This window comes from Bos indicus x Bos taurus, chromosome 17 (genome assembly GCF_003369695.1).
Source record: "Bos indicus x Bos taurus breed Angus x Brahman F1 hybrid chromosome 17, Bos_hybrid_MaternalHap_v2.0, whole genome shotgun sequence".
In the NCBI taxonomy this organism is placed as follows: domain Eukaryota; kingdom Metazoa; phylum Chordata; class Mammalia; order Artiodactyla; family Bovidae; genus Bos; species Bos indicus x Bos taurus.
This window is the reverse complement of record NC_040092.1, coordinates 55,207,138-55,495,495: the sequence shown is the minus strand read 5'-3', so window position 1 is coordinate 55,495,495 and position 288,358 is coordinate 55,207,138. Positions and strand designations below refer to the sequence as shown.

Genomic DNA, 288,358 nt, shown 5'->3' with positions numbered 1-288,358 from the left:
AGTAAACCTCCACGCAAGCTATTTCATTATGAAATCTAACAGGGCAAAGAAAGCCCCCCTGGAAAGCCATCAAAAGGTCATTCTAAAGAATCTCCTTAAAAAAAAACTAGGAATAAAACCACCATATGACCCAGAAATCCCACTACTGGGCATTACCCTGAGGAAATCAAAATTTAAAAAGACACATGTACCCCAATATTCACTGCAGCACTATTTACAATAGCTAAGACTTAGGAGCAGTCTAGATGTCCATTGACAGATGAGTGGATAAAGAAGCTGTGGTACATATATACAATGGAATATTACTCAGCCATGAAAAAGAATGTGTTTGAGTCATGTCTAATGAGGTGGATAACCTAGGCCTATAGTACAGTGTGAAGTAAGTCAGAAAGAGAAAAACAAATGTTTTATACTAACACATATATATGGAATCTGGAAAGACAGTACTGATGGAACTATTTGCAGGACAGCGATGCAGTCCATGGGGTCGCTAAGAGTGGGACGCGACTGAGCAACTTCACTTTCACTTTTCACTTTCATGCATTGGAGAAGGAAATGGCAACCCACTCCAGTGTTCTTGCCTGGAGAATCCCAGGGACGGGGGAGCCTGGTGGGCTGCCATCTATGTGGTCACACAGAGTTGGACACGACTGAAGGTACTTAGCACCAATGTAGACACAGACATGGAGAACAGACTTATGGCCATGGGTGGGGTGATGAAGGAGAGGGTGGGACATACAGAGAGAGTAACATGGAAACATATACACTGTCACATGTGAAACAGATAGCCAGTAAGCATTTTCTGTGTGATCCAGGAAACTCAAACTGGGTCTCTGTAACAACCTAGAGGGGTGGGATGGGGTGGGACATGGAAAGCAGGTTCAAGAAGGAGGGGACATATGTATCTCTATAGCTGATCCATATTGATGTTTGGCAGAAGTCAACACAATATTGTAAAGCAATTATCTTTCAATTAAAAGTAAATTTAAAAACAAAACCAAAGGTCATTCTAGAGATCCCTGGAAAACGGTGCAAACGAAGCTTTATTCTCTTGTCTGTGAGATTCTGGCATCTTAAAATCGGTCACACGTGTCTCCAAATAATCACCGTAACCACACAAATAAAATATAAAAGAGAACACTTTTACGGAATTTTAAGCACACAAATGCGCGTGCACGTGACAAAGTCTGCGTATACCCTGAACTCTCCCTTCAGACACGGCAGCTTCAGAGGCGCGAGATGACGCATTTCCCTGGGGAGTTCCCATTCCCTGCCCCCTTAGCCTTTCACACTCCACACTGACACAGCAAGGGGAGAATACGTAGAGGCAGTGCTTTATTTCACCCTGTTGTATCACGCTGTGGATGAAATAAAATCCACTGCTTCCCTAGTGTCAGGGTTTCCCGTCCCAGACACTCGGGATTAGGGGCTCGCTGCACAGGCCGACAGTGGTTCTTTCTCAGGCAGCACACGGCTGAGCGGCCTCCTGGCCTGTCTGTGATTTCCTCGTCGTTGGAAATAGGCAAACCATGTTTGAAGCAACAGATTCAGACATTATAAAGAAAGTTTCCAACGTGGATGAAACTAGAGATCATCTTACTAAGTGAAGTAAGTCAGACAGAAAAAGATAAATATCATATGCTATCACTTAGACGTGGAATCTAGAATACGACACAAACGAACATAGCTACAAAACAGAAGCAGACTCACAGACACAGAGAACAGACTTGCGGCTGCCAAGGGGGAGATGGAGGCAGAGGACAGGAGTGGGAGCTTGGGGCTAGCAGATGCAAACTGGTATATGTAGAATGGACTGGGCTTCCCTGGTGTCTCAGACAATAACGGATCCGCCTGCAACGCAGGAGACCTGGGTTCCATCTCTGGGTGAGGAAACGGCAATCCGTTCCAGTATTCTTGCCTGGAAAATTCCATAGACATAGGAATCTGGCGGGCTACCACCCATGGGATCCAAAGAGTCAGACACGACTGAGCAACTAACAAACCACAAGGTCCTACTTTATAACACAAGAAATTATATTCAATATCCAGTGATAAACCATAATGGAAAAGAATATGAAAAAGAATGTATGTATGTGTGTATATCTATATGTATATAAACATATATATGTATACGTATAACTGAGTTACTTTGCTGTATAGCAGTAATTGATACAACATTATAATTCAATTTGATTTCAACAACAAATACTTTTTTTTTTTTAAAGAATGCTTTCAACATAACCTCAGTTGGTTTTTGTTCCTGTCCCCAGTGTCTGTGTCACATGAGGCTGCAATCCCTAACCTTTGGCCAAGTTGTCTCTGCCAGGCAGGACACACCAGTCTGAAGTTTCCCCTTGTCCAGGAGATTAGGAAGAGGAGGGATGAGGGAAGGAGAGGATCCTGTAACTGGGCTGTGACCTCTGACCAGGCCACCATGTCCCCATCAGAGCACTGACCCAGCACTTCCACCCCATGTACCAGGAACATCGAGGCTTTTTCCCAGCCGGAATGTCCCCATTTCACCCTCATGCCACTCTTGGCTGATCTCAGTATAGAGATCTGGGATCCAGCTCTGCTTCTCCTCGGTAATAACTGCATCCCAGGGTGGGTGACAGAGTCATGGACTCAGGAACTCAGAGTGTGAAGCCACCTTTCACATCCTTCACTAAAACCTTTAGTTCAATGCTTTGGCTCCTGACGACCTGCACAGCGGGCATCAAACTGCATTCATAAAAAATGTAATTGTTCTGATCACTTCTTATGCCCTTTCGAGGTGCCACGTTGCAGTTACTAAGATCATTTCTTGTGGCATTATTTACTTGTGACCTCTCAATATCACTATAATTATGATTACGGTCCCCATTTTATAGACAGGAAAACAGAAGTATGAAGAGATTAAATACGATGCATATGGGACTTCCCTGGTGGTCCAGTGGTTGAGAATACACCTGCCAATGCAGGGGTCACAGGTTTGATCTCTGGTCTGGGAAGATCCCACGTGCCATGGAGCAGCTAAACCTGTGCACCACAAGCAATGAAGCCCGCATGCCTAGAGCCTGCGCTCTGCAAAGAGAGAAGCCTCCGTGATGAGAAGCCTGAGCACCCCAACTTGAGAAAGCCTGTGCGCAGTAATGAAGACCCAGTGCAGCCAAAAAATAAAAAGTAAATTAAGAAAAAAGATGCCTGAGGTCACACGGATTGCAAATGGTAGATTCAAATCCAGGTCCTTCTGAGAATAAATGTGATGCTCTGAATTAATCTTATACCAAATTACCTGAAATTTAATACGTGTAGTGACAGAGAACTTATTACCCAAAATAATATCACAGTCCATCTCTGATCGCCCCAAGTAGAACATTTTTTACATTTAACCCCAAATCTGACCACCTGTACTTTCCACTCCTCAGCATTAATTCTTTTCCTTAATCACATACAGAACAACTCTACCTGTCCACTGCCTTCAAGTATCTGAGGACAAGAAGGTCCTGCTCTCTGAGTCACCTCCGTGTTCTCTGCTCCCTCCGACTCTGAAACTCCATGGACTGTAGCTTGGCTTCTCTGTCCATAGGATTTCCCAGGCAAGAATGCTGGAATGGGTAGCCATTTCCTTCTCCCGGGGCGTCTTCCAGACCCAAGAATTGAACCCAGGTCTCCTGAATTGCAAGCAGATTCTTTATCATCTAAGCCACCAGGGAAATCCCTGCTCCCTTTACTAGGCCTCAAACCCTATAAATCTAATTTTTCTAAATCTCATATATTACCTTCCCAAGTCTTCCACCAGGTTCAACTGAAAATGACATGAAATCAAGCAATTTTTAAAGCAAAACTGTTGTTTATTTCTGTCTTTGTAAAACCTTCAATAATGTATATAAACTGAGTAAAAGAATGTTTGTTTCATGTGATTTGGGGGTAATATTTGATGTGACTTATAGAAAAAATATGATATATCTAGCCATTACACACCTTCAAAACTTAGCAAACTATCGTGTCACAAATACATTTGGGATTAAAATATACACACTACTATATATAATATAGATAACCAACAAGGACCTACTGTACAGCACAGGGAACTATATTCAATATCTTATAATAACCTATAATGTAAAAGAAACTAAAAAGAATATATATTCTATATATACATTTAGAATATATATACTGCACACCTGAAACTAACACAGCATTACATCAACTATATTTCAATAAAAATTTTTAAACAATAAATAAATACATTGGGAAAGCATTTTGGGCATCATTTAGAGATTGAGAGTCTGGGGGTCAGACAGATTCCAAGTGTACCATGAAGTGGTTATGTGACCTAGATGTTACTTAACTCCTCTGAACCTCCGCGTTTCCGCCTCCCGTGAAGTGGGTAATGGTAGTACATCAATCCATACCTCAGGGGGCAGCAATGGGTAGCGTGAGATGTGCTCAGTCGTGTCCAACTCTTTGTTGACTGTAGCCCACAAGGCTCCTCTGTCCATGGGATTTTTCCCAGGCAAGAATACTGGAGTGGGTTGCCATTGCCTCCTCCAGGGGATCCTCTCCACTCAGGGATTGAACCTGTGTCTCTTGCGTCTCCTGCATTGGCAGGCAGATTCTTTACCACTGCTCCCTCTGAGAGAGCCATGAGGACTAGTTGTGTTAAATTTTGTCAAGTGCTTAGAGAAGCTTCTGTTAACTTTTCATTAAGTGCATGAAGTGGATGATCTGTCGTAGGGTTATAAGGATTATGTTCATTCAGTGCTAAGCATAAGGAGTGATCGACTAGTAAGAATAACCTAGTGATTCATACCTATCACAAAAGTGAAGCATTCGAGGCTCAGAGAAGTTAGGTAATCTGTCCACACTCACCCAGTTGAAAGCATCTTAGAATTGAACATGGGCTACTTGTCGTTCTCTTAATCACTAGGCTATACCATGTTAATCGGGATGAAAATGGAATATTTTCTCCTTAATGTGGACCTCGATACACTCCTTCTCTTTGGGCTGGACTGGACCCCATCCTGTCCTCTCCCTACCGTTGCCCTGTTCCTAAGGGCAGGCTCTGTCCCTCTTCACGCATCAGTGCGCAGAGCAGACACCTGTGGACAGAACATGCCCAGCCCTGCAGACACACGCAGACGTGCAGAGCTAGATCTCACCTGAGGCTGGCACTGCCTCTAGTTTGCTGCTATAAATATTTAACTGTCGTAATCTTCCTACATATTGACTTTTTCATATATTGGCTAATGATTTTAAGATAGCTATCCAGAAACAGAATCGTTAGAGGAAAGGATATGGACATTTCTTGGCTCAGGACATGCCACCAAACTGTTTTCTAAAAGAATCATGTAAATTTATACTGCCATCACTAATATAATGCTGACAAGATAATTACCACATTTTAAATGTGCATAATTTACACCACTCACAATTTATATTTATGATAGTAAATTTAAAATGTACATGTAAATGTTAAAATAATTATGCTTTTTGTAGAGACACTGTATTAATTTATTAGGTGAAGTACATTTTTTTATTAGTGATGGTAAATATATCAGTCTATTTTAAAGGTTGTATTTCTTCTTTTATAAATTGTCTCTTCTGTCATTTGCACATTTATCTCTATAGTTATTACCTATAACTACAATATGATATTTCCTACTGGTGGTTAATGAGAGAATTATGGGAAAGTGCAGAACATTTTTCAAATGTACAGCATTGTTATGCTTATTTAATATCAGTACAAAAAGACATTTTGTTCAGAGGTTCCTGGTCGACCACAGTTTGTTGTTCTAAATTTTATTTTTTATTAATTTTTGTTGGCATATAGTTGCTTTACAATGTGCTAGTTTCTGCTATACGGCAAAGTGGATTAGCTGTATGTTTATATATAGCCCCTCTTGTTGGATTTCCTTCCCATTCAGGTCCCCACAGAGCACCAAGGAGAGTCCCCTGGGCTACACAGTAGGTTCTCACTGGTTACCTATTTTCTTCACAGTATCGATAGTGTATATATGTCAGTCCCAAGCTCCCAATTCATCCCAGCCCCCTTCCCCCTCAGTGTTGTTCTAAATTTTAAGAGGGAAGTAGGTGTTTAGCACAGTGGGAACTCGCCACCATCCCGTAGCTACGTCACGAAAGCTCTGCTGCCCTTGCTCACACTGCCCTGTTCTTTACCTCTCTACTTCTTTGTGCCAGAGGAGCAGACGGCTGAGCCTCTGGGGACACCGCCCTCTCCCCTACTGTTCTCTCCAACCTGAGGCAAACTTTCCCCTACTTCCCAGAGCCTCCCGAAGGGGTAAAGGAGCCTGGTCCTTGGAATCCAGAACCATTTCCGAATCTGGAACTCCTGTGACCTCTGATGGGTGCCCCACAGGAGGCTTTAACTTTTTTTCTCTTTTTAACCATACCACGTGGCACAGAGGAGCTTAGTTCCCTGACCAGGGACCGAACCCACACCCCCTGCATTGCAACTGCAGAGTCTTAACCACTGGACTGCCAGGGAAGGCCATGGAGGCTGTGACTTCTGCTTCTTCTGGACCCTTAGTATTGGCTTTCTGGCCAGCACACCTCAGATGCTCACTCGTCACTGAATAAACCAAATCTACCTCCTGAAGAAGTCTCTTAACTGACCACACTCACCCAGCCAGACATTAACATTCCAGAGCTCGAGCTGTCCCTCTCATAGTCTCAGAGCAATCGCAGTTCTCCGGTCACAAATCTCCTCTCCCTATCTGTCCTTAGCTGGTTGGGACCACAACCTTTCCTCATTTCTAACAGACCCTATCTCACATTCCCTTCTTTTCTAATAGCTTTCATTTCACCCTCTCCTCTAGCCTGTCATACCCTGCCTTTTAAAAACATGAGCCTAAAGGAAACAACATGACTTTCCGTTTACCCTGCTTCTCCTTCAGAAATGTACTGTGACTTCCCTTTATAATTATAATTCCAAAATTCCACACCATGCACTGCATCCAACTCATCATGAAGGTAGTGTTGGAGGAAAGTGTAAAGAGAGTGGATGCCAGTCCTAACTTCTCAAAAAAGAAAAGGTGGTTCCAGCTTAAAACCACAACCACTGCGTTATGTCTTACAATTTCATGGGTCAGGAATTTGGGCAGAACTCAACTGATATGGTATGGTATGGTATGGTCCCATCACTTCATGGCAGACAGATGGGGAAAAAGTGGAAACAGTGACAGATTTTATTTTCTTGGGCTAAAAAATCACTGTGGACAGTGATTGTAACCATGAAATTAAAAGACACTTGCTCCTTGGAAGGAAAAGTGAAAGTGAAATTCGCTCAGTCGAGTCCGACTCTTTGCGACCCCATGGACTATATAGTCCGTGGAATTCTCCAGGCCAGAATACTGGAGTGGGTAGCCATTCCCTTCTCCAGGGGATCTTCCCAACCCAGGGATCGAAGCCAGGTCTCCTGCATTGCAGGTGGATTCTTTACCAGCTGAGCCACAAGGGAAGGAAAGCTATGACAAACCTAGACAGTGTATCATAAAGCAGAAACATCACTTTGCCAACAAAGGTCCATACAGTTAAAGCTATGGTTTTTCCAGTAGTCATATATGGATGTGAGAGCTGGACCATAAAGAAGACTGAGCTCTGAAGAATTCATGCTTTCGAATTGTGGTGCTGAAGAAGACTTTTGAGAGTCCCTTGGACTGCAAGGAGATCAAACTAGTCAATCCTAAAGGAAATAAACCATGAATATTCATTGGGAGGACTGATGCTGAAGTTGAAGTGCCAATACTTTGGCTACCTGGTGCAAAGAGCCTTTGATGCTGCAAAAGACTGAAGGCAAAAGGAGAAGGGGGACGCAGAGGATGAGATGGTTAGATAACATTACCAACTCAATGGACATGAATTTGCGCACTGGGAGATAGTGGAGGACAGGGAAGCCAGGTGTGCTGCTGTCCATGAGGGCGCAGAGAGTCAGACTCGACTGAGTGACTGAACAACAGCTGGATGACCCTTCTGTCCTACTCCAGCGATGGAGATCACGTGGTGTTTTCAGCTGGCAAGCGGGTTTATCTGAAGAGTCCAAGGCAGCTGCACTCTCATGTCTCCTGCCTTGATAGGCAAGGCTGGAATTGCCTACCTAGGGCGGGCCTCTCCAGCATGACAGCCTCGGGGAGGTTGGATTTCTTACATAATAACCCAGGGTTCCTAATGTTTCCTTAGGAAAGGACGTTATAGTCCAGCATCAGAAACCAGCAGTGCTGTCTTATTCTGTTAGTAAGGCATGTACCAGCCTTCCTAGATGCAAGGGGAAGAGATATGCACCTTTGTCTTTTGATGAGAGCAATTTGCGATTATGCTTTAAAACCACGTCAGATGGAACCACTGTGAAAGACAATGCATAGGGTCGGTGGGTTGGGTTGTGGGTTGGGGATTATCCAGTTGACAGCGGTTCACCTTTTATGCATTATAACAAACATTCCCAATCTGCTTAGCCATCATCCTCACAACCTAATAACTCTACCACAGCTGCACTCCCTAAGGTGATCAATTATATTAGAGCCAAATCCAATACTTTCCTTTGTTTTTATTCTCTTGACATTTTTTCTGAACATTACAGTATGACTACTTGACAGACCCAACCCTTCATTAATTATATTCTCAAATGCCATAGTTCTATGGCTGAGGACACTGTTTCTTTCCTAATTTGACCTTTGATAAGGTCATTTTTCCTAGACTATAACTTTGGGGATCCCTATAGCTTGACCCTTGACCCCTTTTCCTAGTCCCATTATACTCATTCCCATGTAAAGTGTGGACCTTCTTTTCTTGCATTCATATTGCTGACTCTCAAATATCCACACTTTACATGGGGGTGAGTATAATGGGACTAGGAAAGGGGTCAAGGGTCAAGGGTCAAGGGTCATAAATGACTTGCAAAGGTAAGAGCTGCATCTGGAGCCTGGTGACCTGCCCTTGTCTTTGTCCTTTTCACCACACGGCCCCTGCACCCAGAATGAAATTAAAAGGAGCACTTTATTGCTCTAGCAATTTACTCTGGGTGTGCTTTCTAGAATGTTCATCATTTCATTTGACACCCTCCTACAAAAAGTGTTCAAATGAAAACCTTTGAAAGTTCAGAATGTTCTCGGATTCGGCTTGGTAGTTTTTGGAATCGCATTTGGCTGCATGTGGCTGGGAGGGTGAGAGGATAAGAAATCAGAAAGAGAGCAAAGGGAAGCCAAGCAGAGAAGGTGTCTGCAAGGCTCCTGGGGAGTCAGAGGAATAAGAGGAGTCCACTCTTGCCTTGGAGCTCTCGGCTGGGCAGGGACTTCTGCCAGGATCACTGAGCTCGCTCTTGTTTCAGAGACTCCCCCTCCCCGCCCTCCAAGGGTGCGCAGCTGAAGACTCTAGAAGCCTGAAGAGATGCCCAGCTTGCCAGCAGCTCGCGCTGCTGTGCGCCCTTCCCTGCGCATCGAGGGTAGAGCGTAGACGGCGGCTCCCCAGGTGCCGAACCAGGATGGGGAGGTGGGAGGGACCTGCGCCCCAGGACACGCCCTGCCATTCCCCAGAGACCTGGATCGGCTCAGCCCCGATCGCGATCTCCGGCGATATAAGTCATCCGCGGAGGCAGAGGGCACGGCGTGGCCAGCCCGGACTCGAGGGAGGGCAGGCAGGCGCCGCTGCATCGACCCCGCCACCTGCCACCTGGGCCGCTGCAGCCCCCTTTCTGCCGCCCCCACTGGGCAGAAGTCGGAGAGGACGGGTCTGCTGCCCGGCCGCGCAGGAGTGAGAAGCCAGGCAGAACATCCACCTTTGGGACTGAAGCCCTGATCCCCTTGCGCCGGAGTCCGCGTTGAGTCAGGATGGTGGGACACACAGCGTCAGACGTGCCCCCTACCATGGCGGTCAAGATCTTCTCGGCTGGGGTGGCGGCCTGCGTGGCTGACATAATCACCTTCCCGCTGGACACCGCGAAAGTCCGGCTACAGGTAGGGAGCGCTGTGGGCAAGGGGAGGTGCCTCGGACAGAAAAGGGACCTCTACTGTGTGCGCCCCTTTGACTCTGGCTTCGGTTTTACCATCCTTTCTCACCTTAGGTAGAGCAGGTGGCCACGTTAAAAAAAGTTTGCCTGTCACTGGATGGATGCCTTAGGGTGGGAAACTGGAACATTGGAGGAATTAACTAAAGAAGTGCGAGGGTCAAGGAGGACGGGTTGACTGTGACTGTTGCCAACCTCTCCTGTACTTGATCAGACAGGCACATCTTCCTATCCTACTGCCTAAGGGTTCTGGAGAGTTACTGGGGGTGGGACAGTGAGGTGCGAGATGGGGAGGACCTTCAAAGTATGCCTAGTAGCCAAATTCTCTCCCTTCCCCCTTTCGATAGATAGATAACTAGATATCTAGCTCTAGATGTGTGCTAAGTCGCTTCAGTCCTATGCAACTCTTTGCGATGCTATGGACTGCAGCCCCCCAGGCTCCTCTGTCCATGGGATTCTCCAGGCAAAAATACTGGAGTGGGTTGCCATTTCCTTTTCTAGGGGATCTTCCTGACCCAGGGATTTAGATAGATAGATAAGGGGAGATGTTGCTGAGAAGGCGAAAAGGACTGAAAATAGGAACACAATGGAAAAAATATCTTGGCTCAAGTTTTCTCCATTGAGGACAGCTTGATGCCAACCTTTGTTTTTTCCTCACTAGGTAGGACTCCCTTTCTCAATTTTCACTTCCAGATCCAGGGCGAATGCCTGACCTCCAGTGCCATTAGGTATAAAGGTGTCCTGGGAACAATCATCACTCTGGCAAAAACAGAAGGGCCAGTGAAACTCTACAGTGGGCTGCCTGCTGGTCTCCAGAGACAAATAAGCTTCGCCTCTCTTAGGATCGGCCTCTATGATACTGTCCAGGAGTTCTTCACCACAGGGAAAGAAGGTAAGCAGGCAGTGTTCCTGGGAGGGGGAGAAGTCAGAGAGACATGTCCTAGGCTCAGCTGTGACCCAGGAAACAGTTACCCACAGGGTAGTGGTCTTCATAACAAACTGGCAAGCCAACATCAATATTTGAACACACAGAGCATGGAGGGAAGACATGCTGGTGAGTGGGAAGAAGTGACACCAGAAAGGCAGAAATGCATCAGATCACAGGAGAGCTTCCAGGCCATGCTAAGGAGTTCAGGTTTTATCCTTAAAATGATGGGAAGTCATTGAAAAATAATAAACAAAGGAATAACATAAATAATTTATATTTTCAGAAGGTCACTTTGGCAGCACTGTAAAAGCTATACAGAAAAAGGGGAAGAAAAGGGTAATTTAGAAGGAAGAAATCATCAGGATAAGCTAAAGCAATGGCAGTAAAGATTTTGGAAATGTAATTGACTAAACTTGGTGGAGAGTTGGAAGTGAGGTGTAAAGAAAAGGTAGGAATGTTAAGATGACTTACAAGTTTCCAGTTAAATATCCCATTCATTCTATCCCATTCATAGAATGTGTCGAGGATAGGTCATGTCTGGTCTGCACAAGAACTTAGGAGAAACAGCTGGGATAGATTTCCCAGTCATGGGAGGAATTATCATTAGGGCCAAACAGCAGAGATATCTAGTGAGGAAAGGAGGGAACGATGTACCTAACAGCAGAAACTCATGGGTTTCCTTGGCAAAAGCATGTTGAGCCGAGTAGTAGAAGTGGCAGCTATATTGCAGAGGACTGAGGAGAAGATGGGCCGTGAGAAGGGAAGACAAAGAATATGGCCCTGCTCCCAAGGAGCTTGGGAAATGAAAAGGGGATTGGAACACAGGATGAGTGCAACCAAATAAGACTGTAAATAGGGGCCAAAAGTGAAGGGAATTATTTAAGTATCATCTTGCCACTTAAAAGAGGGGTATTATTCAGTGCTCAGCTCCTGGCCAAGTGTATTGAGAAAGGAAAGCAACCGCACAGTCATGAAAAGACTTGCTGAATTTCCCATACGCAGGACACTATGCTAAGTGCTATGTTGTTATTAACTCACACAGTGACTCTGTGAGGCAGATATTATTACCTCCATTTTATACAGCTCAGGAAATAGAATTAGAGACTGAGAAAGTCCTTGATGAGTAAATGTGATTGATCTATACTTTAATTATGGGAATAGGTATGAGGCTTCATGGGGTCACAAAAGAGTAGGACATATCTTAGCGACTAAATAACAACAATGAGGCTCCAAGACTATTTGTCATTTTATTAAATGATATCCATCTTGAGTAACCCATGTTAATTTTTCAAAATTTGCAATTAAAAATCACGTGATCACTTCTTTCTTCTTATTTTTGTCCCTTTAGGAGCCTGTTGAAGCCTGAGACCACTTGACGTCCCAAACTCGGGCAATTTGTCCTTTAGGACTTTTCCTAAGATCCCTAAGTCCAATAATTAACAGTCTCATTGATGGTTAGAAGACTAAGCTTCACTGGTGACTGGTGCCTCCCCCCAATTGGGAAATACTGAAAAATAGAGCAAATATAAAGAAAGAACTAAGCCAAATATAGGAAAGAACTAAGCCATTGTTTAAACAAGCATTGGGTTTTTCTTTCTCCTTGAAAGTCTTTATTAAAAAAAAAAAATTCAGTCAACTTTGAAGTCTTCTAGCCCTCCTATGACTTATATTCTTAGTACAGTCCATGGGGTGACAAGGAGTTGGACGCAACTCAGCGACTAAGCACAGCACAGCACAGTACATGATTAACACGTGCACAAGCATTAGGGAAGTACTAAAGATAGAATGACACAGTAGTATTAACCACTAAAAATTAAAAAGACATATCCATGCATTCTAGGTCTTGACTTTTTTCTCTTTTGCTTGACACATCATTTTTTTCTCTCTGGATAACAACAGCTAGTTTAGGAAGCAAGATCTCAGCGGGCCTAACGACTGGAGGCGTGGCCGTGTTCATTGGGCAACCCACAGAGGTGGTCAAGGTCAGACTGCAAGCTCAGAGCCATCTCCACGGTCCCAAACCTCGATACACTGGGACTTACAATGCTTACAGAATTATAGCAACAACAGAAGGCTTGACGGGGCTTTGGAAAGGTGACTCTCTTCAACATGGATTCTATAATCGTTAAAACACACATATCCAATTAGCATCTTATCGTATGATGGAGCTATTCAACACTTTCTTTCCCTCCAGGGACTACTCCCAATCTGACAAGGAATGTCATCATCAACTGTACAGAGCTAGTAACATATGACCTAATGAAGGAGGCCCTTGTGAAAAACAAACTATTAGCAGGTAACTTTCTTTCTCACATGGCAGGTCTGCACATTTATAATTTCATCTTTTATTATGCTGAATCCCTTAATTGTAATAATTTTATCTTTTAAAAAAGTAATACTCTTGAATAATAGATATAAAGAAGTTCTGTTGCAAGTTTTTTTCTTTTGCAACAAAACTAAGATGTACCTGTATTTTTATATCAGCATCATTCTCATTTAATACTAATATATCAGATTTTTGTTAGCATCTCTCTTATTCTTTATAAAGCAGAATTCAGGAAATGAGTCATCCTGCACTATATCCAGATGAGCTAGTTAAATAAGGAGCTTCTTGGTGGTTTCATCCCAAAAGTAGAACCATTGGATAGGTTCCTAAAAATTTTATTCTAATAGGTTCTGGAAACATTGAAATTCTCCTTGGACAATGACTTTAATTTTTTTAAAAAAAGTATAGATGCCTATGTGTTGAGTATTACGTCATGCCCTAAGGACAGAGGTAAGTAACTGGTTATTTTCTTAAAGCACTTATAATCCACTATGCCATGTACCATTTGTCAACTTTTTCTAAAATTATAACATTCCTTACTGTATGTACAAGCTTCCCTCGTAGATCAGTTGGTAAAGAATCTGCCTGCGGTGCAGGAGACCCCCAGGTTCGATCCCTGGGTCGGGAAGATCCCCTGGAGAAGGAAATGGCAACCCACTCCAGTATCCTTGCCTGGAAAATCCCCGGAAAGAGGAGCCTGGTGGGCTGTAGTCCATGGGGTCGCAAAGAGTCGGGCACGACTGAGTGACTAACACTCACTTACTGTATGTTATTTATTTATAAGACAACTACGTTGACCTGTTGTCAACAGGCTTTTGAAGATCTGATAGATAACTAAAAACTAGAAGCCCCTCCCAAGAATTCAGTGTTGACCTGCCTCATCGATCCGTTTCAGACGATGTGCCCTGCCACTTCGTGTCCGCTGTTGTTGCTGGATTCTGCACAACGGTTCTGTCCTCTCCCGTGGATGTGGTGAAAACCCGATTTGTTAATTCTTCACCAGGACAGTACACAAGTGTGCCCAACTGCGCAATGATGATGCTCACTAGGGAAGGACCGTCAGCTTTTTTCAAAGGGTAGGATGTGTTCTTCGGTATCTACAATGTTGTATTCAGGGATTCTGTGTGCTACGGTGTGGGGCGGGGGGCATCTCATCTGAACAATTGACAGCTGAGCAGCCTTAGAATGTGCAGTGTACTTAATGTCTACTTTTCTTTGCCATAAATCTCTCCAATACACCAATTCCACTGTGTCAGGAAATTTAAAGTTGTGATAGTAAAATCTTCTCAAGCTTGATCAGTGGCTCATTCGAAACCGGCAGCTTGTCCCTTGGTCTCAATCTATTGGCTGAGGGGAGAGGGGAGTGGGGAGTTCTATTTTAATGGGTACAGAGATTCAGCTTGGGATGGAGATGGGGAGTGGTAATGATTGCTCACAATGAGAACATATTTAATGCTACTGAATTATACTATTGAATATATATATATAAGAGAGAGACATATATATATATATATATACACACACACACATATGTATGTGTATAAATGGCTGGCTAAAATTATAAATTGATGTTATGTATATTTTACCATAAAACACACACACACACATTCAGGAGTCAGAAGACATATGTTAAGAGATCCCCCAAAATATTGGGGGCGATCTTTATAGGCAAGATCTCTAACATACCTATCCAAGGCAAATTTAACAGATTTTACATCATTTTCTCTGGGAATATTTCATTGCTGTAGACAGGATTTTCAAAATAAATCATCTGGTGTGTACAGCGTGGCAGAATTCTTCAAAATAGCAAGAGCAACAGAAACAACAAAACGCAATTTAGTCTCTGACCACCCCCTTAGGGCCAGAATTACCAAGACCTAGACAGCACTGATTTCTTGACTCTGGAAAATGGTCTAATTACTCATCACTTGGCTTTCTCCACTTACTTCCTCTTTTAAACGATTAAAGTTTCCTACACTCCATTCAGAAAGCAAAGGGAAACAAGATTTCCTGTCCCCTCAAAAAGGAGAAGATGATGGAGAAACAGGAGACCAGGTTTGGTTTAGTTTGGTGGGACCGTTGGATAGCTGTGATCCTCTGGATTTCATTGTTCAGAAGCAGGGTAGGGCACCTGGATGAAACTTGAGGCCGAGGAAGGAAACATGGAGAGTAGGCACTCTCAAGCGCCTGCGCTGGTGATGCGTAGCACAGGAGAAGCATGCACTGCCTAGACTATGATTTGCTGTTGTTCAGTCGCTCAGTTGTGTCCAACTCTTTGGAACCCATGGACTACAGCATGCCAGGCTTCCCTGTCCTTCACCATCTCCCGGAGTTTGCTCCAACTCATGTCCATTGAGTCGATGAAGGCACACACTGTAATAGCTATCAGAATTTTAAGCAAACTAATAGAATGGTGACATCACTTTTCTAGATTTGTACCTTCCTTCTTGCGACTGGGATCCTGGAACATCATCATGTTTGTGTGCTTCGAACAGCTGAAGCGAGAATTGATGAAGTCGAGGCACACCATGGACTGCGCAACCTAGTCCTCCTCGGGAAGAAGACGGAACAGACCAGTGGGGATCTTTGCTAACCAGATAATTTTAAAAAGCAAGCGAAACTATTCACTTTATTTCACCCAGATAAGGAAATTCTGATAGAGAGTTCTGGACTATTTTTTTTCCAAGGGAAAACTACTATTTCCTATGACTTTTATTCTCAGTATTTTAAGGAAGGGAAAGCAAAACATTCAGTGTATACCCTGGCAAATGTAATATCCAGATAAGCTACTGTACCTAATTGACTATTTAATGGGGGGAGGGATTTTATGATTGAATATGAAGACCTTTAACATGTTTTAATTATTAATTCAATTATTAATTGATGGAAAAGGAAAACTGAGTGAAATACACTTTATCAATACTTAAAAACTGTTTCCTTTTTATTAACCCCGTTATCAGTTAATATATTCAATAAAATATTGCTAATATCTCTTAAAGTTTGCCTTTTTTGGATCTGTATCTAATGTAAGAGTTGAGGTTCACTGGGTTACAAAACTTCCCAAATAACAAGGAAAGGTCTTTAGAATCAATGGGCGAAAACTTACTTTTAATGTTATTAGTACAGGCTTTTGATTTTTAGAGTCCACATTTTATGGCATCTATAACAACTTCTAAGACACTGTGTTCATTGGGGCACTGCTGTTATTAGAATCATAGTATCTATCCTAGAATCACAGAATTTTAGAGCTAGAAGGTACCTTTGGTTAGATAGAGGAACAGATTGAGATGAAAATTAATCTACATTGCATCTCTCCAGCAAAGCCAACTTCGTCATTTGCATCTGTAGTAACCTTTTCATCTACCAGCTGAGTGCAGAAGGAATAGGGAAAGAATAAACAGGAGATTAAAAGAATTGTTCAGACAAAAACAAGGAGTGGCCACTAAATGGCCAGGTAGACCCCAGGCTGCCAGGCGCTGTGAGCTCCACATTACATTTACTATTACCTTTCTCCTCCGTTGACTCTGAGGCTTCCCTCCCATTTCTTTCCCTTAGTTGTTAACTGTAAAGCATCTTGTCACAGATGCCCTCGTATCCTGCACGTATCACTCTGCTCTGACCGTTAGTGATGCTGCCCGGACTGCCCTTTGTCATGTCAGCACCTGTACTGTTTAGGGCCTTCTTCCAGTCACCAGAGACACCTTTGCCCACCTGGGCATGGCACACTAGAAGGACAGGAAAAATAACACAGCCCTGTGAGCAGCCCTGGACCCATAACCGATGGGAGCTGGCGTGTGAATATCTCATGTCCCTCGTGGTCGGGTGGAATGCCTCCGGGGGATCAGAATCCAGTTACACTCAGTGGTATTTTGCTTACCTCTAAAACCGTTTATGGGAAGACTTCAAGTCCCGCTCTCCATCCTCCATCCCCTTACTGGTGTCTCCTGGGATCACTTCCCGAAAGAATTCCAAATCCTTGTCTTGAGGCCTGACTCTGGGAGATTCCAAACTAAGACAAACCACCATTTCAGAGTAGCATATTTCTTTCAAGAAGAAGGAAAATATAAAACTTTGTTTGCTGGGAACCTGGTCAGGCAATGGGCAGTAGTGACAGGTTGCCATCCTTGACCAAACTTTAGTCAGGCTCCTCCAAGCTGCCTTTTCCCACCTGGTTCTGTCTTTGGGTGTCCTCGAGAGCCGTTTTAGCAAGAATCCTGCTTTAATTGGCTTAGCCAGAATCTCTCACCTTCAACATGATCACTATTGATATCAAATTCCTCATCCTTGTCCTGGATACCTGATCACTTCTTTCAGATGTTCTGTGTACACATGCCTATCATTCGTAAGCAGTAACTTTTCTTTCCATCCACTTGTTTCATTCCAGTTGGTGGGATCTCTAGTACAATTTTGAATTTATTTTCGGTAACAATTTGAATGATTCACTCCTCATCCCTTCTTAGAGTACATTTCCCTACTTTATTGATACTGGGCTTAGCCATGTGATTTGCCATGACCAAGAGATCACATTAGTAGGCATGATGTGAGCAAGGGCTTGAATGTGTTTGAGCAACTGAGTTTATTCTTGCGTTTCTGCCACACCATGAAGAACATGGCTCAGGTAACCCACTGACCTCAGATGAACTAGTCACATGGAGATGACTGGAACTGAAATCATGACCTCAATTTAAGGCTAGCTGAATCCAGCTGAGACTACCCAAACTGTCTGGCTAGCCTACCCATGTGTGAGGAGTAAAACTGTTTTGTAGGTCACTGAGATATTTTCGTGGTTGGTTATTGTACATTGTATTGTGGCAATGACTGACTGATACAAGAGATGAGAAAAGACATCCTTTCTTAATTCTGATCCCAATATTTTATAATTAAGTATATTTGCTATAGTTCATTTTATAAAGATATATTTTGTAAAATTAAGGTAATCCCTTTATATTTCTCATTTGCCAAGTTTTTAACACGAATGGATATTGAATTTTTATTGAATGCTTTTTCTGTATCTATTAAAGATCATCATATGCCCAGTGGTAGGTTTGCTGGGTCATATGGTAGTTCTATTTTTATTTGTTTAACCTCTGTACTGTTCTCTATAGTGGCTGTACCAATTTATATTCCCACCAACAGTCCAAGAGGGAAGGTATATATGTATACATACAGCTGATTCACTTCATTGTACAGCAGAAGCTCACAAACATTGTAGAGCAACTATACCCCAATTTAAAAAGTAGATCATAACAGTCTTATGAATTGCAGAGTGTACACATTAAGTTATTTGGAAAGTTTTGTGAAAACTAACATTTTATTTTTAAATGTGCTAACTCACTGGTGAAACCCATATGAAACTGCAGGTTTTTTAGTGGAAAGGTTTTTAATTGCTGAATCCATTTAATAGCTCCAGGACTTTTTTGCTTCTCTATTTCTTCTCAGATAGGTTTGATAAAATGTATTTTTCTAGAAATTATTTCATCTAATTTTCCTAATTTTGATATTACTCAATATATCCTTTTTAATATCTACAGTATCTCTAGTGATTCTTCATATTTCATTCTTGACAGTATTTATTACTTGCTTTCTTTTTTATTGTTAATTTGTCTCACTAAAGTTTATCAATACTGTCAGTCTTCTCAAACACTTTGTTGATCCTATTATATGCATTTTTTCTTTTCTATGCATCCAAGCTCTTGTCTTTGATATTTTCTTCTCTATTTTCTTCAGGTTTATTTGGTACTACTTCATCAAACTCCTTGAGACGATTGCTTTGTCTTTAAAGCACTTTTTCCCTAACATATACATTTAAAGCTATAATTAGTACTAACTTTAATAAGGACTGCATTTGCTGCATCAAATCAGTTCCATATTCAGCTCAAGCTACACACACACACACACACACACACACACACACACATACACACACACACAGAGGAATGCTTTGCAGCTTTAAAAAAAGTATGGAAGCTATGCATGAACATACAAATAGATCCGTGAGCAACTGTGAAAACACGTTGCAGGATAGTATGATTTATTCCTAGCCTTTCTAAGAACGGGGGGTGATGGTAGTTTCTTTTCTGGCGTCATAACCAATTGTTCTTTTCCAATAACCTTTTAAATAGGTAATCAGTAGATGAGTTAAAGTCATAAAAATAAGAAAATTTTCTGTATATTCTGATTTTACCCTACAGGAACATGATTAAAGGATTAAATGAAAAAAGTATTATTTCATGAACATAAATGATATAAATAAGGGACGAGGAAGATGGGAAGGGAGCAGAAATATTAATAGAGAGGCTTATGACAATTTCAACATGTTTTTATTCGCTCACAACATTCCAAACAAAACAACATTACATTTCAACTATTGCTTTTACATAGGAAGTTAATTGCTTTATCCAAAGTAGACAGAAATCTATTTCTTTACGTTGCCAACCAGCACTCTTTCCCCTAGGGAAAGCTACTGCTTAAATATTTTTTGAATACATTGTTTAACAGAAACATAGCCTTGCCCTATAATAGTAAGGTAGTAGTTGGGTCTTACCTGCACTACATTTTAACATTTTTCTTATTCAAAGCTGAAGCTAGGGGAAAAAAGGCTCACTCATGGTTTTTCTCAGATTTTTATCAACTCCAGGAATCCTCATTTAAAAATATCGGAGAGGTTCATAAATATGAAATCGAAATTAAGCCTCCCCAGAAGTTGGGTGGACCATTTATCCTGAGAAAATAGCTGCTGGTCCCCAATCACTAATTCAAAAGGATAATAAACATTATTGCCCTTCAAGCCAAATGTCTTCTCTTTGTGCTAAGATAACATGTAATCTTTCCTGCTCTGACAACGAACACTCCTCCTTCACATTCCTCTACTGTTTCTCCTTTTAGCAAATCTTTGACCAAGTTCTATTTCACTGAATGCAAAGGGGAGAGAGAGCACATAACAACTACGGACACTGGAATAAAAGTGAAGAGCACATATATTTCACATAGAAAAATACATACAAATCCAAGTAGCTCATTTTAGGAAAAAAAATCAGGACAGGCATTTTTAAGAAAAAGATTTTCCTTTCTCAATTATAAATGGTACCAGTAAGACACTGATTTTTATATCTAACTATATCACCATATTTATATATAAAGAGGGGTGGGTCTAAGTTCACTGATATCCCCTGATTTCTCTCAATTCTTTAAAGATTGTCTTTCAGAATGTATTTAAACTGCAACTTGTAATTATATTTTTAGACTACTTTTGTCACTGATTCACTCTTCAGTCTGGCACACACAAAAATTCATTTCAACACTGATTAACTTTTTTGATGCTAAAGCAAACAATTTTCCTTCTACTTCAATTCTGTCACTACTTTGGTATTGTATTACTATAGAAACAGGTAAGATTCTAACTATGGATTTTTAGACTACCTAAAATTCTAACATACATATGTTGAAAGCAAGGAAAAGCAGGATGGCAGACACAATTATCATATTTCTCTTTTCATGTATGTCACTATCACATGAAAATCAGAAGGCTCATGTTACATTCTAATTTACAAATGGTGATATTTAGCTTGGCTTTCAAACTATCAAATCTTAGAATCTACTGGTGGCTTTCAACCAACTTACCATAGAATTGTCTGAAATGGTTATGGATCATCTTAAAAACAGAGCAATATATTATACAAACAAAGGTGGACTTAAATAATATATTATTGAACAAAATTTCAAATGACATTTAAAAAACATTATTATTAAAGAATTATTAAAAGGGTTTTTCTTCCCCCTAGGAGAAACTTAATACTTGAAAAGTTTCCCATTCTATACTTCAATCATTCTTTAAAAGCATACTGACAAAGGTTTATATCAGTTCAAGACCTCATCTGTTAAAAGATTAAATACAAAGGTAAGTATTTTCTAAGCAAAAACTAAAAGACTAACAATCGCTTTCCATGTAATGGTAAACATCCTGATAAAATGAACTTTAATGGCTAATACCTGATTTTTATCTCATAGAACTCTGGATGGATGATAAAGTATGGAAAGCATTTAAAGAGATGAAGTCAAGGTACTCCTAGGATTGAGAAGTCTCCCACAAGAAACCTGTTTTAAAAGTCCAATAATACGGAAAATCTAAACCACCATTATAGTAAAATTGAGCCAATTATAACATTTTATCTTGTTGAGAAAAGAAGAACTTCAACGCATGTACTTTCTTTTGGCACGCACTGTTAATGTGTGTGCTCTACAACACTGCACCTGTTATTTTCCAGCTGAATACTTTATACCACTCTTCTCTGTGGCAAGTTTAAAGAGAGAAGTCTGTCAGTAGACATAAACAAATATTTGAAAGTTTCAGGTCTTGATATATCATATAAAAGCCAGTCCTTAAATGCTTGATATGTACCACTTTAAAGATGTATTAACTATCATCACATTTTAAATTATGTCTTTAACAGGCTGCTTTCTGTAGGATTTAAGGAGGATGTGGTAATCAGATGGACCTATCTTTACACTCTTTTAGTTTTGCTATGAGTACAAATGTCAAACACACAAAGAAGAAACTGTTCCTGTTAGAATCTCATCACTTTATAATCCTTGACAGCAGTTGCTGCTCTCCTGAGATTTTCAGAGAATAAAGCTATACAAAATGCACAGCCGTCATCCTCAGGCTACTTTAGAGTCCCAGACTGTTACAGAAAACCCACAAGGTCACACACAATTATCTAGAAACGTGGTGGTGTCGAAGCAAAGGGAAGCGAGACTCAACAGTGAGTAAAGTCAACCAACATCGCTTAACTGAGATCTTTAAAAAGCTTGGTTTTTCTCTTGCTAAAATTTGAAGACAGCTTTATTAAAATAGCACCTGTTCTTTGAGTATAATCAAGATTTTCCTAGCAGAGCATCTCTTTTCATAAACGTACACTGACAGAGAGGCCTCATAAAAGCCCTCACATCAAGCACTAAAATTTCTTCTCCGTAGCTGATAAAAAAGCAAATACTGAAGATGAGAAAGTCTTTAAAGCTTTAGAATTACACTGTGATATTTCAAAGTGTGTTATTTAAAAACAAAAGAGCTAATCACCAATACTTCATTTTCTCATTACCTATTACATGAAATAATCAGAAACACCAAAAAGAAGCCCATAGTTCTGTCTTCTCTGACAAAGAGTGTCTCTCTATACGCTCCTGTTGCTCCTATGAGACAACATTGTGACGTGTGATTGAGATGCAAACAAAGAGAACCATGACGAACTATTCTGTTAATTAACCTACAAATAAAATAAGGCAAAGGAAAAAAGACCATTTCCAGACTAAAAACCAAAAACTCTTAACAGAGCTTTGAAAAGATACCAACTTGATAGTTACAACACATAAAAATGAAAACTGACTTTTACACATTTTAATCAATCAATTTAACAAAAATTGATTTGTACCTGATTTGTACTTTTACACTGAATGGGTTAAGTCCCAAGCTCCAAACTGTAGCAGTTCATGCAACTCTACAGAGGGGATCTTTGGAAGATAAGGTACCTTTGGAGGACAGTGTATTACCAAGTGTAAACATACACTGATTGTCCACTAGCTTTCTTAAATAGAATTTCTGAAATATTTTTGTAGGAAATTATATATAAGGTGTGTAATTGATCAGATAATTTCTGTTACAACATATAAATTCTGTCGTGTGTGCAAAATGTGGTAAAAATAGAAGATACTACGGATGAGTCATATTTTTAAAGTAAGTGATACATTACAATCCAGTAAGAGTCCTTTAATCTTTTCATGAAACTTCTCTCTGTACACGTTGAAATACATAATGCTTTCTGGCTTTTCCTCAAACCAAAACTTGTCAAATTCATATACAAGATAACCTGCAGTTAAAAAAAAAAAAAAACACATAAATATAGTGCTCAATAATGAAATCACACCCAACCATCTCATTTTAAAAGTGTATAACCATTCTTTAAATTCCATATTAGGATTCAATGATCAGAAACCATCTTTAAGAGAAACCTGAGGAACTTTATAAGAAATATTTTTGTATGTTCAAAATAAATATCAACTTCAAGATATTTAGAGTCCATTTATTCTTTGTCTCAAAAAAATCAACAAAAGTCTTCAAATTTAGAAATTATCAAAAGATACTCTGAGAATAGGGGGAGAAGTTATCTCCAGAGACCCGTGAAACAGAAAAATGAAAGTACAAGAAAATGTCAGGCGTGGATAAAGTACAAAAAAAGCTGTTTTCTACTAGATTTTAAAATGAGTTACTTTTGCTTTTTTCAAAGAACTATCCAGCACCTTCTCTTTTTGAAAAGAATACATGAGTGCTAAATAGGCTTAATATTTTTGTTTTTCAATATCCTCATTACAATAGCCAAATTAACACTCAAAATGTTAAAAACACTTAATGAAGATGAACGTGTAAATAGACATATTTACAACAGCAAAATATGTGAATTTAAAACTGCTCCTAAACCCTATTTGGATTCAACCAGATGCCATTTATTCAATTACTTAGCAAATGCTACTGCAGCCGTGGCCATGTGCTCATTCACTCTCATAGCAATGCTACGAGCCAGTGTTGTCTATTCTCATTTTTCTGCAGAGGAAACAGAGGTGCAGGGAAGTTAAACGACTCGCCCGAACCACAGTGTGCAAGTGGCCTCTAGTATTTTATAAACCAGACTTGGTTTCCACCAGCATCTCACTCCCCCTTCTGAAAGGCTGTTCAAGAAGGGACCTATTTCAGATAAGTGGGGGAATACAGCCAGTGACTTTACATAAAAGAGTGGCTACACGATCACAAATTGCATAGTATGAAATGACTGTAAATTCCACTTTAAACCATTAGTCATAAAGCAAACAATAACAGATAAGAACCACGACACTTCAACAGTGAAATATCATTTCATAAGAAGGTCAACTGAAGAAAGATTTCAGACTAATCCCTTAATAACAGATCTTTGTCAACCGGGGTTATGTGACACAATCAAAGAATAAGGCCTCTTTGAGCAGAGAGACACCATCTGCTTCCTGTTCCCAAGAGACAAGCTGAGACAGGTGATCTTGTAACTAATATTTTACATCTTTCATTCAAAATTTATTCTGTGTATACATGAGCACAATAGTACATCTATTCATCCATATATAAATTGAGTCTCTGTTCTCCCGCACCCTACCCCCAATATCATAAAAGGGATGTGCAATCAGAAACTTTGGAGATTTAATGCTCTTGGTAGTACTGTAAGTCAAGCATCCAACTAAATTTTATAGAACACAGCTTGTTTTGGTATTTCTGGCTATTGGGTTTTAGCTATTTACCATACCTTTAAATTGCTTTTCATTACCTATTCAAATGACTTTAAAGTGATAGAAAAGAGTTGTTTCTATAAAGCAACATACCCAGTCTATTGTCCTTTGACTCCAGGAGTTTAAAACACCAGACTTGACGGAAATACCATACAAAATTTCTAAACTTACAATTCCCTGTATGCTTCTACTGTCCCTAACCAAAGCTGCAGGGGCACTTGAGGTTTTCCCATAGGGATTAAAAATAGAACCACAGAAACAGGAATTAACTGGTACGAAGGATGTTACTGGGGTGAAGGATGTTACAGAGGCTTCCCTGGTGGCTCAGACGGTAAAGCGTCTGCCTGCAATGCGGGAGACCCGGGTTCGATTCCTGGGTCGGGAAGATCCCCTGGAGAAAAAAATGGCAATCCACTCCAGCACTCTTGCCTGGAAAATCCCATGGATGGAGGAGCCTGATAGGCTACAGTCCATGGGGTCGCAAAGAGTCGGCCACGACTGAGCGACTTCACTTTCCTTTTCCTTTCACTGGGGTGATACAAATGTTCTAAAACTGGATTATGGGGACAGTTGTACAACTGAGTAAATTTACTAAAACTCACTGAACTGTACACTTAAAACAGGTGAATTTTATGGTATATAAATTACACCTCAATACAGCCATTAAAAGTCATAACCTTTTTATTATACAAATTTAAGAGTTAACTTTTTGGAACCTCCAAACCAATGGTTGGTGACTTCTCAGGATGACAGTGACTATGTGCTTACATGTTAGATATACAAACAGCAACAACAGAACTAAGAAGCTAATCACCACTTGCTGCTTCTAGTCTTGTCCATGAAAGATGATAACAATAAAATGGGAGGAGGGACAAGGAGGAGAGCAGAGACAGACACAGATCACAGGGAAATAAACAATGTGAAAGCTCATCTTTTTATATAGTTCTTTCTTTTAGATAGAAACTATGACCCTGGAACTGACTTGTGCAAATGAATTGGGCTCAATCTCCCAACAAAGAAAAGTATGTATGTTCAAAAGATAAGGTTTCAAACTATCTTCCAGTTAGAATATGCTTCTTCTAATAAGAGCAGAAAAATTGGATTAAAGATTTACTGAGCATGGCCCCACCCACCAGAACAAGACCCAGCTTCCCCCTCAGTCAGTCTCTCCCATCAGGAAGCTTCCATAAGCCTCTTATCCTTTTCCATCAGATGGCAGATAGAATGAAAACCACAATCACAGAAAACTAACCACACTGATCATATGGACCACAGCCTTGTCTAGCTCAATGAAACTATGACCCATGTCCTGTAGGTTCACCCAAGACAGACGGGTCATGGTGGGAGAGTTCTGACAAAATGTGGTTCACTGGAAAGCAGAAAGGTAAACCACTTCAGTATTCTTGCCTTGAGAACCCCATCAGTTCAGTTCAGTCACTCAGTCGTGTCTGACTCTTTGTGACCCCATGGACCACACCACGCCAGGCCTCCCTGTCCATCACCAACTCCCAGAGTTTACTCAAACTCATATCCATAGAATTGGTGATGCCATCCAGCCATCTCATCCTCTGTCGTCCCCTTCTCCTCCCGCCTTCAATCTTTCCCAGCATCAGGGTCTTTTCAAATGAGTCAGCTCTTCGCATCAGGTGGCCAAAGTATTGGAGTTTCAGCTTAAGCATCAGTACTTCCAATGACACCAGGACTGATCTCCTTTAGGATGGACTGGTTGGATCTCCCTACAGTCCAAGGGACTCTCAAGAGTCTTCTCCAATACCACAGTTCAAAAGCATCAATTCTTTGACACTCAGTTTTCTTTATAGTCCAAATCTGACATCTATACATGACTACTGGAAAAACAATACCCTTGGCTAGAAGGACCTTTGTTGGCAAAGTAATGTCTCTGCTTTTTAATATGCTGTCTAGGGTGGTCATAGCTTTCTTTCCAAGCATCTTTTAATTTCATGGCTGCAGTCACCATCTGCAGTGATTCTGGAGGCCAAAAAAATAAAGTCAGCCACTGTTTCCCCAGCTATTTGCCATGAAGTGATGGGACCAGATGCCAGGATCTTAGTTTTTTAAATGTTGAGTTTTAAGTTTCACTTTCATCAAGAGGCTCTTTAGTTCTTCTTCACTTTCTGCCATAAGGGTGGTGTCATTTTCCTATCTGAGGTTATTGATATTTCTCCAGGAAATCTTGATTCCAGCTTGTGCTTAATCCAGTCCAGAATTTCTCATGATGTACTCTGCATATAAGTTAAATAAGCAGGGTGACAATATACAGCCTTGATGTACTCCTTTCCCGATCTGGAACAAGTCTGTTGTTCCATGTCCAGTTCTAACTATTGCTTCCTGAGCTGCATACAGATTTCTCAAGAGGCAGGTCAGGTGGTCTGATATTCCCATCTCTTTAAGAATTTTCCACAGTTTGTTTTGATCCACAGAGTCAAAGGCTTTGGCATATTCAATAAAGCAGAAATAGATGTTTTTCTGGAACTCTCTTGCTTTTTCAATGACCCGGCAGATGTTGGCAATTTGATCTCTGGTTCCTCTGCCTTTTCTAAATCCAGTTGAGCATCTGGAAGTTCACAGTTCACGTATTGCTGAAGCCTGGCTTGGAGAATTTTGAGCATTACTTTGCTAGCGTGTGAGATGAGTGCAATTGTGCGGTAGTTTCAGCATGCTTTGGCATTGCCTTTCTTTGGGATTGGAATGAAAACTGACCTTGTCCAGTCCTGTGGGCACTGCTGAGTTTTCCAAATTTGCTGACATATTGAATGTAGCACTTCCACAGCATCATCTTTTAGGATTTGAAATAGCTCAACTGGAATTCCATCACCTTCACTAGCTTTGTTTGTAGTGATGCTTCCTAAGGCCCACTTGCTTTCACATTCCAGGATATCTGCCTCTAGGTGAGTGATCACACCATCGTGAATATCTAGGTTGTGAAGATCTTTCTTGTACAGTTCTTCTGTGTATTCTTGCCACTTCTTAATATCTTCCGCTTCTCTTAGGTCCATACCATCTCTGTCCTTTATTGTGCCCATCTTTGCATGACATGTTCCCTTTAACCCCATGAACAGTATGAAAAGGCAAAAATATAGGACACTGAAAGATGAACTCCCCAGGTTGGTAGGTGCCCAAAATGCTACTGGAGATCAGTGGAGAAAAAACTCCAGAAAGAATGAAGAGACAGAGCCAAAGCAAAAACAACACGAGTTGTGGATGTGACTGGTGATGGAAGTAAAGTCTAATGCGTAATCAGCAATACTGCATGTTGCTGGAATGAATCAAGGCAAATTGGAAGTGGGAAACAGGCGATGGCAAGAGTGAACATAGACATTCTAGGAATCAGTGAACTAAAATGGACTGAAATGGGTGAATTTAATTCAGATGACCATTATATCTACTATTGTGGGCAAGAATCCCTTAGAAGAAATGGAGTAGCCATGCATAGTCCGAAATGCAGTACTTGGATGTAATCTAAAAAACAACAGAATCATCTCTGTTAGTTTCCAAGGCAAACCATTCAATATCACATTAGTCGAAGTCTACGCACCAACCACTAATGCAGAAGAAGCTGAAGTTGAATGGTTCTATGAAGACCTATAAGACCTTCTAGAACTAACACCCCAAAAAGATGTACTTTTGCATTATAGGGGACTGGAATGCAAAAGTAGGATGTCAAGAGATACCTGGAGTAACAGGCAAATTTGGCCTTGGAGTACAGAATGAAGCAGAGCAAAGGCTAACAGTGTTTTGCCAAGAGAACACACTGGGCATAGCAAACACCCTCTTCCAACAACACAAGAGAAGACTCTACACATGGACATCACCAGATGGCCAGTACTGAAATCAGACTGATTATATTCCAAAGATAGAGAAGCTCTATACAGTCGGCAAAAACAAGACCGGAAGCTGACTGTGGCTCAGATCATGAACTCCTTATTGCCAAATTCATACTTAAATTGAAGAAAGTATGGAAAACCACTAGACCATTCAGGTATGACCTAAATCAAATCCCTTATGCTTATACAGTGAAAGTGAAAAATAGAGTCAAGGGATTAGATCTGATAGAGTGCCTGAAGAACTATGGACGGAGGTTTGTGACATTGTACAGGAGGCAGGGATCAAGACCATCCCCAAGAAAAACAAATGCAAAAATGCAAAATGGTTGTGTTAGGAGGCCTTACAAATAGCTATGAAAAGAAGAGAAGAGAAAGGTAAAGGAGAAAAGGAAAGATATAACCATTTGAATGCAGAGTTCCAAAGAATAGCAAGAAGAGATAAGAAAGCCTTCCTCAGTGAACAGTGGAAAGAAATACAAAGCCTAGAGATCTTTCCCACTAGAATGGGAAAGACTAGAGATTGCTTAAGAAAATTAGAGATATCAAGAGAACATTTCATGCAAAGATGGGCACAATAAAGGACAGAAATGGTATGGACCTAGCAGAAGATATTAAGAAGAGGTGGCAAGAATACACAGAACTATACAAAAAAGATCTTCATGACCAGATAACCCAAGTGATCACTTACCTAGAGCCAGACATTCTGGAATGTGAAGTCAAGTGGGCCTTAGGAAGCATCACTACGAACAAAGCTAGTGGAAGTGATGGAATTCCAGTTGAGCTATTTCAAATCCTAAAAGATGCTGCTGTGAAAGCGCTGCATTCAGTATGCCAGCAAATTTGGAAAACTCAGCAGTGCCCACAGGACTGGACAAGGTCAGTTTTCATTCCAATCCCAAAGAAAGGCAATGCCAAAGAATGCTGAAACTACTGCACAATTACACTCATCTCACACGCTAGCAAAGTAATGCTCAAAATTCTCCAAGCCAGACTTTAACAGTATGTGAACTGTGAACTTCCAAATGTTCAGGCTGGATTTAGAAAAGGCAGAGGAGCCAGAGATCAAATTGCCAACATCTGCCGGGTCATTGAAAAAGCAAGAGAGTTCCAGAAAAACATCTATTTCTGCTTTATTGAGTATGCCAAAGCCTTTGACTGTGCATCAAAACAAACTGTGGAAAATTCTTAAAGAGATGGGAATATCAGACCACCTGACCTGCCTCTTGAGAAATCTGTATGCAGGTCAAGAAGCAATAGTTAGAACTGGACATGGAACAACAGACTCGTTCCAGATCGGGAAAGGAGTACATCAAGGCTGTATATTGTCACCCTGCTTGTTTAACTTATATGCAGAGTACATCATAAGAAATTCTGGACTGGATTAAGCACAAGCTGGAATCAAGATTTCCTGGAGAAATATCAATAACCTCAGATAGGAAAATGACACCACCCTTATGGCAGAAAGTGAAGAAGAACTAAAGAGCCTCTTGATGAAAGTGAAAGTGAAAAAGTTGGCTTAAAACTCTACATTCAGAAAACTAAGATCCTGGCATCTGGTCCCATCACTTCATGGCAAATAGATGGGGAAACAGTGGAAACAGTGACAGACTTTTTATTTTTGGGCTCCAAAATCACTGCAGATGGTGACTGCAGCCATGAAATTAGAAGATGCTCGCTCCTTGGAAGAAAAGTTATGACCACCCTAGACAGCATATTAAAAAGCAGAGACATTACTTTGCCAACAAAGGTCCTTCTAGTCAAAGCTATGGTTTTTTTAGTAGTCATGTATGGATGAGAGCTGGACTATAAAGAAAGTTGAGTTCCGAAGAACTGATGCTTTTGAACTGTGGTGTTGGAGAAGACTCTTTGAGAGTCCCTTGGACTGCAAGGAGATCCAACCAGTTCATTCTAAAGTAAATCAGTCCTGGGAGTTCACTAGAAGGACTGATGCTGAAGCTGAAACTCCAATACTTCCCCACCTGATGTGAAGAGCTGACTCATTAGAAAAGACCCTGATGCTGGGACAGATTGAAGGCAGGAAGAGAAGGGGATGACAGAGGATGAGATGGCTGGATGGCATCACCAACTCAATGGACATGAGTTTGAGTAAACTCCAGGAGTTGGTGATGGACAGGGAAGCCTGGCGTGCTGCGGTTCATGGGGTCACGACTGAGCGACTGAACTGAACTGAATAAGAGCAGAACCTTAACTAAGACATTACAGTCAATTCTGAGGGGGAAACTTCTGTGTAAAAGATGAGTATATGTGTGTCTTTATGTGTGTGTGTTTGCTTTAAATGTTTCAAGAAATTTGAAAAACATTAGCTTCTCTGCTTCCTGGATGATCCACAGGTCTTATGGATCTGACTGATAGAAACAAAACAACTGAGAAGGTCCTGTAACGACTTTGCCACCTCACGTATTACTTTGATGATCTTCCTAGTCAGGAGCCAAAGAAGATGCTGGTACTGAAAGCACTGTAAGCAACGCTATCCGAAGATGCTCCAGTTACCCCTCTGTGGGGGAATACTGGACAGAGTTCATTTTGTACTGCATTCCCACTTGTCACTCTAACACATTTACTTAAATATGGTAAAATGCTGAGGGGGGTAGTTTTTCGGTTGTTTATTTTGCTACTCTTTTTTGTGTTCAACAAGCAGCATTACACAAGCATATATTCATAGAGAAGACAAGTAATCTGGAAACAGCTGGCCAAGTCCCAGGAGTTCCAGCCCTTTGCAAAAAGTCAATGAGAGATTTAGGAGAAGAAACTAAACAAGACTAGAGGAGGGAAAAACAGTTTTTCAGTAACAAGATGAAAGAAAACAACTATATTTTCATTTTAAATAACTGTATTTTCAAATGTGGACATCTAGAAGAGGGTCATGACTGAAAGACTAGGGAAAAGGCTATGACAGTAACCTAGGAACAAAGTAACATTACAGTTCCAATGGGACAGAAGTAGGTGGACAAATTCAAGAGAAATTCAGGAAGGAGACAAACCTGGAAATTAGGGATTAGTAAAGGCAGGGGAGGGTATGGCAATGGAGACCTGGATGACTCCTTTGAGAATGGATGAAGATGTTATGATCTGGGCCCTTAGTATCTAAGTAGTTTCCTATAACCTATATCCTATCTAAAGATACAAAAAGATCAAGAAAAAGGAGAGTATGAAGCCAGGCTAAATCTGAATTCTTTGCTTCTGAGCAGTATCTTCAGAAGATGCGTTTATTCACATTAAACCTTCAAGATTCAAATATCATTAAAATAAAAGTTAAAGGAACAGTTACAACTGTTACATGACTGTTACCTAACTGTTAGGAAGAGTTACTAGATAGCCCCAACCTAACACAAAAAACCTGGTCTTGAAATAAGGAGTGTGTGCGTGTGAAACATTCCTTTAAACTTCCTTACAAGAGTAACCAAATGATATCTGTCCTTGATTCAACAGCATTCATTAACCACTACATAAGAAGAAAAATTCATCTATAGTTGACTGGAAAATGAATGTCTACAGAGAAACTGCATAAATACTAAATTTGCATACATGTCAAAAAACTGCCTCAGTGAATTTTTTACATCAGCAAATATATAAACCGAAGTACAAAATACTCTTAGAAACCCATATTCCATTATCTTGTTTTTCAGAGATACTAAATAGTAAAATGACAAATACACATTATATATTTGATCAAGGTAGTATATATTACATATTTAATATTATATACTAAGTGTGTACATATATGTATATATATATACACTTTACTAAGGATTTAAAATTTTTCTTAGAAATATCTACTTTTAAGTCATTTCAATACTCACAATAAAACTGGTGAAAGTGTTCCATTGTTGGTATACCAGGAACAAAGTTGTAGAGGTGAAACTTCAAAGCTTCACTCTTCAGTAAGCTGTAAGCCATCTCTGTAAGATTGATTCCAACTATTGCATAAGAATACCTATGTCAGAAACATTACCAGTTATCCCAGCTAGCCAAATAGTTCATACAGTAAATTTTAAACTATGCAAGGAATTAGTAAAATGTTACTCTGATTAATTTCTAACACAGTATTGATTTTAAAATAAGTTCTACATATTAAGAAAGTAAACCAGAATTGATTAGACATTTTTGTTCTTCAGAGCCTATTGATTTTCTGGATCTAATCTAAAACATGAAAATAAAGCTCTGGTCACATGAATATCTAAAACCAAAATCCTTTTTAAAATATCCAAGAGAGTACTACATACACCCTCATTGATTTCTAAAATACACTGGGTAATCTGACAGTTTCTCCATTATCAGGGTATTTATTTTTATGATGTAATACTGTTATCAATATAATGCTTTTTCAAAGATAGGTATCATTGAAATATAAAAATAAATAATGATAAAGCTAATAACTGCAAAGAATCAGACACAACTTAGCAACCGAACAACAACAAAGCTAATAATGTCAATTTACATTTCACTTCACAAGTTTCAAAGTTATTTCTCATTTTCCTATTCCTATTTCAAAGCCATTTCCCATTCCCATTTTCAAATCTTCCTCAGAAAAATTTTAAAAGGTCCTTATTTTCATTTTATAGATAAACTATATCTTGTGATAAAAATAACTGAAATACATACAAAATCAGTTTATGATCACATATATTAAAATAATGTCATGCAGTATTATTTATAAAGTTCTTATTAACTAAAATAATTTAGAAAAATACCCTGAAATACTTTCAAATTCAGATCTTCTAATTAACTTGAATTCAAGAGTTTACAGTTTCTTTAATATATCCAGCTTACCCTAATTTTGGATGATTTGAACGGGAAAGAATCTGATGAGCTTCACTGGTGTAATTTTCACTGAAATATCTGAAAAGGTTTAAGAAAAATAACAAAATTAACATGCCATTCAAACTGAAGATACCCAGAAGCAATTTTAAAAGCTACTGTCAAAATGACAGTCCTATTGCCAAAAGTACCCCAATCTCCATCTCAAATCCTTTAGTGACTCTGAGATGCTTCTCAATCAAAACTTAATTCTGAGCCATCAGGCCTATCTAGTATAGGATATGGGTCCTTTGCTAGATTTTGAAGTATTTGACAAAAAAATGATCCAACAAGAGATTTTTTAAATCTATCTTAAGGAAAATCTAGAATTCTGTCTGTTCCACATTTCTTATAAAATAGTCACTGTCTACCTCTTGGGACACTTCCTTTCACCTGAGTTCATTCCTTCTCTTGTGACTTAAGTCTGTACTGCTTAATGCCATTGTCAATGCAATCAGAAGAAAGTCAATAGCCTTCCTTTTGCTTAAAAACCAAACAAAAACAAAACCCTCCTTGATGAGTGGTATAACTAAAATACTGGCCATAAAACAGAAGTATTAGCAGATACAGAAGAGAAATATATAAAGGCTCATACATCCTGTTGGTGAGTACCAATGCAACCTCTTTTGAGTTCTTATAGACCAAACCTTATAGAGAAGTCAGAGCTAATTTTATATTTTCAACCATTTCTAGTACATCATTGGCCATCAAACAATATATCTGGATCTTGGTCATTTTTCAAATTAGTAGCTATTAGCTCTAAATAGAGTAAAAATATCTGCAAATTATTTAAAGATCTATCAGAATCCCTTACCACAGAACTGAATCAAATCCTATTAAATTATTTAAGTTTTAAGCTAAATTATCTTCTGAAAAGTGTTGAAAATCTTGATTTCTGAGGAAATAAGCCAAAAGCAAGGTTATTCAGCAAAAGTTAAGAAAGGAAACATCAGAAGAATGTGTATCTAACTGAACTCCAATTATCTGTGTAGTTTACAAGTACCAAGAAAAAAAGATGGACTTTAAAGGCTAAAAACAAAAGATCTACATGTTCTGAACAATAATAAATTTTAAAATATTTTAGAATTTTCCCAAGTGAAAACAAACTGCATTTATTCTACTTAAATTCAAGTTTCTGTTTATCAAAGTGAAAAATTGGCAATCTCATTTTTTGTAATTATTATCATTATTTTTCAGACTTTTGTGCTTTATTTTTGAAAAGTAGACATATAGGTAACTTTCCTACTCATAAATTTAGGTATTACAGAAAATTAAATACTTTTGTTACTGGAAAAAAAACTGTAAATATCAAAGCCCTACTATATCTTCTATTTTCCTCCCAAATACCTTATCCATATTGATCTAGATATTTTTTCTCAATATTAACATAAATTAGCTCAGTTTGGGGAATAATTCTTTCACAGTAACAATTATATGAACTTTGTTATGGTTAGGGTTCTCACCCTAGGCATTTTATAAGCCTATAAATCACTACTCAAGGACAGGCCCAAACACTAAAATATCTCCATCTGCACATTCATATACATATTAATCTTCCAGGTTAATTTCTAAAGTAGAGTTGGTTATCAATTCTGACTTTAGTTACATATTTTGAGATTTCACATATATGCCCAAGCATAAATATTAAAAAAGAAAAACAAGAGAGAATTCATATAGGCTCTGAAAGGTCAGGGATTTAGATCACTTGTCACAGATGGTGAAGAATAAGTGTGAAGAGACTTTATTTTCATCTTGTGTGCTTATATTTCCTAAAATGGAATCAGAGAGCCAAGAAGGAAGAGGCAAAAGGATAAAAAGAGTACATACAATTCCTTAAACGGTATCAGAAAGGTAGGAAGAGAAAGAGGAAAAGTTGGTAAGTAAAGAAATCATACACACACACACACACACACACACACACACAGACAAAGCATATGGTCAACATATTCAAATTTTTGCCAGCATATTAGTAAATACTAATAGCACAGCAGCTACTAAAATTCAGAGATAGTATGAAACAACCAGATTAATTCTTACTAAATCTTAACAAGATTGGAGATTACATGGAATTTCATTTAGAGAAGAAAAGAAAGTTTATTTTCACTTACACAAGATTGATTAATCCAAGTATGCCCATGCCTCTGAAGTCTGTTTTGGGATCGTCACCCTGGAAACCAATGTCAGCCCACTGCTTGGAGATTCTAGCCTTCAACTTTTTCGTGGGCATTAGTAGATTCCAAAGCTGTATAAACATGCTTCCATATTACAAACAATAGTGATGCTCTTAATTACCAAGACATTTTCCTTCTCGCAGCTGACATACTGGTAAACTGAATGCTTTCAATTAAACTACTTTTGTAGACAAATCACAGGCTCAACAAAGACTTTAGAGAACATTTCAGTTATCCTAAAAAATGTAGCACATTTATTCCAATGTAAAAGACTGATATAAAGAACGACAGATTTTGAAAAGGTAACAAATACACAGAAATCTGAAACAATAAGATGGCTTTACTTACTAAGTAATACATATACACTAGACTTGGTAAACTGCTTCCTTGAGAAGAACACAGTCCTAGGCACTTGGCCCTTCCCTCAAACACTATATTCTTAAGTAGGCTTTATTCTAATGGCGGGTGATTAGTCCCTAGTCAGAAGGAATACAAGTCTGAGATAGGGAGGGGATCATGGAGAAACAATACCAATAACATTATTTTTACAAATTTTCATAATTTTAAAAGAAAAAAGTATGACTTGTTTGTAAGTAAATATATTCCTCAAGACTGAGGATTTAAGAACAGCTATCAACTATTGGATAGCAACAAACTAATCAATGCAAACTAAAGTTAAAAAAAAAAAAATCAGTCATTTTCCAAATTCAACACCACAAGTCATCAAACAAAACAGACTTACAAAAGTTGATAAGAAAGTTTGTGAAAACTTGCAAAACAGAAATACTTGCATTTTTTTTTTCCATTTCACTATCATTTCAGGCATTGTTGAGTAAAGGACTCCTAATGAAAGGAGTATCCTGTTACCTAGAATGAAATGTGAAGACTTTGTGACCTTACTGTAAGACAGGGTCAGGACTCTGGCCCTGAAGCTAATACAGTCATCAGACTGGGTTTTCTCTGGTCCCTCCTCTCATCACTAACACATGCATCTGCTCACCTTAGCGTCTCTCCGTGAGCTCAGCAAGCATTTGATTACGCCAAGAGTGAGGCCCACAACGATGCGGTGAGAGACAAGGTAAGACCGCTAATACTCAACACTTACTCTGTGTAAATATCAAATTTCTGGGTTTCACCCCTGGAGGTTGTGATTTCATAGGCCAACGTGGAACTCTGGATTCCAAACGTTAAAACACTGGTTACCTTTAGAGAAGGTGGCCCTTAGATTGCACTTAGAGGCATGGATCTCCTCAGCCCCTGACCCTGCTGAGTTTGTGTGAGGCTGGGTGATTCACTGCCAGCCACTGGCTCTTCACCTTTCGGTAAGTTTCATGATGAATCACCAAGATGAATATTCCCCTGACTAAAATGCTAGGACTTGGGTCTTACTCCTCTAAAGAGAAGATACAGTGTAGAGAGGGTCTGAGGTTACGGGAATAATGATGATGAGAAGGTTATAAAGAGCAGTCCAGCCTCAGTGAGTGCCAGGCACTAACTATGCTAACACCTGAAATATAGAAACTCAACCCGCAGCAAAAGTCCTTTGAGTAGTTTTATTATGCTCTGCCAAAACCAAGTTTTATTTTTAAAGTTCGGTGAAGTGCATATTTATACTCTTTCTGAAAACAAGGAAAAAGTGTTGTTTTTAGACTTGTCTCTCACTGTTACTTAGATACCCGCTTACTGGAATGACGTCTCTTTCCACAGCACGTTTAGTTTATAACCAAACACCAGGTGCTCTGTGCTGTCTTCCCTAACTTTAAACATTAAAAAATACAATCAGAATAGGTGAAGTGGATGGGCAGGTGACTCATTTCTGTTTCAGAACTCATCCTTCTAAGACCTTCCCGAAGCAAATGACTTCATCTTCTCTAGGCCCCAGAATTAAACTCATCCCTCAAAGACAGGTACTAAAGCAGATGACTTGGAAAGCTTGCTCCAGGTCTAATCTCTCATTTTGGCACCACACCGGCCTTATATACTTCTACTCCAGAAATAATAGGAAGGTTCTAAGTAAATTTCTTTACTCCCTTAATTTTTAAATCTATTGTGGCAATATTCAGCACGTTTCATAAATCCCCAAAGATCTGATATAATGATCTGAAAAGGGACCTCCGTGTTCACAGTTTGAGAGGAAGCTGAAAAAATGCCTAATTTTTATAAGGAATTCTATAAAACTTAAGGGGGAAAAACGTCTGAAGCTTGTGGACTCACTTCTCAGTTGAAAAGATCTCCCTTTTTAAGTTTATGATTTATTTCAGAATTAAAAAAAAATTAAAATTAAATTTGAATATCTTATTGATTCTTATCAGAAAATTACAAAAATAGTTAATGAAAAATCTTTCACCAGGATGATTACATTTTCTAAGAGGCAAAGAAATCAGATAGCTGTGTAAGCCTCTAGACATTGTACACAGGCCTTACTATCTTAAGACTGATTTATTTTCCAGTGTCACTCAAAATACAAAATGCCAAAAACTTACCTTGATAAGCAGCTTTTCATGTTGCAGGTTATCAGAATCATACGGCTTTTTTCTCACACTTTCTACATCCAAATAGAGCTGTTTGTAACCAGATATCTGTAGTAAGCATGCCTTCATGCAGATTTTAAAACTGAAAATGATAAAAATTATCATTTTTTAAAAACATACCTTCCTACCACAATAAAGTAACACCTCCCATAGCTTGTGGTTCATATGTCTATTTAGAAAGCAATTTCTAGTTTTCAGTTGCATACAATAAGCATCAAGAGCCTCTGAAAACACAAAGCATTATACAAAGTATCACGTACGGTAAGATAGAACAAGGCCTAGAAAGAGAGCAAGCTGCATAGGAAAAGCAAACTCTGCAAACCGTAAAGTGTGCAAATCCTTCATTTGTTCACTTCTTTTCACATTTTCTCTGTGCAATCTCACACATTTCCCTATTTTTATTGCCCAATATTAACAGCAGACCTGGTTTTCCAAGGATGAAACAACACACACCGCCATGACAGGTTCTCCCAGTTCTCCCGAACACAACAGCTTATCTTCCCTGAAGAAGCATGCTCCTTCTCAACTCAGTCTCTCAATCTGTTCATGGAATCACTAAGCTAGTTCCCCAAGCTAGAATGCTCCGAGTTCTGACCCTCCTCTCCATCAAAAACACATCAAAAGGTCCCCGAGCCCTTATCCTTTCTGGCTCTGAAATGTCCTTTAAAGCCCCCATCATATATCTGTTTAACCTGGTATATTTATGGCTTCATCGTCTCTTGTCCAAATGACTCAGTTTCTTGTTTTGTCTTTATCCCTTCTACCAGCCTCCTATACCCTCAAATTTACCCTCCATCTTCCTAAAATACATATCTGATCATGCAGCTTGTTCGCTTAAAAAAAAAAAACAAAAACAAAAAACAGAGGACAAATCCAAGGTTTTCAGTGTGACGTGTAAGCCTTCTTGCGTGTGTCTCTGACCTCGCACCCCACCCACTTCTCCAGCCTCTGCTCTGTGTCTATCCAACGCTCAGGCCGCAAAGGACTCCCTACCATTTCCAGATCCTCAAGGGCTCTGTGCCTTGTAGCCTCCTTCTCTGCATGAAATGTCCTCCCCAACCTTGTAGCCTCCTTCTCTGCATGAAATGTCCTCCCCAACCCACTCAATGAGGTACAGCTCAAACGTTCCCTCTTCTGTGGAATTATCATCACAGTTCTCTCCTGTACCTTTCCCTGTTTCAGCCTAAACAAATGACTCCTTCCTCAATATCCACATAGAAAATACCAAATGAAGAAAAAATTGTTAAATATTTACTATCTCAATAAACTAGTGCTGAGAACACAAAACTGGAATAAGTCAAGTCCTTCTCTTATGGAACTCAGAATTCATTTGGGGAGGAGCAAGAGCAGATCAGTGACTATAGGACAATGGGTTAATTGTGTAACAGACGACCTTCCTGGAGGAGGGTGGAGGAACTGAATTTTGGAAGACAAAGAAGGACACAGGTGCTGAAGTCACATTTCAGTTTGGGAAAGTGATGGTAAGCTATTTTAGGGAAGGCAGACGGTAAATTGACAATACTGCTGCACTGGGACCCAGTGAGTGAGGGAGTGACGTCGCTCAGTCACGCCTGACTCTTTGCCACCCCATGGACTGTAGCCTACCAGACTCCTCCGTCCATGGGATTTTCCAGGCAAGAGTACTAGAGTGGGCTGCCATTTCCTCCTCCAGGAGATCTTCCCGACCCAGAGATGGAACCCGGGTCTCCCACATTGAAGGCAGACACTTTACCGTCTAAGCCACCAGGGAAGTCCTGGGACCCAGAGATACAGGTTTCAGATCTCCTTCTACTCACCTCTCCCGACCTCACTTCCTCATTGAGTGAAGTGTAAGGACGGAATTGGATGATTTTCACAAACCTTTCACCTCTCATGTTTCACAACTTTGTGTGATCTTTAACCTCACAGGATGTAAGCACACGATAAATGAGAATACTGTAAAAACACACACCTGGCATCCTTCTCAGGGTTAATATTCTTTTCCTTCATTATATCTTCTACACATCTGTCCACTTCACTCTGAACAACAAGTGTAGCTTTCTGTAAAACCTATTTGTGTGAAAGAAAGCTGTATGAGAAAAATCTCTTATAGCTGGGGAAAAAAAGGAGCATTTTCAAAAGGGCAATTGTGCTTTTTATTACTGAGTTCTAAAAAGTTCTTTACTGGATATAAGTCCTTAATCAGATATATGTGCTGTAAATGTTTTCTGTGTGGCTTGCCAATTCATTTCTTAAAGGCATTTTTGATAAGTAGTTTTTATTCTGATGAAGTCTAATTTTTTGATTTTTTTCTTAAATGGTAATGCTATGTCTTCTCTAAAAGAAACTTCTGCTTAACCCATGGTAGAAGATGTATATTCTCCTATGGTTTCTTTGAGAAGGCTTAACATTTTAAATATAGGTCTAAAGTCCATATCAAATTAATTTTCACAAGAAGAGAGTGATAGGAGCCTCCCCACCCCTGACCCTCCCAATTTGGTTCCAGTTGTTCCTGCACTTTACTGGTTTTCCAATACTTTCCTGATCTCACTGAATTGCTTTAGTATTCTTTTTAAAAGTTACATATGGCCTATTTCTGTTGTCTCACCTGTTATATTTATCTCTTTGCTTAGAAAGTCTTGGAAGTCAGACAGTATATGTCCTTTAACTTTGTTCTTTGAGAAGACTATTTGGGCTATACTAGGTCCCTTAAAACTCTATCAACTTTAAATGAGCTTGTCACTCCCTTCAAAAATAACTTGCTGGGATTTTGACTGGAATTGCATTGAATCCACAGGTCAGTTTGGGGATTGGCATCATAACAATATTGACTCTTCTAATTGATGAATACAGTATATCTTTCCATTTTAAGTTTTCTCAGGAAAAGGAGTTGTAATGTGGAAGTCTTACACAGGTTTCATTAAATTTATCCCTGAGTATATGCTACTGTAAGTGGAATTATTCTCTTTTTTGTTTCTAAGAAGTTTATGTTAACATACAGAAACATACTATGTCCTAGGACATTGCTAAATTCATTTACTAATAATGCCAGTAATTTTTAGATTTCTTAGGATTTTCTATACTCATAAACTATGCCATCTGTTAATAAAGACAGTTTATTTCTTTTCACTCATTATGTCTTAGATTTATTTTCTTTGCCTTACTGCACTGCTTAGGTCTTCCAGCAAATGCTGGATAAAAGGAGAGTAAACATCCTCATTTTTTCCCAACTGAACGTGCAGAGCATTCAATATTTCAGTGTTGCATACCATGCCAGCCTTTAATATGACGATAAAGTTCCTTTTATTCCTAGTTGGTTGACTGTTTTTGATCATGAATGGGTATTAAGTTCTGTCAAAACAGTTTTTTTAATATCTACTGAAATGACCATATTTTTCTGATTTACTTTGTTAATGTGGCAAGTTACATTCACTGACTTTAAAAACATTATTATTTTTATATATTACTGCTTCCATATTAACATCTCTAGTCTTAAAACAACCATGTGGATATTAATACCTTCCTTTTACAATGAGTAACTTGCACAAAGTCAAAGGAAGTGACAGAATCTGAACTTAGACTTTTTTCATAGAAATAAAAAAGTAGAGCAAGTTAATGGAAATACCACAAAATCAGAAGTCAATTTTACTCTACAAAGTATGGATAAATGAAGTAAACAAATGAGATACAACACACACCATAAATTGTATGTCTAAACTGATGAGACTTCGCCCATTAGCTTATTGACAAGTTACGCTGGATTTAAAACTTCAAGAAAACAAAGCTCCTGTGATTTAATTTAAGCACCCACTTGTTGACCATTTCTTTTTAGTATGCTCTTGAAAACACAATTAGCAATTTTCAAATAATAAAATCATAAGAATACAATTTTAATGTGTAGTTCTCTAGTGAACTTTAGTAGCCAGTAAAGGAGATAAAAGATAACGAACATCTTATTTTCTTTAAACTTGCAACTACTACCTTAAAGCCTCCAGACACTTCACCTCTGCCCACCTTACCTCTTACATCTCCAGATGCCTGTTTATAATTACATTAGATTTTGTTTTTTACTTACTGTTTTGTATCCCAAAGACCCTGATGGAATGTTGAACATATAGCAATCACTCAAATCTTTGCTCAAGGACTTGACTAAGGCTCTAGAGTTCTTAAAAAGTAACATCTTATATACAGTCTCACTTAATTCGGGCATAATTTTACAACACATGAAATCCCACTAGCAAATTCCATGACTGAAAATGTTAAAATCAATTTTAGTAATAATAGTTACAGAGACAGATCTGTGAAATAGAGTTCCCAGTTCCAGAATCTCTCCAGATGTTCATCTACAATTTATGATGTTATTACTTCATAAAATTGTGTTCCAAGTTATTAAAGGAACTATATGGGTAGATAGGTATAAACAAATTTTTAGAATCAGCAATTTGGTAACACTCTAGATCCCTACAGTCTTATTAAAGAAGGAGAGAAAAAGATTCTGAACAAAATAAGATTCTGTAAGATTCTGAACAAAAAGGTAGGACTCTGCACTGCTCCCCACAATATTCATTCATGTATGAGTTATACTGACCATTTATAAATAAAAGACTATATCAGTAAAGCACCTATTTTATAGGTCACTCTCCAGAACTTAACTGATAAGTTTAAGTAATGATAAGCAACATTCAACAGTGTCCATTTTCTTTCTGGCATGAATCAGGTACTCATATCAGTATCATTAGACACTAGTAGAAAGTCAACATTGTTTGACCCTAAACTCTAGATCCACACTGTACATCACGACCAAATACAAACATATATGAATATCTAAAAAAGTTAGAGATGTATAGTGACAGTGAAGTTGCTCAGTCGTGTCTGACTCTGCAATCCCATGGACTGTAACACACCAGGCTTCCCTGTCCATCACCAACTCCTGAAGCTTACTCAAACTCATGTCCATTGAATCGGTGATGGCATCCAACCATCTCATCCTCTGTCATCCTCTTGTCCTCCCACCTTCAAACTTTCGCAGCATCAGGATCTTTTCAAATGAGTCAGTTCTTCACATCAGGTGGCCAAAGTATTGGAGCTTCAGCTTCAGTATCAGTCCTTCCAATGAACACCCAGGACTGATTTCCTTCAGGATTGACTGGTTGGATCTCCTTGCAGTCCAAGGGACTCTCAAGAGTCTTCTCCAACACCACAATTCAAAAGCATCAATTCTTCGGTGCTCAGCTTTCTTTATAGTCCAACTCTAACATCCATACATGACTACTGGAAAAACCATAGCTTTGACTAGAAGAACCTTTGTTGGCAAAATAATGTCTCTGCTTTCTAATATGCTGTCTAGGTTCATCATAGCTTTTCTTCCAAGGAGCAAGCATCTTTTAATTTCATGGCTACAGTCACCATCTGCAGTGATTTTGGAGCCCCAAAAAATAGTCTCCCACTGTTTCCACTGTTTCCCCATCTATTTGCCACGAAGTGATAGAACCAGATGCCATGATCTTAGTTTTCTGAATGTTGAGTTTTAAGCCAACTTTTCACTCTCCTCTTTCACTTTCATCAAGAGGCTATTTAATTCTTCTTCACTTTCAGCCATAAGGGTGATATCATCTGCATATCTGAGGTTATTGGTATTTCTCCAGGCAATCTTGATTCCAGCTTGTGCTTCCTCCAGCCCTGCATTTCGCATGATATACTCTGCACATAAGTTAAATAAGCAGAGTGACAATATACAGCCTTGACATACTCCTTTCCCGATATGGAACCAATCTATTGTTCCATGTCCAGTTCTAACTGTTGCTTCTTGACCTGCATATAGATTTCTTAGGAGGCAGGTCAGGTGGTCTCGTATTCCCATCTCTTTCAGAATTTTCCACAGTTTGTTGTGATCCACTTACAAATTGCCAACATCTGCTGGATCATGGAAAAAGCAAGAGAGTTCCAGAAAAACATCTATTTCTGCTTTATTGACTATGCCAAAGCCTTTGACTGTGTGGAGCACAATAAACTGTGGAAAATTCTGAAAGAGATGGGAATACCAGACCACCTGATCTGCCTCTTGAGAAATTTGTATGCAGGTCAGGAAGCAACAGTTAGAACTGGACATGGAACAACAGACTGGTTCCAAATAGGAAAAGGAGTTCGTCAAGGCTGTATATTGTCATCCTGTTTATTTAACTTTTATGCAGAGCACATCATGAGAAACGCTGGACTGGAAGAAACACAAACTGGAATCAAGATTGCTGGGAGAAATATCAATAACCTCAGGTGTGCAGATGACACCACCCTTATGGCAGAAAGTGAGGAGGAACTCAAAAGCCTCTTGATGAAAGTGAAAGTGGAGAGTGAAAAAGTTGGCTTAAAGCTCAACACTCAGAAAACGAAGATCATGGCATCCAGTCCCACCACTTCATGGGAAACAGATGGGGAAACAGTGTCAGGCTTTATTTTTCTGGGCTCCAAAATCACTGCAGATGGTGACTGCAGCCATGAAATTAAAAGACGCTTACTCCTTGGAAGGAAAGTTATGACCAACCTAGATGGCATATTCAAAAGCAGAGACATTATTTTGCCAACTAAGGTCCGTCTAGTCAAGGCTATGGTTCTTCCTGTGGTCACGTATGGATGTGAAAGTTGGACTGTGAAGAAGGCTGAGCGCCGAAAAATTGATGCTTTTGAACTGTGTGGTGTTGGAGAAGACTCTTGAGAGTCCCTTGGACTGCAAGGAGATCCAACCGGTCCATTCTGAAGGAGATCAGCCCTGGGATTTCTTTGGAAGGAATGATGTTGAAGCTGAAACTCCAGTACTTTGGCCACCTCATGCGAAGAGTTGACTCATTGGAAAAGACTCTGATGCTGGGAGGGATTGGGGGCAGGAGGAGAAGGGGACGACAAAGGATGAGATGGCTGGATGGCATCCCTGACTCTATAGACGTGAGTCTCAGTGAACTCCGGGAGTTGGTGATGGACAGGGAGGCCTGGCGTGCTGCGATTCATGGGGTCGCAAAGAGTCGGACACGACTGAGCAACTGATCTGATCTGATCTGATCTGATGTTACTCAAACAAGAATCTAGATGACCCACACTCTACCTATGCCACACCAACTAATCTATATACAGAGGAAAAAAACTGTGAACTACTATAGGGAAGTATAGCATGTGTTAGACTGAATAATCGGCCCCTATTTTTCATTCCCATGTAACTGAATTATATACCCACATGTCTAACATGGCTTTATGGTGAGCAGAATGTATTTCTCCATCCCTTCACTTGGGCTTGGCCATGTAACTTATTCTAGGCATGTTAATGACACATGACACGAGAAAACTTAAAATATATTTGTGTGGTTGGAGCTCCAACGATTTACTATGAATCAATGTGGATTCTTTTCAATCTGGATCCCAGAATGAGATAACTGGAACAGACCTGAACTTGGCACCAGCTTGAGGAAGAGCCTGTCTAGTCGGCCCACAGATATATGAATAAGAAATAACTAACTTTGGTATATGTCACTGAGATTTTATAAGTCTGTTACACAGAAGACTCTTAGAAGAGTCCCTTGGAATGCAAGCAGATCAAGGCAGTTAATCCTAAAGGAAATCAACCCTGAATACTCATTGGAAGGACTGATGCTGAAGTTCAAATACTTTGGCCACCTGATGCGAAGAGCCAACTCACTGGAAAATACTCTGATGCTGGGAAAGAGTGAAGACAAAATGAGAAGTGGGTGGCAGAGGATGATGGTTGGATAGCATCACTGACTTGATGGACATGAATTTGAGCAAACTGTGGAGATAGTGGAAGACTGAGGAGCCTGGTGTGCTACAGTCCATGAGGTCACAAAGAGCTGGACACAACTTAGAGACTAAACCACAGCAATACAGCAGTAGCTGACTAATCAATAGCATGAGTAATAAAAAGTGGCTTATTTTGGATCAAAAGGTTTTCTATTGAAAACCCAAATAACTATCCAAACCTATCCTAAGGACACAATCTATGAGAAGGCTTTCCCCCTAAACACTTTGCTTTCCCACAAGTTATCAAGTTTTGAGGTAAGATAAACAAGCAAAACCTCAAAACAGAACAAATTATTCAAATACTTCTTTGTGACAAGTATTGTACGCTCCCCCCCTCCTCACACACACAAAGAGAAAAAAGTGTTTTAAAAAATAGAATACTACTTCTTAAGTGGGAAAACTTCACACAATACTCTTTACAGCAAAGACTCTTCTAGTAGCACACTAAAAATAATTAACTCTAAAACTAAGACATTCTTTTAAAGAAAAAGTATCTCCAAGTTAATTTTCTAGAATTATTACCTTGATATGATCCTACCTTATTCTTGGAGTATGTCAAGGAATTTTCTGAAAAGAAGCAAAAGAATATTATTACTTACTGTTTGTGAATTACTCTATAAACAAATATTATAAATACTGAGAAAATAACAAATTATTTTAATAGCTCTAGATGATACAATAATTTTTACATTTTTTTTCTTATCAAGAGGTACTTTGCTCTCTTCAGAGTAGTCAAAAGGGCAACTCTTAAGATCAAGCAAGAATTTAAGTCAGTCAGAAATTTGTGAAAAATCTTAGGAAGTAATTAAACTTCAGTTATCCAGATGCCCTGAGGTTCCCTCCCTGACCGTCTGCCATTCTTTGCCTGTTGTCTTGGCTACCAACACCCACTGCTCACATCTAACAGGGGTGGATTTCTTAGTTGAAGCGCACTTGTTCAACACAAAAGAGGTTTTGGTTAAGTCATGATTTTCCCATTTAACACCGTGAGCATGAAGTGCAGTGCATCCCTGGTCTGCCTTACTCTGGTCAAGGAGAAATGACCTCAGTCACACTTCTCACTCATCTGTGTTCTAATTTAAAGTAATATTTTCAATTTAGCATGGAAAGCTGATCAATTTTAGAAGGTTAAAGAGCAGCACTGTTCAACAGAAATATAATGCAAGCCCAAATGTGAACCATGTATGTTCACATTTAACATTTACATCTTAACATTTTCTAGTAGCCATATAAGAGTAACAGACACTAATAAAAGTAACATTAATATATTTTAACCCAAAGATCCAAAATATTATCACTTCAACATACAATGAATATAAACAATTATTAGTGAGACACCTTTACATTCTTTGTTCACACAGTCTTTGAAATCCAGCATGTATTTCATACCTCTGCACATCTCAATTCAAACCAATCACATTTCAAGTGTTCAACAGCCACATGTGGCTATTGGCTACACAGTATGACAGAGCAGATTTCCAGTCTAATGATCTTTCTCAGGGATTACCAGATTGTTCTTTCATGAACTGCATTGAGAAATTAAGACTGAAGGATGCTGAATGTAAAAATGGATCCCCTTTACTTAAGTGAAAATTTCAAAGGGGTGATAGCAGTAGAGAGATTTTTTTTTTCTAGAAAGTAGGTTGCAAGTATAATCTAAAATTTACTGATGAATTAAATAATTGTTTCTTTTTCCATAAAATCAGTTTTAGAGTGAGAAGGATTCAAAGATCATGAAACAGATTAAGTGATTTGATCACGATATGCAAGAGCATCTGTCACGATCAGTACTGAGAAAAACAGAATCTTGTTCATTTTTAATCATTCTTTTTTGAAAAACATTACCTATCCTGTGCGTCCTTTGTGCACCTACATAGGTATCAAAAATTCGCTGCAATTCACATTTTCCAGTCATCTGTCGTAAGAGCCATTTCATCCAAAATCGAAAAAAGTGCCCATAGAAGAACTCCCACAAAGCAATAAACATTTTTTTTTCCCTGCAGAAGGAAATATATGACAGGTTTAATGACCCTAAATTGGATTTTTTTAAAGGGAAAAATTAGTTTATCCAACTCATTGAATCCCAAATTACATTGTTAATCCATCATGTCTGTTTTATAGTAGTCTTAGGCATCTAAGAAAACAATGGCAGGTGTAATATACGCCATTTATATTAATTAAATGATGCTGGTCAAAAGGTCTATTTACCTCTTCTAAACAACTGTAAAAATCAAACTATTTACCTAGATTCAAGCTCTCGGTTCACTATTTCTTATTCTTTGAGAATAGGGATCAACAGGCCAAGAACGAAAGAATCCCAGCTAAGCAACGATTAAATCAAATACAGTATACATGAGAATTGTTTGTATAAGGAACAACTCTTCTTAACCCCGTGGATAACCCAGTTACATGTGTCCCAGTCAGGTGATCCCAGCAAACAAAAACACTACATATAGCTTACAAATTGAAGTACAAAGTTGAACACGGAGTAGATCACACCCTGGCTAATTGCTGATTTTCCATTCAACAGGTGAAGGGCAGAAATACTAAAAAGAGTGATAAACTACACCCTCGATAAAACTTAATCTTTATGCCCTAAGAAAAAAAATCTTCGGTTCTTAACATGGAGCGGGGTGGGGGAAATGCAAGTCAGGAAGAGTTACTTAAAAACTAAAGAAAAAGCTCATCTCCGTCCTGGCTTAAATATTCCCACCGATACATAGTCTCCCGAGGGATTGTCAAATTCGAAATCCCCTCAAGTCAGCGCAGAATCTGTGCAATCAGAGACGGGCTGAACTGTGACTTTAAAAAGAATCCATCTGGTCCGCGCTCATCAGAACAAAAGAAGCCGAACTGCCAAGCAGAGGGAACGCCAGCCTCGAGGCGCCAGAGCTCCCCAGCCCTTGGGGTGTCGCTGCGCCGCCGAGCCCCCCTCCCGGAGTCTGGCCGAATCCAGCTCGCGCCCTTCCCGCGAGTGGGAGGGAACGGCTCGCACAAAGCCCCGCCGGCCCGGATGCCCAGTGGACTTTCCGCAGGGCGCCACGGGGCTCGCGCGCCTCCAGCGAAGCCGCACCCAAGCAGCACCGGGCGAGAGGAAAACAAACAGCAGCCACCTCAAGGGAGCGGAAGAACTAGGAGGAGCTGGAGCTGCCTCGGTTTCCCCAACTGCAAACTGCCGGCAACGGAAACGACGCTACTAGCCGTGCGCTCCCTGCAAGCACCGCGACCCGGAAGTCGGGGAGCGAGACGGTGGGAACGCCTTCCCCGGGACACTGCTCGTCCCCGGCCCGTCCCACCGGCTTCTCCGATTGGCCCGAAATCCACCAATCGCGACCTCTGAAAGAATGACGCGCCGAGGGGCCCCGTCGCGCGTGCTCGGAGGCTGGAGACGCCCGACAGTTGCCCTGACAACGGCTACCTCGCGGCGTGTCCCGCGTCAAAGATAGGTCTTTGTCGGAGGGGCTCTGAAGATTTCGCTCTCCTTCAACTTCAGGTCAGTTGCGCACTGGAGAAGCGATGTGCTTTGTGTGACTTTCATAGAGCCAAGGTTACAAAAGCACTTTCACCTACATTTAGTCTTAACTCTGTGAAGTAATTAGCACTTTATGGATGAGGAAACGGAATTTATGTTGAATGACTTGCCCATGGCCACTAGCAGGAAGATAAGGAGAGCCCTGTATGCTGAGTAAAGAAGTTTAGACCTTGTCCTTTCATAATATATATCTAATCGTCAATTAATAGGACATTTATCCCGTAACTGGTGTTTGTTTTTTCTTGAAAAAGTAATTTATGTACATGATTATTTTTTTTTAAACCCAACCTCAGACAATGTATTCATTAAGTCAAGTAATCTGTTGATTGGCTGTTATGCACCAGGCAGTGTTCCAAAAGGGAGTCATACACCAAATAAATGCAAATATTTAGTATGTCAGGTGGTACTAAAGTAAAAGGGTATTAGGGAAAGGAAGGAGTGTATTTACATACAGTATAGTCAGGGCAGTCTCCGTGTTACAGTGCCACTTGAGTAGTGATCTGAATGAAGTAAGACAGGGAGAGAATCTGGAGGAAGAGTATTCTAGACACTAGAATAGCAAATGCGAAGGGCTTTAATCAGGAGCATACTTTGTAAGTTGGAGGACTAGCAAAAGGACAGTATGGTTGGAGAAGAAAGACCAGGGGGAGAGTAAAATATAAGTACAAAGGACAACCTATATTGAAAAATGACTTTTACCCACCCATGCACAACTCCTGGCCCCTCAACCCCTTGCTCAAAAGCAACCAGTATTAGTTTTTTATACTTTCAGGGGTATTCTATGAAAATGTGTGTGTGTGTGTGTATACATATATATATAGAGAGAGAGAGAGAGAGAGAGAGACAGGTATATATAATATTCCCTCCCTCCATCTCATTGTTAACACAGATTGAAGCAGCGGTACACACTCTTCCACACCTCAACCACATTTTTCAAAAAGGCGCTAATTGTAAAACAGTAGACATGTGAAGGGTGCGTAAGTCCTCATCCCTGACCCATAGAAGCAACCAACTTGGCAATGAAATCTGGACGTATACTATAATGATAAAACATAGACTCAGATCTTGAAAGGAACTTAAAGATCATCTCAATGAATATTTTTTTATTGTACATAAAAAATATTCAAAAGGCAAAGTTACACAGCCAGTCTGGCAAATTTAAGATCTAGAAACAAACTTCTATTTTAGGGGTCTAGTATTACATAATACCTTCATATAATAGAGAGTGAGATAATTCTGTAGTACAATTATGTAATTCTTTTACCTTTTCAAGGTGCTACACTGAGTGGGGGAGGGGCAAGAAAGGAACTGTTCTTATTGTCTCCATGCTGCCTGTTAGCCCATGTCTATCCAGGTTTTTCTCCGGGAGAGGAGAATGCTCACCCGTTTGGTCAGAACTCAGGAAGTTGATTGAACTGATTTATTGGAAGTAGGATCACTGTCCATTATGACGCCTTGTGCATATGATTTCCTTGTCTGCCACAAATTCATTTGCTTGTAAGAAGGCAATGGCAACCCACTCCAGTACTCTTGCCTGGAAAATCCCATGGATGGAGGAGCCTGGTGGGCTGCAGTCCATGGGGTCGTGAAGAGTCAGTCACGACTGAGCGACTTCACTTTCACTTTTCACTTTCATGCATTGGAGAAGGCAATGGCAACCCACTCCAGTGTTCTTGCCTGGAGAATCCCAGAGACGGGGGAGCCTGGTGGGCTGCCGTCTGTGGGGTCGCACAGAGTCAGACACGACTGAAGTGACTTAGCAGCAGCAGCAGATACGTTAAACCAGTCCTGTGCCTCAAGGAAGACTGGCTTTCTCTCTCTCCTATTCTATTTGGCTTTCTTTTTCTATGTGGCTGGTAAATGATGGTTAAATCCTAAGATTAGAATTCTGTCTTCAAAAAGATAGGACCTACTTAGGTCTCTGAACTAACTTCTAAATTTCGACCAGGTCTTACTAGATATGCCTACATGGAAAACAAAGGCTATAGTGTAATGGAGTTTGGTTGTATTTCTGAGTAGTACTGAGGAATCTCTGCTTTCTTGGATTCTCAGACTAAACAGCCAAGGCACTGTTGATTTAGAAGCTGCTTAATGGGAAGAGTTGTTTGGTATGACTGTTAATCAACAATTTGTTATGGTGTTCAGTTTGATTCATGTGCATCCGTGTGTGCTAAGTCACTTCAGTCGTGTCCCACTCTTTGCAACCCTATGGACTGCAACCCTCCAGCCTCCTCTGTCCATGGGATTCTCCAGGCAAGAACACTGGAGTGGGTTGCCATGCCCTCCTCCAGGGAATCTTCCTGACTCAGGGATTGAACACGAGTCTCTTATGTTTCCTGCATTGGCAGGTGGGTTCTTTACCACTAGCGCCACCAGGGAAGCCCCCGATCCATAGATGACACAAATAAAACATCAAGTCTTTTGAAGTGTGTGAACTCTGGAATGCAGCAAGTTTATACTGAGAAGGAAAACTATATTCTCCTTCCACTAACAGTGAAATGGATTACTTCCTTAGACGCATTAAAAATGTTAAGGACAATCGACAGATGAATGGATAAAGAAGTTGTGGTACATATACACAATGGAATGTTACTCAGCCATAAAAAGGAATGAATTTGAGTTAATTGTAATGAGGTGGATGAACCTAGAGCCTGTTATTCAGGGTGAAGTAAGTCAGAAAAACAAATTTTGTATATTAAAGCCTATATATGGAATCTAGAAAAACAGTACTGATGAACCTATTTACAGGGAAGGAATGGAGACACAGACACAAAAAATGGACTTGGGACACAGCAGGGAAAGGAGAGGGTGGGACGAACTGAGAAAGTAGCATTGACATATATACACTACCATGTATAAAATAGACAGCTAGAGGGAAGGCGCTGTATAACACAGGGGGCCCAGCCTGGTGCTCTGTGATGACCTAGAGGGGTGGGATGGGGGCTCAAGAGGGAAGGGATACATATATATACACACACATAGTTATGACTCATATGTGATGTTGTACAGCAGAAACTAGCACAACACTGTAAAGCAGCTGAAAGTGAAAGTGAAGTCGCTCAGTCGTGTCCGACTCTTTGCGACCCCATGGACTGTAGCCCACCAGGCTCCTCCGTTCATGGGATTCTCCAGGCAAGAATACTGGAGTGGGTTGCCATATCCTCCAATAAAAAAAATTTTTTAAATGTTATGTTCAGTGACAACCCTGATTGGTTTTATGCTGATTTGTGTTGCACTTCCCTGAAACTATGTTAGACACTGTGCTTAGGGGACCCCCTGTGTGTGAATTCCCCATATAATTCTTTTAATGGAAGCCCAAGGCAATACACAGAATTACAAGGTAAATGTGTACAGCTTCTAGTAATGGGCTTTACCAATGAAAAGAAAATGTAAGCTATGCAGAATTAAGGTAGTGGGCTGGGGTAAAGATAGTAACCAGAACAAAGCAAATAAACACTGAATTGGGTAGAACTATTTATTTGATCCAAAAAAACCCAAAAATAAAACAAAACAAAAACCAAACAAACAGAGGGTAAGAATGAGGGGGAGTAAAGAAGCAAGAATTTTGACAGGGACCCTACAGAGAGTTTGGTGGCACATTAACAATGATTGGGAGCAGGGAAACCTACTCTAGTTCCTGTGTCCACCTCACCTAAGTTAACCTAAGTCTGTTCCAGTTATCCCAGCCTAGATGAGTTTAGGGCTAAGGATGCTGAAGATAAGAGGGAAATAAGGTGTGTTTAGCACAGAGAAGTTATTTTATTTCATCTATTAGGATTGTGGGGGGAAAGCACAACTAACTTGAGGGTCAGGAAGTCTTCAGTTGACCCCTGGTAGGAGGTCCAAGATTGTATGATACAGTTGATGTTGAGTGGCAGAGGATAGTGGAAAATCTTTGGGGGATCATCTAACTGAGGTGCAAAATGTATTGTATTATCATCAGGAGAATGGAAGGACAATATTAAGGTACGAAATCGAAATTTGGGACAAATGAAAATGTTATGGTGTGTGCGCACATGCTCAGTCACATCAGTTGTGTCTGACTCTTTGCAACCCCATGGACTGTAGCCCGCCGGGCTCCTCTGTCCATGGGATTCTCCAGGCAAGAATACTGGAGTGGGTTGCCATGCCCTCCTCCAGGGGATCTTCCTGACCCAGGGATTGAACCCATGTCTCTTATGTCTTCTGCATTGGCAGGTTCTTTACCACTAGCCCCACCTGGGAAGCCCAAGTGTTACGGTAGGCAGCACCAGAATCACAGTGAGGCTGAAGCTGGAGAAATAAAGTAGGAACTATCCAGTGCTTGCCATTGCCCGAATCTCTAATTAGAGTAGATGTGATGAAGTGCCTTGTCACTACTAGCTTAAAGCCATTTCTGTCTTTTAAGAGACAGAAATTTGCCCTTTTATGTGTTTTCAATTAAACATACAAAAGGAAAGCCCCGAGGACTGCTCAGACCTCCGTTTGTAGTTAATACCAGGCAGTGTCAGGTTCAGGAAAGACATAGGAAATCTCATCTCTCGTTAGAAAATAATGCAAGCAGCAGTGCTAATCTCCACCAATGCTTTTTATTAATCCTCTGTGGTCCATAAGAAAAGACCCTTGGAAATAACTGTTGGTGATCATGATTTAAACAAGGGAGCTGGAGAATCCCAGGGACGGGGGAGCCTGGTAGGCTGCCCTCTATGGGGTCGCACAGAGTCGGACACGACTGAAGCCACTTAGCAGCAGCAGCAGCAGCAGCAGCTGGGACTTCCCTGATGATCCACTGGTTAAGACTTCACTTTCCAATTCAGGGGGCGTGGGTTTGATTCCTGGTCGAGGAGCTAAGATCCCATAAGCTTTCAGGGTCAAAAAACCAGAACATAAACAACAGAAGCAATATTTTAACAAATTCAATAAAGACTTTAAAAATGGCCCACATTTAAAAAATCTTAAAAAATCAAAATAACCAAGGTAGTTACCATGATTTAAATTAAGTGTCCGTTGTACCAAGTATTTTAAAAAACTATATAAGAGGTTCAACAAACTTTGACTGCAATATTTTTTGTGACATCTATGCTGTCTTCTTTTTTTTAACATTTATTTGACTACAGTTGATTTACAATATTGTGTTAGTTTCAGGTATACAGCTTCAGATTGTTTTCCATATAGGTTATTACAAGATACTGAATATGGTTTCATGTGCTAGATGGTAAATCCTTGTTGTTTATTATATTTAGTGGTGTGTATCTATTAATCACATACTCCTAATTTATTACCACTCTCCTTTTCCCTTTGGTAACCATAAATTTGTTTTCTATATCTGAGTCTGTTTTTGTTTTGCAAGTGAGTTGATTTGTACTTTTTTTTAAGATTCCACATATAAGTGATATCATGTGATATTTGTCTTTGTCTGACTCACTTTACATAGTGTGATAATCTCCAGGCCCATCCATGTTTTTGTGGATGACATTAGTTTGTTATTTTTTATGGCTGAGTAATATTCCATTGTGTATATGTACCACATCTTCTTTACCCATTCATCTGTCAGTGGACATTAGGCTGCTTCCATGTGTTGGCTGCTATAAATAGTGCTGCTATGAACATTGGTGTGTATGTAACTTTTTGTTTTCCATTCTTCCAAATGTATGCCCAGGAGTGGTAGTCTTTTTAGGAACCTCCAGACTGTTTTGCATAGTGGGTGCACCAACTGACATTCCCATCAACAGTATAGGAGGGTTCCCTTCACAGCTATGGTATCTTCTTGATCTCACTCTCAGAGTAAGATCAGTTTCCTTGTACAGGAAAAGGAATGTATAATATGTTTATGGTTCTTCTTCAACGACATCTGACCTTGGGGACTCCAACTCACTGCTAAAATTTGGTGAGACTGTATTTAGAGATGATCACTATCAAAATGAAATTAATTCATTATACTGATTACATCATGATCATTCCCCACCCTGGAAGGAGACACTCAGGAGATATGAGAGCTGTTACTGGTACATATGATGCACAGAATCAATCCAGTTTAGATTAAGAGCTTAGCTAAATCAGTGAAATTTCTAAAGGTAACTTAGGGCCTCTAGAGGTGTTATATAAATAAACAATACATTACTCCCCCTCGAGGACTCTATCAATAAAAAGGAGGCACCACGCCTTAAAGGAATATTTGACAAACTATGAAAAATATATAATAGGTACTGGCCCAAGGCTGCTGCTGCAACCCTCAGTTCTAACACATTCATACATAATTTTACATAATTAATACATAAGTTTCTGATGCTACAATATATTCAAATTGGAAACTTTGAATTAAATATAATACTGCCACCTTGTGGTGACCACTGGGATTTGGGGCTCAAAAAGTTCCTGATGATGGCACTAAGAGAGCCAGTTTGCCAGCATGCTGTTTGTGGTCTGGTATAAACAGTCCCCATGGCGCTGGTGGTAAAGAACCTGCTTGCCAATGCAGGAGATGGAAGAGACATGGGTTTGATCCTTGTGTTGAGAAGATCCCCTGGAGAAGGGCATAGCAACCCACTCCAGTATTGTTGCCTGGAGAATCCCATGGACAGAGGAGTCTGGTGGGCTATAGTCCATAGGATTGAGAGTTAGACATTACTGAAGCAGCTTAGCACACATAAACAGTCCCCATAACTTAAGAGTGGCGAATTATATTAAGGTCTGAACTACCTGTGATATAATATGGGTGATATCAGCAAGAAGCTGCACAACAAAATTCTCAAATAAAATGAAATTCCTATCCTGAGAATTGTCTCTGTGGAGTTATAACACATAGCAGGCAGCATCTCTGCTTTTGGACTAATTCGAAGTTCACTTCTGTGGCTAAACTGTCTAAACCTCATGACTCTTTGCACTAAAATGAGACAACTTTCTTGGTTTATCCATAAAAGACCCTGCATAGTACAAACCAGAATATAAAAAACAGCTACCATTTGTTCTATAGACAGTAAAAACAGTCAGATGATGTCAAGGTAAGTTCAAGCAATGGGCCAATTGAGAGCATAGAAGATGGTGGAGGGAGAACTTAGTTCTTTGCCTCAGGCAATGTTTGGACATGTTAAAAAGAGTTATAGGCAGTAACCAGTAAGCGAATCTGGGTGATGCACCCATTGCTTACTACCTGTACGTTATATAATACTGTACATCAACTTTGTATCAATGAAAATAAAAGTGTTTATTCTGGTCCCAGTTTCTTCTCCACACAGTTGCCCCCAATCCCCCAGTGAAATGGAAAGAATTCCAAAACCTGAGAGGAAAAGGGAGCCACACCATGGAAGGGCCTGGAATCCCAAGCGATCACATAGAAAATTGCTGGTCAATTGGTCATTACTTGAGCAAGAACAAAACGTCTACTGTATTAATCCATAGAGGTTTCGAAGTTCATGTGTTCCTGGAGCTGGTTGTACTTTAATTGGTTGTTAATATGTTTAAATCATCACTATGAAGTAAATAAATAGTGAATATGAAGATAATGTGTTTGGATTTATGACTTAGACTGTATATACATATTTGAATTATAATAGCATACAGTTTATAGTAAAATGTACAGAAATAAGCAGTAAGCTTGCCTTTTCACCATTTGGATCTAAGAGTCTTGATGCAAATACAAAGTGTTTCTACAAACGTCAATTGTATCACACAGAGCCTGGGTGTTTTGAATAAATCCATCATCCTTTTGAGCCTAGCATCATGGCCTCCTTGGGTTTTCCAACAGAGATGAACTATGTGGATAAATTAAAGCACCAGCTCTTTTTCCATTGGATATCCTGATTTGCTCCTTCCAAAACCAACAAAAATCTAGTGACATTCAGAAGCAGTTAAGAGCCAAATTTAGAAAGATTCAACAATTAGAAACTCTTGGCTATTAAATCGCTTTCCTTCAGTTTAGCAGGATGGAAAATAATCCTAGGACTTTTTTCTGGGCAAATGGACTTGTTCAATTAGGCCTGTTTACAGTGAGGTTTTTCTTTATATATAAGGCCTTGTAAGTTATCAACGTAACTATGCCTACCAAAATTTTGTTGGGCTCTCATTGTACCCTTACCCATGAGGTTTATGTGTACAGGGTTGTTTCAGTATATTTATTGTTTATTTGGGGAAATTAGGCTCTGAAGCAGTTTTTCCTCCTGTGAGTCCCATGGTCTCCTTGGAAACAGGCCTCCAGCTTCTTCCCACAGCCAGCTCTTTTTCTCCCAGAGCTCATCTACATGGTATGGTAAAGAAGCAGGAAGCCCTCTTTTCCCAGGCGTCCATGCACAAGTATTCTCTATACCATTAACCTTCTTAACCACTGACATGAATGTCTGGAAGTACATTTCTTAGGAAAATCATCAATTATTCAATCTGCTTTAAATAAATTTCTCCCTTAACCGTGGATATAACTCAGGCTCATCTTGGGGATCTCTGCCCCTATAGCAAAATGAAAGGCAGATACCTGATACACTAAAAGCATTCAGAGAAGTGGTCTGCTGTAGTCACATTTTGATTCATGAAACACAGCAAACTTGAGACCTTGAGAGGTGGAAAGCAGTTGAACGGTCAGGGAGGAGACTGGGCATCCTGGACTGTGGGTAAATATCAAGAGAAAAGGCACAGAAACAGAAGCGTGAACATGACATGTTCAGGATAGAATTGAGTCTGGCAGGTCCTTAAGGCATGTAAGGGAATATCAGGAAATACTCTTGAGAAAGCAGAGAACAGCCTGATGGGTTGAACTTTATCACTACGGAAGAATGGAGCTACTTAAATGAGACAATTGACACTAGAGAACTGGAAATCTACTGGAGTAAAAAGTGGGCTGCAGAGTGTAGATACTACAGCGTGGCCAGCCTGAGTATCATCGTAAGAATATGGCTATTGGGGTAGTGTTAGAGCAACAGAAGTGCAGGTCTGGAAGATGAGACATTTCAAAGGAGGACTGTAAAGATTTATAAATTATGGGGCATAATGAAAAAGAGTAAATTGATCAGGAAAACTATGGTGACCTTGACAAAAGTCAAATGACTGTGGGAAGATAGCTAGCTTGGGGAAGAAGTTTGAACATCATCTTTCGGGACATCCAAGAAGTGCTGAGAAGACGGTTAATGAGACACTGGAGCTCAGGTAAGAGAACAATGAAACACTGATTTGGAAATTCCTTTGTGCTGGATAGGTGGGTTCTCCCACTTGAATCTACTCTATATCTTTTCCCACCCTGCTTCATATGTCGGGAGGAAGGGTCGTATAATATAGCATATAGTACATCAAGCTGAAGTTCCTTTTCTTTTGGTTCCCAGTAGAACTTAGCCAGTAGGAAGCACTGGCAAGAGACTGAAGGGATGGAGGAGAAGAAAGTAGAGGTATTTATTCCTCTGAGCTTCCTCTTTTGGCACCTGGGTAGATCACCGCTTAACTGAAGGCCACAACTTCTAGCCTTTCACTCATGAGTAAACGCACCTTAAATAGCATCCTCACGCTGGCTTGTGTTCTAATCTTTCTCCTGTCATGGGGCCAGAAATTAGCCCAATCAGTGGTGCAGTGCTGATTTGAAGTAGTAGTAGAATGATTGCTACCAGACACTGCCAGGGAATCCCAAATAAGAAGAGAGATCAGAGCAGAGAACCCAAAAAACAAACCACATTTAACCTGCCCAGAGAGTATAACCCTACTGATGTTCTCCTAGTGTTTCCCAGTTTTGGGTAAAAATCTGAGAAGCTGATACCTTAAACTTGGCTGAGCCCAGCAAATCTCTCTTGGGCTGTTGCTCATTGTATTTACAACTTTTTTGTTTTGTTTTGTTTTTTCCCCACAAAACTTGACTCCCTGCTCCTTTCTTTGGGGAGACGGGGTACCAAAATATTTTAAAATAAAGGTAAGGGGATTAAACTGAATGTCTAGTCTTGGTCACTCCCCACACAAAAATCTAAGCCTCCCAAGTCACTTGGGCACTTGACAGTTACTATTTAAGGCTGTGCTGTGTATGTGCTAAGCTGCTCAGTCCTCTGTCCATGGGATTCTCCAGGCAAGAATACTGGAGGGGGTTGGTGTGCCCTTCTGCAGGTGATCTTCCCAACCCAGGATCTAACCCTTGCCTCCCACATTGCAGGCAGATTCTGTACCACCTGAGTCACCAGGAAAGTCCATTTAAGGCTAGCAAATTCCAAGTAAAGACACATATTTTCTTTAGGAAATTCTTGTCCATGTACAAAGTTTGTATGAGAAAAAAGGAACCGCTTCCAGCAGTGCAACTTGAAGCAAGTTGCTCAGCATATTAGGAAGATGATGTTATTTTCATTTTATACTTTTAAAAAAAGACTGAGCTTTTGTGAGGACTTAATGAGGTCATGTATGCAAACTGTTTAGCCCAGAGTCTGGCTAAAGCGACATCTTACAGGACAATAAAGTTATTAAGCACTCACCTGGAGTGGGAGCTTTCGCATAGCTTATTTCATTTAAAAATCAGCAGCCCTGGCAAGCGGTTCAGGATAGAAGGCCAAAACTGCTGCTGGGGGAAGGGAGCTGGGTGCGTGTGTGGTGGGTGGGTGGGGGTTGGGGGGAGCTAGGTTCCTTGCGACGCCGGGGAGGGGCGAAGCGGCGCGCGCCCCGGGGGGCAGGCACAGTGCGTGCCCATCCTTAGCCGGTGGCGGGGTGGTTGCTGTGTGCACTGCTGTTCTAGCCAAGCTGTGGGTGGCCGCCGCCGTCGAATCAGCACCATGAGGACCAGGCACGTGAACTTGCTCATCACGCTCATCGCTGTCGTGCTCTTCAGCTTCTCCTGCTTCTGCATTTCCAGGATGACTCAAACCAGTAAGCGGCGCCCGGCTTCTCCCGCCTTTTTTTCGGTTCTGGGGCTTCAGGGCTCCAAGATGACTTGGAGCGGCCGTGTTGGAGAAAAGTGGGAAGATGTGGGAACATGATGGCTGTCTCTCGCTCTCATATTAGGGTCTTTCAGATGTGACCCCCACACCCCGCCACCACCACGCCCTTAAACGGCCAGCGGTTAAACTGTAAAGAACGCCCCTGCCTCACCGGGTGGTCGTGACCCCTGCGGGGCGCGCGCGCTAATGGCAGGTCAGCGGGGTTCCCTGGTCCCCTCACCTCTGCGGGCTGTTTTCCCCACAGAGGTTCAAGGGCCCCTTCCGAAGTGCCCTGCATTCCACACAGTTCGTCGTTCTTTTCCCCATCGTTTTTTTTTTTTTTTTTTAATTTGAATATCTGACTTTAGGAACTCCTTTTACACAGCCAGCCTCTTTCCTCTTTCGTATTCTATCAAAATGTCAGTTTTGAGTCACACTTCAGGGCTCCCAAGCGTTTTTGGTTTTGTTTTGCTTAGGGATGAGGTGACGGAGAGAGAGACACTATGAATTTAGAGTACTGGTTTAGCACCTGATCTTTCTCAAATGGACCATGTGTGTTACCGCTTTGAAATGCACCAAGGTTTTTAGTTTACGGTTGTCTGTAGGGTTGCCGATTTAGCAAGTGAAAATGGAGGTTGTCCTGTTAAAGTTGAATCTCAGATGAACAATGAATGCATTAATTTGAAGTACAAAAACTGCATGGGATATATTTATACAGAAAATATTATCATTTGTCTGAAATTAAAAGTTAACTAGGTTTCCAGTATTTTTTCTTTCAACTGTAATCCATAGTGAGTATATATATATATATATATATATATATATAGTTGAATTTTGAATTTAAGACTCAGGAAAACTGCAAATATATTAACTCAGCCTTCCAAGATTATTCTTATATATATTAACTCCACCTTCCAAGGTTGTTTTTGGTTAAATTTTAATTCTTCTTATTAAACACATTTATGTATGACTCAGGGTGCACACTAAGTAATCTTGGTAGTAAGATGCTGGTTCAAGTTTGGAAGTGGCTTTAGTCCTATAATTAATGTTGATGTAATCTCACTAAAGTTAAAATTTTGTTTGTTTCCTAACGGTAAATTTTGTCATGTACATGCAATATCAACATTTTACCCCATTTGTTTGAAAAATCAGAAATGTATATTAATTTGATTTATACTGATCTTCAGTCATTTTATATATTTTTTTCTTCTTCATTGCCTGTAAAGAACATTATCCAAATGTGTTTTTATTTATTTTAGAACAGTTAACAATGAGCACTTTCATAACAAAAAAATAGTTACTGGTAATTAGAAAGCAAAATAGAAACTTTGTTTTGTAGTAATTTTGGAAGATAATTTAGTAACCTCAGAAAGCATTTTAATACAGTTAGTATTCTTATAATGAAATGGTAGACTTTGACATACATACAATCATTTGGATGTTTTTTTTTTTTCCAGTTTTGTCCAGGAAAATGAAGTTTGATTCCTCAAAATGTCTATTAATAAATATTCCCATCATTTGTATGTTCAAGTTCAGAAAATGAGATATTGTTCTTGAGAATGCACTACTCTTAAGAGCAGATGAAACAGGTTTTTCATTTTCTAAGTATGTGTCTCTATGGAACCTAGCTCTAAAATAATTAGGAAGTCAATTGTAGCACTATAATAAGATGTTCTTACATCAACAGAAGAAAACACAGACTTCACTTAGTATTTGAAATAGTGGTTTTTATAGAACACCAAAAATGGTCCCTCTGTCTTTAAACCATGATTTATGGTTATAATTCTTATCAATGAAACTTTGGGAATACTTATTAGAAAAATAGTGACTACCTAGTGCTTTATTCTTCCCTTCTTAAAATTAATTTTTATGTCTAGATAACCTTTTAGTTTCTTTTTGGAAACTCCTAGTATTACTAATTCATTGGTTTGTTCAATAAATATGTAAGTTCCATGAGGAGAGGAATTTTTTCCCTGTTTTTGCCTGTTTGCTTCACTGCTATATCCTCAAAATCTTGAAAAATGTCTGCATATAATAGATATAGGGGCTTTCATCTCATTGATGTTAACTACTCTCCTGAATTATGTGCTTATTTTTTCTTTGCTTTTTAGAATATAGTTTTCATCAATTTATACATGTCCCCTATACTATGCTGTTTAGTTTGCTTTGTTCCTGAGCTTTCTAAAACTCAAATCTGCTGACAGTCTTTATAGGCCCTTCTACATTCTTTGTCATGATCAAAACCAGTAGTCTGTTAGATGCCCTGGCCAGCTGTGTTCTCATTCCATCTTGCTGGTGGGAGGCATTTGTGCCAGAGGGTGCATGAAGGTGGTAGTCACTTTGCTTTTCATGGTTCCTCTGCCAAACTACTAGCCCTCACTGAAGTGTAGGGGTTCAGGCAGCAGCAGCAGATCCAGTATTGTCAGGGATGACAGGCATGGGAGGTAGCTAGCAGATGGCCAGGGGCCCCTGCGGAGGCTGCATCACCCAATAAACACTTTCATGAAAGAGAATCTGGAATTGCTTATTTGCCTTACTTGGGCCTGAACCCATGTCTCCTGCACTGGTAGGTGGATTCTTCACCATTGAGCCACCAGGGAAGTCCCCAAGACTCCTCTTCTTTAACATCAAGGACTCAGCCAGTGAAAAGCCACAGACTCTTTGTTTACCGTGGCCCTCCCTACTTCCTTTTCCTCTCTATTAAAGAGTGCTTCTTCCTTTGCTGTGCAGGGACTTAGCATATGGCTCACCATGGTTGTGGACTCTGAATTGCAATTCTCTGCTGATACCAAATAAACTCATTTTTTTTTTTTTTTCTGGAGAAATAACCAGCGATCTATTTGTTTTAGGTCATCAATACTCTTTGTAATGTTAAAATATTTCCCCATAAAACTAGGGCATAGAGGAACCACTCATAGGGAGTTTAAAGAGCATGGTACATAGTATAATTTGATTATTGCAAAGCATACATGGAGGGGTGTAATCTGAAATGTATTTACCATTTTAACTACCTCAAATATTCTTTCTTTGAAACCACAATGGGTATACAAATAAGTGAATAATAAGTTTAAAATGGACCAATACTTAAACTTAATGCTGTGTCTCCTTCTTTTGCTTACTGACTGAATCACTTGCTTTTCCCTCACTATTCACACTATTTTATACTTATGTATTTATGTTGTTGTTTTCTTAGTCTAGAATACCCTTCCCTCTCTTTGCTATATGCAAAATTAAACACATTCTTCAAATTTTCTAATATTCCCTCTTCTCTGAAACTTTTTCCACTTCCCTCCCCGACTCTTCAGTCCTCCTTAAGAATTAGTCATTAAAAAAAAAAAAAGAATCATTCTTGCCTTCCTTTCCCTGTAGCACTCAATGATAATTCCATTTTAACAATTAATTTATAATTAGTTGTTTAAATATATGCTCTTTTCCCCAACCAGAGCACCCTGATTGTCAGTTATTTAGGGCAGGAACCTGGCTTTATTTGTGTTTATTTACCTATCACATAGCACAGTGAATGGTACATGGTAAGTATTAAATGGAAGAAAGTATGACTATATCAGCTTGCTTCTCATTACTGGAAATGTTTGGTGAGTGAAATAAGATGGAAAAGTCAGATTGTGGCTATATCGTATCAGACTTCCTATAATAAGATAGGGCTCCCTGGTAGCTCAGCTGATAAAGAATCTGCCTGCAATGCAGGAGACCCCAGTTTGATCCCTGGGTTGAGAAAATCCCCTGGAGAATGGAAAGGCTACCCACTCCAGTATTTTGGCCTGGAGAATTCCTTGGACTGTATAGCACCAAAGAATTGATGCTTTTGAATTGTGCTGAAGAATACTCTTGAGAGTCCCTTGGACTGCAACGAGATCAAACCAGTCAATCCTATAGGAAATCAACGCTGAATATCCATTGGAAGGACTTATGCTGAAGCTGAAGCTCCAACACTTTGGCCACCTAATGTGAAGAGCCTCTGATGTTGGGAAAGATTGAAGGTGAAAAGAGAAGGGAGTAGCAGAAGATGAGAAGGTTAGATAGTATCACTGACTCAAGGGACATGAGTTTGAGCAAAAATTTCAGGAGACAGTGGAGGGCAGAGGAGCCTGGCATGCTGCAGTTCATGGGGTGGCAAAGAGTCAGACACGACTTAGTGACTGAACAACAACAATTTAAATTTAGTAACAGAAACAGTGCAAATTCTTTCTCAATTAAGCAAATTTTGTTGTTAAGACTGCATTTACTGTAACTATCAAAATTTAGCATCTGAATGGCTTCCCTGGTGGCTCAGACAGTAAAGTGTCTGTCTACAATGTGGGAGACCTGGGTTTGATCCCTGGGTCTGGAAGTTCCCTGGAGAAGGAAATGGCAACCCACTCTAGTACTCTTGCCTAGAAAATCCCATGGATGGAGGAGCCTGGTGTCCATGGGGACACAACTGAGCGACTTCACTTTCTTTCACTTTCTTTAAGGTGTATTGTAAAAGTATAAAATATGCACAGGATTTAGAATACTGAGCACAAAAGAATGCAAACTATTCCATTAATTGTCAATACTTTTGTGTTGATTACATGTTGAGAAATATTTTAGATATATTGGATTAAATTTTCTATGCTATTTATAAAACTTTTTTCTTTTTAATTTTTTTCAATGTGGCTACTAGAAAGTTTTAAATTACAAATGTGACTTGCATCTTACTGTTCCTGGGGAGCAGTGCCTTGGACCTCTGCTGTACCTCTGCTGTGAGGAGCAAAGTCAGTGGTACTAAGGATTTTACCTGGACTCTTCTTATGGGTGAAGTCACTTTTGCCTAGTGTACGCAGGGAGTGATATTTGTTTTCACAATTTCACCTCAGTTAACTCAAAACATCAAATTATTCAAACTTTTGCAAAGTAATTTTGTAATGGCTCTTCCTCTAAATATGTAACTGAATATGCAGTAACATAAATGTTTTAAATAGAACATTGATGAATTGAATTATCAGGTAAGAATATACAAGGAGCAAATCCAAGAGTAGATATTATATCCTTTAATATTTCTGTATGGTTGTTTCTAAAACTACTCTTTCCTCTGGAGAAAACTCTTTCATTTACCAAATTAATCCCTCAAGGACTGACTTACATTGTGGAAGTATAGATATGTTGCATCATCCATGACTCCAAACACAGTATCCATTTTGCAAAGAGTATATTACCCTGGGAATCCCAATGACAGGATTATCTTGGTTAAACCCACATCCATTGTAAACAGTTTAAGCATCCTCAAATAGTATCCACTGTGTGAATATTCAAGATTTATCTGGATAGTGGCAGTTCTTTTGATCAAAGCATAATTCACTTTTATAGTCACTCAAATTAGTTCCTATGCTGGCCAGTCCATTTATACATTAATTTGTTCATTCATTCATTCAGCATGTATTTGTGGAAGTGCTATGTGGCAGTCACTGTTTGAGGCATAGAGAATTTAATACTTAAAAAATCCAAAGTTCTTGCACTTCTCAAGCTTTCATTCTATGGAGCTCTAGAGAGAGACATAAAAACAGTGAATAATAACAGTTAATAGGAATAATAAACAGGAGTAGGAAGTCAATGATAAGTGATTTGAGGGGGAAAAAAAAAGGACAAGGGGAGAAAGGGATGTGCTATTTCATGAAGGATGTTAGGGTAAGCTGCTCAGAGGAGGCAGCATTTTAGCAGAAAACTGAATGAAATTAGGGAGCTCTGGCCACTCAGTATCTGCAGATGAGCTGAGAAAATTTGCAGGAGTCAAAGTGTAAGGTGGGGAGAGTGGTTTGCATGAGGAACAGCATGGAGGCCAGTGTGTCTGGAGCTGCTCCCCAGAATCAGGTGGGAGGGACGGGGATGAGGCCAGAGAGGGAGCCAAGGCCTGACATGTAGGGCTCCGACCTGGTGAAGATTTGGCTCTTTGTCTGAGTGTGATGAGAAATCTCTGACGGGTTTGGAGCAGGGAAATGGCATTACCCAACCTTTGCCACAGGCTACATATATGTATATTCTTGTTTATAAAAGGCAGACAAGTGAAAAAATATTAAATGTTTCTGTCCAGATATATCACCATTACTTTTATACCTTTGTATTTTACCTTAATTTAAAAAAAAATTCCTCTGGAATTTATTCTCTTCCATGGGGTGAATTCTCTTTTATTCCACCTCAACTGACAGCCAATTTCTATGCTTTCCTTGCTAATTAAAATATAAAATTTTCCCATATTCTTGTGTTTCTAATAGTTTTCTTATGTATTTTGATATTTGACTATGTAACATAAAGAATTTGTTTGTATCATAGATTATGATGAACACATAAGCCTTTTTCAGTGTAAAACGAGCCACTTTAACTTACTGCATTTTCCCCTGTGTGATTGTTTTTGACATTTTATACTGAAGCAAAGGGAAAAAAGTAAGCACAAGTCTAGAGCTATGTAAAGCTAAACACGTAGGGTGGTTCTCTTTAAGCAGTGAAATTACAATGGATTTTTCCCTTTTCTGTGCCTTTTTCTAAAATGCAAACCTATGTATTGCTCCTCTGCGAAGATGTTTCCATATTTCAGCAAAGTGGCCAAGACTGGAGACCACTTGGTGCCCTCATGCTCTCTGTGCCGTGTGTTTGCCACACATTTGGATGCCTCAGGAGCATCACGACTACTTCTGCCCCACTACTTTTCCCATTTCCCAATGCAGATTGAATACCAGGTTAGAAATCTAGGGTCACGTTGGAATCCTGAGAGGGATTCTGTTCTCTTCTCTCGGAGCAGGCAATGGCCCCCCACTCCAGTACTCTTGCCTGGAAAATCCCATGGATGGAGGAGCCTGGTAGGCTGCAGTCCGTGGGGTCGCTAGGAGTCGGACACGACTGAGCAACTTCACTTTCACTTTTCACTTTCATGCACTGGAGAAGGAAATGGCAACCCACTCCAGTGTTCTTGCCTGGAGAATCCCAGGGATGGGGGAGCCTGGTGGGCTGCCATCTATGGGGTCGCAGAGTCGGACACGACTTAAGCGACTTAGCAACAGCAGCATTCTCTTCTCTATCAGTTGAAAGTGAAAGTGAAAGGCGCTCAGTCATGTCCCACTCATTGCAACCCCATGGACTGTACAGTCCATGGAATTCTCTAGGCCAGAATACTGGAGTGAGTAGCCTTTCCCTTCTCCAGGGGATCTTCCCAACTCAGGGATCAAACCCAGGTCTTCCAAATTGCGGGCAGATTCTTTACCAGCTGAGCCACAAGGGAAGCCCAAGAATACTGGAATGGATAGCCTTTCCCTTTTCCAATGTATCTTCCTGATCCAGAAATTGAACCAGGGTCTCCTGTATTGCAGGCGGATTCTTTACCAACTGAGCTATCAGGGAAGCCCCTCTATCAGTTAAGTCTTTGCAATAAAAGTTCTCAGATATTTATCATATCCATCTCCTACTTCCTAATCCTTTGTGCTTTGCTGCTGCTGCTGCTAAGTCGCTTCAGTCGTGTCCGACTCTGTGCGACCCCATAGACGGCAGCCCACCAAGCTCCCCCGTCCCTGGGATTCTCCAGGCAAGAACACTGAGTGGGTTGCCATTTCCTTCTCCAATGCATGAAAGTGAAAAGTGAAAGTGAAGTCGCTCAGTCGTGCCCGACTCTTAGCGACCCCATGGACTGCAGCCTACCAGGCTCCTCTGTCCATGGGATTTTCCAGGCAAGAGTACTGGAGTGGGCTGCCATCGCCTTCTCCCTTTGTGCCCTGGTTTATTCTTTATCATCTCTCACTTGAAACTAATATCACTATAGGTTCCTAACTGATAGTTTCTCTGGCATTAGTTTTGCTTTCCTGAAACAATCTTCAATGGGGTCATCAGAATGATCTTTCTAAAACTATTAGGTAGTGATTACCTAATAGTCTTCAGTGATGCTTCACAATTGAGATAGTTGTTCCCATGATAGTCTGTAGTGGTGTTCTAAGATGTATAAAGTTACCCAAAGAAAAACGAGTGATTCCATTATCTTTATATTAAAACAAATATGTATTGTGGAATGGGCTACAAAATTTGCCCACATTTTAAAGAAATGTTACAGAAATTCCATGAATGTTGTGGGCATTTCAAGTTATACCTCCCCCTGTGTCCCTTTTCTTCAAATTCACTGCCATTAGAGGTGTTTTATTTTTTTTTAATATATATTTTTTGGCTATGTTGCATGGCATGTGGGATCTTAGTTCTCTACTGGGGATCAAACCCATGCCCCTTGTATTAGAAGTTTGGAGTCTTAACCACTGGACCACCAGGGAAGTCCTCTAGAGGTTTTATAGAAGAAAGGTTTGAGAAACACTGGTTCATATGAAAAAGTTCAAGCTCCTTATCATAGCTTGTCAAAAAGACCAGTATAATGAGATCCTTTTTTACCTTCACTATGAATTTTCCCTGTGTTGTCCTGAAATAATGAACAGCTTCTGGGTTTGTAGAGACTGTATTTTTGAATGCCTCGTTGCCTTTTTCACACTGCTTTCCAACAGAGTACCTTTCTCTGTTTCCTTGACTGTCTAATAACTCGAGCTCCTTCAAGAGTCAGTGAGCGATATCATCCTTCAGAATCCTTCCCCAGCCTGCTCTCCCTCCCATCCCTAGCCGTCTCACTGCTCTCTGTGCATACTATTGGCATTGCATGCCAGGGGTTGGACTTGTTCTCCGCCCATATTTCCTTAAGGGGGTATCTTTCATTTCACCCTCCTAGAGAGGGCATTTGAAAGGGAACCCTTGGAACTTCGCCCAGCAGCTCATTACATTTCTCAGAATACTGAGGGTTCTCCTGAATAGTGAGATTGTTCAGACCTAGCATCAGTGGGCCAGATTAACAACGTGGCAGAATTGCTTCCTTAAAAAGCCAACTTGGGCCATCTCTGGCTTGTCCTCTTATAGTAACTGTCTGAAAGAAGGAGTGGGCTTCCTGTCTACTCTTTGCTCCTGAGTAGTAGGCACACGTGGCAAGTCATCCGCTCTGTGGATGTGGCCTGACTGTTGTCCACCTCCTGTTTCAGGAGTGAGGCGAGAGCAGGGGTAACTTGGGTGGGCAAATAGGACATCCCAGCACATTGTGCAGTATCCCATTGTCAGAGCCTCGAATAAAGCTCACAGTCCCTGTTTGGAACTGATATTATCAACGTGTGTGCTTAGTTAAAACCTAAGGAGAAGAGAATCTATAATATCAGAAATTTCAGTCACTAATTTAGTTCTATCAATCAGCCTATAAACTTCCTGAAAGCCAGAACTGACCATCTCTATTTTATATTTCCATGGACAAGGAGTACTTGACATATAAAAGGTGTTTAATTTTTTATTTCTTAATTTTTTTGTGTGATTATAGACATAATGAAAATGATTTTAGGAACAAAAAATTTTGTGAAAATAAGAAATAAAAAGTGATTCAACAAACCAAAGGTTGTATATTAACAAAATATAAGCTTGTACACTTTTTTTTTACTATATTAATGTACTTTCTTTGCTAAACGGAAATAATCATTTGCACCTGAAGGAACAAAGGCTAACAGAAATTAAGTAGCTTGCCCAGCGTCACACAAATATTCGGCCATGAGAGCCACCAGAACTCTTAAAAGGTATTCTGTAATTTATTTAGGATACTTCCATCCCTGGGCATTATGGTTGTTTTCAGTTTTCTCACGGTGATAAATAATGCTGCTTATGTTGAATATCCTTAGAGCCAAATCTGTGTACATATTTCTGGTCATTTTCTTCAGAAAAATTCCTAGAAGTGAATTTTTTGCCTTTACTTGCTTTTCCCTCTAAGTTCAAATCTAATACATGCACAAAATGGAAAATTTGGAAAATACAGAAAAGCACAAAATAATAAAGCAAAAACTATTGATAATCTCCCCTTCTAGATATTACCATTTTTAACACTTCATTCTTTTTTATGTATACATGTACATGTATATTATATGTATATAGCACTATATGAGCTTCTCTGGTAACTCAGCTGGTAAAGAATCCGCCTGCATTGCAGACCTGGGTTTGATCCCTGGGTTGGGAAGATCCCCTGCAGGAGGGCATGGCAAGCCACTCTAGTATTCTTGTCTGGAGAACCCCATGGACAGAGGAGCCTGGCGGGCTACAGTTCATGGGGTCACAAGAGTCAGACACGATTGAGCGACTAAGCACAGCACAGCACTATATATGTTGTTACTGTTCAGTAGTTAAGTCGTGTTTGGCTCTTTTGGGATTCCGTGAAGCCTGCCAGGCTCCTCTGTCCATGAGTTCTCCAGACAAGAACACTGGGGTGGGTTGCCATTTCTTTCTCCAGGGACTATATACATACACACATACATATAAATGTAGTGTTATATATAACTGTATTGAAGTATATACTTTACATTTTGTTATAGAAAATTGTATGATATTGCCTAGGATCGAAACTGTGTCTCTTATGTCTCCTGCGTTGGCAGGTGGGTTCTTTACCACTGGCACCTCCTAGGAAGCCCATATATTATAGAAAATTACATGATATTGCTACATGTATAAATATCTACATGTTTTCTTTGTAGGTAATCAATTAACTAATTGTAGAAACCATATTTTGGAGTTTAAGGAAAGTATACTACGCTTAAAAAACAAAACAGAAAGAAATCGCCAAGAGTTGCTTAATGCCTTCAAGGAAATGAAACTTGACATTTCAGAGAAAGAACGTGATGCACAAAACGCAGGTTTGCATTGTTTTTGTTTTGTGTATGGTGGTTTGTTGTGTAATGTTTTGTGTTTGGAAATTTAGATTTTATGCTTTCTGATTTTAGGGCATTTGTTTCCAGTAGATATAACTAAATCAGTACTCATTCTTTTACTATGAAATATGCAAAAGTACGGTAAGAGACATCACTGATAAATTTCCTCTCACCTGTACCTCGAAAATGGTCCTCTTCTAGTTTCTGTCTCTGTGAACGGTGCCGCCATCCGTGATCCATCTGACAGAAGCAGCCAGAAACCTGCACATCCTCTCTGAATCCTTCCTCTTCCTCTAGCATACTTCTCCCATGACTGTCAGTGAGCAGTCCTATTGATTCATAATCCTGTATATCTCACAAATCTATCCACATTTTTCTGTCACCATCTCTACTACCCGAATCAGGCTCCTTTCATGCTTCATCTGAATGACTGCTAACATCTTTTTTCCCCTTTTCTCTCTCCATTCTTGTCCCCACCTGTTTATGCTCACGTTAGCCAAAGTGAAGGCTACACTGTCCTGCAAATCAACTTTCCTTGGCTTTCCGTTTCTTCAGGATGAAAAGTTCTGCCTCCTGCTTCCCCTTCTGTAATCCAGTACCTCCCCTGAACTCAGCCCCTGGCAGCCGCTGATCAATTCTTCATAGTTTTCCATTTTCCAGAATGCCATACAAATGGAATCACACAGTGTATAACCTTTATGGACTCTTTGACTTAGCATAGATTCATCCAAGTTGTTATGCGACCGATTGTTTGTTGCCTTTTAGTTACTTAGTAATATTCCACTGTATGGATGTGCAGTGGAGAGTTTGTTTCACCAATTAAGAGACATTTGGATTGTTTTTCAGGTTTCTTTGTTTTTTGGTGATTGCAACTACCTGTTGTCATAAGCATTCGTGTACAGATTTTTTTGTATGAAGATAATTTTCCTTTCTTTAAGATAAATATCTAGGATTGATGGGCATATGATAGGTGGATGTTTAACATTATAAGAAACTGCCAAGATGTTTATCAGAGTGGTTGTGTCATTTTGGATCAATGTATGAGAGTCACAGTCACTCCAGTTAATTATAGCCTTTCTGGTGTCATGGCCTCTCATAGTTTTAAGGTGTATTTCTCTGGTGACTAATGATGTTGAACTTTTTTATGTGCTCCTTGGCCCTCCATATATCTTCTTTGATGAGATTCCTATTCAGATTTTTACACATTTCTAATTGAGTGGTTTTTTCTTGTTGTTGAGTTTTGAATATTAAAAAGCATATTAAAAAGCAGAAACATTACTTTGCCAATAAAGGTCCATATAGTCAAAGCTATGGTTTTTCCAGTAGTTATGTATGGATGTGAGAGTTGGACTATAAAGAAAGCATCAAGAAAGTTGATATTTTGAACTGTGTGGTGTTGGAGAAGACTCTTGAGAGTCCCTTGGACAGCAAGAAGATCAAAACAGTCAATCCTAGAGGAAATCAGTCCTGAATATTCATTGTAAGGACTGATGTTGAAGCTGAAGCTCCAAAACTTTGGCCACCTGATGCGAAGAACTGACTCGTTGGAAAAGACCCTGATGCTGGGAAAGATTGAAGTCAGGAGGAGAAGGGGATGACAGAGGATGAGATAGTTGGATGGCCTCACCCACTTGATGAACATGAGTTTGAGCAAGCTCTGGGAGTTGGTGATGAACAGGGAAGCCTGGCGTGCTGCAGTCTATGGGGTCACAAAGAATAGGACACAACTGAGCGACTGAACTGAACTGTTGAGTTTTGAGAGTTGTAGATATCCTGGATACATATCTCATGGATGTGTGATTTGTCCCAGGCTGTGATTTGTCTTATTTTCTTTGTGGTGTCCTTCAGAAAGCAAACATTTTTAATTTTGATAAAGTCGAGTTTTCCTTTTTATGTATTATGCCTTTGATGTTGTATCTAAGAACTCTGTATCTAACTCAGGGTCATAAAGATTTTCCTTTTTTTTTAATTTATCATTTTAGATTTTACATTTAGGTCTATGAAACTTTTGAGTTTATTTCTATAAATGGCATGAAGTATAGGTAAAGTTTCAGTTTTTATTCAGTTCAGTTCATTCGCTCAGTCGTTTCCGACTCTTTGCGACTCCACGGAATGCAACACACCAGGCCTCCCTGTCCATCACCAACTCCTGGAGTTTATTCAAATTCATGTCCCTTGAGTTGGTGATGCCATCCAACCATCTCATCCTCTGTCGTCCCCTTCTCCTCCCGCCTTCAATCTTTCCCAGCATCAGGGTCTTTTCAAATGAGTCAGCTCTTCGCATCAGGTGGCCAAAGTATTGGAGTTTCAGCTTCAACATCAGTCCTTCCAATAAATATTCAGGACTGATTTCTTTTCGGATAGACTGGTTGGATCTCCTTGCAGCCCAAGGGACTCTTAAGAGTCTTCTCCAACACCACATTCAAACACCACAGTTTTTATTATTAGAGTATAATTGCTTTACAAAGTTGTGTTCGTTTCCGTTGTATAATGAAATGTATCAGCTATATGTATACATGTATCCCCTTCCCCTTGGACCTCTCTCCCTCCCCTCCTCCCACCCACTGAGGTCATCACGGAGCACCGAGCTGAGCTTCCTGTGCTATACCGCAGCCTCCCCCTAGGTATCTATTTTACACATGGGTGGAAGACCAAATAGACGTCTCTCCAAAGGAGATGTACATGTCCAAGAAGCACATGAAAAGATGCTCAACATCACTAATTATTAGAGAAATGCAAGGTTCAGTCTTTTTCATGTGAATGTCTAAGTGTTTTAGAATCATATATCAAAAAGGTTTTTCTCTCTGCAATTACCTGTACATCTTCTTCAAAAATCAGTTGGCCATATTTGTGTGGATCTATGTCTGTATCTCTGTTGTTCCATAGGTCTGTGTATCTGTTTGTTCTGTAGTACTCCACCGCCTTGATTACTGTAGTATGTATTATGAATTAAATTGGGTACTGTACGTCCTTCAACTTTGTTCTTCTTTTTCAGAATGATGGGGCAAATTTGAATGAGTGGAGTCATTAAATGTTGAGAGGCTTGAAAATAAAGTTATAAAAATACAGGCTTTGATGATGTGATGTTAAAGTGGTAGAGCAGGCCAGTTAGAGCATGTTTCAGTTCTACTTCCTTCGTTTGGAACCGTCTGTTCTGTTAGCCTCTGGTTGTGTCACTTATAGTGTTAGATTTTCATTAAATACCTTGAAAATAAATGGGCTTCCCTGGTGGCTCAGATGGTAAAGAATCCTCCTGTAATGCAGGAGACTGGGTTTGATCTCTGGGTTGGGAAGATCCCCTGGAGAAGGGGATGGCAACCCACTCCAGTATTCTTGCCTGGAGAATTCCATGGATAGAGGAGCCTGGTGAGCTACAGTCCATGGGGTCACAAAGAGTCAGACATGACTGAGTGACTAACACTTTCACTTTAAAATAAACATGAATCAATAATCTTTGAGCTGTATTTTATAGCCTTACAATGTTGTTAATTCACAGTTAATAGTGTGTATCCTATATATTGAATACTTAATTAATCGTGAATTAACTTATTAACTACTATGTTAAAAAATTGTACTGGAAAGAGAAGAATCCCTATAGTTGTGAACTCAAAAACCCTATCTTTTCTCTTTTTCAGTTGAGAAGAAAGTGAATGCCTCGGATACAAATGAAACAGTATCTGATGCATTTGAAGTCTTAAAGTTCTTTTTCCCTCATCTAAGGAAAGTAGATAGAATTTACCCTGATGTAATCATGGGCAGAGAGAAAACAGGCGGTAAGAAAACTTAGCATTGGAAGATCAAATACAGACATTTTGATGTTTGGAAACATCCTTTTAAATTTTAAAATGTAATCAACTCATATGATATTCAGACAGACCCCAAGCCTATCTGGCATTCATTTGTATTACTGGAAATCAGTGTATTGTCTTTCAGAAAAAAATTGTTCAATAAATATTTGGAGACTTGAATTTAAATCCAAGTTTAATGAACATGCTTTGAAAATAAGTCAATATAAGCCAGACATCATTAAGCATCTGTTACATGCTTGGCAACTCTTTTCTCCTTTGGTTTTGATAAATGTATTTCTTATCTGGTTGTCTTCCTATTTCCTCATCTTTCTGGGGAGCAAAGTCAATAAAAGCCTTACAGAAGAGATAATGCTTGAGTTAAGCCTTGAAGAATAAGTTCAATTTCACCACGTATAGGAGAAGAGAAAAAGTATTTGCATTGGAAGCAAGGATATTAGGTTAAATCTCAGAACACCTGCCATTGCCACCAACCTTGTTCATTCCAATGAGCGAGTCATTCCAGGTCAGAGGTCAGCAAACCAGCACCTGCAGGCCAGATTTGCCTGTCTTTAAGAAGCTTTATTGGACCATAGTCATGCTCATTGTTCACTTATTGTCTACGACTGCTTTTGTGCTTCAGCAGCAGAGATAAGTAGCGTCAGCAGAGATGATATGGCCCAAGAGCTGAAAATTGTACTGTCTGGCCCTTCAATAGAAAAAGTGAGCTGACCTCTGCTCTTGGCAGTTCCTTGGGAATAAACAGCGCTGGTCTGTATCACATGCCTCTAAGAAACCTGTTGTGTTGGGATGGAGGAGCCAGGTGACATTGTTTTCCATCTCCCGAATTCTGTGTCCCATATACCAAGTTAGATGTTTTCTTTCATTATCTCATTTCATTCTCACAATCCAGTGCAGGAGGGCCTGTGATTATCTTTATTTCTTACCTGAGGCCTAGAGAGATGATGGAACTGTCTGAGATCACACTTGTAAAGGTCTTCACTTGCATCATATTCCTTCCTAGAAGTATTTTAATCGTGGCCTATAAGTATGTACATACACATGCGTGAATGTATGAGAGAGTACACACCAGACAAAACTACATCTTACAGAAAGAGGAGGAGTTGAAAGACACAGCGAAGGTAAAATCAGTACCCAGTAACTCTAAGATACTGGATACCAAGGAGAAGCCCAGCCTTGATAAGCATCAGAAAAGATAAACTAAAGCCCATGATATAGAGTGAAAGGAAGGAGAGAGAGAGAGGTTGGTAACTGGGAAGAGCAATGGAATTCCTTGCGTGGGAGCTTGGGGTGTTGAAATAAACCGGTTATCAGTGCTGCATTAAATCCTGAATAATTGTCTAATCCCCCAACTGTTTCCTTCTTTACAACCATTGCTGAATATATTCATCCTTCTTTTGAGACTCCTTTTGTGGATTTCCTCCTTCCTTGGAAGGAGAGGCTTGCATATAAACCTTCATCCTCAGAAGTAATTTAAAGGGAGATTTTAGCTACCTTAAAGATGACATAAAACATTTGCAAGAGTACTGAAGTCTGTAGCATGGCCTCCTGGAGAACCTGTCATCAGGCTTGTATCCTCTCTATTCTGATATATCTCAGATAATTTCTACTCTCTATAGCCCTTCTGTAACTATTTTTCATTCAGCCTTCTTTTCTTGCCTGGTCTATTGAAATAGACTTGTCATTTTTCTCTTGGCTTTAGTATTGTCAAAGTCAATTCATTCCTAATACTTTCCTCAGAGGGACATACTTAAGTGCATAACTCATCATGCACAACTGTTCCTTAAAATCCTTCAGTAGATGCTCAGTGCGTATAGAATGACATTAACTCCCTGATATGGTATATGCACCAAGACCAAGTGAAGTCGCTCAGTCGTGTCCAGCTCTTTGCGACCCCATGGACTGTAGCCTACCATGCTCCTCCATCCATGGGATTTTCCAGGCAAGAGTACTGGAGTGGGTTGCCATTTCCTTCTTCAGAGGATCTTCCTGACCCAGGGATCGAACCCAGGTCTCCTGCATTGTAGGCAGACGCTTTACCGTCTGAGCCACAAGGGAAGTCCTGGGTATGTGCACAGTAGTCTGTATCTTTCAAAGTCTTTTAAAGGCTATATCTTTCAAATCTCATTTTCTGCCACTTCCTTTTTTTGCAGCAACCCTAGACATTTCCTACAAGTTGATAATTATCAGTTGATAATTGCCTATAAGGAACATATCACCTCCTGTCAACACACAACTAACTTGTCATATCTCTTATCCAATATGACTTTTCAGCTTAACTGACAACTTCTTTGTGAAGTCTTCCACGTTTCCTGCTTTAACAAGCTTCTGCCCAGCACCAAACACTTACTAGGCTCTAGTGAGATAGTGATGAACAGACTCGGAACTTATCCTCTTAGAGACAAATGAGGAAACAATTACAATAGAAATTAATCAGTGCTCTGACAAGGATATGCAAGGGTAGAGCCAAATCTACTTGGGGATTTAGGGAAGGCCAATCTTTGTGACCAACCCAGATAGCATATTAAAAAGCACAGACATTACTTTGCCAACAAAGGTCCATCTAGTCAAGGCTATGGTTTTTCCAGCGGTCATGTATGGATGTGAGAGTTGGACTATGAAGAAATCTGAGCGCCGAAGAATTGATGCTTTTGAACTGTGGTGTTGGAGAAGACTCTTGAGAGTCCCTTGGACTGCAAGGAGATCCAACCAGTCCATCCTAAAGGAGACCAGTCCTGGGTGTTCATTGGAAGGACTGATGCTAAAGCTGAAACTCCAATACTTTGGCCACCTCATGGGAAGAGCTGACTCATTTGAAAACACCCTGATGCTGGGAGGGATTAGGGGCAGGAGGAGAAGGGGATGACAGAGGATGAGATGGCTGGATGGCATCACCGACTCGATGCACGTGAGTTTGGGTGAACTCCGGGAGTTGGTGATGGACAGGGAGGCCTGGCGTGCTGCGATTCATGGGGTCGCAAAGAGTCCCACATGACTGAGTGACTGAACTGAACTGAACTGAATCTGTACTTGGGGAATTAGGGAAGGCTTCCTGGAGGAGGTGACATCTAAAGTGAGACATAAAGAATAAAAAGAATTGCAATGGGATGAGTAAGGAAAAGGGCTTCCCAGGTGGTGCTAGTGATAAAGAACCTGCCTGCCAATGCAGGAGATGCAGGTTCTCCTGCATGGGTTTGATTCATGGGGTAGGAAGAACCCCTGGAGGAGGGCATGGCAACCCACTCTAATATTCTTGCCTGGAGAATCCCATGGACAGAGGAGCCTGGTGGGCTACAGTCCATAGAGTCGCAAAGAGTTGGACACAACTGAAACAATTCAGCACACATGCATGCATGCAAGTAGAGAAAAGACAGATGGTGGATAGCAGAAAAGGAGAAGAAAGAATGTGAAAGGTCTAACAGCAAGAGGACTTGGAAAAAAAGATGTGGTTTGTGTGCACAACTGGGGCTGGTGTCTGTTGGCAGTAAAATATGAGGCAGAGGCCAAATAATAGAGGAGTTTGGCCATGTGTTTATCCATCCCAGATTTTTGGACATTGTTATGTGGCAGTCATTATGTTAATGCTGGATTCATAATAACAGTGAACAAGAGAAGCAGAGTCAACCCTCACTCAGTGTGCAGCCTAGGTAGGAAGACAAATGGGTAGCAACAAAAAGGACAAGTTGTATGAGAGACGAGGTCAGAATCCATTTAGAAAGAGTGAGTAGAACTAGCACAGGCGCCCGAAAAAGAGTGTTCTGGGCACCAAGGAATGGTGCGTGCAGATGCCTGGAGAGGAACGAGGACTGAATGATCAATCTGGGAAGCTGAAAGATACCAAGGAAGACTGGTTTTGAGAGAGGGTATTTGAAACAGAAGATGTAGGTTGGGACTGGGTCACTAAGGGTCTTGCAGATTTTTGTAAATGTATTCCATATCCTAAGACATGAGAGGCTGTTCAAGAAATTCCTTTCAAGAGTAGATCCCAAAATTTGAAACTTGACTCCTGCTTCACACCATTCATAAAAATCAATTCCAGGCGGATTGTAGATCTAAATATAACAGGCAGATAATAAATCAGCTAGAAGATGATCTGGAAAACATCTTTATGGACTTGAAGATAAGCAAACATTTCTCAGCAGGAATCACAAAGCACTGGCCATAAAGGAAATGATTGATAAATTGCACAGTGCTAAAGTTAAGAGCATCTTTTCTTAAAACATTGAAAAGGAAACCCGTGATGGAAGATGATATTTATAATACACATAACTGACAAAGGGTTCATATTAAGAATCTATGAAGAGCATCAGTAAATCAGTAAGGAAAATACAGACAGCTTAATAGAGAAATGGACAAATCTTGAACAGGGACTTCACAAAAGAATATCCAAAGGTCAACAAACATATGAAAATATGCTCAAACACAATAGTAATCAGGGAAATACTGATTCTTACTGCTGTCACTGAAGTTCAATAATTTTTCTTAAGTAAACACCTCTCAGTGTTTTGTATACCAGGGCTCTGATGGTTTTGACAACTTTGTTTTACAGCTTGATTATTGCTTTTTAGGGAGAGGATTTTTCTGAGTTCCTCACTGAGCCATTCTCGAAGTACTTATCTCCATTATAAAGGTGTGGAAATTAAGGCAGGACAGGACAGAAAAACATCAACTTTTGCTTTATTGACTATGCCAAAGCCTTTGACTGTGTGGATCACAATAAACTGTGGAAAATTCTTCAAGAGATGGGAATACCAAACCACCTGACCTGCTTCCTGAGAAATCTGTATGCAGGTCAAGAAGCAACAGTTAGAACTGGACATGGAACAACAGACTGGTTCCAAATTGGGAAAGGAGTATGTCAAAGCTGTATATTGTCACCCTGCTTATTTAACTTATATGCAGAGTACATCATGAGAAACGCTGGGCTGGCTGAAGCACAAGCTGGAATCAAGATTGCCGGGAGAAATATCAATAACCTCAGATATGCAGGTGACACCACGCTTATGGCAGAAAGTAAAGAAGAACTAAAGAGCCTCTTGATGAAAGTGAAAGAGGAGAGTGGAAAAGTTGGCTTAAAACTCAACATTCAGAAAACTAAGATCATGGCATCCGGTCCCATCACTTCATGTCAAATAGATGGGGCAACAGTGGCTGACTTTATTTTTTTGGACTCCAAAATCACTACAGATGGTAACCGCAGCCATGAAATTAGAAGACACTTTCTCCTTGGAAGAAAAGCTATGACCAACCTAGACAGCATATTAAAAAGCAGAGACATTACCTTGCCAACAAAGGTTCATCTAGTCAAAGCTATGGTTTTTCCAGTAGTCATGTATGGGTGTGAGAGTTGGACTATAAAGAAAGCTAAGCGCGGATGAATTGATGCTTTTTAACTGTGGTGTACTGCAAGGAAATTCAACAAGTCCATCCTAAAGGAAATCAGTCCTGAATGTTCATTGGAAGGATTGATGCTGAAGCTGAAACTCCAGTGCTTTGGCCACCTGATGCAAAGAACTGACTCATTGGGAAAGACCCTGATGCTGGGAAAGATTGAAGATGGGAGGAGAAGGGGACAACAGAGGATGAGATGATTGGATGGCATCACCAACGCGATGGACATGAGTTTGAATAGGCTCCAGAAGTTGGTGATGGACAGGGAGGCCTGGCATGCTGCAGTCCATGGGGTCACAAAGAGTCAGACATAACTGAGCGACTGAACTGACTGACTGTATATCTTGACCCAACTCAAATAGCTGAGCACTGGTACAGCAAAGATTGAGTTTGGGTAGACTTCGCTGATAGTATCTTAACATCTGTTGGAAATGGGGTCTCTTCTCCTAGTGCTTCAGTCATTAACATGCAATAAAAGTCACTTAAAGTCATGGATCCATGCCTGATAGATTCCATCAGTCATTTAGAAATTACTTCATACAATTTTTTCACAGGTGAAAATATTTCAAAGTATTTTTCCTATTTTAGGTTCCAGCATCTCCTTGGGAAGAAGAATAGAAAATCAGCCAGTGTATGATGTTTTGTACCCAGTTAGATGACAGCTGTAATAAATGGAGAATGGCTAGTTTTATTTTTCAGTACATTGAAACTCTTCACATGAGAGCATCATAGAGTCTATTTAATGCGTTTGCTAACAATTCCCTGCAAATCGGAATTTCCTCAAAAAGAAAATATGTGATAAAACTTAACAGCAGTTTGGATTATTTTTGCAATAGAGTTGCAAATACTTTTTTGATGACGACACAACTAACCCAAACATAGTAATGAGCATACATATTCGTGCTAAATTACGTTTTTCTCTGTGCTTTGAAATGATACCATATTCCTGTGCCTGCAGTTACCTTTGCACTGGGTATTTCCACTGTCAACAGAGGAAATTACAGTTACCTGAAGCAAACACTGACCTCTATCCTCTCCAGGATGACTCTTCCAGAAGAGAAGGACTCTGTGGTGATCGTCTCTATCGCAGATGTATGTATGAAAAATAAACAGGTCGCCTCACTCCTGACCCGTAGTCTCTAAACACTGTGGTAATCACAGTGGTAATTTCCTCTGTGGTTATCACTGCATCATTTTGAATTTTATCTTAAATTTTAAAAAGCATCTCCTAGATGCCTTTTTTGAATAACAATGTATTTAATACTTGTTTGATACCACCATCAGTTTAAGGGAAATGAAACAGTTCTGTGTGGAGAAATATGATTATATTGTTAAATATGCTATCAGGAACCCTGTATACTATATGGTACAGAAATTATATTTAAAAACAGGACATGTAAATGGATGCTATAGTAACAAAACCTGCCCAGACCAAGAAAAGGTTAGTATATGAATCAAGAGATAATTTATATTAAGTCACAGTAACTATTATTAATTGAGGGACTCCTTTCTATGTCTGAAGGATTGTGGACAATTTTTATATACATTATTTATAACCTGCATATAACCCTGTAAAGTAGGTATCCAGATGAAAAACCTGGGTCTTAAAGAAAGTAAATAGTTTTCCCAGCACTTAATAGAGCAGATTCAAATCTGCATCTGTCTAGCAGCCCAAAGTTTTCTGTCTTGCCTCTGATGCCATGTAAAATTGTAAAGTGTGGTATAAATATTAACACCATAAAAGGTGTTTCAGAGAAGAATTTGGCAGAAGATATCAGATTTTAAATGTGTCTATCCTTTGAATCAGAAATCTCAAGTCTTGGGAGTTATCCTAAAGAGATAATCAAGCAAGAATTTCAAAATAATCAAAATGTGACAGTAGACAGTGACGATATGTTTGTAGTACATAATATAGTGCAAAATGTGCCGATGTGATTGAGAACAGACTCTGGATCTAGATTGCCAAGGTTCAGATGCCAGCTCCTCCACTTCCTGCCTTGAACAAGTTGCTTAACTTCTCCATGCTTCACTTTCTTTATTTGTGAAACAGTGATGATATTGCCTGTAGTATATGGATGTTTTGGCCATTAAATTAGCTAATATATGGGGAGTACTTACAGTGATGTATGTCACGTAGCAAGTGTTCAGTAAGTGGCAATTTCAAAGATTTTCAGTGCACTGTTGTTTTATGATAGCATATTAGATACAGCCAAAATAGGTATCAGTGAGAGGGTAAGTACTTTTGTCTACATTGCAATAATTTGTAACCATTGAAAGAATGAATATCCATATTCAGTGATATAGAAGATGTCCATATCATATTGTTGACTGAAAAAAGTTGTAAAGTATCACGTTTAACATTATATTATCTATGGAAACTGTGATAGAGGAATCAAGGAAAGAAAGGAAAAATAGATAGAATACATAAAATGATAGAATACATAAAAAAAGACAATGAACAAACCTCGGAATGATGATCTTCAAAATATTAATAATGGTTATCTCTGGATATTGAGAGTTAAAAGGATCTCTGCTGTCCTTTAAGTTTTTTTCTCTGTTGTTTGAATTTTCTATGAAAAACATGTCTTAGTCATTGCTGCTCGGGCTTTTCTCTAGTTTCAGAGATAGGGGCTACTCTCTCATTGTGGTGCAGAAAAACGCAAAACAAGCAGAAGAAGAATTAATAGGAACATAGAAATAAAAGATTAAATAACCATTCTGTCCAAGTTTAATTTTTTAATATTGGAAGCATTTATATAATCTTCAAAATGTTTTATCACATTACCATGTGTTACATATTACAATCTTTATTTCTTTACTGTTGGCACATCTGCCTAAAATGTTTAGACCAATAATAAAATATCAGGGGACAAATTTTCAAATGGACTATAGAATGCTTAAGAGGTATAACTTTAGTAGTACATTTAACATATGTTTCAGTGGGTAAGAAATAGCTGGTGATTATATTTTTGGCTATCTTAAGAAACGGAAGTACTATAATAGAGTGGTCTGTATCACGGCTGATATTTTTAAACAAGCAGTTTAACTGTATACAAAGTTGCCTTTCAGACTACTCAGAGTTGACAGTAGTAGAACTATAAGTATTCAAATATTCTCACAATTTTGTGTTGGGAATGCTTGTGGGCCCTGAGGCTACATCTTATAAATGCCATAGGTTATGTTTAAAAAAATTACCTGAAAGTATAAGCCATCAAAAGCTACTTACAAATGAATCTGTCACCTAACATAGCAGAGTAGATACAGTTTGCTGATGGAAGAAAATTTGGGAATCAAGCCAACAAATACCATCTAGAAAAATGTGGTGTGATTTTGAAGTAAGCTTCTTGTAGTACAATACTCATAAAATGAAGACACTTTCAAAAAAGGGCAGTTCTTTGAAATAAGCCATCCCATTTTTAGGACAAAGCTGTTTTAGATACATAAGTTTTTGTGTACTAATTTCTAATTGTAATAGGTGTATAGCGATATTTCATATTATGACAAAGGGAGGATAAAGTGTCTTCACTATTCCAGTCCGATCTTTTAGATGCATGAATATTTTAACTCTTTCATAGAAAGTAAAAACACTAGAAATATTAAGACGTAGTAACATTCCACACATAAACTAGATTTACATGCATTAGTAGAACTATGAGGCATGCTTCTTCATTTCAGTAAAATATTTCTCTCATTTTTAGAGTAACGAAAATTATGTAAAATCTGTGGTTGACATGATTACAAAAAAGTAAGTACTATGTGATAAATTTAAAAATAACTTCTTTCATTTTTCTGTCCAATTACATGTTTTTATTAGTGTCTTATTCTATTCAGTGAGTGTAACTGTGCAGAAAAAACGTGTAGTTCTATCAATGCTGTGATGAAATGTAGCTTATAATTTCCCCCCAATTCTGTACATCATCTACCCATTAAAGTCCATATTTGTCATGATATTATTTTTATAGTATCTATTCTTCATGAAATCCATGGCCTCTGAGAGAAGCCTGCTGGATTATTTTTAAACCGTTCTTGTGTTCCTTACTGTATGAGGTTACTTTCACAGCTTCTGCTTAGAATCTCCTGCTGCGTGCACCCCAGGAGATGCAAGCACATGCTATGAACCAATATGAAATTTGTTATCAAGAAAGATGCTGTGGAATGGACCCAGCCTTCCAAATCCTTATGCTTAAGTGGGCCATACAACTGGTGAGGAAAAAAAAAAAGCAAGTCCCAGCAAGGAAGCTAGTGGAATGGGAAGGGCAATGTGAGAACACACCAGGTAGGAAGGATTTAACTCTAAGTTCAGGTACCAAGAAGGACTTCCTGGAGAACTTAATAACTGGACTGAGTCCAAGTGTAATCAGACATGTTTTGGGCAGACAGAAGGAGAAGAGAATGCCTGGCAAATAGAATTGCTTGGGAAGGCAGAAGGGCCAAAGAAGGAGCATGATACATGTGGGGGAAGGACTGTAAGTACTGATATCTCCTGAATGTAGTAGATGTTTGGAATTAAGGAGGAAAGATTGATGGAGATGAGGCAGGTCATAATGAGATCATGAAAAGCCTTATGATCGGTGCTATGGCTGTGTGCTGTTTGCGTGACAAGCTAGGGTTGCCTTCAGGCTGAATCTGGCTAACAGACATGTTTGTTTCAGCCAGCAGCGCTTTGCTCTGTTTTGTTTTTCCCTCACCAAATAGCTCTAGCGGATGAAGCCAACTTATTCTAGTTAAAAGAATTCCAGCCAGTGACTGGGGAATGAATAGAATTAGCAGCTCACCATTTTGAAACGTAAGCAATTCAGGCATATCATGAAGTGACAGGTGGAGGGGAAGCTTTCAAGGAAGATGTATCAGTCAGCAGCCAAATGGGAAACTCTTGGTGGTTCAGAGAGAGGAAATAGAGACAATTTAATACAAAAAAATTGGCCAAGGGACTCCCCTGGTGGTCCAGTGGCTAAGACTCCTTGCTCCCAATGCAGGGGGTCCAGGTTCAATCCCTGTTCAGGGAACTGTTAATAGATCCTACATGCCCTGATGGGACTAAGACCCAGTGCAGCCGAATTAATAAATATAAAAAATAAAATCATAAAATTAGCCAAAAAGGTTTACAAGAGCTGAGAGAAGAAAAAGAAGAAGGAAGGAGGCAGGAGAAACGTAAAGGAAGATGGGGTTGCACCCCGAGGTCTGCGGTTGTGTGCGCGGGCTGCTGTGCTGTGCTCAACGCTGGGACGCAGCTCTGTCGCTCCTGCCAGCGCTGCCATGGCCCTGCGCTCCAGGCCGCTGCTGGAGACTTCTCCAGAAACCAGTCATATGGAGAATCTCCTCCTCCTGCCTTCCAGTCTCTTTCCTCACTGCCTCCCGTAGGACTACCTGGAAAGAGCAGGCAAGGGGTCTTGGAATGGTGGCTTGCAGACCCCCACCCTACAATATCTGGCACAGTGGGAGTGGGGAAATGGGGGCTGAGAACAGAGGAATAATTATCAATAGCAGGAAGGGCTCAAGTTCCCCTCCCTGACCCTCTAATTGGCGGCAGTGTCACTGCAAGGTACAGAGTCAGACAATTTTGCCTTCTGTTATGATGCAAAGGAAATGCGCCAAGAAATAACTGTAGGGTGTACTTGGTCACCAACCTCAAAACAAAACAAAATGACCTTGAATCTGTCAGTGAAAATTCAATTAACAAGTTAAGGAAAAAGAGAATTTTAGTAGAGCCAATTAGGATTAAAACCCTGGAGACAGACTCTCAGAAGCTCTGAGGACTATTTCTTCCCCCTGGTAGAAGTCAAAGGCACAGTCAGTTACATTTTTGAGACAGAGGATCATACATCAACATGACACAGTGATGGTCTACCTAAAGTTCCCCAAGGATACATAGTCCAGGTAAGCAGATACAAAGTGAGCAGTAAGTCACTACAAACCCTTACAGAGTTGAGAAAGGATACTAATCTTCTAAGAAATTTACGCCAGAAGAAAGGGGGGAAAAATGGATCTTTATGGATTAGCTGGCACTCCCATCTTTGAGGCAGTCTGGTTAATGTATATGGAATGCAGAGGCACATGGCACACTCAGGGAGAGGGTTGGGACAAAGAATTTTATGCTTAAATTTTCTTGTCCTGCCTTAAAATATAAATTTTATCTCATCAAATTTAATCAAGCCTATGGAGCTAAGCTCCAGTTCAGAGTATCCACAGTGAGAGGTGAAAGTAATCTGGAGCAAACCCCCAGGATGTGGGACCTTCTTTAGGACAGCTGACCCATTTCCTTCAAAATGACAGTTGCATGGGGGAAAAGAAAGAAAGAAAAACTAAAGTGACTGGTCTAGGTAATATGCTTAAAAAAGAAATAGTTCAGTTCAGTTCAGTTCAGTCGCTCAGTCGTGTCCGACTCTTTGAGACCCCATGAATCGCAGCACGCCAGGCCTCCCTGTCCATCACCAACTCCCGGAGTTCAGCCAGACTTACGGCCATCGAGTCAGTGATGCCATCCAGCCATCTCATCCTCTGTCGTCCCCTTCTCCTCCTGCCCCCAATCCCTCCCAGCATCAGAGTCTTTTCCAATGAGTCAACTCTTCACATGAGGTGGCCAAAGTACAGGAGTTCAGCTTTAGCATCATTCCTTCCAAAGAAATCCCAGGGCTGATCTCCTTCAGAATGGACTGGTGGGATCTCCTTGCAGTCCAAGGGACTCTCAAGAGTCTTCTCCAACACCACAGTTCAAAATTATCAATTCTTCGGCGCTCAGCCTTCTTCATAGTCCAACTCTCACATCCATACATAACCACAGGAAAAACCATAGCCTTGACTAGACGGACCTTTGTTGACAAAGTAATGTCTCTGCTTTTGAATATGCTATCTAGGTTGGTCATAACTTTCCTTCCAAGGAGTAAGCGTCTTTTAATTTCATGGCTGCAGTCACCATCTGCAGTGATTTTGGAGCCCCCCAAAAGAAAGTCTGACACTGTTTCCACTGTTTCCCCATCTATTTCCCATGAAGTGGTGGGACCAGATACCAAGATCATCGTTTTCTGAATGTTGAGCTTTAAGCCAACTTTTTCACTCTCCACTTTCACTTTCATCAAGAGGCTTTTTAGATCCTCTTCACTTTCTGCCATAAGGGTGGTGTCATCTGCATATCTGAGGTTATTGATATTTCTCCCGGCAATCTTGATTCCAGCTTGTGTTTCTTCCAGCCCAGCTTTTCTCATGATGTACCCTGCATATAAGTTAAATAAGCAGGGTGACAATATACAGCCTTGACATACTCCTTTTCCTATTTGGAACCAGTCTATTGTTCCATGTCCAGTTCTAACTGTTGCTTCTTGACCTGCATACAAATTTCTCAGGAGGCAGGTCAGGTGGTCTGGTATTCCCATCTCTTTCAGAATTTTCCACAGTTTATTGTGATCCACACAGTCAAAGGCTTGGGCATAGTCAATAAAGCAGAAATAGATGTTTTTCTGGAACTCTCTTGCTTTTTTCCATGATCCAGCGGATGTTGGCAATTTGATCTCTGGTTCCTCTGCCTATTCTGAAACCAGCTTGAACATCAGGAAGTTCACGGTTCACATATTGCTGAAGCCTGGCTTGGAGAATTTTGAGCATTACTTTACTAGCATGTGAGATGAGTGCAATTGTGCGATAGTTTGAGCATTCTTTGGCATTGCCTTTCTTTGGGATTGGAATGAAAACAGACCTTTTCCAGTCCTGTGGCCACTGCTGAGTTTTCCAAATTTGCTGGCATATTGAGTGCAGCACTTTCACAGCATCGTCTCTCAGGATTTGAAATAGCTCAACTGGAATTCCATATCTCCACTAGCTTTCTTCATAGTGATGCTTTCTAAGGCCCACTTGACTTCACATTCCAGGATGTCTGGCTCTAGGTGAGTGATCACACCATCGTGATTATCTGGGTCGTGAAGATCTTTTTTGTACAGTTCTTCTGTGTTTTCTTGCCACCTCTTCTTAATATCTTCTGCTTCTGTTAGGTCCATACCATTTCTGTCCTTTATCGAGCCCATCTTTGCATGAAATGTTCCTTTGGTATCTCTGATTTTTTTAAAGAGATCTCTAGTCTTTCCCATTCTGTTGTTTTCCTCTATTTCTTTGCATTGATTGCTGAAGAAGGCTTTCTTATCTCTTCTTGCTATTCTTTGGAACTCTGCATTCAGATGCTTATATCTTTCCTTTTGTCCTTTGCTTTTCGCTTCTCTTCTTTTCACAGCTATTTGTAAGGCCTCCCCAGACAGTCATTTTGCTTTTTTGCATTTCTTTTCCATGAGGATGGTCTTGATCCCTGTCTCCTGTACAATGTCACGAACCTCATTCCATAGTTCATCAGGTACTCTATCTATCAGATCTAGTCCCTTAAATCTATTTCTCACTTCCACTGTATAATGATAAGGGATTTGATTTAGGTCATACCTGAATGATCTAGTGGTTTTCCCTACTTTCTTCAATTTCAGTCTGAATTTGGCAATAAGGAGTTCATGGTCTGAGCCACAGTCAGCTCCTGGTCTTGTTTTTGTTGACTGTATAGAGCTTCTCCATCTTTGGCTGCAAAGAATATAATCAGATAACCAATTATAGTGAGAGGATCTCATCCCCACCCCCCACCTTTAGACCCTGTACTTAAACTGCTAGGGATTTGTGAATATCCACCGAGTATTATGTGATATTAAGTAATTACTCTTAGTTTTGTGAGATGTGATACTGTCATGTCATTACATAAATAAATGTCCTTTTACAATTTTACACTGAAGAATTTAAGGGTAAAATATGATATCTATGATTTGTTTTAAAATTCTTAAGCAAAGAATGTGGACTGCATAGATGAACAAGTTAAAAAATTAATGGTTGTTGAAATTAGGTGATTCGGGATTTGCATATTTTGGGTAATTTTCATAATAAAATTTTCAAAAATTAGTTTCTTCTAAATGAGCTTAACTGATGGGGAGAAAAGTTAAAACTAGCTCGAGGGAGACGTGTTTGGGGAGTTTTGAGATGGGAGCAACTTGAGTGTTTTTCTGTGTGTTCAGGTGAAGAGGGAGGAAGCTGATAGAGCAAGTACTGCGGGGGATTGGTTGCAAGGCACACATGGAGATATAGGCAGGACTAAGTAAAAAAAGATAAGAATGGGTGAAAGAGTAAGACAAAACTAGTTTGGACAGGGAAGGTGAAATGAAACAGTCCCCTCCTTAAAGGTAGTCTCTCGTTTCTCTATGAGAGAGGTAAAGATCATACGTTGAGAATGAGGAGTTAACTGGCAGCATATAAACTTGAGAACAGTATGGAAGGCTTGAAAGAGCTGATGTGTGTAAAAGGAGACAGAGTTGAGCAAGATTAAATAAACACCATGGATGTCTAGTTTTCCCCAAAGAAGATTTCCCAGGAGAATGTTGCGTTATACTCAAATCCTTAAAATGTCCTCATATCCCATGCTATCCTCTCAGTTGCTTTATTCTGAATAATAAACCACTGTTCAGTGAAGACACGTTATCCTAAAATGACGTTAATCCACGCTAGTTTGATATCCTCATAAGCGATTCTTGACAGAATCAGCTAGAAAGAATACACAGGTTTACAAACATTTCCTGTGGATATGACTACATAATCGCAAGCAATTGTTTCATGACCTTTAAACATTGGTCAAAATGTTTAATACTTTCTGACAGCTATAAATGTATAGAAAAATGAAAAATATAGTAAAGCTAATATTCATCTAGTACACTGTAATTTAAAACGTGGAGACATGAAAAATGCAAAACATCACTAATATCAGAGAAATGCAAATCAAAATCACAATGAAATATCACCTCATGACTGTCAAAATGGCTATCATCAAAAAGTCTACAGATAATATTTTTGAAGGATGTAGAGAAAAGGGAATGCTTGTGCACTGTTGGTGGGAATGTAAATTCATGCAGCCACTAACTATGGAGAGTCCCCCCAAAACTAAAAGTAGAACTGCTGTATGATCCAGCAGTTCCACTGCGGGGTATATATCTGAAGAAAATGGTAACACTAATTCGAAGAGAAACATGCATCCCAGTGTTCATAGCTTTGTTTGTAAAAGCCAAGATATGAAAGCAGCCTATGTGCCCATCAAGAGATGAATGGATGAAGAAGATGGGAGATACATGTATATAATGGAATACCGGGCTTCCCAGGTGGCTCAGGGATAAAGAATCTGCCTGCCAATGCAGGAGATGCAGGTTTGATCCCTGGGTCGGGAAGATCTCTCTGGAGTGGGAAATGGCAACCCACTCCAGTATTCTTGCCTGGAAAATCCCACAGACAGAGGAGGCTGGTTGAGCTACAGTCCGTGGGGTCACAAAGAGTTGGACAAGGCTAAGCACACAACACAACAAATGGAATATTACTCAGCCATAAAAAAGAATGAAATTCTGCCATTTGCAACAATATGGATGGATTAGAGAGTATTACACTTAATGAAATAAGTCAGAGAAAGACAATATCCTGTTACCACCACTTATATGTGGAATCTAAAAAGTAAACACACACATAACAAAACAGATGCACAGATACAGTGGGGGAAGGACAGGGGAGGAGGGAGATGGAGCCACAAACAGCTGTGTATAAAATAAATAAGCAACAAGGAAATGCTGTACAGCACAGGGAAATATAGCCATTATTTTGTAATAATTTTAAATGGACTATAATCTATAAAAATGTTGAATCACTGTGTTGTACACCAGAAACTAATATAATATTGTAAACCGTCTGTACTTCAATTAAAAAATAAATAAAACATGGCAATCATTGAGAATAAAGTATTTCATTTAGAAAATTTATTAAAAGTAGTTTAAGCATTGTTTGCCTTTTTCCTGTCCTATAACTTAAAATTCAGAGTGAACATTTTTTTATGCCCTGACAAATTGTCATACTCCTGAGTTTGGATCAGGCACCTACATTTTATCATTTACATTTTCAATGTCATGAACCATCTCTGAGGGTTCCTTTAATGTGAAGTTTTTTGCCAGCATCATATCCTACAGGATATCCTTTCTGCTACAAGCATTTTCCTCATTTATGTCAGGCATGTTCACCTTCACTAAGCAGCTGTGGGAACACATCCCAGGTGTCTCTGGAGAGCGAAGGTGTCAACATTCCCAGGGTCTGTGGTCTTTTAGTTGCATCCGGAGAAAGTTCCAGTGTTATCACTGTCTGCACTTTCATCTATTAGCCAGTCCCCTCTTTGGGTTATTTTCTTCAGTGTCACGTGGGTTTGCTTATTACTGGGAGACAAGGAAGCAACACAATTGCATGTTTTGCTGGCTATCAGTGACCTGAAAAACAGATGCATGGTGGCCAGTCACCAGCAGACTTGGAAGAAGTGACGAGATGACGTGCATCTGTTATTTATGTAGTGATTTATGAACTGAGGAGTCGGGAAGCGAAGTTTCTACTTTATACTATATTCAGCTAATATTCCATGAAGACTCACATTTGAAAAGTGTTGGGGAAAACGTACATTATTTAATTAAAATGTAGTAACTGAAATTCAAAGCAAGGACTGCCTATTTTGCACTGAATTCAAATCATGCATATAAACTCTGTCCTGCTTCCATTTTAATAAATAATGTCATACCTAGATTTAAATCTCATTTAAAGTCACATAATTTTTCTCTTATGGAAAACCATTTAAAATGCTCTACCTGGTCTCTCATTATTTACCTTGATGGTACAAGATTTATAGTACAGCTTTTGGAGCAGTATTTTATGCATTTTAATGATGTCCTTGTTGGTCTATAAATATTAACTTTTAAAAATAAAGAGTCTAAAAAATACTCCTCCAAAGAATTGTGGACAAGAGTCACACTGAATCCTTTCTATGACAGTCTGACTTCAGGAGCCACATTGCTATTTGGTAGGAACCTTATTAAACTAAAATTATGCATTTAAATATTTAAATCTTCTAACTTTTTGCTATTTTGCAGTTACTATACTGTGCTAACTAGTCAATTAACTTGCATCTGTTAGAGTGCATATCTGATTGAAAACTTGAAAAATTCAACATACTTATAATTTTTATAAGAGGAAATTAATTTTACATTGTACATTATAATTTTTTACATGTGTCATTGACTTAGAAATATTTTGGCTTAAAAAAGTATTCATTTTATGATGTCACTATAAGGTATATCGTGAAGTAATTAAGATCAAAATACTATATGGATATACATAAGGAACTTATTTTTAATTGTGTGATTTTGGTAAATCAAATTCAATTATACTCCTCCACTTCTGTTTATAGATTCAAAAGGCAGGTGACATCTGGATCCTTAGAAGTCATTTCTATACCTGCTTATTTTTATCCAAACATATCACATGCTGCCCGATCAACTGACGACTCAGAAAAATTAGAGAGGTATGATATATTGAAAAGTAGTATCCTTAAATAACTGGCTTCATCTGATAAAATGTTAGACTTAGCATATAGTAGTTAGTATTTGATGCTCCAGCGCTATGCTGGAGCTAGCTTCTGTTGGCTGGCACCTAGATTCTATTAACACTCCCAGCTTTTCTATTTGCTGATTATCCGAGGCAGGTAATTTAGCCTTTTTTCCTTAACTTCCTCAACGTTCTAGTATGTATAATAAAATCCACATTATGTATATGGGAAAGTCATTGTGAAAATAAAATACAGTCGTGTTTATGAAAGAATTCTAAAAAAATAAAAAGTTCTATACACATACAAAGGTTTGCTACTGTTCGATTATAAATGTGGTATGTTTTACAAGAAATATAATAATTTGGTTCCTCAAAACTCAGTAGAGCAAAAGACATTAAGATTCAGAAAAAAGTTTTATCCAGGAAGCTTATTGTCACTGGGTTCTTTTTTTAAGTAATAAATGGTATGTCCGAATCTAGATATCTTTTAAGGATTTTGTTTTGCTTTTAATGACCCACATTTTACTCAGTTCTTAGAGTCTTAAAGCTGGGAGACATTCTAGATCCTTGTTTTCCTTCTGCCTTTTGTGACTCCATCATCATTTCATTTTTAGATTCTCTCTCTACATTATCCCTCTCATCCCCAGTCCTCTGCCTTGGGCTTAGTTCAGACCATTGGAGATCTATTGGCTTCCCTTAATCCTAGCCTGGAAAATCCCATGGACAGAGGAGCCTGTTAGGCTACAGTCCATGGGGTGGCAAAAAGTCGGACACGACTGAGCGACTTCACTTCACTAATCCTAGCCTAGCCTTGACTCCAATTCATTCTCCATATTGTAGCCAGAAGAATCCTTTTTCATACGAGATATATAAAGTTTCCTGCATGTCATGAAAGACTTTTCATGAGCAGGTCCTCGCTGATCTCACTATCCTCCACTTCCTTTCCATCAGCTCACAGTGTTCTCGGAGGCGGCACGCTCCTTCACAATCCATGCCTTTGCAGTACTGCTCCTCCACAGTGAATGTTCTACTTCCTGCTGCTCCGCCCTCCCATCTTATTATAAGTCATCATTGTCAATATCTTTATGTAGTACTTGTCTAATGGCTCTCGGTTTATGATTTTTCTATCTTTCATGCTAGATTATGAGACCCAGAAGGGCAAGAACCACGCTGTGTATTGCTCTCCGGAGCTTCAGGACCTGGCCTAGTATCTGTTGTTTAGTCGCTAAGTCATGTCTGACTCTTTGCGACCCCATGGACTGTAGCCCATGAGGGTCCTCTGTTCCTGGGATTTTTCTGGCAGGAATATCGGAGTGTTTTGTCATTTCCTCCTCCAAGGGGATCTTCTCGGCCCAAGGATTGAACCTGCGTCTCCTGCATTAGCAGGCAGATTCTTTACTGCTGAGCGACTAGGGAAGCCCAGCTAGTATCTGGTTTAGTATTAAATTAGTATAATGGTTCTTTATACTTTTATTTAAACAAGACCTAAGATCAGGAAGAATATTAACTTTATTATATAGATGGTAATTTGACTAACCAAAACATAAAATAAGTAGATTATGCTAATCCTGGCTTAGCAATGGCAGACACTGTCCCCTGAATAAAGTTGGGAAACCTTGTAGTATAACTTTAGTACAAGATATTCAGTTTCACTTAACGTAGATAGTATTTTCTGTGAGTAAAGTGTAAAAAAGTTTGTTTTTAATTACTAAGATATGCTTATAAATAAAAATTAAATTGAAAAATGTTAACAAATTTTATTATTTATCTCTAGTTGGAGAATCAAACAAGTATTAGATTTTTGTTTTTTGATGCTGTATGCCCAGCCCAAAGCTATGTATTATTTACAGGTAAGACCTTATTTAGATACATAATTGAAAGTGGAAGTATTATATCCTGCTTCTCTCCTTCAGTTACTTCCTTCCTCATTGTAGCCTTCCACTTGACTGTACTTTAAAAGTGGAAAATATCCATTATATTAAAATGCCAAAAGGAAGCTTAACATTGATTCTGTGTCAGTCTTCTTTCTGGGTCACTGTTAACAGAGGAAATTATAATTACATGAAACAAACTGAAAAAAATCTCAAATTAGCAAAAAAATAAATTATATTACTTATGTTTTTTCTACTCACAAAGTATATTAGATTAAGCACACATATTTTGGGCACTTATGTTAGACATTATATATATATATATATATACATTTATCATTGCTATTCTGTGTTGCCCCATTTTATGAGTAACACAGCTCTACAGTGCCTTATGTGTTTGTGAAATACATCAACTATATATAATCTGTACCTCCTAAATTCCTGCATGGTGTTAAATAATAATATCACATTTCCCAACAGTAAGCATATACCACACATGAGAGGGTGCACAGTTGTGACAGGAGTTTGCAGACTATCACTGGAGAATGGAGAGGGAATTTGAAAAAGGCCTGAAGCCAGATCTTCTCTTTTTACTGTAAAAAAACAAAATCCCTTTCGATTCCTAGTTAGAGGCAATGTAATAGAGACATGAGATGCAGCCAGTGTACTCATCCCCTTTTGGAAGAGCACGATTCTATTGTGTGCCCTGGTGTTGTGCCTGAGGACTTGCGCATCTTCCCACATCATTTAGGAACCCCTCTTCATCTATAGATTCCACATAATACACATTAAATTTAAAAAGGAAATTCTAAGTTCCTTTCCACCCCACCCCCTCATGGAGATCTATGCTTATTGGCACCATACTTCTAACCAGCTAGGTGGGGCCGAGAGTGCCCCCTCCCTTTTGTCACTGCTTTGCCAAACACAGTATTTGGCACTAGAACAGGGCACTTATCAACTAAGCATAAAACCAGTTAGTCTTAACCAGGAAACTAATTAGTTGTGAGAGTGAAAATGAACCCAGATGAATAGCCTCTTCTGAAGAGGATTTAGATCGAATGTTACTTACTAGTATTTAGGAAAGAAACTGATTATCTCTGGTCTCAGAATTAGAAAATGAAAATTGACTAACAGGAAATAACCTCAACATGAATTGAGCTAAAAATCAATCTACTACATCATAAAAAATTTTTTTCAGTGTATTCTATTGTATTTTCAATTTTCAAGCTAATTTGTTCCAGGGAAGCATCAAAGGTTACTAACGCCTGTTTTTTTTTTTAAGCTGGAAGATGATATCTTAGCTAACAAGATGTACCTTACAAAAATCACAGATTTTGTACATAACATCACTTCAAATAATTGGCTTTATATTGAGTTTTCAGTTCTTGGATTTATAGGTAAGCAGTGGATCTATTTTTGTGGGGTCAATTTAGTACATAATAATCTTAAAAGTTTTTAAGAACTTATCAAAGAGATTGCTACTCAATGAAAAGGAATGGAATAATTTCTGTAAAGATACTATTAGTTTAGCAGAAAAATTAGATCAAAGATCTGAATTTCAGAAAATGTGTTTTTAAACCAAATTTTTTGTAGATAAACAGTATAAATAAGCAGATTGACATATATTCACATGTTATAAAAACATAAGGCAGCTACTACTTATTAATGCTAGCTCTGAGTCTGACACATATTAGCACAGTGACTAAGATGTACTTCTGTTTTACATAGAAAAATATTGAAACTCAAAAAATTAAAGTTATAGAGGAAGGAATTTTAACAGGACTATTGTACTCTGAAGTCCTTTCAATTTCTAGTATGCTGAAGCTAACATGCTTAAAAAATGTAAAAACATATGAATTATACCTAGCACAGAAAAGTTCCTAAAATTGTGCCCATGATGTATTGTTTTTATAATTCTTTTATAGACCTTCCTTTTGCTTCCTTCCGTTTTTTCCTTCCATCCTTCTATCCTGTTTTCTTTTATTTAACCTTCACTGCAGGAGGCCAAGTTACCTAACTCGCTTCATATTGCATATCATCTTTGTTTACAAGCAGGAGCCCTTTTTTATTCTTTTGTTTAAAGCCCACCCCCCTACTTCTACCCACTCTCATGATAGGTTTGCACTCAATATATTTCAGTCAGATTATGCATATAAATACCAGATACCATGCAAGATTTGGTGTTCATTGTGTTCGTACTTGTTTAAAATTTACATAAATGGTGATTTGATAAACATATTTCTGTTCCTTATGTTTTTGTCGACAAAACTAGATTTTATAGCTGTCTGTCTGTTGCTTTTGGAGAAGGCAATTACTGGTGGGTATGCTTCAATGGCACCCCACTCCAGTACTCTTGCCTGGAAAATCCCACGGATGGAGGAGCCTGGTGGGCTGCAGTCCATGGGGTTGCTAAGAGTTGGACACGACTGAGCGACTTCACTTTCACGTTTCACTTTCATGCATTGGAGAAGGAAATGGCAACCCACTCCAGTGTTCTTGCCTGGAGAATCCCAGGGACGAGGGAGCCTGGTGGGCTGCCGTCTATGGGGTCGCACAAACTCGGACACGACTGAAGCGACTTAGCAGCAGCAGCAGCAGTATGTTGCTTTATGTTCATTTTCTTTACTGTTGCATAATAAGCTATTTGACTTGTCCATTCCCAGAGTGGTGGACCTTGACTGCCCCAGCTGTCTGCTGCCACAAAGAAATGGAGTGATACATATGCACCCTGGGATGGGATCACTGGGGTAAACATAGCCAGGTCTCACAAGTACTGCCAGATTGCTCTGCAGGTTGACTGTGTAGAATATACTCTCATATGCAGTGCATCTGAGTTCCTGCTTCCCCATATACTTGATAACATTTGATTTTATCCATCAAAATTTGTGTTTGCCATCGGGAGGAGAATAAAGCATTTCTCTGATTGCTAGTAAAATCCATCTATCCTTCCTTATATACCACTTCATATACTGACCCAAACTTTCTGTAAAGTGGTGTGGAATCCAGTTTTAAAACTCTGAAAGTTTGTTTTTTTCCTCAGCTTTGGTTACAATAAAAAGAAAAATTGTAGGTGACAGTAATACCCACTGAAAGCTTGAAGAGAGAATTTTGTTGGTTATTACTTTGAGGATTTTAAATTCTTTTTGCTTTTCTCAGAAAAGTCAGGTAGTAGAAGGATAGAGAGTATTCACAAGAGCACATTGAGCAAGAAACACTGTATATATGATACTGAATTCTTATTTAAGCTTAAATCTATAAAGGCTTCATTTTCTTTATCAGAATAACAATTCTGTTTTTCAGTATTTTCTAAAAATACGAGCTTGCTAAATAGAATTTTCAGAATCTGGCAGCAGATAAAGAAAACATATTAAATCAACTATTTCTATCATTAAATCACTTGTTTTGGTTACTATATACATAGGTGCCTAAAATTCAAATACAACCATATACTTGATCAAATGACCCATATAGACTCAAGTCCTAGTGAAAAATGAAATGCCTACATCCTACTATCATATTTATTAGGTGACTAGATGTGTTTTATACTGTTTAAGGTCAAAATTTACCTGAATCTTATACCTTCAGCTTTGTTTTCAAGTTAAAGATGCAATATGTTAGAAATATATAATTAGATGTAGTGAAATCATACTTTAAAATACAGTAAATCTTTAAAAATCATAAATACAAAAAAAAATTCTTATAAAATAATGTTCAAATATTGAAATAATACTCTATTTTATTCAAAATTAAGCACTAAAAGTAGAAAATGTAGTATGTTGATACAGTTCTATATATCTGAAAAACTAAGTGAAATGTTACAGGTCCTAAACTTTCCATTTTATTTATATATCTTGCAAGTGGTTTAAACAGTTGAGCCTCCTTAGTTATCAAAGTTAATTTCCTGAGAGTATTCACAATTCTAAACTTGCTTCTTACTTGTCCCACCAAAAGTGGTAATTCTTAATACTGAAGCAGATGTATGATTTTGCTTCATCATCCTCCAACTTCATTAATGCTTTAAGCTTTGCAAGGAATAGATGTATTTAATTTTTAATATTTTTGTACTCTTTCCCATGTTAATGGTATGAATAACTATATATAAGGGTTATGTTTTGATATGTGGTATAAACACTGAAGAGTTATTGGGCTTTATTTATTTTTTCTCCATAGGAAAGCTATTTAAATCTGAAGATTTAACTGACTTTGTACGTTTTTTTTTAATGTTCTACAAAGATAAACCCATAGATTTGCTCTTGGGGGACATTTTTCTGGTAAAGATGTGTACCCCAGGAGAAGCTCTTGTGAGTATTTCTTTACTTTGTATTTTTAGGAAAATACTATCTCTCTGATGTAATTACCTAAATGTTGTTTACAAATTTTAGTGCATTGATTTTTTTAACTGGATATTTATATATATTTTAAAAAAGAATTGACGTAAACATATACCTGTTACAAATATTATGTCAAAGTATATCACCTAAGTATAAAAGATAAGACTACAAAATTTTTAGAAGAAAACATGGGAAAAAAATCTTTAGGACCCAGGATTAGGTGAAGAATTCTTAGACATGACATAGAATGCTTGATCCATTTTTAAAAGTTGATAAATTGGACTTCATTAAAATTAAAACCTTTTGTGTTGCAAAATTTACTGTTAAGAGAAGGCACCACAGGATAGGAAAAGATATTTGTAAATTCCATATCTAACAAAGACTTGTATTCAGACTATATAGAGAATTTTCAAAACTCAACAACAGGAAAATAATCCAGTTGAAAAATAGGCACAAGACTTGAACGGACTCTTATCAAGGTATTTTCTCCCTTACTGCAGTAAGCAATGAACTCAGCTTTGCTTCATCAACAAGTTATTTGAGTGGTTATTTTGGGCAAGCAAGAATTTGATAATACCATCCTACTGAAACTTTTATTAATAGATTAAAGGTATTACTATATTTCCTATATTTTAAGCCCTCAACTAACTTTATCTGAGCTTTAGTTTCAAATTAACTGTACATTATTTAATGACTTTACAGTTTTAAAAACAATTTTAATACAGTATTTTCCTACATGTTAACATCAGTAGAAATGAATTTAAGCCTGCTGTTTAACATTATTATGCACATAAATTTGAGATGTATTTTAATGAATTTTATATGTATACATTACATAAATAATGATAGCAATCATAATAATTTTTAAACTATTTTATTGATGTATAGTTGATTTACAATGCTGTATTAATTTCTACTGTACAGCAGAATGATTCAGTTATACATATATATATATATATACATTCTTTTTCATATTCTTTTTTCATTATGGTTTCTTAAAGGATGTTGAATATAGTTCCATGTACTATATACAGTGGGACCTTGTTGCTTATCCATTAAATATATAATAGTTTGCATCTGCTAACCCCAAACTCCCAGCGCATCCCTTCCCCACCCCATCTCCCTCTTGGCAACCACAGGTCTGTTATCCATGTCTACTGAGTTTGTTTCTGTTTGTAGATACATTCATTTGTGGCATATTTTAGATTCCAGATATAAGTAATCACATATGACGTTCTTCTTTCTCTGTCTGACTTTCTTCCTTGGTGTGATAATCTCTAGGTCCATCCATGTTGTTGCAAATGGCTTTATTTCATTTTTTATGCCTGAGTCATATTCCATTGTATATGTGTACCACATCTTCTCAAATGCTTGTTTTTAATAGGGGTGATAATGTCACAGGCCATCTTTCTTATTTTTATTTTTGAGAAGATTATCCAAATCTTTTTCCATGAAGTGTAATACTGTTTTTTTTAATCATATACATTTTAAGGAGAAATTGAAAAGGGAGTAATTTAGTTTTGAAATTAAAAAACGGGGAGAGAATAATGTAGACCAAGAGAAATGGATAGATGGGAAAATATTGGAAAGTTTATATTACTGGAATAGAGAGGAGAGGAAAATTATAGTTCGCACAATAGAACCCTGATTTTCTGAGCTTTCCAGATGACTCAGTGGTAAAGAATCTGCCTATAACGTAGGCGACGCACAGGAGACTTTGGTTCCATTCCTGGGTTGGGGAGATCCCCTGGAGTAGGAAATGGCAATCCACTCCACTATTCTTGCCTGGAAAATTTCATGGACAGAGGAGCCTGGCAGGCTATAGTCTGCGGGATCACAAAGAGTTGGACAAGAATGAGCAAGCAAGCCTGATTTTCTAGTGAACTAATAGAGTTCATGAAAGAAAATACATGCTTTTGTATCTCGATTTCTTTGTTCCATTATTCTTACAAAGAAAAAGCTAAGAATTTAAATGTTTTGTTTAAATTTTAAAATAACAATATAGAATCCAGGCAAAAACTAATAAAAGGTTCTGCCACCAGTAAATGCAATAAAAATGAGTATTTGGATTTTTACACAAGATTGTTGTTTCTCTTACAGGAAAAATGTATAGAACGAAATAAGCATATTCGTATTCGATATAAACCTTCTCTTTTCCAGCATGTGGGTATACAGTCATCATACCCTGGAAGAGAACAATATTTCAAAGTAAGTGTTTTGAAATGTAGTTGTGTAATACACAAGGCTTCATGAGCTTATATTATTTAGAAAAGGAATGATGAGAACATGAGAGGCTATCAAAATTGTCTAAACACAATTCATCTTATGACAGAAGTATTTGTTATGAACAGCAATCAACTTTACAAGATCCAGGTTATCTATCATGGTTAGAAAAATCCAGCCTATGTAAACTCCTATGCCTTACTCTGCTCAGCTGTATAATTTAAATAATGAAACTTAAAAAGGTGTTTTGAAAATTATAGTAAAATTCAGTATTTTAGTTTAATATTCAGAATTATAAAAGAATATTTCAAAAATAAAATGCCTCTATTATTGAATTTAAATGTAGCAGCATTCTTTTTCAGATCACTGTTTACCAAATGAACAAAACTTTAGCATCATTTGATTTTTAATCATTCCTAAGTTTTTCATCATTTTCAAAAACAATGTTATTTATAATTGACTTAGCATCTTGGTGGGGTAGAAAGAGCAAAGACTTCAGAGTCAAAACAATCAATTTTTAGTTGTGATGACTTAACTTATATGCAGAGTACATCATGAGAAACGCTGGACTGGAAGAAGCACAAGCTGGAATCAAGATTGCCGGGAGAAATATCAATAACCTCAGATGTGCAGATGACATCACCCTTATGGCAGAAAGTGAAGAGGATCTAAAAAGCCTCTTGATGAAAGTGAAAGTGGAGAGTGAAAAAGTTGGCTTAAAGCTCAACATTCAGAAAACGAAGATCATGGCATCTGGTCCCATCACTTCATGGGAAATAGATGGGGAAACAGTGTAAACAGTGTCAGACTTTATTTTTCTGGGCTCCAAAATCACTGCAGATGGTGACTGCAGCCATGAAATTAAAAGACGCTTACTCCTTGAAAGGAAAGTTATGACCAACCTAGATAGCATATTCAAAAGCAGAGACATTACTTTGCCAACAAAGGTCCATCTAGTCAAGGCTATGGTTTTTCCTGTGGTCATGTATGGATGTGAGAGTTGGACTGTGAAGAAGGCTGAGCGCCGAAGAATTGATGCTTTTGAACTGTGGTGTTGGAGAAGACTCTTGAGAGTCCCTTGGACTGCAAGGAGATCCAACCAGTCCATTCTGAAGGAGATCAGCCCTGGGATTTCTTTGGAAGGAATGATGCTAAAGTTGAAACTCCAGTACTTTGGCCACCTCATGCGAAGAGTTGACTCATTGGAAAAGACTCTGATGCTGGGAGGGATTGGGGGCAGGAGGAAAAGGGGATGACAGAGGATGAGATGGCTGGATGGCATCACTGACTCGATGGACGTGAGTCTGAGTGAACTCCGGGAGTTGGTGATGGACAGGGAGGCCTGGCGTGCTGCGATTCATGGGGTCTCAAAGAGTCGGACACGACTGAGTGACTGAACTGAACTTAACTGACCTGTGTACCTGAAGACTGGGCAAGCCCTACCACTCTTCTGAGCTTTCTTTGTCTAGAGAATGAGGTTGACATGAATGAGCCTTAAGATTTCTTTCACCTCTGCAATGCTGTTGACATTGCTATCCTTCTTAGCTTCCTCACACAACAAAGCTAATGATTGCTTTAATACTCACAGTTGAAATGAGACAAATGCACATGTACACCCTCTCATCATTTCATTCATTATTCATCTGCCCTCTTTCCACCTTTTCTATCATTTTGCCTGTTCATACTGTTCATGGGGTTCTCAAGGCAAGAATACTGAAGTGGTTTGCCATTCCCTTCTCCAGTGGACCACATTCCGTCAGACCTCTCCACCATGACCCGTCTGTCTTGGGTGGCCCCACACAGCGTGGCTTAGTTTCACTGAGTTAGACAAGGCTGTGGTCCGTGTATTTATTGTACTGCACCCTTTGAAACAGTACCTTAGAGTGTGAACTCAGTATACATTAGCTGTTAGCCAGCAGGCAAGGTGGAATTCAAGATTTAAAGGGTTTGGTAAACAAGTGTCTGGAATAGTGAAAACTTTTATGAATCTTTATACAGAAAGTAATATCATCAAAATACATAAAACATAGTTACAGGTGATGCAGACAGAAATTAGTCTATGCCTTTTTACTTGTTGATGCTATTTTATAAGGGATTCTTTTTTTCCTTTATATATCTATTTTATAAGATAAGATATTTTAACCTATCTTTGTAAATTCGTGACAGATTAAGGAGAACGTACATCTAATCACTCATAGTTTTATGTTATAATCTTAACTTTTTTTTTATTCTTCATACTGCATAAAACAGAAAGAAATAGCAATTTAATGATGTGTAAAATATGATTGTATTAAATTATTTAAAAAATTTCCAACAGGATATCTATTATTAGGAATTTCAAAATTTAACACCTTCTTTAAAAATGATCAGAATCATTGTTTGGAAAAAATGGCATAACAAGGATTAGACTATTTCTCAACTTTCTTCATAGTGGGTAAGAGATTACATCATACCACAGAAAGTTAAACCATCAGTAATAAGGGTAAGTATAAAAATTGATATAAATATATAGAAAATTGTCAGCTAGTCATCAATGTGTTATTTTATATCCTTATGTTTGGAATGTTTTTAAATTTTATGCATGTAACTTTCTAACATTCACTAATACTTTGTTTCAGAAGGATCAATTTCCTTTCCCTTTTTATCATGTACTGTAAAAGGGAATAATATCATGTATTGTAAAAGAGGAATTTCCTCTTCCCTTTTTATCATGTACTGTGGATGTACAATGAATTTGGAGAAAATAGATCTGAGTTTGAAGCCACATTCTTTTCAGTAGATGCACCAATATGGATAAATCACTAAAATACTATACTAACTGAAAAAAGCCACGTGCAAAAGACTACATATTGTAGGATTCTATTTATATAAAATTCTAAAGCAAGCAAACCCAGCTATCTCATTATGATTTTAATTTATATATCTTTAATGACCAGTGATGTTGAGCATCTTTTCATGTGCTTTATGTAATTTTATATATTTAGATACATATAATTATGTATAATGAAATATACTTAGGATATATCCTAAGTATATTTCATTATATGTATTTTATAAAAAATCTATTCAAATATTTGCCCATTTAAAAAATTTGGTTGTTTGTCTTTCTAGTTGTGAATTGTAATAATTCTCTTTATAGTCTGACCACAAGTCTCAGCTTTGCCTTGTTCTCTCATTTTCTTAACAGCGTCTTTCAGTGAACAAAATTTCAAGGAACAATTTTTTTTAACTTTTTATTTATATTATGGTATAGCCAGTTCACAATGATGTGATAGTTTCAGGTGAACAGGGAAGGGACGCAGCCACAAGTATACATGTATCCACTCTCCCCCTAACTCCTCTCCCATCCAGGCTGGACACAACATTGAGTTCCCTGTGCTCCATGTATACAGTAGCTCTCAAGGAATAATTTTAATTTTGATAGAATTCGCTCCATTCAAACCTTTACTCTCTCAGTATAGTTGTATCATTCATTAGCTTAGTATTCAATGATTTTATAATTATGAAGATATACATGTTATTTACACTAAAACTACATTGTGTAATCTTTCTACTCATCCTTTATACACAACTTTTTTCCTTTGGGGTTTTAAGTTGGCTTTATTTCAGTGTACTTATAAACCTCAGATTCTCTGTGAATTATCTAAATCTTTTCTTGATATATTTGAACATTTCACAAAATCATGAATGAGTGTTGAATATTGCCAAATGCTTTTCTGCATTTATGTCACTTTCACTTGACAGATTTTCTCTCCTGGGGCCTTCTGACCTGCTCTGGAAGTTATCTCAGGATCCTCCTCTTTGTCTCTTGAGTTGATTCCCCTATTTTCTGGATTGTGATCTACATCATTCTTCATTTACTTATTTGCTTTTGTGAAGCATGCTGTGGCTGCTGCTAAGCGGCTTCAGTTGTGTCCGACTCTGTGCGACCCCACAGACGGCAGCCCATCAGCTCCCCCGTCCCTGGGATTCTCCAGGCAAGAACACTGGAGTGGGTTGCCATTTCCTTCTCCAGTGCATGAAAGTGAAAAGTGAAAGTCAAGTCACTCAGTCATGTCTGACTCTTAGAGACCCCATGGACTGCAGCCCACCAGGCTTCTCCATCCATGGGATTTTCCAGGCAACAGTACTGGAGTGGGGTGCCATTGAAGCATACCCACCAGTAATTTCTTGAAAAAGATTGTGTGAGATGTAAAGTCTTGGAGAAATAAAACATCTTTAAATGACTTCAGTCTGTTAAACTTAAACGTTAAATTAGCTGGGCAAACAAATTCTGAGTTGGAAATGATTCCCCCCATTTTTGAAGGTGTTCAAGGGTATAGCTATTGAAAAGTGGTTAAAGCCATTCTAATTTGTTTCTTTATATAAGGTCAATTTCCCCATCTCTAAACCTTTAAAAATGTTCTTGTATTTAAATCTGGTGGGGCTTTTTAATCTGAAAACTCAGGCTTTGATTCTTGGAAAATATTCACAGATTACTCTGTTTATGAATTTTCCCCTTTCCATGATCTTTTTAAGGAACACGTTTCCTATTTTCTCTCTATTTTCATTTATTTCTGGGAATGTTTCTAAATTTTATCTTTCATTCTTTGTATTAGAGCGTCTTTTATTTTTTTGCAGGAGAGGGCAGTTTTAATTGGCTGGTTGATTTGCTTGTTTTTTTTGTTTGTTTTGCTAATACACTTTTAATCTCTAAGAACCCCTTTTATTCTCCTAATGTCACTGCCTCTTTTTATAACATTTGGTTGTTATTTTGTGATTGAAATTTTAGTAGTTCAACCTAATCCTCTGAGGGCTTCCCTGGTGACCCAGGTGGTAAAGAATCTGCCTGCAATGCAGGAGACTGGGATTCAATCCCTGTGTCGGGAAGATCCACCTGGAGAAGGGAATGGCAACTAACTCCAGTATTCTTGCCTGAAGAATTCCACAGACAGAGGAGCCTGGCAGCCTTGAGGCTTCCCTGGTGGTTCAGACAGTAAAGAACCTTCCTGCAATGCAGGAGACCCAGGTTTGATCCCTGGGTCATAAAGATCCCGTGGAGAAGGGAATGGCAACCCACTCTAGTATTTTTTCCTGGAAAGGTCCATGGGCCGCAAAGAGTTGGACCCCACTGAGTGACTATCAACTATCTGAGAATTTTAATAGTTTTAAAAAGATTTCTTTTAAAAAAATTTTTATAATATCTTTTTTTTGTATAAAATCTTTTTTGTACTTCCTGTATAGTTTCTCTTTCCTCCAGTTTTTTTTAAAGTAAGTCCCTGTTTTCATGTTAAAGGGTTTTCTCATATATCCAGTGATAGTAGGTAGGTTGTGTTCAAATGCAGAGAGCGCTGATTGGAGGATGTAGCAGAAGGCTGGATTTGTCCCTTTCACTTTGAAAGGAGTGGATAGGTCCTTCTTTTGGGAAGTCTCCCTATGTTAGTATCTTTAGGTCTTGCTTAAATTGCTAGAGAATATGAGAGCCATGTGGGCAAAGACAGATGGAGTTTTCAGTGTTCACTTTGTCAGAATTCATTTATTTACCTTGTTTTTCATTACTACCCCTACCCTGGTTTGAGTCTAGGTACCCTGTTTTCCTTTTTAGAGAATTATCCTTCAAGAGTGGAGAAAAGATAGTCATCTGAAATCAAGCGGCCAGAGATGGTCTCTAGAGCTTTAACCACCTGTCAGACAGACTTGCCAGCCACCCCCATGGTTTTGCCCCACTTTCACCTCCTATTCTAGCAGTACATGGCGGGTTCTGCCCTGCAGAATGCTTGTCCATTTCCTGCCAGAGGTTTGAGATACAGCTTTCTTAGACATCGTTCATTTTGTTACCTTTGTCTTCTCTCTCATTCTGTAAGATCATGCATTTTCTAAATGGCCTTCAATGTCGTTTTAAGTGTGAGTTCAAGAAAGAATGAAAGTACCTGTGTCTGATTCACCATTTTATTAGGCAGACTCCTAGTTCATTCTTGCAGCTTTTACTTTTCCGTCTCTTCATTTGTTTTTAAGCTTCAGAAAACTAAATTTTAATTTCCAGGACTTCCAGTTCATTCTTTTTATGTATTGTTGTTTGTTGTTCAGTCGCTCAGTTGTGTCAGACTCGGCAACGCCGTGAACTGCAGCACACCAGGCTTCCCTTTTTATGTATACAAGTATCCTATCTCTCCGAGAAAATTAATTATACTTCAAATTAGTACCTTAGTATAAATGTAATTCGTTATTTCACCTGCCTCCTTTACTTCACATCTGTCATTAATCCTGCATCATCACCACCCTCTCTCCATTCTCTTCTGTTCTCGGGAAAAACCGAGAAGTACAGCTCACAGAAGGTCTTCATCCAGAAAGTTCCACGTTAGATTCTGAGAGCAGAGATACTCCCATAGACAAGGAAGACAGCTGAGAAGGCGGCGGTCACCTGTGGAGGATCAGGAATTGCGGTCACGCTTGGTGCCAGGCAGTGAGATCACTGGGGCCTCTGGCCTCCAGGGGTCCTCCCCACGTGGCCTGCTACTGCTCTGATCATCCTCCATGGCTTCCTCATGACCCGTGCACTTCCAGAGCTCCTCAAAGTGGCTTTCTGTTCCTTGCTTTATATATTATACAACCAAAAGTACGCTTTATTTATCTACAGACCACCACTTTAATGTGGGTACATTTCCATGAGTATAACTCTGCACTGGTAACTTTCAGTTAGACTTGCATCATGATGAAAGGTTTTTTTTTTTATTATTATTTTCACTTTTAAGTGGGACTGAGATCAGGAAAAGCTTGAAGCAAGATGAGATATGGTAAAGCATATGTGGAGTTTTCAACATTGTAATGTTCAAAGATACCCAAACATACTATAGCTCTAAATATGATAGATCCCCAGCTGCTTTGTGGAAATAAAGTATCAATAGCTCAGGTATTGAATTTCCCAGGCACCTTTATCCATTATCAAATCAGTCAAGTGTCTGTCTCCTTTCACAGCTCCTTTCTGAATGTTTCCCTTCTTTCATACAAGAACAACAAGCAGACCACCACCACTCCTTTTTCCCTCCCAGTTTAGGAATCTGAAGTGCTTTCAGCATCCTTTAAATCAACTTCAGGGAAATGATGGACTGTTAATTTCCTAGGACATTTAAATACCTAAGATTATATGTTTCCAAACTGATGAAAGGTTGCAGAATGGATTCTCCCTTCCATTTTCCAAACACGGCATTTCAAAATGGAATAAAATTCAATTATATTTAAGATTCATAGCTTTGTTTCTATTTATCAAGTAATATACACACACATATAGTTAAAAGTTAATAACAAGAACATAATAAAAGGCATCAGTCCCCTCTCCCCACTTCCCCTGCTCTATCTGACTCACCAGCTGCTGCTGCTGCTAAGTCACTTTGGTCGTGTCCAGCTCTGTGCGACCACATAGACGGCAGCTCACCAGGCTCCGCCATCCCTGGGATTCTCCAGGCAATAACACTGGAGTGGGTTGCCATTTCCTTCTCCAATGCATGAAAGTGAAAAGTGAAAGTGAAGACGCTCAGTCGTGTCCGACTCTTAGCGACCCCATGGACTGTAGCCTACCAGGCTCCTCCATCCATGGGATTCTCCAGGCAAGAATACTGGAGTGGGGTGCCATTGCCTTCCAGAGGCAACATTTAATCATTCCTACTTTGAATCTTCGTAGTTATCTTTCTACAGCTAAATAATATACCTGTGCTGCTAATTTTTATTTTTCCACACAATTATTTTTCCTGCAGGATAGATTAATATTAACTCAGATTCTTATTCATTTTTATTACATCTTAGTTTGGGCTGCTGTGCCCAAAAATACCACTGATGGAGTGGCTTAAATAGCAGCAATTTATTTCTGACAGTTTTGGAGGCTGGTAAGTCCAGGATCAGGGTGGCAACATGGCACGTTATGGTCAGGGTCCTCTTTCTGGTTTGCAGATAGCTGTCTTCTGGTTATATCATCACATGGCCAAGAGCAGAGAAAGCTCTGGTTTCCTGGCTCAGAGGGTAAAGCGTCTGCCTACAATGCAGGAGACCTGGGTTCTATCCCTGGGTTGGGAAGATCCCCTGGAGAAGGAAATGGCAACCCACTCCAGTACTCTTGCCTGAAAAATCCCATGGACGGAGAAGTCTGATAGGCTACAGTCCATGGGGTCGCAAAGAGTCAGACACGACTGAGCAACTTCACTATTACTATAAAGGCACTGATTTCATTCATGAGTATTCCACCCTCATGACCTAATTATCTCCCAAAGAGCCCACTTTCAAATACACTGGGGATTTACACTTCAAACATACGAATTTAAGAAAGGATGACACAGATATTTAGTCCAAGGCATATTATTACTTTGATTATTTTGCCTCTTTTTTTTTCCTAATTTTCATTTCTGAAAGTCTTAATAATCAGACATTAAACTTAGTTAGCCAATCCTCTATATGTCATAGCTTTTATCTACTATTTCCTGTACTTGTTTTCCTATGTACTTGGGGGGTTCCTTGACTAACTTTTCTATTGAAGTTTTTAAAAATGTTCTTCTGTTTTTTCCTAGCATCTTCTTGTTTTGAGGATACAGTTTTCCTCAAATTTCTGAGTATTAGATCTTTTCAGTAAACAATTTTGAAGTTCTCTTCTGCATTCTGAATGAGCTGGGTTTTTTTCTATAATAAAATCAAACTATCTGCCTGTTTATTTTGATCTTTTCCTGTCTTGTTGCACACTTTCTCAAGTATTTGGTGATTCTTGGTTGCCTGGTGGCAATATAGATAAATTTTATTTCCTTTCCCTCACCCTCAGGCTGACCTTGCATTTATCTTCATATTCCTTTATAAAACTGAAAAGGATGAGGCTTCCTGGAAGTTTTTGGTACATTTGGAAGAATCTGTTGGTTTGCAAACAATGTTGTAGAGTGTATGAATGCCTTTTCTGTTCATTTATGCTCGCTCATTCCAGGGGAGTCTAGCTCGCCATACCTTAAACAGAGACGTGGGATGTTTCATTTCAATTTTTTTCAACTTTTGATTTTGTTAAGTAAAATAAGATTTACATACGTGTCCCCAGAGAAGTAAAAGTCTCTGTCTTTTCTTTAATCAAGACCACCATAGCAACACTTTCATTGCTGTGTTTTCCTTAATATTTACTCCTTTTACATCCTTTAAAAACCTTATTGTAAAATTTTTTCCTTAACCAGTTGTTTGTTGTACTTCTCATATAAGTGTTTTTATAAGATAAATTATATATAGTTTATTAAGCAGAAAAATAATTTAGGTTATCTCTATTCATCTAGCTTATAGTTCAAAAATAATAATCTAGTAAGATAAAAATTCACCTTCGTGATGAATTTTAGTTTGACAAATTTTAAAATTTTACCTATGTCTTCAATTTAAATGTCCTTTGTCATTTCATGTTCTACATCTATAATAAACATAAAGAATTTCAACCAAAATGTCTCAGTACTAATAACTTCTGAAAACTCAAAGTACTTAGAGTCTCTGTTATTTGATAAGCCAGAGAACAGCGTGTTTGATAATTTGCTAGTGCTTCGTCCTACACGAAAGGTCATCTTCCTTTAGGCTCAGGGCAGAGTGTTTCCATGTGTTGCAGGCAGGGTTGCCAGATTAAATACAGGATGCCCAAATAACTTTGAATGTCAGTTAAACAATGGCTTTTTGTGTGTGTATGACCCATTTGTTTTGTGTTAGTCCTGGTTGGAGGTGATGGAAGAAGGCATAGAAGAATAGTTCCCATCAAAATACATTAACTGTTGAATAATGACATGCAGCATGTTTGTATTTTCTTCAAAATTGTTATGTAAAGTTTTATGTGTCTCTTTTATGTAAAGATAGAGCAGACGGAGGTGGTAGCAAAAGAACAGAATAAGGAAAGAGTACTGTCAAGAAACTGTCATGAAAATAATTACATCCTTATGAATGAATAATATACTATTTCTAGATGTTAACAGATTTCTTATTTTTATTACAGGAAATATGAAAAATGAAGCCCAACAAGAAGCAGCTCTGTAATACTCTAATCTTCGATCACCATGATTTCTAATGGCATCTTTCAGAAATTGTAATATTCAAAACAAATGATTATATACAAGAGGAAGGAATAATGAACAAGCTAGTAGATTTGGAAATATTTAACTGCCTCTATGTCAAGAAAAATTTGCATATTTGTTTATGATACTTGTATCCTTGCTATTTATTACAAATTTTTATAAAAATAAGACAGGGAAGTTTTTAAAAATAAAGAAATATCTTTTGTTGAATTAGATAGTTAAGTAGCTATCTAAGTAGCTAAACATTTTAGCTAAGTAGCTAACATTTCAGAAACTTGCTATCATCCGGGACAGGTCCTGTGTGAACCAGTACATGCTGTTATCTATTGTGTTAAGACACCAAAAATAGAAAGCACAAGGCCGAGCAACTCTGAGGCTGGCGGCGCCACAGTATCTTCCTGTCTTTTTAACACATGCGTTTAAAACTAAAACTTCCAAGTGCCATTTGAGCTGATTAACAAACATCTTGATGTATATGTATTCTGACAGTCATTCAGTTTCTAAAGATTTCATATTTTCTCTTCTTATTGCATTCTTAACTCTTGGGTTATTTGGGAGTGTTTTTTTAATATCTTGGTTTTGCCATCTCTTATTGTTGATTTATAAATTTAATTACCTTGTTGTTAGAGAACTTTGTGTGATAAACTTTGAGAGTTATGAATTCTTATATTTCATATGAATTACGGAAGAATGTATAGTCTTTACATACTCCCTTTAAAATATGCATTACTCATTTGCATTTTTATTGAGGTATAGTTGATTTCCTTTTTTCATTTGTTTTTATAAATGTTAGTTTTGTGCTTTATAAATGTCTTCTTTAAATATTCCTATTCAATGGGTGCTGGTTTCTCTTATATCAGGCTTTTTAATTTATTTGTTAAATGCTTTTAAATCTTTATTAATTCATCAGTTTCTTATAGGAATCTATTAAAATCTATTTTTCCTCTTGTTATTCTATTGAGTTTTACATTATTTTGAGAAATAATGAGATATTACTTCTTTCTTATGCTTCATAAAATATGAAAATCTTAATTCAAACTGCTGTATTATCCTTGACTAAAAAACTTCACACATTTACATCAATATGAACCGTGTCACATACCAAAGTGAATATGAATGATGAACTGTTCATATGCACCATTTCACTTTCTTTTTTAAAGAAAGGAGCTATATGTCAACTATTATCTCAATAAAGTTGGGAAGAAAAATAAGAATAAAAGACATGTATTTTTAAAATTTGACTTCAGTTTTGAGCTTTTAAAATTAAATCTACCAGATCATATTCCAGGTTAATATGAAAAATTACAACTAATTCCAGGTAGAGCATTTCTCAAAAAGAAGGCACAATTCCTTGTAAAGGTACCCACTAGGACTTCTCAGTTCACCATCCAAGATTGGCACAAAATACCTGAAGGGTTGATACAATAAACTGGAACAGTATTTTTTTTTTTCCTTTTTTTTTTAAATTTTTTTATTTTTTATTTTTATTTTTTTCTAAATTTTTAAAAGAAAATCCATCCTGAACCCTCCTTCCTCCTCCCTCCCCATACCATCCCTCTGGGTCGTCCCAGTGCACCAGTCCCAAGCATCCAACATCGTGCATTGAACCTGGACTGGCATCTCGTTTCATACATGACATTTCACATGTTTCAATGCCATTCTCCCAAATCTTCCCACCCTCTCCCTCTCCCACAGAGTCCATAAGCCTGTTCTATACATCAGTGTCTCTTTTGCTGTCTCGTATACAGGGTTATCGTTACCATCTTTCTAAATTCCATATATATGCGTTAGTATACTGTATTGGTGTTTGTCCTTCTGGCTTACTTCACTCTGTATAATAGGCTCCAGTTTCATCCACCTCATTAGAACTGATTCAAATGTATTCTTTTTAATGGCTGAGTAATACTCCATTGTGTATATGTACCACAGCTTTCTTATCCATTCATCTGCTGATGGACATCTAGGTTGCTTCCATGTCCTGGCTATTATAAACAGTGCTGCGATGAACATTGGGGTACACGTGTCTCTTTCCCTTCTGGTTTCCTCAGTGTGTATGCCCAGCAGTGGGATTGCTGGATCATAAGGCAGTTCTATTTCCAGTTTTTTAAGGAATCTCCACACTGTTCTCCATAGTGGCTGTACTAGTTTGCATTCCCACCAACAGTGTAAGAGGGTTCCCTTTTCTCCACACCCTCTCCAGCATTTATTATTTGTAGACTTTTGGATCGCAGCCATTCTGACTGGTGTGAAATGGTATCTCATAGTGGTTTTGATTTGCATTTCTCTGATAATGAGTGATGTTGAGCATCTTTTCATGTGTTTGTTAGCCATCTGTATGTCTTCTTTGGAGAAATGTCTGTTTAGATCTTTGGCCCATTTTTTGATTGGGTCATTTATTTTTCTGGAGTTGAGCTGGAGGAGTTGCTTGTATATTTTTGAGATTAGTTGTTTGTCAGCTGCTTCATTTGCTATTATTTTCTCCCATTCTGAAGGCTGACTTTTCACCTTGCTAATAGTTTCCTTTGATGTGCAGAAGCTTTTAAGTTTAATTAGGTCCCATTTGTTTATTTTTGCTTTTATTTCCAGTATTCTGGGAGGTGGGTCATAGAGGATCCTGCTGTGATGTATGTCAGAGAGTGTTTTGCCTATGTTCTCCTCTAGGAGTTTTATAGTTTCTGGTCTTACGTTGAGATCTTTAATCCATTTTGAGTTTATTTTTGTATATGGTGTTAGAAAGTGTTCTAGTTTCATTCTTTTACAAGTGGTTGACCAGATTTCCTAGCACCACTTGTTAAAGAGATTGTCTTTAATCCATTGTATATTCTTGCCTCCTTTGTCAAAGATAAGGTGTCCAACAGTATTAAAGGAGACTGTCCAACATTCCACTGGCTGTTGTTGAAAAGCCTGAATGATTCCAGATGATTCCAAGGGAACTCTGCTGTGACATTCAGAAAGAAGCATTTGAACACTGACCGATATACCCTGGGCATAGCAGATGCTGAGGTTATGATAAAGAGAAGGAAGTTAAAAGACAGCCTTAAAGATTCAACCCAATGACTGCTGTCCTTATGGGAATGATTCCAGAACAGAATGTTTCAGTGGTCAGCACAAAGCAATTCTCAAAAATGTTTCTAATGTAGCCGGGAGAGATGCCCCCATCTTCCATTCCCATCCCCACTGCTCCCAAATGGTAGATATTTGGAGGGCCTCATTCACCACCCACAGCCTCTGGTCTAAGTGTATGGGGAAGGGGAGATTTGGAGAACCTTAGACACCTATCTGAAGTATAGCAGAGCAAATAGTGCTCACTGGTTGGTTGGGGCATTCATTTTATAATATACTAATTTTGCTTTTTAAAAATCACTTGTCTTCAAACAAATATATGAAGGCAAATTATGTATTTAAGCACCTGACTCAATATATCAGATAAGTTTGTAGAAGCCACATTCAGACATTTTTTTTTCAACATTACTTTTAAATGAATAGCTCTGTAAACACTGGAGGCATGGCAAGTCAAAGTCTGTTGCCAGAATGTCTCTCAAGTGTTGATAATAGCCACCATCATCTGCCTTAGATACTGTGGATGTAAATGGTTATATGGTAGTACTACTAATAGTAGTTGTAATAGTAAATGTGGTATACTCCTGGTAGAAGGGAAAGAGACACTCTCTTATAATCTAAGTGTGTAAAGTATCTAGGGATTTGCTGTGTTCTGTATGGATCTTCCACCTGGTGACAGAATTGAAACAATTATGAACAAATAATGGGAGCTAAATCTGTGCAGGCATTTTCCCAAGGAGACCATCATCTTATGTTGTTTTTGTTTTTTCCTCACTAACCTTAGCATATATTTTTAGATGCTGTGTTGATATTAGTAGCTACTCATAGGTAATGAATGAATCATGAGATGAAAGATTTTTGTTTTACTGATATTTTCTTTCTGAATGCTTAGATAAAAATGAGTGATTTCTTAGGGTAATACAGTTTACCTGAATTGATAACAAGTAGAGACAGAAAATGTCAACCATGATACCAAGAATGCCCACTTCCTTGGCTTTCATAGTGTCCATTAGTACTTCTCTGATGAAACTTTCCTTTAGGAAAAATGAATGGCAACATACTGTGTCCCAGCATTTTGTCCATTCTATTATGTAACTTATACATTATTGGATATTTAATTTGATAACAAAATTATAATGGAGTAATCTTGGATCAGGCATACAAAAATGGAGTTGGGTGGCCAATGAGGACCAGGTCTCAGAGAAGTCTCTGCACCACTGAGAACCTGAACTTTCTTTGAGCTATGCCAGACTCAAGAACACCACCAGCTGTATTCAAAACAACACCTGTCAGCTGCAACCTTATGGTCTCAAGTTCTCCCCTTGTAACTATGCAACCATTTGGGACCCCCACCAATCCTCACTTAATAAGCACCCTTACTTCTTGCCAGCTCCAATTATAATTCTTGATAACCACTCAAGTAACTTTAAGCATTCGGTTTTTGCCTTTATAAGCCTCCCTCATTTTGTAGTCCAGCAAAACACAATTCAGGTAGTTCTTGAGTCTGTGTCTCCAGGGTGGAGTCCTAACAGACCCCAGATAAATGCCTTTTTATCTCAGTTGGGTCTCTTTCCAGAATGGTGGTCAACAGATTATATGTCTGTTTTTCTAAATATATTAGCTATTTGAAAGCAGAGCTCATATAGTTGTGATCTTTGCATTATCAACATTTTCATAGTTTAGCAGGTAGAAGCTAAATATTCAGTAAGTGTCTGATAAGCCTCTCAGTACGAAGAACATGGAAACACTTTAGCTTTTCATTCTGAATTCCTATTAAAATAACAAAATAGATAAATAGGTACTCCCTCAAACAACATTCTAAACTGAGAATAAGTATTAAGCATATATCTGAATCTGGAGTTTTTAAAAATCTTTACATCAATGGATCAGATTAAGGGCTCATTTAGCTTAGATTCCTTGTTCCTAAAGTTTAAGCTTTCAGCTTCTTCATTGCAAACTTTGAGTGGATCCTTCAGAAATTCTTTTCTAACAAGTCAAATTCGTTACCGGTCACAGAATTATGTTGAATAACAGAAGTTGCAAAGCCTAAGAAAAGAAGAGCATAATACTGTTAAAAGTACCTGGAATAAAGTTGACTTAAAAAGTTGCTTAAAAAACCCATAAATACCATCCAAATACCAAAAACACCATCTTTGACACAGAAGATGACAGTGTCAGAAGTCTAGATATAGTGGCCTTATCGCGAATGCAATGTGAAAAATGTTCAGTGATCTTTATATCTAGCCAATAATCGCATTTTATGCATGGAGCTCCATCAATTCCCTTAATCTGAGACTCTTTAATAGAGATATCACAAGTTAAATATTTTATTATTACAATAAAATTGAAAGCATGATAATACCAAAATCAAAGTCAAAATTTACTACCAAGAATAAGCAAGTAAAGGCTGTATGATCCAACATCTATGGGGCAAAGAAAGTTGTGATTCACTATTACGTTTATGCTATATTTTAACTTTTAGTGAGTTAAAATGACAGGCTTTGGAAAAGATTTGAACTCCATTTACACCATTAATACTTAAAGCCAAAGGCAAGTAATTATCTTCCGTTTTTTTCACCAGGGTTGTTGGGACGTTCGATAACATAATGAATGTAAAACCGTTTAGAGCGCAGTAAACACAACGAAAGATTAACAATTCTTTATCAGTAGCATTTCAGAAAGAAACCATGCAGTACTCTTTATTATGTTAATATTTAATATATCTCTATCATACACTTTCAGGGAAGAATAGCTCCCTGCTGGCCACAATGACTTCCCATCAGAACGTCTAGAACTCCAGGGAAGGCCTGGGGTACTAACTGGACGCTGTTAAAATGTGATTTACTCAAAATTCAGGGCCCAATTATGTGCGTTAGGAGGTTGAACCTCACTGCTCGCAGAGAGCAGGCGCTCTGCGGAAAGGAAGGGTCTTCGGATGGTTAGCGAGGAGTTCCTCCCAGGCCATCCGAGGAGCCGGATGCACGCAACAACCGGCCAGTGGGGGCCGCGCGGCGCGTGGTTGGGAAGGTCCCTCTGCGGCGGTTGAGCCCCTCGGTGCAGGTGCGCGCAGCACGCGCCTGTGGCCGCCGCCTCTTCCCCGCCCGCGGCCGCACGCGCACGCGCGGTTGGCAGTCGCTGCTGCGCGGCCGGCGGCTGGATTGAGCTGGGGGAGACGCGGGGACCAAGTGGCAGCGGCTCGGACATCTGAGCTGCCACTCCCGAAAACGGGCCCGCAAGACAGGTGCGTGGGTAGTAGTAGGTCACTTTTCCGCGTCCTTCTGTGCTCCAGCTGGGGGTGAGGAAGCCGAGTCTTAGCTCTTCCCCGCAGGGCGGGGGTTCCTGCTGCGCCCCTTTCTTGGGCGTCCGCCGGGCGGACCCGGTAGGGACCCGTGAGGAGGTGGGTGCTGAGTTTGCGGATGGGGACGCGGCCAGCGGGGTTCTCGGGCGGGCTCTCCAGGCCTCGGGGGTAGGGAGGCCGGCCCGGGCGGGCGGCGGGGTGATGCCCCCCTCGGGATCGGTTGGGATCCCCGGAACTTCTGTGTCCATGGCCACCTGCGGCGCTGGGGCTGGCGCGGGGAAGACCAGGTGGCCCGTCCCCGAGGGTTCAGAGGCCTGTCCCCGAGGGTTCAGAGGCCCCGGGGAGCCGAGTCCGTTACTCCAGCGGTTGCCATTTCAGCCCCGTTCCACGCTCGAGCCTCGGTGCGCGCTCCCGAGGGATGGAGAGGGGGCCGGTCTAATTTTAACGCTGCTCACTCCGCCCGCTACTTCGCACCGAAAGGCGAGTCAAACCCAACTAGGCTCAGTTGACGCCCTCCCCGCCTCTGTAGAGGCGAAGGGACCTGACCTCTCGGCGCTGGTGGCCCGCGACTCCCGGCCGCTCCCTCGACGCGCCGCCTGGAGCCCGGTGCGCGCCGCTGGGGAGGGAGGGAGAGCGTTGTGGTGAATCCCACGAAGCCCTAATGACTCGAGATTCATTATCGCCGACGGCCTGTTTACGATCAGATACTTTAGCTGATTTTATTTATAGCACCTGCCGGAGCAACAGGGCTCCGAGGCGTTTGCTTTTGATATATAAGCAAACGGCAACAACGTCCAGAAGGGAGAAAGCAGATCATTCGAGAGTGGCCATGGGAAGAACTCTCGAATTAGGAAAGTTAGTTTGTATGGAAACTTTTTGATGCTTTGAAAACATCAAAACCTTGATCTAGCCCTGCGATTTTGTTTGCTTTAAAATTTTTACGTCACTCTGGGTCTTTTAATTACTGAAGGTAACCTTCCTTTTGGCAATTGTTTGACTCCTTTTCAGTTTACAGTTTTGTCTTCACATGCAATTGGTTTGATCTTCCAGTCACATTTGGAACTTATACGTAAATCCATCGAAGATAGCCCTCATCTAGTTGATAAAGTTGATTATTGTGTATAGATGGTGTATGTTAATGGATCCATAGAAACTGAACAGTGCTGTGCTTAGTCACTTCAGTCGTGTTGGATGGACTCTGTGACCCGATGGACTATAGCCTGTCAGGCTCCTCTGTCCATGGGATTCTCTAGACGAGAATACTGGAGTGAGTTGTCAATTGCTATAAATTAACCTTATTGCTTGTTCCTAATAAGTTTTAGTGCTCTTAACTGGAAAGCTAGAATTGCCGACTTTAATAGACCTTAAGATCATCCCGGAGAAGGCAGTGGCACCCCACTCCAGTACTCTTGCCTGGAAAATCCCATGGACGGAGGAGCCTGGTAGGCTGTAGTCCATGGGGTCGCGAAGAGTCGGACACGACTGAGCGACTTCACTTTCACGTTTCACTTTCATGCATTGGAGAAGGAAATGGCAACCCACTCCAGTGTTCTTGCCTGGAGAATCCCAGGGATTCTCACCATCCCAGGGATGGTGGAGCCTGGTGGGCTGCCGTCTATGGGGTCGCACAGAGTCTGACACGGCTGAAGCGACTTAGCAGCAGCAGCAGCAGCAGCAAGATCATCCAGCTTAATCCTTTCACTTGATAGATGGGGTGGGGGGGAAGGTTTAGAACTGTTTTAACCCTTTCCTTTTTAGTAATAGAATGTGAAACTTGGTATGATGGTGCCAAACTCAGTGTACTTTCTATCATACCACTTTGTAGTTGACCTACTGAAGTTACATGACAACTAAAACTTTAGTGATTTTTCCAACAGTACTTTTGAGGCTTAGTCGTGCTGGTGAGTCCTCAGTCAGCCATTAAAACTGAATACCAGAAACATCTAGTTACAATAGCAGATAGAAAGCACGAATGTGTTAATAGGTGAGTGTCAAGAGTAAGAAATGAGTCTTAAAAGGGTAGAATTTATGCTGAGAACTGTAGACAACTGTTCAACGTTTTTATGAATAGGTAGTACAATTAGACTTGTTCTTTAGAAAATTCATGCTGGAGAGAAGGTGGCAGATAGATTGGGAAGACTGGAAGCGAAGAAGCAAAGTGGGACTTTACTGATGCTTTTCAAAAGTCATGGATTCCTAAATTAAGGCTATGGCATGGATATAGAAAGATACACTCAAAAACACCCAAACAGGTTTAGCTACCAATGATATAGAATATCAGGAAGAATAATCTTAAGATAGTGACAGAGTCACATGGCTGATTTGGTTGACCAGAGGTGCAGTTAATGGAAGAAGGGAACTGAGATTAGAGAGCCAGTTTGGGTGGAAAGATGAGCCTCAAATTAATGGAGGCTTTGATATATCCTTGAAGAAACTAAAGACTGGTGGCTTCTGTGCTGTGGATAACATTTGGGAGCCTTTAGTTAGTCTTTAGAGGTAGAAGCCAAGAGTATATGAAATGTAAGGAGAAGGCCTGGGGACAGAACCTGAAGGAACAGCATCATTTACAGGAGATTAGAGAAAGAGCCCATAAAGGTGGCAGAGAAGATGAAGAGAATCAAGACTCAGGAATAGCATCATGGAAATCAAGGAAGGAGAGAGTTTGGAAGAAGCAGTCAGCAAGGTCAAGAGAGAGCAGTAGGCAATAGGACTGAAAAAGCTATTGCATTTATCAAGTAAGATTTGGTTGATGAGAACTGTTTCAAAGAAGCTAGAATCAAGCACAGGAAAACTAGAAGTAGTAGTTTTTCATTGTTGCCATCATAAGTTACCACAAACTTAGCAGCTTCATGCCACACATTTATTTTCTCACAGTTTTATAGGTCAGAAGTCTGACACAGGTCTCACTGCACTGCCATCAGGTGTTGACAAGGCATCATTCCTTATTAGAAGCTCTGGGGAGATTCTTCTTCCTTGCTCATTCAGACTGAAGACAGATTTCAATTTCTTTTGGTTGTAGGACTAAGGTTCTTGTTTCCTTGTTGATTGTCAGCTGAAGGTTGTGATTTTCAGCTTCTAGAGCCCACTCACAGTCCTTGGCTCATGACCCCCCTCCCACTGTCTTCAAGATCTCTATGGTGGGTGGAGTCCCTCTCACTCTTCAGATCTCTTCTGCCCTCTCTCACTGACTTTTAAGGGCCTGTGTGATTATATTGGGCCCACCTGCATATCCAGAATAATCTATTTTAGGGTCAGCTAGGTAACAACCTCAAAGAAGGCAATGGCACCTCACTCCAGTACTCTTGCCTGGAAAATCCCATGGATGGAGGAGCCTGGTAGGCTGCAGTCCATGGGGCTGCAAAGAGTCAGACATGACTGAGCGACTTCCCCTTCACTTTTCACTTTGATACATTGGAGAAGGAAATGGCAACCCACTCCAGTGTTCTTGCCTGGAGAATCCCAGGGACGGGGGAGCCTGGTGGGCTGCCGTCTATGGGGTCGCACAGAGTCTGACACGACTGAAGCGACTTAGCAGCAGCAGGTAACAACCTTAGTTCCATCTGAGAGGCCTCCTTTACCGTGTGAGGTAACACTCACAGGAACCAAGGAATCAGATGTGGACATCTTTGGGGCGGGGGTCATTTTTGTGGCTACCACAGGAAGTTAAAAATGCTAACAGTTAAGACATTCTTTCCAGATGCTTTCATTAAGGTGATACCCAGAAACATTTACATTATCTGTCATGTGATAATTATAGTTCCAATAGTAAGCCTTACTGTTTATCCTTGAGCTTCATAACTGTCTTTTTAAATATCCTGAAATTTGTGTGAACACTGTAAAATTTTAAAATGTCAGAGAAATATAAAGTAATACTATGAAACAAAGGTCCGTCTAGTCAAGGCTATGGTTTTTCCAGTGGTCATGTATGGATGTGAGAGTTGGACTGTGAAGAAGGCTGAGCACCGAAGAATTGATGCTTTTGAACTGTGGTGTTGGAGAAGACTCTTGAGAGTCCCTTGGACTGCAAGGAGATCCAACCAGTCCATTCTGAAGGAGATCAGCCCTGGGATTTCTTTGGAAGGAATGATGCTAAAGTTGAAACTCCAGTACTTTGGCCATCTCATGCGAAGAGCTGACTCATTGGAAAAGACTCTGATGCTGGGAGGGATTGGGGGCAGGAGGAGAAGGGGACCACAGAGGACGAGATGGCTGGATGGCATCACTGACTTGATGGACATGAGTCTGAGTGAACTCTGGGAGATGGTGATGGACAGGGAGGCCTGGCGTGCTGCGATTCATGGGGTTGCAAAGAGTCGGACACGACTGAGCAACTGAACTGAACTGACTGATGAAGTTGTTAGTTTTTATATTTTTTTGTAGCCTTAAGCTGCTTTAAAATCTTTGCTGGAAAGATTTTAAAGGCCATTTAACCAACTAACTAGATTTGTGTGTATAAATTATAGTTTGGATAGACATCAAAATATGGCTTTTAGAATATGAAGCCCACAGAAACTGGAATGGATGTCTAAAGGATGGAACATATTAAAAAAAATACTTAACCTTGTATATATAGACCTAGAGCATCAATTTATAGGCCATTTAATGAGCTAAATAGTTAAACCTTCTAACTTTAGAGCTTTAACGAAATGAATATAGAGTTTGAAGCTATACCTATTATAACTTTGGGTCTTACCTTTGCTATTTAGTAGCATTCTGTATTTTTGAGTAAGTTGCTTCCTTGAGTCTTGCTTTCCTCATGTAGGATGGGGTACCAGTACCTTCATCAGAGAGTAGCTGTAAGGATTGGAATTCATAAGCCTGAATAGTGCATACTCAAACAGCACTTCCTGTTCTCCTCCTTCCACTCTTCTCTTTTCAGTTCTTCCTTTGCCCATGGCCTGGGGAAATCGGTCCTTTCTAACCTTTGTGCCTCAGTTTGAATGTAGCTTTCTCAAGGAAGCTTTCTCTGACACTTCTGTACCATGTAAATTTAGTTCCCCGATTACCAACTCTTACAAATTCCTTACTAGTCGGTCACTTGTCACAGTTTACTACGTGTTATACCTGGGTTATTTGTTTAACATCTGCTTTCCATCCCATACTATAAGCTCTTTGCAGTCAGGGGCCATATGTTTTGCTAATTACTGTAAGTTCAGTAAGTTATTCTAACATCATGCCTGTCACATAATTGACAGCCATAGTATTTGTTAAATGAATTCATGAATGATGAATTTTTTTTTTTAATCTACTGAATAACCTCTCTTGAATTTCTGGAAACATTAGCTATTACAAAATTTATAAATCCCAGGTGTGACTTACTCTGAAGCATGCTTCTTTGAGAAAGTTTCTGCATTTCAAATGGAGTCTTGCAGCTTCTTGGGAAGAAGGCTGCCTCCGTAAGATGCCACTATCAACCTACTCCAGCGTTCTTGCCTGGAGAATCCCAGGGACAGAGGAGCCTGGCGGGCTGCTGTCTGTGGGGTTGCACAGAGTCGGACACAACTGAAGCGACTTAGCAGCAGCATTACCTATCTCTCCACCTTATTTGTGATGCTTCAAAGTGAACTATGTGCACCATAGCCAGATAATTCCAAAAGTACCCTTTAATTTTGGTGAAAATTTGTCCAGTTTTTTTTTTTTTTTTTTTATGACATGGTAACACTGTTTTCATCTAATTTTTTTTTAACTATCTTTTCTAGTAAGTTATGAACTGAGTTGTTAAAATGCAGGATGTCTGTAGCAAGATTCTGAAATACCTCACAACGAGGTGTTTCTTCATAGATGTAGAATAGAGTTGAATAATATGTTTAATTTCCCCATATTAAACTACAGCATAAAACTGCAAAGTTTCTAAATTATTATCTCCTTTATCTATAGGAATACTTTGTGTTACGTTTTAACAATGTTCTAAAAGACTTCAGAGGGCCAGTGTTGGAAGCACTGACATGACCATTTCTGTCTCATAAAACCATTGTTTAAAACATCTACTATATATAAGGTTTCAACCCATGAATTTTTCTAAAATTCTAAAAAAGGATTTTTCCTCCAAGGATCTTGTAGACTTTTATAGACAGTGAAACTCCATTTTATTTCTGGCCTTCCCCTAATTACCTAGAAATCTTTTTGCCAAATTTATGGTTGCAGTGCTGCTGCAACAATAAAGTCATTCTAGTTGGTTGCTTAGTAACATCTATTTATCTTCCCCGGTAACATTTTTTCCTGTCATTTTTGCATTCATTCATTCTGTGAACATAAATATGTCTCTGTTTATCATGCACTGAGACTCTGGCTAGCACTGTGAGTACAGAAATGAGAATTCTGGCTGTCAGTGAGCTTATATTTTTGTATGTTTTTTGTTGTTGCAAATTTCTTCACTTTGAAACTATGTAGAAGTGCTATAAATCTTCAATAAATAAATAAATGTATCATTATAATGTTTATATAACCATTATTTTGAAAATGATGCTCTTTAGTCCACTTTAACTTTAATGTGTAGCTATGTTTTAAAAGAGCCCAGTGCAGATTTAGTTTCTTCTTTCTATAACTACTAAAACCAAACAGTATTTACATATCCTGGATTTCAGCTCTGATCACTTCACTACTCTCACATCTTCAGTAGTTTCTGAATTTTATAGGATCAGATCCAGAATTCTTGAAACACTGTAGTTATTTGCCTAAATCATTAGAAAGTTGTATTTTCAACTATTATTTCTACTATTATGGTTCTTTCCCCACTTTTTACTGTATTTCCTGAGATATTTTCATTGTTTCTAAGTCCTTCTGATTTAGAAAAATATACCCCGTTTCAGTTAACAGTATGCGTTAGTTAAGGTAATGCTCAAATAGTAAATTAAAAAATCCCAGGGACCTAACATAATTTCTGGTGCCGGTGTCCTAAGGAGTAGATGGCTGTGATAGTTAATTTTATGTATCTACTTGATTGAACCACAGGATACCTAGATATTTGGTCGAATATTATTTTAGGTGTGTTTGTGAGGGTGTTTTTGGATGAGATTAACATTTGAATGGTAGGCTGAGTAGAGCAGATTGCCCTTTCCCTAGGTGAGTGGCCTTATCCAATCAGTTGAAGGCCAGAATAGGACAATAAAGCTGATACTCCAGTGAGGAAGAGGGACTTCCTCCTGCCTAGCAGGCTGAGCTGGGACTTCAGTTTTTTCCCCTGCCCTTGGACTTGAACTGAAACACTGGCTCTGCTTGGGTCTTGAGCCTGCTGGAGTTTATAGCATTGGCTGTCCTGGCTCCCAGGCTTTTATACTCAGGCTAGCACTGTATCGTTAGCTTTCCTGGGTCTCATCTAACTCCATTCACCTGAGTCGTGCTTAACTCTAGAAAAAACACAGTATAGTTATGTCTCCTGGGAAAAAAAGAAAACATCTGTGGCGATCAGTCAGAAATCTCTCCCAGATTACACTTGGCCAGTTAACTTATACTTTACTTTGTTATTGAACCAGCCCAGAGGCAATGCAGAGAACATACAGGAGGTCAAAGATATATGCAAATGGATGTGCTTCTCCATTGCTTGCTTTCTTCACAAATATTTTGTGATTTCAACAACCTGTATGAAGTGAGGAATACACAGGAAGCTTAGAACCCTGGGCTTTTATATTGTATACATTTGTAAGGAGGGAAGAGGGTAGCATCAGCACTGGAAGTTCTGTATTTATACCATATAAACAAACTCTTGCTTTACTAATCCTGTATGTCTTAGGACAACCGTATAGCTCAGTAAGAAATTAGAAGAGGACTCACACTACAGAGCAGTGGGAGTTTAATACATATACACAAAACACTTCACCTGGCAATAGCAGAAAGAAAAATTAATGCCAGTCTTCCTCAAACTCTTCCAGAAAATTAAACAGGAGGAAATACTTTCAAACTCACTCTATGAGGGTAGCCTTACCCTTGATGCCAAAGGCAGACCAAGACACTAAGAAGACTAGAGACCAATATCCCTGATGAGTATTGGTAAAAATACATATTTTTCTTAAGTGCACACAGAATATTCTCTAGGATAGACCATATGTTATGCCACAAAACAAATCTTAACAAATTTTTAAGTTTGTTTAAACTGGAAAAGATTCAGGGTATCTTTTCCAGTTGCATTGTGCTGAAACTCAAAATCAGTAGCAGAGGGAAAGCAGGGAAAAAAATCCACAAATATGTGACAGTTAAACAATACACTTTTAAACAACCAAAGGGTCAAAAAAGAAATCACAAGGAAATTGGAAAACATCTTGAGATAAATGAAAAAACAAACAAAAGAAAGCAGACCCAAACTTGTGGTATAGAGTGAAAGCGTGCTAAGAGGGAAGTTATGGCTGAAAACAGTTACATTAAAAAGAAAGATCTTATAGTAACAACCTAACTTTACACCTTAAGGAACTAGAAAAACCCAAAGCTAGACAAAGGAACATATAATAATGCAGTGGCAGTAAGATTAAAATAAGAAGTAGCATGGTATAGTATAAAGTTTTGGGTTCTCACCTTGTCTCACATTTCCAGTTACAAGAATTTGATCAGGTTTTTAATCTTTGAGTTTTCAGTTTGTAGATTGGGAGTAATAATGCCTTTCATAGTGATGTCCTGGGCTGCAAAGATTAAATTAGCTAGTTCTTTTATGCAAATTAATGATTATAGTCATAGAACTTTAGAGAAGAAACAAACTTTCCAGATAAAGGGTTTTTTAAATTTTTTCCTGAAGCTTTGGCAACTGTTTCTGAAGGAAAGTTAGGAAGAACTGTGATATAGAAAACAAATAGTAGACACTATTTATATTTAAAATAGGTAACCAATAAGAATCTAGTGTATAGCACAGGGAACTCTGCTCAATACTCTGTAATAACCTAAATGGTTTCAGCAAATAAATTATTAAACTAAAGTGTGCATTCATTTTGAAGGAGACGATATGGGGCTAAAATGATACTAGTGTTCATTATTACTGCTGTTATTCGTTTTATGCATTTCTATTTACTCAAATGTTACTGACAGTGTCAAGAAGAACACCTTTTTACTACACTGTATAAGCCATGGAAAGCTATTTAATTTTTAGAGCAATGAAGCTTTTAGGGTTATTAACAATTGATAAGCAGCTTGCAACTGTACTCATTTCTGTGCCAGTAAATGAAAATTTAAAAAATCTGTACCTTCCTGTTACTGAGTTCAAATCGATCCCTTTACATTTGCTTTCTATCTCAGTTCCTTTTTTATGACTAGAGAGGTTACACTCTTACAGTTAAACTGTGAATAGTATGCATCATTTTTGTATTCTTTTCCATAAAAATGGTGATATTAATACATCTTTTCATATAGAATGTTCATATTATTATTTTTAAAGATGCATTTTCAAAATAGACTTTAAAGTTGTAGTCAATGGCCTTTAGAAGAAAGTAAAGCTAACTGGCCCATACATTCATGTTGAGTTTTGCTCTTATTAAGAAGGGTTATTTGAGCTAACCAGATGGAAGAATGCTTTTTATAGTCTGGTGTTTCTTTTTTTAAAACACAACTTTATTGATGTATTATTTAGATACCTACAACTTGACCTGTTTAATGAGTACAGTTCAGTGAGTTTTAACATATTTAGAGTTACACAACCATTACCATATTCCAATTTTAGAACACTTTCCTTACCCTCAAAAGAAACCTTGTAGCAATTAACCCTTTCTTCTGACTCCTTTCCTTAGGCAGTTACTAATCTATTTTCTGATTCTATGGGTTGCTTATTTAAATGGGGTCATACAATACATGGTTTTTTATGACTGACTTCTTTCACTGAGCATAATGTTTTTGAGATTCATCTATCTTGTAACACTTCAGTACTCCATTCTGTTACATTGTTAGATAATCTTCCAGTTTGAATATTCCACATTTTGTTTATCCATTCATCTGTTGATGAACTTTGGGGTTGTTTACACTTTTTTGGCATTAACAACCATCATTATTTGGCTATCATTATCATTCAGTTCAGTTCAGTTCAGTTGCTCAGTAGTGTTCAACTCTGCGACCCCATGAATCGCAGCACGCCAGGCCTCCCTGTCCATCACCAACTCCCGAAGTTCACTCAGACTCACGTCCATTGAGTCGGTGATGCCATCCAGCCATCTCATCCTCTGTCGTCCCCTTCTCCTCCTGCCCCCAATCCCTCCCAGCATCAGAGTCTTTTCCAATGAGTCAACTCTTTGCATTAAGCATTTATATTCCGAGGTTTTGTTCGGACATCTCTTTTCATTTCTTCTGGGTAGAGGAGTAGAATTGCTGAATCATAGGTAATTCTGTTTTTAACATTTTGAAGAATTGCCCTCCTGTTTTCCAAGCTCATTTTGTATTCCTGCCAGCAGTGTATGAGGATTTCAGTTGTTATTGTCCTCTTTGATTATAGCCATTCTGGTGGGTGTAGAGTGCTGTGTCATGAATTCAGTGTTTCTTAGGCAGACCCATGTAGGTCTATAAATATGTTCTGCAGGAGTTAAGAGTTCTCTCAGAATATACTTTTTAAATAGAAACTCTCTCATGTTGATGGTAGTATAACTATACCCTGGACCATCTGAACGACTGACCATCTCCTAATCAGTACTGCCGCACTGACCATCTCCTAATCAGTAGTGCCGCACTATTTCATTATTCATATTTACTTGTTTAAAAGTCCACTGGTGCCAAAGAATAAACCCCGAATGTTTAACATGCTAATGGGAAAGAGGAGGGTGTAATTATGTAAATTACATATTTCTGCCAAGAGGCAGTCAAGTAATATTTGTCTTCTACTCATCTCAATTAATCTTATAAGGAACAGAGGTTTTGGAGCCTTTGAATGGAGAAGTGGTTATGTATGTAATTGAATCATCATAGTGTTACATGATGTGTTAGATGATAAATGCAAAAGAACTTCATTCACAGCAGTCAACCTGATTGCAGTAAGTCCTGTATTTATTTGAATTTTCAGCTGTAATTTGTTTTCAGTAAAAGGCTGTCACTTTCAGTTGTGGTAAAATTGTTTTTCTTTTCTTTTTTGGGTGTTTACATATAAATGTATTTTGGCTTTACAGTTATAAAATTTCCAATTGTATGTTTATATACACTTAAGTGACATTATAATAAAAAAGTAACTTGAGCGAACATTTAGGAATCACAATCCTTTTTTTAAAAAAACATGAGTTTGGTGGTCACTTCTGTATCTTTAGGTTTGTGCCATTGGCTCTTTGCTTTTCAAGGCAAGCCTTCAGCTGTAGATGCCTATGGGATTTTGAAGTTTGTAGTAGCACTTGTTGAAAGCATAATTCAAGTAAGTTTGGTAATGATTTGTTTTAAAAACCATCCTAGAAAAGGGTATTAAAGGAGGCCTTATTTCTTGGTAAATATACTTACACTTATTTTTCACGACTTTGTTTTATTTTTACTGATTACTGTCACTTTCACAGATAATCAATATGCGTTTCCAAGGCTTTTGGCTATGTTTGGGTCTTCTTTTCATCTCAGTTAATGCAGAATTTATGGATGATAGTGTTGAGATGGAAGACTTTGATGAAAATTCAGAAGAGACTGATGAACTCTCCTCAGAGGTAAGGTTATTGAGAACCAAGCTATCCATTATTCCTTTACATGATACATAGGGCTGACTAATTTCTTAGGATTCCTTTCAATTGGAATAGCCTTTAGTTTCTAAATAAATAGGAAAAAAAATTGCCTTTTCCCAGCTGTTTGTTGCTGTGCTTTTTGGGGTGCCCATGTGCTACAGAAGTTTGTGCATGGCGCCTAGCATGGTATTATTACCAGATAAATATGGGAAAGATTTTTATGATCGAACTAGGAGTTCATTACTCGCTAAAGAGGACTAACTACTTTAACCCTTTTCAGATGAAAGGTAGTAATTTTCAGTTCTTCTAAAAGTAGAGAAAATGGTGTTTCTTCATTTCTCTGAGGAAAGAAATGCTGACTAGGAGGATGAATTAGGAGAGTGATGATGAAATAGGCATTTAGTAAGGCTCCCGCTGTTTTGGTGTCAGCATGAAGATGTGTGTTTTGAGATGGTGACAGGAGTCTGGAAAAGTTTTTAGAGGTTATTGTGTACTCTTGACAATCCGTAAGAACTTTCACATTGAGGAATATTCATATCTAATATTGGGACAATCAAAATTTTTTCAGAAATATTTTTGGTAAGAAAATATGAATTATGGTCTGCTGGCTGCTGTTTAAAGGGCTGAAAGGAATAATACATAGTTTTTTTAATGTATTTATTTTAATTGGAGAATAATTACTTTACAATATTGTGAAGGTTATAGCCATACATCAACATGAATTGGCCAAGTTGTTATAAATCTCTTTTTAGAATTTTTTTTTTAATTTGCAAATGCATGTGTTGTTTAGCTGTTCAAGGTGAATATTCTTTCTCCTGTTAAGTTTGAAGCTCCGCAAGCTTCAAACTTAAAAATTTAAATTTCTTTAAAATCTGGTTCTGTGATCCATAGAAAGTAAGTAATAATCAAAGTGCTTATGGCTGACTTAAGATACAGCTACTATGAGGGTTTTGGTAGGTTAATACTTTAAAGAAATTGCCAGATACCTGTGACTCTTAACTGTGTGCTGTGCTTAGTCACTCAGTCATGTCTGACTTTTTGTGTATGTGTGTGAGCCCGTGGACTGTAGTCAGCCAGGCTCCTCTGTCCACGGGAATTCTCCAGGCAAGAATACTAGAGTGGGTTGCCATGCCCTCCTCCAGGGGATCTTCCCAACCTAGGGATAGAACCCAGGTCTCCCACATTGCAGATGGATTCTGTACCATCTGAGCCACCATGAAAGCCCAAGAATCCTGGAGTGGGTAGCCTACCCCTTCTGCAGGGGAACTTCCCGACTCAGGAATTGAAGCAAGGTCTCTTGCATTGCAAGGCAGATTCTTTACCAGCTGAACTACCAGGAAAGCCCGTGACTCTTAACTATATTTGATGATAATTTGAAAAGATGGTAAGAAATAGGAGAGAACAATTTTTGATGCTTCTAATTTTATAGCGTGAAAATTGTAGGAATGGTAAAGTATGAATAAAGTATATTGGCCCATTTTTGCCAAAGCATAAAAATATAGAGAACAGTAAAGTTGTAATTCATTAAACTTCATAGGAGGTGGGCAATTTGGGTAGCAGAATCTTGACCCTGTAGAAGTATCTGGGATTTTGTTTAAGTACTGATTTTCCTCCCTTGAATAGAAAGTATGCTATTAGGGAAGGGTAAGGACAGTGAAAGTTGGGTCTTCATTGCTAAGCAGGCTCTTCTCTAGTTGCAGGGCGTGGCTTTCTCATTATAGAGGCTGCTTTTGTTGTGGAGCACGGCTCTAGGGGATGTGGGCTTCAGTAACTGAGGCATGTAGGCTCAGCAGTTGTGGCTCTAAGGCTCTAGAAGTGAAAGTGAAGTCGCTCAGTCGTGTCCAACTCGTAGCAACCCCATGGACTGCAGTCTGCCAGGCTCCTGTGCCCATGGGATTTTCCAGGCAAGAGTACTGGAGTGAGGTGCTATCGCCTTCTCCCTAAGACTCTAGAGCACATGCTTAATAGTTGTGGTTCACATGTGGCGTGTGGGATCTTCCTAGATCAGGGATCAAACCTGTGTCTCCTGCATTGGCAGGTAGATTCTTTACCACTGAGCTACCAGGGAAGCCCAGGAATTAATTTTAAACTAACCTATGTGCTTATTAAATTTTTCATCTTATATGTTTATCATCATGCTATTTCTTTTACTTCTAATAATTTTTATCCCCAAATACTGTCACCTGTTAGAATCCTATCAAGGCCTTGTCCACTGCATTATGAGACCTTGGGTAAGTACTTCCTCCCGCCCCTCCTGTGTTAGAGGGAGTCAGTGTATTCTGTTTGCATAGAGTATTTTTTTCCATCATGTATCTCTTATGTTCTGTATGTTATTACCAGTAGGATATAAAGTTTTGAGGAGACCATGTAACCTACTATCTGTTACCTATATGTGCATTCCATACTAGGTTCTTAATTAATGAGATTGTTTAATTAAAGTATTTGTGAAGGTGAATAACTTTAGATTTTTAAAATCTGTTTTCTAGATTAAATATAAGACACCTCAACCTGTAGGAGAAGTGTATTTTACAGAAACTTTTGATAGTGGAAGGCTGGCTGGGTAAGTATTCATTCAGGAGAATTTTTTCCTTGATTTGATTAGCTTTTTTCAAATTATTGGTTGTTAATCTCTGAAAATTGCCTCTACCACAGAACTGTAAAAAAAAAAAAAAAAAGGTTAATGTTCTAGTTAAGGTAAATTAGCACCTTAACACATTTTCATTATTGATAGAAATGTTTAATTTGAATTGCTGTTTATTTGTACAAAGAATATATATAAATTAAGTATGAATATAAAGTAAAAACTTAGAACATTTATTCATTCCTTAGGACAAATATAAATAGTTTAATTTCAGATGACAAATTCAAGCTAATGTTTCACCCTAAATAATGATAAAGAAAATAAAGATTACTCTCTGTTGATTATTATATTCCATGTAGGTAAGAACTGTCTTTATCTGCCTTTTACCAGTGAAGAACCTGAGGCTTAGTATACCTTACCTATGATCATTGCTGTTGTTTAGTCACTAAGTTCGGAGAAGGCAGTGGCACCCCACTCCAGTACTCTTGCCTGGAAAATCCCATGGATGGAGGAGCCTGGTAGGCTCCAGTCCATGGAGTCGCTGAGTCGGGCACAACTGAGTGACTTCACTTTCACTTTTCACTTTCATGCATTGGAGAAGGAAATGGCAACCCACTCCAGTATTCTTGCCTGGAGAATCCCAGGGACAGAGGAGCCTAGTGGGCTGCCCTCTCTGGGGTCGCACAGAATCGGACACGACTGAGGCGACTTAGCAGCAGCAGCAGCAGTCACTAAATTCTGTCTGACTGTTTTATGACCCCAAAGATTGTAGTCTACCAGACTTCGCCATCTGTGGAATTTCCTAGGCAGGAATACTGGAATGGGTTGCCATTCCCTTCTCCAGGGATCAAACCTGCGTCTTCTGCATTGCAGGCAGTTTCTTTACCACTGAGCTACCAGGGAAGCTCACCTATGATCATACAGCAAATAAATTGCAGATTCCAAATTTAATTTAACTCTAGTTTTGCAAGATAGTTGGGCTTCCCTGATAGCTCAGTTGGTAACGAATCTGCCTGCAATGTAGGAGACCCCCGGATTGATTGTTGGGATGGGAAGAACCACTGGAGAAGGGATAGGCTAATCACTCCAGTATTCTTGGGCTTCCCTTGTAGCTCAGCTGATAGAGAATCTGCCCGCAGTGTGGGAGACCTGGATTCAATCCCTGGGTTGGGAAGATCCCATGGAGAAGGGAAAGGTTACCCACTCCAGTATTCTGGCCTGGAGAATTCCATGGATTATATGGTCCATAGGGTCCCCCACTCCAGTACTCTTGCCTGGAAAATCCCATGGACGGAGGAGCCTGGTAGGCTGCAGTCCATGGGGTCGCTAAGAGTCAGACATGACTGACTAACTTCACTTTCACTTTTCACTCTCATGCATTGGAGAAGGAAATGGCAACCCACTCCAGTATTCTTGCCTGGAGAATCCCAGGGACAGGGGAGCCTGGTGGGCTGCCGTCTCTGGGATTGCACAGAGTCGGACACGACTGAAACGACTTAGCAGCAGCAGCAGCAGGGTCACAAAGAGTTGGACACGACTGAGCAACTTTCACTTTCTTTGCAAGATAGTATATAGACATCCTTATTTAGCCTCTAGGGTGAAAAGGGACTATTGGATAATCTTTTGTTGTATTTCTGATACACATTGTATCTATAAATTGTTAGTTTTCTTTTAAATGATATATATTTCTTTTGATTTTATTTATAGGTGGGTATTATCAAAAGCAAAGAAAGATGATATAGATGCGGAGATTTCTATATATGATGGTACAGTATTATTTAAATATTCAACATAACAAGGATGACCGAGAGTGCATGCGCTTTTGAGATTATATTTCTGTTAAATATATATATATGGGGCCTCAGGATCCATCCTGCTTCACAATAAATGTTCAGTCTTTTGTCTCCTTTCTAGTATTTCTGGAAGTCCGAGTAATCCATACTTAAGCCACCATCCAGGTTTCTAACTCTTAAACAGTTGAATTTTCTCTCCCTGCAATTAGTCTTTTGCAGGATTTCCCAGGCTACTGCTGTTCTCTACTGTTTCATCTCAAGCGTAGGCCCACTTCAGTTAAGTTGTAACTCATGGCATGATCCTCCTAGCGGGTGCAAGACAGGGGGCGTTTATGAGAGCTACAGGAAATGTGGCTGCTCCTGGAGCCACCGTCTCCAGGCCCATAACGTGTCTCTGATAGGTTATCTTCAGGCTTACCCTTAGAAAGAAAAGTCCTATTAGCAAGGGTCATCTTTTCTTCCTTAACAGGACTCTCCTGGAGTATGATGAAATAATTTCTTCCTCCTGTTAGTCTAAAACCAGTCTCCTCAGTTGTTAAATCGTAAAGCAGGATCGAATTTCCTCTCTCACAGACTACCTAAGATCCATAAGGATGTGACCTCCCATTCAGATCCCAATAGGAGTTACATGAGAATAACAACAGAACAGATAACAGCGTGTGTAGGAGGCCAACTGTCTCCTTCCCTCTCCCTCTCCATAGTGTCTATTAGTGTGAGATACAGATCATGCCTGCGTGTCGTCCGTGCTGTGTTCTCCATCCTAGGACATCTGCTTCTCAACTCCAGAAGGAACTCTGCCATACGCACAGCACAAACAACACTGAGTTTAGTCATCTGAATTCATTTAGAAAAGAGAATGATAGAACTGTACCTAAAATAATACCCACAGAAATACATGCCATCAAACAGAATGCTTGACTTAAAACATCTATGTTTAGCTTACTTTACAGTTTTTAGAACAACATTGGGTAGATGTATGCTGTATGTTTTTATTCTAGAAGTATCCACTGATGGAATTTTCCTAAAATTAGGTTATGGTCTATTTTAGAAGTGAGTTTAAGTCTGGACAGACTGACTCTTAGTGCTTAAATGGGTGAATTTTCCCTCAGCTTTAAATTAGAACTCAAGCAAGCAAGTGAAAAATGGGCTTACTAACAACACCTAAGTTTGGTCCATAGTCTTATTAAACATAATTATCCACAAAATAATTTTTTTAGCATATTAGATTTGGTATGGTTGGTTGACTTTTCAATTTCTTGAAAGCACCTTTGAAAAATACAGAATCTCTTATTAAAGATTCAGGTCCTGAAAGTGGCATTTTGTATATAAATGTTAGCAATGTCTTTTATATAGTGGTTAGTTGAGACCAGTATCAATTTCTTTGCAGGAATATTTAGTATTTATAGTCATTAATAACCGGAGGAGGCGATGGCACCCCACTCCAGTACTCTTGCCTGGAAAATCCCATGGATGGAGGAGCCTGGTGGGCTGCAGTCCATGGGGTCTTGAAGAGTCAGACAGGACTGAGTGACTTCACTTTCACTTTTCACTTTCATGCATTGGAGAAGGAAATGGCAACCCACTGCAGTGTTCTTGCCTGGAGAATCCCAGGGACGGTGGAGCCTGGTGGGCTGCCGTCTATGGGGTCGCACAGAGTCAGACACGACTGAAGCGACTTAGCAGCAGCAACAGTAATTAATCACAGCTTCTGTCAAGTGCCCCTTGAGTAAAACCAATTGTTAGATTTTCAGGAGCAATCTGTGAGAAACATTATGTGCTGGAGAACAGGGTTTGCATTTGAGGGAGACTTATTTAAATTGTCAGATCAAGTTATTAATAAAAATATAGCTGTTTAAATAATCACCAGTTCTTTAAGTGACTAATTTTCAGGCTATCTTATAAAATTGTTTGAATTCTTTTCTAGATTTTGCTTAAATCAGAAAGTAAAGCCTTGAGTAAAGATTGATTAATGAAAAGTTACTACTGATTTGAAGTTAGGAAAAACTTCTTGTCCTTGAGGAATAATCACCTTGTCACAGGTTTTCTAAAATTAAAGTAGTACTTTTAGAGAGTACGTTTTCATGGCTGATAAATGTATGCACGTAATTACAAAAGAAAGACAATGTAGTTTTTAAAATTCCTTTACTATCAATATCCTAAAATCCCTAAAGATATAGTTGTTACTTCTTAAAAAGAAGGCCTTTGTGATTTGGTCAAGCCAAAGGTTAGTAGTGATAATACAGATGCTCATCAGTGTGAGAAAAGAAAATGAATTCACCTTTTTAAGAAAAGTTTAGTATATCCAAGTTGGGGGACAAAAAGGAAAACAAACCTGAAAAGTTGAAAAAATGAATTTTTGAAAGCCCAAGAAAGTGTGCACAATGATAGACCCCAAAACACCCCTCTCCGACTAGTGAGACTGTTCAGGTTCTTGTCCTGTTGTTTTTTAGAAAGAAAAAAATGTATATAAAGTGCATTGGTAAATTCAGAAGTGCCCATATTTCATGTTGGCACAATTCTGGAAAATAGCCAGCGTTCACTAAATTTTCTTGGAATAGGCAATACATCTAATTTTCAAAATTGGAACGTTTTATACAAACTAATATAAATTAGTTATTTACTGTTTTAAAAGGAGGAAAGTCCAGCCCACAACTTTGAGGCAACAGATGACCCATTCATCTTTGTATTGTATGCATCCCATGATATAATTGCAGGAGCTTCCTGATCTAAAATGGGGACAAGTCCAGCCAGAGAGGGCCTCACTCAGCGTTGCTCTGCTTCGGCCTAGTGCTAATCTAGCTTATAGGACTTTCTTGGCCAAAAGTTCTGAGAACTGATTGGCTTAGCTCAGAAAGAGTAACTGCAATTTGTGTTCTTTGGGCATACAATTTTTAAAATAAAATTTAAATCACTACAATAACTTCTGCAAAGTAAGCAAAGTAGTTGATGACACCATGAATTTCAAAATACATAGACTGAGGCAAATTCATTTTGTGTTAAAGAGGTATTTTGTCTCCTATGTAATTTAAAAATAACTCATTTTAAAAATACAATGAGACCCTATGAGACAAACAAATTCTGTGGTTTCAATGATTACAGTCTTTCAGAGAAATCCAAATTAAGCCAGCTTTGGAGGTCCTTTAATTAAATGCTCTAATATCTGTTGTTTATTAGTGAGTTGGTCAAGAAGTTCATTCGGGTTTTTCCATAAGAGGTTGCAGAAACACCTGAATGTTTTTGGCCAACCCAATAGTTCCCACAATTTTAGGAGAAAAAAGAGAGCAGACATACATACAAGTGCAGGTACTAGTTCCTGATTTAAAATGTGATTTTATTTTTCCAAAATCAGCCTTCACGGAAAAATCTTATTGGTTACCATTTCTGATAATTTTTAAGTCAGTGTTTTTGGTTTTAGTTTAACTTGCTTGATTTTGTATTTTAGGAAGATGGGAAATAGAAGAATTGAAAGAAAATCGAATACCTGGTGATCGAGGACTGGTGTTGAAATCTAGAGCAAAGCATCATGCAATATCTGCTGTGTTAGCAAAACCCTTCATCTTTGCTGATAAACCTCTGGTAGTTCAGTAAGTTTTATTATGTTTTGAATACTTTTTCTAACATTTATTTTAGTTCTGTATAATTTGGCTTCTGAATATGGGTATAAAAATTCAGATTTCCCTTTCCCATTTCATTTATTTAAATACACGATGTGTGTATACGCACAAACACCCTGAGGTTTTGAATGAAACGGAGACTTGTTGCAAAATTATATTAATATAACATTTGCTATAATATGCAATATTCCACCAGCATAATCTATATAGTGCATATTAAAATCATCATTTTTGTTTGAACTCTTTACTTCACATTGACTTGCTGTTGAGATATATTAACTTCAATATATTTTAAGTAGAACTATAAATATTGCTGTTGAACCAGTGATAAGATTCAAAGGCAGCAAATTTGTTTTAAAGAGGAAATGCCCTTTTAAAGGTCTGTGTTCTCATAGAGTCTTCCTCTCCCCTCCCTCAAAATATGACATACACTAGTTTTGTGGTATTGCTTGCATGTGTAACTACTGTAAAATCAAGTATTAATTCCTCAAGCTTGTTTCACCTATACTGGTATAAATCCAAAATAGATCTGTACAAATACAGTTGCAAAACAAATGAAATTCATATTAAAAACAATGAAAAGGAAATGTAGAAATGTTATTTTCTATCTTATATCGGAAGATTGGGCTGTCCAAAGTTAATTACAGCATAAGAAGTACTACTAACTATAAGCTTACTAACTATAAATTTGTTTTAAACTTTTTGTTAGCATGTTAAATATCTGTCTGCGTGGTATAACTAAAATGCCATTTTGTGTTTTAAAAATGTAAAACAATATGGCATTTGGTATAATTGGTTTAATTTTTTGGCTCTGATGCTTTGATTTAGTTGCATTGTTATTTCAAGAAATTTAAAATATCAAATGTCAAAAGAGTATACAACCATTTAATCAAATGAAGAATATTACCATAAGTATTTACTGGGATTTAATATTTGAGCTTGATATTATGGCATTATTCAGAGTTTTGTATTTATTTCTTCTTGAAAATTTGAAAGTAATCTTATTCTGTTGAATTTAGGTGAATATAATTTTCTATTTTAATATTTTGTGGCTTAAATGAAAGGTTAAAGGAAAATAATACAAAATTTAATTTCTCCAGAGTAAAATGAATCAAGTTTGGTATTTTCAGAAAGTATAAATCACTGCTAGGCAAGTAAGTGAAAGATAGTTTACAAGATTGGAAGCAAAGATAGTAAGTCTAAAAAAGTATTAAAGCAATTGTGAACTGAAAAAAGAAAAGGAGAATCAAAAAGAATTGAATAGTGGTCTTTGATATGCTTGAAAACAATTCAAAGAAGGATAATATAAAATGAAATAGTATAGATAAAATAAATTTTGTATTAACTATTATAAATACTATTTATAACTATTATAAATACTATAAAAACTATTATATACTATTTATAACTATTATAAATACTATAAATATAGTATAACTCATAAATATGAACTATTTAAGACATAACTTTAAAACTGCTTTTCCCAAATTATGTACTTATTAATATGCATTATATGGTCATTAGAAACTAAGAATATCTGAACCTTAAAGATAAGGAAGCATATTTGCCCATTAAAGATTTTGAGAGTTCTACATAAAAAACCTGTTCTTAATTTGAACATTGTGTTTCCCAAACATATTTGACCACAGAAGTTTTTTCCACCCTAAACAATAATTACTATTTCATAGGACAGTTTAGAAAATGGCTCTCTAAAGAGAAGAGGGTTAACATATACTCGGCATTTGTCCTCATTTTTCGTGTGATTTAAGATTAGCAGCAAGCAGTCGGTCCAGCTCTATGACTTACATTTCACTGATCCTCGAATTCATTGTGAACTGTTTACACTAGGCACAAGTTAATGATGTGAAAAATCTGAAAGTATGCAGTGTATGAAATAGTGATCAAGTCCATGCATAATAAGATAGCAAAACGTCTTACAGTTATAAAGACAATTTATACAATTGTTATCTCTAGGTCTTTTCACAGAACCCTCAGATCACCTATAATAAAGCTCTAAGAGTCGCAGATATTTACCTTTAGTTCACATTATACACCATTTCTTTTACTTCATGCTCTTCAAAGACGTGTTTCATGAAGGAAAAGTTTATCAGCTACTGCTAAAATAAAAATATTGATAAGGCCTTGAGGAAAACAAACTCCTTGATTTAAGACGTGAAAAAAGAACAAAACAAAACTTTTCTTCTGATCATAACAAGCTAACATTTTTGAGCATTTATTGACCCATCACTGTGCAGGACGACTTCTAGTCAGCATAACAGTCCTTAGAGGTGTAGGTGTGGGCAGTGTTCCCTCATGATAGATGAGCAAATGGAGACCAGAGCTTTAGTAATGTGTCTTGAGCCAGGGCCTACCAAAATCAAGAACAAATCTCAGGTCTTTCTGACTCCAGAGTGCTTGCTTGTAACCACTGTTGTAGAAATCTGGAGAAATAAAGCAGAATACAAAGTAGGGAGGGGAAATCACCCAGCAACTCAGAGATTATCACTTAAAACTTTACTGTATTTTCTCTATTCTTTTCTGTATAAAATGCATATTACTAATTGGGCTCAAACTGTCAAAGTTTTGTATGCTAGTTTTACTTTGTCACTGAAGTCTCTTCAGAAACATTTTAAACTAATTTTTTATTAAAATTATCACTATATCCTGTTACTTCTCTGGTTCTCATCTGCTTTTGCTTTAATTCATTAAAGCAGTCATAACATTTTTGGTTTTCACTGTTTTTCACTTTGATGTCCATTTCCTCATTGACTTTTGTCACACATAATTCACCAATTTACTGAAAATCTCTTCTACATATTGTTCAGTAAGACTGTCTATTGCCTAAACAAGACACCAGAACTTGTGATGAGAATTAGTGTTGTTAAATCCATGAGAAGACTGCCGTGTCAGTTTGCTTTCTTAGCTGTTACACTATATTTCCCCTGCCTCCTGGCTGCTAAGATCTGAAATAGTCCAGGTTTACAAAATCTCTTTGCTGGGGTTATTTAATTAAATGTACAACTTTTTAAACCTGGTTTAGGTGTAGCTGAACTAAAAGACAAATTAGTTATTGAACTGAATAGCTAAGGTCATTTGCAGTTTCCCAGAAACCTGTGCTGTAACTGTGATCCCCATAGTCTTCATTTTTCACTTTATAAAGAGTATGTAGAGTACGTACCTATTTTAACTTGAAGTTTCCTGCTAAAAGTTTTAATCAAAGTATCTTATTCTTAATTAAACAGTTTTGATGAAAAAATTTATTTCAGCAAATTAATTGGCTTTTCTATAGTTGTTTATAGTCATTCTATTTTCAGTATTTTAAGGATGTTCATGGAAAAGGCCTTTCTGCTTGTTCCTCACAGGTTGTGGATGTACTTTGTGTGAGCTTTCTGGTAATGTAAATGTTTGTGTTTAAATGAATTGAGAGTAATACATTAGATTTTGAAGAGCAATTAGTAATTTTTATTTATCAGCAGTATGATTCTTTTTCCCTTCATTTAGATATGAAGTAAATTTTCAAGATGGTATTGATTGTGGAGGTGCATACATTAAACTCCTAGCAGACACTGATGGTTTGAATCTGGTATGATATTTTAATGTTTAAGAAAGCCTTATTAAAGTTAATAAGCATTTCTAAGGAGTAATTGACACAACTGAAATTTTTATTTTCATCTGAAGTCAAAAATAACTTTGGAAATTTTTATCCAAGATGAATTTATATAGCTTTTCCATGTGCCTTCAAGTTTCATACACAGCCGTGTTACTTGATGGCGTCAGTTCTGTAATCTTTAGCAATGTGAAAAAGGTTGCCAAGTCTATAAAATAAAATATAACCTGGTGCTTGTAAATGTCACCGAGAGATCAACTAACAGTTATTTTCTTTACAAAGTAATAATCATAAGTTTGTTTTGTTAGGAGAAGTAAGATAATGGAGCAAAGCAGTAAAACAAAATGGCCAAAGAATCAAATTAAAAAGGCAGATCAGCTCAGGAGTTAGCAGTCTACAAAAATTGACTAACTTAAAAATGTTAAGTTCATAATGAAGCAGGTTATATTAGAACCATTTGAAGTTTGGAGACATTTCTTATAGAATCCTCCCACAGGAGGCTGTGTCAGAATTTCTGCATATAACAAATATAAAACGAATGGGGTGTTAATGGGATATTTGTCAGAACTCCTGGATATGAAACATTAAAGGATTCGTTTACTTAGATAAGGTCAAGGGGAAGCCATTTGTAGCTTATGGTGCAACTCTTAGGCGTTGTGAGGTGACAATCAGCTGAAGGTACGGTGGCAATAATAAAGTCAGATGCCAAGTGGTTTTCTAAACACTGTATCTGGCTAACTCAGTTAATCCTTAGAGAAGCCTTATCAGGTACGTACTATTATTATCCGCATCAGAGGTGATGGAATAGAACTACGGGGAGGTTGGAAGATTTGCTCAGGGCCACACACAGCTGGTTTAAAGGCAACAGTGGGATCTGAACCTCAGTATCTGATGCCAGATCCCATGCTCTTAACCAGTAGGCCATGCCAAATGAATCCATGGGATTTTCCAGACAGGAATACTGGAGTGGGTTGCCATTTCCTTCTCCAGGGGATCCTCCCAACCCAAGGATTGAGCTCAGGTCTTCCGCATTGCAGGCAGACTCTTTACCATCTGAGCCACCAGGGAATCCCGAAGAGAAACGACTAGTGGTAAAACGGGGAGCAAGTCCCTCCCCGTTCTTCACTTTGTGCTTAAAGGGCACCGCTTTCTGGTGTCTTACTGAATAGTACTAGTGCCTAAGTAAGCACTGCAGTCTTCAGTCACAGTACGTTTTTCTCTATGCTTAATTTTCTTAGTAAGATATTAATACAGACCTATATAGAGTGATTAAAGCCTATTATGTTGTTAAAGTGGTTCCAGCTTCTCTCCTCCATCTTCAAAATGGAAGTAGTGTGTGCATTTTAAGAAAAAAAAATTTGTTTTTAAATAAAACTTGTCATTTTTCCACATCCTTTATTGTCAATGTGTCAACTAACTCTTTGGTGAATTAGCATTTAATACATTTTTGTGAACTCTACCCAATGGGGTAGAATAGAGAAATTCATTAAATATTTCAATTCTGGACTAATCCTAATACTCATCTCTCTTTGAAGGAAAATTTCTATGATAAAACATCCTATACCATTATGTTTGGGCCAGATAAATGTGGAGAAGATTATAAACTTCATTTTATCTTCAGACATAAACATCCCAAAACTGGAGTTTTTGAAGAAAAACATGCCAAACCTCCAGATGTAGACCTTAAAAGGTTCTTCACAGACAGGAAGACTCATCTTTATACCCTTGGTATATCCTTTTAATTCATTCATTAATTTAAAAGTATTTGCTGACTACCAGTATTTTCACGGCAAGTGCTTTGGGAGAAGCAAGCAAGGCTCTTCTGTTAAGGATTTATCTTTTTAGGAAAATCAGACACACATACTTACAGCACAGGCAGAAAGGAAAGCGCCATATGAGATACAGTTAAGAGCTCAAAAGCAATACTGCTTTCAGTTAAGAAACTTCGGGAAAACCTAGGGAAGGTGATTCTATTTGACCTAATCTTAAGTTTAGGTATACCATGTGGAACATAGAAGAGGAAAGGGATATTTTGGGTACCCTGACATTAGCAATGCTGACAGAATAGAAAACCGGAAAATAAGGTTAAAGAGGGAGAAATCCTTAACATTAGACTTTATTCTATAGGCAGTTGTCATCGTTGGGTCCTGCCTGGGTGGTAGTTAAAGGGAAGGCATTCAGCAACCATCTGTTAACATACTTAGCTTTACTTTTGCCGCTAGGAGTTTGAGTGTACATTGACTGGGAGAAACATTATATTATATATAATGTTTGAGTGTACATTGACTGGGAGAAACATTATATTATATATAATGTTTGAGTGTACATTGACTGGGAGAAACATTATATTATATATAACGTTTGAGTGTACATTGACTGGGAGAAACATTATATAGGATAGTTTCTCCTCTTTCCAGGAGTTTCTCCTCATCCAGTACAGATGGTTAGGTACTATGATTTCTTAAAATCCAAGCATGTCAGAACCTAACAGGACAACTCCATCCAAGACTAACATGTATCAACTTTCTTCCTCAAAACTGCAGTTACAGAAACATTCCTTTTTGTCTGCCAAGGCAGAGACCAATTTTATTTTTAATGTTAATATCAAAGACCTTTCTCTGAAATTGGAAAATAGTACTGGACATTTGGGGGAATGTAAGGTAAACTCTTAAAACATAGAAATAATGAGAAATTATAACTAGAACAGAAAAAAAATGAATTTTAATTAGACCTTGTATAAACCTAGTCAAAACCAATATGATAGTATATATATCAGAGGACACAATTCGACTTTCAGGAATTTTTCCAAAGGAAATAATCCAGAAGGAAGAAAATGACCTGTGTGTGGAAATATACTGTAAATTGCAAGCAGCTCAAACGTTGCAGTAGTGGTTTTCTTTCTATGCAGTACAATACAAAAAGATAACTATGAAAATGTTCAGCTTATAATATTAAAATGGGGGAAGAAAGAAAAGTTGGAGGCGCATTCTGATGGCCACTAGACAAATTATGCAAACAAAACCAAAAGCTTAGAGAAGTCTTAACTTTTATTAATCACCTGATAGGCACCATGCTCTGTGCTAGGCTCTTTGTTTAGAACAGTCATGTGAGGTGAGCAGTTTTTATTTTGCCTTAATTTAAGTAACTTGCCCTAGGAAACAAAAGTAATTGGTAGAGCTGGAATTAAAATTCAAGCAAATTCTTAAAACATTTGCTTTTCTTACTATGATACACAAAAAGTTTGTTGTGCTAGGATTATCCACTTTTAAAGGAATTTTTTCCTTTTAAAAAACCTTTCTGTATTATATTTTCATAACATTATTCTGTAGTTGTTCTAAGAACCTTACAGACTCCCTTAAAAAGAGTTTATAATCCAGTGCCTTTTGTGGTGAATTCATTTAGAATATTTAAAGCCGTTTTCTAAACGGAAAGTTTTTTGGCTAAAGATTTTTGACAAAGATGTCAAAGTGATGTAATTGTCAGGTGCTTTTTTTGGATTTACTGTAATTTTAAAATACTTGAGTTGCAAAATTGAGTCAGAAAATACTCTTTCAGGGTTTTTTCTTGAGAAATGCCTTTTTTGAATTAGAGTCTAGTACATTTTTGCATTTAAGATCTTATTATTGTTAGTTGTGCTTTTTTCCTTTGTGTACTAATATAGTTTTATAGTCTCAGCTGTAATAGAAAATGGTGGAGAAAAAAAGAGAAGGGGGGAAACACTGAGTCTTCATTTGCATTATTTGAATTTGTATATAAATTGCAATATTTGATGTTGAAATAAACAATTTGGCATTGTTGTGACTGAAAACCTCTGGAGATTACTTCAGTAATGTTTTTTCAGAAAGTGGTTGTCTACATGGCTAGTTAAGTCAGGATCATCCTGACATTTATTGACAGCTCCTACTTCCTTACTGGGCTTCCCAGGTTGTTCAGCTGGTGAAGAATCAGCCTGCAATGCAGGAGGCCCAGGTTCTATCCCTGGGTGGGGAAGATCCCTTGGAGAAGGAAGCGCCTTCCTACTCCAGAGCGAATCAGACACGACTTAGCAGCTAAACCACCACTGCCACCACCACCTCCTTAACTTACTTTACTAAAAGCAAATGTTAAGCTATTACTTTTTATCTACCATTCTTTCCAAAGATAAAAATTGTGCTCAGTGACTCCCCACCCCATGTTTATAGAAGGGGGAGAGAGCTTTCCTTTTGTTTTTATAATCACGGGAGTCCTTATGAAACTTCTGATGTGGTAACTTTTAAAGAGCTAGAGTTTACCTCGAAACAACATACCAAAGCATGAGCTGGAGTGTTTTCAATCATCCTTAAGATATTTTACACTACAATGTAGGAATCAATGAATTTGAAATGCCAATGAGTTTTATAGATTTCTAGATCATAGGAGTGTGTGAATGTTAAACTCCTGGTTTTGGTGTCTAGATTAAGGTTATATAGAAGGATGTCCTTGTTTATAGGAAATGTACATTAAAACATTCAGGGATGATACGAATGAGGTCAATAACTTACTCTCAAGTAATTCAAGAAAAAGTGAAGTTCTTTATATGTACTTGCAACTTTTAAAGTTTGAGGTCGTTTCAAAAAATTATTGTAAAATAGTGAAGATTGGGTTGTATTCTGTAACTATAAAAGACTAAAGCTGAATGGTTATGTGAGTCCTAAATTGAGTCAGCAATTGGGTATTTTTTTATTTGAGAAGTAATGGAGCATTTTATTAAATTTTTATTATTAAAATTTTATGTTTGGTTTTAGAAAACATTATATCTAGTGATTTTTGCATATTTTGATTTAATACTTTGTTAATTCCTCTATTCTGCTTGAGAGAAAATTTTACCCATGAAGTTTAGGGTAGTTTTTTTATTTAGAAGATTATCTTTAACACGTCTATCATGATAAGTGTAATATGTTTAAATTGGTCCTCAGTGATGAATCCAGATGACACATTTGAAGTATTAATTGATCAGATAGTTGTAAACAAAGGAAGCCTACTAGAGGATGTGGTTCCTCCTATCAATCCTCCCAAAGAAATTGAAGATCCCACTGATGAAAAACCTGATGATTGGGATGAAAGAGCAAAAATCCCTGATGCTTCTGCTGTCAAACCAGAAGACTGGTAAGCAAAGAATTCAGTAGCAAAGCATTGTTTGGCACAAAGTAATAAAATGTAACATACAAGTGACGTTTACAACCAATGAAACATATTCTTTTAAACATCAGAAATACTTATTTTTGACTTTTAAGAGAAATACTTCTCTGAAATGGATTTTTGCACTTCCTACCTTTTAATTATCTTAATTTTCATTTTAATTAATTTTGTTCCCTTTTCATATATATATATAAATATATATAATGTATACTTCCAACATGCATATTTTATTTTGTATTCTTTCAGTGCTGTGGGGAAAAGAATACCATGAGTCTAAAGCAGCAGCGCTTTAATTTCTATTCCCGGTTTGATCTTATGTATGTGTGTGCATATTTTACATAGTTGTGGTCGTTGCAGTTAATGATGAGTTGGCTTTAAATAGCCATATCCTCAGCATCTTATAAAACTATATGGGATGCGCTTGTCTTCCCAGGAGACACTAGTTACATTACATTACATTAAATAATCTGCTTGCGAAGGCAAAAGACGCAAGAGACAGAAATTCGACCCCTGGATTGGGACGATGCTCTGGAGAAGGAAATAGCGACCCACTCCAGTCTTCTGCCTGGGAAATCCCCTGGACAGAGGAGCCTGGTGGGCTCCAGTCCGTGTAGTTGCAGCAGAGTCAGACATGGTGAGCACACGTGCAGCAGCAGCAGGACGCAAACACCGCCTTTCACGCTGGGGCTTGTCATAATTGTTTTAGTAGACAGCCGAAGTTTTAAATTTTTATGAAGTCCGGTTTGTCAGTATTTGATAATTCATGGTTTTTGCATCTTCCTAAGATATTATGCCTAAATGTGACAAAGATTTTTTGTTTTCTAGACAAATAATTTTGACTAAAACTCTGTTTGAAGTTTGTTATTACATGTAGTGTGAGATATAAATCAAGATTAATTTTCAAAAATATGGATGTCTGATTGTTCTACTCTTGGCATCCATTTGATGTCCATATTGATATCCCCTCTTTCTTTTCTGCATCAGGTTTTTTCTTGATACGTTTAGCTACAGGTTTATCAATTTTATTGAGCTGTTTGGAGGACGGGCTTTGGTTTTAGTTTCTGTTGGCATTTTTTCTATTCTTACTTTGGACTTAATTTGCTTCCCTTTTCTGCTTTTTTAAGGTAGAAAATAATTTCGGATAGAAGCAGCTATAAATTTTCTCTCAGCACTGCTTTTACTATGTTCCACAAATATCTACTATTTCTGAGAACATTCATTCATACTGTTTTATAATTTCCCTAGTGATTTCTTTTTTGATTCACATATTTTTTAAAGTGTTACTTTGTTGTCAATTATTTATGGATTTTCCAGATATAATTTTCACTTTAACTCCCAATATAATTCTGTTATTGTCAGAAAACATTTACAAATGTCACTTACATCAGCTTGGTTGCTAGTGTTGTTCTAAAGCCTTTGTATTCCTAATGGTTTTCAGCCTGTTCTCTTATTAGGAAGAGAAAATAAGTCTTCAGCTATGATTGTAGCTCTGTCTTTATCTCCTTTGAGTTCTATTTGTTTTGTTTTGTGTAATTTGAAGGTCTAGATCACTAGATCAATTCACAGTGTTTCATGACCTCTTGAGGAACTGAGCTTTTTATTATTATGAACTGTTCTTCTTTATTAATTCATAATTACTCTGTCTTGGAATCTACTTGGTCTGATACTAGATCAGCACTCCCATTTCTTTTAATCATAGTTCCACTGAATATTATTTTCCATTATTTACCTGTAACCTGTATGTTGTTGTTATTCAGTTGCTAAGTTGTATCTGACTCTTTGTGACCCCATGGACTGTGGCATGCCAGGCTTCCGGGTCCTTCACTATCCCCCGGAGTTTGCCCAAACTCACGTCCATTGAGTCGATGATGCCATCCAGCCACCTCATCCTCTGACACCCCCTTCTCCTCCTGCCTTTCCGTCTTTCTCAACATCAGGGTCTTTTCCAGTGAGTCGGCTCTTCACATCAGGTGGCCAAAATATTGGAGCTTCAGCATCAGTCCTTCCAATGATATTCAGGGTTGATTTCCTTTAGAATGGATGGGTTTGATCTCCTTGCTATTCAAGGGACTCTGAACTATCTTCTCCAACACCACAGTTCAAAAGCATCAATTCTTCGGCGCTCAGCTTTCTTTATGGTTCAGCTCTCACATCCATACATGACTACTGGAAAAACCATAGTTTTGACTATGTAGGCAAAGTCATGTCTCTGCTTTTTAATATGCTGTCTAGGTTGGTCATGGCTTTTCTTCCAAGGAGCAAGCATCTTTTAATTTCATGGCTACAGTCACTGTCCATGGTGATTTCAGAACCCAAGAAAAGAAAACTTGCCACTGTTTCCACTTTTCCCCTACCTATTTGCCATGAAGTGATGGGACTGGATGCCTTGATCTTAGTTTTTTGAATGTTGAGTTTCAAGCCAGCTTTTTCACTCTCCTCTTTTATCCTCATCAAGAGGCTCTTTAGTTCCTCTTTGCTTTCTGCCATTAAAGTATCATCTGCATGTCTTAGGTTGCTGTTATTTCTCCTGTAATCTTGATTCCAGCTTGTGATTCTTCCAGTATGGCATTTCACATGATGTATTCTGCATATCAGTTAAATAAACAGGGTGACAATATACAGCCTTTGATGTACTCTTTTCCCAATTTTGAACCAGTCCATTGTTCCATGTCCAGTTCTACTTCTTGACCTGCAAAGAGGTTTCTGAGGAGGCAGGTAAAGTGGTCTGGTATTGCCATCTCTTTCAGAATTTTCCACAGATTGTTGTGATCCACACAGTCAAAGGCTTTAGCATAGTCACTGAAGTGGAAGTAGAAGGTTTTCTGGAGCTCTCCTGCTTTTTCTGTGATTCAGTGGATGTTGGCAGTTTGATTTCTGGTTCCTTTGCTTTTTATAAATCCAGTTGGTACATCTGGAAGTTTTCGATTCATGTATTGTATAGCCTACCTTGAAGGATTTTGAGCATTACCTGTATATGCCTTTATTTTTCAGGTAATTTTCTTGTAGTCAACTGCATTTGGGTCTTGCCTTTTAATTGGAATGTTTTAAATCATCTACATTTAATGCAGTTATTGATACACTTAGATATAAACCTGCTGTCTTGCTGTTTGTTTTCTCTTTGTCCCATATAGTTTGTGGCTTTTTATAAAATTTTTTTCCTGACTATCTTTGAATTGAGTTAGTTTTTTGAGCCTTCTGTTTTTTCTTTCTATTGGCCTTCTGGCTTTTCCTCTGTAGTCTGTTGTTTTACTGGTTGCTCTAGGTTTTGCAGTGCACGTCTTAAACGTATTTCAGTCTCAGTTCAGTCACTCAGTTGTGTCCGACTCTTTACGACCCCATGAACCGCAGCACGCCAGGCCTCCCTGTCCATCACCAACTCCCGGAGTCCACCCAAACCCATGTCCATCGAGTCGGTGATGCCATCCAGCCATCTCATTCTCTGTCGTCCCCTTCTTCTCCTGCCCTCAATCTTTCCCAGCATCAGGGTCTTTTCCAATGAGTCAGCTCTTCACATCAGGTGGCCAAAGTATTGGAGATCTCCAGTAGCATATTGGGCACCTACTAACCTGGGGAGTTCCTCTTTCAGTATCCTATCATTTTGCCTTTTCATACTGTTCATGGGATTCTCAAGGCAAGAATACTGAAGTGTTTGCCATTCCTTTCTCCAGTGGACCACATTCTGTCAGACCTCTCCACCATGACCCCCCCCCCTCCCGTCTTGGGTGGCCCCACACGGCATGGCTTAGTTTCATTGAGTTAGACAAGGCTGTGGTCCATGCGATCAGATTGGTTAGTTGTCTGTGATTGTGGTTTCTGCCCTCTGATGCCCTCTCTCAGCGCCTCCCGTCTTACTTGGGTTTCTCTTACCTTGGACATGGGGTATCTCTTCACGGCTGCTCCAGCAAAGCGCAGCCGCTGCTCATTACCCTGGATGCAGGCAGCTGCGAGGGTGCACAAGCACGGCCAAGAGGAGCTACCCCACGTCAGCCTACTCTCAAGTAATGTTATACTGCTAATGGGTAACACTTGGCCACTATTTCTCTAAGTATTTGTGTATGCCTCCCCATCTCTTTTGAGGAGATGCCACTGAAAAATGTGTTAGACTGCTTTACGGTTGTTAAACAAGTCACTGAGGATCTATTCATTGTTGTAGACCAGTTTTGCTCTGTGTACCTCACTTGGGAAAGTGTCTATTCCTCTTCAAGTTCTTGTTGTTTGTAAGCATTGAGGTTACCACCTATTGAAAGCACAGAATGTTGCTCCTGGAAAACCAAGTGTTACCTTGTTAACTTTTGTAAATAAAGAGGGATACTGGTTAGCAATGAAAATGTCTTTACCTTCAGGAAAATAGTATAAGAGGGAAGTAACTTGTGCAAAATAGGAATAACAGTACCTTTAAAAAAAAGTAGTCACTTACCAGTGTATCACTTCCATGAATTCATGGTGTCAGAAAAGATAGGACTATATTCGTATGTGTGTAGTTTCTAACTGCTTCGTATTTGTCTGCCTATAAAGAGTAAGGATGGGACATAGGTTTGCCCTTAAAGAGAAAAACTGTATATACCAGTCTCATTATGATGGGTGAAATCTGTGAGAATTTGTTTTATAAAGTACTAAAAGACCCTTAAATTTTAAACTCAGGTTACTCTGAGCCCTAAGAGACCTTCAGATAATATTGATATCAGGAAAGTACAAGTCTTGCCATGTGTACAGTTGATTATTTCAGTTTTGTTACTCAGTCTTCACATATATAAATTATTTCAGTCTATTATTCAAGTTTTGTTTGGAAAAGCATAATGTAAATTCTAGATAAAATTCCTGCTTTTCTGAAAGATGAAAATTATATTAGTAATTCTATTCTGTACTTACTGTGACTATGTTTATATACTTTGGAGCTTACTTTCTAAATGTTATTTTTTAAATGAAAATATAAAAATTACCAGAATATGGGGAGTTAAAAAAGATAATATTGGAGTAGGGAAGACCTTTCCAAATACAGCATAAAATTGAAGGATCATAAAGGAAAATATTAATAAATTTCAGCTACATGAAAATAAATTATTTTTCTGTGACAAAAAAACCCACCATAAACTACATAAAAATGCATGAGAAACTGGAAAAAATTTTTAATTCATATAGTTGACAACTAATTTCTTACTAATTTCTAATATATTCCAGGATATTAATTGTAGCATTATTTGTTATAGTAAGTTTTGGGAAACACTAAATATCCTAGAGAATAGATAAATTATTATTTATTCACAAAGTAGAAAACTATGAAACTGTTAAGAATAAAGCAGATATATATTTATATAAAACAGAGCTCCTAGAACAGTCTTGACATGTATTAGTCTTTCTGTATATATTTATTGATGAATGGTTTCTTTTTAATTTTAATAATATATTTTATTTAACTCAATAGAGCCAAAATATTATTACTTCAACAAATAATATAAAAAGATGAATGAGTTTTTAAGTGAACTAAAACAAAGTCTAACATACTCTGTAGTTCAGTTCAGTTCAGTCGCTCAGTCATGTCTAACCCTTTGTGACCCCATGAATCGCAGCACGCCAGGCCTCCCTGTCCATCACCAACCCCCGGAGTTCACCCAAACTCATGTCCATTGAGTCAGTGATGCCATCCAGCCATCTCATCCTCTGTCGTCTCCTTCTTCTCCCACCTTCAATCTTTCCCAGCATCAGGGTCTTTTTAACTGAGTCAGCTCTTTGCATCAGGTGGCCAAAGTAGTGGAGTTTCACCTTCAACATCAGTCCTTCCAGCACTGATCTTTAGGATGGACTGGTTGGATCTCCTTGCATTCCAAGGGACTCTCAAGAGTCTTCTCCAACACCACAGTTCAAAGGCATCAATTCTTCGGTGCTCAGCTTTCATTATAGTCCAACTCTCACGTGCATACATGACTACCTTACATGACTCTTCTCTCTCCTTGCTATTCTTTGGAACTCTGCATTTAAATAGGCATACCTTTCCTTTACTCCTTTGCTTTTTGCTTCGCTTCTCTTCACAGTTATTTGTAAGGCCTCCTCAGACAGCCATTTTGCTTTTTTGCATTTCTTTTTCTTGGGGGTGGTCTTGATCCCTGCCTCCTGTACAATGTCAGGAACCTTCGTCAATCAGGCACTTTGTCTATCAGATCTAGTCCCTTAAATCTATTTGTCACTTCCACTGTATAATCCTAAGGGATTTGATTTAGGTCATACCTGAATGGTCTAGTGGTTTTCCCTACTTTCTTCAATTTAAATCTGAATTTGGCAATAAGGAGTTCATGATCAGAGCCACAGTCAGCTCCTGGTCTTGTTTTTGCTGACTGTAGAGAGCTTCTCCATCTTTGGCTGCAAAGAATATAATCAATCTGATTTCAGTGTTGACCATCTGGTGATGTCCATGTGTAGAGTCTTCTCTTGTGTTGTTGGAAGAGGGTGTTTGCTATGATCAGTGCATTCTCTTGGCAAATGCACTGCTTCATTCTGTATTCCAAGGCCAAATTTGCCTGTTACTCCAGGTGTTTCTTGACTTCGTACTTTTGCATTCCAGTCCCCTATAATGATAAAGACATCTTTTTTGGGTGTTAGTTCTAAAAGGTCTTGTAGGTCTTCATAGAACCATTTAACTTCAGTTTCTTCAGCATTACTGGTCGGGGCATAGACTTGGATTACCATGATATTGAATGGTTTGCCTTAGAAACGAACACAGATCATTCTGTCGTTTTTGAGATTGCATCCAAGTAACTGCATTTCGGACTCTCTTGTTGACTGTGATGGCTACTCCATTTCTTCTAAGGGATTCTTGCCCACAGTAGTAGATATAATGGTCATCTGAGTTAAATTCACTCATTCCAGTCCATTTTAGTTTACTGATTCCTAAAATGTTGACGTTCACTCTTGCCACCACAGTTAAAAAGCATCAGTTCTTCGGTGCTCAGCTTTCTTTATAGTCCAACCCTCACATGCATACATGACCACTGGAAAAACCATAGTCTTGACTAGACGACCTTTGTTGGCAAAGTAATGTCTCTGCTTTTTAATAGGCTGTCTAGGTTGGTCATAACTTTCCTTCCAAGGAGTTAGTGTCTTTTTATTTCATGGCTGCAATCACCATCTGCAGTGATTTTGGAGCCCCCCAAAATAAAGTCTGACACTGTTTCTACTGTTTCTCCATCTATTTGCCATGAAGTAATGGGACTGGGTGCCATGGTCTTAGTTTTCTGAATGTTGAGCTTTAAGCCAACTTTTTCACTCTCCTCTTTCACTTTCATCAAGTGGCTCTTTAGTTCCTCTTCACTTTCTGCCATAAGGGTGGTGTCATCTGCATATCTGAGGTTATTGATATTTCTCCCAGCAATCTTGATTCCAGCTTGTGCTTCTTCCAGCCCAGCATTTCTCATGATGTACTCTGCATAGAAGTTAAATAAGCAGGGTGACAATATACAGCCTTGACGTACTCCTTTTCCTATTTGGAACCAGTCTGTTGTTTAATGTCCAGTTCTAACTGTTGCTTCCTGACCTGCATACAGATTTCTCAAGAGGCAGGTCAGGTGGTCTGGTATTGCCATCTCTATAAGAATTTTCCACAGTTTATTGTGATCCACACTGTCAAAGGCTTTGGCATAGACAATAAAGAGAAATAGATGTTTTTCTGAAACTCTTCTTGCTTTTTTGATGATCCAGCGGATGTTGGCAATTTGATCTCTGGTTCCTCTGCCTTTTCTAAAACCAGCTTGACCATCTAGAAGTTCACAGTTCACATGTTGTTAAAGCCTGGCTTGGAGAATTTTGAGCATTACTTTACTAGCGTATGAGATGAGTGCAATTGTACGGTAGTTTGAGCATTCTTTGGCATTGCCTTTCTTAGGGATTGGAATGCAAACTGACCTTTTCCAGTCCTGTGGCCACTGCTGAGTTTTCCAAATTTGCTAGCGTATTGACTGCAGCACTTTCATGGCATCATCTTTTAGGATTTGAAATAGCTCAACTGGAATTCCATCACCTCCACTAGCTTTGTTCATAGTGATGCTTCCTAAGGCCCGCTTGACTTAACATTTCAGATGTCTGGCTCTAGGTGAGCGATCACACCATGGTGATTATCTGGGTCATGAAGATCTTTTTTGTGTAGTTCTTCTGTGTATTCTTGCCATCTCTTCTTAATATCTTCTGCTTCTGTTAGTTCCCTGCCATTTCTGTCCTTTATTGCGCCCATCTTTGCATGAAATGTTCCCTTGGTATCTCTAATTTTCTTAAAGAGATCTCTAGTCTTTCCCATTCTATTGTTTACCTCTATTTCTTTCCACTTATCACTGAGGAAGGCTTTCTTATCTCTCCTTGCTATTCTTTGGAATTCTGCATTCAAATAGGTATATCTTTCCTTTTCTCCTTTACTTTTTGCTTCTCTTCTTTTCACAGAGGTAGGAAGTGCCTATTGGTACCTTCTGAATTCTGTAACTTGAATTTTTAACTGTTTGAATAATTAGTAATTAGCATAAAATACTGTATTTACAGGGATGAAAGTGAACCTCCCCAAATAGTAGATTCAAGTGCTGTTAAACCTGATGGCTGGCTTGATAATGAACCGGAATTTATTCCTGATCCTAATGCTGAGAAACCCTTTGACTGGTAAGCATTCTTCACCTTCAGATGTCAGTTTCTTGTTTCTTCCATGTTCTTTCATTACCATTGATATGACTGACAAGAGAGTCTTGAGGTTACTCCATGTGCTTTGTTCTGATACCCTAAGGAATGAAGACATGGATGGAGAATGGGAGGCACCTCATATTTCTAACCCAGCATGTCGGATTGGGTGTGGTGAATGGAGCCCTCCCATGATAGATAACCCGAAATACAAAGGAATATGGAGACCGCCAATGATAGATAACCCTAACTACCAGGTAATAACCACTTATTCCCGTCCCACAGTAAACTTTTTAAAATTCTGTGCAGATTTCTGTTATACAGCTAGTTATTAATAATGTTAACTTGAGGAAATTTGATTTGTAATAATGTGCCTTAGCTATCTGAAGTCAAAGAAAATAGACTCCAACCAATTTATGTTTAAAAAGTAAAGTGGGGCTTGCTTCCCTGGTGGCTCAGTGGTAAAGAATCTGCCTGCCAGTGCAGGAGACACAGGTTTGATCCCTGGTTAGGGAAGATCTCACAAGCTGGGGAGCAGCTAAGCCTGTATGCCACAACTGCCGAGCCTGTGCGCTACAGCCCGGGAACCACGACTGCTAAAGCCTGTGTGCCCAGGAGCCCGTGCTCTGCAACAGGAGAGGCCACCACAGTGTTGTCTCCACTCTGCACTCCGCAACTAGAGAGTTCTCCCCACTTGCCACATCTAGGGGGAAAGTCAGTGCAGCCACAGAGACCTGACGCAGACAGTAAATAAATAATTTTTTTTTTTAAGTAAAGCATCTTTTAATTTTCTTGGGTAATAAAACTAATAACTAAAGATAAATCACTTCTTACTATTTTCCTTAGTAATCAATTGATCACTTTGGAATATTTTATTTTAGGATTAAGTATAAGAATTGAGTTCTGATCAAGAGGACTCACACTGTACATTTTAGTAATTGAAGTCTGTGCTTAAATAATGTGTTCCTTACTCTCAGGTTTTATTAAAATTAAATTTTTTTTTCCTAATATGAAACAGATTTTTTTGAGTATACTTAGCTTTTGGGGTAGAAGTCCTTATTATGTTGTCCATTTAATGCTATAGTTTTATCTAATTATTCATTGACATTTTCTAACATTTATTTTATATATATACAGTTATAGACTCTCTTTGCTCACTGTAGTTTTTCTTCATAGAATGACTGTTTTGGTAACTTTTTTGTTTGAGATCTATCTTTCCTTCATTAGACTTTAAACACCATGATGCAGGGACCATGTCTGCCTTGATTATCACAGCAGAGCATATGGCATAGTGCCTGGCACAGAATAGTCGTAGGTGATGGCAGAATGAGTCAGTGAGTGAACACATTGTCCAGTTTATTTGAGTTGGTTGACTTTAATCATTTAAGACTTAATGGAAGTTCTCTGTTGAATAATTGTTCTGTGATTCAACCATGAGTGATTATTGATGCCCATCGTAAGTGTATGTTAAAAGACATGGTTCCATTTTTGCCATATAGTAATCTCTTTGATTTGAGCAATTTTAATGATATCGTGCCTTGAGTATCTTTACTAAATGTAAAAAAAGAAACTCATCTAATGTAGTATCAGTTGTGAAATTTCATTACTCAATTTTCTGTGGGATTTTTCACTCTGCCTCTTTTTTTTTTGCTGAGTTTAAAGTCAGTATTATTCATAGGTAACATCATGTATAGGATAAGAGGAAACAAGATTTTATTTCTAGTGAATTATCAGTTAAAGTTTTCTTTTTCCCAGTTAGTATTGCTAATTTCATTCAACAGCAACTGCTTCTTGAGTAACACTTATAATGAAATTATTGTTTGAAAATGTATTTAAATTATTTTTTTTCCAGGGTATCTGGAGTCCTCGAAAAATTCCTAATCCAGATTATTTTGAAGACAATCACCCATTTCTTCTGACTTCTTTCCGTGCTCTTGGTTTAGAGCTTTGGTCCATGACCTCTGATATCTACTTTGATAATTTTATTATCTGTTCAGAAAAGGAAGTAGCAGACCGCTGGGCTGCAGATGGTTGGGGAGTGAAGATACTGATAGAAAATGCTAATGAGGTACACAGTATTTTAGCATATGATAATAATAGGGTATAGTCCTGGTTATAGGTTATACATATGGCCTTTTGATGAGTAAATAGGTACAATAATTACTAAATGATGATGAAACATATTTAAATCTATGTAGACAGAATATGAGCTTCACCAAATTATGATATAACTTCATTATAAACTATATAGTGAATTATACATATATGTAAGTCTTCATTTCATTTATTAGATTATGATAACATAAATGGATTGAATGCCTTTTGATGTTTATAGAAATGAGATGGTTATTACTGCTGTTAGAAATGAGACTTAATATCTTGTCACCTTATCAGTTTAAGGCCCAAGTGGGAACAGAAATCTAAATCTTTATTCATTTTAACTACTTTTCACTTAGGAGTACAGAAATTTTTAAAATTTAATTATTATGTTCTAGATTTTTCCCCCAAATCTTAACACTACTTAGGAAAGCTTAAGCTAAATATTTCAACACAGTACATCTTGGAGAATCTATCTATCTTTAAAACCAATTACCATAAAGAAAAATGTACCTTATATTACGTTTCTTTGAATATTAGCAAAAACCTCAAAAGAGTAAATAAAGGTAAAAGGATTCTCATTTTGAAACTCTTTTAACTAAAACATTTTAATAAGGAAAACAATTTCCTTGCTGAAGGTTGTGTGTGAAATTTGTTAAGAAATAAGAAAAAACATAGCTATTCTTAGGTTGACTTTTTTTTTTTTAGTACTTTAAAAGTACAGAATGAGTTAGAGAATTTACTTCTAAATGAACCAAATAATCCATCCAATGAAGCACAGTACTGTCCTGAAGCTTACCAGAAAAGGAAACTGTCCTAATTCTTGCTGGAGAATTAGCAATATTCACTTGTATAATATAATGTATCTTCTACTACCAAGTGTCAAACTGCAATGCATGTGAATAATTAAAGATTGTTTAAGGGACTTCCCTGGTGGCCTGTGGCTAGGACTCAGCGCTCTCAGTGCAGGGGCCCTGGGTTTGATCTCTGGTTAGGGAAGTAGATCCCACATGTTACAACTAAGAATTGGCATGCCAGATAAACATTTTTTTTTTTAAGATTGTTTAAACTTCACAAAGTATAAAATAGAAAATATTTTTTGTCTTATAAATTTGACTCCTTAGTAGAAAACTACCTAGGTGAAATAACTTTTTTTGTTTTTGTAGGCTATATTTATGAATGAAGGTTTATAAAATCTGAATTGCCTTTTTATGCTTATTTTTTTTTTAGCCTAGTATATTCAAACAATTGATGTCAGCTACTGAACAGCGCCCGTGGCTTTGGTTCATTTACCTCTTGACAGCAGCACTTCCAATAGCATTAATTGGTTCATTTTGTTGGCCAAGAAAAGTAAAGGTAAAGAAAATGAATTTCCTTCAACATTAAAAAAAAAATCTCTTAGTGTTTAGGAGTTCTATAAATGGAGTCAGTGGTTCTTAAAAGTAATAAACTAATTTTCCTATATAAGTTTTTACTGTTCCCCATGTATGATATCAGTTCAGTTCAGTTCAGTTGCTCAGTCATGTCTGACTCTTTCCAAACCCATGGACTGCAGCACGCCAGGCTTCCCTGTCCATCACCATCTCCCAGAGCTTGTTCAAACTCACGTCCATCAAGTCGGTGATGCCATCCAACCATCTCATCCTCTTGTTGTCCCCTTCTCCTTCTGCCTTACAGTCTTTCCCAGCATCAGGGTCTTTTCAGATAAGTCAGTTCTTCGCATCAGGTGACCAAAATATTGGAATTTCAGTTTCAGCATCAGTCCTTACAGTGAATATTCAGGACTGATCTCCTTTAGGATGGATTGGTTTGATCTCCTTGCAGTCCAAGGGACTCTCAAGAGTCTCCAGCACCACAGTTCAAAAGCATCAGTTCTTCAGTGTGTGTGTGATATCCGTCATTGCAAAAAAAGAAAATGTTTTTTTAAAAACAGTGCTTTGCTTTTAGTAAAAATAGCTTGTGTTAAACTACCACAGAAAAAATATGAAGATGTGGCTTTCGAAAAACTGGACATATGTAAACCACAAACAAAGGGAGCACTGGAGCAGGAAGTGAAGGAAGAGAAGGCAGCCCTGGAGAAGCCAGTTGACTTGGAAGAGGAAAAAAAGCAAAGTGATGGTGAAATTGTTGAAAAAGGTAGGACAGTGATGGCGATATATAAAGGGGACCCTGGGCAGAGCTCATTAAGAAATTAAGAGGGAAACACTAGCTGTTGCACTTGTCTGGTGTCAGATTTATACCATCTGAATCCTCAGGAGTGCATGACTGTGGTGAAGAGGAGTACCATCCTTGCCTGGACTGTACCTGAGCAGACATCCAGTGTATGCGTTCTCTCTTCTAGGAAGAAAGAGTTGTCAAAATTGTTCAGTTGCTTCAGAATCTAGCAGCTATCAATCCCATATGTCATAGCTTTTTGCAAGGGTTTTTCTTGCCTCCAGGGATGAGATGGGAGGCACAGATCACAGCTTCTGTGGAAGAGTAATTGGTTTAAGACAGGTGACTGCAGCAACAAAATCCACACCAAGGGCTGCTGTTCATCAGATAGTTTATCATATCAAACCAGTAGTTTAGTCTCTTCAGAGGATTGCTGAATCGTGTGTCCCCTCCTGCTCTCAACTAAACTCCAGAAGATGTTAGACTGAAGACAACTGTGGCTTTTTGGTACCTCTTCAGTGAGACTTCCTTGTATACATCTAGGTAGCAATAAAACTATTGATGTTTGCCAGATGTCCCAAGCCAGGCTCCAGAATGAGCCCTTAATAGTTGATGAAACAGTTGACTTAAAAACCATGCTCTCTCAAAGCACACATGTATATTTATGTATATACATACACACGCATATATTCTTTGGTTTTCATTTCACATAGACTGAATGCTTTAAAATTCTTTAAACCTGCCCCTTTCCTCAGATATGATGATATATTTATTGTTGTTGTTCAGTTGCTCAGTCATGTCCGACTCTTGGTGACCCCATGGACTGCAGCATGCCAGGCTTCCCTGTCCTTCACTATCTCCTAGAGCTTACTCAAACTCATGTCCATTGAGTCGATGATGCCATCCAACCATCTCATCCTCTGTCTTCCTCTTCTCCTCACACCCTCAATCTTTCCCAGCATCAGGGTCTTTTCCAGTGAGTTGTGGTAAAATAATGAGTACTTGTATTTAATTTTCAAAAATGTCTAATGGAAGAAATTGCCTTCATATATTGGAATTTAAATGTACTCCTCCACTTTTAATACTTTTAAGTAGAAAAATTCTAATTCATTGAGTCTTTTGCCTTGAATAAAATCTGTTTAATAAAAAATTCTAGAAGAGGAAGGTGAACCTGAGGAAAAGAGTGAAGAAGAAATTGAAATTATAGAAGGACAAGAAGAAGGCAATAAATCCAATAAGTCTGGATCAGAGGATGAGGTAAGCATCTCTTTAACAGAAAATAAACTAGTTTCTATGTATGATTGTTAGTCTGTAAAAATATTTTAATAAAAATAGTGATCTCATTTGTGAAGAATTTTTTGCCATATTTTCTCCCAGCTTTCTTAAGAGCGTACATATTGGTATAAAATGTATCCATAAGGAAAGCATGAAAAAACTAATTTATATCCTCCTAATGCCAATGAAATAGTATAAATAAGCCTTTGGTTTGCAAAATAGCTACATCTGTTTCAAAACAAAATTTTATTAAAGTGTTTTGTTGAAAGTTGTAATAAGCAGACCAACTGAATATTTAAGAGGTAATTATGCTTATTATAAGGCAGTCGTCTTTATAGACATTGTGAAAACATTCTGTCACATTTATATTTACTGTAAAATTTTAAAGGATTTCATTCATTGGCTAGTGGAGCACTGTGTCTGATAGTGGTGTTTTTCTCAAATCTTTAAGCTCGTTTTTTTCATTAACTTGATATGTCTGCCCTTTTTTCCCACATCCTGATGTATAATAAAACTTTCCACAGTGCCCTTTTTTATAGTCAGTTATGAAATCAGAATCATCCAGGGTATAATTCAGAACCAGAGGTTTCTTTTTTCTTTCTCTTTTTTTTAACCTACTATATACCCCCAAGGAAATGGCAGCCTACTCCAGTGTTCTTGCCTGGAGAATCCCAGGGATGGCGGAGCCTGGTGGGTTGCCGTCTTTGGGGTCGCACAGAGTTGGACACAACTGAAGCGACTTAGCAGCAGCAGCAGCATACTCCCAAAAGCCTGTTTTCTCTACTTCTCTGGCCTTTTGAGAGCTGCATAATCTTAACCCGACAGAGTCACTGTCCCCATCACTCTCGTAGCTTAGAGTCAGGCAGGGTAAATGTCCATGATGCCTGGACTGTTGTGTGTGATGAAACAAACATTCTGTTTTGTCTGCTTGAAGAAATCACCCAAATATCTGTTTTTATTGTTTTAAGTGTTTTCTAAAGCTTATTCTGTACATATGCCTGGTTACTAGTCTTAACTGTCTTGTGAGTTTTTAAATGGGTTTGGGGGATCATTATGAATATCTTTATTGAGAGGGACCTGGGTGAAGAAAGTTTCTTCCAGAACATAGTTTTACATAGTCCTTGTTTCCCTCTGTTATACTTTTAATAATAATACTTGTAGTTATATATGGAACACTTGTTATATTTTGCTTTGTAAAAAAATATTTTGTGTGCCTTTAAAAGCATATTAATTCCATGTTCCAGTCTTTTAATCTTTTATGCATTTGTCAGTGAGCTAAAATAAATCAATTTTTATATAGTATAACCTTGAGAAGTAGTTTTAACTTAATAGTTGATGAAACTTAATAGTTGATGAAACAGTTGACTTAAAAACCATGCTCTCTCAAAGCACACATGTATATTTATGTATATACATACACACATATATATGCTATGATTTTCATTTCATTTTGTATAATACCTCCATTATTTGTTATACAAGTTTAATTTATGTACAGATGATTATTCTGGAAGGATACGAGTTAAAGAATAGAAAAAACCCAAACCATAAGTGTGATGTCTCCCTTTGTTCTCTCCTAATTCTTATCAAATACAGTGTGCCAGAAGTTCTGGGAAAGTCTCTGTAAAAGCAGTGCAGCAGTTCATTATTACAGAGACATTTGATGGTATAGTTAGTGGTTACTATCCACAATGAAAACATTATGCAGCCTTTAATTAACCATGGCATTAGATTAAGTTGGAAATCATGAGATAAAATCATGAATTGAGCTGTTAGCATTATCCCTTGTCAGATGGAGTAACATCTGACAGATGGGGTAACAGGCAGAGTTACTCTAAAAATGCAATCACGGCAAAAGATGAACAAACTGAAACACATCAGTTTATATACACGTTTTGACCGATCATTAATTAGTGTAAAGCATTTGATTAGAAACATGTATTTTAGAAATAAGAAATATTTTATATACTACTGTCTACTTGTTGCCTACTGTCTGAAAATAAACATTTTCATAATGTTTTTTCCTAGATGAAAGAGGCAGATGAGAGCACAGGATCTGGAGATGGGCCAATAAAGTCAGTACGCAAAAGAAGAGTACGGAAGGAGTAACCTGTATTCAAGTATTTTTCACTCCTGAGAGAGCAAGTTGGCATTCTCAAGTCCGTGTGCCAGAACTGCACTTGAGTCAACCTGCACACCCCTTTTCTACTATCTAGCAATGTTATTCTTTCAGACATTTCTTTTAATCTTCTTTTTCAGAAATGAAAAACCTTTGAAGTTACCTGGTCTTTGAATTTAGAATAAAAGAAAAGTGGCACGTTACATATCAGATTTTAAGAGATTTATATCATTAGAGGTTACACAGTTTTCATAGTTTGGAGAAAGTTTTGGTTTCTGCAGAACAAAATAACATGCAGCACGCTGCTTCACTGCTGTGGGACAAGTCAGTTGTTGGAATTTCCCCTAAATGGCTGTACTACAATATACCTGGTAGTTCTACAGTATAAGTGAGAGAGTGTTCTGTTGTACAGAGCTGATTGCAATAAAGTTTCTGTATGGCTGTTTGGTTCTACCAACAATTGAAAGTGTTGTATGTGACCCACGTCTACCCGGTTTGTGTCAAGTTATAGTTATGGTCCATTGTTCACTTTAAAGAGGTGCTTTGTTGACAGGCCAGTCAACAAAACAGAAATGTGTCTTATCATTCATAGAACTGCTGGTTAATAGTGCAGCATATTTACATTTAAATACAGAGATGAAGTTTATCAAAATGAAATGGTGTACAGCTATTTTTCAAGTTGTTATAGTTGTTTTATGCCAGAATGGCTTACCCTATTCACAAGATTGCTTATGCCTACATTGCTCTTAAAAACAAAATTTAAGCATTTTTTCTTTTTTTAAACAATACCTACTTTAATAGGTAAATTATTATTCGGGTCTGATCAGTAAGAGATTCTAGTGGCTGATAGATATTGGTCATCATGTTTTGTATTTTTATCTTTTTTCCGACAAATTCAAATCTATTGTCTTATCCAGATTTAAAGCTCCCTCTATGGTAGACAGACTGTTGCTCCTCTTTTAAAATACCATTGACCCTTGAACAACACAGGTTGGAACTGCATGGTTCCACTTGTATGTGGATTTTTCTGCAATTAATTCTGCAGTACTCCACGGTAGGAAGTTGGTTGAATCCTCCAATGCAGAATCTGCAGATAAAGACGGTCAACTGTGGGACTTGAGCATCTGTGAATTTTGATATCTGTCACAGGTCCTGGAACCAATCTCCCATGGATACCAAGGGATGACTGTAAGTACCAGAAGTTACAGAAGTGCATTATAGTAGAACTGTATTATTCCATTTAACATATCTAAGAATTTTTCATGTTTGGGTGATAAACCCTTTGGAAGGTGATCTAAATCTTTGAGGCCATGAAACTACTTTAATACTACCTTGAGAACTCTATACTAGTTGGGTGATATTTTGCATTCCTTCATGAACATACACATCCCATCATTGGGCTAGCCCCACTAATATATTTAGAGCTCTTGTATAAGGAAAATGAGTTTCTAGCTTCTCCTCTGACTGAAGGAAGGAAGCCAAATAGCTAGTGTAGCCACAATTCACTCCTCATTTCAGAGAGTGAATTGAAAGTGAAAATAAGTGCTTTATTCATTGCTGTGTTCTGAATTTTCTATATATTGGTGGTGGACAATTTTAATACATAGCTAACCATGCTTTGTATTTATTTAATACTAACTAAACCTAACACATCTTGCAAAGACTCCTTTTCTTGCTATGTACTTTAAATGAACTAGACACATTGAATGATTCTAGATGAGAATGTTTTTGAAAGTAAACTGCTACTTCATGAGATATATTTTTATGGGAAACGTCTTGCTTGACAAGTGTCTTATATATGATCTTTTTTCCCCTAAAGATTTATTAAAGCTTTTAATTTCTTGACTGCAGATTCATTTAAACTTTAACATTTGGTTAAATTCCATGAGCTCGCAGTGGTAAAATCTGCGCAACCAGTTTTGCCAGTTCTCTGCTCTTTCCTGTGGGTGTCCCCTCTGTGACTGTACCATTGGCTGATAGGTTTAACCAAAACTTAAAAACGTATGTGCTCCATTCACTCAGTAGACAAAGCATAGAGTTTTCTTTAATAATGAGATCATTTTTTCCTTCTACCACCCCAGTCTGACTTGTTGTTTTAAATGATTTAAGTTTTATCCTTTTCTCTAATAAAGGAGAAAAATTAATATATTTTGCTCTTTGTTTTGGGGGGACTTTTTACCTTGATCAGACTAAAGTAGCTTTCTTTTTCTTGAGATTTTTTTTAAGGTAGCCTTGCTTCCATTGGTCATTCCTCTAGAAAGACACAGACTATTAGAACTAGGAGCTTTTTAGATGCGTCAGTCCACATTTGCAGGAGGCAGAAGATAAAATTCCTTACATGTCAATATTAACTACTAGTAATGAATTTAATGAACCTCAGAAATTTAGAATACTAATTTAGAAAACTAATAGTTTTCAGTGAAAACTATTCAGAATAGTTAAAACATAAATATCTTACTGTAAATTTAAATATACTGTAGGCATCTGTGAAGTTTTTTCTTTTGTCAATTGTGGTTGTTTTTAACTTCAGGATTTAGAGATGAAATGTCAGATGGCTAATGCTGGATAACTCCTTAAGTCTCATGTAAAGAGTTTATTTAAACATATAGTTGACTCATTGGAAAAGACTCTGATGCTGGGAGGGATTGGGAGCAGGAGGAGAAGGGGACGACAGAGGATGAGATGGCTGGATGGCATCACCGACTCGATGGACATGAGTTTGCGTGAACTCCGGAGTTGGTGATGGACGGGAGGCCTGGCGTGCTGCGATTCATGGGGTTGCAAAGAGTTGGACACAACTGAGTGACTGAATAGCATTTCTACATAAATTTTAAGAATATCTTCCCAAATTATAGCTCTCATTGCCATAGTATGGTAGCTGTGAAAAGTTCAGGAAATAAAATTATCTCTAATTGACAGGTCAGATGAAGTAGGTTGATGGGAGAAAAAAATGTGTTTTTGAATATGTTTGGAGTTTGTACAGAGATAAAAATGCATGGAAGGAAGAGCAATGGTAATTTTAGAAAAAGATGGGCAACAGGGTAATTTGTAAATGATCTTTTAACACCTGACATGGTATCATATCACACATTTTATGTTTCTTGAATATAATTTTACATCCTTTGTAAAATTTTGGAGTAATTTAAAGTTTTAATTACTTACTAAGCCATCTATAGATAATATAGAAAATTTAAAACAAGGCAAATACATTATACAGTTGATTACAATGTATTACTTTAGCTTCTGTCATTGCTCCTCAATACCCCTTCATTGTATGGTAAATTAGGTCCTAAGGCCAACATAAAGTCCTAGTTATAGTAAGTATCGTCAAATTTCATTAATCTCTATGATTTAAGTGAAATAGTCTGTAGCTTTTTTTGATAGAGTAGCTAAGAGGCAATTAAGTCAGTCTTCCAATTCTTAACCCTGTCATGTTAGACACATTCTCTTTTCTTTCACAGTTTACAAGTGGTCCTACCAACCACTGCTGCTGCTGCTGCCGCCAAGTCGCTTCAGTCATGTCCGACTCTGTGCGACCCCACAGACGGCAGCCCATCAGGCTCCCCCGTCCCTGGGGTTCTCTAGACAAGAACACTGGAGTGGGTTGCCATTTCCTTCTCCAGTGCATGAAAGTGAAAAGTCAAAGTGAAGTCACTCAGTCGTTTCCGACTCTAGCAACCCCATGGACTGCAGCCCACCAGGCTCCTCCGTCCATGGGATTTTCCAGGCAAGAGTACTGGAGGGGGTGCCATTGCTTGTCCGAACTCAAGATAGGGAACTAAAAATTATCAAGAAAGATTGCACTCTAAAGAACTAAGATCAGTTTTGCTTTGTTTTGGATCATAAAAGTCATCCTAGACTATAATTCACTTTCCATTTCTCATTTGGAAAAAGATTAGATCAGAGGGAAGAGTAATGAAAGGAATATAAATGTGACATCATAAACTGGTTGGAGGGCTTCCCTGGTGGCTCAAATGGCAAAGAATCTGCCTCCAGTGCAGGAGACCTGGGTTCCATCCCTGGTCGGAAGATCCCTTGGAGAAGAGTATGGCAACCCACTCCAGTGTTCTTGCCTGGAGGACCCTATGGACAGAGGAGCCTGGTGGGCTGCAGTCCATGGAGTCACAAAGAGTTGGACACGACTGATTAAGAAACTGGTTTTAACTGCAAGCTTTGATGATTTTGGTTACTTCACAAATTGTTTCGTTGATTTTGGTTACTTCACAAATTGTTTCATTGTTACACGTACAATTCCAAAAATCTGTGAAAATCTGAAGTTTTTTCATGTTTGACATCAAAACTCATTTGGCAGCCAAACCTGACTTCCCTAACAGGCTACCTATAGTCTTCATTTATCTTAGTAGTCATATATTTTGCTACAAAAGTGTTAATATATTTGATTGTAAGTACTGCCCCAAGCTGTATTGGTGTATGAGTTACATAATACTTTATCATGTATGAAAAATTCCAAATGCTGAAACATCTGGTCCCAAGAGTTACAGATAAGGAGTTATGAGCTGTATTAACTTGCTATAAGTAAAGTTCATAGTGAATATAAAGACAAATTTTGGATGGAACCTAGTGTTAGTATTGAGGGAATTTCTGCTGGAGACCCTGAGGAAGAGGGGTTCCTGCAAGTCATCATTCCACTAGCCTTTAGATAGAGCCAGGAAGAATTAAAAATGCATTCTGACACTGGTTAAAACAGTACAGAAGACTTTATTCAGGGCTGTTGCAGCAGGGGCCAAGGCTGTGGTGACAGGGGCAAGAGAATGGGCTCAGCTCCAACTACAGTGAAGACAGCTGAGGATGTATAGTCATTAAGCAGAGTGGAAGTGGGTCATTGGGGGATGGAAAATTACTGAGAAGACACTAAGATAGGGGGATGCTTGCCATGCTGACTTAACAGGATTCTTGCTGAAGGCCAGCAGGGTGATCAGATTCTGAGAGTAGGGGAATTCTTTCCAAAGTGACGCAGCAGGATTTTTACTAACAATGGACTAGTCAGGCTGAAGACAGGACCTAAGATACAAGGCCTACTGAGAAAGAGGGCTCAGAAGAACCTGGCTAAACTTTGGTTAAAATCAGAAGCTAGGCACAGTCTCTGTGCAGTTTACCACCTGTATTTCTAATATAGAAACTGACATCCTGAAGATATTGCCATAATTGTGTGTGTGTGTGTGTGTGTGTGCATGCTCAGTCATGTCCAACTCTTTGCAACCCCATGGGCTGGAGCCCACTGGGCTCCTCTGTGCACTGGTTTACCATCTGTATGGCAAGCAGGTGGGGCATGTATTTCAAGTAACATCTTGTCACCTTCTGGGTTAACAGCTGTAGGATGGCAGTTGGAAAAGGCAGAATATGAGATGAATTGGGTGTGCCCTGATGCTTAGAGCAAGAAGGTATCACAAGAAGGAACTTAGCTTCCAAGCAGAGATGGAAGGGAACAGAAAAATTGTGTATTAGGTACCTCACAACATTAGAAAAGCTAATTGCCTCTGTACCCTGAATGGCAGAAAAGTTCAGCATTGTTTTGAGGTGTGGGAGGTAGAAGGGGAAGCCCAGTAAAGATTTCTCTGCCAAGTGTTAGGCAGACAAAGGAACCCGACCTTGCAGTGATACCTGGATGCTGTGATTCCCAGCCCTGTTTTCAGTTGGTTTCACAGTAGCCTCCATTAGAGGAGGCAGGGTCCATTCAGAGGCAGGGTCCTGTGAAGAAGGAAAGCAGGCCAACTTTGGAAAATTTAGTCTAAAGAGAATGATTGTGATTCACAGCATATGGAACTGAAGCATATAGACAAGAAGTCTATTTCTGAGGGAACTGTACAGCCCAAGAAATGTACGCTTGGCCTTCAAACGATGGGCACCAAACTCACACCAGTGAGAAGTGGACTGTTTTCATAACGTTAACCTGTGCAGGGAACACCCCCAAACTCTCTTTCAGAGTCCTGGGAAGGGGGTGGGGGGGGGATGGATAGGAATAACTTTCCAGCTAGGGGGAGCCATGGAGAGCAAGGAAAAAGGGAAGTCCCTTGCCAGAGATTACACTCAGGTCTAATCAAGGAACTTTGTCCACTATGAGAGAATCTTCCAGGGTCTCTCTCCCAGGAGTATTCCACAGTTGACTTTGATGTGTTTCTCTTTATTCCATTTTCCAAATTGAGAGTTATTTGGGTATCCTATCCCCACTGCTGCTGCTGCTAAGTCGCTTCAGTCGTGTCCAACTCTGTGTGACTCCATAGACGACAGCCCACCAGGCTCCCCCATCCCTGGGATTCTCCAGGCAAGAACACTGGAGTGGGTTGCCATTTCCTTCTCCAATGCATGAAAGTGAAAAGTGAAAGTGAAGTCGTTCAGTCGTGTCCGACTCTTAGCGACCTCATGGACTGCAGCCTATCAGGCTCCTCCATCCATGGGATTTTCCAGGCGAGAGTACTGGAGTGGGTTGCCATTGCCTTCTTCGCCTATCCTTACTACACCATTATAAATGGACAGAGCAAATACAGTAAGACCCTTACATATGAATGAGTTCCCTTCCAAGAGCAAGTTGCTAAGTCCAACTTGTTCATAACTTCAGAGTTAGCCTATGTACCCAATTAACACAATCTGCTATGTATCACAGCTTTTACACTTGCTTCCTGGGCTTGAAATTAAGATGCTGTAGTGCTGTATACAGTAAAGCACACAAAAACACAACCGCTTCTAGAGGGTACATGCAGGTGACAATATACACTAGACATGTGAACTTATATGACTGGACAGCACAGGCACATTAGCATCTTTGAAGGTTCTTATGCAGGGGAGTTATATAATCTGTCATCAGTTTAAAGGTAGTCAGACTATGAGGGGTCACATCTACAACTGACAGACCTTGATGGAGATGCTGGATTTTGCACTGCATCAGAACTGGACAAGGAGAGGCTGAGTATGTTCTACGCATGGGAAGAAGGTTGGGCACAGATACTTCATAGCACAAGAAGAGGGCTGTGGCTAAGGCTGCTACCACCTTATCCTCCGACTGCTTTCATAATAAAGTTGTAGCTGGAATACGGCTTCCAGCCAGGGGTTACATTTCTCAACAACTAGGTTTAAGTAAATTCCCACACCCTACACCCTTGGGAATGTGATAAGACATGAGCCATTTCCAGGCAGGCCCAGCCCATAAAACCCTGCATGTGTTCACCAGGCACTTTCTGCTGCAGATCTGAATAGAGAAAACAAATGTGACTTGGAAGCCATGGCTGAAAATGGCAGAGAAATCCCCAGCTCATAAAGCCTTCTAGTTTATAATGCTCACTTCAGAACCATTAGCTGGAAGAGAAAACTTCCATATATTTAATCACTGTGTCTCTTGTTAAAAGAGGTTAGCCTAACCTAATGTAAAAAATGACAACCACCTTTCTCCTGGCAATCTTGGATCCTTCTCTTTGAATTCTTTGCTTTTATTTTTTAAATTAATGTATAATATCATTTTTTAAATATAGTATTCCCTTAAACATCCAGTAAGTAAACTTACTGTGGCTTGGAACAACCCTGAATATACCACACCACACCACTATATGTATCTCAGTTACTTAGGCAACTATATCAAAACACACGCAGTTTTTGAAACAGCTTTTTATTAAACAGCAAAGCGTAACTGCAACACAATTTTAAATGTTTGAAAATTAGGTCACAAAGAGATGCAAAATGTTTGCAGTATGACTATTATATATTCATACAGCTAAAGTCATCAAATCTTACACCAATACAAACATAAGATTATTCCATGATTAGCCTAAATTTAATAACTATAAACTATATTAGTGGATTTCTTTTCCTATTTAACATTTTAATTAACTACTGATTTCCTTACCAAATGGAACCTACTAAACTAAATTTTAAAAAACGGTTAAGTAACTAAAATTCTGCAAACCAGTAGTTGGGTTTGCAGAAACTTCTGGGAGAAGTAGATAAAATACTGAGAAAGCATCAATTAGTTTACATGTAAAACTCTCCCATCTTATTCATGACTCTGATACTAATCCACTCTTAATGGACTTTGCAAAATTGATCTGCTGGTACTACAAATAAACCTGAGACCAAACTCTATTCTCTTCCAGGTGTGGTTTACGTAAGGTTAGCCAAACTTAATCCATTTTTTAAAATGTTCCTTCCAAAATCCAATCTGTGCCAGAGAGAACATAAATCTGGAGTAGAAACATGTGGAGTTGGTTACAGGTACTTACGAAGTACTTTTCCCACCCTATTTCTATTTTTCCTCAAAATTTTCTATTTCAAACACACACACACAACCAGAACTCATCTTTTCAGATACCAAGTGGGTTATTTTGTGCAAAGGAAGTTTTTAATAACAAATCTTCCCCATACCATAATTCAAAGAAAAATCTTCATTTTTATAGCCTCCATTTTCAATTAATGTAAGAGAAACCTACTATCCTTACTACTACTAAACATAATAAATAAGCCCTAACTGAGAAAGTATCTTATTTTGGTTAAGTTTCAACAGTTAGAGTTCAGGCTACTCTCCTAGATGATTAGCTACTGAAATTACTTTTTACAAACGTGAAACCAATTTTTTCCCTAGGGGAAGGAAAAACAGGAAGAAAGCAAATGGAAGAGAGGCACACGATGGTAGACAGGGTAAATAAAGCTGTGCATTTAGTACATGATTTTGGTTACTTTTTCACAACACGGTAGTTACTTGCTTGTATCTCTATGCCTATAATATAAGACAATGCTAACCCTATAAATCAAAACAAACTTGATAAAACATTCATTTTCAAGTTTCATAAATATATGCATTTCTAATTATAAAGTCTCTACATTTGCACATTTTCATAGACTAACATCATACACAAACTCATGGAAGTCTTCTGTTATGCTCTTAATTTTGCCTAGATCTGACATTATCTTCATAAATACTCAGTGAAGCCACAAACAAAAGTACTGTAACTTTTGGAATCTATCCAAGTTTTAAAGAAAAAAAAAGATCAGCAGCAATTCCGTAAGACGTAAGAGATATCAATCCCTTATTTTCTTTTGCTTTTTGTGTCAGTTGTTTGAAAAACACTAGAAGCTGACATGAGGTTTTCTATATATTGTCCGAGAACTTGGTTTTCTGATTTTAGCTTCAGATTTTCTTCCTTAACTGCATCTACTCTTGCAGACAGATCTATATCAAAAATTAAAAAGTGAAATATCAATAAAGTGATGACAATGACTCCATATTACATACTGCTTATTAAGATTTACTCTTAAATACCACAGTCCTTGAATTTTCTGTTTTTAAATTAAGACTACTTTAGAAGTTATGTAAACAAAGTAAGCTGAGTACGAATCAAGAGCCAAATTCCTAAAAAGAGATTTCACATTAGGTTAAATGTTATACTTTGCAAACAGCATTTTTGTTAAGTAGTTAATTCTTAAAATGGCTATTTTTTTAAAATACTGTTTTTAAAATGTGAAGTTTGGTTCATATCTTAGCATCATAAAACTGTAATTCTTAAGTAGAAGTGTTTAAAAAAATGTAGTAGGTGAACATAACTAAATTTACATACTGGATATAGGCCGTCAGTTTCCAAGCAATTCATCATTTTGTATTTTTGCATTAGCAAGAAATTCAAAAGAGCAGGCCTTGACGATGAAGAGATACTACGTCTGTTCAGTCACTCAGCAGCTGAGTTACTCAGCGCCTTCTAGTAGACAAGCACTTTTCCAGTAGCGATAGTAACAAAAAGGCCCTGCCCTTACAGAGTTGACACTGTGGTGTGCGTGTGAGCACAGGTGCATTTAGGGGGCTCTGGAGAAAAAGCAAGAAGGATAAGGATCACAGGAAGCAAAGGGAAGTGGTCCTTCTATAGTGTAGCCAAGGACAGCTGTTCTGATTAAGGAAATTTCACCAGAGACCTAAAGGAAGTGAGGGAACAAGTCACACAGATATGCAAATGACTAAGGGTGAGTCAAACACAGGGAAACAGCAACTGCTAAGACCCTGAGGAGAAGCAAGGAGGCTGGAGTGTCTAAGGTAGGATGATTGAGTCAAGAGTGCAACAGGACTCTGAGAGGTAAAAGGGAAATAAGAGACTTCCAGAAAGGGACTTGGTTTTCATTACCCATGAGAAGGGAAGCCACTGGAGTGACATGATCTGCTCAACCTGATTTTAAAAAACCACCACCTCGTAAATTCATCCAAAACCAAAAGATATTTTGGTGGTGCAATTGACTTTATAGAAGACATTTAGAAAATGAAAAGACTCAGGTTAAGTTCCCTTATAATTTCTGTGGCTAATACACTGTTTTTACTTTCATTTAAACTTTATTAAAGTGGACCATTCAGGGACTTAAAAGGGGTGTTCCTATTATGTTAGACCTTAAAGAGGGAAGCACAAGAACACTATTTGACTTCCTTATTGAGACAGAACTGTGTTTTAAAAATCACCAGTCAAAGCTAGAGGCAGGAGAAACAAACCACTGAAGTAAACTTTGAAGTTTATACATTTTAAAACTGGGCACAGTAACAAAATTTAGCAACATAAATGCTTACAATTTCAATACCTGGATGTTAGTCAAGAAAACTGCAAAATGCAAGCTAACCTTCAAGTGTGTGTTGGAGTTCCAATACTTGATTAATAAGTCGTGTTTTTTCCTCCAGTTCCACCTGATTTTCAGCATCAACTGCTGTAATGAAAAGGTTCAGATTTACTATTATTAACTACCATTTGTGTAGTACAGCACATAAAAGATCTGCAAAATGTTTTACATTTATTATCTTCCTTGACTTACACAAAAGCCCTGTAAAATAAAAGATGGATCCTACATCACAGATGACAACACCAAAGTGAAGGTAAAGTGCTTTACCAACATCTTACAGTTAAAGAATGGAAGCTGCCTTAAATTCTTTCTAGAACTAGATAGGATTATAAATAAGTACAACTGGCTAAGATCAAGCCTTCCTTCTAAATACTGCTTCTCTGCTCTTTCCATTGCTTAATAAAGCAATGTGTCTGCCACAAAACATATAAAAAGGAAAACAAAGAACATACCATCCATGTCAGCATTCATCATCTTCGGTAACAAACTTCTGTGCCTTGGATACAAAATTCTTGATGAATGGTCTGCAATAAGAAAAAGAAACATAGATATCACTCAGTCCAAAAAAGATATTAAACCTCCTTTACACATAGCATTATTAAAGAATTAACTAAATACAAATGGAATAAAAATAATGTTTGATAAAACTACCCCAAGTCTTCCCACGTAGCCAGCATTAGGGCTGTTCTCCCGCACATGTGTAAACATGGTTTTAATTCTCTGGTTCTCTGTACTTCAGAGAAAGTTTTAGGTAAGACATGTAGATGGGTATAGACGCGCACACACACGCAGATGACCCTTCACCAAGGTTTTGAACCATGCAGGTCCACTTACACTCAGATTTTTTTCAATAAACACTATTACAGAACTACTCGACCTGCAGTTGATTCAATCTGCAGATGTGGAATTGGATATACGAAGGGTTGACTATAAAGTTGTATGTGGATTTTCAATTGTGCAGAGGGTCAGCACCCCTGATACCCTTGTTGTTGAAGGGTCAACTGAATAAAAATGTGTGTACACACACACACACGTCTGCTGATACATATATCCAAATAGACTGATCACAAAAATTTTTCTCAAAAATTCTGTAAGTTATTCAATCCTTTATAGTATTTGAAGACCATACAAATTACTCCTCTCCATTTAATCAAAGTGTCTTCATAATTGAAGAGGAAGGGTGTTAGCAGTGAAAACTTGATTCGGCCCTTGCCCAAGAGAAGAGCACTTTCATACCACTTCAACTACTTGTCTGGGAGGGACGACAGAGCTAACAGTCAAAAGCAAAAGTAAGTGACTTTGGGACTACTCAGCAACAACAGCCAACAACTTGGCTATTTCCCCTGTTACATAATACAGGTATCTCCAGGTTTTAAGTTTTACTTAATGCCAGTGCACTTGTATAAAAGACCTACATTAGGACCTGGTTTTGCTAAACAAAAAAAATCTGCGAGAGTTTTCGCTTTCATGAAAAAAGGCAAAAAGCAAAAAAAGCCTTCAGTGTTTAGCAACAGGGTGTTAGAAACAGCGCTCACTGTGAGCGCCCCTGCCCCGAGAACTACACTCAGCATCTCAGCATCAAGCTGCCGTAGCTCTGAACTGTGTCTGTGAGCATCTGTCCTTTCTCCCTCTTTTGTGCATCTGTTAGCAAGGTGTGTCCTAAGACAACTGCTTCATCACTTTATGCCATTTCAGCTTCTAAGAGGTAGGAATGGTCTCCTTTCAGAGAGGAGGGAGAAACCTGTATATTAAATGCTCCAAATACCTAATATTCAGTCTTTTTAAAAAACACACCTGAAATAGGATTTTCATGACAGCTGACAAGAGATAATACACAAGTCAAAGCAACAGATAAACACAAAATCAATGCACTCGATTTTAAAGTCAGATCTAGTATAGGGATGGGTTATACTTCTTTTGCCTCTGTTTTCATCTAATACTAAAACCAAAAAAGTCTTCCATAAAAGCAAAGTGTTCCAGACCGATTAATGTAGTAGGTAAGGAAAAGAAGCCCGTTTCTGAAATTCTGGCCACATATAACCCAAACAATCGAAAAATCTATGCATGGCTCATCAACAGCTTGACTTTGAAAAAATTTAATAAGGCATAAAATGGGGTGGAGGGGATTTATTAAAGGAAAAATTATTCTCAGAAAAGCACATCAAGATTGGGGAGGAAGAAGAGCACAAAATCAGGGCATGAGGACAGTGCTACAGAATGTATCACATAACCCAGGAGAGCACTACTCACAGCACAGTCCATGTAAGACTGCCCTGAGGGCTGAACAATGCAAAACCTGCCCAACTATACATAGCATCCCTGTGCAAAACAGCATTCCCCTTTAATAAAGCCGACCAGAGCACTACCAGCTGTCTCTACATGACAACAACAAAAAGACAAGTAGCCCATTTTTCTTACTGTGATGTGATCAAATAGATGGGTCTCAAAACACTACTAGTATATATTCCAAGTCTATCATGAAATTTAGAGTAATAAACAGATTTACTGTATATATGGGATCAAAAGATTTGTTGAGCTCTTCATAGCAAAGTATTTCAGCCATGGATTTTATTTCCTTCAAAATAGGACCAATCCTCAAACTTTGCAATGCCTAAATTAGCACAGTAGTATGTCATAATATGCACTCGACACAAAACTGACCTTTTCAACCATAAAATTACAGGGAGGCCTGGCGTGCTGCGATTTATGGGGTCGCAAAGAGTCGGAGACAACTGAGCGACTGATCTGATCTGATAGTTACTATCATATCAATCCAATTCTATGTCAAGTGTGCTCTTAAAATAGTTCATTTTCAACTCCTGCTCATACACATAAATCCAAATCTGACATGAAAAGAGACTCCACACCAAAGTATCTCTAGTGTGGGAACACCGAAATAAACATGAGGTGCTAAGGCTGGTCTGTTCATCGAAAATGTACCTTAGCTCTCCACAATGGATACAATTGTCTGGGATTCCTCAATTCTGACCTAAGCTGAGGTCAGATCTCATAAAACTTTTTCAAAAGTCACAGTAAATTTTGGTGCCTATCTTTACCTAACCTTGGTCAGTAGAAGAGAATCTAGAATTATTTTGATAATTAAGTCCAGGGAGCAGAAGTATGGAGAGAACGAGGGTCTAGAAACGTGGCAAATATTAGTATAGAGCCATTTTCCATACCCACACAGTCAGCTGTGACCAAAGGCTATCATCTTACCAAATACACCTCTACTTTCTTTTCTGGCACGGCCAACAGGACCATAACATCCTCTTCATAAGAAGCAATTTGCGTGAGTGCTAAGTCCCTTCAGTCGTATCTGACTCTGCAACCCTATGGACTATAGCCCACCAGGCTCCTCTGTCCACGGGATTCTCCAGGCAAGAATATGGGAGTGGACTGCCAAGCCCTCCTCCAGGGGATCTGACCCATGGATCAAACACACATCTCTTGTGCCTTCTGCACTGGCACATGGGTTCTTTACCACTAGTGCCACCTGGTAAGCTAAAGAGGCAGTTAGCACAGTGATTAAGAGCATGGACTTAGACAGTTACTGTTGTTCAGTCACCCAGTAGTGTTACAGACTCTGTGACCCCATGGACTACAGCATGCCAGGCCTCCCTGTTCCTCACCATCTCCCCAAGTGTGCCCAAGTTCATGGCCATTGCATTGGTGATGCCATCCAGCCATCTCATCCTCTAACGCCCTCTTCTCCTTCTGCCCTATAAGTCCCTGCTGGATTTAGATTATAGTGATAGTGAAGTTGCTCAGTCGTGTCCAGCTCTTTGTGACCCCGTGGACTGTAGCCTACCAGGCTTCTCCATCCATGGGATTCTCCAGGCTAGAATACTGGGGTGGGTTACCATTTCCTTTTCCAGGGGCTCTTCCCAACCCAGGGATCGAACCCGGGTCTCCTGCATTGGAGGAAGATGCTTTAACCTCTGAGCCACCAGGGAAGCCCACATTTGGATTCAATTCCCACCTCTCCTACTTAGGTAAACATCTCAGTCTCAGGTTCTTCATCTGTAAAACGAGGGTAAAAACAGTATGTACCTCACAGTTTTGTTGTGAGAATTTCATGAGTTGATATATTTAATGTGAGTATTGTTGCAGTCACATTATATTTGGAGCCACCTGGGGAGCCCAATATATAATGTAACTGCAACAATACTCATTAATGTTAGCTATTGTCCTTTTCATTATAGGGGACTGGAATGCAAAAGTAGGAAGTCAAGAAATACCTGGAATAACAGGCAAATTTGGCCTTGGAGGACAGAATGAAGCAAGGCAAAGACCAACAGAGTTTTGCCAAGAGCACGCACTGGTCATAGCAAACACCCTCTTCCAACAACACAAGAGAAGACTCTATACATGGACATCACGAGATGGTCAATATCAAAATCAGACTGATTATATTCCTTTGCAGCCAAAGATGGAGAAGCTCCATACAGTCAGCAAAAACAAGACTGGGAGCTGACTGTGGCTCAGATCATGAACTCCTTATTGCCAAATTCAGACTTAAACTGAAGAAAGTATGGAAAACCACTAGACATTCAGGTATGACCTAAATCAAATCCCTTATGATTATACAGCAGAAGTGATAAATAGATTCCAGGGATTCGATCTGATAGAGTGCCTGGAGAACTATGGACGGAGGTTCGTGATATTGTACAGGAGGCAGGGAGCAAGACCATCCCCAAGGAAAAGGAATGCAAAATGGTTGTCTAAGGAAGCCTTACAAATGGCTGTGAATAGAAGTGAAAGGCAAAGGAGAAAAGGAAAGACATATCCATTTGAATGCAGAGTTCCAAAGAACAGTAAGGAGAGATAAGAAAGCCTTCCTCAGCCATCAATGCAAAGAAGTAGAGGAAAACAATAGAATGGGAAAGTCCAGAGATCTCTTTGGAGAAGGAAATGGCAACCCACTCCAGTGTTCTTGCCTGGAGAATCCCAGGGACAGGGGAGCCTGGTGGGCTGCCGTCTATGGGGTCGCACAGAGTCAGACACGACTGAAGCGACTTAGCAGCAGCAGTAGCAGCAGAGATCTCTTCAAAAAAATGAGAGATACCAAGGGAACACTTAATGCAAAGATGGGCACAATAAAGGACAGAAATGGCAGGGACCTAACAGAAGCAGAAGATATTAAGAAGAGGTGGCAAGAATACACAGAAGACCTGTACAAAAAAGATCTTCACGACCCAGATAATCACGATAGTATGATCAATCACCTAGAGCCAGACATCCTGGAATGTGAAGTCAAGTAGGCCTTAGGAAGCATCACTATGAACAAAGATAGTGGAGGTGATGGAATTCCAGTTGAGCTATTTCAAATCCTAAAAGATGATGCTGCAAAAGTGCTGCACTGAATATGTCAGCAAATTTGGGAAACTCAGCAGTGGCCACAGAACTGGAAAAGGTCAGTTTTCATTCCAATCCCAAAGAAAGGCAATGCCAAAGAATATTCAAACTATTGCACAATTGCACTCATCTCACACACTAGTAAAGTAATGCTCAAAATTCTCCAAGCCAGGCTTCAACAGTATGTGAACCATGAACTTCCAGATGGTCAAGCTGGATTTAGAAAAGGCAGAGGAACCAGAGATCAAATTGCCAATATCTGCTGGATCATGGAAAAAGCAAGAGAGTTCCAGAAAAACATCTACATCTGCTTTATTGACTATGCCAAAGCCTTTAACTGTGTGGACCACAACAAACTCTGGGAAATTCTTAAAGAGATGGGAATACCAGACCACCTGACCTGCCTCTTGAGAAATCCGTATGCAAGTCAGGAAGCAACAGCACTGGACAGGGAACAACAGACTGGTTCCAAATAGGGAAAGGAGTACCTCAAGGCTGTATATTGTCACCCTGCTTATTTAACTTATATGCAGAATACATCATGAGAAACCCTGGGCTGGATGAAGCACAAGCTGGAATCAAGATTGCCAGGAGAAATATCAATAACCTCAGATATGCAGATGACACCACTCTTACGACAGAAAGTGAAGAACTAAAGAGCCTCTTGATGAAAGTGAAAGAGGAGACTGAAAAAGTTGGCTTAAAACTCAACATTCAGAAAACTAAGATCATGGCATCCAGTTCTATCACTTCATGGCAAATAGATGGGGAAACAGTGACAGACTTTATTTTGGCTCCAAAAATCATTGCAGATGGTGACTGCAGCCATGAAATTAAAGGATGCTTACTTCTTGGAAGAAAAGTTATGACCAACCTAGACAGCTATTAAAAGCAGAGACATTGCCAACAAAGGTTCGTCTAGTCAAAGCTATGGTTTTTCCAGTGGTCATGTATGGATGTGAGAGTTGGACTATAAACAAAGTGAAAAGTCAAAGTGAAGTCACTCAGTTGTGTCCGACTCTTTGCGACCCCATGGACTGCAGCCTATCAGGCTCCTCCGTCCATGGGATTTTCCAGGCAAGAGTGCTGGAGTGGATTGCCATTTCCTTCTCCAGGGGATCTTCCCAACCCAGGAGTCGAACCTGGGTCTCCCACATTGCAGGCAGACGCTAAAGCTGAGCGCCAAAGAATTGATGCTTTTGAACTGTGGTGTTGAAGAAGACTCTTGAGAGTCCCTTGGACTGCAAGGAGATCCACCAGTCCATCCTAAAGGAAATCAGTCCTGAATGTTCATTGGAAGGACTGATGCTGAAGCTGAAACTCCAATACTTGGCCACTTGATGTGAAGAACTGACTCATTTGAAAAGACCCTGATGTTGGGAAAGATTGAAGGCAGGAGGAGAAGGGGGCAACAGAGGATGAGACAGTTGGATGGCATCACCGACTTGATGGACATGAGTTTGAGCAAGCTCTGGGAGCTGGGGATGGGACAGGGAGGCCTGACGTGCTGCAGTCCATGGGGTCACAAAGAGTCGGATGCGACTGAGCGACTGAACTGAACTGTATCGTCTCTGCCTTTTAGCTCTAATACAAGTCACAAAAAGAATTTTAGAAAAAAAATCTACAATCTAAATCTGATTTTCACAAATAAGCCAGGGCCAAGATGATAATGGCGTACCCACGATCATAGTAGTAGTTACACAGAGCCAAGACTACATATAGTCAACGTCCCAGTCTAGTTTTTCCCACATCACCACTGGTATGCTCGCATCTGAGACCTGAGCTTTTGAGACTTTTCTCTGATATCCACAACCACTCACTTTTCTACATCTAAAACTGATTGTCATCATCTATGATCCATTTATTAATGAGCTAGTAAGACTACGAAATGGAGAAGGCAGTGGCAACCCACTCCAGTACTCTTGCCTGGAAAATCCCATGGACGGAGGAGCCTGGTGGGCTGCAGTCCATGGGGTCGCTAAGAGTCAGACACGACTGAGCGACTTCACTTTCACTTTTCACTTTCATGCATTGGAGAAGGAAATGGCAACCTACTCCAGTGTTCTTGCCTGGAGAATCCCAGGGATGGGGGAGCCTAGTGGGCTGCCGTCTACGGGGTCGCACAAAGTCAAACACAACTGAAGTGACTTAGCAGCAGCAGCAAGACTACTAAAAGTCACTGTGCTTTAATATACTAAATGTTTTACACATATTATTAGTTCATCAAATCAACAGGACATGGCAATTTATAAATGTGGACACAATCTCAGAAAGGCTACGTATTTTTCTTAGATTTTACAGCCAAAGTCTGTATCAAGAATTTGAACTCAGATCTAACTATAAAATCCCTGTATTACACAACAGAAGGCACTTTAACATGGCCTTAATCTAAATCTGCAAAACATTTTACAACCCTTAATGTCAAATTTTCTTGCTATTTCTGCTATCTAAAAACCTAAATGTAAGTTCCATACCCTTCAAGTTGCATCGACTATCAAAGTTTTTTCAGGTACCTTCAAATTCTGACTTGTTCTGGTTAAATAAATCCAATTTTAAATTCTTCAAAATTAAGGGATTGATTGCCCAAACAAGGATTTGCTCATAAACGGGATCCCCAGAGTGGCTAGCTATGCTGGCTTTAATCAATGAATGAGTACAGGCACAGAATATAAAAGCATAGCTTTATCTCAGGTACAGATTCAGCGTTGGAAACACAGCATCTGTCCTTAATATTATTACGTCATAGTACCAGAATCGATACATTAAACAACAAAACCCTGTCTTTCAGGGATGTCCCTTGTTTCTCCTCCAATCCTAACTCCCCTAGATGTGTCCATGAAGACCTTGAGAAAGATGGTCATTGAGAAACTAAACCGAGAGCTACTTTCAGAGCCTAACAAGATGCCGCCAATCCTGGTTTTACCGCTCTCTTGCCTCCCTCCCCGCCTGGGCGTCCTTTCCCCCCATCTCCGAGTTCTCAGCAGGTCCAGGCGAGCCAGGTCCCATCCCACCCGAACACTCCCTCCCACAGTCCCATTTCAGGGCTGGACAGAGTCCTTAGACTCCGGAGCGGCGGGGACAAGGCGACAGCAAGCCCGCGCGAAGGACCGGCGGCGACCCTCCACAAAGGAACCTCTGGGCCCAGTACTGAGAGGATGAGAAAGAGAGGTTGCGCAGGAGTTCTCCGGGGAGCCAGGCCTCAGCCGCCCATCAAATGCCTAGGCGCTCTTCCCCGGTCCCCGATGCGCCGGCCAGCGTCCAGCCCACCCCGCCCTCCAGGCCCTCAGCAGTATAGAGGCCGCAATTCCAGCCGCCGAAGCCGGGCCCTTCGAGGTCCATGACAACCCTCACCTGCCTTCTGAGGCGCCGGCAGGGGGAGGGCTCGGTAAGACGCCTCAGGCCTGAACACTTGGACCAACTGGCACCGGCAGCCCCACCCTTTCCGCCCACAGAGCGTGCGCCGAGCCAGGAGTCCCGCCCCTGCCTGCCCTGTTGCCAGCCAATCACCACTCAAGAAAACACGCCTGCGCATTAGCTTCCCGACGCCCCAATCGTCCTATCCCAAAGCCTCAGATCCACCTTTTGCCATAACAAAAGGACAGGACAGTGGTATCCAATCAGAGTTGAGATCGTTGTAGGCGGGTCCGGGAAGAGCAACAGCCAATGACAGTACATTAGCTAAGGTAAGCGTGTGAAAGCCTGTCCGATAGAGGTAGCTTCTCAAGTCTCAGCAGGTCCCTGAAAATGGGGTCAAGAAATCTGTGGTAAATTCTGACAGCTGTCAGGAATGAGGTCGGTAAAACTGAACTCTGCGCCAGAGAGAGAAATCCTTCAAATTTAAGACAAGGGCATGTCTGGACATAATAGCAGAGAAAGTACGGTGGTTTTCAATTCTAAAAGCAGACTTTGCCATATTTTTAATTTTCCAAATCTGAAAGCTCTTTAAGTGTAACTCTAATGGATAAGTCATCTTCGTATCTTCCCCCATTTAAAATCCATTAGTGCGCCCGACCACTTAATAATATTTTAGAATTGAGAAAACACCTTAATACTACTTTGGTATAGAGCACTTTTGCTCACTTTATAATATTTGATCCTCCCAGCAACCCACAGAAAGAAGCTTAAGAGTAAACTAATGTCCTGCTCAAGGTCATAGACAAAGTATGAAATGCTGTGTGCGAGCCTTTGGGATGTAATGTTACCGACTTGATACCAATCACACATACCCAGCACCTGACACAAAGCAGCATCCTGTTTTGTCGTTATTGTTTTTCCAATTCAAATGTGTTTGTTTAATTTTTTATTTTTCTTAAGTTATGAATGAAAGTATGATAACACATTTACAGGACACTGGGAAAATACAGAACAAAGTAATATATAGTTCCACTATATATTACAATGATTTTTTAAGTAGATGAATTAAAATTTTTGGTTGGAGTTTCAATATCAAACTCTCAAAAGTTAACAATGAATAGACAGAAAAATAGAAGGATATAGTAGGCCTGAGAAGCACTATGAACCAATTAAACATAATGATTTATACAATTTTCACACAACAGTAGGATACAAATTCTGTTTGAGTTCCCATAGACTAAAAACCATATCCTGCTTGTTTTTAACATTTGTTATTGTTTTGGCGTTGACACTTTCTCCTGAGTTGTAGAGGTGAGCCTTACATCTACTTGGTTTCTTAACTTTTTACTTCTAGCACAGTTTGCTGACCTTGAGCCTTATTTCCTTTAAGGAATATATAAAAAAAATTTTCCATTCAGTGTTGGAGAACTATACCTTCCACTGGAACTAAGATGGACACCATGAGGAAAATTTACTAGACTTCAGTGCAGGAACTAAGTAAATGGGAAATAAGAAAGGTTCAACGTAAGTCTAATAGTGTCAAAATGAGAGGCTAGAGAGGATGGGTGTGGGCAGCATTCAAAGAATAATAACTAAGAATTTTTCCGGGTTATGGAGTAGTTGAGTTAGATTCAAGAACACTTATTCTTGAGCAGGAATTCCATACCTGGATACATCATGGTGAAACTGCAGAACACCGAAGACTAAGAGAACTATTAAAAGCAGATTTTTACCCCCCTAGATGAACAGGTTTGGGGGGTGTTTTTTCTTTTGGTTTTAAATAGGGTAAAACATACATAAAAGATTTACCATGTAAATAACTGTTTTAAAGTGTACAGTTTAGTAGTGCTAAGTATATTCTCATTGTGCAACCAATTCCCAGAACTTTGTTCATCTTTCAAAACTGAGACTCTGTGCCCATTAAACAACAACTCCCCACTTCACCTCTACTGCTAGCCCCTAGCATCACTCTTTCTGTCTCTATCAATTGACTATTTTAGGCACCTTATTTAAGTGGAATCATACAGTGTTTGTCTTTTGTGACTAACCTATTTTGCTTAGCATAACATCCTCAAAGTTTATCCATGTTGTATTAGAATTTCTTCTTTAAGGTTGAATATTAGTTCACTGTATGTGTATACCACATTTTATCCATTCATCCTTCAGTGGACACTTGAGTTGTTTATAACTTTTAGCTATTATGAATGCTGCTTTGAATGCAATATATGCAAATATCTCTTTGATACTCTACTTTCAGTTCTCTTGAGTATATAACAAGTGGACTTGCTAGATCATATTGAAATTCTATTTTAAAAGCAACTTTTTAAAGTGCAGTATTAACACAAGGACAGACATAAAGAAAGTTAGAAAGGCAAGTGCCTGTAGCTGGAAGTTGGTATCCAATAAAGGTGTTTGGTAAGGAAGAAATGTTAGTGAAGTTGTGGGAAAAACTATTGTTTCCTCTTCTTCATAGTAAAATTGGCACAATAACTTTGTTAATATCCTATAGAAAAGACAGATTATGGTGGTTTTAGTTAAACTGGCTATTCATATAAAAATATGAGGTTAGATCCTGATTTAACACCACAAATAAAATTGAATTACAAATGAAATAAATATGCAGTGTGAAGTAAATATGTATTCTGAACTTTTAGGAAAAAACAGGTATCTTTATGACATCACTGTAAGGAGGAATTTGTTAAACCAGACAAAACAGTACCATTCGTTAGGAAAGATTTTAAATTTTGATTGTTTTATACACAGACAAGAAGACATTTTAAATAAAGTTAAAAACAAGCCACAGACTGAAAGAATAAAGTTCTGAAAATATAAAGAATCTCAACAAAGATAAAAAATATATTCAAATAACATAAACAGGCAACTCACAGAAGAGGAAAACTTAGTGGTCAGAAAGATTTTTTTTTTTAATGTTTACCTTCACTAGTACCAGGGAGATTGATATTAAAACAAGATAAAGGGATCAGTTCATTAAAAAGATACAAATCCTAACAGCTACAAAATGGCACTGAAGGAAAAACGGATAGAACTGAAATAAGAAACTAGCCCACAACAGTAGTTGGAAAGTTCATGGCTTCGCTCTCTGTAATTTGTAAAACAAATGTGCAGAAAATCTATAAGGATACAGATCCAGGTCTGAAGCTTACCTTCACATTAGAGTCACGTGGAAATCTCCTAATGACTTCAAAGAGCAAGAGTTATCAAATGATACATCCCACCCTTATTAAAATTTTAGTCTTTAAGGTGGGATACTGGCATTAATACTTTTGGAATTTACAAAGGTAGTTTCAACAGAGTGGGATCTATTGATATAGAAGACCTGAATGAAAATTCTATCAATATATTTAACCTATTTGACATTTCTAGAACATTCCACCCAATAACTAGGACACATGTCTTCTTTTTAAGTGCACATGGAATATTCACCAAAATGGACCATAAAACAACCTCAACAAAGTTTAAATGATTAAAGTCATGACAAAATATTTTCTCTGCCCCCAAAGAAATTAAACTAGAAATCAATAACAAAAAGATATTTTTAAAAAACCCAAGTAATTGGAAATTAAACTACATGCTTCTAAACAAAATGTGAGTCACAAGAGAAGTCACAAGAGAAATTAGAAAATATTTTTAATTAAAATGTAAACATGTCAAATTTATGAGATGCAATGAAAGCAGTGCTTTGAGATATTTCCTTACCATTAAATGCTTATATGAGAAAACAAGGGAGGTCTCAAAATAAGAATCTAAGTGTTCACTTGAAAAAATTAGGAAAAGAAGGACAAATTAAACTCAAAACAAGCAGTTGGAAAGAATATAGAGTAAAAACTAATCATGTTGAAAAACTTTAAAACAGTAGGAAAAAATCAATGAAATCAAAAGATGGTTCTTTTAAAGGAACAATAAAATTAAAAGCTCTAGGCAAATTTATCTAGGAAGAAAGAGAAGACACTATAAATTACAGATATCAAGAATAAAAGAGGGGGCATCATTATAGATTCTATAGACATTAAAAGGCTAATGAGAGACTATTAATAACAACCTATGCCAATAAGTTTGATAATTTAGATAAAATGGACAAATCCCTGAAAGAAAAAAAAATTAAAGCTCACTCAACAAGAACAGATGATGTGAATAGTTCTCTGTCTATATTTTAAAATTTATCTGTATTTTGAAGTGTCATTACCAGGTTAATCTTCCCACAAAAGATGCTATATATTCAAATGATGTCACTGGTAAATTCTTCTAATTATTGTCAGAATTTTATCAGTTCGCCATAAACTCTTCCAGAAAATAAAATAGGACAGAACACTTCCCAACACATTTTATAAGAACAGCATTACTCTGATACCAAAAGTAGATGAAGACATTAAAAAATATAAAACTGAACATAGACGTGGAGTCCTCAACAAATGACTAGGAAATCAAATCCATCAGTTGTCCCTAGACAGGGAGCCTGGGCAATTGTGATGCTGGCCCCATGAGTTTCATTTCTCTCAGTAATCATGTTCTAAAGCTGATTCTAAAATTCATATGGAAATACAAAGAATCTACAATGGCCAAAACAGTTCTGTAAGAACAAAGTTAGAGGACTTATGCTACCTTATTTCAAGCTTTATTATAAAGCTAAAGCAACAAAATAAATGGAGTGTTGCTATGGAGATAGACACATAGATAAATGAAACAATAGCATCTAAGGATAAACCTATACATATTATATATGGTCAGTTGATTTTCACTATGATACCAAGATAATTCCATGAGAAAGGATAGTTCTTTTTTCAACAAATGGTGCCCCCCAAAAAACAGATATCAGTATAGGAAGATAAAGAATCTCAACCCCTACTTACATCATACACAAAACTGTAAATTCAAAATGGATCATAGACGGAAACATAGAGATATACAACTTCTAGAAGAAGACAGAGAAGAAAATCTTTGTCTCCTAGGTGTTAGCAAATTTTTTGAGAAAGGTCACAAAAACAATAATAAAAGAGAAAAGATTAATTGAACTTTATAAGAATTAAAACTCCATGTTCTTTGAAAGATATCATTTAGAAAATGAAAAGATAATCACAATACATTATCTAACAAAGGTCTTGAATTTGGAATTTCTAAGAACCTTGTAAATCAATAATAGAAAAACTCCCAATGAAATAATGGAATACTTGCATGTGTGTGTTAGTTGCTCAGTTGTGTTTGACTCTTTGCAACCCCATGGACTGTAGCCCACCAGGCTCCTTTGTCCATGGAATTCTCTAGGCAAGAATACAGGAATGGGTTTCCATTCCCTTCTCCAGGGGATCTTCCCAACCCAGGGATCAAACCTGGGTCTCTTGCATTGCAAGAAGATTCTTTACCGTCTGAGTCACCTGGGAAGCTGTATTGCAGGCAGATTCTTTACTACTGAGCCACTAGGGTATCCCAGTGGAACACTAGTCAACAATAAAAAGGAACAAACTGTTAATATGGATGAACCTGAACTATACTGTGCTGAGTGAAAATAGCCTGATGGAAAATGTATAGACTGCATGATTTTGTTACTATAGAGTTCTAGAAGAGACAAAACTTATCTACTGTGTAGAAATCAGATCAGTGGTTGCCTCGGATTGATAATGGGTAGAGGGTTGACTGAGAAGGGGTTGGCGAGAGCTTTCTGCTGTAATGGAAATGTTCTATAATATCTTGATTGGGGTGGTGGTTACACAGTGTATACAATTCCCAAAAGGTATCTTCTGTAATTTAAAATGTATATATTTGATTATATATTACTTTTCCTCACCAAAGCTGATTTCTGTCTTTAATGAGAATACTAGCCAGGTTTCTTTAAGGTTTGCAGTATGCTTGGTATGCTACATGTGCTATTTTACTCAGTCCTCAATCCAGTGATCTAGGGATTATCAACCCCATTTTACAGATGAGGAAATCAAGGCTCAAAGAGTGTCTTGTCCAATATCACACAGCTAGTAATAGACTGAATTAAAACCTATCTTTTTACCTGGAAAATGAGTATCATAATATGTACTCTATTGAATTATTAAGATTGCTAGAACTAAGTAAAAATAAAGCACTGCCAAGACTTTCCAGATTGAAGTGACATTGGAACCACAGCCCAAAGAATGTGGTTTGGAACTTACATCTTCAACCTAACCAACTGAAATTCCTACCAAAACAAAAATATCAGTATTCTCCTTGGTACTTAGACAAGACCCAGGGGCTCATAATGTTATAGACAAAATGTCCAGGATCCAATCTGCAGTTATTCAGCTTATTAAGAACCATGAAAATCTCACTTTGTGTGAAAATAACACAGCAACTCTGAGATGGCACAAATGTCGAAGTTGTCTTGAAAAGATTTTAAGCAGCTATTTAAAAATACTTGAACAAGCAATTATGAAAACTCCTGAAACAAAAGTTATAATCTAAAGTATAAACAACATAATAAAAGCTATAAAGAAGACCCAAATGGAAACTGTATAACTGAAAAATAAAATAACCGAAATGTAAAACTGTCTCCAAAGATCCAGTGGCAGGATGGAGATGAAAGAGAGAAGAATGAACTGGAGGGTACCTCAGTAGAAATTATCCGGCCTTCAAACAGGGAGAAAAATGGTTGAAGAAAAAATAACAAACTCAGAACACAAGGATGACAAAAAAGACCTGGCATTTGTGTCATCAGAATCATAGAAGGAAAGGAAAAAGAGTGTGGGGCTAAAAAATATCTGAAGACATACTGGCTTTCCAAGTTCGGCAAAAGACAGTTTCCCAGGGGGAGGGGATGATTAGGAAAATAATGTCAGTAAGGCTTTGGGGGTGGGGCACAGTGAAAAAGACTGTTGAGAAACACTGATCTTGTCACTGGGCACCAATATCATTAACAATACATAGAGAACCTGGCAGATAGCATTTACTTCCATGGTGTAAGAAGACTGCACCACCAATGAAATAGTCTTGCAAAAAAAAAATTTTTTTTAATGCAGCCTGACCTGATCAAGCCCATAAACTAGCATTTAACAGGAAATACAGAGAACAGAGAAATGTGTTAAATCTACTGTCTGGATAAACATCAAAATCTGATAATGGAACAAAACAGCAACAAGTCAAGAACAAATAACATGAAAAAAAAAAGTCCTTTTGTTTAGCAAATAAATTGCATTGGAAGAAAAAATAATGGAAAGACTTGTAGATAAGAAGACACTTAAACTACCTTTTTTTTTTTTTTAGAATTTGATCATTTTTAAACTACCTTTTAAAAAACAGACCAAAAAAAAAAAAAAAAAGCCCCTATGGTTTATTTTGGATACACCCTTGGAAGATAAAACTATTTTTAAAATGAAGGAAAATGATTACTAATAAGTAGGATATGGTAATTCTAGAACATTCACCTTTTTTAAAATTTCAGTATCAAGCATGTATCTTGCTAGAGAATTTGAACTTAGAGGAAATCTTTAGACAAATTATCTGAAGAAGATAGCATACAAAAAGGTAACCATAATGTCACAAGCAACATGTCATTCACAAAAGACTGCAAACTGGCTAAAACAATGTTGCTGATAACTAAGATGTGTCCTTGAAAGAACAGGAAAAAAATCTTGAAATGGCAAAAAGTGACCAAAAGGAACAGTACCTCCAAGTGAATATAAAAAGGGTATAGAAACCTTGGCAAAATTTATATGAAGTGAACTTTTGTTATATTGTTTCATTTGCATTACATTTTTCAGTTAAAAAATCGTTTAAAAATAGCCACAAAATTCCCTTCTGAATGAGGAAAACATTCAATAGGGACCACTGAAATTGCATAGAAATAACTGATCATAAGATGACCATTCATGTGATCTGGAATCATAATCTGCATATATTATAAACTATATAAATAAAAGCATAAATTAAAATATTCTTCATAGAGAATGGGGAACTCCCAAATTGGAAACTATCATTTATCATTACAAGGCAAAGTATTGTGTGAGGAGAAATGATAAATAATAAAATAGAAAAACTTCCAAGTTCATTTTGATGTCCTGGTCTGACATACTCTCATCAAGCTCATAAAAACTCTGAACTTGTTTTTAGTAATTAGAGGGTTCTAAACATACTGTGGATATTTTAAAGTGAAATATGCTAAATGGAACATTTTGATAACTTTCAAGTGTAACCAGGTGTGTTCCTCATACTTTACACTCATTAATTTGCAAAATGCGTTCGATCTCATTCCTAAAAAAGAACTCACATTTTCCTTTTTACTTATTTTTTTTCCCTTGAAAGGTTATTGAATTCATTGGAGAATGAGTGTTGTCCTCAATTTGGTGAGTAAAGAATATATTCTGCTTGTTGAAACTTGATTTCAAGACTAGACTTAATAGTATGCTATAGTGGTGTTTGGTAAATTGTTTTCATATACTTTTCTGAAGATTATAATTTCCTAATAATAACCAATAGTTGGCTAATTTGAAGAGAATCATTTCATTCATTTGTTCAATAGCAAAAAATGTGTGTTTTTAGTGTTTCTCAAATGAAAGTTCAGAATTTTAGGGTCTCCATGGAATCAAGATTTGAACTTATCAACAAAAATGAAAATGACCCAGAGGGATGGTACGGGGAGGGAGGAGAGAGGGGTTCAGCATGGGGAGCACGTGTACACCCATGGCAGATTCATGTTGATGTATGGCAAAACCAATACAATATTGTAAAGTAATTAACCTCTAATTAAAATAAATAAATTTATATTTAAAAACTAAAAATAGTAAGGAATGAGTCTATGCAGTTTTGATGCTTATTTTTCTCTAGACTGTTTAATCAGTGTTTCCCAAAGATTGTTGCTTATAGCTCTGGTTGAAAACAATGAGCTTTTTAAATAGTTTTGTATTTTGTTGGGGCTTCCCAGGTGTTGCAGTGGTTAAGAATCTGTCTGTCAATGCAGGACGTGGTTTTGTGAGTTGGGAAGATCCTCTTGAGAAGGAAATGGCAATCCACGTTAGTATTCTTGCTTGAAAAATCCTATGGACAGAGGAGCTTGGTGGGCTATAATCCAAGGGGTTGCAAAGAGTCAGACATGACTGAGCGGCTGAACACACACACACACACACACACATTTTGTAATAATAGAAAAATATGAATAACACAATCCTCAATTTGCAGATATTGTTTTGAACAAAGCTAAGTTTGAAAGTGATGTTAATTGAATGGTTAGATTCAGTTCAGTTCAGTTCAGTTCAGGTCAGTCGCTAAGTCATGTCTAACTCTTTGCGACCCCATGAATCGCAGCACGCCAGGCCTCCCTGTCGATCACCAACTCCCGGAGTTCACCCAAACTCATGTCCATCGAGTCAGTGATGCCATCCAGCCATCTCATCCTCTGTCGTCCCCTTCTCCTCCTGCCCCCAATCCCTCCCAGCATCAGAGTCTTTTCCAATGAGTCAGCTCTTCGCATGAGGTGGCCAAAGTATTGGAGTTTCAGCCTCAGCATCAATCCTTCCAATGAACACCCAGGACTGGTCTCTTTTAGGATGGACTGGTTGGATCTCTTTGCAGTCCAACAGACTCTCAAGAGTCTTTTCTAACACCACAGTTCAAAAGAAAGTGCTCAGCTTTCTTCACAGTCCAACTCTCACATTCATACATGACCACTGGAAAAACCATAGCCTTGACCAGACGGACCTTTGTTGGCAAAGTAATATCTCTGCTTTTGAATATGCTATCTAGGTTGGTCATAACTTTCCTTCCAAGGAGTAAGCGTCTTTTAATTTCATGGCTGCAGTCACCATCTGCAGTGATTTTGGAGCCCCAAAAAATAAAGTCTGACACTGTTTCCACTGTTTCCCCATCTATTTCCCATGAAGTGATGGGACCAGATGCCATGATCTTCGTTTTCTGAATGTTGAGCTTTAAGCTTTGCCACTCTCCTCATTCACTTTCATCAAGAGGCTTTTTAGTTCCTTTTCACTTTCTGCCATAAGGGTGGTGTCATCTGCATATCTGAGGTAATTGATATTTCTCCCGGCAATCTTAACATGGCAAAAATTGCAACATTGGTATGCAAATGACTGGTTTGGAACATCAGGTCTATCAACAGGGCAACAAGCACTGGTTTGAAGAAGAGAAAACCCGGATTCAAATCTGACTCAAGCTGTATGTGTTCATTCAATTCTTCATATAGTCACTAGTTTAAAAGTTTGATGTTCATTAGCACTAGATGCTGTAGTTGTTGTGTAGTTGCTCAGTCGTTTCTGACTCTTTTGTGACCCCACGGACTATAGCTTGCCAGGCTCCTCTGTCCATGGGATTTTCCAGGCAAGAATACTGGAATCAGTTACCATTTTTTTCTTCAAGGGATATTCCCGACCCAGGAATCGAACGCGAGTCTCCTGCATTAGCAGATGGATTCTTCACCGCTGAGCCATCTGGGAAGCCCAGATGCTGTAAAGTATCCAAATATTTGAAATTGACCGTAAGGCTATAGGTCACTTTACCATACACCTCTGCTTCCTCAGATGAGAGACTGAGATGAAGTTAATTCTGCTTCTCTAGTATGGTATAAACTAACGTTGAGGAATTTTTCAAGTAACCCTTTTAGCAGTTGGTTCCCCATGTCTAAGAGTCAGCTTTTGATGCTTTGGTTGTGTCTGACAGTCCATTCCTTAGCTCCGTGCTGCCATAAGATCTGAAAGCTTTCCTGGGCTAGTTATCTTTGAGCCACTCCATTTGAGCTTTTATGATTCGGGGTTTCTGTGATTCTCTACACATGAATCTACCATTATCAATCATTTCATAGCTGAGTACCTATTCCACTTAATTTTTATAAAACCAAGACTAATCATCAGGCTCTTGGAGCATAAAAGGGATTCAGTTTAATAAGACAGAGTGATTCTTTGAAGGGCAGAGGAGTCAGGGTGGCAAGGAAATTAACATTTTATAAAAGAAAGCATGTGAGTTGCTAGCAAGGCTCTAAAATGCTGGGCTGCTGATAGGTTTACTTACTTTAGATACACAGACATAATCCTTATAGTTTTCTGTTTCCCTGGAAATCATTTACACTAAATAATCCTCTTGGGAGAGTTCCTCTCCCAGACTGTGTCAGGAACTGGGATTCTACACAATTTACAAGCTTAGCTCGCTTTGAGTTCGTGAAGGCTGGGAGAAGATGCGAGATGTGTATGTCCAAGTCCAAGGACTGTTCCTCATGGCTCACAGCACGTGAGCTTCATGCTGATTTGCTTCCACTTCCCATCCCCGCCCCCAGCACCGCCCCCCTCCCACCCCCAGCCCAGACTGGCACCTGCACACACAGAGGGCTGTTATGTGGGAGGAATGCTTAGCTCACAGAAGTTTTTGCTTTTAAGGCAAGTGGAAGCAAGCTCACTCTTCAGTCTTTATGAAGGCATGACCTTGTCACTTAGAGTTGTTCTCTGCAACCACACCTTCTGAAACGGCCGGGGTAATGGCCAGGCAGGGCCGTGTGCTCTTGGCAGACCATCAAGAATGGGCAGTGACACTCAGGCCCCATGGCAGACTGCCTCAAACCTCTAACCTCTTTAGTGCATGACAAATTCCTAATTTCCTTCCTCCTTCTTTATACAGTTATTTCGAGGGAAACAAACGGGACAGAGAGGACCAAATGTCTCATAAGATGATGGTGCGATGCCTATCAGTCAAAAAGGAAGCAAACTACACTAGCTGGCATTGAAGAAACGTGAATAGACAACAATGGCATAGTCATAGTAAACACGTTTTTAAATACATCATTATATTTTGTAGCTCCTCCCACCCTCTCTTTTTTGCTATGTCATCAAACTTTGCAACAATCAGAAAGCAGAACAACCCTGTCTATAGTTTGTTTTGAAAACAAATGGTTAAAATTATTAATTGCCAGGGTAATTAGTAACACTTATCACAGCAAAAGCAGATCAAGGGTTCCTCAACTTGAAGCAGAGATTTGGCCGACCCCCTTTCTTTTTCTTCTCTAATGAGGGAAGAAAACAAGAGAATGACTTGCTGCTAAGGGACAGGCGCTTTGCCCGTCCTCCTCAGATACGGCCTTAAAGCTGTAGAAGAAATAACTCCTCAAGTTATCGAAAGAGCTGAATAACTTGACAGAACCCCAAAATTCCTTTCTACTCATCCTTAATGGTAGAATTGTGAGTTCTGGAATCTGAAGTAGGTTTTTTGTGTGTACTACATGAAGCAAGGTTATGAGAAAATAGGATGTAAATTTCATTTGGGGAGAAAATTGATACGCCCTTCAAAGGCATCTTGGAGTTCTTCTCACAGGAGTTTCTTCAGAGGCAAGTGCTATGGATCTTTCTGTTTCAGGGCGTTCATTTCACTTAGGGCATTGTTTCTCTCACTTAAAGAGTTTTATTTCAAAATAAGTTTTCATATGTTTTCTAACAAGCATCACTGGTCACAATCCAACTCAGCATTTTAACATTTCTGGCACGTGTCTCTGCGGTTTAGTTTTGGATTTTATGTAAAAGGTACATAATCTACTCTTAACGTCACCTCAGCAAAATGTCATCAACTTTAAAAAGCCACTGACTTGGCCGTGCTGTAAGTGACCACCTGCAGACGTGGGAATTCAAGTGCTTGGTGGCCTGTGGGTACCAAGAGTATCTGAACAGAAAGCCTTCTATACCTGATTCCTTAAATTCCTTGAGGAAGAACCAGCTGATTTTCTTAATTCACATAACCCAATTGCCAGCACAGTGCCTCATACATGTCTGTAAATATTGGTTGAATAAGCAAATGAATGAACCTTCTGTTCTGGGTCCTTCCTTTTTCTATCTCATGAAAAGCAGATGTGTCTGTGCTGCGATAGATGATGACACAGTATTTCCACAGTGTCTTTTCACTTCAGAGCTCACATGACTTTCTACCAAATTACCTCACTGCCTCTTAACACATCCCAGTGGGAAGGGAAAAAAGCCAGTCATTTTCTTTATGGTCCGAGTCGTGGCTCTTCACACTTACAGAACACTAGGCACATATGAACCATCACCTATAGCGACAACTGGAATCACCTTATCATAACTTATGTCTCTGGCAGCTGTCGGGAGATCAGAATACACTAAAAGACAACATGACCAACATTTGGGGCCATAGAGAGGGAAATGTTAGTGACTTGATGCCATTTATTCTCTTTGAGATGGTACACTGGTGACCTCTAGTGGTAAAATTGATTCAAGATCAGTTCTATTTCACCACAAAAAATGTTTATTTCAATCCTCCTGTTCTCCTCTCATTTAGTAGCATTTTCTACTTGTAGGATGACCTTAGATATGCACAATGATTTATGTGTAGCTGCTCATACCCAAACATTATTTTTTCATTTCATAAACTCAACTTTTGAGCTGGAAGAGTTCTCAGAAGAAGTTGCCTGTTTTATTTCATTATCTGTGGAAAATGAAACCTAGAAAAATAAAATGACTTGCCTGAAGTCTCCCCTCAGGGGTGGATCTAAAAGTCTACTTAGTCTAAGGCTCTTTCCAGACTTCAGAGGACTGCAGCCCAGCTGACATCCTCCTGCAGCAGCCTCAGGGGTTTTCAAGGGCAAACTGCCCATCCAACCCCCTGCCCCCTGAATCTCTCAGTCACAAAATAGTGAACAAACAAAATGACTGTTGCCTTACAACATTAAGTTTTCGGATATGTTGTACAGCAATAATAATCAAAACAAAGAATTTATTTAGAAATTTCTGAGTTGTAAAAAATACTGAATGAAAAATACAAAATAATGAACACTTGTCAAGTATGAATTAATCTTCTATTAAATATCAGCTATAAAAAAATCAAAGAGCTCTCAGAACAAATGAATACATATTCTAATTGACAGAAATAAGTTCTCCTTCCTCCATTAGACTGCACATTTTAAAGATATGTACGTGTTAAAACCATGAGCCCAAAAGAAGACATATGTGTTCTGTACCCTATAAAAATAAATAAGTGAATCTCAATCAAAAGTATACTTTGAACTGCTAATGTGTTGGTCACTTGAAATATAGAAGTCTCTCAAAGAGTTTATAATCTAGTTGTAAGATACATCAAACCAATATTAATTGGTTTCAAAATATCCCCTCTAAATACTTGCTAATTAGTAAAAGAAGGAGGAAGACACCACTCTAAGCAAGGGATCAAAGTGAACCTCACTGGTAAAGGGATAAATAGAGAGTATGTACCACCGGGTGCAATGAGCAAAACACGGTATCAGTTCCACTATTGCCAAGTGTATCAATGTTGAGGACCCCTTTACAAAATAACTGCCCTATAATCTTTCAACGCATCAGGGTTACAAAAGTCAAGTAAAGATTGAGGAATTGTCCCAGGCTGAAGGAGGCTAAAGCGACATGACAACTAAATGCAGTGTATGATTCTAACTGGATGCTTTTACTGTCATAAATATAATCAAGAGAACTGGCAAGACTTAAATGCACTTTGAAGATGAGGTGATAGTAATGTACAAATGTCATTCCCCTGACTTTGTTGGTTGTACTGTGATTATGAAGGAGAGAGGCCTTGAGGGTCCTTGTTTGTGGGAAATGCATAGTAAAGTATCCGGGGAGGATGGGGCATTAGATTGTCAGCTTACTCTCAAATAGTTCAGGAGAAAGGATCCTTCTCCATGGACTTTCAAATTTTGGTACTTGAGATTATTTCATAATAAAAGTAAAACTTAAATAAGATATGACTGTGCTGAAGGGTGGGCTTCCCTGGTGGCTCAATGGTAAAGAATCCACCTCCCAGTGCAGGAGATGTGGGTTTAATCCCTGGGTCAGGAAGATTCCTCTGAAAAAGGAAATGGCAACCCACTCCAGTATTCTTTCCTGGGAAATCCCATGGACAGAGGAGCCTGGCGGGAGTCCATGGGGTCGCAAAGAGTCAGACACGACTGAGCAACTAAACAACAAGTGCGGAAGGGTAGCATTTACAATTTAGGCCTTATCTCCCCTGCTCCCCACCCTCTGTGCCTAGCATGTCCTATAGCCAAATCTACCACTTGCTACATTGTATTTTACTAAGGCAACTGATTGCATGCATCACTAAAAAGGCAGAAGGCAGTAGTGATATTTTGATAGGTGCCCTTAATCCTAGAATCTGAGCAAACTCCAGGAGATAGTGAAGGACGAGGGAAGCCTGGTGTGCTACAGCCCATGGGGTCACAAAGAGTCGGACACAACTGAGCAACTGAACAGCGACAGTCCGAGCACTGGTGCTTTCACATACTTCTCAAAATCAGCACTCCTGTTAGGATTTGTGTTTTATTTCCATATATCAGAAAAACCTTTTAATTTTATCATTAAGAAAAAATATTGCATAAATAGAACATGAAAATGTAATGCTCATAGTCTCTTCACACTACTAAATACATTTTCCCGAGTTTCTCTTCCATCCCAGTCCATATACATAAGTTACTTTCACATGGTTATGATCACAACTTGGGTGCAATTTTATACTCTCTATCTCTTGCCTGAGCATACTGCAGTATTATTAGCAAGCTTCAGGGGTGCTTCTTGCCCTCTAATTCCATGATTACATTTTGAAACACTGACCTCATAACATAACTAAGGGGGCCATATTTCATTGTCCAGCACGTGAACTCCTTACTGTTTCCATCTTATCAGGATAGTGCAGTTATGCTATCTGGTAATCTGTGTCCTGATGCGTTGTCATTTAATGAAGGCTTTGAAGTCACTCAGACCTGACTGCTCACCCAGTTCTGTTTCATATTAAGTTGGCCAAAACAGTTGGTTCAATTTCCCCGTAAGATGGTTCAGAAAAACCTGAACGAACTTTTTGGCCAACCCAACACAAATTCCTAAACCTTTTTGAGTCCGAGTCTTCAATCTAAAAAAACAGATGTAATAATATCTATTAATATAATATCCATTAATTTAATAATATCTGTTACACTATTTGTGAGAATGAAATAAGACAGTGAATGTGAAATTCTTAGCACAGTGCCTGGAATGTGTTAAAGTCTCAATAAATTTTATTATCATTTATGGAAGGATACATGACAAAATGTGGGCCTACTCCAAATACTTAATTTTGTGACTCTCCTAGTTTAATTGTGATGGATGGTGAGTTATTTTTTAGATGACATCACATATCCAAAAGTTCACTAGTATTTCTAAAGAAACCAACTGATTTTCTCAGTTTCTCCAGAATTGAGAACCTATGGGAAAATTAAAGCGACAACTGACTGATGATCTTTCTCCAATGTCTGCTTTAGTTTTTCTGCATCAGTTCAGTTCAGTTTAGTCGCTCAGTTGTGTCCGACTCTTTGCAACCCCATGAATCACAGCACACCAGGCCTCCCTGTCCATCACCATCTCCCAGAGTTCACTCAAACTCGCATCCATCGAGTCGGTGATGCCATCCAGCCGTCTCATCCTCTGTCGTCCCCTTTTCCTCCTGCCCCCAATCCCTCCCAGCATCAGAGTCTTTTCCAATGAATCAGCTCTTCGTATGAGGTGGCCAAAGTACTGGAGTTTCAGCTTTAGCATCATTCCTTCCAAAGAACACTCAGGGCTGATCTCCTTTAGAATGGACTGGTTGGATCTCCTTGCAGTCCAACGGACTCTGAAGAGTCTTCTCCAATACCACAGTTCAAAAGCATCAATTCTTCGGTGCCCAGCTTTCTTCACAGTCCAACTCTCACATCCATACATGACCACTGAAAAAACCATAGCCTTGACTAGACAGACCTTTGTTGGCAAAGTAATGTCTCTGCTTTTCAATATGCTATCTAGGTTGGTCATAACTTTTCTTCCAAGGAGTAAGTGTCTTTTAATTTCATGGCTGCAATCACCACCTGCAGTGATTTTGGAGCCCCAAAAGATAAAGTCTGACAGTGTTTCCACTGTTTCCCCATCTATTTCCCATGAAGTGATGGCACCAGATGCCATAATCTTCGTTTTCTGAATGTTGAGCTTTAAGCCAACTTTTTCACTCTCCTCTTTCACTTTCATCAAGAGGCTTTTTAGTTCCTCTTCACTTTGTGCCATAAGGGTGGTGTCATCTGCATATCTGAGGTTATTGATATTTCTCCCGGCAATCTTGATTCCAGCTTGTGCTTCTTCCAGCCCAGCGTTTCTCATGATGTACTCTGCATAGAAGTTAAATAAGCAGGGTGACAATATACAGCCTTGACCTACTCCTTTTCCTATTTGGAACCAGTCTGTTGTTCCATGTCCAGTTCTAACTGTTGCTTCCTGACCTGCATACAGGTTTCTCAAGAGGCAGGTCAGGTGGTCTGGTATTCCCATCTCTTTCAGAATTTTCCACAGTCTGCATAGTACCCCTCAAAAAAAGTTTTTAAAAAGCCCTTAAAAATGGAGAATGACAGAAGTATTGCACACAGTTTGCTTTCTAAAGATAACTAGTTCGCTGTGAATTTGCCTAATTTATTTTATGTCAAATGCTTACATACTATGGAAAAAGGATAATGTCTCAACTTAACAAAATGAACCAATAAAAGAGTTACTGCTTTCTTAGCAGAAAAATTCTACAAAATATATACTTTGGGAAATTCCTTGAAATATAGGTAATTGTATATTTGATGATCACTGAGTATTTCACAGAAAGGCACTGGCTGAGAAATTCAGTCTGCCTTAATTATAACTGCCAACTGTTCAGTTGCTCAAAGTATACATCAACTATGTTTTATTTAACATAAACATAGAAATTCTGTTCTTACAGTATTTTAAAGCAGAAGGGCCAGGAGTCCACTGTACATTGAGGAACACTGTCCTGGCACAAAGCTCAGGCCATTTAAAATACTATAATTAAAAAAGGTAAAAAAAAATAAAATAAAATAAAAAAGGTAAGGAACATTGTTGAAAAAAATCTCCTAAATACTTCTATAAACAAATCTTTCTGAATAGTTATTATAACCTTGGAAAAACACACTAACCTTGCCAGCAGCAATGCAAATGAAGGCTTAGTATTCACACAGATGGGCAAGTCAGAGTTGTCTTTTGTCTGTTGGGAAAAGGGAGTGAAGAATCTCAGAATGGATAAGAAAGGACGAATATGTCTTAAAATGCAAGCTTTTCCCAACAGTTTTTAGAGTGTCATGGTACCAGCAAGGAGAAAACCACGCATGTGCACAGCCAAAATCATTAAGCTGACAATGAAATACATGTGTGAAAAAACAGGGAAACAATGATTAAATGGGGAAGCAAGCCAGTAAGGGCTAAAAAGAGGCTACTCTTTGCCATGAGCATCCCTGGGAGGCTGGTGGACAGAAGACCCAGGTCGTTCTTACAGAAAGGCAGTGAGGGAGGCTCTCTGTTCTCCTGGACCATTCATGTGGGCTGCCACTGAGTCCCTTCTATTTCCAGTGTCAAGTCCAAGGATGAGAAAGAAGGCTGAAGCCTATCCGTGAAAACACAACATGTCTTTCTGAAACAGCTTTTCCAGTAACTGATTCTGTGATTGGAGTAAATACTATTTCCTGTAGGGTCACTGAGAGCTTTGGGATCATTCAAAAATTCTATTTCAAGTGTTGATGAACACAGCTAACGCTGGTCCCTCCAGTCTGCCCTGTTCTTTTAGAGTTAGCCTCCTTCTCTCTGCACTCCAGATTCTCTTTTCTCAGGATCTCTCAGAGGAACTCCAAGGGCCTCTAAGGAAACCAGGCTCTGACCCTCAAATTCTGAACAGATCAGGCAGGCTGGAGGCCTGTGAGGCAAAGTGGTCCAAAGCTCATCCAGTCTAACTGGGGCCTTTGTGATATGAATGTCCACATAAGGAAAATAGCCACATAGGCCCCCTTCTCAGCAGGAAAAGGACCTAGGGAAGGGCAGCATCTCTTTAACTCATGAACTCAGGTAAATAAAATTCATCCTTGATCTTTTGAATCTCATCTGGATTTTTCTGTAGGAAATAGAAATTAGCACAATTATGAAGGATTTCATATAAAATTAACATTCTTTCCCCCATTTTTGTTGTTAATCTAATAAAGGGGCTTCCCTGGTGGCTCAGCAGTAAAGAAGCCACCTGCCAATGCAGAAGATTTGAGTTCGATCCCTGGGTCAGGAAGATCCCTGGAGAAGGGAATGGCAACCCACTCCAGTATTGTTGCCTGGAGAATTCCATGGACAGAAGGGCCTGGCAGGCTACAGTCCATGGGGTCGCAAGAGTCAGACATAACTTAGTGACTAAATCACTGCAATCTAATCTAAGAAAAAACACATTGCTGATGCAGGGCAGTTGATGGGTGGTTTTGTCTTTTAAAGTAATAGTCAAAATACTACTTGTGTTTTGGTAAGAAAATTAGAAAATACTCTAGATTACTGAAAATATTTAGATACTGTCCTAATATTCCATTTCTTAAGCTTGTTTATTAAAACTAGGTTTTGCATTATGCTAGATTATTACAGTTAAGTAGATTTCCTCTGATGGGAGATTTTTTTCACAGAAAGAGCACTTACAATTTCTAGCAATACATTAGTGATCCCAGAGTCATAGCATTCTCAGAAACTACTGAGAAGCAAAATTAATCTCCTTTTGCTTATTAAATCTCTTCTGCTGAGTCTCTAGGGCATTTTACTGGGCCAGAGAGGTATTTTTAATGTCACTATCTATATTATACTCAGCTTGCAGGAAATTAGACTTCACTCAGCCAATGTCATTATCTCTACTCATACGGATCCCAAATGCCAATTAAGATTTGCTGAAACTTTCTGCCATCGTTGGTGCAATGAATACCCTCGTTCAAATCCACAAGAAACATTTCTACTGTACTAGAGATGATCTCTCTTGACATCTCTAAGGATGTCTGAATAATCTTTTAAGTTAATATTCATGGCCAAATTGGTGGATGGTGTAAACTGAGGTGACGTGGGGAGCATATCCGGACCAGCACAAGTGACCAACCCTCTCCTCATCCTTGTGTGCTTACATAAGGATGCCTCCACTCTGAGACTCTCACCAGCACCAAAGCCTCCCGTTAGGTCCAATGTAACCCAGTCGAGCCATTACCAGCAGGGTAGGGGACCTTGGAAAACTGCTGGCTGCAAACACTGGCTCCATTCACCATCAGAAAAAGGCCTGCTCCCTTGTCTCAGGCAAGACTCCTGCTATGGCTCAGTGTGTCTCCCAGCTGAATAGCCACCAGTCTGTTTCCATCTTTAGCCTGCATTATAATGGAGGGTGAGATGAAAAGGAATACAGGCCCTTGATACCTTTTACTTGGAGTGCTAACTAATGCAGGGCCTCATGTCTGATCTGCTGCATGGCTGAGGGGATGGCAGATGGCCTTCAGAAAGCTTTTCAAACCCACCCTCCTTTCAGCAGGGCATGAGGCAGGTATTGTTACATTTTCTGTACGGCGGTAGAAAGCAGCACCAAATAAAAGCACACAACAATTGTGCCACTTCTCCGGGAAGCTTATTACCACTTTACAATGAAGGCTAATTGGCTGATGCCAAAAGCAGACACAGAAGCAGCTTTGAATATCATCCAGGAGAGTTTTAGCGAGCAGAGTCAGGAAGGAGGCTGAGCCATAAAAGAGGACAGCGTTGAGAAGAACATTGGCAGGGAAAAGGTGAGGGCCAGGATGAAGACGAAAAAGAAGAGCTGTCTTATTTGTATCAGAAAAGAATCATGCTCTTGTTAAAAGAGTTTGTTCATCCACACTTCCCCCTTCTACCACAAGCCTCTTTATCAGGAGGACGTCAACAGTCAGTCCTGGCTTATAGAGCAGTGGCCACAGGATGCTGCTGTTACCATGACAACCGATGTGAACAAATCTTGGAGCCTTTCAAGAAACTTGTGGGTGATCTCCTTGAAGTGGGCAAAGGAGGAACTAAAAAATACTGAGCACTTACTGTAAACCAGACTGTTTCAGGAAACTTCCTTTATTATTTCATTTAATCTTCAAAACAATTCTGAGACATATTGTTAGGATCATTTCACAGCTGAGGAAACTGAGGCTCAGGGATGTTAAATAACTCGCTCAAAGTCCAACGGACTCCAACCCAGGCATTTCTGACTCCCAAGTTCAAGCCCTTTCTGCCATGCTACTCTGCTCTGAGCTGATTCTCCAAATAGCCAGGTCCTGTCTACTATCTGGTATGTGATGGTAGTGGTCAAAAAATGTTTTCTGAAAGCAGAACTAAACTGGCCTGGAAGTGGAGATAGGAAAGAAATGATTTAAGAAAGTTGACCCTAGGAGTCGATTCTTGGCTAGGGGCCTTCATCCCAGTGTACACAGAAACTCAATCAAAATTATTTGGCAAAAATGTTTTGAGCATCTATTAGGTACCAGACATTGGGTTAGGTGCCAGAAATATACAGTTTAAAACCCAGATTCCATCTTTTAGCAGCTCACAGTCTCTTGGCAGAGGGTAGAGGGGCTCATATACATACAAGCTCGTAAAATATGCTATGAAAAATGTAAGCTTGGAGTTTTCAGGAAGGAGAAAGGAAACCTTAATCAGTATGGGAAGGTCAAGGAAGGTTTCCTGGAGAAAGTGATGCCTGGGTGGGTTCTTAAAGAATAAACAGGAATTAGCCAGGTAAGAAAGGGTGAGTGGTATTATTCCAGGCAAAGAGCAGTGCGAGCAAAGTCCAGAGGCATGAAATAGACAACGTGTCCATAGGACATTAAGAGTTTCCTACTGAGCTGAAGCCATGTGGCAGGAAATGACACTGAAGAGATAGGCAGAGCCAGGAAGAGGGAGACTTTAAATGCCACGTTAAGTGTTTTGAACTTCATCCAGCAGGGGATGCAAGGCATCGATCGGTCTTTGCAGGGAGAGGGAGTGATATGGTCAGTGTGGAGGAGAGATTTGAAGGGATAAGAACTGAAATAGGAAGAACAGTTGGGCAGTTGATGCTGTGGTTTATGTGGGAGATAATGGGGCCTAATCAGGGAAGTGGTGATAGGGGTAGAGAAGGCCAGATTGATTTGAGAAACATTTTCAAGGTCAAGTCAACAGGAATAAGCAATTTGATTGGGTTGTGAGAAATAAGAATGGGACAATGGCATGTGAATTTCTCGCTTAAGGAACCAGGTGGATGATGGGACCATTCATTAAAATTATGAATCAGGAGTGGGAACAGATTAGGGGATGCCCATGGGATAAGATGAGATCATTTGACAACTGGGACATAGCTAGGTATTTAGCAAGTAGTTGGATTATGAATCAGAAGCTCAAAAGAGAGATAAATCATGAAGATTTGAGAAGTCTGAAAATAGATTCTTCTGCAGTCACTTCTGTTCTGAAGATGTGTTTTGTTTGGACTTCCATGATATTGTTTTTAAAATCAGGATTAGGTGGAAAACATGGAAGAATCAGGAAGTTGCCCATCCCCCCCAAAACAGAATCTGTATTTTGGGTGTCTCTTGAAAATTCTGCTTTTTTTGCATTTCTGTTCTTTCATGACAATAGTCAGCTAGAAGCAGGAAGAAGCGGGGCTCTCTGAGGAGGCCACATGCTCTGCAGAAGCCTCTGTCCTCACCTGGCTGGGCCCCTGGCTCAGGGCTCAGCATTGTTTGCTATCTCATCATCACTATCGCTGTTGCCTTTCTTACAGTAGAGTTAAGAGAAAAGTAAACTTTTCTTGTTCTCTTATCCTAGTTAAATGTAGAAAATTAAATCTAGTCCAAGAGGACTGTGTTTCAAGAAAAAGGTGTTGAGAAATGAATAATGTTCCCATATATTTGATGTGCAAACAATGCATATCCTTGTTGAAAGAATTAAACTTGAGATATCACTGTGAAATAAACCATGTTAATATTACTGTCTGCTCTATTTAAAAGATGTGTAATGACAAAATTTGTTTGTATCTCCTTTAATTTCTTTCATCACTGTTTTGTAAATTTCAGGGTATAAGTCTTTAATATTGTTAAAATGTCCATACCACCCAAAGCAATCTACATACTCAATGCAGTTTTTATCAAAATCTCAAAGGCATTTTTTACAGAAGTAGAAAAAACGATTCTAAAATTAATATGAGACCACAAAAGACCCCAAATAGCCCCAAAAATCTTGAGAGAAAAAAAAGAACAAAGCTAGAAGTATCACACTTCCTGATTTCAGTGTAATAAAATATATATTACAAAGGCATAGAAATTAAAATAGTAAAAAAAAAAAAAAAAAACTTATGGTACTGACATAAAGACATACACACCACCCTATAGAATACAGAGTCCAGAAATACATCCATACGTGTAGGTCAACTAATCTTCAACAGGGTGCCAAGAACATGCAATGGGGAAAGAATAATCTCTTTAATAACTAGTGTTAGGAAAACTGTTCACACACAGAAAAGTGAAGACCTTTATCTTACGCCATACACAAAAGTCAACTCAAAGTGGATTAAAGACTTAAATGTAAGACCAAAAGCTATAAAACCCCTAGAAGAAACTGTAGAGGAAAAGCTTTGTGACACTGGTCTTGGCAATAATTTCACAGATATGACACCAAAAGCAGAGGTGACGATGCACAAATAGACAAGGAAGACTACATCAATGAAAACACTCCTTCACAAGAAAGGAAGCAATCACTGGGATATAAAAGAAACCCGCAGAATGGGGGGAAATATTTGCAAATGGTATAACTGGTCATTTAAAAGGCTGATTTATACTAAAATATGTAAGGAGCTCCTCAATTACAAAAACATTGATAACCCAGTTAAAAATGGGCAAAAGACTTCGACAGACATTTCCTTAGAGAAGACATAAACATGGCCAACAGGTAAGTGAGAAGATGCTCAATATGACTAATCATCAGTGAAATGCAAATCAAAATCATAATTAGATCTTACCCAACACCTGTTATGATGCCAATCAAAATAAAAAGCCCCCAAAGACTACAAGTGTTGGTAAGAATATGGAGAAAGTAAAACACTTTACACTACTGAAGGGAATCTAACATGATGCAGCCACTATGGAAAACAGTATTGAGATTCCTCAGAAACTTAAAAATGGAACTACCGTATGATTGGTAATCCCACTTCTGGATATTTACTCAAAATAATTGAAATCAGGATCTTGAAGAGATATTAGCACTCTCATATTCACTGCTGTACTAGTCACAATAGCTTAGATGTGGAAACAACCCAAACATCAATCAACAGATGACTGGATAAACAAAAATGTGATATATGTATACAATGGAATATTATTCAGCCTTAAAAAAGAAAGAAGTCCTGCAATATGTCACAGTTGGATCAACCCTGTGGACGTTATACTAGGTAAAATAAGCCAGCCACAGAGGGACAAATGCTGTATGATTCCACTCATATGAGGTATCTAAAATAGACTCAGAAGCACAAAACAGAATGATGACTGCAGGGGCTGGGGCGAGAGGAAAGAGGCAATTGCTCGTCAACAGGTATAACATTTCAGGAATGTAAGACTATTCTAGAGATTTCATGAATAGCATTGTGTCTGTGGTTAATGCTACTGTATTGTTAACTTAAAAATGTGTTAGGGAGGACTTCTCTGGTGGTCCAGTGATTAAGAATCCACCTGCAGGGGACACAGGTTCAATCCCTAGTCTGGGAATGATCCTACATGCTGCAGGGCAGCTAAGCCCAAGAGCTGCAACTACTGAAGCCCGGGCACCTAGAGCCTGTGCTCTGCAACTAGAGAAATCGCCAGAGTGAGAAGCCTACAGCCGGAGAGTAGCCCCTGCTCACTGCAACTAGAGAAAGCCCACGCACAGCAAAGAAGACCCAGGGCGGCCAAAAATAAATAAACAATTTCTTAAAGGAGTATTTTAAAAACCTGTTAAGGAAGTAGATCTCATGTTAAATCTTCTTACCACGTTAAAAGTAAGAAGTTTAAAAACAAAAAGATACATAATGGGAAAGCCTAATAAACTGAAATAAGTATAGAAATTTCAATAGTTTGTTTAGGAAACTGCGTGAAATAAACAATGACAGGCCATTGCCTCTTTCCTACAGATACACTGCTTGGCCGTAAAAGAGTTTATTTTACAAGCTCTGTTTTAGGGTCACTGGTATATAGCATGGACAGTAAGAATGGAACAAGAGAGAGAGGAAAAGCAGGCCAAGAGCGGAATCTTGGGGAAAGACTTAAATAGTACCACTTAGACCAGAGATTCCCAAACTACCTTGGTTCACCATGCCCTTCATTTTAAGTAATTTTTTCAGGGCTCCAAGGCCAAGAGAGATACCAAACAGTTCCAGAAATTAAGTATTCACGTCCAAATACCTTAATAAGTGTTTATGTCCTTAAAACTTAGTAATCATTAAAAAAAAAAATACTCCATCTAAGCTGAAAGACATTTCAGTTTCTTTAAAATTTCATTCTTCAGTAACAACTTACCTAATGGGATGTGTGGGCCTTCTGGGCACTTCACAACTTTGCCAGCCTGCTCAAACTGACACCCTTATTACCTGTTCTACATGGATTTTTACCCAGAACTTGCTTTTTATCACACCAACAGCAGGAAAGCCAGCATGGAAAGAGATGTTATTGAAAGAAATGCAGTTCAGTCTAATGTGAAATTGTGAACAAGCTGCATTTGTTTCATAATAATTTGTCTTCCTGTTTTTATTTATCAAGCACCAAGAACCTCTTATTAACAATAGTGAACCAGTATCCACACATCAAATTGATACACTTATCTCCAAAAGCCAGAGAACATGGGGTTTCAGTTCTTTCCTGCCACAAGTACAGGAGCAACTTCCATTTTCCATGTTGGAATGTTGAAACAGCAGAATTAGAGCTAGTGCCTCAAGTCCACTGCTGGTTCCCACGCTGGACCACCCCTGAAGGCCCCTGATGCCCTGAGATTCTGTGACATCTACAACCAGGAATGAGGAGGCTTTGAGTCAGATCCAGGAGCCCTCAAAGCCCTCCCTCCACTGCCACCTCTCACACTAACAAGGGTATCCTGCTTACTCCGTCCCGGTTTATCAGTTTATTCTGAGTCTATGCCCCTGGCCTCAGACTCGGTTAGCAAGCAACTTCGATGGAGACCCTCTCCATTGGCAGCCGTGAATTGGACACCTGAGTTCAAATCCCCGCCCTCGTCTCTTTCAGTCCAGCCGGGAAGCGTGAGGGTGGCAGGGGCTGAGACACAGGCGGCAGAGTTGAGGCTGTGCCCTAGGCTGGATGAAAGACCTCGGTTTCACAAAGACTCCTTCTCCACCTTGCTGACCATCGCTTTCAGGCCCAGCCCATGTTACAGGCGAGAAAGAATCCTCTCCCGGGGTGGGGGGCGAATTCGGAGCAAGCCAGCAGTCTGAAGGAGCTGCACCCGCCCATGGCATATAGGACTCCCCAAGCGCATGCCCAGCGCTCATCGTGCCTTCTAGAAGCTAAGGAGCAAGTTTCCCTGGTCTTTGTTCCCTTCACTGCCTTCTCCAGCCCTGTCATTTTTCTAAAACGCCCTGATGGGAACATGTGAAGGCCAGCGGTATCCCTCTTCTTCGACAAACCCCGGACCTTGTTGTACCTTTCCTCCCGTCGTAAAGGCCGAAAATGCTCCTCTTTGATTTTTCAAAGCCCTCAGCATGTTTATGCGGTGCCAGGAGGGGAAGCTGGCTGGCAGTTCGTGCTAATTGTCTGGCCGCACTTTAGAAAGAGGCTTTTTGAATCTGAGCATTTAGGGAGAAAGTGGAGAAGCGTGGCTGTATGAAAGAGCAATTGATGTTAAATATTCATGCTCTGCTCTTGGTTAATCAAAATCAGTAACCCCCATTGCTTAGCTGAGTCTTGCTGGCTTCTATTAATAACTATGATTTTGCTGAGGGAACTTGGATACAAAACAGTGCCACTAATACACATGCACACACACAATGCGTGGGTGCTTATAGGTGTGAAGTCTTTCCAGTTAACATTGTGCAAGGCGCAGGAGATGCGGGTTCAACCCTGGATGTGGAAGACCCCTGGAGGAGGAAATAGCAACCCACTCCAGCAATTCTTGCCTGTAAAATTCATGGACAGAGGAACCTGGCCAGTTACAGTTCATGGGGTCACAAAGAGTCAGGCAGGACTGAGCGACTGAGCACGCACTCCCAAGTCAGACAGTGCCTGTTTTCTCACCAGTGTTGAATGAGCTGCAGTTATCCCTTCCATCAGCATATTAGAAACACCACTCCCTTCTTTTTCCTTCTTTCATGTGGAATTCAGCAAACTTTGTCCTTGCTTAAAAACCAGACATATTCTGTGACAGATTTTAAAGCAAATTGCAGAGTATCCTAATTCATTTACCAGAAATGATGAAATTTCACAGAACAGAGAAGAAATGGACTATAATTGAACAAATTCAGGTAATAATATCATAGGTTGCTTTAGTAACAACTTTAAGATCATGTTTCCTGAGCCTCCAGGAAATAAACATTTTATATTTTTATATGTTGATTGATTTTTAAAGTACATGTAATTCAACCACAGGAGCTTATAAAATAATCACTGAATTTTAAAGGAAAAAGAAAAATAGCTCTTAAACATTTTTTTTGTTTTATATTTGTAGCTATATTTTTTCTACAATGACTATGTTTTACCATCATAATAAAAACAATAACAATTATTGTTTTACAAAGCTGCTAAGCATTTGCTGAATTTTATGTTTCGGAAGTCGTCAGTTTCTTCCTTACCTGTGTCATCTGCAAGAGAAATGTTGGTGAAGGCACGGTCCTCCTCTTCCTCTTCCTCTTTGCTGGACCCATCCATCTTGCTCACTTTCAGGCCTGTTAGTGACAAGTATGAGGGCAGAGGACAATGGCTGTTCCCTTATGTGATCACCCTGGTTAAATCATTAATACACGAGCGTCCACGCAGGTGCTATCTGATACTTGTAAGAGCCACCCTCTTCCTGTGTGCCACCTAAGGAGTTCTTACTGAGTATTGCAGACCTAACCGGAAATGGTGAGAGGTTAGGTCTGCAGGTTAAAGAGTTACAACCCTTTACTTGAAGCTGTTGAACTGGCACTCCTGCTGTACTCTGGCTGGGTGCCAAATCCAGTGTCAGCTTCCTTAGACTGAATTGCCCGAGAACATTGCCCCAGAAGCCCTGCAGTGAGGTTGGGGAGGGGGAAATGTATTTTATGTGATCAATACACCTTTTAGACGCCTACATAAACTTCTTAGGGATTTGGGTCAGTGACCTATTAGCATGACTTGGTTCAGTTCAGTTCAGTCGCTCAGTCGTGTCCGACTCTTTGAGACCCCATGAATTGCAGCACGCCAGGCCTCCCTGTCCATCACCAGCTCCCGCAGTTCACTCAGACTCACGTCCATCGAGTCAGTGATGCCATCCAGCCATCTCATCCTCTGTTGTCCCCTTCTCCTCCTGCCCCCAATCCCTCTCAGCATCGGAGTCTTTTCCAATGAGTCAACTCCTCGCATGAGGTGGCCAAAGTACTGGAGTTTCAACTTTAGCATCATTCCTTCCAAAGAAATCCCAGGGCTGATCTCCTTCACAATGGACTGGTTGGATCTCCTTGCAGTCCAAGGGACTCTCAAGAGTCTTCTCCAACACCACAGTTCAAAAGCATCAATTCTTCGGCACTCAGCCTTCTTCACAGTCCAACTCTCACATCCATACATGACCACTGGAAAAACCATAGCCTTGACTAGATGGACCTTAGTTGGCAAAGTAATGTCTCTGCTTTTGAATATGCTATCTAGGTTGGTCATAACTTTCCTTCCAAGGAGTAAGCGTCTTTTAATTTCATCGCTGCAGTCACCATCTGCAGTGATTTTGGAGACCAAAAAAATAAAGTCTGACAGTGTTTCCACTGTTTCCCCATCTATTTCCCATGAAGTGATGGCACCAGATGCCATAATCTTCGTTTTCTGAATGTTGAGCTTTAAGCCAACTTTTTCACTCTCCTCTTTCACTTTCATCAAGAGGCTTTTTAGTTCCTCTTCACTTTCTGCCATAAGGGTGTTGTCATCTGCATATCTGAGGTTATTGATATTTCTCCTGTCAATCTTGAGTCCAGCATGTGCTTCTTCCAGCCCAGCGATTCTCATGATGTATTCTGCATATAAGTTAAATAAGCAGGGTGACAATATACAGCTTGACGTACTCCTTTTCCTATTTGGAACCAGTCTGTTGTTCCATGTCCAGTTCTAACTGTTGCTTCCTGACCTGCATACAAATTTCTTAAGAGGCAGGTCAGGTGGTCTGGTATTCACAGAGCCTCAATTTCCTGTCCTTTACCAGGATGTCTTATGTAAGGATTAAACATAAATAAAAAGCATTTGATACGTGTCAACTATAATAATGACCCTAAACGATATGTGAGGGACTAAGATTCTATACATATTAAGCCCATCAATGCCCTTTCATATTACTGTATATGTACCTCACTCCATGAAAGCTTGTTAAAATGTCAGGATCTCCTTTCTCTATTTCTGGAAGGGCCAGCCCTGAAGCCTAGGGCCCTTTGCTAGAGGAGGAAGCCTTTTTTAATAGCTACTTTTCTTTGTCTCTTAATCCCCGTTCATATACGTTGGAGAAGGAAACGGCATTCCACTCCAGCACTCTTGCCTGGAAAATCCCATGGACAGAGGAGCCTGATAGGCTACACAGTCCATGGGGTCGCAAAGAGTTGGACGTGACTGAGCGACTTCACTTCAGAATTTTACATCATCACTGTTTGAGGGGTGGAAATCAGACAAACTGATGAAGAATTTCAAGCAGATATTAAAACTGAATTACTGCAGGCCACATTTTGCCCTAAGTGCTTTGATACATGGGATTTTTTTTTAAATTCATCTGAGTTCATTGTTGCTTTATCAGGCAAAATGGATGTAAGCTGTTGGAAATCCTGAATACTAAAAGTTAAATTCACTAGAATAGAATTCCCCCTAATTTTCCAATTCTATCCTACACATATTTGTGATTGCCTATTTGATACACCTGGGGGACTTTGGAAGGCTTAAAGTAAGAAATAATTATTGCTGTTAATAAGCTTAGTAAAAAGCTCGAAAGCAAGAGTCCTTGAGGTTTAGAGAAGGTAAAGATCTTGAAAGGCTTAGAGAAGATGACATTTGAGATGCATGACTGGTGACAAGTGTCATCCAAAAGGCAAAAAATGGCCAGATGGTGAGTGCTTTCTTGGTGAAGGGGCATGGGCAAAGGCTCAGAAATGCAGAAGCACAAGGCACATTTGGAAACCAAGAGTGGAAGATACAAGCAGCTAAGAGGTAGGAGATCAAACCAGTCAGTCCTAAAGGAAATCAACCCTGAATATTCATTACAAGAACTGTTGCTAGGCTCCGATACTTTGGCCACCTGATGTGAAGAGCCGATTCACTGGAAAAGACCCTGATGCTGGGAAAGATTGAAGGCGAAAGGAGAAGGGGGACACAGAGGCTGAGATAGTTAGAAAGCATCACCGACTCAATGAACATGAATTTGAGCAAATTCTGGAAGACAGTGGAGGACAGAGGAGCCTGGTGTGCTACAGCCCATGGGGTTGTAAAGAGTCAGACACGACTTAAGTGACTGAACAACCACAAGAGATAGGAGATTAAAAAAAAAAAAAAAAGATAGGAGATAAGACTGCAGCATATAGGTTAAGTTCAAAGCTAAGAGAGCTTGAATGCCAAACTGTGTTAGTCCAAGTCCTCTAAGAATCTGACACTAAGGTGAGATTTAAAGGGAAGGAAACAGGAAAGGCTGCAAGAGCCATCAGACCATGATGCAGAACTGACCCAGAGTGAAGACAAAGCAGAATAGGAAGTCTAGCTTGTCCTTCAGAGCAAGGAAATTTCAACAAGGTTGTCAAAGAGTACTTGAGCCAAAGTTGACCATAAGAGAAGTCCTTTGCCTCCCAGGAATGACCTCCCTTAGCGTTTCTACAGGCACTTAGTTACTGGCTAGGAGCAGCTGATGGGACGTGAGACCTTATGCAAATATGGTGTTGGATTTCAGAGCACAGCAGCTGGAGCCCTTCCTCAGTTACAGCAAAGTTGAAGGTCTACAAGGCATATGCTAATGGCCACAATATAAGCTGCTTTTTCAAGCAACTGTATACATAATCATGGAAGCATAGAAATACCTCTTTTGCCTGATCCATCCTCTGTCAGTCCTAGAAATAGTAGCACACACTGAAGTAGTTACTATGTGCTAGGCAACAATCCCATGAAGTAGGCACTAATATTATTTGTGCCTATTTTAAAGGTGAGCGAGCTGAGGCATGGAGAGATTAAGTAAAATAATAAGCAACTAAGTAAGGCTAGGATTGTAATCCAGGCCCTCTGGATCCAGGGTCTGTGCTCTTAATCACTATTATCCTTATTCCTGGCAAAGAATTTAGAAACCAAAAGATGTGTTTGGTTTAACTTGTGTATTTGGGTTTTATAACTCGTAGCCAATTATACTTTTTGTTAGGATTAGCTTAGGCACTTGTTTTTGTTGTGGTTATTGTTTTTGTTTGCTTGTTTTTGCCTTCTTTCTGATTACTTTCAGTGACATTTCTCATGAAGTGTCTATCTTAGTGGACAGAGGAGTGACAGAGATAAAAATTCAAGTCTGTCAGCTTTGCTACCATTCCCATAGTCTTTGGGCAAAGTTATGATGGGAAAGATATTCACCGTTAACTACAGTGGAGAATTATCTGTGGCAGATATTTACTCCTATGTTTTCTTCTACTAATTTTATTGTTTTAGCTCTTAAGTTTAGGTTGTTGATCCATTTTGAGTTAATTTTTGTACATAGAGTGAGGTAGGGATGCAGCTTCATTCTTTTGCACTTGGATATCCAGTTGCCCCAACACTATTTGTTGAAGAGAATATTCTTTTCTTTATTGAATGGTCTTGATATCCTTGTCAAAAATCAATTGGCCATAATGTTTGGGTTTAATTTCTGGGATCTCAGTTTTATTCCATTGGTACTTATGCCAGTACCACACTGTTTTGATTACTGTAGCTTTGTGATAAGTCTTGAAATCAGGAAGTATGAGTACTATACCTTTTTCTTCTTTAAATAATGTTTTGACTATTTGGGTCCCTTGCAGTTCCATATGAATTTGAAGATTGTATGAATTTGGCAATGAATTCTTAGGTTTGACACAAAAATTATGAGCAACAAAAAATAAATAAGTTGGATCTCATAAAAAGTGAAAATATTTGTCTAATTAAAAACATTATCAAAACTGAAAAAGCAACCTATAGAATGGAAGAAAATATTTGCAAATTGCATAGCTGATAAAGATTTAATGTCCAGAGTATATAAAGAACTGTTAACAACTCAACCAAAGAGACAAACAACCCAGTTTTTAAAATGGGCAAAGAGCATGAACAGATATTTCTCCAAAAAGATATACAGATGGTCAATAAGCACATGAGAAGATATTCAGTATTAAAAAATAATTAGAAAAAGCAAATCAAAACCACAGTGAGATATCACTTCATACCCCCTAGTATTCAGTTCAGTTCAGTCGCTCAGTCATGTCCGACTCCTCGCGACTCCATGAATCACAGCACGTCAGGCCCCCCGTCCATCACCAACTCCCGGAGTTCACCCACACTCACGTCCATCGAGTCAGTGATGCCATCCAGCCATCTCATCGTCTGTCATCCCCTTCTCCTCCTGCCCCCAATCCCTCCCAGCATCGGAGTCTTTTCCAATGAGTCAACTCTTTGCATGAGGTGGCCAAAGTACTGGAGTTTCAGCTTCAGCATCATTCCCTCCAAAGAAATCCCAGGGCTGATCTCCTTCAGAATAGCATTAATAAAAACAACAACAAAAATGGAAAGTAAGTATTGGCAAGGATATGAAGGGATAAGTATCTTTGTACATTGCTGGTGGGAATGTACAATGATGCAGTCACCACGGTAAACATTTTGGCAGTTCCTCCAAAAGCTGAACATAGAGTTGCCATATGACCCAGCAATTCCACTCCTAGGTATTTACCTATGAGAAATTAAAGCATTTATCCACACAGAAACTTGTATTATAAATATTCATAGCAGCATCCCAAATGCCCATCAATGGATGAATGGAAAAATAGATTGTGATATATGAATACAATGGGATTTTGTTCAATAATAAACAGAAACAAAGTTCTGACACACAATACAACATAGATGGACCTTGAAAACATTATGTTAAGTAAAAGAAGCTAAACAGAAAAAGTCACGTATTATATGATCCTTTTTATATGGTATAACCACAATAGGCAAGTTTACAGAGGTGTAAAACAGGGCATAAAGGAAGGAGGGAATGTGGAGTGATTACCCAACGTGTGTGGGATATTATTCTGGTTGATTAAAAAGTTTGAAACTAGAGAGGGGTGGTGGCTGATCACATTGGGAATGCACTAAATGTCCCTGATTTGTATTCTTTATTATGCTTCATTGCTTGTCATGTCAATTTCACCTCATTTTTTAAAAAAAGATTAAGAAAATCCAATCAGGAAAAAAAAAAGTCTATGGTTTGCCTGTGTCTCCATAATTGGACTTCCCTAAAGGTTCTAAGTTGGCCACCTGATGTGAAGAGCTGACTCATTTGAGAAGACCCTGATGCTGGGAAAGATTGAGGGCAGGAAGAGAAGGGGATGACAGAGAATGAGATGGTTGGATGGCATCACCGACTCGATGGACATGGGTTTGGGTGAACTCTGGGAGTTGGTGATGGACAGGGAGGCCTGGCGTACTGCGATTCATGGGATCGCAAAGAGTCGGACACGACTGAGCGATTGAACTGAATGGAACTGAAGGTTCAGATGGTAAAGAATCTGCCTGCAGTGTGGGAGACCTGAGTTTGATCTCTGGCTTTGGAAGATCCCCTGGAGTAGGGCATGGCAACTCACTCCAGTATTCTTGCCTAGACAGAGGAGTCTGGGGGCTACAATCCATGGTGTCACAGAGTCAAACATGACTGAGCAACTAACACTTTCTCTCCATAATAAGAAAGAATGAATTGAATTGTTTCCTTAAATCATAACATACTCTACAATTTCAAATTCAACATAAGGCTAGTCTACCACATATCATAGAATTAATAAAGCTAGGATGGACCTTGTATCCTCTCTACCATGTCTCATACAATTAATAAGGCTAGAAAGAAGGTTAAGGTAAGGATGCAGAACTTTATTAAAATACAAATCTTCCCTAAAACAGGATTCAAAAGCATAAACATTAGGATCAAAATAGTTATATAACAAATCATTTTCACTCATTTTAAACGGGGGTGTGTGGGATATAATTGTGTGTGTATGAGTAGGTATGTGCATATCTGCATGTTAATGGGTGTTGGGATAACAGAGCTGAAGAAAATCTAAACTTAAAAGAATTAGTAAACTAACCAGGATTTTCACACTCTTTGTTATGATCTCAAGATTAAACATCAATAATGAAGCACATTGGAAGCTAGTGTTTATTGTGGGCTTTCTCAGAGCTTTTTCTAAGCAATGACTCAGGACACATCTCTAAGGGCTCTGAGTACCAATTATGACATCTGGAGTATATGTAATCAGGAGATTCCTGGAGAGAAACTGGCATCTCCGAAGGAGGTGCTAACCATTCCTCTGCTGTATTAAAGGTTTTCTTTCTTTAGGAGTGATTTCACAAGACTATTTGGATATTTTTGACAAATTAGTGCAAATTGGATTAATTCAACCCATTAGCTACAAAGGGGGCTAATGTGATGGCAGAACTTTATTCTCAGGGTATGTAGCTAATAATAATAGATTTATTTGTTGAAAATGCTTATCACTATGCTTATCACTATTCTAAGTGTTTACCTGTAACCAGCCTCATTATTGCTTACAACAACCCTATCAGAAAATGGACACACTTGGACGAGATAGTTTGCCCAAGACTCACAACCAAGAAGTGGCAGAGCAAATTCATATCAAGGTAATAAAGGTCTAAAACCCACATTCCAACCACCCTGGTGCATGACCTCTATAACCACAGGTATTAAAATACACAATCTGATTAATATTGGATTTGTATTTCTATGCATTGATTTTAAAGATAAAGATCAAATACTAAAATATGTAAGAAAGGAAATAGGAAATTTTAAATTTATACTCTTCTCTAGGCAAGAAGACAAAGTGGTTTGAGGAAGCTTTACAAATAGCTTAGGAAAGAAGAGGAGCAAAAGGCAAGGGAGAAAAGGAAAGATATGCCCAACTGAATGCAAAGTTCCAGAGAAGAGCAAGCAGAGAAGAAAACCTTCTTAAGTGAACAATGCAAAGAAATAGAAGAAAACAATAGAATGGGAAAGTCTAGAGATCTCTTCCAGAATATTGGAGATCTCAAGAGAAAATTTTATGCAAGGATGGGCACAATAAAGGACAGAAATGGTAAGGCACTACCAGAAGCAGAAGAGATTAAGAAGAGGTGGTAAGAATACACCGAACCAAACAAGAAAAGTCTTAATGACCTGGTTAACCATGATGATGTGGTTACTCACCTAGAACCAGAAATCCTGGAATGTGAAGTCAAGTGGGCCTTGGGAAGCATTACTACAAACAAAGCTAGTAGAGGTGATGACATTCCAGCTGAGCTATTTAAATCCTTTTAAAAAAAAATGATGCTGTTACAGTGCTGCACTCAATATGTCAGCAAATTTGGAAAACACAGCAGTGGCCACAGGACTGGAAAAGGTCAGTTTTCCTTCCAGTCACATAGGCAATGCCAAATAATATTCAAATTATCATACAATTGTGCTCATTTCACATGCTAACAAGGATATGCTCAAAATCCTTCAAGCTAGGCTTCAGTAGTACATGAACTGAGAACTTCCAGAGGTACAAGCTGGATTTCAAAGAGGCAGACGAACCAGAGATCAAATTGCCAACATTCGTTGGATCATGATGAAACCAAGTGAGTCCAGGAAAAACATCTACTTCAGATTCATTGTCTATGCTAAAGACTTTGACTGTGTGGACCACAACAAACTGTGGAAAATTCTTCAAGAGATGGGAATACCAGACCACCTTACCTGTCTCCTGAGAAACCTGTATGTGGGTCAGGAAGCAGCAGTTGGAACTGGACATGGAACAATTGACTGGTTCCAAATTGAGAAAGAAGTACATCAAGGCTGTATATTGGCACCTTGCTTATTTAACTTATATGCAGAGTATATCATGTGAAATACTGTACTGGACGAATTACAAGCTGGAATCAAGATTGTCAAGAGAAATATCAGTAACTTCAGATATGCAGATGATCCTACCCTTATGGCAGAAAGTGAAGAGGAACTAAAGAACCTCTTGATGAAAGTGAAAGAGGCGAGTGAAAAATCTGGCTTGAAACTCAACATTCAAAAAAATAAGATCATGGAGGTGGTCCTAAGATGGCAGAGGAATAGGACGGAGAGACCACTTTCTCCCCCACAAATTCATCGAAAGAACATTTGAACACTGAGCAAATTCCACAAAACAATTTCTGAATGCTGGCAGAGGACATCAGGCACCCAGAAAGGCAGTCCATTGTCTTCAAAAGGAGGTAGGACAAAATATAAAAGATAAAAAGAGAGACAAAAGAGGTAGGGACGAGATCCGTCCCAGGAAGGGAGTCTTAAAAAAGACAGAAGTTTTCATACGCCAGGAAACACTCTCTCTGGTGGGTCTGTGGTGAGCCTTGGAATCTCAGAGGGCAAAATAACCAGGAGGAAAAATAAATAAATAATTTAAACCCACAGATTATGGTCCTAACAGCAACTCCCAGCGGAGCAGCAGCCCAGACGCTCCCATCCCCCACTAGCAAGTGGGGGGCTGGACAGGGAGGCAGGGGCTGGACAGGGAGGCAGGGGCTGGACAGGGAGATGTGGGCTGCATTGCTTAGGGTAAGGACCGGGCCTGAATGCCCTGAGGGCAATCTGAGGGAACTAGCTTGAGATAGCAACCCAGACTGAGGGATAGCTATCCCGCGCAAAGCCCTAACCTAAGACACCACCAGGCCCACTCACAGAACAAAGGACTGAGCAAAGCTAGCCAGCTGAGGACTGGCCCATCCCCCACCAGACAGGCAGGCGAGGGCAGCCAGAGCCGGAAGGGGGCATTTGCGGCCCCAGAGAGGCATCCTATACCAAACTGCAAGCAGACTTTGTTGCTAACCAAGACTTCTTGGGATTCTGGATGGTTGACATCCGCCAGGAGGGTCGCAGCCAGAGATCAGCTCCCCAGAAGAGACACACGGCACGCCTGAGACGGCACGCCCGTTGTACACACAGAAAACTGAGCGGCTGGGATGGGGGAGGAGATAAGTCACAGCCTTCAACTGGAGGCGACTGTACTCACCAAGCACCTGGTCACCTGAGCTGCTCAGACCTGGGATGGGCACAAAACGCAGGCCCAACCAAGTCTGCACCTTTGTGGAGTACTCGAGAACCTGAACCTGAGTGGTTTAGACCTGGGGAGTGCATGCAACCCAGGGCCAGCATCAGACAGTTCCCAGCAGAGCAAACTAGAGTCTGAGCAGTGTAGACTGGGAAAGCACACATGCTGTGAGTGGGGGGCAAACCCAGTGTGGCTGAATCACTGTGAGCACACGCCAGTGATATTTGTTTGCAGTGTTCCTCCCTCCCCACAACACAACTGAACAAATGAGCCTAAAAAAAGTGACTACCACCGCCTGCCTTGTGTCAGGGAGGAAATTAGACACTGAAGAGACCAGTAAACAGAGGGAACAAACAGAACAAACAGCAAACAGAAGAAGCTAAAATAAACAGAGGGAACCGCTTTGGAAGTGACAGGTGCAATAGATTAAAACCCTGTAGTTAGCACCGACTACATAGGAAGGGGCCTATAGACCTTGAGAAGTACAAGCTGGACCAAGGAACTGTCTGAAAATGAACTGACCCCACACTGTCCACAACAGCTCCAGAGAAAGTCCTAGATATATTTTTACTATTATCATTTTTTAATTAAAATTTTTTTTTCATTTTAAGTTCCCTATTACTCCTTTAATTTTCATTTTTATAACCTACTGTTACCTTGCAAAAAAAAAGACCCTATTTCAAAGCAAACTTTAATATATATATTTTATAATTTTTGTGACTTTAAAAAAATATATTGTATTTTTGAGAATCTAACCTCTACTCTAGATTTTTAATCTTTGCTTTTTGGTATTTGTTATCAACTTTGTACCTTTAAGAACCCAATCTTCAGTACCCATTTTTACTTGGGAGCAAGATCACTGGCCTGATTGCTCTCTCCCCCTTTTGACTCTCCTTTTTCTCCACCAAGTTGCCTCTATCTCCCCCCTCCCCCTTTGCTTCTCTACCCAACTCTGTGAATCTCTTTGTGTGTTCCGGGTTGTGGAGAACACTAGGGAACTGATTACTGGCTGGATCTGTCTCTCTTCTTTTGATTCCCCCTTTTATCCTCCTGGCCACCTCTGTCTCCTTCCTCCCTCTTCTCTTCTCTGTGTACCTCTGTGAACATCTCTGAGGGTTCCAGACTGTGGAGAGCACATAGGGAAGTGATTACTGGCTAGCTTGCTCTCTACCCTTTTGATTCCCCCTCTTCTCCTCCTGGTCACCTCTAGCTCCCTCCTCCCTCTTCTCTTCTCGATGTAACTCTGTGTACCTCTCTGGGTGTCCCTCACTGTGGAGAAACTTTTCATCATTAACCTAGATGTTTTATCATCCGTGCTGTATAGATGGAGAAGTCTTGAGGCTACTGTAAGAATAAGACTGAAAACCAGAGACAGGAGGCTTAAGTCCAAATCCTGAGAACTCCTGAATCCAGGGGACATTAATCGATAGGAGCTCATCAAACGCCTCCATACCTACACTGAAACCAAGCACCACCCAAGGGCCAACAAGTTCCAGAGCAAGACATACCATGCAAATTCTCCAGCAATACAGGAACATAGCCCTGAACTTAAATATACAGGCTGCCCAAAGTCACACCAAACCCACTGACATCTCAAAACTCATTGCTAGACACTTCATTGCACTCCAGAGAGAAGAAATCCAGCTCCACCTACCAGAACACCGACACAAGCTTCCCTAACCAGGAAGCCTTGACAAACCACCTGTCCAACCCCACCCACAGCAAGGAACCTCCACAATAAAGAGGAACCACAAACTGCCAGAATACAGAAAGGCCACCCCAAACACAGCAATATAAACAAGATGAAAAGGCAGAGAAATACCCAGCAGGTAAAGGAACAGGATAAATGCCCACCAAACCAAACAAAAGAGGAAGAGATAGGGAATCTGCCTGATAAAGAATTTTGAATAATGATAGTGAAAATGATCCAAAACCTTGAAAACAATTGGAGTTACAGATAAATAGCCTGGAGACAAGGATTGAGAAGATGCAAGAAAGGTTTAACAAGGACTTAGAAGAAATAAAAAAGAGTCAATATATAATGAATAATGCAATAAATGAGATAAAAAACACTCTGGAGGGAACCAACAGTAGAATAATAGAGGCAGAAGATAGGATAAGTGAGGTAGAAGATAGAATGGAAGAAATAAATGAAACAGAGAGGAAAAAAGAAAAAAGAATGAAAAGAAATGAGGACAACCTCAGAGACCTCTGGGACAATGTTAAATGCCCCAACATTTGAATCATAGGAGTCCCAGAAGAAGAAGACAAAAAGAAAGGCCATGAGAAAATACTTGAGGAGATAATAGTTGAAAACTTCCCTAAAATGGGGAAGGAAATAATCAGCCAAGTGCAAGAAACCCAGAAAGTCCCAAACAGGATAAACCCAAGGCGAAACACCCCAAGACACATATTAATCAAATTAACAAAGATCAAGCACAAAGAACAAATATTAAAAGCAGCAAGGGGAAAACAACAACACACAAGGGGATTCCCATAAGGATAACAGCTGATCTTTCAATAGAAACTCTTCAGGCCAGGAGGGAATGGCAGGACATACTTAAAATGATGAAAGAAAATAACCTACAGCCCAGATTACTGTACCCAGCAAGGATCTCATTCAAATATGAAGGAGAAATCAAAAACTTTACAGACAAGCAAAAGCTGAGAGAATTCAGCATCACCAAACCAGCTCTCCAACAAATGCTAAAGGATCTTCTGTAGATAGGAAACACAGAAAGGGTGTATAAACTCGAACCCAAAACAATAAAGTAAATGGTAATGGGATCATACTTATCAATAATTACATTAAATGTATATGGGTTGAATGCCCCAACCAAAAGACAAAGACTGGCTGAATGGATACAAAAACAAGACCCCTATATATGTTGTCTACAAGAGACCCACCTCAAAACAAGGGACACATATAGACTGAAAGTGAAGGGCTGGAAAAAGATATTCCATGCAAACAGAGACCAAAAGAAAGCAGGAGTAGCAGTACTCATATCAGATAAAATAGACTTTAAAACAAAGGCTGTGAAAAGAGACAAAGAAGGACACTACATAATGATCAAAGGATCAATCCAAGAAGAAGATATAATTATAAATATATATAGACCCAACATAGGAGCACCGCAATATATAAGACAAATGCTAACAAGTATGAAAGGGGAAGTTAACAATAACACAATAATAGTGGGAGACTTTAATACCCCACTCACACTTATGGATAGATCAACTAAACAAAATTAACAAGGAAACACAAACTTTAAATGACACAATAGACCAGTTAAACCTAATTGATATCTATAGGAAATTTCACCCCAAAACAATGAATTTCACCTTTTTATGAAGTGCACACGGGCCTTCTCCAGGATAGATCACATCCTGGCCATAAATCTAGCCTTGGTAAATTCAAAAAATTTGAAATTCCAAGCATCTTTTCTGACCACAGTGCAGTAAGATTAAATGTCAATTACAGAAGAAAAAACTATTAAAAATTCCAACATATGGAGGCTGAACAACATGCTGCTGAATAACCAACAAATCACAGAAGAAATCAAAAAAGAAATTAAACTATGAATATAAATGCATATGTATGTGCATAGAAAATGAAAACACAACAACCCAAAACCTATGGGACATTGTAAAAGCAGTGCTAAGGGGAAGGTTCATAGCAATACAGGCATACCTCAAGAAACAAGAAAAAAGTCAAATAAATAACCTAACTCTACACCTAAAGCAACTAGAAAAGGAAGAAATGAAGAACCCCAGGGTTAGTAGAAGGAAAGAAATCTTAAAAATTAAGGCAGAAATAAATGCAAAAAAAACACAAAAGAGACCATAGCAAAAATCAACAAAGCCAAAAGCTGGTTCTTTGAGAAGATAAATAAAATTGACAAACCATTAGCCAGACTCACCAAGAAACAAAGGGAAAAAAATCAAATCAACAAAATTAGAAATGAAAATGGAGAGATCACAAGAGACAACACAGAGATACAAAGGATCATAAGAGACTATCATCAGCAACTATATGCAAATAAAATGGAAGAAATGGACAACGTGGAAGAAATGGACAAATTCTTAGAAAAGTACAATTTTCCAAAACTGAACCAGGAAGAAATAGAAAATCTTAACAGACCCATCACAAGCACAGAAATTGAAACTATAATCAGAAATCTTCCAGCAAACAAAAGCCCAGGTCCAGACGGCTTCACAGCTGAATTCTACCAAAAATTTAGAGAAGAGATAACACCTATCCTACTCAAACTGTTCCAGAAAATTGCAGAGGAAGGTAAACGTCCAAACTTATTCTATGAGGCCACCATCACCCTAATACCAAAACCTGAAAAAGATGCCACAAAAAAAGAAAACTACAGGCCAATATCACTGATGAACATAGATGCAAAAATCCTTAACAAAATTCTAGCAATCAGAATCCAACAACACATTTAAAAGCTCATGCATCATGACCAAGTGGGCTTTATCCCAGGGATGCAAGGATTCATCAATATCCACAAATCAATCAATGTAATACACCACATTAACAAATTGAAAAATAAAAACCATATGATTATCTCAATAGATGCAGAGAAAGCCTTTGACAAAATTCAACATCCATTTATGATTAAAAAAAAAAAAAACCCTCCGGAAAGCAGGAATAGAAGGGACATACCTCAACATAATAAAATCTATATATGACAAACCCACAGCAAACATTATCCTCAATGGTGAAAAATTGAAAGCATTTCCCCTAAAGTCAGGAACAAGACAAGGGTGACCACTCTCACCACTACTATTAAACATAGTTTTGGAAGTTTTGGCCACAGCAATCAGAGTAGAAAAAGAAATAAAAGTAATCTAGATTGGAAAAGAAGAAGTAAAACTCTCACTGCAGATGACATGATCCTCTACATAGACTCCACCAGAAAATTACTAGAGCTAATCAATGAATATAGTAAAGTTGCAGGATATAAAATCAACACACAGAAATCCCTTGCATTCCTATACACTAACAATGAGAAAACAGAAAGAGAAATTAAGGAAACAATCCCATTCACCATTGCAATGAAAAGAATAAAATACTTAGGAATATATCTACCTAAAGAAACAAAAGACCTATATATAGAAAACTATAAAACACTGGTGAAAGAAATCAAAGAGGACACAAATAGATGGAGAAATATACTGTGTTCATGGATTGGAAGAATCAATATAATGAAAATGAGTATACTACCCAAAGCAATCTATAGATTCAATGCAATCCCTATCAAGCTACCAACGGTATTTTTCAGAGAACTAGAACAAATAATTTCACAATTTGTATGGAAATACAAAAAACCTCGAAGCCAAAGCAATCTTGAGAAAGAAGAATGGAACTGGAGGAATCAACCTGCCTGACTTCAGACTCTACTACAAAGCCACAGACATCAAGACAGTATGGTACTGGCACAAACACAGAAATAGAGATCAATGGAACAAAACAGAAAGCCCAGAGATAAATCCACGCACATATGGACACCTTATCTTTGACAAAGGAGGTAAGAATATACAATGGAGAAAAGACAATCTCTTTAAGAAGTGGTGCTGGGAAAACTGGTCAACCACTTGTAAAAGAATGAAAGTAGAACACTTTCTAACACCATACACAAAAATAAACTCAAAATGGATTAAAGATCTAAACGTAAGACCAGAAACTATAAAACTCCTAGAGGAAAACATAGGCAAAACACTCTCCGGCATAAATCACAGCAGGATCCTCTATGACCCACCTCCTAGAATATTGGAAATAAAAGCAAAAATAAACACATGGGACCTAAGTAAAATTAAAAGCTTCTGCACAACAAAGGAAACTATAAGCAAGGTGAAAAGACAGCCTTCAGAATGGGAGAAAATAATAGCAAATGAAGCAACAGACAAAGAATTAATCTCAAAAATATACAAGCAACTCCTGCAGCTCAATTCCAGAAAAATAAACGACCCAATCAAAAAGTGGGCCAAAGAACTAAACAGACATTTCTCCAAGAAAACACACAGATGGCTAACAAACATATGAAAAGATGCTCAACATCACTCATTATCAGAGAAATGTAAATCAAACTACCATGAGGTACCATTTCATGCCAGGCAGAATGGCTTTTATCCAAATGTCTATAAGCAATAAATGCTGGAGAGGGTGTGGAGAAAAGGGAACCCTCTTACACTGTTGGTGGGAATGCAAACTAGTACAGCCACACTCCACAGTGTGGAGATTCCTTAAAAAACTGGAAATAGAACTGCCTTATGACCCAGCAATCCCACTGCTGGGCATACACACCAAGGAAACCAGAATTGAAAGAGACACGTGTACCCCAGTGTTTATCGCAGCACTGTTTATAATAGCCAGGACATGGAAGCAACCTAGATGTCCATCAGCAGACAAATGGATAAGAAAGCTGTGGTACATATACACAATGGAATATTACTCAGCCATTAAAAAGAATACATTTGAATCCGTTCTAATGAGGTGGATGAAACTGGAGCCTATTATACAGAGTGAAGTAAGCCAGAAAGAAAAACACCAATACAGTATACTAACGCATATATATGGAATTTAGAAAGATGGTAATGATAACCCTGTATGTGAGACAGCAAAAGAGACACAGATGTATAGAACAGTCTTTTGGACTCTGTGGGAGAGGGCGAGGGTGGGATGATATGGGAGAATGGCATTGAAACATGTAAATTATCACATGTGAAATGAATCACTAGTCCAGGTTTGATGCATGATACAGGGTGCTTGGGGCTGGTGCACTGGGATGACCCAGAGGGATGGGATGGGGAGGAAGGTGGCAGGGGGGTTCAGGATGGGGAACACATGTACACCCATGGTGGATTCATGTAAATGTATGGCAAAACCAATACAATATTGTAAAGTAAAATAAATAAATAAAACTGAGATTAAAAAAAAAAAGTAAGATCATGATATCTGGTTCCATCACTTCATGGCAAATAGAAGGGGGCAAAAGTGAAAGTAGTGACAGATTTTATTTTCTTGGGATCCAAAATTACTGCGGATGGTGACTGCAGCCATATTAAAACATGCTTGCTTCTTGGTAGGAAAGCTATGACAAACCTAGACAGCATATTAAAAAGCAGAGACATCACTTTGCTGACAAAGGTCCGTGTAGTCAAAGTTATGGTTTTTCCTGTAGTGATGTACAGATGTGAGAGCTGGACCATAAAAAAGGCTGAGCACTGAGGAATTGATGCTTTCAGATTGTGGTGCTGGAGAACACTCTTGAGAGTCCCTTGGATTTCAGGGAGTTCAAACCTATCAATCCTAGAGGAAATAACCCTGAATATTGTTTGGAAGGACTGTTGCTGAAGCTCTAGTACTTTGGCCACCTGATATGAAGAGCTGACTCATTGGAAAAGACTGTGATGCTGGGAAAGATTGAAGGCAGAAGGAGAAGGGGGTGGCAGAGGAAGAGATGGTCAGATAGCATCACTGACTCAATGGATATGAATTTGAGCAAACTCTGGGAGATAGTGGAGGACATAGGAGCCTGCAGTCCATAAGGTCGAAAAGAGTCAGAAATGACTGAGCGACTGAACAACAACAGCAACTAGTCTACTATTGAATTAGGTTAGCTATTAATATAGTACTTTAAGTAAAATTTGTCCCTTAGTTATACCCTGTTTTGAATGAATTTATCATGTGGTTTTCACAAGTATTTTAAAATTATATGTCATTTGAATCATGTATTGAATTTCAGTAAATATATTTTAATATACTAACAGCTCTCCTCAAGAAATCTTTAACATACACAATTAGATTTGACAATAGGATGATAGTGAAAATGTTAGTCACTCAATCGTGTCTGACTCTTTGTGACCATATGGACTGCAGCCTGCCAGGCTCCTCTGTCCACGGAATTCTCCAGGAAAGAATACTGGAGTGGGTTGCCATGCCGTTCTCCAACAGATCTTCCCGACCCAGGGACTGAACCTGAATCTCCTGCATTGCAGGCAGATTCTTTACCATCTCAGCCCCAGTAGGATGAGAAATAGAACACAATTCCTGACTTCTCTGATGGATATTTCCTCATAGTGCATCAGCCTGGTTCTTCAGCATTTGCAATAGTGAACCATTATATTCATAATATATTCAGTTATATAACATGTATTTAATGATATAATTTAATACTAATTGGTGAAAATGAACAAACATATAGTAAATTTAACGTTTTGTAATTCAACACAAGGCCAACAAGGGGTTAAGTAATGTCAGCTAGTAGCTCTGTTCGGCCCAATTATCTTGACGCAATCTACTCACAGAACACAAAGATGGTGGATTTCAGTCCAGTTCAGTTCATGAAGTCAGTGCTTCAGTTCATCAAACATTATATGGTGTCAATGTACTTCAAGAGTAAACACCTTATTTCTTTCTATGCCTTTTAAGATACCCAATTCTAGAAAACTTTAAGCTAAACTTTAATACATTTTATTTTATATATTGCAAGTAACTTTTAGTCAGTGTATAAACTGGCTAGATTCATTCAACATTCATTCAACAAATATGTATTGAACATCTGCTATGTGCTAGGCATTTTTCTAGGTACTGGAGCTGTAACAATGAATGGAACAAAATGATTTCTATCAGAGAGGTTACTTCCTTGGTGGGGAAGACAGTGATCAAACACACACACAGCCTCTTCAGTCATGCCTGACCCTGTGGACTGTAGCCCTTTAGGCTCCTCTGTGGAGTGGGTTGCCATTTCCTCCTCCAAAACACAGCTGCCCATGTAGAGCCTTAAAAGGCACTTTCAAGCTCCTTGGTTTCACCGTGGGAGGTGGAACACGTTATCCAGAAGAGAGACATGATCTCACTTAACTTCACTTAGGATCCCCCAACTGTGGTGAAGAAATTTGACTCTGGTTGGAGAGTGGAGAGGGGAGGAAGGGCAGAGTCACGGAAATGAATTAGAAGACTGTTGCAATAATCCAGGCCAAGGGACTTCCCTGGGGTCCAGGGGTTAAGAGTCTACCTTCCAATGTGGGAGACATGGGTTTGGTCCCCATTCAGGAAACTGGATCCCACATGCTGTGGGACACCTGAACCTGCACCACAACTAGAGAGAAACCCGTGAACCACAGTGAAGATCCCGTGTACCAGAGCTCAGACCCAGTGCAGCCAAATAAATAAATACTAAAGAAAAAACCCGGCCAAGAGGTGATGTTGACTTCCACCTGAGTGGCAGCTGGTGGTGTGAAGTAGCCCATTTCTGGACATATTCAAATCTGGAGCCAACTGATGTTGCTGATGTGGAGAGTGAGAGGAGGAGATGAGCCAAAGATGCTGCCAAGGTTTTCCATATGAGCAACTAAAAAAAGGGGGAGTACCATTTGCCCAGGTGAAAGGCTGTGGGAGGTATGCATGGCAGGCAGAGAAAGGGTTTGCTTTGGGCATGTCTAGTCTGAGCTGCCTTTAAACATCTGAATGGAGATGTTGAGAAGGCAGTTGAATATGAATCTAGAGTTCAGGGCAGAGACCGAAGGAGATATAAATGTGGGAGTTGTTGTGGATAGATGGTGTGTAAACCCACAGGCCAGGTGAGATCCCCAAGGCAAGGGTGTAGACGGAGCAGGAGAGAGGATGGTTCATGGATGTCAACACCTAGAAATCAGGAATATGAGGAGGAATCAATTCAGGAGACTGAGAAGGAGCAGCCATATAAGAGAAGGAGAATCCAAAGAGCTGTGTCCTAGAAGCCAAATGAAGAAACTTTCCAGAGGACAGAGTGATCCTCGGGGTTAAGAGCTGTTGTGAGGTCAGTTACGGTATGAACTGAGACACGGTCAACTGCACGATGTTGAAACACATGCCTACTTTCAGGTTCCTCCTACAATAAATTTCAACCCATGAGAAAAAGTCAGTTATGAAAATGAGGGGCTAGGGAGTGATCAGGAAATGGAGATTATAAAGAAAAAGGCTACTTGGCAAATAACAGCAAAACCTTTCTAGTAGGATAGACTGAAAGCAGAGAACAGGATGGGAAAGGTTTCATTTCCAAAGCTTAGTGGGGGATCCAGAATGTTTCTTTAAGGAAGTACTTAAGGTTAGTGTTCTGGTTGGAAGGGGGCAGGTGGGCAACTTGTCTTGGAACTGCATTTTACAAGAGATAAAAATTATTGTTCTTATCTAATAATTGGGCAGAAAGAGAATTAAAAACTACCCTCAAGCATGCCTTTTCAGTTAGTCCTGTGCAGAGCTGCCTGGTAGGAGAAAGTGGGACTTGAAATCCATCCCTTATTCCTGCTCACCAAGCTTTGCCCCAGACTTCACCGATGTGCCTTTTTCTAATTTGCATATTTGTTTGTTAGCTGTGGTCATCCATGGATCCAGTGGAAACTATTTTTTCATCTCTAATGGACACCACACACCATATTTATAAATTATATTCACATATTAAAGAGAACAAATGCCAGAACTCACTTCTCTGCCTAACCTGTAAAGCATTAGAGGTAATACAAAGGTAAACTATCCTTATTTCTGTGTCCATCTCCTTATTAGGCATTTATTAGTGTTTATGACATCAAGATGCCTCTTATTATTACAGCATGTCTACTGTTGAGGAGAAAAAATAAACCCATGAATTAAATCTGACTTTAATAAAATTTCATCTGCCTTCCTAGGAACCTAGAAATTGATAACTGCTTGTGTATGGAAACTGCAGTTCTTGTCTAGAAAGGTTGATAAGTTGGCTTGCTAGGTCAGTGTGTTCTTATGATTAGGGCTGTGTTGGCGCCCTCTGGTGGATAGATTATGTGAACGTTAATTTCAGATGCTCTTTAGCAAAGAGCTTTCATGTTTTGAAGCCTTGAGGCTTTTCCTATTCATGGTAAGCTGTAAATTTCATGTAATTTTATATACCGTGTGTACACAGGATGCCCTTGGGAGGTACCAAGGAAAGGACAGTGGGGGTAGCAATGGTGATCTTTTAAACATGTGTCAGACAGAATTGCTACGGATAGGCGAAGGGCCTTTTAAGATTTTGTTTGGAGGTATAACACATGCAGTAAATTGTGCAAATTTTAAGATTATAGGTATGTATTGATAAAGTATATCCAACACCCAAATCGCAACCATTTCCAGTACCTTAGAATGAGACTTTTTTAAAAATTGGTTAGCATTCAGGTCTATTTTGCAGCAGAGAAAACAACCTTTAGTTACAGGATCCTCTCCGGTAGTCTACCAGAAGGCTTTGTGAGAAAAATTCCATTAAATGCATTGAGATGAAATTATGTTGGTACACAGATTGACTCTAGGGGGGCACACAGCCATTACTATCCTCCACTCCAGGGTGAAAATGACTCGTTTCTGTCCCTTACTTGGTTGCAATCTCTTTGCTCTCTCAAACAATTTTCCAATTCTATTCTCTGTCTTCAGTTCAAAACACCTTGACTGAGTGTTGTGTGCTTGGGACTGTGGGAACAGAGGCAAGAAGTTATGGTCCCTATCTTTCCAGAACTCATAGACCAGTTGAGTTTAAAGCAAAAAGGGGAAAAGGGTGATTCCAACCCAACACGTTAAGTGTGACAATAGTAACAGCTAACATTTATAGATTATGTCCCAGTATCAAGCTTTTCTCTCAGGATGTTATGTGCATCTCCCCATTTCAACCACATCACTATTGCCATCAAAACAGTCGATCCTAAAGGAAATCAACCCTGAATATTCATTGGAAGGACTGATGCTGAAGCTGAAGCTCCAATACTTTGGCTACCTGATCCTAAGAGCTGGCTCTTCGGAAAACAGTCTGATGCTGAGAAAGATTGAAGGCAGGAGAAGGGGGCGACAGAGGATGAGATGGTTAGATAGCATCACTGACTCAATGGACATGAATTTGAGCAAACTCTCAGGTGTTGAAGGACAGGGAAGCGTGGCGTGCTGCAGTCCATGGGGTCGCAGAGTCGAACACGACTTAGTGAATGGACAACGACAACGAATGACATTACTTTCCTCATGAGTTAATAGAGCACAGAGAGGCTGATGATTTGCCCTGCCTCCCCAAAATACGGCTGGTGTGTGTGGTTGCCAGGCTCTGGCTCCATCACCCACATGTGTCCACTTTCCTGCAGCTGTTTCTCAAGCGTGGTGTTGGGAACACGTGCAGGGCAGGAAGGGAGCAGGGAGACCACTGACACTTTTGTCACTGGAGCTACACAACCAGGAGCTGCATTCAGTGCTACTAAAAAAAATCCCGTCAGCGTCTTTCTCTGATGCAGCCCTGGTCCAGCCCCTAACTTGCTTTCCGGCAAATTCAGTTAAAAACTGGCTGCCCCATTGCAAAAATTCAAAGGCGTGCTTTATTCTTGTATGACATATAGCAAAAAATGCTCCAGAGTTAACACATGACTATTCATTGTTATGGCACAAATTTCTCCAAATCACAGGTTAATCAACAGAATCAGGTGTCAAACAATTTAAAAAAATTTTTTCTATTCAAATTGATGAGTTATGAGTGCTGCCCACTTATAAATGATTTACTTTTCGACCTTGAAAGCATTACTGTAACCTTGAGTTCCAAGTCATTCAAAACAGATCAGTGTGGTGGTGCAAGATGTGAAAATCCCACCTGAGGGTGGCTTTTGCACCTTCTTCTTGTCAGGATCTTCTGAAGCAGGCAGAGACTCAGAACAAAGAGAGCAGAGCCATAATCGCCAGCAGTCTTTTCTCCTCAAACACAGACAAACCACGCCTGTGTGAATCCTCATGATATCTTCACACTTCACACAGAGGACAAGGACCAAGTTTAACCCGAATTCATGTCATTGATCACGGGTTAGGTGCAGATGGAAATAGAATAATCTTAACAGAGTCTAGTAATGGTTGTGATGGTGTTCATGTGGGAAGTGATTTCAGGTTCACCCTCTTCAAGCCATCTTACATGATGTCAGGTGGGCTGTAAAAAAGGAGGTTTGTGATCATCGTTTGTAAACAGAGTAACGGCAGCAACATTGAGTAGTCCTAACGTCGTCAGGAATGCTTACCTCAGAAGACCCAACAACACTGTGAGCCGTGATTTGGTTTCACCAATTTAAGGTTATTAGATTGAGCTTTACTGGGGTTACAGTTTTCTTTGTATCTGATTTATAATTTTGTTAGTTCATACTGTATATATAATTGTAAGCAGAAATGGGTATATTTATATGTTTATACATATTCTTAAAACAAGATGATAAAAGACATCAACATTATGAGTTGACCATACATAAGAAGTTTTAAAAGGAGTGAGTGTAGATTACTCAAGTTGGCGGGACACTGTTCTGTAACCCGCCTGCCTCTAGAGGGAGACAAACACAGGCCTTGCTCCTAGGAGCTTCCATTAACACAGCATTCATCCATTGCTCACAGTGGGCGAAAGTGAAGAGGTTGTGCACCAATGATTTTGAGGTCGTGACACTATATTTACTGCTCTTCGTTTTTTCTGTTCTTCAACACACTTGATAGTTGCCACTCAGCCAATAGGATTTTTCTGCATTCCTTCTCCCAATAGGGATCTCCTTGACGTCCTGGTTGATTTTTTCTTTTTTCCATATGCACGTAGTAAAGTTCATACTTTGTAGTGCACAGCCGTGTGGAGTTTGACACATGCAGAGCCATTTTCCACCACCCCTGTACCACATAGAGCATCCTATCACCCTGAGAAATACCAGGTACAGCCCCTTTGTAGAATACCCCTCCCTTTCGCCTCATCCCCTGGCAACCACTGACCTATTTTCTGTCCCTATAAAAGTGCCTTTTCAATAATTTTCATAAAGATGTAATCATTCAACGTGTAGCCTTTTGAGTCTGACTTTTTTCACTTAAAGGATGCATTTAAAATTCATCATCATTGTGTGTGAATCCAAAGTGCATTCATTTTTATGACTGAGTCACAGTCCATTGTGTGGACTATACGTTTGTCCATTACCTGGTTGAAGGACGTCTTGGTTGTTTCAGTTTGGGCGACTTTGAATAACATTATTATAAACATTCTTATATAACTTTTTTTGTGAACATAAATTTTTAAACTCATTTGGAGTTGAGATTTCTAGATTGTTTTATGAGCATATATTTAACATTTATATATAAATGACCAAACTGTCTTCCAATACAGTTGTGCTATTTTGCATGCTTGGTCATCAGTAGTGAAAATTCCCGTTGCTCCGAATCTTTGCCAGAATTTGGTACTGTCCAGTTTTTCGTTTTTTAATTTTAGCAATTGTAATAAGTTTGTGGCCTCCTTGGTGGCTCAGTGGTAAAGAATCCACCGCCAACGCAGGAGTGTGCGTGGGTGCTTAGTCGCTCAGTCGAGTCCAACTCTTTCGACCCCACAGACTGTAGCCTGTCAGGCTCCTCTCTCCATGGGATTTTCCAGGCAAGAGTACTGGGGTGGGTTGCCATTTCCTTCTCCAGGGGATCTTCCCGACCCTGGAATTGAACCCAGGTTTCCTGCATTCCAGGCAGACTCTTTACTGATTGAGCTATGAGGGAAGCCAATGCAGGAGACCCTGGTTCGATCCCTGGGTTGGGAAGGTCTCTTGGAAAAGGAAATGGCAACCCACTCCAGTAATCCCATGGACAGAGGAGCCTGGTGGGTTACAGTCCATAGGGGTTGGAAAAGAGTCAGACATGACTTAGTGACTGAACAACAACAAAAAGTATTTAGTGCCATCACATTATGGTTTTCATTTGCATTTTTCTGGTAACAAATGCTGTTGAACATCTTTCATGTGCTTATTTGTCATTGATATTTTCTTTGGTCAAATATCTTTTCAGGTCTTTTGTCCATTTAAAAAATTGGATTGTTTCTTTTCTTATTGTTCAGTTTTAACCAATTCTGGATACAAGTTTTTTTGAGATAAATGATTTGTAAAAATTTTTTTCCCAGACTACCTTGTACTTTCTTAACTGTATCTGATCATTCCTGTCAAATGTATAAACACACATTTAACTGGTATGTTTACATTATTCACATTAAAAGTGGTTTTTGGTATAGTTGGATTAACTTCTATCATATTACTAGCTACTTTCTATTCTTTATCTATTTATTTCCTTTAACCTCCTTTCTGTCTTTCCTTCCTTTTCAACATTTAAAAAATATTTTTATTGGTTGCCTTAAGGTTTATAATATACATTAAAAAAATCTGAATCTATCTTCAGTTCCAGAATCTTCTAACAATATACTCCTAATTTCTTGCTCCCTCTGATGAGTCATTGTTCTCACATATCTCACTTTTATATATGCTATAAGCACATAATATATTGTTAATTTTGTTGCTCTAAAAAGTCAGTTATTTTTAGAGCATTAAAATAAGACAAAAATGATTTTATAAGCCTTTTATTTGTTCCATTTCTGACATTATTTGTTTCTTAGTGCAGGTCCAATGCTCTGACATGTATCTATCTTGAAAAACTTCCTTTAACTTTTCTTGTAAGCTAGGGCTTACAAGATAGGTAGATAGGTCCCTGCATTTTTGTTTGTCTGAGAAAGTATTGTTTCTATACTTTAGAAGGACGTTTTTTCCAGATGTAGAACTCTGGATCAACATTTTCCCCTCTTTCAGTATATTGAAGATACCAGTCTATTTTAGTTTCTCACACGTGGTGCTAGTGGTAGAGAACTTGCCTGCCAATAATGCAGGAGACATAAGAAACCAGGGTTTGATCCTTGGGTCAGGAAGATACGTTGGAGGAGGAAATGGCAACCCACTCCAGTTTTCTGGCCTGGAGAATCCCATGGACGGAGGAGCCTGGTGGGCTACAGTCCATAAGGTTGCAAACAGTCGGACACGACTAAAGTGACTTAGCATGCACACACATGCAAGAAGTCTGCTGTAATTCACAAGGGAGATGAAGCAGATGTATCAGAATAGGGTTTGGGCAGTGGCTACTCTTCTCCATACCCAGCTAGCACCTTACAGCCGGGGTCCCCAACCTCTGGGATCTGAGGCCTGCTGATCTGCGGTGGAGCGGATGTAATAAGAATAGAAATAATAGAAATAAAGTGCACAATAAATGTAATTCACTTGAATCATCACAAACCACCCCCCCTCCCCTTACTCTGTCCATGGAAAAATTTCTACAGAACCGGTCCCTAGTGCCAAAAAGGTTGGGTATCAGTGCCTCAGAGGACATTTTGTTAGGGTTCTCCCCATCTTCTTTGGGAGTACATGCTGTTCCTGGAAGAAAAACCTAAGGAGGGTGTGAACCCTCCTGCATCTACAGCTCCCTGGGACTTCACAGCCTCCTGCTGGCCCACACTTGGCCTTTAGCAATTCTTTAAACATTTCTAGTTTAATCTTCTTACCAGCTTTTACACATTTGGCAGCATCTGTCTCAGGTGAGCAAACACTTGAATCCTGTTTCTCCCTGCAGTCCTTTGTCTTTCTCTTGGTTTTAAGTTAGTTGTTTGCCTGCAATATAGGTTTTCTGATAGGTTCAAGGAAAGTTGTTAGTTTTACGTTTATCCAGCTTTTTTCTTATTGCAAGGATGGCAAAAATGCTTTTTCCAGCTGTTAAATCTCTAAGCTTTAACTAGAACCTTTATTTATATTTTTAAATTTAAATTTCACCAGCATTAACGTGATTTTTGAAAGTTTAGGAGGATTTTTGCAAACAGCCCCCAAAATATCTCTCAAGGTGTACATTAGAAAGCTAGAACTGGGAGTCACCCATGAAGAGTGTATACAAAATATAATGAAATAAGATTTGGTGTCACTAAGTTCTATAGATTTTTCTTTTCTGTTTCTCTCACTCAGACTTGGAGTTGATTCTATGCCTCAAGGGAGGTATATGTTAGGATAGAAAGAAGTAACTTCCAAGAATTTCTGTGTTTTGTTTCTGAAGCCTGAGCCTGAAGAATAACTTAGAAGGTTTGCTGAGAAAGAGCAAATAGGGTTTTGTGAGAAGAGGTAAAGAAGATAGATAGCACAGGGAAAGGAGACTTTTCCAGAGTAGAAGAAAGACCAGGGCTAGAGATCAAGGGAGGCCTTGGAATAGAGCAGGAGGAGGCTGTAGGAACTCACATAGGAGGCACTGCATGAGCTATCCAGGCAGTTGGGAACCCCCAAGCCACTAAGAGAGTCTCCTGTCTTAGGTATATATTTAAAAAAACACTTAGGAAAGTATAAAAAAGATAATTGAGGAGATACTCAATTAAAATAGTCAGGAGACCAGAAGGGGGAACTCTCATGCGCTGTGACCATAGCAGAGCCCAACAGGAAGAAAAAAGACTCCTCTTCTTTCCTGGCAAGGACTCAGCCAGTGAAAAGCCAAGACTCTTTGCTTACTATAGCCCTCCGTACTTCCTTTTCCTCTACATAAAAGGGTCCTCTCTATTCTGGCTGGGGACTTATTGTTGCAGACTCCAAATTGGCATTCTCTGTTGATCCCAAATAAACCCATCATTGCTGGAGAAATATCTGGCAGACTGTTTGGTTTAGGTGAACAAAAGTGTCAAAGTGCCACCAGTCCTAAAAAGCCCTTGGAACCAAAGACAGTGATGTCTCCATGGGAACCTGTGAGACAGATGGAAAATACCAGAGTACTTCACCTCCTCAAATACCTTCACACCTCAGAGTGTGCTGGACACCCGATGTGACCTTGAAGGAGGGGAGGGAGGGAAGGTAGGTCATTGGAGTGACTGAGATTATACTTTCTCATGAGCCTAGAGACATCTGGGCTCAAATGTAAATTTAGCTGATTTTTAAATATTTATTTATTTGACTGTGCTAGGTCTGAGTTGTGGCACTTGGAATCTTTAGTTGTGGCATTGGAACACTTAGTTGGGGCACGTGGGATCTGTTTCCCTGACCAGGATTGAACCCAGGTCCCTGGCATTGGGAAATCGGAGTCTTAGCCACTGGACCATCAGGGAAGTCCCAAATTTGGCTGATTTCTAGAACTATGGATTTAATATTGCTTGAACACCTTAATTTGTGGACTGAGAGTCATATCTGTCACTTAAAGGATTCCAGTTACCCTTCTGTTGAAAATGTTTTGGATTCTAGTGACCTGAGATTTCTTTTCACTTAGACACATCTGAGGGGTTCAACATGCCCTCGACTGTAAGGATGCTTCCTGGGGTGGGCTGGGTGGGGTGGTGGAGACAGCAGGAGAAGGCACTTTGAAAGAATCCCCAGGTGCTTCTGAAGCCCATTCCTTGCCCGTCCCCTCCCCGAGAATCCCTCTTCTGTCTGAGTCTGTGTGCTGCCCTCCACTTAGGACCCTGAAACTAAGCTACAGTTTGACTCTTGCGAGCAGGAGGTGTGTTCTTATAAAGGAGTTAAGTAAAGCAAACATATTTCTGGGAAAATATGTACTGCTATATACATAAGTTGAAATGATGACCCTTATTTGCATTACAAACAACTGAAGAAAAAGTATGAATCTGTGGCTAGAAGAGAAAAAAACCCCTGGATTTCCTTCTTGGGAAGTGGTTGTTGACTTGGGAAACTGTCCTCCTTGTGACCCAGTCTCCCACCAAGGTTGTAAGAAGTATCCTGTAAAGTACACAGAAGCCTCTGAATGAAGATGTCCCCGAAGTGCACAAGTGAGGAAATCACCACGCTTCTCCCATTTGGTTCTGTTGGCAAATTTGGTCCCCTGGCTCTGGGCATCAGTGAGGGCTTCTGGATGTGACCACAGCAGAGAGGTGTATGTTCCGCTACTGTGTCTGCCAATGGGAACACTGTATTGTATTTTCCAGAGCTTCTGTCCAATGCCGTTGTGGAAAAACACATTTAGGGAACCTGGCTGTGGGACTTACTTTCTACCTTTTGGAAATTTACACCGTCACAAAAGACCGCAGCAGCCTGATCTCTTTCAGCTGCTGTACCAGTTGAGTCTATCTCTTTGATCTAATAAACTCATATTGTAGCCCTCCTCTCCTCCGAACGTTGGTGGGAGAAAGGCAAGAACCAGGTAAAGTAGAAGCTTTTAAAAATCTAAGTTAAAGGTTTCAAAGCCTGATGAGAGAGGAAGATACCACTAGACAGTGTTCCTTTGATTCCACCAGACAGTGTGGGCATCACTGAAGACATCTGAGGGAACCTGCTTGCTGTCCAGAGAGGTGAGGTGTGGGCTTTACCAGACCTGCTTAATGGAACACTTCCCGGGAACAGAAAATGCCCATCCAGAGACTGGATGGAATGGGTTTTTGAGAGTTTGCTCCTATGATAGGACACTGGTTAGGAGCTCAGGCTCTGAAGTTAAAAATGAGTTTAAGGGGAAAGGTGGGGAGGGGTAGATTAAGAGTTTGAAGTTAACACATAACACACTACTATGTATAAAATTCACAATAAACTGGAAAATTCTGAAAGAGTTGGGAATACCAGGCCACCTAACCTGCCTCTTGAGAAACCTATATGCAGGTCAGGAAGCAACAGTTAGAACTGGACATGGAACAACAGACTGGTTCCAAATAGGAAAAGGAGTACGTCAAGCTGTATATTGTCACTCTGCTTATTTAACTTCTATGCAGAGTACATCATGAGAAACACTGGGCTGGAAGAAGCACAAGCTGGAATCAAGATTGCCAGGAGAAATATCAATTACCTCATATATGCAGATGACACCACCCTTATGGCAGAAAGTGAAGAGGATCTAAAAAGCCTCTTGATGAAAGTGAAAGTGGAGAGTGAAAAAGTTGGCTTAAAGCTCAACATTCAGAAAACGAAGATTATGGCATCTGGTGCCATCACTTCATGGGAAATAGATGGGGAAACAGTGGAAACACTGTCAGACTTTATCTTTTGGGGCTCCAAAATCACTGCAGGTGGTGATTGCAGCCATGAAATTAAAAGACACTTACTCCTTGGAAGGAAAGTTATGATCAACCTAGATAGCATATTAAAAAGCAGAGACATTCCTTTGCCAACAAAGGTCTGTCTAGTCAAGTCTATGGTTTTTCCAGTGGTCATGTATGAATGTGAGAGTTGGCCTGTGAAGAAAGCTGAGCACCGAAGAATTGATGCTTTTGAACTGTGGTGTTGGAAAAGACTGTTGAGAGTCCCTTGGACTGCAAGGAGATCCAACCAGTCCATCTTAAAGGAAATCAGTCCTGAGTGTTCATCGGAAAGACTGATGATGAAGCTGAAACTCCAATACTTTGGCCACCTGATGAGAAGAACTGACTCACTGGAAAAGACTCTGATGCTGGGAGGGATTGGGGGCAGGAGGAGAAGGGGACGACAGAGGATGAGATGGCTGGATAGCATCACCAACTCGATGGACATGAGTTTGGGTGAACTCCAGGAGTTGGTGATGGACAGGGAGGCCTGGCGTGCTGTGATTCATGGGGTCGCAAAGAGTTGGACATAACTTAGCGATTGAACTGAACTGAACTGATATATATATATCTGAATCACTGCTGTACACCTGAAAGTAACACAGCATTGTAAATCAACTATACTCCAGTTTTTAAAAAGAGAGTTTGAATCCCAGTTCTACCACTTGCTAGATGTGTAGCCTCAGGTTAGTCACTAAAATATAAAAAGGGGACAAGCTAACACCCATCTGACAGGGCTGTTGTGAGGGTGAGGTCAAGGCATGCAGTACTGAGCCTACAGAGCTACACAATAAATGTTAGGTACCATTAGCCACATAGTTCCCTTTTAAAATATTTAAGCTCCAGTCTACTACTTTATATCATTACTCAAAGGTCACATCCCCCTGGGAAAGGAATGTCTGTTGACATCCAGGGGAGGAATAGACATTTTGCATTTTTATTATTTCATTGACTGTGAAGAGAGAATACTATACTCTGTTCAGGGGATTTGTTGGGGTCAGATAACCAGGTTCTTTATGTAGGAATCCCAACATATTATGGAGTAGGAGTCAGTGGGGGTCACTGACTTGGCACCTAGCCCTCAGGTTCTTGATAGAAAGTATAACCCAGCATGTGATTCTTTTGGGTTCAAGGGACTCAGACCCATTTGGTGGTAGGAGGTTATTGTAAGAGTAGATAGGAAAGTTTAAAAAAAAAAAAAAGGCAGGAAACTATCAGCAACCAACCACATAGCCATGACTCCTGGAGAATTGAAGGGGTGTTCATGGCTATACACAGTCTCAGGTTCAGTGGCTCCTCTGGCTCTGGTCATCTCTTTGTCCTCAGGGACCAACTTCTCATTGCTCCTAAGACTAGTGTGGCCACCAAACTCCTAGCCAGCTTCTCTGCCAACTTCTGCATCTGTGGTTCTTGCTTCCTTGTCTCCTTGAGATTCATATGCAAGAGAAAGAACTGGCCTGGAATATTTTGTTATCCTCTGGTGTGTAAGAATCCTGGTATGGTGCTGAGTTGTCATTCATAGGAAGCACTGAAATCCCAGAAGGACATAAAGAACAGGACCCCATTTTTTTCAGGAGATAATGGCTTCCTGCCTATACCCTAAACTCTCTTGAGTTTATAAATTAGCAAGAGAGTCTTGAATTAAATGGCCACCTCCTCCAGGATGGGCTTTCCTGGTGGCTCAGCTGGTAAAGAATCCGCCTGCATTGCAGGAGACCTGGGTTTGATCCCTGGGTTGGGAAGATCCCGCGGAGAAGGGAAAGGATACTTCCCTTACTGGAGTGGGTAACTCCAGTATTCTGGCCTGGAGAATTCCTTGAACTGTATAGCCCATGGGGTCGCCAAGAATCGAATACGACTGAACAACTTTAATTTTCACTTTCCTCCAGGATACTAGCTGAGGCTCTTGGATCTGAGACTCTTGTCTCTTAGGTGCAGCTGGAAGACTTGCAATAAAAGAGAGAAATATTTTGTTCTTATTAGTCATCACGCTAGCTCACATGCTCTGTTTAAAATCCACTTTTCCAGTTTGATATTTTTTGTTTGTAGAAAACTTCAGGTTAGTGACTGTTGGGTTTATTTGTCCAAGTAGAAGTACAATTTATGATAGTGCCATCAGATGACCTGAGGATCACTGCCATGAAAAGATGGAGCATTGACTCAGTGAGAGGTAATCTGAAGAGCCTCTCACTTGGACATTCCAACTCGAGGACAGGAATGGAACTTAATCAACCATCATTTATTATGTCATCTTTATTTAGTTAACTTGTAAAATGTCATCCCAATTTTCTAGAAAACTCAGGTGAAGATGGAAATGAACTTCAAATGAATTTCTTTCTTGGTAATTCTATAGGTTGCAAAATTCCTAGCTGATAAAGTGAATAGCACTTTGAATTTGTGTTAAAAATTGACAAAAGAGATGGGACTTCCCTAATGGTCCAGTGGTTAACACTCTGTGCTCCCACAGTAGGAGGCACAGGTTCCATCCCTGGTTGGGGAACTAAGATCCCACACACCATGCCCTGTGGCCAAATATTTTTTTAAATAAAAATAAATAAATTTGATGCTTAAAAAGTCAGCAAAGAGGCATTCTGCTCTGTTGCAGTAACAACTCCATGTCTACGAGATGAGACAACAGAAATCCCTAGATCAAAAAGATAATTTTACTCTAAACTACAAACTGGGGCTTCCCAGGGGGCATTGGTGGTAAAGAACCTGCCTGCCAATGCAGGAGATGCAGGAGACATGAATTGAATCCCCTGGGTTTGGAAGACCCCGTCGAGGAGGGCATGGTAACCCACTCCAGCATTCTTGCCTGGAGAATCCTGTGGACACAGGAGCCTGGCGGTTTGTGGTCCACAGGGTCACAAAGAGTGGGACATGACTAAAGTGACTTTAGCACACAAACTACAAATTAAATATATAATTATGTAATCACATATGTAAATTTAGGTCTTCTTTTTACTTTCAGTGCCCCTAGTTCAAACACAAAGGGTATTTTTAGTTCCTGTTTTTCCTTCTTCACCAAGCTTGATCAGTGAACGAGAAAGTCTTATCAATCATCTACTTGTTGGAAAGCGTGGTGCTTTTGAACCACATAGCTCATTTCAAAATTAGAAATGCCCCACGTAGGGCTCCATGTCAAGACTTTCAGGAGGCAATTGTCACTGGATCTTAGGTCTGATATGTGTCTTCAGAGGAAAAGCAGTTAAGAAATGATCCTTGAGATGGTGTGGGTGGAGAAAGCAATAAAAATGGGATTTCTATTTTTTAACAAGTATCCCTTTTGTATTTGTTAGAAAGCTATATAGCTGTTTCTCACTTTCAGTGTTCCTCCTGAAATATTTGCAAAACAAAATTATTTTAAAAGCAAAGCACATTTTCCCAGTGACATATCCTAAAGATGCATCCTCCTGGGATATTTTTGGTGACAGAAAAAATATTTTACTGTTGCAACTAATAATCACTAACATTTATTGAAGGCTTACTATCTGCCAGGTATTGTTCTAAGATCTTTATATAATTCTCTTATTTTGTTCTTCACAATGATCCTAAGAGATATTGTCCCAATTTCCTAAGTAAATAATCTAAAGGAAAAAGAGTTTAAGTGACCAGCCCAAGGTTTTATTGTTGGGGTGGAGAAGGGATGAACTCAAGAACTGGTCCTGGGGTCCCCTTTAACCATGTTACTGTGCTGCTACCAAAGCATCCCGGGCTCACCAGGAGGAGGAAGACAGTTTCATAGTCTACCAGACATCGAGATGAAAATCCACTGGACACTGGATCATGGGCTTGATACCCTCACCCTTGATATCGTTCTAGGAACTGAATCCAAGATGGCCCTGCCCTTTCTCTTCTCCTTAGACTCACTCCTGGTGGACAGTTGTAAAGTGTTAACTGTATGATATAGATTCATTCAGTTTAAGAGTGGGCTTCCCAGGTGGCTCAGTGGTAAAGAATCCAGCTGCAATGAGACCTGGGTTCAATCCCTGGGTCAGGAAGGTCCCTGGAGGAGGAAATGGCAACCAGCTCCAGTGTTCTTACCTGGAAAATCCCATGGACAGAAGATCCTGGTGGGCTACAGTCCATGGGGTTGTAAAGAGTCAGACACGACTGAACAACTGAGCACGCCCACACACATGCATTGTAAGGTATGAATTATTGTGCTCCCTCCCTCAGAGTATTTATAGAATTGATAGTTTAATTGAACTGAATTCAGATATTATGGTTTCCCATGTGATACTGAAAAACAATTGCAGAAATAAGACAAATGATTTTTAAAATATATTTTATTAATGATAAAGCTGGATTAAAGACTAAGGCTTCATTGTGGCCATAGTCAGAATCCTTAATGCCTTTCCCCAAGTCTAAAACTTGGTAAATCTCACTCAAAGAAGGGTTGGCTCTGCAGAACATACACACAGGACAAGATAGCTGCATCTGCTGCCTCTCCTGTGTCCCTCCATCGAGTCAAAGTGAAAGCCATGTCTTCAGACCTGGCCATAGCAGTGGATGGCCCTGCACCCCTCATGACTGCCATCCAGGAGGCAGGAGGTGAGCAAAACACACCCATCCTCAGATTGGGAGATTTAAGAAGAAAGAGAAAGAAAGGGCTGAGTTTCTCATGCTCAGTCTTTCCAAAGTCACCAAGCAGATAAGGTATGACTTGGCCCCCAGGGAAGAGCTAACAGAGTGAGAAAGGGGTGAAGCTACTTCCCAATGCTTCAAAAGAGAGACAGCTCCTGTGATAGAGTCCAAGAACAGAACCCAGTGAGGAAGAGGAAGTTCAGTTCAGTTCAGTCGCTCAGTCGTGTCTGACTCTTTGTGACCCCATGAATCGAAAGAATCCCTCAAATGCCAGGGCTTGTGTCAGTTGCTCTGAGCACGCTGGTTGCTGCTCCTGCAATGAGTTCTTACTCCATATAAAACAGGGACACAGATCCGTTGCACATAGAGTGATAGTAACTGAAAGGTCTATTGTTCTTTTCAATTTAAATAAGGTTTGACCAAAATCTATGGAAAAGGAGACATGAGTCCAGCTGGCAGTAGTTAGGTAGCTGGGAACACATCCACCATCCTAAGAACATGGCTGTCAAGAGGAGAAGTTGGCTATTTGTGACTGAGAGGCAGCAGCAGACTATTTGAAGTAACAAAGCATCAGGTTTAGGGAGCCTTGAATTAATACTGTATTACTTCCAGCACTTTAGGAATTCAATAATGGGGCAACCCAACCAAGGACAGTTAGTTGAAGGTCAGTTTGACTTGAATTTTCATGTGGCAAAAAGGAAAAAAAGCCATGTAAAAGAATTTACAACCATTCCTCTCCCCACATTTTAAGGACAAACTGTTGTCTCAGTTACTCAGTTCCTATGTCTCTGGTGTGTTGGTCAAGAAAATGGGTAGAAAGGAGAATTTGGAGGAAGTGAAGCAGTTTGATCTACACATGAAAAGTCTTAGAATCACCGAAAGAAGCAAAAGTTAAAACCATAAAACATTCAGGATCCAAGAAGGATAGCAAGAGAGAGGGGAAAATGAAAGTGACAGGAGAGGCAGCCTGGGCTGGGAATTTAGGAAGAGAGAAATTTGAGTAACTATGGTGCACAATGGGATTTGGGGGAGAAAGGGATGAGAAGGGGATTTGCGGCACGTTTGTTGTGGGCATTTCTGAGCCACTTCTCTCTCTATCAAGGAAAGCTTGAGTGAAGATCATCTACTCCTCAAGATTTAGGAATGGGATTTGTATTTCTCTTGGATAAATTATCATGAGGGGATGGGCTTTAAGAAATGACAAAGAAGCCCAGATGTATTTGCATCTATCTGTTTGGATCTTCCTGGTGCTCAGATGGTAAAGAATCTGCCTGTGATGCAGGAGACCTGGGTTCGATTCCTGGATTGGGAAGATCCCCTGGAGAAGGGAATGGCAACCCACTCCAGTATTCTTGCCTGGAGAATCCCATGGATGGAGGAGCCTGGCAGGCTACACTCCATATGGTCACAAAGAGTCAGACACGATTTAGTGACTAACAACAGTGAGCCACCCTGTGGGTACTGGCACTGAAGTTGTCCACACAGTATAAAGTAGTGAATGTAAAAGTGTGTGTCTGGGAGGTGGCCAGCAGGATGTGACAATGGCTCAAGCACAGAGCGGTGACGGGGTACATTAGATGGTGGCCCTCAGTGGAAGCCAGAGTTCTGAGATAATACAATCACCTCTCCACGCACTTATCACCAATACACTTCTGGTCACCGATCAGCGGGCTTCCCTAACACTTGTGAATTTAGTACGTTGTCTTGGAGCCTGACATTCTGAAGGATGTTTGCTGGGGAAGTGAGGTCCCAGCTGCTGGGCACGGGGTGGTAGAAAGTCACTGCTGTGGGATTCAGTAATATAGGCCTTCAAGATCCGTGCCGGTGCTGGATTACTTTTGACCTACTTAGCTTCAGCTTCCTCACCTGCAAAACAACAGTCTTGGGAAGATCACATCCAGGATGCCTTTCAGCACTAACATTCACCAACACCTTCCCAGGGTCTCTGTCCTTACTGCAGCTATTGCTGCCAATGGTCCTGCCCCGGGCCTCCCAGCTCCCCTTCCCCACTATGCAAATGGTGCCCTTCACGACTGGACCTACTTGAGAGTGAGCTCAGATGGGGGCCCTGGCTAGAGCAAGAAAGCAGCAGCCTTCTGAATGATAAATACCAGGCTGGCTAGGGGAGGAGGAGGGTGTCTCTCATTGACCCAGGAGATCCAGGAACCAGGGCCCCTGTCTGTGTGTGCAGACGTGTGCGTGCAGACGTGTGCATGCAGACACACACACACACACACACACACACAAGCCATTAGTGCCTGTCTGTGGAGTTCAGACAGCTTGCATAGCAGGAGGAGGCAGCTTTGTTGTTTTCCAGACACTTCTCAGAGCCACTGAAACAGCAACTGGATAAATATAGGCAGATGACACATCACTCCGAGTGCGTGTGCCTGTGCTAACAAGTCCGGGAGCTGCAGACTGCCACGTGGCCCCCAACCTCCAGGAATCGACACTCGAGCTCCCAGAGCCAGAAAAATCTGAACGGGATGTGGCCTCATCAAAGCAGTCTGGCAGGAGGGTGAGATGAGGCCGCAGGCGGTCCTGCCCTTGGCACCTCTGAGCGTTCTCCGAGGTTGCCCTCTGCTCGGCCTTGCCTATATATAGCCCTGCTGACTGCAGTGCACACGCGAGCTTTCTGAATGAAATACCAGAAATCCTTCCAGGCTCTGTGAAAGCAGCAGCTAAGAGGCATTTGAAAGTCCCAGGAAATGAGTAGGGAAAACAGAGCAGGTGTTTTTTTCTTGTGGTGAAAGGCAAACGCTGATTTGGAAGGTTTCAAGGGAGGGGAAGTGGGCCAAACTCGGCACTGCCAATTTTTAATTACCAGCACAATTAGCAGCCTGGCTTCACAACAAGCGTGTTTTGTCAAGCTCTGTTTAAGAACCAGCGAATTGCAGCGTTAGCACCAAACAGATGAACAGCGCAGTGATCATATCTTTCTCTGGAAAATCAATGCTCTGTCTACAGTCCTGGCCTTGTAGCAGCTCCTGCTACCAGCAAGTACCTGACACCCTCTTCCTGGCCCTGACTAAACTGACATAAGGGCAGAGACCATGTCTCTATAGGGCCGTCTGCCCTGTGGTTGATCAATCCACAGTAAGTGAACTATTCAATATATTAAATCAATGTGATGTACATCTACATTAACTTCTCGAGATAAAACACAGCAGGGCTTCTCTGTCCTCTTATTGGCATCCCTAGTGATGACCGTCACTTGAAATAATTTTGAACTATTTCATGTAAAGGCATACAACCCCTAGAAGTTACTAAGTAGCATCTCCTTGGGGACAGGATTTCTATGAGAGACCCAGTGTTCAAGAGTGTCCACAGGGCCTTGGAATTCTTGGCAGAACTTGTGTCTGGTTTAATCTGTCATTCAAATCTGGCCTAAGAGACCCATACAGGCCAGGAGTGCTCCTCTGTGATGTGTGAAGTCTCTGAGAAACAAGAGAGATTCAGAAATGGTATTATAGCAGAGGAACTTTTTGAGGAAAGGGAGACTGCAGACACTTCTGGACCTGAGATTGAGTCAGAGAAGTCAGAAACCACAGACTTTGATCAGTTCCCACTCTGCTTTCACTGAGCCTGCAGCCCTTTCATTCCTGGGTCAGACACTCCAGAGCAAACCTTAGGGCAGTCACGGTGGAAGGAATCTCAGATCTCTTGGGAGAGACCTTCCCAATGGTTCTGATTTCAGTTACTCTGCTTTAGGACAGGCAGTGGACTGAGTCATGTTAATTGTAGAGTCATTAAGAATATCTTGCCCCCGAATACTGCCTCACTTGATGCCTCATTCCACCATTTGCAAGAGACAGGCATTGCTTTTCTTCAAGAGTCATCTGCAGATACTGAACAAGGAAATGCCAGTCATTTCCCATCCCTTCCCAGCTGATGCCTACAAATTAGGCCAAAGGGAGGTCCTAGCAGGAAGGGGAGAAGGTATGGGCTATTTCCAGCCCTCTCTTTCTGTCTTGGGCAGCCTCTCCCATGGCGTCCATGTTTCCTTGTGGCCCCAGCTCCCACCAGGCCACTCAGCCATGGCCCTGGTATCTTCTGGACAGTCCAGGCTCTTCACCATTGGTACCTCCAGCCCTAGCTGTTACTAATCTCTGCCTCAGCATCTCCTGGCTGTTCAGCTGTTCCATCTATCTGTAGCTAGATCCCCTCTTAATTCCCTTTATTGAACTAAGGGACCCAGGTTGTTTTCTTATCTCAACCCTGGCTTATTCAGTAAGCTTAATGATAATTTTTTCTCAGCAAGGCCTACCGTAGTAGGGAAGGCTTGGGAAGCTCAAGAAAGAAGGACCCAAAGGGAAAAATGATGAAGATTTCCGCCCCTCCTCCCCGCCCAGGTCTTGTCTACCCTCCAACAGGCCCCTCCAACTCCAATGTTGTGTGGGAAGGCCGTAACCCAGCAGCCCCCTTCCAGCATCGTGACTTGTCACTCTCTGGCTTTACACCGTGGGATCTCTGCCCCTGCTGACATCTGTTTGCTGGCTCCCATGATTTGTGAGCTCCCAACTGCAGACTTTTGCACACCCATCCTCCACCCCTACAGCCGCATCACTCCTACTCACCTCTCTATCTGTGTGACTCCTCCTGCTTGGCAACCCTGCTTAAAGCCTAGAATCTAAGCACTCTGTTACGGTTGTGTGGCCTTCAGAAAGTTATAGACGCATATGAGCCCCAGTGCTCTTGCCCTCTTTTGTTTGTTTTTGCCAGAGATCGTAGAGTTTTAGTCATATGTATTTTCCTATTTGACCAACAGAATTCTAAGGTCTGTACAGCGATGCAAGCATGTCTACTATTTCTTTTTCTCCCTGCTCCCACCCCTCCCTCCAGCCCCGGCAATTATAACATCTAGCACTGCTCTAGTGTGTTCAACAAATATTGATATGCTGCCTAAACAGATTCCCTCCGCTAGGAAGATAGGCTTATATCTATTTGTCAGGACAGCATGCTTTCTGTGGTCTGAAAAACCTCAGATCTGTTCTCTGTTTGACAGACCACCCTTGGTAGAATGTGGGCTCTGGGCATGAGGTTTACTCGATCATTATTTTTATTCCTCCCTGGGCCTTGTGTGTTCACACTACATTTGCAGCACAGTTGTTTTTTTGTTTGTTTCCCACCCCCCCAGCACAAACCTCCTGAAGGGGATTCTTGCTGATGGCATCTGTGACAGAGACAAGCTCATGCCTGCAGATATAAATTATTTATGGTGAATGGTGCCCTAATGGATTGTGTGATCAATAAAGCTTATAATAGTACAGCACTGGACAAATCACAGAAGGGCTCGAACGCATGTCTACATCATTCTGAGAATGATGGGTGAATCAGATAGCAAGAGGGGAAAAATGGTACTCATGACGTCAACCTCAGAACAGCTCTAGATGAGGAGGAAAGTACACAGTGTTTTTTCATTTAAAGAGACAAATCAGGTTTTAGTCACAGGGATCACTGCACCAAAATGCCCCCAACGGTACCCAGTTACCAAGACCAGCCTTACTGCACTGATCTAGCAAAGAGCCTCCCCGTGCTTCTAAGCTCTTCCAAAAGCTCTGCAGAGGGAAAGCTGAGTTTCTCCCTCTGTGTTGGTAGAGGACCTGCCTGCAAGTAATGAAGACATTAGTATCTGTTGCTTGGAGTGTTAATTGCTTCACTGTATTGCTTAGCTCCAGTTTCTAGGCAACATCCACTGTCTCAACAGGCCTCTGTGTGCACATGTGATCCCAAGTCTGAACTTTCTCAAAACTCTGCTCTTTCTGTCTGCTGGAAAGCTCCGCTGGGATGTCCAAGTGGAATTTCTTTCTTTTTTTGACCTTGAGGCACGTGGGATCTTAGTTCCCAAACCAGGGATTGAACCCCTGCCCACTGCAGTGGAAGCACAGAGTCTTAACCACCACACTGCCAAGGAAGCCCCCCAAAGGGATTTCAAACTCAGCATGTCCAGAGTCAGTCGCATTAGCTCTGTCTTTCCCCATCTCCTACCTGCTACCTCATCGTCCATCACCTCCGGCCAAAATAAATCCCTGTTTTCCCTCTTTACCTACTTTCATCCTATCAGTGCACTGACATCTTGTGGTTTGCCATGCCAGAACCTCACACTCTTCCCTTTCAAGGCCCAGCTCATATATGTCTCCCTCCCTGAAGGCCTTGCTTGAGTCTGAGCCCTTGTGGTGCTGGGTTTCTCCCACAGCACTTAGCACGTTCATGCTGATGTTATGGATATTGGTACATGTGTCACCTTTCAAACTACACAATGAGTTTAGGGCATGGACCATATCTGATCATCTTTGGATGTCCCAAAGAGATTAGCCCAATACAATAGCAGACTTTCAGTTAGCATTTGCTGAAGAAATGAGTGAATGATCTACAAGCATCTGCCTAGTGGAGGTGGCATAGGCAATGCTGTTTTCTTTATCATCTCTACCCCTAAAAAGTGCCCTAGATGAGGGGCAGAAGGATTAAGAGGAATTCTAGGTGAAAAGTCCCAGAGCACTTTCAATTTGATTGAGTTCCGCTTCCCTTTCCCCGGCTGCTTGTAGGTGTTTCACGAAGACACAAGTCCAAGATGTTGGTCCCGAGCTGAATTGAGGAGCTCAGGAGATAATCCTAGAGAAGGGGGCGAGGAACCTGGGTTCTTCTGGGCTGGCTTGAGTGTGGAGAAGCTATCCCAGACATCCTCAAGACTCTGGAAAGGCTGTGAAGGAAAGAACCAGATGAGAACCCCAATCATGGCACTGGACCATGCCGTGGCCTTTCTAGTACTTCATGGGCTCCGATAAGCAAGCAAGGTTGGTGGCAGGACCAGACAACCTGAGGCTTCACTTCTACACACTCACGCAGGCTTTGTCTCATCTTTCTGAGTCGATGGGGTCATCTGGTAGACAAGGTGTAGGGGACAAAGAAAGACAAAATTATTTTTAGATAAGATTCATACAAACGCCCTGCCAGGAGTAGGACACTCAGTAAGTGGTCATTTCTTTCTCTCCCCTCCTTCAACTGGTGCAACCCAAGATGCACTCTTGAATGTAACTCTCAAGAAAGAGGCTCTTGGCATAATCTCTAAAGAAAACTTTCCTTCCAGCTCTAGGACAAGGCAGTACTGGATTTGCAGGCAGTTTCCCAGTCCTGATTTTAGTACCCACGTCACAGTGAGTTCCAACACGTGGGGTGAAACCTCTCCTTGTTACCAGGCACCGTGAGACTCAATGGCTGCAGTGAGAACTTTAATTTTGTATTTTCTCACTTGGGTGCAATTAAGTTTTCAAACATAAAACTGAGCTAATGTCATCTTTGAGCATTTCATTTACTTTTTTTTTCCTCATAAAGGAAACCGCCCTTGAATATATTTGGCTGTGTGATTGCAGAGTCAAATGAGGACATATTTAAATATTCAGCTGGGTGACTGCATCTACTTTCATTACTGGCTTCCAGCACTATAGATGGATAGGAACACCTACCCTGAGAATGTCTCTTGATATTCACTTTGGCCTCTTGTGAATGACATAAGCATTACTTAGCTGATTTATTTTCCCTTCTAATCTCATCAAATCACCTGATTACCATTGAGGATCATATCCATTCTAGAGATACCATTTAGGATGACTTTACACTATCTGGCTTATTTTTAGTGCATTTTATCTAAGGATTTTTCATATGAATATGAAAAATGGAATGAAATGAAAACCTTTAGACAGGTAACTAACCCTACACAGTCTTACATTGATTGGTTCAGTGCCCATGCCAAAAATCAAATCCATGATTCCTGATTATTCCTTCAAATCCTCTAATTCTTTAAAGGCAAGAATCTCAAAGCAGCATATCTCTTTAATACCTTTTGTCAATTAGGTTCTCCTCTCCTGTGTAGGGATTCCCTGGTAGATCTGCTGGTAAAAAAAAAAAAAAAAAATCCACTACAATGCAGGAGACCCCAGTTCGATTCCTTGGTTGGGAAGATCCCCTGGAGAAAGGATAGGCTACCCACTCCAGTATCCTGGCCTGGAGAATTCCGTGGACTGTATAGTCCATGGAGCTGCAAAGAGTGGGACACGACTGAGTGACTTTCACTTCCCTTTCTCCTGTGTCACTTACATCTAACAGTAATGACTGATGAGAACAGGACAGAAAACATGGAATAAATAAAAGGACAAAGACCCCTTGACCTTCTGTGGACACAGCGCCTTGCCTCTAGTTTTGTGGCCTGAAACACAAAAACCCAGCCACGATCCAAACCATGGCTAGAGAAATCAAAAGCGTGTCGCATGTGCTTTTGGCAGTTAGGCTTCCTTTCAGAAACGTACATTTGCAGGAAAAGAGTGATAATGTAGTTCCATGACAGGTTGGTGGTTATGGGAAAATGTGTACTTTGCCATGGGCAATTGTAACTGTAACTTCACAGCCGAGACCCAGGCTCTCATTTTATTTTCTTAGCTAGATAGAATTGAGCAAGGATCAATCCTACCAGAAAAAAACCTCTCATGACCCTGGCCTCACTCCAGTAGGAGATGATGTTGGTGACAGAGTTCTGGGAGACACTTAGCATGAATCTCTGTGGAGCCCACATCCAGTGCAACTGCCATCTCTGAGGAAAGCTGTGATGAAGAGCTTGCCTCTTGGTGGTAAATAAAAGGGGCATGTGGGCCAGTGGTTAAGACTTCGCCTTCCAACGCTGTGGGTGGTGGGTTCGATCCCTGGTCAGGGAGTTAAGATCCTACATGTCTTGCAGCAGTAAAAGAAAAAAAAAAAAGAAAGAAAGAAATAGGGCAGAAACAATATTGTAACAAATTCAATAAGGACTTAAAATGGTCCTCATTAACTAAAAAGGATTATGAGATTGTATGTAGCAACAAAGAACTGGTTAAACTGACTATGTGAAGCCATGAGTAAAGAAACATCAGAGAGCGGACACTTTCAAATTTTGTATATTTCACACACACCCCCACCGATTCTACAGAAATGAATTGAAGATAATTTTTTTTAAGCTAAAAGGGCCTAGAAAAGAGCATGCAAAAACCTACTGTTTAAGAACTTACTAGAAGTACCAAGGAAAGAACAACAGAGTTCTTTCTGCTCTAAACTCCCCCTCAGATATATTCATGCTTCTCACCTACAACTTTGAATATGCCCCCATCGTGAAGCTGGGAGAAGAGCCCAGATTTGTTCCCCATCATTTTCCATCTGCAATTTCCACTCTAGAGTGATGACTGCCTTTCTCCCTGTCCCTGGACTGTGACCTAAATTTCGCCTCTGCTTTTTTGTAAGCTTAGCTCATTGTGGCAAACGTCCCTTCCTCAGGCTCCGGTGTTTTGAGGCATGTGTAACGTAAGAAGATGGCTGCCTAATCCAGCCAGCTCCTCAAGCTTGATCCATTGATAAAAATGTCACTGCCATTAAGGAGGTGCCAGCCCTCTGTCCCGAGGTGGTGGCTCGTTCCAAAAGAAGGCTGCCTGGCCTGTAGTGTTGGAGGGCAGGAAGTGAAGACTACTTCATCTGAAAACACCAAGTTAATCCATTTCCTTAAAGCCACTTAGATGCTAAAGAGCAAAAGCAGAATTCCCACTAGCGCTGTTGACATTTTCCGCCTCAGAACGAATCCCTTTCAATCAATGAAGTGAGTGCTTTACAGGCTCTGAGTTTGGCTTGAATAGCACAAGGAAGACCAAAATACCTCCCAGGAGTGCCCTCCTGGTACAGACTGGCTTCCATCCACATGCTCAGTAGGTCTGAGGTCCTTCCCCACCCCTCTTGTCTGGAATAGCTACCCAGCTTTCTCTCCAGTGCTCTTCTGAGCTCCTGCCAACATCCAGGGATGAGACCAACATTCACTAGTGCTGCTGATTCATATCTAAGCTTTCTGATCTGGGGTCGGGTGCTGCGGAGCACCTGGAGGGGCTCTGACCGCGTGCACCTCTGCTTTCTAAAGAAACCTGTAAGGCGCAAGCGTGTGTAAAGATGCAGACTCTAGCTTTTCTAATCCGTCCTCCCATGGAGGGCAGACTGAAGGGGGACTGGGAAGAAGGAAGTGAGGTCACCCAGAAGCATCATGCCTCTCTGACATTCCAGTTCTCTCTTCTTTTTTTACACCGATGTGGAAAAGAGATTTACTTCAAGTTTTGTCCAAGGACTATGTGAACTCTTCTATCCTCTGTTTTAATACAGTCTGAAGAGATCTAGGCTGTCTGGACTTCATGAATGAAACAGTTCTGATTCTTTGCTAATGAGGTTTTAGACACTGGGAGCCTCGTGCCGTCAGATAACTTTGCTCACAAATATGGCAGAGAATCTGCAATGTGCTCACCAGACCTATTGCCTTTTTCTCCTGGGCCCACAGCTAGATGATATCCCCTAGCTCCCTTTGACTAGATGGAGCCATGTGACAGTTGTGGCCAGTGAAAGATGAGCAGAAGTGACGTCATTACCTCTGAGGCAGGCCATCAGACATCCAGCGTGACCCTGCGTGCTGTGTCTACCCCATTTGTGGGCTCAATGTTGACACTCAGGGTGAACTTGGGAACCATGCATTAAAGGCAGAGGCTGGATCCCCAGATGAGTCTGGCAAACAGTGGACCGTGAAGTGGGTGAAAATCAACTTTTTTGTGCTCAGGCATGGAGATTTTGGGGTAGTTGTTACAGGAGCTAGACTTACCTACTCTGACTAATACAGCCATCTCCTTTCACCATAGTCCCCAAACTGTGTGGCTACTGCTCTAAATTTTTAATATTAGTAATAAAGGCTCCAAATACATAGATCTTTAAAGAGGCAAATGACATTACAATTCTGAAGGGGGTGTTCAAATCCTTTAGTCTTCGAATTCATTTGTATCTGGTACTGCTCAAAGTAAGTAAATTCCAGGGTAAAGCTTTGTTATTTCTAGTTTAATCACAGATTTGAGCCATAGTCATATTTGTTGATACAGAGTCTGACCAGTATTCTGTTTGGCTTCTAACTTTAAGAAATTGCCACTGCCTGTTGAAGAGTCCTAATTCCTTAAAAGGGAAAAATGAAAAAAAGGAAAAGTGAAATGAAAGTCACTCAGTCATGTCCAGCCCTTTGCGACCGCGTGGACTGTAAATCTACCAGACTCCTCTGTCCATGGGATTCTCCAGGCAAGAATACTGGAATGGGTTGCCATGCCCTCCTCCAGGGGAGGCAATTATGAACTGACTTCTTTTTTCCTTATCATGTCATTTAACTCCTGAATTTGTGTTTAGCATTACCTTTATAGGTGTAGGTGTAAGACCTATGTATGATTTGCAATACTTTATACCCCCTCCCAGTGCCTAGCAAAGCATTTTATAGTTCCCTGGATATTTTATAATAAAATTCTTCTTTGGCCACCTTTTACTTGCATCCTTTGGATCATTCCTCTATTCAGTCATTTTGTATTTTTGACCTCAAGAAAAGAATGACACAGCAGAAATTAGAGAAAAGAGGAGAAACTAATTAGCCATGGGGAGGAAGGGAGTCAGAAGAAAGTTCGTAGGGCTTAGAGGCTGGTGGGTCCCTGAGAAACATCCCTGTGCCTTCTTCCGGAGGTTGAGCCTGGTGCAGGAGTGAGGAAGAAAGACAAATGCCCTCCTAACACAGCTTGGCCGGTTCTACCTAGAGAAGGAAGGGACCTGCATTCAGATTTCCAGGGGCATGCAAACACATGCTCAGTCGTGTCTGATTCTCTGCAACCCTATAGACTGTAGCTCGCCAGGCTCCTCTGTCCATGGGGATTCTCCAGCAACAATAGTGGAGTGGGTGGCCATTTTCTCCTCCACTAAGTTCCACCAAAGCCCCCAAAAGCCCAGGAATCAATGTGATCCCAAAAGATAATGCTATTCTCATGCCCCTACATAGATTCACATGAGTGGCAAAGAAATTTGGCAAGGTTTTAGACAGCCTCTTGAAGATTTCTGAGGCCCAGACTAGGGTGACACAAACAGTTAACACCTACATGCCCAGGTGGTCCTGGAAGGAGCTGAGAGAGAGCTGGGTGTGAAGAGTCCCAAGTTCAGGAACGAGGATGACTCAGCAGCCCCCTGCTGCTCCAGTAACTGCAGACCAGGTGGCGAGGTAGACACCTCGGGGGAGGCTGGCATGGACGGAGAGTGATCCGAGGACCAGATGTCCCCTCCCCATACCTGGCACAATGGAAGCCTCCAGAATGTAGATGCAACCCAGGGAGCATGTGGAGGGGAGAAGCCAAATTAATTGAAATTCAATTTCTGCAACCCCCAGAGGAATGGAGGCTTAGGAGGAAAAAAGGAAAGCAAAGAACTGCATCTCTGACACTCCTGTGGAATGAAACTGATTCCTGTTAGGTGTGATCCAAGAAACAGGAGTTTCTATTAACCTTCATGAAAAGGCTGAGGGATGTTAACTAGATATTGTGACTTCAGAACAGTGAAAAGCCCACTTTCCCTGACCTCAGTGAATTTCCACCATTGCCATTTATTCTGCCCTTGGATTTAAGATTTTCCTCTTCAAATACCCATACTATTGGGGGATGTTAACCTTGTTAATCGCTTACTCCTTAAAGGGAATTCGTTTATCCGATGTGTTTCTGACAGCAGGGTGCAAGCAAGGAATGATCTCTAGAGAAGGAGGGAGCCAGAGGATGTGGGATGGAGAGAAAGGAGGAGCATGGAGAGGGGGCAGGAGAGAATGAATGAATCAAGGGGCGAATATGTGCAAAAAATCATGAAAGTGGTACCTCTGGATATGAATTTTGCCTGAGCCATAATTTGGGGGTAGGAGCAACCATGTGGTTGGAGATGATTCTGTAATTTAAAACTGCCCTGCTTCTCATCAAGGTGGCTGCCCTTCTCAAGGTGGGGGATGGGGATTGTAGGGGGAGGAGGGGGGTAAGGTGCTTTTTGTGATTCATCGCTAAGTTCTGGGTAGGCTACAGCAGCGACATCCCTATCTAGTTACCAGACCTGATTTCCTCTGCGAGTCTCACAAAACCTTAACAAACTAATGAATTCATTCAGCCCGACAGGACATCTGCGAGGCAGGTGCCTATTCAATCAATTAAGCACTGATAAACATTATTTCAGTATAGAGATGGTGCTCGGACCAGGCAGAAAATATGATTCATGAAAGTCCCAGGGCCAGTAAAATAACAGCTTTCTGTTGAGGAGTTAAACCAGCCTTTTGTGTGATGAGGCTGCAGCAGGGCCAGAGCATATAAAACAGGTGTTGGCTGTGACATGAATCTGAAAAGTTAAGCCAGGGGAGAAACAGGTAAATAACAGCAAATGTAAGATCTAAATCCCACAGTAAGTCCAGTGGCAGGGAGAGAGTCGCTGGGCAACCATGGAAAGATACTATGAAAAAAGAAAACAATTCGGGGTGTTTGGTGGACCAGGATAGTGAACTATGAGGGCTTTTCCTCATTGTGACCTTGTGATTTTGAATAGCCTCCCTTCAGACAATCAGTGTTGACATCAGCTAGGCTCTCCGATCAATAGACACCTCATAGGATGTTGAGAAACTGTGTTCTCAGAGGCAAAGGCAGCAGCCTTGGTACCTGGTCCACTGCTGCGTCACCTGCTTTACCGGGAGATTAGGATGTGGAAATGGGTCAGCATCCTTGAGCGGCCTCTCTGCAAGAGAGGCTTTTCCACTGCACTTCAGGGATGAGCGGGTCTGCGGGTTATTTTCCACTCACCCAGGCACGTGGTCATTCATTAAATCTGGAAATAAATCATGCACAGGGCCCCAGGGGAGCTGTATTTGTTTTGCATGGTTCTAATTCAGCACATCCAGCGAGAGAAGACAGCCGCTAAACCCTTACCAGTTCCAAGGAAATAAATTGTTGCTTAGTTTTCAGCCTTTCTGCCTTAAGAGATTGCCAATTGCTGGCTTAGGATTTCAAACCGGCATTTCTCAAGAAGAACAAGCTTGTTAAATCCCATTTTGGATTTGATCCTGGTGAATATCAGGGCCAGCGGGGGTTGTGAAGACATGCCCACCCCCACCGTGATGAGCCTGCCACAATCAGATACGGATTCATGCCTAGGCAGGTGGAAGTCCCCCGTTGGAGTCTGCACAGTGTGCTCAGAGCAGTGAGTCTGGCATTTCATTGTATAAGAATCACCCAGAGAACTTATGAAAACACATGCACATATTCCTGGGATCCCAAAGATGCTGATTAAACAGGTCCATGGCAAGGACCCAGGAACCTGCATCTTTGTAAGCTCCTCAGGCGATTTCCCTGTGGGTGGACTCGTGACCCCAGTTTGAGCCAAGCCCAGCCAGCAGGCAGGACAACTTGGAGGACAGGAGAATGTCTTTTTCCATCTTGGGTATCACCTCCCCTCCCTGCTGTTCTTGCTGCCTCTCAGCCCTTGCCCTTGAGTCCCTTCCTGCTTGGCCTGATTCTGTTAACTCCATTGCCAGAGCACGCTCGGCCAGCCCAACTCTGACCACTGACTCCTGGAGAGTGAGCGTCTGTGTGACTTCAACCCCAGCTTGGTTGTGAGTGGCAGATGTCATGTTCGCGTGGGGTTGTGGTTAGCCATGGTAGTTAGAGCTTCAGTGATTTTTTAATTTTCATGGTCCAAGCCACCAAGCTTATTGTTTTTTTAACTGTACTCTTCTTTTTTGTAATTTATTATCTATTCATTCTTTTTGGCTATGCTGGGTCTTCATTGCTGTGCGTGAGCTTTTTTCTAGTTGCAGAGAGCGGGGGCTACTCTCTAGTTGTGGTGTGCTGGCTTCTCACTGAGGTGGCGTCTCGTTGCAGAGCATGGGCCCTAGGCACATGGGCTTCAGTATTCACAGCACTGGGCTCAGTAGTTGTGGCATGAAGGCTCTAGGGTGCACAGGCTTCAGTAGATGAGGCTCCTAGGCTCTAGAGCACAGGCTCAATAGTTGTAGTGCATGGGCTTCGTTGCCCTGTGGCATGTAGAACCTTCTTGGATTAGGGATTGAACCTGTGTCCCCTGCAGTGGCAGGCAGATTCCCATCCGCTGTACCACCAAGGAAGTCCCCAAGGTTACCTTTTTCTAGTACTTTCCTTCTTACCTGCCAGTTAAAGGTACCAGACACAAGTTCCTACAAACTCCCACCCAGGGTAAATGTCAAGGGCAGGGATCCCCATCATTACATTATAAGCACTTTCTTCAAGAAGGAAGGAAATAGACTGCTAAAATCTCCCAATTATCGGCATTAATGAAGAAAGCCATGGCACAGATAATCCAATTATTTTTTTACTTTGAAATTAATTGCATGGTTTCTTGGGAGCAGCTATGCCTCCTAACTGTGCCTTGTTTTTGCTGGTGTATTTCCTAGGCCATATGCCAGCTGACTGCATGGTGAGGTGGGAGTATGTGGGGTTGCTGGGGGAAGTGTGTATAGAATGTGACTTCAGATTTATTAGGATCGCTATACTTTTGCACAGTATGTAAGCTCTCAAATCACGGCCCAGACCTTTGGACACAGAAAACCTTGGACAGCAAACAGTTGTAAGAACCAGAACGTGTGCCAGGAGCTACTTTTAACTGTGTCCAGAGCAGCATAAAGGGAGGTAAATGTGACAGCAGAGTTGACATGGATGACATCACCAGGCTTGACAGTCTCGCCAACATTTCAGGTCATGAGGAGTTGCATGGAATGGTTCGTATGGTCCTTGTATGGTCCTTTCTAACCTTGAAATTCCATGAACTTAGTGGTCAGATATGGTTCTAGAAATGAGAATCACTCTTGATAAAGTCTCTACTAGCCCAAGAAACACACCTTAGCCACTAAGATTTCCTGCTGTTAGAATTCGGACTCATTTCTTCCAAGTTTTTGAACAAGACTTCAGTCAGTTGGTCAGCAAATTAACACGCACCCAGATGAACTCTCCAGGGTCGAAGTTCCTTCCTGGCAATGGACTGGGTAATTAGATATTAAGCAGAGAATTGCATTCACCAAGGGGCAGGAAACTTTTAAGCACACTCTGAACCAATAATATCTTAAATTGGGGATCACTTGGTCTTCATGTTGGCAAGAAGTGCTTCCATGGGAGGAAAACTGAGAGTTGTTTGATGGGTCAATGCCCCTCCCCAGTACCTTTCCTTGATATTGACATTGCTTTATTTTCCTATTCATAAATGGAGTCACTTGGAAGTTGGAAAGAGGTGGGCATTCCAAGTGGGATGACCTGGCCTGGCACACGTGGAATGCGTGTCTGACACGGCCAGCCTCAGCATTACTTGGTGCTTTGGAACCTGTGGTGGTTATCACACCTGCCAGTGTGGGTTTTAGGCTCTAGTACAGGTGTCTCTATTTTTAGGTTCTTTGGATCTTTAAGGGTCTTTAGCTTCTTCCCAACTTAACCAAAGTGGTAAACTGCTGCTGCTGCTGCTAAGTCGCTTCAGTCATGTCCAACTCTGTGCAACCCCATAGACAGCAGCCCACCAGGCTCCCCTGTCCCCGGATTCTCCAGGCAAGAACACTGGAGTGGGTTGCCATTTCCTTCTCCAATGCATGAAACTGAAAAGTGAAAGTGAAGTCGCCCAGTCGTGTCTGACTCTTAGCGACCCCATGGACTGCTGCCCACCAGGCTCCTCCGTCCGTGGGATTTTCCAGGCAAGAGTACTGGAGTGGGGTGCCATTGCCTTCTCCGAAAGTGGTAGACAGTTAAGACTAAATAAGAGAAATCTAAGTTAAGAGTTGGTTTCTGGGGTTGTTGTTGTTCATTCACTAAGTCATGTACAACTCTTTGTGACTCCATGGACTGCAGCACGCCAGGCTTTTCTGTACTCCACTGTCTCCCAGAGTTCGCTCAAATTCATGTCCATTGAGTTGATGATGCTATCTAACTATATCACCCTCTGCTGCCCTCTTCTCTTCTTCTCACCTGAATTTTTCTACCACCTGGAAAACTTCCTTTCTGAGAAGCACCCAGAGGCTGGCTCCATCAATCCTGTGAGCAGGGCTGTTCTCCCATTATGGTGGCCATGGATGTGCATCACTCAGATCTCCTTTTAAGGGGTCCTGCTACAGGGAGCATAGCTGATTGACAGCCTCTAGCATAATCCAGAGATGTATTGGTTTGATGAGTAAAGAAGCCTACATCGTAAAGGGGCTGTAAGCATTAGCTATCATGAACCAGCAGGAGCCATGGGAGTACCCCTGGATTAAATTTTTAACATGCTTGGTCAAGATGGTTGAACTTAAGACTGGAGGAAAAAGAGATGGTCAGCCAGTGAGAGTGCTGATTAATACCTACAGACTGGAGAAGGCATGAACAGAGGAGCAGGAGCAGAGAGTGGTCACTCCAGGAAAAAGTCATCACCATTTGCTTTATTTTCTGGACCTGAGAAGATTTTCAAGTCTGGATCCCATTGACTAGAGACAGTCAGATCCCCAGGCAGAATGACACTGCAATGCCGTGGCAAGTACACACCACAGTGATTCCCCAATTCTTTCCCAAAGAGCCCTCATACACTGGGAAAGGAAAATACCCAGACGTTTTAAGGCTGTCAGGCACAGATCTGTTGATATTCATTGATACCAGGAGACCTGAAGTGTGGTCACAGTCCCTTTAAAAAAATTTTTTAACATACTTTTTTCTGTTAATTTTTAAAAATTTATTTATTTTTAATTGAAGGGTAATTGCTTTACAGTATTGTGTTGGTTTCTACCAAATATCAACATGAATCAGCTATAGGTTTACCCATGTTCCCTCGCAGCTTAACATCCCTCCCACCTCCCTCCCCATCCCACCTCTCTAAGGTTGTTACTGAGCCCTGGTTTGAGTTCCCTGAGTTACACAGCAAATCCCCATCACAGCCCCTTTTAGAGCTGGAGCTGGCTAAAGTCCTGGCTAAGCCCTGGCTGACTGTGTGTCCTCCGGGTGGTCTGTAGATCCGCCCAGTAGTCATGTCTCTTATCTCAATATGAATTGATACTTTCCATCCATGGGGCCTCAGCCAGCACCACTCTCCAGGGGTTCACAGAATGTGTGACCACTATCTCAGAATCCCTAACATAGCATCCAACAGGGACCCACTTCCCAGTGGGGGTAACCTCATGGGAGCACTTGTCGTGTCACGCAACACACCATCCAAAGTCTGCAGCCCCAGAATTCTGGAACCACCTCCTAAAAGCACAGCGGAAATAATCTTCAGATCAGATGCCGTTCTTTAGGATGGTATGTGCATTAAGTCAGAAGTCCCTCTATGACGCCGTGTCCCCTAAATTGAAAACTTTATGGGTCTGGGAATTCAGGGACAGGAGCAGTGGTGACCCCATCACATCACTCCCATTTCCTGTCCCCACAGCTCTGAGCTCTGCAAATTCAGTGTGCTCATCCCTGTGGGGCACTAGCGAGGCACATTCTGTGTGTGCTCGTCGTGTGTGGCGCTGGGGTGTGTGTGAGGCTACGCATGTTTGTGTGGTAGTGCATGTGTGTGTTATGTGTGTGGACACGTGAGAAGTTTCAGCATGTGTGCTGTACATGTGCTGTGTGTGGTCAGGCGTGTGGTGTGTGGCATGTATTTTGTGTGGCATTCATGGGGCTGTGTATGTGTGCATGTAGAGTGGAGGTGTTTGGATGTGTGAATGTATGTGTGTGCTGTGTGTGGTAGATGTATTACGTATGTGTGCACATGTGTGGTGTGTGTGTGTGGTGTGTGGGTGAATTGGATGATGTATATGTGCTGTATGTGAGTATGTGTGATGTATGTGGGGTGTGGGTGTATGTGTAGTGTGTGGAAGTGTGTTTTCATGTGAGTGGTGAGTACATCTGTGCATTTTGTGTGGTGTGTATTTTGTGTATATAGGTCTGTACTGTGAGTGTGATGTGTATATTTGTGTGATATGAAGTATATTGTTGTTGTTCAGCTGCTCAGTTTTGTCCAACTTTTGTAACCCCATGGATTGTAGCCTTCTAGGCTCCTCTGTCCATGGAATTTTCCAGGTAAGAACATCTTTTTCTAGGTAAAAAAATACTGGAGTGAATTGCCATTTCCTTCTCCAACGGATCTTCCTGACCCAGAGATCGAACCCACATCTGCTGCTTGGCGGGTGGATTCTTTACCACTGAGCCACTGGGAAGCCCCAGGAAGTACATATGCTTGTGTGTATGTGTGATAAGTATTGATGCAGTGTGTATGTCTACATGTATGTAGTATGTATGGAACTGTGGGAAGGAGCACAGGTGTGTATGCTGGGGGTATGATCTGGGGCCATTTGTGTGTCTGTGTGGTATCAGTGCAGTATGCACGCCTGAGGATAGTGTGGGGTTGATGTGTGTATATGTGTGACATGTGTGGATATATGTGTGTGTTGCATAGGTTAGGCACGTGTGTGCTATGTGTAGCGTAGTGTGTACATGAGTCTGGAGCATGTGGAATATAAACATATGTGTGATGTGTGGTCCACATGGCACATATAAATTTGTGTGATGTGTGTTTATGTATCTGTGGCTTGCCTATGGTAGGTATGTGTGCCATGCATGTACATGTTTGTGATATATAGAGAGGGTGCATGCATCAGATGTGTGTGGTGTGCATATGTGTACATGGGTGTGATGCATGATGTGTGTTTATATGTGGTCTGCCTGTGGCACGCACATGTGTGGGGTGTGTGCAGAGTGCCTGTGTGTGTGTGTGTACCTGTGTGGTCTTCCAGCTGAGCAGCAAGCCCTTTGGGGGACCAGCTGCTCTCACCCCCAGAGCACCTCCACTCATTGAGCTCTCAAGAGCTTCCTTGGCTGGCCAGAGTCCACTTCCCAGGTAGCATGAGGGCTGCGTGACTCGGGTGGTCGTCCTTGACAACCGCCTCCCACATACATCACCCTGCCCAGCCCTGTGCTGCGGTGGAACTAATCAGCCGTGATATTGGCAGTCAGGCTCGTGTGCTCCAACCACCCACATGCATGCGAGGGGTGCAGCAGACTCCACCCCAACTGGGCCCCCGACAGTACTGCGTACTTAACAAGCAGGCTAGGCTCATTAGAGGGAGATGTGGGCTGTAATTTCGTGTCACCTGGCCTCTTGGCCGGGGTTTGTCTTTGCAGACACCAGGTGTCATCCATTGCAAGCTGCACATGGCTTGTTAAAAGGGCAGAGTTAGAGAGGGGACGGAGTGGGGCTCACCAGCCGGATGCCACGGTTCCCACCCTCCCTCTTTTTCTTTTTCCAGCCTTTAAAATGTCTGTCTCTCTCTCTTAGTTTAGCCGTCTCCCATCCACCCACTAAAAACTATGCACCTGTAATAACTACCATTTATCAAGTACCTACTCTGTGCAGGTACAATCTTATGCCATCTCCGATCTTCATGACAACCCAGTAAGGTCAGCATTTTCAGCCCACGGTACTAAAAAGGAAATTGAGTCTGTGGGCTTAGGAGCCTGCCTGCTTGGAGGAGCAGGATTGGGAGGCCAGGCCTGTGTGGCCCTTCCCACCCACAAGGGCCAGCATTGTCTGAGTCCACCAGAAAGGGGGAGAGGGTTCTTCCCTACCTCACCTTTGTTACAAGGGAAATGCTGCGCTCTCATCTAAATGTCTCCAAAAATTTGGAAAAGCCCTAGTTTCATATTCTTTCTCTTGACATCCCCAGTCCACCAAAAATTAAAATCTAGAGACACCTACAAATGCCCCAGCTTTTCATGACTCCAGATAAGAGTGCAGTGACCAAGAGCTCCTTTCTGCCAGCCCTGTTCTCAGTCTGTGCCTTGAAGGACTGGCCCCTGGCCCATTGCTGATCCACTAGGCCAGTAAACCAGGCCCCGCAGCAAATAAGCCCACTCTCTCCGTTTACTCCGTTCAGCCACGTGGGGCCTTCAAAGACCTATTTGTGACAGGGGTGTGCTCTGCCACAGTTTTCCTCCTATCATCTAAACTGGCTCTTCTCACCTCTGGCTCCTTAAGAAAAACCTGTTCCTGATTGCAAGGATGCATCTGTTGCATGTTGGCAGGAGAAGAAATATAATGTGATGGCTATGAATGGTGCTTTAGAGTTAGACCTCAGAGATTCAAGTCCTGTTTACACCGCATATAAACTCTGAGATGTAGCTGGAACTCTGCTCCATGTTATGTGGCAGATGGGAGGGGAGTTTGGGGAAGAATGGACACATGTATGTGTATGGCTGAGTCCCTTTGCTGTCCACCCGAAACTATCACAACACTGTTAATCAGCTGCACTCCAATATAAAATAAAAAGTTAAAAAAATAAAAGCAATGGAGCAGGAGATCTGGACAGTGAAAAATAAACTTCAAATCAATGCAATATTATTTCAGCTCCCATAACTAAAACAACTCTTGTTAAGGTCCACTTATTGCTAAATTCCTATGGCCTACCTTCTTTTTTTAATTATGTATTTACTTATTTATTTTTAATTTTAAATTGATTTTTTATTGAAGTATAGTTGATGTGTATCATGCGTGCTAAGTTGCTTCAGTCTTGTCTAACTCATTCGACACTATGGCCTGTAGCCCTCCAGGCTCCTCTGTCCATGGGATTCTCCAGGCAAGAAAACTGGAGTGGGTCACCATGCCCTCCTCCAGGGGATCTTCCTGACCCAGGGATGGAACCCATGTCTGTATATCTCCTGCATTGGCAGGCAGAATTTTTACCACTAACGCCCATTGTTCATTTACAGTATTATGTAAGTTATAGGTATACAGTATAGCAATTCACAAATTTTAAAGGTTATACTCCATTTATAGTTCTTATAAAATATTGGCTATATTCCTCATGTTGTACAACATATCCCTGTATCTTGTTTTATACTTAAAAGAAACTCTGAGATGTGTTAATTTGCTTCAGTCCTCTAAGCCTCAGTTTCCTCATCTGTGGTGTAAGAATATAATACTCAAAGCTCTGAGCATGGTATCTGCTGCTGCTGCTGCTAAGTCATGTCAGTCATGTCCGACTCTGTGAGACCCCATAGACAGCAGCCCACCAGGCTCCCCCGTCCCTGGGATTCTCCAGGCAAGAATACTGGAGTGGGTTGCCATTTCCTTCTCCAATGCATGAAAGTGAAAAGTGAAAGTGAAATTGCTCAGTCGCGTCCGACTCTTCGTGACCCCATGGACTGCAGCCCACCAGGCTCCTGTGTCCATGGGAGTTTCCAGGCAAGAGTACTGGAGTGGGTCGCCAGTGCCTTCTCCAGAGCATGGTATCTGGCCCCCAGGAAAAGTTCAGGACGTTCACAGTTATCATTAGAGTTTTCAGTTGGAATGAATAGGAGACTAGGTGAAATTTGCATGATTGTACTTTTACAGTAAGCCATTAATGATGCATCCATTTAGTTTTCAACTCTGAAAGAACATAGATTTGATTAATTACAACCGGAATTTAAAATATTTCCATTATTCAGAAATAACCTACAGAGAGTCCAAGCTCATGCCTCCTTTCTTCCTCCCTACTTTCCCTTTTTTTCTGAGAGATAAATAGCAATTTTGCTGTCGGATTCACTGGCTTGTCCTTACCCTGGTAACAAGCTAAAGCTTTAACCTTGATTAAGCAACATCAAATCTGATGCAAGTTCTCCCCACCTTCGGTCCAACCCCTGCTTCCCAGGCCCAGCCTCGCCCTGGACTCTCCACCCCTGCTTAGCATCAGAACACTGCCAAGGCTAAGCACCTCAATTTTTTTCTTTGAAACAGTTGTCTGCCTACTTGAAGTTGGAGCATTTTATCTGTTCTGCAGGATGGTCCTGCCCCTCAGAAAATACTTGAGCACGTTAAGTTGTTTGAAATGCTTCTGAAATGAAGCAGGGTCCAAACCACACCCCTCCCTGTATTTCTCAGCTGAGTTGCCCTGGCATTCTCTCATGACCCCTAAATGCCTTCCACCTACCCTTCCTATGAATGCAAGGCAGGTAAAATCTCTTGGCACAACAAATTCAGAGCAATGGAAGGGGTTTTGGCACTTACTGTGACTCAAGGCAAACCTATTTCTAGATGGTAAAATATGAAAAGAGAGTGACTAGTTTAACACTGAGGAAAATTGAATGTTGATAAATGAATTGTTTTCACTCAGTCTTTCAGACTCTGTCCCTCACACCCACATCCTTAAAGGTACCTATTTCCTGTACATCATCCTTAGGTTACTCTCAATTCAAAAGGATTCACGGACAGCAATGAGTCAGTCATTCGTATTCACAAAGCTCTAGATTCGGCTAAAGTATTAAAATTGAACAATGGACTTCCAATCTGGGACCTAGACCTACTCACTGACAAAGTGACCTCCTCGATATGGGTGAAGACATATTTGACACTAAATTTGTTGCCAATGTTAACAGTGTTCAACCTTGAGCCCTTGAGTTACTGTATCCTACATGCGTTGGTACCTTACTTGGATTGAAAATGTGACAGATCAATGAGAGTCCTTTCACCCAAGGCCATGGCATTCCCTTTACATGAAGGTCATGTATGCACTCATTGGACAAAATATAAATAATCTTTCTTTCAACTTTCAGTTTTAGATCCTGACCTGTTTTATGTCAAGAAGCCACAGGGAACCCAACTCATGTCATCAGGTTGGCTTGATTTGCTGATGATCTCCTTAAATCACATAGTGATATTGAATGCAGTTCCGAAAAGGAATGTCAGGTTCCCAGGGACGTTTGTTTAAAAAACCTATAATGTTATAGAAAATGCAAACCTTGAGTCCATTTGCTTTCCTTTGTCATAGAAGCTTTGAGGACAGGAGAAAAATATAACTCCTGCTGGGAACACCTGTCATATCCTTCCTGGGAGAGCAGATACAGAAGAACTTGTATCATTTCGATCAGTTTAACAGCTGATTTTGTAACCAAAAGTGGGATCTGGCTGCTCTTTGCTCAAAAGCCATTAAAGAGGCCAAGTTGGTGGAAAAGAAAGCTTGCTTTATCTTGATGCCGGCTAGCCAGTGGGAGGAGGGGAAGTGGACGCCTGTCCAGAGGCTGACTCCCCACCACCCCCAACCCTGACAGTCAGTGAGCAAGAGCTTTTGTAGGCTGAGGGAAGGGGCTACGTGAAGACACAGCACGGTCAGTTCTGACAGTCATCTTGAAATTGGTCATCAGCGGTCTGACCAGCATTGCCTTGTGTACAGTAATCTTCAGTTCCAGGGTCGGTTTGTTTCCATCTCTTGAGGCCAGTTCCCAGAACTGTACAGCTTATGTCATGCCTCCAGTCTGGTCATCATATAGTTAAGTCCTTCTACCTGGTGGGGGTTTTAGTGTCTATATGGCAGCTCACAGGATATGACTCAGAATATTATCTGTGGCCCTCGAGAAGAAACCAAAGGTCCTTGACTTTTTTGGTGACTGCACTCACTATTACTGTTTGGTCTCCTTTGACTGTTTTCCTTTGTTTCTGCATTTTGTCACTTCTCTGATTAAACTTATTCCTTGGTTTTTCCCACAGACAAAAGGCAGGCAGAGGACACAGAGGGGTAAGGGCCAGAGGGTCCTGCTCTGTTTCACTTTCTCCTTGCTGTAGGATTCATTGATCTGGTCTCTAATTTCTATAAAGCTTAGAATTTTTGACCTTGAGTAAAGTGGGTGGACTCCATTTTTATTTTTCCTGTTAAATATTTATTTTGAAGATGTTAAGAAAAGTGTGCTGGCATAGTTTTCATTCCAAGATGCCCATTCTCTAAACTTAAAAATAAAATAGACATACTCACCAGAAAAAGAAATAGACCAGTCTGCTTCCTGAACACAGGGGGATGGGGTGGGGAAGGATGGGTCGGTGGGGGAATTAGGGGGAGTGCCCAGGGCAGTCTCAAGGAGCCTGAACAGAAGCCGGCTTCTTCCACCCTCAGCCTCTTGTCTCCCAAAACACAGGTGCCCCCAAATAAGATTATCAGATAAAATCGGGATGCTCAGTTAAATATGAACTTCAGATAAACAACAAATAATTTTTTACTTGAAATGTTTCCCTAGTATTACATATTGGTTTTCCTTTGCTCAAGCTGCCCACCCTACCCCAAAAGCCTTTAAACAAATGCTCTGCAGCTGTCCTGGGCAGTCAGAGCTAAAGAGACTGATAATCTCCCAGAATCAAAAGCAGGGTGGTACCTAAATGTCACTAAACCAACCTTTCATTTTACAGATGATCAAACAGAGGTCAAAGAGAGAAAAACCATTGTCTAAGAACACATAGCTCCTGCTCTTATCTCCCAGGGCAGAGCTGTACCCTCTAAGGAGCCTGCCTTCTACCGCTTCTCCGCGAGACTGGATTCTGACTTTAAAGTTAGCATGTGGGCACGTGCATCCGCGTCTCTTTGCCTCTGTCTACTACAGCAGTAAGAACATGGCACAGGTAAGTTCCATCACCTCCCAGAGAAGGGAAAAAGGACTGACCGACCGCCTTCTTGGGTAAGGAATGGTGGGGGGGATGAGCAGAGGTAGGGGAGACAAATTACAGAGAACAAAGCACAGATTAGCATCTTAATAAATTATCCTGCCACCTTAGACTCACTGGAGCTAGGCTTTCTCAAAGTGGGGGCGCATTCACGGAGTAACTTGTGATTACTGTGGTCGGTTACAGAACCTTCCCCTGGAGACCTTTCCAAATCAGACGGAAAACCATTTGTCTTTGTTAGCCAAGTTGCAGCCCTGCCTAGAGACCCACAGGAGGATGAATCTAAATGACTTCCCCAGAACTCTTCTGACCTTGGAATCTATGAAAATTTAAACAACTAATATTATAATGTTCAAATCTAAGACTAGAATAAATGCAAAAGTAGCTTGGTATTATTACAGAGCTTCAATGTTGCTCAAGGCTTTATGGAATCAAGGAAAATTCCTCTAAAAGGCCATGGGAACGCCCGGGTCGCTTTCTTGAAGCTTTACGAGGAAAGTGTAGCATTGGTTGATGATGATTAAGGATGCTATTTATATGCATATAGAACACTCAATTTCCTTACCATTTGCAAGGGATACATTCTAGAGACTGCCTGAAACAGGAAAATGCATTGTTCAGCATTAAACTGAGATAACCAAGGTCAGAGACCAAGATACCCAGACTCCCAATTTCCAAGACTCTCCAGTGACTCAAGGGGCTTCATTTCCAACTCTTCCAGTTCCCATAGCTTCTGCTTTGCCTATGTAAGCTGATTAGGGGGGCAGGGAGAGTGTTCAAAGGAAGCTCCCCAGATTCCTTGTGCCTTTATTATTTAGTCGCTAAGTCCTGTCTCTTTTTTGATCCCATGGACTATAGCCCCACCAGGCTCCTCTGTCCATGGGATTACCCAAGGCAAGAATACTGGAGTGGGGTGCCATTTCCTACTCCAGGGGATCGTCTTGATCCAGGGATTGAACCCTCATCTCCTTCAGAGGCATATGGATTCTCTACCACTGTGCTACCTAGGAAGCCCCTCTGTGTCTAAAATAGTCCTATACTGCAGATACAGAGAGGCCAACTGCTCCCCAGCCCTGAATGGACTGGATAAAGGACCTGCAAGGTGGAGTCAAGTTCTCTGAGACTCAAGTGACAAAGACTGGGGCTAAAAAGCAGGAAATATAACACTGCCTTTGGAAGCTTCCCACATAACCCAATTCACCCAAAATTTAAGCCATGAATATTATAGTTGGAATTGTTTCACACATTTCGGGGCTGGGAAAGGCTTTGAAGCCTACATAGGCTCAGCTGTTCATTGAACCAGTGAAGAGAGAGGGACTTACGACCAAAAATATTTTTTCAGCCTTTGTTGTTAGGGGAGAATCCTTCTTCCCAGCACCCATGGAAACAGACTCCTTAGCATGAAACCTGTGCCGTCCTCCTACTCGTTACTCCAGGGAAGAAAGAGTGACTTAATATGCTGGGGAGTTTTGGAAGACGAGGGCTTTCCTGGTGGCTCAGACAGTAAAGAATCTGCCAGCAATGCCAGAGACCCAGCTTTGATCCCTGGGTCAGGAAGATCCCCTAGAGAAGGGAATGGCAACCCACTCCAGTTTTCTTGCCTGGAGAATCCCATGGACAGAGGAGTCTGGCGGGCTACAGTCCACGGGGTTGTAAAGAGTCAGACACGACTGAGCTACTAACACCTGGTTTGGAAGAAGAGATTGTTCCCCTGGCCTCTTCCTCCTCTGTCTTTCCTGGGAATGAGTTGTCCACGAGAAGCCTTTTCTGCTTGCCTCTCTCAGGGAAGGTGCTCACCTGGTAGGGAGGGGACAAGATGGTCTGCTCAGGTACAAGGCTGTAGAAAAAGTCTGACTAAATCTGCTGTTCAGCATTTGGAAGACCACTTGTCTTCCAAAACATATATGTCACATTCTTTTTTTTAAATTGAAGTAGAGTTGATTCACATTGCTGTGCTAGGTGCTAGTTTGAGGCACAGTAAATTAATTGTATATATATATATTTTTTTCAGATTCTTTTCCATTGTAGGTTATTATAAGATATTAAATATAGTTCCCTGTGCTATTCAGTAGGACCTTTTTGTTTACCTACTTTATATATAGTAGTGTGTATCTGTTAATCCCAAACTCCTAATTCATCCTTCCCTCCCCTTCCAGTTCCCCTTTGGTAATGATGATTTTTTTTTTATGTCTATGAGTCTGTTTCTGTTTTGTAAATAAGTTCATTTGTATCATTTTTTTAGGTTTCAGATATAAGTGATATCATATGGTATCCTATGTCATATGATAGCATTTGACTTTGTCTGACTCACTTCACTTAGTGTGATCATCTCTAGGCCCATCCATGCTGCTGCAAATGGCATTATTTCGTTTTTTATGGCTGAGTAATATTCTATCGTGCGTGTGTGTGTGTGTGTGTGTGTGTGTGTGTGTGTGTATCTCACATCTTCTTTATCCTTTCATCTGTTGATGGACATTGAGGTTTCTTCCATACCTTGACTATTGTAAATAGTTATGCCACACTCTTGAATACCAACTTTTATAGTAATATAGATTAAAAAAAAATTAGCCTCCATCTACCTTAGTCTTTTGCCTTATTTTTCAATTTGTTCTGAATTCCAGCAGAGGTGCTGGGACCCCTCAAACCCCACATTCATACCAGGGGCTCTCAAACATTCTCCAGTTACATCCAGCTTAAAAAAATCTCATGTAGACCCTCTCCCCAGAAAAATGAGTTCTCTGAAGCCAATATATGGGCTTAAACATCACTTGAAACACCCCTAGTTAATTTTCATGATGAATTATAAAAGTTGATGTATAGAGCAAGCTAGAAAGATTGATTAAACTTCTAGGAGTTTATAAAAGCACTGGCATTTGACAAACACCTGCCTACCAACATTCAGCTATTCTGAACCCACATCAAGTTTGACTTATTTCACTAATTAAATAAGCAATCACTGAGGGACTGTTACATGGAAGGCTCTCATTTAGGCACTAAGGAGGGACACAAAGAAGGACAAGATAATATTCATGGCCTCAAAAAACCCAAAGTCTAATAGAAAAATACAATAGCAAAATTTCACAATACAGTGTACCTTGCATTTGGTGTGGCCATATCATTCAGCTGTTGTCAAGGGAGTGAAATGAAAGTGGTATGTACAACCTTCAGTTCATGTCCTTACAAGGAAGAACCAAAACCTCCCCTTCCATTTTCTCCCTTTCCAATAGCTAGAATGTGGCTGTAATGGGGAAAGCTGGAACATCCATCCTCTACCTCAAGATGAAAGCTATAGAGTGAGATGACAGAGCAAGAAGATGTTAAGAAACCTGGAAGAGGGCGGAGAGGAATTCCCAGCTGGTCCAGTGTTTAGGGCTCAGCACCGTCACTGCTGTGGCCTGGGTTCAGCCCCCGGTCAGAGAATTAAGATCCCACAAGCCATGCATGTATATATACATACTCATTTGCTAAGTCATGCCTGATTCTTTGAGACCCCATGTACTGTAGCCCACCAGGCTCCTCCAACCATGGGATTTCCCAGAAGATAATACTGGAAAGGGTTGCCATTTTCTTCTCCAGGAGCTCTTCCCAACCCAGGAATCAAACCCACATCTCCTGTATCTCCGGCATCACAGGCAGATTCTTTACCAACTGAACCACTTGGGAAGCCTCAAGCCATGCGTGGTGCTGCCAGAAATAAAAGAAGAAGCCTGGTGGCTGACACCATTGTGCAAACACACCAGCCCTGGAATGCTTACCTGGGTTTTTCTATGGAAGAGAAATAGAATTCCATCTCGTTTAAGCACTATAATTTTAGGACTCTTTGTTAACAGCAGCGAAACTAACATTTAAAGTCTGAGTTAATGCAATCTGCAGAGATGCTGACTCTGGAGAATGGTGCATTTGATATGATGAGTCCAGGGGCAGCAGGAATTTTTGTTCCGGTGTTAGAGACATGAAAACAAGGCAAATCAATTATATAGTCTAGCAAGCCAGAAGAATAGAATCAGAGCTAGAATTTTCCTCAGATGTTTCTAAGTCTAATACTTGCTTTACTTAGTGTATCTCATATACAAGGATAGCCCTTAAAGCAAATTCTTCCAAGAAAGTCTAAGCAGTTGACCAGCGGCTGCTATGTGCCATTTTGTTGGGCACTGAGGATGGAAAATCCAGCAAAAACAAGGGCCTTGCTTTCATGCCCGTAAGTTGGTGATGGGCTTCCCAGGTGGTGCTAGTAGTAAAGAATCCACCTGCCAGTGCAGGAGACACAAGAGACATGGGTTCAATCCCTGAGTTGGGCAGATTGCCTGGAGTAGGAAATGGCAACCCACTCCCTTAGATTTAATAAAAGATTTCCAAAGGGATCCAAGGAGGCTGATCTTAAACAGAAGGGACTTGGCAACTTAGAGCAGACACCTCCCCTCAGTAGGAGGGGCTTGAAGCCTCGAGGGGTGTGGCCTCCACCGGAAGGTGAAGGAACATCAATTACTGCTGGAGTCTGTGTTGAGCTGGATAAAAACAATACATTTTTAAAATTTAATTCTAAAGAGCCTGGATTTTAGGCTTTTTTCCTTGAAATAAGGTTTTCCAAGAAATATTTTCAAAAGTCGCTTTCTGAAATACAGAAACTCAAATGAAGATTGCAAGAGTGGTCCTTAAAACACTTTAACTAGGAGGGAGAAAAATAATAATGTTTATGTTGTTGGTATGTACATGAGAACTCTATGCAGACCAGCCATCTTGGTTTGCCTGGGACCCAGGGTAACTCCACAGCTTTCCAAGGGGTGCTAATGGTAAAGAATCCATCTGCCAATACGGGAGACCTTAGGAGACAAGGGTTGGATCCCTGGATCGGGAATATACCCTGGAAAAGGGCATGGCATCCCACTCCAGTATTCTTTCCTGGAGAGTCCTAGGGACAGAAGAGCCTGACAGGTTACAGTCCATTGGGTCATAAAGAGTCAAACATGACTGAAGTGACTTAGCATGCACGCAGTCCAGTGAGTTCTCCTGGACACAGAACTCTTTGTTTTAAAACTGGGATGGCTAGGAGAAGACTGATATAAGTTGGTCACCCTCCCTAATATATATAGTTTATTCATTTTCTGAAAAAGTTTAAGCATCAGTCAATCAGTATATATTTATTGAGTACTGCTCAGTACTTTGCTAGGCATTGTGAGAAAATAAGTCAGGGGTATATCTCTTGCCTGAAATTTTGTAGCTCCTTCCCTGCTTCCCAGGAGTTTATAATCTAATTTCCCTAAAACACTCAATGTGGGCTAAGTCACTTCAGTCATGTCCAACTCTGTGCAACCCTATGGACTGCAGCCTGCCAGGCTCCTCTGTCCATGGGTTCTCCAGGCAAGTATACTGGGGTGGGTTGCCGTGCCCTCCCCCAGGGGATCTTCCTGACCCAGGGATCAAACCAGCGTCTCTTACATCTAACTGCATTGGCAAGCAGTTTCTTTACCACTAGCGCCACCTGGGAAGCTAAAAACAACTCAGTGATTGCTTGCCAAACATTATTTGTCAGGCACTGTGGTTGGCCCTTGGAATACAAAGATGAATGAGAAACTGAGTCTGGCCACGAGGCACTTACTCTTTTTTGAGGAACACAAAACACAGTAAGATACAACACAGTTAGGTAAGGGCTGTTGTAGAGCTGGAACAAAGGCCCAGGCATGCACTCCATAGCAGGACCAGCTGACTGTGGCTGTGGCTGTGTGCACATACAACCGTGGCACTGAGCGGCATGAGTTATGTTTCGTGCAAGCAGCGGTCTGGACTCAAGCTAATAAATACTGTAATAATTCAAAGGAGAGAAAGAGCCCCCTTAGTGGGGTCATCACGCCTATGAAAAGACAGGATTTAAGGTAAACTTGGGTAGATGGGGAAACAGTGGAAACAGTGTCAGACTTTATTTTTCTAGGCTCCAAAATTACTGCAGATGGTGACTGCAGCCATGAAATTAAAAGACGCTTACTCATTGGAAGGAAAGTTATGACCAACCTAGATAGTATACTGAAAAGCAGAGACATTACTTTGCCAACAAAGGTCCGTCTAGTCAACGCTATGGTTTTTCCTGTGGTCATGTATGGATGTGAGAGTTGGACTGTGAAGAAAGCTAAGCACCAAAGAATTAATGCTTTTGAACTGTGGTGTTGGAGAAGACTCTTGAGAGTCCCTTGGACTGCCAGAAGATCCAACCAGTCCATTCTGAAGGAGATCAGCCCTGGGATTTCTTTGGAAGGAATGATGCTGGGGCTGAAATGCTCCAGTACTTTGGCCACCTCATGCGAAGAGTTGACTCATTGGAAAAGACTCAGATGCTGGGAGGGATTGGGAGCAGGAGGAGAAGGGGACGACAGAGGCTGGATGGCATCACTGACTCGATGGACGTGAGTCTGAGTGAACTCCAGGAGTTGGTGATGGACAGGGAGGCCTGGCGTGCTGAGATTCATGGTGTCACAAAGAGTTGGACATGACTGAGTGACTGAACTGAACTGAACTGACCTGACTGGGTCAAATTTTAATATGTACTTCTATGTATTGTACTTATACATTGTAATATGTACAATTCCTCATATTCATGTATGTATGAATAAATATAAAAGAGGCTCTTGAATGGACCAGTCATGCTAGTGTGTTATAAAAGAAGATGGTGACTTATCCAGTTTTGTGCACCTGAGGTGCTAAAACTAAGCAGCAACCAGGAAGAAAGATTAACAGGCAGAGATGACGTAGAGAAAATCCTAGGTAAGTGTAACGGTATCACTAAAGGTTTAGACTAGAGGAAAGAACGATTACTATCCCTTGTTAAACAAATTTAACAAAGGAGGTGAGTTTGTTGGGGATCCCCAGTATTTTTGGCACTGGGGACCAGTTTTGTTGAGGACAATTTTTCCGTGGACCAGGGTGGGGGATGGTTTGGGGATGACTCAAGTGCATTACATTTAGGGTTTGTGTTCCTATGAGAACCTATGATCTGACAGGAGATGGAGCTCAGTGGTAATGCGAACAATGAGTAGTGGCTGTAAACACAGATGATGCTTCACTCATTTGCCCACCACTCACTTCCTCCTGTGCAGCCTGGTTCCGAACAGGCCATGGACCAATTCCAGTCTGTGGCCTGGGGGCTGGGGACCCCTGATGCGGAAAACAAGGACTCAGAACAATGGGTTAGAAGACATGGAAACAATGTAAGTGTCCATCAACAGATGTATGAAAGGGACATGGCAGATAGATACATACATACATAGGTATATATGGGGTGGAATACTACTCTGCCATGAAAAAGGATGACGTTTTGGCATTTGCAGCAACATGGATGGACTTGGAGGGTGTTGTGCTAAGTGAAATAAGTCAGTCAGAAGAAGATAAATAGTGATATTGCTTACATGTGGAATCTAAAAAATACAAGAAACTACTGAATATAACATTTAAGAAGCAGACTCACAGATAGAGAACAAACTAGTGCCTACCAGCGGCAGGGGGAATACAGGGACAGGAGAGTGGGAGTTACAAACCATAGGTGTAAGTAAGGCTCAGATATTTACTGTATAACACAGGGAATATAGCCAATGTTTTGTAATACCTATAAATGGAAAATAACCTTTCAGTTCAGTTCAGTCGCTCAGTCGCGTCCAACTCTTTGCGACCCCATGAATCGCAGCACACCAGGCACAGTATAAAAGTCTTTTAAAACATAGATTAGGGTCAGATGATGAAAGATCATGAATTTCTGAGAAGTTTGGAATACCATGCTGGAAAGCCATGAAGGCTTTGGAAAGGAAAGTGTTTGGTGAAAGTTACATTTTTAGAAGCTTACTCTGGCAAAAGTAATAACCCAGGTCTTGCATGAATTAAAAAAGACTCTGAGTTAATGAATTAAAACCAAAGAAGTTTTTTATAACAGGCACTATGGAGAACAGTATGGAGGTTCCCTCAAAAATTACACATCAGATCAGTTCAGTCACTCAGTTGTGTCTGACTCTTTGCGACCCCATGGACTGCAGCACGCCAGGCCTCCCTGTCCATCACCAATGCCCAGAGCTTACTCAAACTCATGTCCATTGAGTCAGTGATGCCATCCAACCATCTCATCCTCTGTCATCCCCTTCTCCTCCCGCCTTCAATCTTTCCCAGCATCAGGGTCTTTTCCAATGAGTCAGTTCTTCACATCAGGTGGCCAAAGTATTGGAGTTTCAGCTTCAGCATCAGTCCTTCTAATGAATATTCAGGACTGATTTCCTTTAGGATGGACTGGTTGGATCTAGTCCAAGGGACTAAATTGGATTGCAGTCCAAGGGATTAAATTGGATTGCAGTCCAAGGGACTCTCAATAATCTCCCCCAACACCACAGTTCAAAAGCATCAATTCTTCAGTGCTCAGCTTTCTTTATAGTCCAACTCTCACATCCATACATGACTACTGGAAAAACCATAGCTTTGACTAGATGAACCTTTGTTGGCAAGGTAATGTCTCTGCTTTTTAATACACTGTCTAGGTTGGCTATAACTTTTCTTCCAAGGAGCAAGCATCTTTGAATTTCATGGCTGCAGTCACCATCTGCAGTGATTTTGGAGCCCAAGAAAATAAAGTCTGTTTCTGTTTCCACTATTTCCCCATCTATTTGCCATGAAGTTATGGGCCATCCTAAAGGAGATCAGTCCTGGGTGTTCATTGGAAGGACTGATGTTGAAGCTGAAACTCCAATACTTTGGCCACCTGATGCAAAGAGCTGACTCATTTGAAAAGACCCTGATGCTGGGAAAGACTGAGGGCAGGAGAAGAGGGGACAACAGAGGATGAGATGGTTGGATGGCATCACCGACTCAATGGACATGAGTTTGGGTAGGCTCTGGGAGTTGGTGATGGACAGGAAGGCCTGGCGTGCTGTGGTTCATGAGGTCACAGAGTCGGACATGACTGAGCAACTGAACTGAACTGAACTGAACTGATGGGATAGGATGCCATGATCTTAGTTTTCTGAATGTTGAGTTTTAAGCCAACTTTTTCACTTTTCTCTTTTACTTTCATCAAGAAGCTCTTTAGTTCTTCTTCGCTTTCTGCCACAAGCATGGTGTCTGAGGTTATTGATATTTCTCCTGGCAATCTTGATTCCAGCTTGTACTTCATCCAGCCCAGCATTTCTCATGATGTACTCTGCTGCTGCTGCTGCTGCTGCTAAGTCGCTTCAGTCGTGTCCGACTCTGTGCGATCCCATACATATAAGTTAAATAAGGAGGATGACAATATACAGCCTTGACATACTCCTTTCCTGATTTGGAACTAGTCTATTTTTCCGTGTCCAGTTCTAACTTGCTTCCTGACCTACATACATTCCTTAGAAAACTACACATTGCTATATAATCTGGCAATCCCACTCCTGGGTGTATATTCACAGAAAACCATAATTTGTGAAAACACGTGCACCCCAGCATTCATTGCAGTGCTATTTACTATAACTAAGACATGGAAGCAACCAAAATGTCAATCAACAGATGAATGGATAAAGAAGATGCGGTACATATATACAATGAAATATTACTCTCCAAAGAAGAGTGAAATGATGCCATTTGCAGCAACATAGATGGAGCTGGAGCTGATTATACCAGTTAAGTGAATCAGACAGAGAAAGACAAATACCATATGATATCACTTATAGGTGGAGTCTAAAACTTGGCACAAATAAACTGGGTACAAGCAAACTAATTTACAAAACAGAGACAGATTCACAGACTTAGAAAACAAACTTATAGTTACCAAAGGGGAAATGAAGGGAGGGATAAGTTAGGAGGTTGGGATTAACATATAACACACTAATATGTGTGTATATAAAATAGATAATCAACAAGGACCTACTGAATAGCACAGGGAACTATTCAAAACAGTCTGTAATAACATATATGGGAGCAGAATCTGAAAGAGAATATATATATGTATGTATGAATGAATCAAGTTGCAAAACACCTAAAACAAACACAACATTGTAAATCAACTATACTCCAATATAAAATAAAAATTCAATTTAAAAAAAAAAACCAAGGGAGTTACACTGTGCATGGAAAGGAATGTTTTTAAGAGTTCTCCATTTTTACTGTAGAATGCAGCTGCTGGCTGGAGGGAGGGAGTGGTTCTTGGCATCTTCTTAAAAGGGTTGGGATGTTGATGCACCTACAGAGAGAGGAATTGGTCCTCCTGTACAGAAAGAATCATGGCTGCCAGGAATGAACTCTTCCTCCACTAACAGTAACCTCACAAGTAGAGATGGTTACCTACAGGGAGAAATCAGGGGCAAAGAATCTTCCAGCTCCAATTTGAAAATAAAAAACAACCAGGAAAATGGTGACACCTATGTCTGTCTAGACTGAATTAAGCCAAAGTAAAGAGAAAGAGCCTCTGTATCGTTTTCTAACATAGACTCCTTCAAATTCCTTTCTCACAGTCTATTTCCATTTCTAATTCTACCTGTACAAAATATAATCATGCTGCTTTTAATTACTTATGCATACATGAATACTAGTAAGTTAAACTTGTTCTTCTGTTTACAAAGACAGAGTGATACAGAGTAGCTTAGGAATTGCTTCTTTTCCCAATGATTTTAAATGTGCAGTGAGTTTCTTTCTAAAACACATATTTGCAGATGTCACTTTAAACACTATTTTCTGAGATTATATTTTCCATAGAAAACAGATGTCTGCAATTATCCCTTTTTTGACCTCTGAGACTTATCAAAGTCAAATAGGTAATCATCCAATCAGACGGGCTATCATTATCAGAAGAAAAGTAATTATAATCTGAATATGTTTGAACATGATTATTATAAGCTTTAAACTGTTACACTTTTGATTGGGGCAGAATTGGAAGACATTATCACTTCATAATTCAAATGATGTAACTTCACTTGTTTTTGTCATTTCGAATCTGGAGAGCTAAATTTATTTAACAATATAATTCTTTAAACATGAACAAATTATGCAATAATCTCTTTAAAATCATGAGAATGCTTCTCAAAATCTTGACAGTGAAATTAGGGGATTTTTTTTTTTTTTTTTTAACTAGAGCAAATCAGAGCTTAGCACTGAGCCCCATCAGAGTGGGAAGCTTGAGGCAGACATATTCATTTGACAGACATTTTGTGATCTGTCTGGTTCTATTAAAACACCAGCTACTTTCCTGCCTACCTCTGGAGGCCCACCCATGGCTGGCCCGAATCAAAAGGAGAACTAGGCCCAGTAGACAGAAATGATGAGTGAGAAGTGTAATAAAAGTGGGAAAATGGATAAGAAAAAAGTATCTTTCCCAAGAAGATGTGTAAATAGAAGAGTGAATTAGATCTGAAACCAGAACTGAGGATTCTTTCAAGGACATAAGGATTTAAGGGGGGGAAAGCTGGGTTGAAAACCTCACGCCTGATAGACATTGAGTAAAACAGCATTTCCCATTGAAAAGATTTTATGAAACCCTACAACACAGTCCTGCAGTCCAGGTGTTTGATGGGGTGTTTGCCTAACTTGGTGAGACGTCCTGATTTTTCTCTCCATCCTTTCCAAGACCTTCTCCTGTCATACTGCTCTTTCAGGCAGGCGTGCCCTTCCTCCCCCTGGAGGGAAGTGTGAAAAGGGAGTGCATTTCTGGGCCCGTGCAGGACCTGAATTCACATTGAACTGTATGAGCAGGTGGGGCCTTGAGAGAGAATTCCTGTAGCTTGGAAATGTTGGCATTTGTGGTTTCTGAATAAGGCCTGGGCTGAGGATTAGAAGAAGAAAGATAGAGGAGCCTTTATCAGGTTGGAAAAGTACTGAATGGTCATTGTTCCCTAAGCACAGTGTTTCTTAGAACTATGGCTCAACTTGGAATATAACTTGGAATTCTGGTTCAGCAGAGTGAAGACCTGTGGTTTTCTCCCCCACGCCAGCAGAACTTTGCTAAAAGCCAGGTTCACACTTAACATCTTTCCACCTCCCTTATTCAGAGTTCCCCTTTCTTCTTGCTGTTGTTGTTTTTTGTTTGTTTGTTTCACTTTTGGCCACAGTTCGAGACATGTGGGATCTTAGTTCCTTAACCAGGCATCGAACCGGCACTCCCTGCAATGGAAGTGTGGAGTCTTAACCATTGGACAGCCAGGGAAGTCCCACTTTTTGTTTTTTCTTGATATAACTTCTTCCCTTCCCCTACCTCTGCCATGCCTGTACCCCGGTAGGATCCAGGGACATGCCTATGTGTCCAATTTCTTCATTCAAGAAAGACCTAGTAATAGAATATGGGCTGGACAGTGTGGATATAGCAGTGAACAAAACAGACAAACACCTCTACCCTTTTCCAGCTTACTTTCTAGTTACATTCTTGCCAAATTCCAGCTGCTGAAATGTTAACTGTTAAGAAAGGGATTGACAGCCTTATCAAGGGTTTAAGGTAGTGTTTCCTTATCACCCAGGGAGTCAGCATCTTCGGGGGCGGGACCCAGTGATCGTGTGCCTTGTCAGCCCCGCCAGCCCTCAGTAATGTGGACCCATCTGTGATGACGCCAGGGGAGACTGCCCCCAGAGATAGAGGAAGACATGCTGCCAGCATCTCTGCGGTGCCTCTTGAAATTTCAGCACACAGACAGGTGCCCATTCATCACAGCTTTCCAAGGCTGGGCCGGACCGAAGCCTCCTCTACTCTCTCTGGTGCTGCAGAGACTGGGAGCTCACTGCTTTACCAGGTCCCTTAATGGCAGAGATCCACTTTCATGAACATGGCTAATGATTTCTAATTCCCCATCACCTCACCCAGAAACATCCACATGAACGAATGGCTGTCAATTCCACCTGCCAGAACCTTTGACACTCTGTTCAGTCCGAACTTTCTTTGTCTATGTTCTCCCCGTTGGTCACAGATTCCCAGCCTAGCTGATTATCTTGCAAGATGTTGAAGTGGAAATTTCCAGCTTGATTCTGACGCTGCCTTTCGTCTTGCCCAGGCATTTAAATGATGGCGCTGTTCCTAGGTGGGAGATATTTCGTTGCTGTCCAGCCCATCACACTGAATGTTTTGTACATGCAGGCACTGCTTCTGATGGATTTAGCTTATTAAAGTGGGTGGCACCCAGCTGCAGCTCCCTTTTCCCTTTCCTTCTAATTGACTTTCAAGTAACCAAGGCAGCCTGTTAACACTTGGGGTTTTCATCAGACCTGGCACGTTACTGCCTTTGAGCTTTGCGATCGCATCATTTCCTGTCTTTTCAGAATAGTCTCCCTCCTCCATTTTGCCTAGCCACATTCTCTCCAACTTCCAAGACCCACCCAGCAAGCCTGATGACCTTGTCATCAATGAATGGGGGTATTAGCCATCCAAATGACATTTTTTTTCCCCCACAGAGTCTTGTTTGACCATTACAATTGATCTCTTCTTCTCATGGCTTAGTGTAATTATTTTATATAGAAATCTTCCTCCTCCTTTGTCAATTATCTTTTTGTATAGTTGTAGATATCCCCATACTTAATTAGCTAGATGAGCAGCAGTATAGCATGGGGGTCAGAGCATGGATGGAGGGGTCCTGTAGACCTAGGTTTCAATCTGGGTTCTCCCCTTGGCGAGACATGATCTATGGCAGGTTTGGACTTCAGCTCTTTGGACTTCAGCTTTGCCATCTGTAACTAGGTAATTGTGTCTATTTGCATTAAGCATGTTTTTATTTGATTTTGATGCTTTGACATCTGAGGCCTTTGACTCTGGAGAAACTGTCCCTCCCAGTTCAGTTCAGTTCAGTCACTCAGTCGTGTCCGACTCTTTGTGACCCCATGAATCGCAGCACGCCAGGCCTCCCTGTCCATCACCAACTCCCAGAGTTCAATTCCTAGAATTGGCAAGGGGCTGGCTGGCAGACACACCTTTCCTATACAAACCAGCCAACCCAGATTCCGTACCGCCGACCACCTCCCTTATGGACTCTCACATTTGTTTGGACCACGAGTACCCTGCCCTAACTGCCCCAGGGCAACTTGACACAGGCCCCAGAACCCACTAAGATTATTCAAACCATCCAATTCTATGCCTGCTTTCCCTGCTTCACCCCTTTCTTCCCACAGAAGCCATAATAAATGTGCTTGCCCATGATTTCCCCCATTCCCACTGTCTTCTGACTGACCCCGGTGCTTCCCCAAATGGCCTCCCCTTGGCATGCCAACTACTGTTTCTAGGGAACTGTGAGTAAAATCTTCTTCCTCTATGACAGTCATTTCTATATCTGCATGTCTTTCCATACCTGACTAAAACTAATCCTGGGTATATTTTAAAACACTACCACATAGGGCTAAGGTCGTGGTTCTCAACAGGAGATGACTTGTAACTCCCAGGAGACATGTGGCAATGTCTGGTGACATCCTTAGTTGTTAGAGCTGGGGAAAGTGGCACTGCTGGCATCCCGCAAGCAGAGACCAGAGATGTTGCCAAACATCCTGCAGTGCACAGAACAGCCACCCGCAGCAAGAGTTATCTCACCCAGAATGCCAATCAAGATGCCCAGGGTTACAGTGAGGAATCGGGAAGATTAAGTACAGCGCTTGCAGTCCTCAGACTATAGCGTGCATTAGAATTACCTCCTTGTCTTATTAAAATACATGTTACTGGGCCTACCCCCTGAGTTTCTAATTCCATAAGTAGCATGAAAACTTGCATTTCTAACACACTGCAAGGTGAAGCTGACACTGCTGTTTCAGCAGCAACTTTGAGTCATTAGCCTAATTCAAAGCCATCATTTAATAAATGATATCCCATAATTATTATTTTATCAGATCCTGTAGGTCAGAGACTGAACTGTATGCCTCATATTCCACACAGCACTGGGATTTGCAAGAGGCACTCAATAAAAGGTGCTGATGGCTGTTTGGCATTGAAACACTTAGTATGTGGCAAGCTCTACTTACTAAGATACACTTGGGAGTAGATTTAAAGATTTGTCTTAAAGATTTGTCTAGTTAGGAATATCTTCTACTTAGCTATTGCTGCATGAAAAATTACCACCAAATATAGTGGATTAAAATAACAATCCCTGGTGGCTCAGATGGTAAAGAATCTGCCCACAATGCAGGAAACCCAAGTTTGAACCCTGGGTGGGGAAGATCCTCTGGAGAAGAGAATGGCTACCAATTCCAGTATTCTTGCCTGGAGAATCCCATGGACAAAGGCTTAGTCCATGGGGTCACAAAGAGTCGGACACGACTGACCGATGAACAATTTATTTTCTTGGCTGGTTGATCTGCTTCATGGGGTGTTGATGGAAGCCACCCAAAGATTTTTACCTGGCTGTTAGGCTGATTCCTTCACTTGTCTGGTACCTTGGTTCGAAGGCTAGGTGCCACTGAAACTGTCCACGAGAATGCCTCTAAGTGATCTCTCCATGTAGCTGCTTGGGGGTAGACAGACGCCTGTTTACATGGCAGCTTAAGGTTCTAAGAAAGTGTGTTCCAGTTGACAGGGTGAAAGCTACACGTCTTTTATGACCCAGCCCCAGAAGTCCCATTTTGCCACTTCTGCTGTACTCTGTTGGTCAAAGCACTTACAAGCGCCTCTCCCACCTGAGGGGTAAGAGATAAGGGTCCCATGTCTTAATGGAAAACGTGTCAGCAAGCTTGTTGGCTGTGTTTTGTTTTTAATTTTAGTAGTGGATTTTAATTAACCCAATATATCCAAATATGATCACTGTGAAAGTTATAAGATTTATGTTCTTTTTATCATATTAGACCTTCACAGTTCAGGGTGTAATTTGCCCTTCAGAGACAGCTCAACTCAGGGTCTGTCGGCTGTGTTTTTAAACTGCCACATTTGGTTGCAAGCCTTGTTTCTAGTGAGGGAATGGAACAAATAAGCAAACAACCCTCTGACTTTCTAATTTGACTCTGTTAGCCTCTGTTCTGAAGTCTGCTGTGAAGTCCTCTTCCCAAATACATCATTGCAAGCCAAGCAGCTTCCTCACTGCCATCTTCATCTTATGACGGAGTGGGAATAAGTGTCCATATACCTGTCAGAATCGCCTGGTGCAGTAAAACCCACAGTGCAATGCCCTTCCGTGTTGCAGGTTCATTACCCAGCGTGAAAAATCGCATCCCCCAAGGACACAATCCCAGATGGTATTTCTCTCTCCCACTGTGGTGCCCCTGAGACAGGTATACGACTGCTGCCGTCCCCAGGGAGGTGATGAGGTCCTGGTTCAGCCCATTCAAACGGGATGCTCACGTTTTCTCTGAATGGATGCACAGGAGACCTGAGCAATGCCCCGTCTCATATCTCCAGGGCCATGCCGCCTCTGAAATCCTGGGCTCTCTGACTGATACCACACATCAGCAGGAGCTCAGTGATAACCTCAGCGGCAGGCCAAGGATTATTTCGGTTGCATCACTCTCTGTGATTATCCAAAAGGGAAAGTGAAAAGTTGTTTAAGCATGCAGCTTGTGCTCTTCCAATGCAACAAAGGACCTCCTGGAAACCTTTTATTTTTTAAAAATGACATTATAATGTACGCTTTGTTTTGTTTTCATCACTTTTATCAACATTTCTTAGCAGAGGCTCAAGTGGCTTGGCTGGGGTACAGGGAAAAATAATAATGATTCATTTGTATACATGTGTCCTAGTGGGAATGTGATGTGGTAGAAATATTATCAGAATATTAAATTAGAGACACTCAACATTATTCTCTGATCTGTTTGAAACCAGACACAGGGTACAAATATTACATGGGACCAAGAATGCTGTGATAATTCAGTGATTCATCAACCCCCACCAGAGCACTTTTGGTTATTTCCAAACTGACTTGACATAAGCTGTGTCCTGTCTCTGGGGTCCTTGGTGGCATTGTTTTAGTGAATTCTTTAACTCGTGTCCTCCTCTCTTTGTGCTGTGGGTGCTCAATCACTTCAGTCATCTCCGACTCTTCGCAACCGTATGGACTGTAGCCTGCCAGGCTTCTCTGACCATGGGGATTCTCCAGGCAAGAATACTGGAGTGGGTTGCCATTCTCTTCTCCAGGGGATCTTCCCAACCCAGGGGTTGAACCCAAGCCTCCTGCATTGCAGGTCGATTTTTTACTGGCTGAGCCAGTGGGGAAGCCCCCTCCTCTCCTTATTTCTCTTTAAAGTACCTTCCTTAAGGCAACAGCTGTTGTGGTTCTGGAGAAGATGGGAATAGACAGGCCAGCACACACCCATTTGTTCCGAAGACCTTGTGCTCTCCAAGAAATCTCTTCCAGCAAAGTGTCCCCGTGCTGGTCCTTAGAAGCTTTCCCCCTGCCTCAGAACTCACCCACTCCTGAGACCAGTGCCAGGTATCAGTCAGCATCTAACCAGGAAACAGGAAACCACCAGCTAATTTGAAACAGAGGTCTTGGCTACAGGGATGGATTACACAGGGGGTATAATAGCCTGAGTCCAGCCAGGGGCAGGGGTCACTGAGGCATCCAGAGACTGCAGTGTGGAAAGCTGACACTGCCGCGGGGCAGAGGACAGATGGGAGGGGGTCCCGGGGCTGGATGGGGGTGCCTTGTCACCAGGTGCAGGCTGGAACCACAGTGGACTGACTCACGGGGCAACCCCTGCAGCCAGGAGGGTTTCAGAGCTGCTGAGAAGGAGAGAAAGAAGTAGCAGCTTCTCCCTCCCTATCTTGCCTTCCATCCACCTATCAATGCCTCCTATCCTCCAGTCTTGGAAAGACCACCAACAAGGGGCAGACTCTGATTCAGAACAAGGCCGAGAAAGGGCGGGCTTCCCTGGTGGCTCAGCAGTAAAGAATCTGCCTGCCATGCTGGAGACACGGGCTTGATCCCTGGGAGGGGAAGATCCCCTGGAGAAGGAAATGGCAACCCACTCCAGTATTCTTGCCTGGAAAATCCCATGGACAGAGGAGCCTGACGAGCTACAGTCCAGGGGTTCACAGAGTTGGACATGACTTAGCAACTATACAACAACAACAAAAGAAAGGGCAAGGCACAGATCCGGGGAAGGAGCCAGGGAGTGCACTGCAGTGAGTCAGCAGAGCCGTTCTCTACCCTCCAGCCCAAGGTCACTGTCAGCTGCTCAAAGGTCTCAGCCAATGACATTTATTCTGACTGCTGCTGCTGCTGCTAAGTCGCTTCAGTTGTGCCCAACTCTGTGCGACCCCATAGACAGCAGCCCACCAGGCTCCTCCGTCCCTGGGATTCTCCAGGCAAGAACACTAGAGTGGGTACACCAATATAATCTGGTCAATAACAGCCTTTCTTGTTAAGGTTCCAACCTAGTCGCCTTTCCAGCTCCAGCTCTGGTCAACCTGCCCCTCCTGCCTCCCAGCGGGGTCTCTTCTTCCTGCCTCTTCTCCAATGCTTTCTAGCCCACTGACCCTCACTGACTCACCAGCACTTTACCAATTTGTCTTTACCACTGACCCATTTTTGCAAAACCCAGTTCCAGTGGGTACAGCCTGGGTTTGGTACCAAATAATCCTCTTTGGTGACTCAGATGGTAACGAATCTGCCTGTAGTGCAGAAGACTCAAGTTTGATCCCTGGGTTGAGAAGATCCCCTGGAGAAGGGAATGGCTACCCACTCCAGTATTCTTGCCTGGAGAATCCCATGGACAGAGGAGCCTGGCGGGCTATGGTCCATTGGGTCGCAAAGAGTTGGACACGACTGAGCAACTAACACTCTAGAAATATATTCACATTTTCTCTTCTCCAACAGAAGGTGGTATTGATATTTTGTTCTCATACTGGGTCTAATTCAAGGGGAAGGGGATGGGACCCCACTCCTTTGCAGAAGAGCTTGTGGGATAGGAAATATTATGGTAACTAACTTTGAAAATATAATGAGCCCCAGCTGAAACTTTATAGATCTCCTCATATTAATTAATCATTTTTCTCAAAGATTTTCTCCCTCCCTCTGTCTCTCCCTCTCTTCCTTTTCATTTTCTTATTCTTCCTAGAGACAGGAAGACAATCTGTGCGAAATAGTACATCTCTGCATACAGCTTAATCACAGATTAAGATTTAATGGCTCTTTCTTGTTTCTTGATATTGCCAGAGCAGACTCTTAACATCTTCATGGTTAACTTATTCTAATATACTAATTAATAGAAAGAAACTGAAATCAGGACCTACCCCCAGAAAGTTGACTGTACTTGCTAACTTCCCCACTACTGTCCTATGACAAAACCATCTTCTAGGTATATAGGACCTTCTCAACCACAGCATTTTTCTGCAGCTGTTCCTTTTTTCTCTTTACCCACATCAGGGGGGTAAACAGATCCCCTTATGAAAGGACTTAATAGCGATCAGGCTGGAGGTGGGGCCTCAGATGAATTCTGTCATGTCTACCCCACAGGTAGGACCTCTGGACTATGGTTCTGGTTGGGGAGATAGCCCTCAACCTGGCAGCAGACACCACGATGAAAGGGGGTCCTCCAGTCTTTCCTGCCTGCTTGCCTTGGTCTTTTCACAGAGAAGGAGAACAGAAAGCCCAGAAAGAGGTTTTCCTGGAGTGATCTAGCTTTTACAGGAAGAGAGAGAGGCGTTGACATGTGGATAAGAACAGATGGTCTTTCCTCTAGAAGTTAAGTATTCTATAGAAACTTGTCAAATCACGCTATCTTAATCATGATGTAGATATCAAGACCCTTGAGGACAGGTGCAGGCTACACACCAAAATGCTCTGCCCACTGGAGCATTTAAATACCAAAGAGAGGGCAGAGGCTGATTTAGACCGAGTGAAACGCCTACTCTTGGCATCCTGACTCCTTTGTCTCAGGGGCAATGTCTGGAAACCACAACTGCACTGAGTTTGGCTCTAAAAACCTGTGGTTTTCAGACCTATGAGAGCTAACACTAACATCTCTGTTATGGCAAGTGTTTTGCAATGCCCCTTTAATCTCCTGAATAAAATTAATGAACATGTTCAGACACTTCCAAAAGAAATCAACATCATACCTTAACTGATATAAAAGAAAGACATATTATTGATAATAAAATAGTGGGCATTGCTATATATAAATGCTCAAGCACTGTGCACCGTGAGCCCATAAGTCACAGTCAAGTCCTGGGGCTTCACCCCTGTGGAGAGGCCTCAGGAGCATAATAGTCACAGCACCGCAGCCTATACGGGTGGTTGTTTTGCCATCTGCGAGGTGATTTGCTGAAATGCTGAATGACTCTTGACTGCTACAAGGGTTTCCCTTGTAACTCAGCTGGTAAAGAATCCACCTGCAATGTGGGAGACCTGGGTTCGATTCCCTGGATTGGGAAGATCCCTT

At 40.0% G+C, this 288,358-nt stretch overlaps 5 protein-coding genes and 2 long non-coding RNA genes across 12 annotated transcripts; 5 read left to right on the top strand and 2 right to left on the bottom strand.

The window, feature by feature from the left end:
• Positions 1-9,217: 9,217 nt before the first annotated feature.
• UCP1 (uncoupling protein 1) lies at positions 9,218-16,243 on the top strand. Its single transcript, XM_027513550.1, has 6 exons — positions 9,218-9,950; positions 10,694-10,892; positions 12,828-13,022; positions 13,123-13,224; positions 14,150-14,330; positions 15,686-16,243. Exons 1-6 carry the CDS (start codon positions 9,825-9,827, stop codon positions 15,798-15,800), a joined length of 918 nt encoding a protein of 305 aa, XP_027369351.1. The 5' UTR covers positions 9,218-9,824; the 3' UTR covers positions 15,801-16,243.
• Positions 16,244-19,555: 3,312 nt separating this feature from the next.
• ELMOD2 (ELMO domain containing 2) lies at positions 19,556-48,986 on the bottom strand. Of its 3 annotated transcripts, none has more exons than XR_003515278.1 (9): positions 48,816-48,937; positions 47,548-47,699; positions 46,241-46,269; positions 39,875-39,972; positions 37,876-38,005; positions 35,330-36,259; positions 33,195-33,263; positions 32,225-32,358; positions 19,556-23,117 (listed from the first exon to the last, which is right to left on the bottom strand). XR_003515278.1 is itself a non-coding variant. In XM_027567403.1 (9 exons), the coding sequence occupies exons 2-9, from the start codon at positions 47,687-47,689 to the stop codon at positions 22,972-22,974; spliced, it is 882 nt and encodes a 293-aa protein (XP_027423204.1). In that variant the 5' UTR covers positions 47,690-47,699; positions 48,816-48,986; the 3' UTR covers positions 19,556-22,971. The 3 variants fall into 3 exon arrangements, 2 of the variants coding, with proteins under 2 accessions (XP_027423204.1, XP_027423205.1); XM_027567403.1 differs by having other exon boundaries at positions 35,330-35,463; positions 48,816-48,986; XM_027567404.1 differs by having other exon boundaries at positions 35,330-35,463; positions 48,164-48,921.
• Positions 48,987-49,077: 91 nt separating this feature from the next.
• On the top strand, positions 49,078-56,715 carry LOC113907790. The gene is made up of 2 exons (XR_003515279.1): positions 49,078-49,195; positions 56,433-56,715. It is a non-coding gene; the product is annotated as an uncharacterized LOC113907790 (long non-coding RNA).
• A 3,144-nt stretch (positions 56,716-59,859) lies between these two features.
• Positions 59,860-110,749, top strand: MGAT4D (MGAT4 family member D). Its single transcript, XM_027567357.1, has 12 exons — positions 59,860-60,028; positions 70,626-70,784; positions 74,435-74,572; positions 80,955-81,088; positions 83,695-83,741; positions 92,268-92,381; positions 94,179-94,254; positions 95,558-95,672; positions 98,446-98,576; positions 100,707-100,814; positions 108,753-108,821; positions 110,654-110,749. The coding sequence occupies exons 1-12, from the start codon at positions 59,935-59,937 to the stop codon at positions 110,747-110,749; spliced, it is 1,281 nt and encodes a 426-aa protein (XP_027423158.1). The 5' UTR covers positions 59,860-59,934.
• Positions 110,750-116,972: 6,223 nt separating this feature from the next.
• CLGN (calmegin) lies at positions 116,973-163,709 on the top strand. 2 transcript variants are annotated; one of them, XM_027567401.1, is made up of 15 exons: positions 116,973-117,173; positions 128,666-128,806; positions 131,308-131,381; positions 133,110-133,168; positions 136,638-136,779; positions 140,311-140,392; positions 141,952-142,144; positions 145,351-145,540; positions 154,091-154,204; positions 154,326-154,476; positions 156,072-156,287; positions 157,547-157,672; positions 158,293-158,452; positions 159,627-159,727; positions 161,774-163,709. In XM_027567401.1, exons 2-15 carry the CDS (start codon positions 128,675-128,677, stop codon positions 161,852-161,854), a joined length of 1,821 nt encoding a protein of 606 aa, XP_027423202.1. In that variant the 5' UTR covers positions 116,973-117,173; positions 128,666-128,674; the 3' UTR covers positions 161,855-163,709. The 2 variants fall into 2 exon arrangements, with proteins under 2 accessions (XP_027423202.1, XP_027423203.1); XM_027567402.1 differs by lacking the exon at positions 116,973-117,173 and adding an exon at positions 117,234-117,329.
• Positions 163,710-169,466: 5,757 nt separating this feature from the next.
• Positions 169,467-208,851, bottom strand: SCOC (short coiled-coil protein). 3 transcript variants are annotated; one of them, XM_027567400.1, is made up of 4 exons: positions 208,761-208,851; positions 172,910-172,981; positions 172,461-172,544; positions 169,467-171,039 (listed from the first exon to the last, which is right to left on the bottom strand). In XM_027567400.1, the coding sequence occupies exons 1-4, from the start codon at positions 208,834-208,836 to the stop codon at positions 170,897-170,899; spliced, it is 375 nt and encodes a 124-aa protein (XP_027423201.1). In that variant the 5' UTR covers positions 208,837-208,851; the 3' UTR covers positions 169,467-170,896. The 3 variants fall into 3 exon arrangements, with proteins under 3 accessions (XP_027423201.1, XP_027423198.1, XP_027423199.1); XM_027567397.1 differs by lacking the exon at positions 208,761-208,851 and adding an exon at positions 181,164-181,359; XM_027567398.1 differs by lacking the exon at positions 208,761-208,851 and adding an exon at positions 181,164-181,359 and having other exon boundaries at positions 172,461-172,541.
• LOC113907787 lies at positions 181,413-266,382 on the top strand. Its single transcript, XR_003515277.1, has 3 exons — positions 181,413-181,495; positions 189,447-189,487; positions 266,230-266,382. It is a non-coding gene; the product is annotated as an uncharacterized LOC113907787 (long non-coding RNA).
• Positions 266,383-288,358: the final 21,976 nt, after the last annotated feature.

What these genes read in the sequence shown, in the direction of transcription:
- UCP1 (XM_027513550.1), top strand. Translation starts at nt 9,825, where the DNA reads ATGGTGGGACACACAGCGTCAGACGTGCCCCCTACCATGGCGGTCAAG. An exon ending in CCGCGAAAGTCCGGCTACAG is followed by an intron (nt 9,951 to 10,693) that starts GTAGGGAGCGCT and finishes TTTCACTTCCAG; the next exon opens with ATCCAGGGCGAATGCCTGAC. An exon ending in GAAAAACAAACTATTAGCAG is followed by an intron (nt 13,225 to 14,149) that starts GTAACTTTCTTT and finishes GATCCGTTTCAG; the next exon opens with ACGATGTGCCCTGCCACTTC.
- CLGN (XM_027567401.1), top strand. Translation starts at nt 128,675, where the DNA reads ATGCGTTTCCAAGGCTTTTGGCTATGTTTGGGTCTTCTTTTCATCTCA. An exon ending in GATAGTGGAAGGCTGGCTGG is followed by an intron (nt 131,382 to 133,109) that starts GTAAGTATTCAT and finishes TTTTATTTATAG; the next exon opens with GTGGGTATTATCAAAAGCAA. An exon ending in TAGATAACCCTAACTACCAG is followed by an intron (nt 154,477 to 156,071) that starts GTAATAACCACT and finishes TTTTTTTTCCAG; the next exon opens with GGTATCTGGAGTCCTCGAAA.
- ELMOD2 (XM_027567403.1), bottom strand. Translation starts at nt 47,689, where the DNA reads ATGTTTATTGCTTTGTGGGAGTTCTTCTATGGGCACTTTTTTCGATTT. An exon ending in AACCCTGAGAAGGATGCCAG is followed by an intron (nt 38,006 to 39,874) that starts GTGTGTGTTTTT and finishes TATCATTTTCAG; the next exon opens with TTTTAAAATCTGCATGAAGG. An exon ending in ATGAAAAGCTGCTTATCAAG is followed by an intron (nt 35,464 to 37,875) that starts GTAAGTTTTTGG and finishes ATGTTTATACAG; the next exon opens with CTTTGGAATCTACTAATGCC.
- MGAT4D (XM_027567357.1), top strand. Translation starts at nt 59,935, where the DNA reads ATGAGGACCAGGCACGTGAACTTGCTCATCACGCTCATCGCTGTCGTG. An exon ending in GTTGACATGATTACAAAAAA is followed by an intron (nt 83,742 to 92,267) that starts GTAAGTACTATG and finishes TTCTGTTTATAG; the next exon opens with ATTCAAAAGGCAGGTGACAT. An exon ending in CTGGTTTCCTGGCTCAGAGG is followed by an intron (nt 108,822 to 110,653) that starts GTAAAGCGTCTG and finishes TTTTATGTAAAG; the next exon opens with ATAGAGCAGACGGAGGTGGT.
- SCOC (XM_027567397.1), bottom strand. Translation starts at nt 181,344, where the DNA reads ATGCGCAGGCGTGTTTTCTTGAGTGGTGATTGGCTGGCAACAGGGCAG. An exon ending in GCCGGCGCCTCAGAAGGCAG is followed by an intron (nt 172,982 to 181,163) that starts GTGAGGGTTGTC and finishes TTCTTATTGCAG; the next exon opens with ACCATTCATCAAGAATTTTG. An exon ending in GATGAATGCTGACATGGATG is followed by an intron (nt 172,545 to 172,909) that starts GTATGTTCTTTG and finishes TTTTCATTACAG; the next exon opens with CAGTTGATGCTGAAAATCAG.